This window comes from Taudactylus pleione, unplaced genomic scaffold (assembly GCF_031769625.1).
Source record: "Taudactylus pleione unplaced genomic scaffold, aTauple2 ptg000040l, whole genome shotgun sequence".
Lineage (NCBI taxonomy): Eukaryota > Metazoa > Chordata > Amphibia > Anura > Myobatrachidae > Taudactylus > Taudactylus pleione.
Window position 1 is genome coordinate 20,821,855 of NW_028284442.1, and position 288,358 is coordinate 21,110,212.

At 43.1% G+C, this 288,358-nt stretch overlaps 1 protein-coding gene across 3 annotated transcripts; it reads left to right on the forward strand.

Moving 5' to 3' along the window:
* The first annotated feature begins 5,528 nt into the window (after positions 1-5,528).
* SRGAP1 (SLIT-ROBO Rho GTPase activating protein 1) lies at positions 5,529-219,476 on the forward strand. 3 transcript variants are annotated; one of them, XM_088454598.1, is made up of 22 exons: positions 5,529-6,426; positions 93,561-93,756; positions 107,004-107,166; positions 130,750-130,812; positions 138,788-138,967; positions 139,277-139,405; positions 147,350-147,571; positions 148,273-148,374; positions 149,005-149,202; positions 153,039-153,129; positions 164,413-164,440; positions 168,332-168,434; positions 173,534-173,594; positions 173,720-173,797; positions 178,383-178,517; positions 190,735-190,840; positions 196,183-196,407; positions 199,326-199,405; positions 207,733-207,913; positions 207,999-208,133; positions 210,023-210,359; positions 216,446-219,476. In XM_088454598.1, exons 1-22 carry the CDS (start codon positions 6,360-6,362, stop codon positions 216,821-216,823), a joined length of 3,258 nt encoding a protein of 1,085 aa, XP_088310724.1. In that variant the 5' UTR covers positions 5,529-6,359; the 3' UTR covers positions 216,824-219,476. The 3 variants fall into 3 exon arrangements, with proteins under 3 accessions (XP_088310724.1, XP_088310732.1, XP_088310742.1); XM_088454606.1 differs by lacking the exon at positions 168,332-168,434 and adding an exon at positions 169,459-169,492; XM_088454616.1 differs by having other exon boundaries at positions 210,023-210,369; positions 216,446-216,564.
* Positions 219,477-288,358: the final 68,882 nt, after the last annotated feature.

The following is a 288,358-nucleotide window of genomic DNA, read 5'->3' on the forward strand; positions in this document are numbered from 1 at the left end:
TGAACGATATCGCTAATGATACCGTTCAGCGGCTGTGCTCAATGTCATAAACGACATTGAGCACAGCCTGCCGGGGACACACTAGACGATATCGCTCAGGGAGCATATCGTCTAGTGTGTATGCACCTTAAGCCGCACTAAAGTTCCGCCAGAGACTTTTTCACAATATATGTGTCTTATTTGCATCACTAATGCAACAAGAGTACAAAGCAAGGGTACCCTGAATACTAATGATGGCATTTCATTTAGCTTCTGTGTGCGTCTTAGCCACTATTCTGCATAAAAAGGCAAAAGAAAGGGGTCCGATATGACTGGATTGTTTTGTGCCTTGCACCATGTATCTTTATGCTTAATCTGCTACTTTTTACCAATTCCTTTCCTACAAAAATACTAATCCTATGCACACCATAAGCAAATTTGTATGTGGCTATGATGCAAATATAACGCAAAACATCATGCAATATGGAGCAAAAAGGACAGTGTATGAGGACGCATCTGTATAGCTGACAAGTATGGGCTTTCTGCTATTTGATAAATCTGCCTCTCACTTGACAGAAAACTGAGAAATTAGATTTCAGTTGTGCTGGGTAAAAATCGTTGCCAGAAAGAGAAAGGACTTCTGGATAATACTATTTAAAAAGAAGTTCTGTCTTTCTCTGGATAGGCCACACATGTCGCTCGGCCCTTCCCATGCAATAGGTACACAGCTGGACACTTCACTATACAGTACTAGTTATCATGGGAAGCTTGAGTATCGTTGAATCAATCACAGCACACTGTGGGCCTGATTCAGACCCGGACGCTATGCTGCGCTCGCAATTCTTCGCAATCTGCGCATGCGTATGCGCGTGCACGAACCAGTCATTGCGATGTGAAAGTGCTCGCCCGTAGCCCACAGTGGGGCCGCTATTTTGAGTGACAGATAGTGCCATTTGTGGGTGGTAACAGGGGAAGGTGCTTGAAAATGGGGGTGTGGATGTGCGAACGCAGGCGTGCCCGAATGTCAGAACAGCATTTAATGGGTGTGCATAATAATTAGCAAAGTAGCGTCATTGCACACGTGACTGGGTTATATTTTAGCCAGAACTGCTCGCAATGTTGTGGTGGGAAAAGGCTACCACAAGCACTGCGAGCAGCTCCGATGGCTCTCGATGTTCCCGATTAATCCTACAACTGCTGGAAATTACGTGTGTTGCGAGTGGCAAAGGGGCGTCTTTATACAGGTGCGAGCGCATAGTGCAGCCGCTCACTATTACTAAGTGGGCGGCTTTACGCGACGCAGTGCGAGCACATGATTTAAATAGCCGTCCCCTTTTAGCCAGCGAGCGGACGCAAATAGCGTCCGGGTCTGAATCGGGCCCTGTGTGTACAGCTCCCAGCACACCTGTCTGAAGTGTGCGGCTACTCCACCCAACAGTGCTGCGGCTCATCTCTCCTAATTATTGGAGCTCAAAAGATCCAAGGATCCTACCTGACCTCAGTGTATGTTTACCACCTGACCCTGCTAATCTCAGCAGCACCTGCCGATACGCAGCCTTAGCCCCTCTGTCAACTCAATGTGAGGTGCGGAGATCTCCAGTGATACACCGGACTCACCTTTTAAGGCAAATCTTTCTAACACCTGGGAATCATACTACATTGGGGGACACTGTCACCCCCTATACTTCACAACAGTTACTACCGGTGGCACAGACTTGGGAGTGTGTAAAGGTCACTAAAAGCTAGTGGTGCAAGTAGAATGTCTTAGTGCAAAAAAATGGCCTTTACCACGCATCACGAGAGACGTGGCCACTCGAAACAGGAAGGGGGGGTGTCAGCATGACATGGCACCCGTTTCTTATCACTCTAGGAACATTCCTCTCCATTCTATTGTAAATACACCATATGTCACGACTCTAGGGAAAATGGCCTCCCGTGATGGAACAGGCCTAGCTGACTGAGGGCCTGATTCAGAGCTGGACGCTCTGAACAAGCGCCTGCTCTGAATCAGGGCGTTTTTTGTTTTTATTTGGTGCATCCTCCTGGACGCTCGCATAGCTGTGGGTTACCACCCACAGCTTATGCGAGCGTCCATGATGATGGTCTCGATGGTCAAGACCATCGCGACCATCGGGCTTGCGACGAGACCCTGCGGTAGGGTCTCGCTGCCGCAAGCCCTGGAGTGATTTTGGCTCTATCAGAGCCAAAATCACTCCCACTGACATCACTAGTGATGTCAGTGGGGCCGGACCCAGACGGTAGGCGTTCCCATGGGGATGCCTCCGTCTGAGCAGCCATGCCCCGGCACGCCCACCAAAGGGGGCGTGCTGTCACTCACCATCTACAGCACGCCCCCTTTGGTGCTAGACCCCGAGCGACGGCTTCCCCGTCGTTCGCCGGGTCTCGCGCATGCGCACGACGAAGCAGCCTCCGTCGTGCGCATGCGCATTTGGGTACCATCGACCCGCTTGCGAGCATCCTGCGCTCGCGAGCAGGTCTGAATGAGACCCAGAGACACTGGCAGCACAAACTCAGGAGGTCTGAGATATGTTTTCTTCATAGGACGGCACAGAACTATGAGAACTGGTTATAGGAACAACAGGCAAAGGCAGGCTGTATAGAAGCTTTAGGAGACATTGCACAGACACAGACTGAGAGTTCAGGAAGGATTTCTATACCTTGTGCCTGTTGCTGGTTGGACAATTCACTCCCCCAGAGCTGTGCAGGATTGGTGGCCGTGCCCATAGACTGGAGAAGACAGCGCTGACAACGTGGAGAATCGGCATGCAGTGAGGACAAGTGCAGGTAAGTAAAAGCAGGAGCCAGTGGCAGATAGCGGGCTAAGCACTGACCTCTTAACTTAGAGGATCCTGTGCGGCGGAGGCCGCTTATGGCTATGGGGACGGTGGGCACGGCACACTGTGCACCGGGACTTGGTCAGGCAGAGCACGGCTGTCCGGACCCTCCGTGGTGAACCGGCAGCCCGACTCCTGACACCTTACCTATTTGGTCGTTTCTCTGCAACAGGGAACCTCTAAAGAAATTCATCCTCCCTGGGCAGACAGTGTCTTCAGTCGATATTCACTATTCATGAAGGAGATCACATGATCCGGAAGATGCCTGTTTGTGTAGGAATATAACCAACGTCATCATCATACAACAGGGGTTCAACCAGACTTGTGCCCCCTCCTGCCCCCTGTATCCACTCTAGTATCCTGCCCCTTGTGTCTCTCCAATCTCCTCTTTCCAGCCTCCTGTCCCTTGTGTCTCTCCAGCCTCCTGTCCCCTACGTTTCTCAGGCTCAACAATCCCATATCTTTCAGCCTCATCCTGTGTCCCTTAGTCTCACTCTGTCCCTCGCCTCACCCTATGTTCCTCAGCTTCACCCTCACTCTGTTTTTCAGCCTTACTGTGTCTTACAGCCTCCCCCTCTTTGTCAATCAGCCTTCCCTTCTGTGCCTCTCAGCCTCCCCTTTGTGTCGCTCAGTATTCCCCTCTGTGTCTCAGCATCATGGCCACCTGTCTGCACCAAAAAAAAAAACATATTGTGCTGCCCACTGGCGGATGTCCTGGCTCTGCCTCTCTCTGCTTGTACTGTTTGTCCCATATTCATGTCACACATGAAAAAGGATCAAACTGTCCTGTCAGCGGTAAGGTGGTAGGAGGTACGGTGTACCAGTTACTAATTTCTTGCATCACATCTATAACCCTTTCATTTTGTTGTTAGCAATATTGATTATTTATGTTGGTGTTGTTAATAAATGTACTACAGGTTGAGTCTCCCATATCCAAAATGCTTGGGACCAGGGGTATTTTGGATGACAGAATATTCCGTATTTTGGAATAATTGCATACCATAATGAAATATCATGGGAATGGGACCTAAATCTAAACACAGAATGTATTTATGTTATATATACAGTGACCTTATACACACAGCCTGCAGGTCATTTTATACAATATTTTCAATAATTTTCTGACTCAAACAAAGTTTGTCTACATACATGAAATTCATTTATGTTTCATATACACCTTATACACAAAGCCTGAAGGTGTTTTTATACTTTATTTTTAATAATTTTGTGCCTAAAACAAAGTTTGTGTACATTGAGCCATCAAAAATTAAATGTTTTACTATCTCAGCCATGTTAAAAATATTCCGTATTTCGGAATATTCTGTATTTTAGAATATTTGGATATGGGAGACTCAACCTGTATATATATTACTGAGTAGCATTTTGGAATCGATCAGAATGCAGATATTTTATTGACTAATATCTATCTAGCTCATCGGGTTTGCGTACATCTCTGAATGAGGCCTTCAGTCAGATACTGTGTAACACTTCATATCAGGGTTCTGCAGTCAGGGTAGGCAGAACCTCCCCTGTCATACTCTGGAGATTTCATATAAAAATTAGAATAATACAAAGATTATATTTATAACTTATAAACATCTTCTAGGGGTGGGGCCACACCACGGACAGTAAGCTGCACAGAAAGAGAGCTAATAGAGCCATTCCTTCAGCACTGATGTATAGCTTGGATGTACCAGGAAGTGCAATGCAGTGTTTAGAGATCGGAGCTCAGTCAGCAGAAGCAAGAGAAGACACAGTGATGCAGGTAGAAGAATTAATGGACACTAAAGCTTAGTGTAGTGAGGGTTACAGTGAGTAGGAGGTGAGACAGGCTCCCAGCATTCAGACCCAAATCCATGTGTGCCTCCCCAGCCATTGACCTCACCGCACGTCACTGCTTATATAGGTGTGTACTTGAGCAGGCCCAGCAGCAGCAATGTCTCCCTGGAAATTATTTTAAAATGTTGACAAGTAAAGCCAGCCATAGACTGTACTATAGGGCAGACAGAACAATGGCACAAATATCGGTGGGCCTCCTTGCACTGCAAGATGTATGGAGGTGATTTTCATTAAACAGCATGGAGTTGGCTGCACGGTGGTCGGGAAGGCCAGACAGGTTAGATGACCGAAGGATACAGACCATATTTTAGCCATTTGTAGGCTATGAACAAGTATTGTTCAGTATATTGCCAACTTAAAGCAAGCAAAGTTAGGGTGGTTATTAAAACTAAACTATTACAAAATCCCCTTCTAGGTCTTACTTTTGTCATCATTAAATGTGCACTAATGAGAAATGACATTTCATGCAGGGCCTTACATGCAAAATACGGGGTCACACACCTCTAAGAGCAGAGCCCATCTATGTGCGTGCTGCTGTACGAGCAGCAGGGCTGCCTGTGACACTAGACCAGTAGTAGTCACTGGTTACTCTGGTGTCAGTGTAATACACCGCTCGTCCAGTCAGCGGAGGACAAGCCGCACTCTCTCATCACCTCTGTGTGCCAGCAGCCAGCCAGCTGCAGGGGCCGCCACTTATCACGGTTACCGCTGGAGGTCCCGCCCCCGGCTCTGATTCGCCCATAGACAGGCCGGGCTTCGTATCCTGGTAGCTGGTTGGTTGACAGCAGCTGTCAGTTAGCGGCTGTAAGGCTTGGGCTGTGCTGGGGTGATGGAGGTGGTTGTGGGAGGCCCGGACTCCTCCCTCTCAGTCGAGCCTCGCAGAGTCTGTTAGGCGGCCAGTGCCTCCCTCCTGCGATCACTCAGGGGGTCATAGAGAAAGAAAGGGGGCAAAACTGCGGGGTATCTCTGTCTTGTTTCCCATCTGGAAAGCAGGTGTTGCCCGATGTGCCCCCACTGGCCCCTGACTCTTGCAGACTCCTGTAACTCCCCCTGTTGTGACCCGCACACAGGATCCACTCTGCGCTGCGGACCAGACTCGAGTCTTTGTGCTGTGGAGCGGTGCAGAGCAGCAGCAGCAGCAGCCGGGGGATGGGGACCATGCTACTGGCCGCTATTCCTCCTCATCGCACCTCACACTGAGCTGGGGCTGCTCACTCATTGTTAGGACATCTCTGCAGTGCCAGCAGCAGCCCGCTGTCTAGGTCTGTGCTTCTCCTAGCGAGCTGTATTGCTGCCCCAGGACTGGCCGGCATTGCTGCTCGCCCTTGTTCTGTGTCCTGTACTTTGTGACCCTCACTTCTCTGCCCACTAAGCCTCTCTTGTAGTATCTCATTGGGTTTGTCACTCCCTTTTTCAGTCATCTCACTGCTGTGCATTAGGCATTTCCCACCTCTCCTTCCCTGCACCTGGCTAGGCTGGCACCTCTCTCCCCGGCGTGCCCCTGTTGTTACTGTGTGCCTCCCCATCAGGGGCTCCTAACATGGCTTTTTCGACCTCCAGCCTTGTCTTCCAACAAACTTCAGCAGAGTGAGCACATCTCAGGGTAGCAGTCGGCGACTTGTAATTATACACTTTCATCAAAATCTGTCTGCATTACACATCTGAGGTTTGGGGAACTGCAAGAAAATGTCTACCCCCAGCAGGTTCAAGAAGGACAAAGAAATCATTGCGGAATATGAAAGCCAAGTGAAAGGTAAGGTAATGTGAGGGTGTGTGCCAAGCAATGGTGGCATCTATACAATTAGTGATAATCAGGGCAGGAATGGTGATTACACACAGCCCATATTATGCCATGGGGCATGCCTGCCCCTTCATCAAGGGAGACTAATTGATTGACTTCTTTATCTTCCATTTAGTGATAACATAAATATATATTTTGTATGTTCATAGTTAAAGTTTTTAAATATATCTGTATGACATGTGTACTGATTTAATACGTGAGATTAAATTGCTACTGTAATATGACTATTGCTCCTAAATCTGATAATTTTTCCAGTTTTCTTTAAAGTAAACTGATGCTATGGACTTTTTTTTTTTTTACTCAACCTCCTGTATGGATTTACCAAGCATCAAGTTAATGAGTTCTCCATGTAGGTTTTATTTCTGTGTGTGCAAAACTCCACAGAAAGTGAACAAAGGAGTACTGAAAATACATCAATATCATGTGGCAAAGGGCTGGCAGTGTGCGAGGGCCAGTCACAGCTTAGTAGCACCTACATGTACTGACATGAAAGCAGTGTGCAAGTTGCTTATAGCCCTGACATCAGCCCTGCATTCTGCATCTATCCTTTTCTGGGTTGGTGACTTGTGTGCCATCTCACTTGAATAACCATGTAACTGGCAGACATTATGCATATGTTTATATTTCACTTCATTGAGTTTAATGACTCATCATGCTGGCTAAAACCCTACATCTAATTAATTAAAACTGTCGCACATACCGTTTATTTGTTACTCATTCAATCTTGTTCCATTGATAGCTTTTTAAATAGCGAGTAATATTTAGATTTATGCTTTATGGCTGCCTACAAGAAAAAATAAAATAAAATAAAAAATAATATATATTTTTATATTTTTTTGACTAGTTTTAGGCTTTAAAAAAACAAATACTACTTTTTTTTTTTTTTTACAGGATGGTGAAAATATATATATATAAAACTCAGAAATTTGCTGTCCTTGGGGCTATGTCACATGTATAACTGTGTTGCAGCTATTCAGTTGAGGACAGGAATATTATTTTTACTTCCTTGTAATCTACATAGCAAACTATTGAAATGCTTTTAGTTACCTACTGTACATATTGATGACCTTTCCTTTTATCTGGCCTGGCTGACTCTTCTGTCTCCAATGTGCGGTGCTATGTGCCTCCCCTCTCATGGGCTTCTAATAGTCACCTACTATACATATACATGGCCACTCAAATAGGCCAAAGCTTTAATCACCATGTGTGTCAGATTGTACTGGAGGCAATTTTTGTTTTTGGTATCTGTAACCTGTAATATACCAGTGATAACATGCATACTAATTACATACTAATTAAAATTCTGCAGCCATTGATGCCTTTTATATCCATTGCACACATATGAGGGGGATTCAGTTGTTTTGGATGCCTCCCACTGGGCATCTATATGATTGGGCGACCTAACCAATTCTTTAGACTGGTTTAGCTGCTTTGCGCGGCTAAACCTGGTGCTTTTTGGGAGCGTTAAATACCAATGGGGAATGAAGAAACAATTGAATTGCTCTATCGGGCACCTATTCGTATGGATGCCCAGTGGGGGTCCCGCAACATAGTTTGCATTAGTGACACATATTTTACATCATGTATGTAATATGACATAGTTTGTATAGTGCATTGGAAAATAGATGAAAGGACAGGGAGTTATTTATTGTCATAAACAGGATGCATTTACATTGGAGTAGTAGGATATGTTTGTGAAATGTTATCAAATATAAATGTGTATTGCCCTGCAGAAAACAATAGCAGCTAAGTGCTAATCACCCCAACAGCTGCCCTTCAGTCTGCAGCACAAGAACACCAAGGGCCTGAGTCTGAGACACACGCAACTACGATATTCCTGCAATTGGACAATGTTCTTCAACTGCGCATGTCTTAAGTCCCTAAAAATATAGCACAGCGCATGCAACCCAAAGCTCTTGTACACAAATTGCAGTAGTGATTGAGACGCATGGTCTCAGAAATGTATTGGAAGTTGGCTGAGACGCACGGAAAATCCACTATCTTATGGGCGTGTAATGTGAGTGTTACATAACTGGCTGCGTACTGAGGCGATTAATGGCTTGCATTGGAGGCCATACACTGAGAGAGAATCTGCACCTTTCTGCAAGTTTTCATGGTGCAAACAATGGGCACCTCAGTCCTGGCACAGAAAGCGCATGCTTGTACACCAGGGAAGGACTTATACTAGCATTAACATAAAGTTGCGGATGTGACTAGGGCAAATGACGCTAAAGCAGTTGCAGCAGGGTCCATCTATGAATCGGCCCACAAGTGTTGGACCCACTTCCTTACAACCACAACTAGACTGTTGCTTAATATAGTGTAAAGCATTAAGTATGCAGGTGCTATATAAATAAATGATGATAAAATTTAAATGCTTTCATATGAATTTATCTACTTTGCACCTTCTAATCTAAACCATTGGCAATCCCATTTTGTAAAGATGCGACCCCACGATTAACAAGGAAACAAATTCTGGATCTCCAGATGGAATCCTGAGCTATAGGCTGCACAATTCTGTTCTAAACTACAATGGAATATGGGTAAATTTAAATGGAGGACCAATGATAATAGTATTCAGTAGTATATGTCATAGTATGGTCTCCATAAGTAATAAATAATTACGTTGTCATATGTAATATTTTTTTATAATAGGTTTACAATTTATTTGTTCAGTATTTATCTTTTAAATTGTTCACATAACTTAAGAATGTGGATGCCAACCAGCAAAACAGGATAATGAATCCATTCCAACTAGTACATGGAACACCATGTCAAATCACTATCGACTATTGTGATGATATCCAAATTTGTATCAATATTTACTAGATGCCAGAACTGTGATTCATTTATTTTTATCTTTAATATTTTACATTCATGTACAATTATATGGTAATGCTTAAAAGTAAAAAAAAGAAAGAAATATGTATGAATACCAATTTGTTTAAAAAGAGATGTCTGTATTTATCAGGGCTGCCTCCGTTATATTTCTGCTTTGTTGTATATTAGAGTAGCTTAAATAAACCTGTTATCTGGCAGGTGGTGGACACTTGGCTTCAAAGTTAAAGTGTTAAACATTTGGTTTGACAAAACAAAGTACTTTTAACACAGCATGTGTCCAGTGTTTCACACACTAGGACATACCCATGTGGCAGAAAACGACACCTATGTGAGCTTACAACTAACGTTTCACCATGTATTATCTTAACAGTGACAACTTATTTGGTGGAAAATATAAATATGTCCAGTGTCAACACTAGCGAGTAGTGGGCCCTTGTGCTAGCAAGTGTTAGGTCTCCCCACCCCAACCCTTTCTTAAACTGTAATGGCCCATACACACTGGACGATCAGATATCGATGTCTGATCGTCATGCATGTGCTGGATGTTCGATATCGAACATCCAGCAACATGCACCAAATGAAGTAACGACCTGCGATTGACTATCGTGGGTCCCTATAGCAAACAGGCTAACCTGGTCGATATCGACCAGGTTGGCCTGCGTGCACGGGCGATGGTTGATATCTATATCGACCATCCGTGCCCGTGCATTGACCATAGTTTGGTTGTTTGAGGGATAAAAAAAAAGAACGATATAAACAATATCGTTTATATCGTTTTTTTTATCTGACTGTGTGTATGCACCATAAGACTTACCTTAGTCAGTGATGGCATGTGGCTCCTCTATGCTGGGTATCCCAGCTTGTGCCTGCAGTGCAGGTATCCTAAGATTGATTGTCATCTTGCAAGACCTTTGGTTCCACGGCACCAGCCCTAAAGGAACAGTAATGGCCAGGATGAACTAGGTCTGTGACTGTTAGGAATCCTGAGGTCACTGGCGGGTTTTACTCGTTGCTTGGGCGGTGAGCCCATGTCCTCAGGGGCCTGGTGTGGTGATCCTACTGTGCTGCCAGTAATTCCGCCACTGACTTGAAGCACTTTACAGATTATGCAGAAGATTAGGCGGCCATCTTGAGCATCCTCAGTTACTAAGTCATTCACATTAGTTCATGCCCCATTAATGCTTGCAGTCTAACAGGTCTATGTATAAATAATCGTGGAACTGCTGCGATTATTAAGTATCCATATCGCAGGGGATATTTTCATTCTTAATGAAAATATCCCCACTATGTACAAAGGGGAACTCGCAGGGACAGCGGTTGCGGTAACCACTGTCCCTGCGAGTTATATCCCTGGCAAATAGGGATCTCTCTCTCGCTCCTAAGCCTCAATAGACTTAAAGCAGTTTACACCATCTGAAGATGGTGTAAACTACTGGAACAAAACTCTGAAAAGCTTTGCTCTTTGGAGTTTGGTACATAGGGGTCAGATCGGGGACTGCGATCTGCAATGCTACTTAACACTTTACCAGAAATTTCTGTAAAATCTCCTGAATTGTGCCATTAGTACATAGCTGCAAAACATAACATTTTGCAGAAACTGCAGTTAGAACATAATTTTTTGTAAAAAAACTGCTTGATACATAAAGACCTAAATGCTTTAACAATGTCTGAAGCCAATTTTCCGACCAGTATGTTTTTGGACTTTTTGTAAAGAAACAAAGTAAACCCATGCAAACAGCGAGAGAACATACACTAAGTGCCAAAAGTCATGGGATAGGTGCCTAGTATCATGTAGGACCCCCTCTAGCTCGGCGAAGTGCAGCATCTTGACGTGGCATAGATTCCACAAGTGGACAGAAGACCTCTGGAGAGATGTTGACCCATGCAGTCTGGATAGCTTCCCACAGCTCCCTGATATTTGTAGGTGCAAGATCTTGGTTGAGAATGGACCTCTCCACCACATCCCATAAATGCCTGATAGGGATCATGTTGGGAAAACGTGGTGGCTACACCATTCGTCGGAACTCCTCAGCATGCTCCTCAAACCAAGTCTGGACAACTTGAGACTGATGACACGGTGCATTATCCTGAGGGTACATTAAGTCCATGAAGGGCTGCAAATGGTCATCAAGCAATAGAACATAGTGGATACCGGTCAATTATGTTTTCAGGCAAACCAGCGGACCCAACCCATGACACATTAACACACCCCACACCATATGGAGCCACCGCCAGCCTGCACGGTGCCTTGTTGACAACTGGGGTCCATGGCCTCATGGGGTCTGCGCCACAGCAAATCCGATCAATAGCCCAAAACAGCTGGAACCGTGACTCCTCGGACAACGCCACATGTTGCCAGTCCTCCAAGGTCCAATTAGCGATGAGCCCAGGTGAGGCGCTGTGTCCTAGTGTTAATAGAGGCACTCTGGTGGGTCTTCTGCTCCTATGACTTATGGCACTTCAGTGTATATAGGCCACTGATCCGAAATATTAGTCCAAGGGCTATATGTACGAAGCAAGCTGCTGCTTCTTGTTGGCTTGGAGCTGGAAATTTAAAGCTCACATTAAGTGTAAAGCATGCTAGGCTTCATACTGAATATGAGAGCTGTTTGAAATTTTCGGCTCCAACCCACTGAGAAGTGTCAGCTTTTGCTTTGTAAATATAGCCCCAATACCTCAGTGCTTTTAAGCAGCAATGCTAATCACTGTGCTAGAGAAGGGAGCACAATGGTTAGCACAATTTTCATTTTTATATGTATTGGGCAGTAATTGTGAAAAATAACACGTAATTTTTTTATTTTCTAAAAGACCTGTAATAGTATCCCCTTAATTTGGACTGAATTATGGACAAATACAATTGGCATGTCTTGGTAGTTTATTGTTGGTCTGATTACTACTAGATTCTGCAACATTGTCACGTGACTGGTCTGCAAGGGAGACTGTGGGGGGAAAAAAAAAAAATAACTTTTATGTGGATTTTCCTTGCATCGTTTCAAAGTAATTATTGAACAGAAACTCCCAGAAAACAAATTGTCAGGCCTTTTCCTTTTGTGTGGAAAACTACTGATTATTACTTTTGTAGCTGATCTAATCTAGTCCTAATGCCTATGATACTGTCTTTTGCTACTGTAAGAGGTCCTTAATAGATAGTAATTTGTCTGTCTGCTGATTTCTTTTAATTCAGAAGTGTGAGACATACAGGCATAATAATTAGTATGAGCCTGGAACAGCGGATCTCCTGCTGCTGCTAAGAAAACTTGTTTTTTTACAGAAATACTGCAGCAAAACATGGTATGTAGTCACTATGTTGACAGTTTCAGAATATCAACATTGAACAATTTTAAATATTTTTTTGGGTGCCCGACACAGCAATTCAATTGTTGCTTCGTTCGGGCACCAATGCCGTGTAGTGCGCCCAAAAGCATGTGGTTTAGCCACATATAACAGCTAACCACATTTCATAAAAAGGGTAGGATATCTGCACTGAGAATGGGTATGGTTGTGGCGAGCTGCAGTAAGTAGTACAGCTGACACTGTAAATAGGCAAATAGATAAATAAATTTACGTACTGCGCTCAGCTCAACCTTATTCTAAGCTAGGGAGCTGGTCTCATGTGAACTGATATAAAAATCATGAGAGTCTGTATGTTTATGAAAAAAAGGGAGGGTTTAATGCAATGACGGGGAGCATACACAATTCATATATATATCACTGATAACAAAGACAAATAAATAGGTAGAGAAAGGTGATAAACAATATCAAAATATAATAGTCAATTAAAATGAACATGTATAGGAGATCATAAATAAGATAAACTGCTGTGTTTGCACATGGCTGAATATCAGAGCTCAGAATGGGTCCAAGTGATATCGTTAGTGAGATGAGGGTTCTGGGCAAACAGTCTTTAGGAATAGAATTGTCGCGGCGTCCCGCTTGTTGTATAGTACAGTGTGTTGAAGCGCTAGATGATGTGCCCGGGTGAAGCTTCTTGAGGAAGGGAGTACGGAGAGATCGACAGCCAGGGGGTTCTTCTACTGTGGTGGATGCATAGGATGCAAGAATATGGGACAAAGAACAACAAAACCCACCACCACATTCAAATCCAGTAGCACCGGAAAGGAATACCCAATAACTAAAAGAATCACATGCCATAGCAAAGGGGTAATATACCTATTAGAGTGTGGATGCGACAAACAATATATTGGGAGGACAACAAGACCGCTGAGAACACGAATAAACGAACATATTAGAAACATCAGAAAAGAGGGTGTGGATCATAATCTCTCGAATCATTTCAAACTCTGTCACAATAGCGACCCCAGAACACTCAGATTCCTAGGAATCGAAGAAGTCATACCCAATTGGAGAGGGGGCAATTATGAACACAAAATTAATACAAGGGAACTAAAATGGATATACGAACTTAACACATTCGCACCACAAGGACACAACATGGATAATGAAATAAAATCAATAATATGTAACAAGTGATATGAGATTCACCATAACTCCATGCCTTTTACCAGGATCCATTAAGACCATTATGATCTTTACACATAATATCCTCCACTCTTATGAGATATAGGACCAAACATGGGTTTTACCATTATCAATACATAACATAGGAGTGTGACTTTAATCCACAGGAGTGTGACTCTCATGCCACCATGTGTGTATATCTATTCAGGCTGTTGTGCTCTATCTATATATATATATATATATATATATATATGTGTGTGTGTGTGTGTGTGTGTGTGTATATATATATATATTCCCATTTCTATATATGTGTATATTTGCGCTCAATATAATAGGCACAAAGAACCATTATTGATATCGTAGATATGAACACTTATGTGAACAGCGACATATAGATGAAAAATCAGTTTCCAGTCGTTATTGTATTTCAAGATTTTTCTATTTAAATTTTTACTCATATTACTCTACTTTAATATATCCAATTCCATTCATTCTGTATCAATTTCCATATGTGTAATAGTACTATCTTTACAGCATGAATTAATCATCCTATTAACATTAGTTATTCTTTATTTATTTACATATTTTGTTGAACAACTAATGGACTCCGTTATTCACTTAGCCACTTATACCTGCAACCAGAGATGTACTAATAACATTCAGCCCAGCATCTAACCACCTGTATTATCTCGTTCTAATGACACAATTGTAATTAGTTCATGGACCAATCAGGACACGTTTGATTTGCATGAGACCAATCCAATCAGAAGATCCTTCCTATATTATGCTGTAGGGAACATACCCCTACATTGACAGACAACTCCTTGAAAAGGGCCATTGGGCTGAAACGCATTGGAGAACAGAAAATTAACCTTAAGACCATCACAAGTATTCTTAAATTGGAGATCTTTATAAGAACTACTGCTGTTCCTGCTAAACTGAACGAGCCGCGGCTCAAACAACCCCCAGGTGACCATACCCGGAAGCGGAGGGGAAACACACAGAGGAGAAGGGCCCGACACGTGACCAGACCAGGAGACCAGGCAGCACGAAGGGAAGACAAGTACCGTATACCAACACAGCCGGCAAGAGGAAGGAGCGGACAGCGGCGTTACCGAGGAAGGTAAGTCTCTGATGTGGCAGGGGTGTGTGGTTTATTGGCTATCCAGAGTCTGACTATAGCATCCCCCACACCACGGGAGCAGCTGCTCCGGATTGCGGCTCCGGCGGACGCCTGGGAACAGGCGCACCGCCGGCACCTGCACGGGAGATAGCAGCGACCGATCAGAGTTAACCCCCTGGCTGCCGATCTCTCCGTACTCCCTTCCTCAAGAAGCTTCACCCGGGCACATCATCTAGCGCTTCAACACACTGTACTATACAACAAGCGGGACGCCGCTACAATTCTATTCCTAAAGACTGTTTGCCCAGAACCCTCATCTCACTAACGATATCACTTGGACCCATTCTGAGCTCTGATATTCAGCCATGTGCAAACACAGCAGTTTATCTTATTTATGATCTCCTATACATGTTCATTTTAATTGACTATTATATTTTGATATTGTTTATCACCTTTCTCTACCTATTTATTTGTCTTTGTTATCAGTGATATATATATATGAATTGTGTATGCTCCCCGTCATTGCATTAAACCCTCCCTTTTTTTCATAAACATACAGACTCTCATGATTTTTATATCAGTTCACATGAGACCAGCTCCCTAGCTTAGAATAAGGTTGAGCTGAGCGCAGTACATAAATTTATTTATCTATTAACCACATTTAATGTCCTGCTTTGGGCGCCCAAACAACCGACATAACACACATTTCTGCTCGCCACCCTGGGAGGCTACGAGCAGAAAAGTGTGCCGTCGTGGCTCTTCGCGCCCGAACAGCGTGACAATTGAATTCCTCAGTTGGGCACCCAAAAGAAACTGACTCAGCTAAAAAAATTTAATCGCCCCCTAAATGTCCACATTATGCATGTCTACATTATGTACATAATGTCGATATCCAGAATGTCAACATTCAGACCATGTCAACATTCTTGTGTCAACATGGTATTCCACACCCTTCTCCATATAAGGACATCTATTACTGTAATTATAAGCTGCTGCTTAACTTGGTTTGATTAGATAAGGTTAAATATGGACTTCAAAGAGTGGCTATAGCCATCCTATAGGCAAGTAGCTAATTTACTGTACGTTTAGAAACTGTTTCTTTCATTAAAGATTAGGACACAACTATGCTCAGGCTCCACACGGCCAGAAAAGGTTGTGTACTTGTCTGCAAAAATAAATGTCATAATATAAAGTGATAAATACTCATAAAAGTGGCACACATGATGGTGAATGACACGTGGGAGTATTGTCAGTCATATTGCTTTCTTCCATGTGCTGGAATCACATTGGAAGATGTTTGTAGCTAAAATAAGCAGCTCACCAATTCATACAGGAAAAGATTACGCTGAAGCCCAGTCTCCAGCTCATGATGGAAGACTTACAGTACAGGAAATAATGAATGTCCTTGAAGGGACAATACAGGCTTATTTTAAAAACAATGTTGAGCCGTTCCGTTTATGCACATTAAAAGTAAATCCATGTGAAGTCAAACTACTGGGATTCAAATATTTTTGCGTGGTAAGGCTAAAAAAATAGTTTTATGTGATCATTTGGTCACTGTTTTGTTGGTGAGGTATTCCTTGCCATTGGCAAAGTAGTCTGTAAAATGGTTCTAGTTGTAGAATTAAATGGAGCTATGTAGAAAAATAAGATGAATTCTGTACAGATGGTGCGTGTATTTTAAATCCTAATTCACAAGTTATACTGATATTCGTATAAAGTCCTGTAAGAATTATCTGCATTCACAGGGGGTTCCCTCAATCACTTGCAGATGGCTTTAGGACACTTTTAATGGGATCTGATAAAGTATAAAAAAGTTATGATGCCCCTTTAGTTATTTTAGGCACTTGATTGCCAGTAACACAAGATTCGGGTTTGCAATGACGTAAAATAGAGAAGCATCACCCTCCTAAGTAATCTGCTTTTTCTCAAAGACAAAATGGAGGGCATGATGGACTCTCCTAATTACATTTAAAATCCTAATTCATGCTATATTCTGTAGATATATATTTTAATCTCTAAAGCTGCATAAACACACAACGATTTTATTACCAACGATTTTATGAACAATTTCTGTCAGATTTTTTAAAGTGTAATGAATGATTTTTTTGAACTACAAACGATTTTTTGCATATTAACTTAATGAAAATCGTTGAGTTGACCAAGTCTGCAGAAAGTCTGTCGCATGCACATTGCGCTGGTGCTGGGTGGCCGCCTGCACTGCTGATGACAGATAGCAGCCCACGCTGCCGGCTAAGCCTGTGTATATCTTTCTTAATCAATGGGCCGGGCTTTCGGAAGTCGGGCTAAGTGTATGGTGGGCTATCGCCCCTCCCGTCACCCCCCTGGATCTGCCACTGGTCCCCTGTCAAAATATTTTGATTATTTGCTATATGTCAAGCTGTGCTCATTCACTATAACATAAGAAATGTATCCTGGAACAATGTCCTAGCCGTTGCTTAAGTAAATTCATAATCACAAATGTTTCATGTGCCTCGTGTGATAATCAAGTGCTCTCTCTCTCTTTCTCTCTTTCTCTCTTTTCTCTCTCTTTCTCTCTCTCTCTCTCTCTCTCTCTCTCTCTCTTTCTCTCTCTTTCTCTCTTTCTCTCTTTCTCTCTCTCTCTCTCTCTCTCTCTCTCTCTTCTCTTTCTTCTCTCTCTCTTTCTTTCTCTTTCTTTCTCTTTCTTTCTCTTTCTTTCTCTTTCTTTCTCTTTCTTTCTCTTTCTTTCTCTTTCTTTCTCTTTCTTTCTCTCTCTTTCCTCTCTCTCTCTTTCTCTCTCTCTCTTTCTCTCTTTCTCTCTCTCTTTCTCTCTCTCTTTCTCTCTCTCTTTCTCTCTCTCTTTCTCTCTCTCTTTCTCTCTCTCTTTCTCTCTCTCTTTCTCTCTCTCTTTCTCTCCTCTCTTTCTCTCTCTCTTTCTCTCTCTCTTTCTCTCTCTCTTTCTCTCTCTCTTTCTCTCTCTCTTTCTCTCTCTCTTTCTCTCTCTCTTTCTCTCTCTCTTTCTCTCTCTCTCATAATGTCTGGCACTCCTGCAGTACATGAATACAGCTGGCCTGGTGCCTCTCCTAAAGCATGTAATATGTCCACAAAAATGGATGGCACTCTAGGTCTTATTTATGCTGGAAAAACAAAAATCTCCTTTTTTTTTCAGCATAAATAAGACCCAGAGTGCCATCCATTTTTTTTTTTTTTTATGTGTATGTATGTGTGTGTATATATATATATATATATATTATATATATATATATATAACATGCAAGCGGCGGCACTCAAGCATAAATCAGAAATAAACACACGGGAGATCCGTATCAAGTCGATGTATACTTGTTATTTATGAAGGAGGGCACCGGCAGCAGTTGATAATTCATATAGCCCAGTGCCGAGAATTTGGACTATATATATAATTTTTTTTTTTTTTTCATTTACAACCTAAAGAATTTTACTGCTGCCATGTCTTTTAGCTAAGGAAATAAATTACTGACACCTAACTATTCAGTTGTTTTCAGCTTACATGATATTACTGTGCTGTGAAGAGAAGCCTAAATGTAACAATGTGTATTATTGAGGGTTGTTTTTTTTTTTTTTAACATTTGCAGTGTGCTCAAATCATAAGGCAATAACTGATCTCTATACTTTTTCATAAATCACAAGTAATAAAGATCACTGGTTCCTGCCTACCTAACCGTACTTCTGATTGATGTCATCCCATAAATCATGTTGTTGAAGCCATATGAGTTAATTAAGTTTTTTTTTTTATATGTATATATATATATTTAAGCAGGAATGATGCCTGCTTAGATCTATAACTGGCTCCAGGCATGTTGTTTTGTTGCTAGCTAACTCAGCAGCAAATATATATGCTACATTTTATATCTTCAATATAATTATTAGGAGGATAGTTGTTTGTTTTAGTTGTGACTTCCTTGTGAAGGCAGCAGTATTGCACCACGTTTTGCACTTATCTATAGGGATCTTTATTTCTCCATTCACATTGGGCTTTGGAAAGGATTTGTATTTTTTTTTTTCATTACTGCAATAGGTTCTTGGTCTGGATGTTAGAGACCTTCCACAGTCTGGTGAGCAGTTAATAGAATGAATGGAACATAAGAGAAGTGCTTGATTATTATTTTTAAAGCATTGCTGTCTGCAGGTGAATGTTTGTAGCCAGTGCAGTGATATGATAATGAGACATCCCTATTGCAAGGTAATGCTTACTGCAGCGGACACACAGCACTGATGTCTACGGGAGCTGTGATAATGATGTTGGCTGACCACACTGTCTTAAAAATAGACAAAAACCTAAATAATTAGGATTAATTTAAAAATATCTCGCTGAGTGAAATGGCTTGTCTAATGCTCTTGACCAAGTGTTTGTCTTGTATTTTATTGGTGCCCATTTTCTTTTTATTTCTTTAATGTGAACAGATCTTTTCTACATAGTTTTTTCAAAAGCCATTAGATTTGTTCTTTGAGATTACTCTTCTCATATAAACCAAGACATCCTGACCTGTTAATTAGTATGTATAAATCAGTTACTGGTGAAGTTATGGTGAAGTTATGGGCTGCATTACAAAATGGCTGCTTCCACTTTGCATAGGACCGTGTTTCCTGCTTCTTATGGGACAATACTAGCATGCCCTGCTATGGTTCTGCCTCAGTCAAAGAAAATATTTTCCAGTGGGTAGATTTAGTTTCTAACATAATATCCATTGCCATTCGGACAGACTAGTATTGTGGCAGTGGTCCCTCACGTGGGACCCCTGCTAGTGTCGGACTGGGACATGAAGGGCCCACCAGGGGTATACAGTGATAGGGGCCCATGCTTAAAGGGTGTGGTCATCCACTAGAGGGGGTGTCGCCAGCCACCATAGATGCTTGGCTAGCCAATGGGGAAAATCTTGGTGTAGTTTCTTTAGAAGAGAACCAAGCACCCATGCTGATCAGTGTACCTGGTAACTGACCATCTAATAGAATAACAATCTATATTTTGAGGTCTGGAACCTGACACCTAGAGGAGGGGTGGGCCCACAGGCAGTGGGGCCCACCAAGGATTTCCCCTGTTCCCCTGTGGGCCAGTCCAACCCTGACCCCTGCCATCACTGAGAAATTTCTCCAACACGTTTGAATGTACCTCCTCTTGGATAGCACACGTGTCATGGCTTCTACTCTGACTACACAGTTTGTGGGTGGATAAATCCATCAATTCTGCTTGAATTTGCGTCAGTCAGACCTGCCTTTTCATTGACTCAACATTCAGTGTTTTATGTAACTGCTTATCTGGTCTATACTTGACTTTTTCTTTTTCTTCATAGAAGCGTTCTTTCTGACAAGCTCCATGCATACATGACATGAACTGATTGAGGGGACAGATAAGTGCTGTGGGCAAATAAACACAACTGCCATGTTTAAATGTAATGTAACTGTGCATACAGCCTCCCCTCACTGTTGTTCACAATTGTATTTAGCAAGTATGTATGCAGAATATTGGGCAGGTGTGTTCAGTGCATTAAGCTGAGTTTTCCAGCATCTTGCCTTTTTTTCGACTACCTTTTACCACTGCCATTGTGTAAATCCAATGGACACAATACGCTGCTCTTGAGATAAATTGAGCAGTGACTTCATACAATGTACGACGGATTACTCTATTCACAAGCAGATTGAAGTCCTCTGTTTTTTGTTTTTCTCCTCTCTTTGGTGGTGGGGATAACAAGTAGAAGAATATGAGGTTTGCGGGAAATAAAACAGTATGTCTTTTTGGTTTGATGTAGTAACTAACTTATAGAAACAAATGGAAAACATGATGTGATGTACAGTATGGGGGTGACTACATATCCTGTGCATTATTACGTTCTCTGTGGAGGGCAGCATACTAGGAGTGATAAATGACCATGTAACCTACCAAATGTGCTGTCTACTGTAATTTGCTATGAGCTTACTACACAATGCACACAAGTCTGATGGAACTGGTAGTTGTATAGGTAGCAAGAAGCCTTTACAGAAATAAAATCTCAGGGGACTGTGACACTAGGGGTGACCAGTAAATTTATTTAGAAAAAATATACATTATTGCTCCCCTTCATTTGCATACATGAAATGTATTACCAGGTAATGTGAAGTTAGGTAAAGTATATAGCTGAAACGACTGGAATATGATATTCTGATCTTAGTATTTTGCATGTTTGTATTGGGATATGTGTAGAAGATTGAATTGTTTGTTTTAGAATTTTACAGGCGCTCACAGTCTGAAAAGGGACTACTGGGGTCTAAAATGACATCCATTTCTGTGCCTATAAGTACAATCATACTTTTATTATCTTCTTACTATACTCTTACTTCTACAGCATATACTTCATTACCAGGAATTGGGGATGGGAAATCCCCCAGCATGCACTGTTGTCCTGGAGTGAATGTAGCATTTTCTGTACTGAATTAAATGGCAATTTTTGGTTCCAAAGCTAAATATTTATCAATTAATATTTGTGGCATATTCCCCCAAAACAGCAGTTTTCAGGGAATACCTGCAAATATTCTTAGTATATCCCAGATGTATTATGGAGGGATCGGAGTTATCTGCTGTGGTCCCTCCATTTTTACCAGCCTCGCACACGCACAGATTTCTATGGTGGATGCGATGCTGTCAGATTTACCAAACCGCTTGGTCCCCGCAGCTTACGCCATCTGAAGATAGTGTAAGCTGCTGTAGCCTATGGGCTACATATCGCATAACTAGTTGGGAGAGACTTCCATAGGTACCCTCCCCCAGCTATGGCGGCTGCACATGCATTGTCTGTAGACCGCACATCTGCAGGATCCCCGGCAAAGGAGTGAATGCTGATGTGGTCACTTCACTCCCGGCACATCACAGGGACCGGCTCCTTTCGGAGCCCTTGTCCTTAGCTGCTTTTTCATACATCTGGGCGGTATGATTGCATCTTGAAATACAATCAAGAGCGATAATATTGTGCCCTGATCGCATTGCAAATGCTTTTTTTCCTAATAAATGGGCCCCATAATCTCATACAGCGTGTTTCTAGCTGCAGGGAGGTCCTGCTGTCACTGGCTCTCAGATCACAGGACACAGCTTCTTCTCCCCCCAGCGTTGTTAGGACAGAGTTGGATGTGTGTGGGAGGGGGGCGCGTATGACTCATCCAAAATACTAGTAATCTATATACTTGTTTAAATAAATTACAAGGGTACTTGTAACATGGGTGACATTACAAGGGTTTTTAATAAAATACATATTTGGAAATAATCTGCTGTCTAGATTTCTAGAAAGCCTGTGTGCTTATATCTTTCAATATTTACATATTCTTCCACTTCCCCACTTATTTTGGATCAATATGTTATTGTTAATTAAACAGCAGTAGTTATGTGCTGAGCAGTGACTGAATAGATATTGGGTACAAAGCAAAATGTAAATACACATTGTTACATACATTAAACTTTAATATTACCATTTGTTAAATCACATAATCAGATTTTATTTGTTTACTTTTCACATATGTTAGCTGCAATCTTATCGTAAAGTTTGAGACCTACAGTCTCTGTGGCTCTGTGGGGAATCAATCCTTGATAAAGTCCTTAAATTGCCGTTACAATGCCGCAGGGACGGTCGCCCATGCTGCCGATTTAACCTTGCACACCACAGTAGTGTTGTGCAGGTAACTGAGCAATGTTGGATTACCGTAATTCTGGGGGATGTGTGTAGCCGCCCATTACAATCACACATGGTCAAGAATTAAATTCCCCAACTATGGCCAAAATGTAATAACCTGTAAGTTGTAGGCACTGGTGCGATTTCGGTGATTTATCAGCTATTATATTTGGGCCTATGTATCTGAAGTTCTCCTATGATTATCCCTTACCCATCATTTGTCCAGCTATTGTGTGCTCAGCTGTCTTGTAAAGCCAGGTATAATTGCATATGGTGAGTTTAAATTTTTTTTATTTTATTTTTTTTTGGTTGTGCCACCAGGATAAATCTTACATTTTAACCACTTGACCACAGGCTTTCTAGCCTATAAAGCAGTGCAAGAAATAAATGCGTGCTAAGGTGAAAAACAATATTGCCCAAATCCCTGCTGCGATTGTCTGACTATTGAACATATCTACTCTGCCACATTGAAGGGGCTGACAAAAAATGCATATCTCTAATGTGGCACCTGCCATTATTTAGGATTAGGTTAATTTTCCTGTAGCAGGCCAACAGATTGGATACACTGCCCTCATGTAGAAGGGATTATGGTTTTTCACATGCATGCCTGGTTCTGATAGCAGTATTAAGAGCGATTTTACAATCCCAAAGGAAGACATGGAAATTATATGGTAAAACTTCACCTATAGTTAAGTGCAATTAAATTATTTTATTTAAAGCATGAAATATGATTAGTGTAGGTATACATAATGGTATAAACACTAGTGGAAAGCTTTGTAAATGTAGTTATTTATTTCTGTATACTAGTTTTATTTGTCAAAATGTGTGTGCATTTGTTAATTCTCAGTATATGCAGTAAACTTTATTGTGGATCAAAACACTTAGCTAAATTTCTGAGGTAGCTTATCACAACCAACATAGTAAGGAGGAGGTCCTAGCAACTGAGAAAGAGGTTCCAATACAGGTAGTGAATTGATTATTCTAAATCACCAGGGAATTACAAAACCCCAATGACATTCATCACAGACAAAAGCTGTCATTGCGCTATAGTCCAGGATTTGTTATAAGGACCATGTCTGTGTATTACAGGTCTATTGTTCTATAGTCAGGTCAAGCCTCAAGACCTCTGCTCACTCAGCCCTGAATGTCTCCATTTTCATAGACTTTTCAAAGCTGTATGAAAGACTCAGCAGGGCTTGTGGTTTTGTTCCTGATTCTCCTCATTCTATGCATTATTTCACAGGACAATCCCAAACTAACAGATGGTTCCTGGACCATCATTTATTCCTGCTTAGCTAAAATGTATATAGGTGCAGAGAATAGTTTGCTTTTATATAAAATTGCACAATTTATTTATTACATACCGTTGCTGTTTATGCGTAAGTTGTGGACATGTACATATATTCAAATTGTACACGTTGCTTGTTATTTTTCAGTTTTGTCACAAGAAATTATCTTCACAATGTTGCATCAATTGTTTAATTTCCTCATCAAAAAATGTGATGAAGGGAGACGTGGAAAAATATTCCTGTTTTTAGCTATTGAGAAAAATATGAAGCTGCAAATATCATTGCTTATATTTAAGGATTTAGTATATTGGTACGCAACATTTATTTTGTAATTAATTTCTGATTATTGTTTTTTAATTTGCATCGTGATAAAGCCCATTCTCTTCAGCATGTCCTCTTTGTACTGGATGATAGATGTGGCCATTATCCATAATGCTTAATAGGGGGGATTTATGTTTTCATTGCTCTCAGTGAGTTAGGAGCCGGAGGTGTATCATTATGATACATGTGTGGGCGACAAACCGTCATCCTGTATGATCAAAAGTAGTATTCAGATTTTATTAGGCAGAACCTTATAGTCTGTCAGGCTGATGATCCTCTGCTCCCTGTGTGTGGTATTATTGTTGGACAAGGAGCTAATGCTGGAGATGGGTAGGTGCAGATGAGCGACTTGCTGTGAGGGCAGTTTATGTATGGTAATCTTATTAAATTGTAGCTTTGGTAAAGGTTTCTATTTTATTTTTTATTTAGTTGGATATTCGGTATATTGTCAGCAGACTTGTGCTGTTGTGTGAATACACTGAAACTGTAGCTTATTTCAGCACTAAGCAACTTTTTATTCTGTCTGTTTTTACATCAGTGCATCTTTACAGAATGCAGTATCTGTGGTGATGGTGAACTACATGTATAAATCTACATCTATGACCTATGATAAGGTGGATGGATCAGCACCTTATCATATGGTGGATCAGCACTTATCGTCTAAAAAACATCAGCTTGATCCCATTAAAGTTTATTTCACCAGCCATTTGTACTAGGTTGTAGGGTCTGAGTAGCATTATTAGAGGTAATGTGACAACATGGTCCCTTTCTTATAATGCTAGTCTTTTAGGGAGAGATTCTATATGAGCTGCAAAGCTGGCGGATTTACCAAGTTCCAAAAGCCCCTTAACATGGATTTCTGCTCGCACGCTCCAGGGCTGCCAGTACAAATTGCGTTAAGTGCTGCCTCAGGGCTACTTATGGGTTGGTTGCGGCCACTAGTTAAATAGCCTCCGGCTCTTTACCCAAGAGCAGAGGCCACACAGTACAACCAGTGGCTAATTGAATCTCCCTCTTATGCTGGGTACACACTTGAGCGATATCTGCCTGATAGGGCGTTTCAATTAGGTTGTTTCCGGGCAATCAGCTGGATCATGTACGACCAATCTTCGTGCTCCCGCAGTCATGAGCAATATCTTCTGGTCAGCCATGCTGCACGGCCAACCGAACGATATTACATGCGGCGCCATGCAAGGTAATGAAGGATGGAACAAGGGATTCTGCTGTGTACTGCGGATACGATATGTCGGCCCATCGGCTGCAATATCGTCCGGGTACACACCGTCTAGTGTGTTCCCAGCATTAGAGGGGTATCCAAATAGCTGCGATCGAGGGAAAAACAGGGTTTTTGCTGATTATCCTCATTTTTTGCCAATGTTTTTTTTCCCCCTTATACTATTATTTTGGACAAAATAATAGGATATTTCTCCTCAAAACACATAGGATCCGTGATAAGCTCATGGATCTCTGTGTTTTCGCCATTTCAGCTGTGATAAAATGGCACTTTTTCGTGGATTTTTTCCGGGACACATCAGGTCCTGAAAAAATCCACAGTAAGTCCCAGCATCGTGGTTAATTGGATAGCCCCGCGATGATACATTAGCAGCGCTGCTAATTGGATACAGCCGTTAGCCTTTCAGAACAGAAGGACTGGTAGCTTGTGTATCCTCAAAATAAAATTGTTTTACCTATTAGAAGCAGCCAACTCTTATGGGGAATTTAAACTCTGACTCTTTTTGTGCTAAAGACTGTTAATTGTGATGTCACAGATGCGTTCCATGTCCTTATAACTACCTATGTATGCATTTGCTGGTAGGGAAACAAAATATTAAGAAATATATCAGAGTGCCCAAATGGCTTCCTTTTTCTTACTTTGTCACCTGCAGCAAATATGTGCCGCATGTGCTTGTTAATATTCTTCTGTGTTAATGGCTTTTTGAGACCTGATAAGAGGCTCTCCGCCAAATGGCTTAGATAGACCAGAAAAATGCAGGGAGAAGCATGTATCTTCCTTTATATAAACAAATTGAGTGGAAATATGTCTGTTAAAGGAAGGAACTATGCTTTAATATCTATTATTAATTGTTACTGTGCACTTTTACCAGAACTCCTAAACATCTGTTGTAAGAAAATATCCTGCTGGCCCTTACATCTGCAGACTGGCTAGAACAAGAGTCTACGAGATGACTACAAAAGGACATGCTCACAACTATAAATGATTGCTCTAAGCATTCCACCTAGGTGGATGAAATGAGAAGTCCTTTGATGGCACTATTAAAGCCTAGAATTCACAATATGTTTCTACTGACCTCAAAATCTCTCTGCTAAAAATGCATTTTATACGGATTACTCAAAGAAGCAAATCTGTTCATCTGGTGCTATTGTAAGATCACTGCTTGTAGATACAGTTATACACTATAGGGATGATTCAGAGTTGGGACAAAGCAGAGAAAAAGGAGCAAATTTGCACCTAGGTAGAGCGATGTTGCACTGCAGGTGGGGCAAATGTAAAATTTACAGAGAGGTTTAGAGATGGTATGGACGTTTCCTAGCTCAATACTAAATTTCAGTATGAAAACAAAGTTGCATAGTATTTGTGAGCCATATGTATATGCAGCCAGTATTACCCTGCATGCAAAGACGATAAATTTATTTGCACCCCTAGCATTTCAACATGGTTAGTCTGCGTGCAAAGTTGCTTATTTTATATAGTTATGTAACGGCTTGTATGTTTTAAAAAAAAACAAAAACCAAATATTAGTACATATGGATTATTGGTTAACATCTTAAATTGTTAATATCTACTGGATAATTTTCTAAAGATTGATTTATAAGAAATGTAAACTGAAAGCACTTTATGGCCTCTTGCACTTAAATCCTATCTATTAATTACACATTGATTATAGAGCCTAAGCACTCATGGGACAGGTTTCCACAACCTACATAAAATTGTTCCTGCACAATGTGTGGACAGTCTACATATCTCGGTGATGTCACTGGCTCTCAGCGAAATGAAAGGTTGAGCTCTCATGACCATACCTGCTAACAGACCCAATTTTTGTGGGTCGCTCCTGGTTTTTGGTGACCAAAATGAGTGTGCCATAGCTAGAAATGAACATGACATGTATGGAGGGGATGGGTACCGGATGCTGGTGCTCGGATCCCGGCGGGTATAATCCAGACACCAGCATCCCGACAGGGTTAGAATACCGACACCTGTCGGTGATATCCTAACCCTCCCTCCCTTTCTGGTGCCTGAACCTAACCTCCTCCCCTAGTGCCTAACCCTAAAGAGGTGTACATTGTTCAGCTTTTTCTGTAGTTGAGCAGTGATCGGTGAACTACGCATGCACCAAGCCCCCTCTGCTATCCCGCACACATACCTTCAAGGAAAGCCGCGTAATTGACAGGCACCATTTAGGGATGGGAACGGGGGGAGTGGTCAGCAAAACACAGGCGATTTGCTACTGCTTTCTGGGCATGATGGAGACAGCGATCCCGTGCGCAGAAAACATGGCTCTGGCGTCTTAGTTCCCATGGCCATTCTGTGCGACCACAGAGTTACTTACATGGGTGATTATCGGAGGACCTGTGTATTGGCTTGCATATGTATACACCATGGCAGTGCTATTTGCGATGGCTGTGGTGGGCATCCTAGTACTGTTAGGGGAGGCCAGTGTGCTATTTAACAATCATTCCTCTGCGGCATACAAAATTGTAGATGTGAATGTACACAATACATCTCTGAATTATACCCTTAGTTAAATGTAAGAAACACAAACTTAGTGCTATAATTTGATCATGCAGAATGCTCTGTATTAGTTTAAATGGCTGATCAGCACATGCGAGTGCTATAAATGGATATAATGCTGTATGTGTTAGTCATAGGCTGTTTGAGGTGAATCATTTTAAGTGTAGATGATGCTGGACAGTTTTCTTTGTGCAGTATTTGATTGCACTGTATGGCAGATATGTAAAGTATTTACTGTTCCATTGTAAGTACCTCACAGTCACTAAGGATGACCATTTTCCAATAGAGCGCATGCTTTCTATTTAATATTTCATCAGACCATGCTCTGTTCTATGTATGGCACAGTAAGTACATCTTTTTCCGCTCTATTAGCTTTTGCTGTACCATACACTGAGTAGTTTGTTGTAACCTTATTTTTGCCATGGAGGCAGGTCCATTGTTAAAGTAGTCGTCTCCAAAAATATGTTAAACACTGATTCTTTATAAAGTATATCATATTCCTAAGTGCAGTTTTTATTTTCAGTGTAATTTTTCAGTGTGTGTGAAGGTAAGCAGAGAACCTCAAACTCCCTTTCAAAACTAATGTACTGTCTCCTCATCTTTAACCACTTTCCATTATTCAGCACTGGCCACAATACGTCCGGACCTCCGGCTTTTCTCTGCCTAACAATACTATGACTGACACGGTCTAGCAAGGTGCTACAAGATGTCACTGCCTCAGTCTTGTATGCAACATGGCTTAGGATGTTACATTAACAATATTATAGAGCACATCATATTGGACAGGGACAATTGCAGACTGATGCAGATTTGGAAATAAATGGGGTTTATATTAATCAAAGTAAAGTATACAAAACAGCGTATATTCACATTTATGCATTTCGAGATGCTACAAGTTATTAACATTTGTTAACATTTACTTATATAGCACCAGCATATTCTGTTGCACTGTAGAATTGGAAACAACACCGTAATAAAACAAGACTAAACTGGGTACACATTAGACAATGTGGCTACCCAGCACAATCTCGTGAGCCACGGGACTCAACTGGGTGCCTGCATGGGCAAGTGCGTATACACACTTGCCGATGCCAGCAGCAACGGCGCTGAGGGGGGGGGGGGTGGTGTATAGAGTACAGTTCACTTATTCATCACTCCAATTAGCCATCACTATAATGACAGTAGTGGTATAAACCCCTTTCAGACTGCCAGAATGCTGCCTCTGCTGTTGTCTGCAGTGTGCTGCTTGTGTGTCTGGCTACTGACATCAAGTGAGACCCAGGAACATCCAATCAGCAATGTTTGCGTAATCCCGGGTTGAATAACCCTGGTAGGGCCTGTTCACACTGCACTTCATCCCAGCTTGTTCCTGTGTTTAACCCTGCTGGATTGCAGGGTTGAAATGCCAGGTTGCTTGACCCGGGAATTTTTTTGGTGGCACATTCGCACTGCACCTCGACCCGGCAATTTCCCGGGTTATTTTTGCAATGTGAAAGGGATATAGGATACAAGCGCACACAAGCTAGTGTTTATTTTTTATTTTTGTGCTATTAGCATGCCGGTGTGTGTGTGTGTGTGTGTGTGTGTGTGTGTGTGTGTTTTTTTTTATTTTTTTTATTTTTATAGTGTTGGAGCAAACTAGAGCACCTGGAGAAAACCCACACAAACGCAAGGATAGCATTCAAACTCCACGCAGATTGGCCATAATTGGGAATTCTCATGACCTCCGTGCTAGTTAAGGATGAACCTACAATTCTTTTAATATTAACTAACTGTAAAAACAAACTAATGTAGAGGCAGAGATTGGAGTTACCTTGTACATTACTAAGCACAGTTATGCAGAGAAATTAGTGGACTTCGTCCTGAACAAAACTTATTTCACAAGGGAGTGCCCTTGTTTTATTCACCAACAATATCTCTGCAAGCATATATATTGTTCATCAAACAGGTAATATCACTATGAGGATTTGATATCGTGTGTTATGTATAAATAAGAGAATTATTTTTTTGTTAATAAAACTGTGTCTTATATACAGGGCCGGACTGGCCATCTGGTAGTTCTGGCAAATGCCAGATGGTCAGGTCCGTGTCGATGAAGGGGGGGGGGCATCCTTCCCCCTCCTCTGTTCCCAGCTCCATGACTGTTCCTCCATCACCAGAGGCCCACCCCTCCTGTCACTCACCTTGTAGTGCAGCCTGTGTCCCGGCGACTCCTTTTGCGGCACAGCAGATGTGACGTCATGCCGTCACCGCCGCAGCTGAGTGCATTGAGGAGCCATGAAGAGGAGCAGGGGCCAGGGCAGGTATGAAGACTGAAAAGGTCAGCTGCTGCTAGAGGGACACGGGAGGTGTGGGGAGGAGATAAGCTGCCGTTTGGGAAGGAGACACGGGCAGGGAGCTGCTGCTGCTGGTGGGAGAGGAGACACAGGGGAAGGGAGCTGCTGCTGGTGGGAGAGGAGACACAGGGGAAGGGAGCTGCTGCTGGTGGGAGAGGAGACACAGGGGAAGGGAGCTGCTTCTAGAGGGGAGGGGATAAGCTGCCGTTGGGAGAGGAGACGGGGAAGGAGCTGCTAGAGGGATGGGGGGGATAAGCTGATGGTGGGGGAGGAGACACAGAGGAAGGGAGTTGCTGCTAGAGGGACGGGGGTGGGGGGATAAGCTGATGGTGAGGGAGGAGACACAGAGGAAGGGAGTTGCTGCTAGAGGGACGGGGGTGGGGGGATAAGCTGCTGGTGGGAGAGGAGAAACACAGGGGCAGGGAGCTGCTGCTCTCCCTGCTTCAGTTGTGGATGGCAGCAGTGCTTAAAGTGGTCCTAGAGAAGTGGGGGAACTCACCCTCCTTGTCTCCCCAAAAAAGGGGCATGGCCACAAAATAAATGGGCGTGGTCACACAATTGTATTTCCAATTCAAATTACACCACTCAGTAGCACAATCTTGATTCACATTATACCACATAGTAGTGGCCCTTATTCATGTATGACACACAGCAGTGCCCTTTTTACACAATGCCCACAGTAGTGCCCCTTTTACACAATGCCAACAGTAATGACCCTTTTACACAATGCCCACAGTAGTAATGCCCCTTATACAATGCCCACAGCAATAGTGTCCCTTACATAATGCCCCCAGTAGTGGTGCCCCCTATGCAGTCCCCTTAGTAGTAGGGCCCCCTATGCAGTGCCCCCAGTAGTATGCCCCCCATAAGCTGGACCCCAGTAGTATGCCCCCCATAAGCTGGACCCCAGTAGTATGCCCCCCATAAGCTGGACCCCAGTAGTATGCCCCCCATTAGCTGGACCCCAGTAGTATGCCCCCCATTAGCTGGACCCCAGTAGTATGCCCCCCCCGGAACTAGTAGCCCCCCCCACCGCATTAGCAGGCCCCCATACACACAAAATAATAAAAAAAAAAACTTACCTGCACACGGGATAGACAGGCGCGCGGTGATGTAATCGCGCTGTCTCTCATTCCCGCCGGTGCCAGAGGAGAGGAGGCAGGGCGGGCAGCGGGCCAAATGTCAATCAGGAGATGATTGACTGACTCTAGTAGCCCCGCCCGCCGCCATAACTGATTTATAATTGATTATTATATGGGTGGGCTGGGCAGCGCTGGTGTGCAGCACAGAGCTGGCCGGGACAAGAATGATGCGAAGACGATCATACACTACTGTAAGAAAAAAAACACCCTTACATTTTGGTGCTACGCAGGCAACGCAGCTCTGTTAATCGCACCATGTAATGCAGATATTGCTCACCTTTGTGCTGTCACTGTCTGTGTCCTAATTTCTGTCAGTCTCACTGGCTGCCTCAGTCTTCTTCTCTCTTAATCAGATCCCGGCATTATCCCGAGCAAGGAGAGTGGGCAAAGAGGGCAGGGTCGACAGGAAAAGGGGGCGGGCCAGCCGGACAGGCTTATCCAGTGAGAACGTACCTGAGTCACCCCACATTCAGACTGACAGCCGCAGGCCTGCAGCTGACAGTTTCCAAAGCCAAGCTAAGTGGGCGGACGGAGGCGGAACTGGTTCCGCCTCCCATTTGAAGTGATGGAACGCAGTTCTGCCCCGTTCCGGCCCACTTTAACCCCTGGATGGCAGCACCAATGCTCTTTATGTATACAGGGCACCAAAATGTGCACAGATGTGTCCTCCTCTGTGTTCAGCCTTCCTGCCCTAAAAATGTCCTACAGTGAACGCTATCTAATCCTGTACAACTGCTAAGCTTGGTTAATTGGGAAAATGCCTTACTTTTTTTTGTGTGTGTAACCTACACTAATGAAGTGCCAGCTTTTTACAGAACCAACCAAATACCAAATGTCTGACAACGGTAACATGTTTGAATCCCCTGCAGTATGTGCTCTGTTGAATGTATTTTAATACAGAGAATAATGTTTACTTGTATGTTGTTCTAATATTAATTATATTTGTAAGGGCATAGACTAAGAAGTGGGAGGAGTCAGGAATAGTAAAGGGAGGTGTCTATGCCAGGAGTCAGGTGCTGATGTGAGGTGGGCCTGTGTGCTTTAAATGCCAGGGCCTATTTTTAGTCCCAGTCCGGCCTTGCTTGTATAGTAATATGTAGGGATACCAAGCAAAGGAACTTGCATAATCTCAGACAACTGCATCATACATCTCGCTTTATGTAAATGAATCCATATACCAAATACTGATTTTGAGTCCACCCCATTGTACCAGTTATCATACTATATTTAGTGCCTGTGCTGGGACCTTGCAGAGCTAGGCCGATCTGCCTAATTAATAACTACCCAAGTTTTTGTGATTTTGTGGAATACTTATTTCTTCTTGCCGTTCTACACTCAGGCGCTGATATTGCTGTACTGTACCATTTATGACTCTCCACAAATCAAAAGTGATGTGAATTTCAAACTACACAGAATTCAAATGAATGCAACCGAGATGGTGAAATTTGATTTATTTGTATAGCTGATTCTTCATTTTAAAAAAACAAAATGTATTTGGTACATATATCTTCCTGTTTCATGTTATCTGTTTTAGCCATTTAACACTACACAGCATTAATTTTGAAATTAATTGTTGTGTCCTCCCCTCAGTCAGAGAGGTCCTGCCCAGGTCTCTTATTGAAAGATTTCAGCTCTTACATTACATTGACTTTCTGTTAAACAAACTGAACTAGCATCTCAAGTTTCCCTTAATGGCTCCCTGTCTTCCAAATGCCTTCTAGTACAGCATAAAAAATTATATCACGTTGTAAATATGTGATGAGTTGGCATAGCTATATTTGTTGATAAGTCACAGCATAGCCACTGTAATTCTGCAAATCCCCCTATTCTATATCCACAGTACTTCATATATTTTATCATGGCAGGTAATTGCGGGAGAAAATCCTTGCTTGTTTTGTAATAGAGGTGTGAGTGAAATTACCCTGCCCAGATAAACTGCGTAATTTTAGCAAGTAACTTTCTTATGGAACCTCATGGCTAATTGAAATATCCCTTTTAGGTTTGTCACCGATAGTTGATGGTTTTGCCTTCGATGGCAGAAATTCAATGTTTCTCCGTCATTGATGGGTGGTGGTTTATTTTTTTTATTATCCATCGCAAGAGGCATAGAGCTTAGCCCCTCCCCCTGTAGGAAGTTGCTAGGCCCCACAGTGCACCCCAGCAGTGCTGGCTTTTGATGGGTGCAAACCATTGATGGTTCCCCGCTGATTTTGCCGATATCAATCACGAATGGCACTATTGATGGTTAAATCCACTGACTGTCATCCCTAATGCTTTTGGTGTTTTTATATTATGCTAGTTTAGGCTGCTGCGCTTTCTTTCGCTTTGTTGTTTCCTTGCTTTTGCCTAGATCTTTGTACTGACTGCTCAGAGTTCTATCTTCCATTTTGTTATTTGTGTGTAAGCTTCTGTTCTTCTAGCTCAAAATCAGGGGTGGGGAACCTTTTTTCCGCCTAGGGCCATTTTGAATTATATATATATATATATATATATATATATATATATTACACACACATCTCATCATTATTTGCTCCGTGTGACATCACATGGAGGCAGGGGTCACAATCTCCTCCAATCTGTTTTCAGCAATGACCGGAGCATCCTGAAGCTGTAAGGCGGCACTGCTGCATAGATTCTGGTTGCCGGTTCCATTCTAGGCACCCTGCTAGCCAGATGAGGCGAGCAGAAAAAAGCTCAGAGGGCTAGACCAAATGGTTCCGCGGGCCTTATACGGCCCCCGGGCCTGAGGTTCCCCATCCCTGCTCTAAATCCTTATATTATTTTTTTTTTACCTACATATTTATATTCATCTACCATTTGTAAAGTCGTGTATCCACTACACGATAAAATGAACGATAACAATAACATTATCGTTCAGTCGTCCGCAATATTGTGCAGTGGATATGCCGTCAATGACCAGCGATGCGCGCTCTCGATTGTTGTTGACGCCGTCGCTCATCGCCCGAACCTGCTGTCCAACCTGACGATATTGTCAGGTTGTGCAGGTTTGGGTATGAGGGAGGGTGCAAGCTCTGAACGATATATCGTTCAGTGTGGGCTCCATTTCCAATGCACAATATAATGAACTATTGAACGATAATGATGTCGTTCTCGTTTAGTCGTTCATTTAATCGTGTAGTGGATACGCGGCTTTACATCGATCTTTTCTGCAGACTCTTGATTATTAATCCTGGATAATTCAATAAGACTATATTGATAGAGTTGGAAAGTTCTGGAACGTTCAGGGGTGCCTGCAATAGTTAGTAATGTGCCGTTGGAATGCTCGTAACAGTGACCTCAGCACTGCTACATTTGCCTCACACCCACATAGTACAGCTGTGGCCAAAAGTTTTGAGAATGACACAAGTATTGGTTTTCACAAAGTTTGCTGCTTCAGTGTTTTTAGACCCTTTTGTCAGATGTTACTATGATATACTGAAGTAAAATTACAAGCATTTCATAAGTGTCAAAGTCTTTTATTGGCAATTACATTAAGTTTATGCAAAGAGTCAATATTTGCACTGTTGACACTTCTTTTTGAAGACCTATGCAATTCGTCCTGGCATGCTGTCAATCAACTTCTGGTCCACATACTGACTGATTGGCCGCCCATTCTTGCCTAATCAATGCTTGGAGTTTGTCAGAATTTGTGGGTTTTTGTTTGTCCACCCGCCTCTTGAGGATTGACCAGAAGTTCTCAATGGGATTAAGGTCTGGGGAGTTTCCTGGCCATGGACCCAACATTTCGATGTTTTGTTCCCCCAAGCCACTTAGTTATCACTTTTACCTTATGGCAAGGTGCTCCATCATGCTGGAAAATGCATTGTTCCTAACCAAACTGTTCTTGGATGGTTGGCAGAAGTTGCCCTTGGAGGATGGTTTGGTACCATTCATTATTCATGGCTGTGTTCTTAGGCAAAACTGTGAGTGAGCCCACTCCCTTGGCTGAGAAGCTACCCCACACAGGATGCTTTACTGTTGGCATGACACAGGACTGATGGTAGCGCTCCCCTTTCCTTCTCTGGACAAGCCAGATGCCCCAAACAATCTAAAATGGGATTCATCAGAGGATATAACTTTATCCCAGTCCTCAGCAGTCCAATCCCTGCACCTTTTGCAGAATATCAGCCTGTCCCTGATATGTTTTCTGGAGAGAAGCACTTCTCACTTCTACACTTGGCTTCATTGCTGCCCTTCTTGACACCAGGTCATCCTCCAAAAGTCTTCGCCTCACTGTGCATTAAGATGTACTCACACCTGCCTGCTGCCATTCCTGAACAAGCTCTACATCGGTGGTGCCTCAATCCCGCAGCTGGATCAACTTTAGGGCGCCCAAGAACGTCCAGCAAGCGCCAGGACCGTCTCCTAAAGTCTTCTTCACAACTATTGAACCTCTCTCCTTGAATTTCTTGATCCGATAAATGGTTGATTTAGGTGCAATCTTCCTAGCGGCAATATCCTTGCCTGTGAAGCCCTTTTTTGTGCAAAGCAATATTGACAGTACGTGCTTCCTTGCAGGTAACCATGGTGAACAGAGGAAGAACAAGGATTTCAAGCTCCACCCTCCTTTTTAAAGCTTCCAGTCTGTTGTTCTAACTCAATCAGCATGACAGAGTGATCTCCAGCCTTGTCCTCGTCAACACTCTCATCTGTGTTAACGAGAGAATCCCTGACATGTCAGTTGGTCCTTCTGTGGCAGGGCTGAAATGCAGTGGAAATGTGTTTTTGGGATTAATTTCATTGGCATGGCAAAGAGGGACTTTGCAATTAATTGCAATTCATCTGATCACTCTTCATGATATTTTGGAGTATATGCAAATTGCCATCATAAAAATTGAAGCAGCAGACTTCGTGAAAACCAATACTTGTGTCATTCTCAAAACTTTTGGCCATGGCTGTAGTGCAAAGAAAGAAAAGCGATTTTACTCTACCATAATTCTGGGCGATCTGCACAGCCACATATCGCAACTGCATGTTGCCCAAAATTAAATAGTCTCCTTACTATATGTGTTCAAATGGAGTTACTAAGTTTTATCTATATGCTAACTACACATATCACACATGGGGGCAGATGTTTTAAGCTGTGGAAAGTGATAAAAGACCAACCAATCAGCTTCTAACTGTCATGTTACAGGATGTGTTTGAAAAATGACAGTTGGGAAGCTGATTATTTGGTTGTTTTATCACTTTCCACTTTATCACTTTCCAGAGCTTAATACATCTGCCCCCCAATTTGTTGTGAGGTCCAAATACCCATACCCAAATATTTGGTGTATGTGAATACATAGAGAGAGAGCATAGTATAATTGTTATATTTGTTTTCAATGTAAGGAGTGCATCCAGAAAATGTTTCCAGTTTTAAATCAAGAGTGTTATAGCAATTATTTATTTATAAGGTTCCATTCTGCACTTCTGGTAACAGTACTTTAAATTGAGTTTAAAATTGGCACAACTTCAAAGGAAAATTGCCTCTTTGTGAAGAACATTTTTGCTGGACTATAAATGCGAACAATTACTATATAAATCAGATATATATTAAAGAACCTATAATCAAATATACCGTTAAACAGATTCATGTGTGTTTTTTTTTTTTTTTAAATAATATAATGGAACAAGTTGAGTCTCCCATATCCAAATATTCCGAAATACGGATTTTTTTTGGCATGACTGAGATAATGAACCCTTTGATTTTTAATGGTTCAATGTACACAAACTTTGTCTAAGGCACAAATTGTTAAAAATATTGCATAAAATTACCTTCAGGCTGTGTGTATAAGGTGCATATGAAACATAAATGAATTTAATTTCTGTACACAATCTTTGTGTAAACCACAAAATTATTGAATATATTGTATAAAATTACCTGCAGGCTGTGTGTATAACGTGTATATAACATATAAATGCATTCTGTGTGTATATTTCGGTCCTATTCCCAAGATATTTCATTATGGTATGCAATTTATTCCAAAATACGGAATATTCCGTTATCCAAAATACCCCTGGTCCCAAGCATTTTGGATATGGGAGACTCAACCTGTATAACAGTTGGTAAGATGAGATATATATACAATTTGACAGCATAGAAAATCACCAGTCAACCTTAAAATTGTAGGTACAAGTTGGTGACCATTTTATATTGCAATCTATTTAAACAACAGCTGTACAACCGGATCGGTGTAATTTAGAGGTGAATGTTTGTGGCTAAATAACAGTTTGCTCTTTAGGTCACCCAAGTTGCATTGTGGGTACCTTTTTGAAGTGATCAGCTGTTCTGATGGTTTTACCCCAAGCCTCAGTGTATTTTCTGTCCATTTTGCAGCTAACAAGTTCATAACCTAGTTTTGAGTGTGCGGCTAGTTGCCCATGTAATAATACTTGAATTTAATACATTTACGTGATTATAAACCATACATGTTCTGTGTCAGTAAATTTCCTGACAAAGCTTTTAACCATTTTGTTTCATGCAAATGGGAGGAAATAGACCTTTATTGTCACCTGTTACATAAAACCTGCACCTTGGAAAACTATCTGCCTTTTTCTTTTAGACACCTACCTGTATATTCCATGCAATTAAACGTGTTTGTATTCGGTGTTGGACAGTGCCAGTGATGAGTTTCTTAGCATTTTGCCTTTGCTTGAAATTCAGACAATCCATATTTTTTCCTAAACTGCCATAGTCCTATATAAATGTGTTCCCAATGCCAAGTTTTTTGGGGAAATTCAATTCAGTGTGATGTAGAATAGCTGCAGGAGAGACTCCCGCAGCTATTCAATTCAACGCGCTGTTTGGGCGGGCAAAGGATTTCTTCTCGCACCCCCCTGGGGATGCGAGGAGAAATACGACAAAAGCGCCGGGCACGCAGCTGTTTGCCGGCTTAGCGCGGCGCTAACAGCTGTGCGCCCGGCACTTTAGTCAGAGAATGCCGGTTACCGCGCCTTAACACCCAGGTTAAGTCGCGAGAACCGGCATTCTCTGACTTACCTGCTTCCCGACAAGGCAGACAGCGCATTGAATTGAATAGCTTCGGGAGCTCCCTCCCACGCTGAATTGAATTACCCCCCCTTTGACTTGGAGCAATAAATTTATAATCTCTTCTATGAATTAGGGCGGCCCCACCTATAACTTTGTAAAATAAATAGAAAGAAGAAAATTTGCTTTGTATTCCCCAGACCTACATACCTGGGACCCCCCATGTGAATGTAACGGTCAAGTGGGTGTGGTGTTATTGTTATTTGTTATTCCAACTGGAATAATTGGGAGACTCTGCAAGAAGGGAATTTAGGTGCTGATAGGAATTTGAAAGACATACACCCCCAGAAGGAGATAGGATGTCCAGGGGGAAATGTTGTAGCCATTGGCAGACCTGTCAAAGCCTGAGGATAAGGTGAACAAAGATATATGTATGTTTTTCGTATTTTTATTTATATTGCCAAGCTCTAGTCATACACGCATTGAAACCATAATGGTAGCCGCCATCAGAGAAGACTTGAATTGTAAGGACAGATATACATCACTATTGTACTAATTTCTCAGGTATACCTTTTTTAAACCTTTAAAATCAGTGCATTTGTTTGTTTAGAATGCTTGTACCAGTCATGTAAAATACATTTTGTTTCATTGATATCATACATTTTATTATTCTGCTAGCCGTCTGTATGTATCCTCAACTTCCTTTTTTCCTATTTCCTTTGGTCATGGTAATAAGTTTAGCAGACAATTACTATTACATTGTCTGCTTCCGTTAAGACAGACACTCAGCATCAAGGAAAAGTACAAATACAACAGAGTTCCAACAACTCAGGTTCCTTCCCATTGTGGTGAAGTAAAGCCCGCTTTCCTGAGAAACGCGCAAAGCAGTTGTTGCAGAGCTTTGATATAATCTGGCACTCAAGCAGCACACACCACATCCTGTTCTTGAAGCTGTGTTTATAGCTGCTGTTTTTGTGAGGTTACCAAAGAAATCCCTAAGAATGAAGCACCATTTTAGGTATGGCTGCCAATTGTCCCTCATTGCCAGAATTAGTCCAAGGTTGTGAAGATTTATCACTGGATTTTTTGTTCTTGAAACAAATAGTCCTTCATGAAGTGGCATAAATGTGTATATGTAATTTCTTCCACTTTTATAATGTCATGTATCTGTTTTAGTGTCACTATCTAGTAAGTGGATAACTGGGTGCACACTGGACAACAAATCGGATGTCAATTGGGGGGTCACAGGGCAAGTCTCATTGATTTTTTCCTAAAATTAAATTTTTTTTCTTTTTTAAATTGCGGATTCTTTTATTTTTCATAAACAAATAAATTATATATATATATAATATATATATATATATATATATATATATATACTCCTAATGAAATAAAACAACAAACAACCAAAAAAAATTAAAAATGACATTTAAAATAAAAAAAAAGTCTAACTCTAAACCTCAAAAAAAAATTACAATTGAGCAGAAAAATAGCACATAATATAGAAATTTGGTACCATTAAAACAAAAGAACAGCATTGAGACGTGTACATATAGTCGTAGTGTAACCACTTATACAAGACGTATTAAAGTACAGTATAAATCACCTTAACACTTCCATTTAGGGTAAACGAAGGATAACTAAAAATAAAAGTGACCGCAATATGTCACTATGCCCTGATCATTCACATTATCTAGTAGTCAGAATATGGAACCGTCATACCTATCGTCTGATACTTTAGCAAACCTGGATTTTAGTCACCTCTGCCAAATATGATTAAATTTAGATTAAGCCTTGTGAGCAATATATAGGTATCGTTCGTGGAACACCATGGCATTTACTAAGGACATAAGGGGCCTGAGGTAGCCATCCATGTATGTGCTATGCAGACTTTGGCAAGGGAGCACAAATTAAGAATATACTGTCTGATGTATCGATCAATAGTATCCTCGTCCAGTGTACCTAGTATGCAAACTACTGGTGTGATAACAGACTGAGAAATACTGGCAGAGGCAATCACACAAATCGCCTGATTCCAAAACCCTGAACCTGTAGGCATGTCCACAGGAGATGCCAAAAGGTACCTGCAGTGTGTCCACATTTGGGACATTTAGCATCAGTGCGACCTCCAAATTTGAGAAGACGTTCAGGGGTGAGATAAATTCTATGGATTATAAACGACTGAATCTGTTGGAATCTAATGGATGATGCTGTGGATTTTCTTGGACTTCCCAAGGCCATTGACCAATAGTCATCGCACATCGGACCCACATCTTCACACTGTTTTAAGGCGTGGTAGATCAGAAGACTGATGAGCTGCCATTATATATGAGTATATAGAAGAGAGAGGTTTTTTTTAGAACGAAGAGGATAAAAATAATTTGAGTGGAGAGTCCTGTGTAATAGGTGACGCCACTGAAAATTGAGAAATAGTTTTTCCATACATTACCCTCATAGATATGTCCCAGTATGGCTATGCCTCTACCACCCCAATAAAATTAACGATTTTAGAAAAAAATCAGACTTGCTCTGGAGGTGTGAGGGAGAAAAACCTCCTGGCGCTTAAAATACAAAAAACCCTGTACTTTATTGAATAGTAAAAATCTCGCACCTGCAGGAAACTTGCAGGTGCGAGATTTTTGCTATTATTGCCCCAATTGAATATGCCCCTTAGAAAAAAATCAGCGAAGAAAAGTGAGTTTTGCTGCGGCATTTTAGATGAGTAAAGGGAATACCAGATATCGAGAGGTTGCAGTAGTTAACGCAGAATATAATTACAGAATGTATAAGAGTTTGGAGAAAAAAATATAAAATTCTAAAAATGTGACAGAAAAAAATAGCTTTTTAAATAAAATAAAAAAGGTATAGTTTGAATTAAGGGGCTGTCTAACAGTGATCATAGGTAGAACAGTGAAGTTGTGTTTTTATTTTCTCTGTCCTGTGCATTCTCATCTGGAACCAGAATTCTGCAAATCATGGTGTAAAACACTTTGGGGGGTATCCAATTAGCTGCTTAAATTACCGCGGCTAATTACTTCGCCCGGGGCTCTCCAATTAGCCCCGAAGTCGGCCTGCTGCCGGCACTTATCGTTTTTTTTTTTTTCGGGACCTGGTGTGTCCTGAAAAAGAATCCACGATAACTGCCGTTTCTTCACCTGAAAAAAGGCGAAAACACATAGGTGCCACGAGCTTATTGTGGCACCTATGTGTTTTCGAGAGAACTATCCTCTTATTTCGACTGAAATAATAGGATAGGGTGAAAAAAAAAAAATCATATAAAATCCGGGATAATCTGCGAAAAATCAGAGTTCTGCGACCATCGCGGGGGTCAATTAGCGCCCGAACACTGTTCGGGGCTAATTGGATACCACTATTTGTATGGAGGCATTTTCCAAAGTTATAAACTGAGTGCATGGTGCATTTACACAAAATGAATTGGGATACTTGTCCCAATATTTTGTGCTTAATGAATCACTTTGGGCCTGATTATGAGTGTGAAATGAATGCAATTATATACAAAATTGCAGATGTAAAATTAATTGACTCAAAAAAATACATGCTTTTGCTAAGTTTCAAAATTTCCAAGTTGTCTACAGGTAGCATATCCGCAGGTTTGTGCTAGGTATACATCAGATACTGAAATATGTAGTCACTCTTAGGTTTGAATAGAGTTTATGAAAACAAGAATACAGCAGGTATAACTCTACCAACTGTGTATGGAAAAAAGAAAAACTTCCCAAAATCAATATATCCACATGTATCTGCTTCTGATTTTCCTTATTTATTTATTTATTTTTTGGGCCATATTCAATTTGGCAGCGAAAAGTTGAAATCGGCGATAATTTATCACCGATGACGTCATTTTTGCATATTTTAATTATCCCCGTATTCAATTACAAAAACTGTTCGCCGGTGCGAAAAAAAATGGGGATAAGTTTTCACCACTCAATAGGTGGTGAAAAAAAGTGCAGAATTGGGGTTTAGGGGTACAGGCTTAACAAAAAAAAATAGCGTGCACCCCTGGGAATGGCCCCTAAATATTATCTGTGTAAAAATAAAGTAAAAAAAAAATAAAAAAAAATTGGGACTCCCCAAAAAAATTTGTTGATTTTTGGTGTAAAAAAGAATATAGGGAACAAGTTTAAAACTAACGAAATTAATTCTGGAGGGGTTCCCAAGTATGCAGCAAGTGTTTTAAAGAATGCGGGTAGTAGCAGCAGGTGCATTTTTAAAGAATTTAAAAAATACACCTTAGGGACTTAAAAATATGCTTGCACCCATTTTCATGTACCTCAAATTTGATGCACCTAGTTTTTAAAAACAAAACAAAAAACCTAGGTGCTCTTCTTCACCCCTTCTTCCTAGGCGGAAAAAAACACTTGCCGCGGCTATTTAAAAACCATACTTACCGTCCACAGGCCAAAATGGGGGTACCCATAATGATCCCCCATGTCAGGACATCATTAGGGGGGTCCCTGGATGCTTTCCCGAAAATTCACGAATTTTTTCCGATACTTACCTTTCCGCCGGCTCCCGTTTTCACAGCTTTCAAATTGAATACGGGGATAAAGCGGGCGCGCGCCCGATACTTTATCCCCGTCAAACCTCCGATATGGAGCGAAAAGTCCATCACTGACTTTTCGCTCACATATTGAATACCCCCCTTTGTCTGGTGGTCATCCTCTTGCAATATAGAAAATGAGAGCTTAATACAGTATGTTGAATGTAACTTCAAATGGACCTATATCAGTTGTTTTCGAAAAGGGTTAAACATATTCTAATGAAAACAGTCCTTCTGCTGGTTAGTCTTTGTTCCATGTTGCCATACAAGCTGTGTTTCTTTCAACAATACAGGTTGAGTCTCCCATATCCAAATATTCCGAAATACGGAATATTTTCAGCATGACTGAGATAATGAAACCTTTGATTTTTGATGGTTTAATGTACATAAACTTTGTCTAAGGCACAAATTATTAAAAAGATTGTATAAAATAACCTTCAGGCTGTGTGTATAAGGTGTATATGAAAAATAAATGAATTTCATGTATGTACACAAACTTTTTTTGATGCACAAAATTATAAAAAATATTGTCTAAAATGACCTGCAGGCTGTGTGTATAAGGTGTATATAACACATAAATGCATTCTGTGTGTATATTTGGGTCCCATTTCCAAGACATTTCATTATAATATGCAATTATTCCAAAATACGGAATATTCCAATATCCAAAATACCCCTGGTCCCAAGCATTTTGGATATGGGAGACTCAACCTGTACTTCATAATCCTATATGTATGACCATTATTGACCTGTTATGTTTCCAGCCATTTCCTGGAAGCAGGTGGAGGTGTAATACTGAAAGACATTGCAAGATTCCAGGCCAAACGTATTGAAAGCTGCTCTTTTGTAGGCAGATGATTCTTGAAAAAATAGATCCACCCTTTATTTAAAATGATTAGTAAAGCAGCATGAATGCTGTAAATTGACTCTTTGATGAGCAATTAGGTTTTATATTTGGTACCCAGTAGTGACAGTTAAAATACTATAAGAACACCATTTTGTTGTACAAATTTATAATATGCACTAAAACATTGCCTTTTTGCTCAATATGTGGTGGTTCGATATAGACTAGATTTTACATGTACAGACACTTCGAGAGCAGTATTATATATAATACTGATGCCAATGTGGGCTGGCATAATTTTTTGTTAGATTTAAGTGGTATAGAGGGCAGACTGCATGAAAGTAGTCCTGAAATAGATCAGACAATGACGTGATATGGGGTAAAGGGTATTGCAATGGCAAGCGCATAATGATCTGCGATGGAGGAGAAAGAAGCTGATTCTTAGCATAGTTGTGCCTATCGCTACTGTTGAGCATAGTAACCATCTCCTAGGAGACCGCAATAATCAGCAAAAATGCAAAAGGCGAATCTAAGCAAACATGGAACTGTGAAAAAAAAAAAAGATTCTTGTGCCGATATTTTAGACAAAAACATTTCTAGTTTGTTAAATAACCCCTGTATGGACACACAACCCATTGCTAAATGTTATTGAAGACCACTTGCATTTCACAGGTTTGCTCCACGCTTAGCCCTCAGCTTTATAGTGAGAGTATATATATATATGTGTGTGTATGTGTGTGTGTGTGTGTATATATATATGTCGACTACTGAGCTACACACTGAGCCAGATAATCTTTTTGCCCAGATTGACCCTACGGAGGTATTTAGCTTTTCTGAAGCGGAAGCAGATGCCATATTATACAAGGATAAATTTGTGGATGCAGGTTATCAGACCCCATGCGAAGACTTATACAAGGAATGGCTCCGCTTAAAGAAAAGAGAATTGGATTATTTTTTTCATGGTATGACATTATCTGATTACTATAAAGCTAAACAGATCCCTAGAGGTTTTAGGATTAAAAATATGCCGACGATAGGCAGATACAGTCTCCCATTCTGCCGGAAATGGGTAGGAATTCTTACCAAATGTTCGATGGACTTGATCCTCCTTGTTATAGAAGAATCAACCAAGGAGCTTGGAGAGACAAAAGAAAAAATTATTAAATTTGAGAGTGATCAGAAACCGAAGCTAATACAGGATATTGGCAATAATTGGTTAGACAAGCTTCAAGTTCAGGTGGAACAATACAAAAATGAATTAATAAAATATAAGAGGGATAAACTTCAAAAAGTCCAATTGGACTATCAACAACAGAGGGTTTACTCTTGGTTAAATAACACCAACAGGAGTAATTATCCAATGCGGAAACCATATAGAAATCGTTGGGTTTCTACATACCAGGGCAGTTCATCTACATCAGCTAGTGAAGCTGATAGTTTGCCCTCCTCCTCTGGTCTTAGCCACCAACACCCTTTAGGGGTGGCCACTCGTGCTGCTGTCAACAATCCAGATGGAGACCGACACGCCGGGGCGGACAAAATACCAGGCAAAAAATTAACGTGGAAACCACCCCGCAAAAGATAAACTCAGTAATTAATATCTCTTCTGCTACATTTACACCATTGGAATTGAAGGTGCTCTCCAAAGGGCTTTCATTTATACCTACCAGCAAATTTGATGGATTTCAGTGGAAGGTGGACACCTTCAGATTAAATCGCAAACTACGATTGCAAGACTACTTTGGAAAACAACAGAAAATGCAGGACTCTCGTTCCAATACTCTTCCTGAATCCCTAAATAAATTTAAACCAAGATCGAGATTTGATCCAGTATCTAGTAATTCATCAATTAAAACTTTTTCTAGACTTGTGGATTTTCAGGTTGAACAATTACCTGTTAGTCCACAATATGCGAATAATCTTTCTAAGGATGAATTTCAAGCTTTGTTGTCATTAGAAAAAAGATCTGATGTGGTAATTCGTGGTGCCGATAAGGGTGGTGCCACTGTAATACTGGATTTGGAGTCGTATGATAGAGAATGTCTCCGACAATTAAGTGATGAGAATACCTATGAGATTTTGTCACGTGATCCTACTATAATTTATAAAAGGGAGTTAGACAATATTTTAGCCACTGCATTAAATGAAGGTATGATTACGGAGGAGATGATATCGGTTTTGAAGGTTGACTATCCGATTGTACCTTTATTTTACACCTTACCAAAGGTGCATAAATCACTGGTGGATCCCCCTGGCAGACCTATTATCTCAGCCAGGGGATCCCTTTATCAACCCATCTCTGTTATGTTGGATAGCTATCTTAATAGATGTATACAGAATTTACCCTCTTTTCTGAGAGACACCACCTCCTTACTTATCAAGTTAAATAATTTAATCGAGATACCCCCTAATACTCTACTATGCAGTGCGGATGTTGTAGGTTTATATACCTGCATTCCGCACTCAGACGGTCTTAAGGCAGTGGAATTATTGATTAGTGATAACCCTCTTTACACTGGGCCCCCTGTAAGCTTATTTCTGAAATTGTTAGAGATGGTGTTAACAAGAAATTATTTTATATATGATAACCAATTTTTCTTGCAGAAGCTCGGATGTGTGATGGGGTCCAATGTGGCCCCATCGTACGCTAATACATATATGTACATGGTGGAGCAGAAGCTCTTTGGAGGTATTTCTGACATCTCTAACAAATTGATTTTGTACTGCAGATTTATCGATGATCTGCTTATCTTATGCTCAGGTCCAGAAGAGGAACTTCGAGGCCTCTTGGATGACCATAATCGGTAGAATCACGAGGTACAATTTACCTACACTATTGATCGTAATAATATACATTTTTTGGATGTAAATATCTCATTAAATCAAGGTATATTGAATACTGATCTTTTTGTGAAGGAGACCGATAGAAATTCGATTTTACGTCATGATAGCTTCCATCCCCTGCCATTACGTCGAGGATTACCTTACTCCCAATTGTTGAGAGTTAGACGTATTACTAGTGATCCTATTCAAGTGGAAAAACAAATGGAGGCCATGGTTAATAAATTTGTGGCTCGTGGCTATGACGGGGGCTCTATCTAAATTAAAACATGAAGTTATGAGATTGCCCAAAGATGCTACCTTCAAGTCTGGTCGTGCCCAAGGAACAGACTTGAAGGTTGTACCATGGGTTAATCGGTTTAATACTAGCAGTACTGCGACCACTAAGATTGTGAAAGAACTTTGGCCTGTCGTGAATACTGATGATGAATTACCGTCTTTAAGGGACGCTAGGGTTATGCCTTGTTTTACCAGGCCCAGAAACCTAAAGGACCGGTTGGTCAAATTAGATGTGGCTAAAATTAAAGAAAGGGGAAAGAAAAAACCAGTAAATTTTTGATCCCAAAAAAATGGGTACCATCGATGTTTGGGGTGTATTACCTGTCGATCAGTGATTTTGGGGGATACTTTCCATCATCCCTATACAGGTAAAAAGTTTTGGATTACTTCACCTGTTACGTGTAGTACTATGTTTGTGATATATCTGCTGTCTTGCCCATGTGGCCTTTGCTACGTGGGCAAGACGGAACGTCAGATTAAAGAACGTATGGCCTTGCATCGTTCGGCCATACGGATTGGTTTGAGTACAGGCTCTAGTGAGCAACCCGTAGCTAAACATTGGATTGCCTCCAGGCATGGAGTGGCTGACTTGAGATTCAGAATTATTGAACATATTCCTCAAAGTATTCGAGGGGGAAATAGGGCTAAGAGATTACTGCAGGCTGAGTGCCGATGGATTTATAAATTAGATACACTGGCACCCAAGGGGTTAAATGAATCCCTTGGCTTACAATGCTTTTTGTAGAATGTTCATAAGCAGTATACTTTTTGATGCACATCTTGTATTATGTATTGTAATGTATTACACATTGAAATATTCCTTAGGCACATTAGGAATATATTAAATATGGAGAAACAGATAAGCGATTTAATGATTGAAACGATTCATGTATTCATTATCTCAATGGATATCGTAATAGGTTTTGTATAGTTGCTATGGCAACGATTCTTACTCAGGTGACTAGGTGTTGCTGTGGTCTCATCCCTATGACGTCAGACAGGCTGCGTCTCTCTGTGATAGACGCATGCTGTGTGGGGCTGATGTGACGTCCCACAGGCTGCGACTGATCCTGATGAGTGCGCGGCATGTGAGACGGTGTTGGGCGGACGCCGGCGAACGGAAGCACCTGAGTGAGGTAATGATGATTACATGTGTATATATTTGTTTGTACGCACTTGTGGTGTTTGTATCCCAGACGAAGGGCGTTGGCCCGAAACGTTGGATTATGGAATAAATTTCTGTGAATTTTATCATCAGTCGCCGAGTGCTGCCATTTCTTCCCGCGCTGTTTAGGACCCGGTGGTCCATGGAAGGCACCGACGCCATTTACCTTATACTCCAGTGAGCGTCGGGACATTGCTACCTTTCTTACATATATATATATATATATATATATATATAATGTGTGTGTGTGTGTGTGTGTGTGTGTGTGTGTGTATATATATATATATATATATATATATATATATTTCTACTTCAGGGTCCATAGGGTATCCACAGGATACCTTGGGGTATAGGTGTGACGTCAGTCGCAGGGCACCAAAGAGTTAAGCTTTCAGCCTCCCAGGATGCACTAGGTCCCCCTCCTATACCCCGCCCCCGGGCCAAGGCACCTCAGTTTAGTTTGGTGCCCAGCCGGCGTCGGGTGCACCTGTCGGAGTGGGGGCTAGAAGAGCCCCTGAAGCTTTCTTCAGTGCAGCTGTGGCTGCACATCTGGATGTACAGCATGGACAGTCAGTCCTGACGTCCATGCTGTCTTCCCTACACCCCCGCCGGTACCAGAACGCCGGTACCGATCCGGGGATGCTGGTGAGCATCTGGGGTCACAGCTAGCGGTGACCCCAGATGTTCCGGACCATGGCCGGATCCAAGGGGGACAAAGGTAAGCAGCGGGGTCCCGCGGTGGGTCCCCGCTGGTCACATGGTCCTAAGTCCCCAGGCAGGGGGCTCCCTGGGGACTGGCTGCAGCGTGGAGCCAGGTACTGAACCTGCGCTTTCCACTACCCCCTGGGACAGCGGACCGCAGCAGAGCGGTAGCGCCGCGGCGTCCCAGGGGTTAAATGCATGCCAGGGGAGCGCGCCTTCCCTGTCTCACAGCCGGCGCCTCCCCCGCTGCACACAGCCCTCTCTGCACTGTGCTGACTGGTCCTGTGTCAGCGCTCCTCCCCCAGGCCAGCTTCTCTCTGCTCCTCGGCGGCCATCTTCTCTGCAACGCATGGTGAACGCTGCTGGAAGCCTGGAAGGAAGCATCGTGGTCTGGGTCCCCCCGCATACCTCTCCTCCGCTGTGGCTCAGGTCTGTGTATGCAGCGCTGTGTCCTACCAGGCCCTGTGTCTGTGTAGTTGAGTGATCAGCGCTGTTAGTGCAGGAATTGTTATTTCTCTGCATTGTATGTGACTGTGCTAGCGCTGCTGCCTGTAACTTTATCTTCTCAAAACTGTCAGCTTTATTACTGTCCCTGTTCTTTCTGCTAAAGCCCTTGCAGTGCGGTGCTGCAGGGTGGTCTCTCGCCTATTTAATACTTAATTGGTGAGAGAGGTCACATACGTGGTGCCATCATGTCTGAAAGTGATTTTCCCCTCCGGCTACAGTGTACCACGTGCAAAGTACCGTTAGCGGAGGGGGAGGGTAGCACGGAGGGCCTATGCCGGCAGTGTTTGTCCATGGCGCGGCCTATTACGGTTACAGCACCGGTACAGGAGCCGCCCTGGGCTTGTTTCGCTCAGGCGTTAACAGCTTTAGTGGGCCAGTTAGCTCCGCAGCCCGCGTTTACTCCGATGGGTTTGTCCCAGCAGTCTGTGGTGTCGTCACCCATGCAGGGGTTCCCACGACAATTGGTGGTACCCCACAGTCTCCCTATTTCCCCGCTCCCGGGTTCTCAGGAGCCAGCGTGGGTTAACTCCCTGACGAGTTCTGTACAGCACTTGTCGGATGTGTTGCAAGGGGAGTCTGTGATGCGGCCTCATAAAAGGCCGGTGGCGTCTCTGTCCGCTCCTTATGAGGATGACGAAGGGACGTCTGATGATGGGGAGATTCTGGATCCTTACGATCAGGAACCTCTCCATACTAAGGACGCTGATGCTAAGTCCAAAGTATATATTCCTGGACTTATTCGGGCGGTCCGCACAGCCTTGGTGATTGAGGACGAAGTTCCCCCAGCGGCTAAATCTAAGTATGCCTTTTTCAAAGATGTGAAGGGCGATGCCACAGTCTTTCCTCTTTCAGGTCAGTTGGTGGACCATTTAGAGGAGGCGTGGAAACAACCTGGCAAAAGACACCAGCCGCAGAGACGCCTGGCGGTGGCTTATCCGTTCGCGGATAATTATTTTGCTAAGTGGGAATCCCCTCCACAGGTGGATTCTCACGTGACCCGTCTTGTCCGTAGTGCCACATTGCCGATGCCATCCATGTCCTCCCTTAAGGATGCTACGGACCGCAAGGTAGAAATCTGCCTGAAGTCCGCTTATTCCCTTGCAGGGGGGGCAGCACGGCCGGCTATGGCCATTTGCTGGGTTGCCAGAGCGATGGAGCGCTGGGCGGATTCATTAGAGGCTTCTTTTGAATCCGACTGTCCGGCCGAACAGGCGGAGTTGATTGGCAATCTCCGTGATTCGGCCACCTACATCAACGAGGCGGCTCTAGACATTAGTACTCTGGTGTCTAGAATTTCTTCAGCAGCGGTAGCTGCTCGTCGCACCTTGTGGCTGCGATCCTGGAAGGCGGACGCAGATTCCAAGAAAGGTCTGGAAGCGTTGCCGTTTACCGGAGAAGTTCTCTTCGGTCCGGATCTGGATAAGATTGTGGCCACGCTGGCGGCAGCCAAATCTGCTTGTCTCCCGTCGGCCGCTGCTCCTTCTGGTTCTGGACCATCGTCCTTTCGGTCATCTAGGGCCCAGGGCAGGCCCAAACCACAGTCGTTTCCTCGACAGGCTGGCCCTAAGAAATCGGTCAAGCCCCGGAAACAGGCATGGAGTACCAGACGTCCGGCCCCCAAGCCAGATGACAAGCCTGCGGCCTGACGGTCCGGGCCTCCCTTTGGGGGATCCCAGGGTGGGAGGCCGCCTGCTGCAGTTCTCCCGGTGTTGGTCGTTCACTACGACAGACACTTGGGTTCTGGAGGTGGTCTCCCACGGGTACGCCCTCTCCTTCCGGCACAGACCCCCGGCTCGATTCTTTACCACGGGTCTACCATCAGACCGGAACAAGGCTACGGAGCTGCGGAAGGTATTGCACACTATGCTCCAGGCTGGAGTTATAGTGCCTGTTCCATTCTCCCAGAGGGGCCAGGGTTTCTATTCAAATCTATTTTTGGTACAGAAACCCAATGGGTCATATCGTCCGATTCTCAACCTCAAAGCACTCAACAAGTCTTTGCGGGTCCCGAAGTTTCGGATGGAGACCCTACGGTCCATCATTCTGGCGCTGGAACCTGGGGGCTACATGGTGTCATTGGACATGCAGGACGCTTACCTGCATGTCCCTATTCTTTTGCGCCATCAAGAGTTCCTTTGGTTTGCAATCCGCAGCGACCACTTCCAGTTTCGGGCGTTACCTTTTGGCCTGGCGACAGCACCACGTGTTTTCACCAAGGTGATGGCGGTCATGGCGGCTTCTCTGCGGCTGCAAGGAGTCCGCATGTTGCCGTACTTGGACGGCCTGTTATTGGTGGCAGGATCTCCAGAGCTCCTGTTACACCACTTGGACCTGACCATTGCACTGCTGCAACGGCACGGCTGGCTAATCAACTGGCAGAAGTCCACTCTAATCCCGTCTCGGAGGATTCTGCATCATGGAGCCTTATTGGACTCGGGACAGCAAAGGATCTTCGTGACGGAGGACAAGATCTCTGCTTTACAGTCAAGGGTGCGCAGTTGTCTGCACAGCCGCCGGGTGTCCTTACACTCGGCGATGAGGTTACTGGGCTCCATGGTGTCGGTGTTCGACATGGTGGAATACGCCCAGTTTCACTCCAGACCTCTGCAGCACCTGATCCTGTCCAAGTGGAACGGGCTGCCTCAGTCTCTGAAGTTCCAGACGATTGTGCTCACCCCGGAGGTTCGCCTGTCCCTTGCGTGGTGGTTAAAGACGACCCACCTCAACAAGGGACGTCCGTTCTGGGTTCCAAATTGGGTCCTGTTGACAACGGACGCCAGTCTTCGGGGCTGGGGAGCAGTTTCGGGTCCACACTTGTTCCAGGGCAGGTGGACGCCGACAGTAGCGGAGCTTCCAATAAATATCTTGGAACTCCGTGCGGTCTTCAATGCTCTCCTGCAGGCACAGCGGTTTCTCCAGGGTCACCCGGTGCAGGTCCAGTCGGACAACGCTACCACCGTGGCCTACATAAACAGGCAAGGAGGAACTCGCAGTCGGACGGCTCTCGTAGAGGTCTCTCGGATCCTGGTTTGGGCGGAGCGCAATCTTCCGGCCATATCAGCGGTCTTCATCCCGGGAGTGCTAAATTGGGAGGCGGACTTTCTAAGTCGCCAGGACGTTCATCCAGGGGAATGGTCCCTGCACCCGGACGTTTTTCAACTACTGGTGGACAGGTGGGGTCTTCCAGAAATCGACCTCATGGCGTCCCGGCACAACAACAAGTTGCCGGTGTACAGGTCTCGCACAAGAGACGAAGGGGCGTCTCTGGTGGATGCTCTGTCCGTCCGGTGGACGTTCCGGTTCGCATACCTGTTCCCTCCGGTCTCCCTTCTTCCACGGGTAATCCGGAAATTCAAACAGGAAGGAGGGACGCTCCTGTTGATAGCTCCCGCGTGGCCCAGACGGCACTGGTTCTCAGACCTTCAGGGTCTGTCCGTGGACAGTCCTCAGCGGTTGCCGCTACAACCGGACCTTCTGTCTCAGGGTCCTTGCCTTCACCCGGACCTGACTCGGCTGTCTTTGACGGCGTGGCTGTTGAGACGGCCATGCTGAGGTCCCGGGGGTTTTCCAGCTCTGTGGTGCGTACCATGTTACGAGCTCGGAAACCGTCTTCCGCGAGGATATACCATCGCGTGTGGCATACGTTCTTCCAGTGGTGTCGACCGAGAGGTTATGCACCGCGGGAGTTTCGTCTGTCTCGGATTCTCGCCTTCCTGCAAGCGGGACTAGATCATGGGCTTCGCCTTGCTTCTTTGAAGGTACAGGTTTCGGCCCTATCTGTCTGGTTTCACCGTAGGATTGCTACAATCCCGGATGTGCGCACCTTTATGCAAGGTGTTCTCCGTATTCAGCCGCCCTTTGTTCCACCTGTGGCGCCTTGGGATTTGGCTGTGGTCCTGAGGGCTCTCCAAGGACCGCCGTTTGAACCACTGGGCTCAGTGGATATTAAATGGCTAACACCTAAGACTGTTTTCCTTCTGGCCATTGCTTCGGCCAGACGTGTTTCTGAGTTAGGGGCTCTTTCTTGTAGACCCCCTTTCTTGGTTTTTCATGGGAACAGGGCAGTGCTCCGCACTCGGCCCGAGTTTCTTCCCAAAGTTGTTTCCCAGTTTCATGTTAACGAGGAAATAGTTGTTCCGGCCTTTAACTCACCGGGTCTTTCCGTGGGTGAGGCCTCTTTGGATGTTGTGCGGGCCTTAAGGACTTATGTTGACCGCACTTCTTTGTTTAGGAAGTCGGACGCTTTGTTTGTCCTCTATGGCTTCCGTAAAAAGGGTTGGCCTGCTTCAAAGCAAACTTTGGCAGCCTGGATCCGTATGGCTATTTCTGAAGCTTATCTTCATTAAGGCCTACCGGTCCCTCCTTCTCTGAAGGCTCATTCCACTAGGTCTGTGGGTCCTTCGTGGGCAGCTCGACGTGGTGCCTCGGCAGTTCAGATCTGCAAGGCTGCTACGTGGTCTTCTGTCCATACCTTCGTGAGGTATTACAGGTTTGACACCTTCGCCTCTCAGGATGCTTCCTTCGGGCGGCGGATTCTCCTTTCTGCACAGGAGCGTCCCCACCCTTAAAGGATACTGCTTTGGGACATCCCCAAGGTATCCTGTGGATACCCTATGGACCCTGAAGTAGAAAATATGAGATATGGTAAGAACTTACCCTTGTTATCTCTATTTCTACGAAGTCCATAGGGTTCCACAGGACTCCCGCCCTGTCGCACCTGTGCTGCAGATGGGCTTTGCTCTGGTCACCGGTTTTCCGTCTCCCTCTGGTGAGAATGTGATTCTTGTGTGTGTCCAGATCTTTGTTCTCTCTCTTCCTTCTCCTCCTCCGGCCTATGGCTTGGTAACTAACTGAGGTGCCTTGGCCCGGGGGCGGGGTATAGGAGGGGGGCCTAGTGCATCCTGGGAGGCTGAAAGCTTAACTCTTTGGTGCCCTGCGACTGACGTCACACCTATACCCCAAGGTATCCTGTGGAACCCTATGGACTTCGTAGAAATAGAGATAACAAGGGTAAGTTCTTACCATATCTCATTATATATATATATATATATATATATATATATATATATTATACATACTATACATACACACAGGCTTAATCCACGGCACTCAACCATCTGGGGTGCCCTTGGTATGTGATTACACAATTTGCGGCTCTCACTTTTCAAACTGTAAATACAGGGAATGTTGGTTCCAAAATATTGCAATAATTTGTCCATCTGGCCAACCACGTCAAGATCTTCCCATCTGGCCAGTCCCTACACTGACTCTGTCCTAAACTTTCATAAGTCAAATGATCTCGTATGACTTGAGATTTGCTCATTTGAGAGAAACCATATCAGAAGACCTAGAGGTACCCATAACTAGCATTGTGGATGTAAACAGAAGATTTGAAACCTATAGTAGGACTAGTTTCATGCATTACAATGTGAGAAAAAGTAAAGCTGGTATGAACCCCTATAATCCATTAGCATGTCAAGGCAGTATTCCTATGAAGAGACGTGGGTTAGAATGCAATAGACTTGTGTTGGTGGCAACGCACTTACGACTTACTTGCAGCAATTTACCTACAAGTCACTATGGCAGAGCACCCCATGCTACATCTCCCCCCTGCCATGGTGCCACCAGCACTAGCTTATAATATAGTGCTGGTAATGGAAAATTCCAGGATACCCCACACTTTTTTTTTTTCCCCCCAATTCCAGCTTAGGCTGAAGCTCAGTGTTGGTTGCACTTTTGGAGGTCTCTACTTATTTATGTATTTTTAACATTATTTAACATACGGAGCCAGGTGAGGTAGTAGTACAGAATAAAAATCTGGATATACGCCACTATGTAGATTATTGTATTATTGACCCATTGGTATTATAAATTTTATGACTAAATCCAGACAAAGGGCCTGATTCAGACCCACTCGCGAGCGGCTGTCCGCTCGCAAGTGGGTCGATGTTATGGACTGAGCATGCGCACGACGGAGGGAGCTGTCTGGAGGCTGATGATTATTGTGAAATCACACTCTAACAGTGCCACATTTAATATAGGACACCAGAGACACCTTCTGCAGGGGCTATCTGTTGTGACCTTTTAAAATTATACTGAACCAGTCTGTATGTAATTGTTTTGTATTGTGTGTGTTTTTTATATATTTTATATCTTGTCTTTAAACATTTTATTGCATAATGCATAAATTAGCGCTCTTTGTCTGGATTTAGTCATAAAATTTATAATACCAATGGGTCAATGATACAATAAGCTACATAGTGGCGTATATCCAGATTTTAATTTTTTGCTGATATATGTGTGTTTACAGGTACAACCCTTTTAGGAGCAGCTTATCTATAGACATATATTTAGAATTATTCTTTTTATGCGCCTGAATTTTATGTGCATACATAAAAATTTTTTGCTTTTTGAGGTAGTAGTACAGGTTGAGTCTCCCATATCCAAATATTCCGAAATACTGAATTTTTTTGTCATGACCGAGATAATGAAATCTTTGATTTTTGATGGTTCAATGTACACAAACTTTGTCTAAGGCACAAATTCTTGCAAATATTGTATACGATTACCTTCAGGCTGTGTGTATAAGGTGTATATGTAACATAAATTAAATTAATTTCTGTACACAAACTTTGTTTGAGCCACAAAATTATTGAAAATATTGTAGAATATTACTCGCAGGCTGTGTGTATAATGTGTATATAACACATAAATGCATTCTGTGTGTATATTTGGGTCCTATTCCCAAGATATTTCATTATGGAATGCAATTATTCCAAAATACAGAATATTCCGATATCCACAATACCCCTGGTCCCAAGCATTTTGGATATGGGAGACTCAACCTGTAGCATCATTCACTTTCTAGCTTGCCAGAGGGACCCTTTTTTTTTCTTTTCTGCTACCCGTGCATTCCATTGAGTTTTAAGCTCAGTGGCTATAATATGTGGCAACTTTTATCTTTAACATTATGAAAATTAGGACAGCAACTTGCAATACTTGAGATTAAGGAGCTTATTCAGAGGCGGCCGTACGGTCTACGACCGCACGGCCGCCTCGATGTTTTGCCAGTGCGCATGCGCACGAGGGAGCCGGCTCCCTCGTGCGCATGCATGAGACCCGCTACCTCCGACAGCGCTGGTCGTAGCGGGTCTCTTTCCAAAGGGGGCGAGCTATCGATGTTGATTGATAGCTCGCCCCGTTTGGAAGGCGGGCCGGGGGGGTGGCAGCCCAAACGGAGGCATTCCTATGGGAACGCCTGCCGTTTGGGGGAGGCCCCACTGACATCACTAGTGATGTCAGTGGAGAGCTTCCGGCTCAGACAGAGCCAGAAGCTCTCCGGGGCTTACGACAAGTGAGACCCTACCCTAGGGTCTCGTCGTAAGCCCCGATGGTCGTGATGGTCTCTGACCATCACGACCATCACCCGAGCGGTCGTTAAAGCTGTGGGTGTTAACCCACAGCCTAACGACCGCAACAGAGGCGGGCGGTCAGGATGCAAGTGGCCGCCCAGTTTCTGAGCGACCGCTTGCATCCTCCGACCGTCTCTGAATGAGGCCCAAATTGTGGTAGATTTCATTGGGTTGTGTTTTTTTTTGTTTGTGTTTTTAGAATATTGGAAGCTGTTACATTCCCCCATGCTGTTTACTTCCTGTAGTTGTGGTTGCCATAGCTGACCTGCATGATAAGATATTAGGGGAGATGTGCTAAACCGTGGAGAGAGATAAAGTATCAACCAATCAGCTCCTGTCACTTTACAGGCTGTGTTTGAAAAATTACAGGAGCTGATTGGTTGGTACTTTATATCTCTCCACTTTATCACTCTCCAAAGTTTAGTACATCTCCCCCATAGTAATTAATATCCCACTGCCAATTATTTACCAGCAAAAACACCACTATACAGCCATGGACAAATGTTTTGACAATGACACAAGTATTGGTTTTCACAAAGATTGCTGCTTCAGTGTATTTAGACCTTTTTGTCAGATGTTACTATGGTATACTGAAGTAATTACAAGCATTTCATAAATGTCAAAGGCTTTTATTGACAATTACATTAAGTTTATGCAGAGAGTCAATATTTACGTTATCGTCAGGTTGACCCGCATGTTCGGGCGCTGATTGATGTCGGAAACGACCGGCGGGAGCACGCATCGCTGGTCGTTTCCGACATTTACATCCCTGATGTGTGCCCGATTACTGAACGATTGCACGATTACTATGTCCTAATCGTGCAGTCGCTCTATGTAATTGGGTAGTGGATACCCGGCAATAGGCTGCTCAGCAATAGTTACTTTTTAATCATTGTATTTGGTTCAGAGTTGAAAATTGCTGCTGAGACCTTTTTTAACTGGAGTTCTTTCAATATTATATGAGGAATACGGCTCAGAGCATACACAAAATGATTTACTTAAAGCATTTTACATCCGGCTGAACAAATCTCCACTCATCATATTCCCATTTGTGTTTTAAATGCTGTTTTTAACACATGAGAATGCATCTAAAATATGTAATTTGTCCTTAAAATGCGCTATAACGCATGGAAAAAGTGTCATGCTGAAGAACGCCACAACACAATGTAAATAAAAATACCAATGAATATGGTCAGGGGTATAAGTTCAAACCAGGTGCTCGGAGGCATAATATCTGTTGGTGCACCCTCTCATTATCAACATTCCTGCACCACCTAGAAACCCTCCTCATCCACTGCCGTCACCCGGCAGCACATAAACACCCACCTCATACACAACTAACACCCAGGCAGCATCTAGACCCGGGGAGCACTCCTATCATTCACCAGTAGCAACCCCAGGCATCCCCCCCCCCTTTCATTCACAACCAACACCCCAGCAGCACGCAGACTCTCCCAAAGGCACCCACAAGCTTAGACTACCCCTCCCTTCAGCGTCAGCCTCGGCTATATGGGCTGTGCTGCTCTTTGCTCCCACAGCCAAAACAGAGGAACTTGAAGCAGATACGACCATCCGACTCCCGCTGTGCGTGTGAGGGGGAGGAGCTGACAGAGGAGGTAGTTGCCGTACAATCCAGGCTATGTGCCCACCCCTTAGTGTGTATCTTGCGACATGCCTTGCCTGCTCTGCTGGCGAGGGCGTGCGCTGGGGTGCATAAAGCAGTACCAGGGGCAAAGGAGTAGGTTGAGGAACCCCTTCAGGGCTAGCCCGTAGTTATGCAATTGACCCATTGGATATTGTTAACCCAAGAGAAACTAGGTTTCTACTGCCAAACCCGTTTACATGCATTTGTCAGACATTAAAAACATAAAAAATGCAATAAAAAGACACTTCAAATATGGTAGTCAGTACGAGGCCTTAAACTGGCCACACATCTATCCAACTTTCATCTAACTAACCTACTGTCAAACTATTGTCCAACTTTTCTGACCAACTAAAGGTACCCATCCCTAGGCGATTGAACGATAACTATATTGTTATCATTCGATGAGCGATTGAAAATCGTTTGCAGATTGTTTAAAAAAATGTCTAAAACGACCAGCGACACGCGCTCCCGCTGGTTGTTTAGACCTCTATCATCGGACAAACATGCTGGACAACCTGACGATATTGTCAGGTTCAGCATGTTTGCAGATGATTGATGTGCCTACACTGACTGACTGCTCGTTCAGTGTAGGCACATCACAGACTGACAAACGACTGCATGATTACAGTGTCGAAACCGTGCAGTCGTTTTGAGGTATGCTAGTGGATGGGCACCTTAATTTACTTCACACACACACAACCATCTTTTTCATTAGAGCAGCCAACTTCTCTCCAGCTGAAAGATTCTAATGTCATAGTACCTCAATTGTAAAGTCTATGTATGGAAAACTTCTTTTTTTTTTTTCTTTACATATGCCATCAGACCCCTCCTCTGCAGCTTTTGTCACACACCTCCCCATGTACACTAGGTTCCCACACATGTACCCCTGCACAGCAGCTCGTCACACATGTCCCTCATTACACAGCTGCTCAACACACATTCCCCCTACACAGTAGCTTGTCACACACGCAAGTTTGAGTTCTGTGCAATTCAGAGTCGTGCGTATGGAGCAGGGAAGCCTGTTTCAGTGGGATCTCTTGCACAGAGCATGGGGCTGGTGCAACAAGTGCAGATACTAATTCTGATGGTTATTGCTGTTGTGGACACACAAATACTGGGCGGAGCGGCTCCCGCTTGAAGCCACATGGATCCTGGCATAAGCTCATAAGGAAACTTGTATTTGCATAAGTTCTTCCGCGTCATCACACAAAAACAGCCCCTTTTGCGTCTGATTCAGAATCAGCCCCACCACCTGTTTTGACCATCACTGCCCTAAATGCACTTCACTCTATCTTGCTGAGCATTGACAGGTGTGGATATCGGCTGGATTGCCAGAACTTGCTGTTCCTTAACATACTGAGGGGGCTATTTATCAAGCAGTGAAAAGTGTGTAGAAGTGGACTAGTGGAGAAGTTGCCCATAGCAACCAATCCGCTCCTACCTATTATTTTATAGACTGTACTTGATAAATGCTACTTGAAAGCTGATTCAGTTCTGAAGACACTTCTCACTGCTTGATAAATAGACCTCACACTTTTGAGGAAAAACAATACCCTTCTAGTAAGTTTGGTATATTATTTTAGCTTTTATATTAGAGAAAAATAAAAACATTACTGGTTACATATATTTTTTGTAATATTAACAAATACTTTCACAGAATGAAAGAAATGTTTGCAGTTTAGCATGTGAGGTGTAGATCTGTATTGCATGTTTGTTGCACAGTGATTACAGTGTGTTTCTGAGATGAGTAGCTGACATGGATGGACAATAATAACACCTGCTGTACAACCTTTTGGGAAATGGTTGTCTTGCCTGTCTGGTGTTCCAAACGGAGAAAGTCCCTGGCGTATCATACTGTATTGTGTGGTAAAGGATTAGTCCAGAGTGTAAGTGGTTATGGTTTTGTATTTTATTTTCCTCATCATCATACTCTTGGTTTAGGTCTCATCTTGTGTTTGTGATCCCCATGTCCCAGGAATGGCAATTCTGATAAGTGCTATCCCATCCTGTTATTTAATACTGTGGGGCTGCTTGCAGATCAGACAGCTCATCTCTTCAGACAAGTGACTTGCACAGTTCAGCTAGCATATAGGCTGGAACTCTGCAAACAAGCACGAGGTCAAATTATAAAGAGCTAGGGGTGTGTATGTGTGTTTTATAAACTCGGCAATGATTAGAATGATAGAATTACCCAATGTACCCATATGCTGAGCTGCACTACAACCTGTTTAATATATTCTACTACCTTCTCATTCTCCTAGCTGCAACCCACCAGTTCCATGTATTACTTTATAATGGTAACTGAGGGGGCTGTGAGCAGGAGGAATAATCACCCTACAGACATACATCTAGCCTCCTGGCGCATTAAACAGCCCTTCTAGTCGCGCCATGCCGTGGCGCAACTCAGTAACGCTGAGTCTTTCTACCTTCAAATGCGTCTTATTTGCACAGTAATCCAAATAGATGGCACAAGCAGCTGCTGATTAAAATGATATGCAGCATGCCTATGTTCTCTGTGCGTCTGCGGGTGTATCTGCATGCAAAACACTACGTTACAGTGTTACAGCCGCTGACACTGCATTTCGAATGAGATACATCCACACTGACTCACAGAACATAGGCATGCTGCATATCATTTTAATCAGCAGAAATTGTTTGTGCTATCTATTCACATCATTGTGCGAATAAGACGCATTTGAAGGCATAAGGACTCACAAAAAGACGCTCGGCGCTACAGAGTCACACTGAGCTCCCCCGTTGTGTGGCGCGTCTTGTAGCGCATGGAGGATAGGTGTATGTGGGCACATCTGAATGAACCCAGGTTGATGATCCTGCAAAATTAACTGATGCTAGTTTTTACATTTCTAATAATATCTAATTCAGTAACAGTCTGAGACTGATGCTGACATATAAAACTGGTAACCTTTTGAAAATGTATTATTTTCATGGACTGACCAAACAAACCTACCCACATCTCATAAGCCACATATTTGGTTTTCTAAGACCGCTATGGATTTGACTAGCTTTAAAAGTTCTATGTCTTGCAAGATCGCCACATCTATATTCAGTGCTACTACTGAAATGTGATCCAAGCCTGAAGGGAGACAACATATGGTGTGCGCTATAAATTATGCAGCCACCATACAGAGAGCAATGTTTGTCTTGTGGAAATGCTTAGGTCTGTGTTGGATCAAATAGTTCATTAGGTTTGCCTCGTGATAAAGCAACATTTTCTAGAATCGGGTGTTTTGCTACAGGGCCAGTTTTATTTTACAGGAAAATGTAAATAACACTCTGCCTGATGGTATTTTCCATAAGCCTGTACTAAAACAGAAGTTTGCAGGACTCTTAATAGGCCAACTTAGTTTGTTCTAGGAGATTAGGGCTGTCAAGTAGCAACAACTAGTGGGTAGGCTGCAAACTTCCCAAAATAGAACTGCAGGGATGAGTAAAAGACTATGTACCCCACATGTAACAGCGGAGTGTTCACGCAACTAGCCACTGCATACAAGTGTGTTCCCACTTGGCCAACCAGAAAACCTTCATGTACCATTCTGCCCTAGAATGTGGAAGCGGTCAAAAACCATGCCAGGTAAGGGTAAAGTTCAGACATTTATTGTTTATTTCATTAACATATGTTAAGAGTCAGACAACAGTATTTTCTAGGAAGCAACAAGGGCAAAGCAACTCAGTACATGTTTTTGAAAGGAGTCTTTTTACAGCTTGATAGGCAAGTTGTGGATTTGCCAGTATCAGAAGAGTCCTAAAGAGGATGTGACAGTATTGACTTTGTCACCTTGTCTTGAGGTTTTACAGATTTTTCTGTTTTCACTTACTGATGGTAACCTGCCATCATTAACCCTTTCTACTGGTACTGCTGGGTAATTTTTGTATCCGACACTCAGTTTAACACTGGACAGCTGAAGATGCAAGACTTTATACTCTGGGGGTATATGGTGTCGACCTGGATGGATACGGGATGTTGGCTCTCAGGATCCCGACGGTCAGAATCTCGACGCCGGCATCCCAACAGTGTTAGAGTAACGATATTTGTCGGTCAGTATTCTAACCCTCTCCCTACCCTAACCCTCACTCCCCAGCACCTTCCCCCCTAATGCCTAACCCTAACCCTTCCCCTAGTGCCTAAAACTAACCCTTCCCCCAACCCTGCTACTTACCTTCGGGATTCTGGCAGTTGGGATGCTGGCACCAGGATTCTGACAAATGTCGGGATTCCGGCGCTGGAATCCCCTTGGTTGGAATATTGACCATACCCCGTGTCGACCCATTGATTGTCGATGTTTGCATTGTCGAACTTTTATCCAGATACCATAGCATGCACTCCGGGCTTCAGTAAAAGTAAAAATCACTACCTCACAACGATGTGTAACAGCTCTTTTAACTTATTTAGAAAGCAATAAATCCCATTTCCTATAAAATCATATATGCTACCTATTATCTGCTGAATTCCTCTGACCTACAGGTAAGAGCCATTGCAATGCTTTCCCGTATTGAATCCAGTGCTTGAGACATCAGGCTTATCTGCAGTCCTGATTCTAATGATACACAAGTAGAAGCTGTTCAAATCAATAGAGGGTCAATTCAATTAGACACGAATTACGCACAGCTGCGAGTAATTGCGGCTATATGCCACACTTATGGTACCCCAGGAGTTGCAGATTTTTGTTTGCAGCCTTATAGGGTTGCATACAAAAATTCACAAGTCCGGGACAAGGTAGGGCCGTGAGGGGGAGCAATTCGCGCTGCTGCTGGCAGGCGTTTCCATGCAAATACAATTGCAACTCATCCCCTCTCGTCTAATTGAATTGACCCCGTAGGCTGAACCTGGTGCTTGAAAGAGAGGGGATGTTGGCACTTGGTAACCGCTACTGATCGCAAATATACAAGTATATTCTAGAATAGTGTTAAATATCTTGACCACTCTCCTTTAAATGAAATTGTCTACAAAAACCAGAACTAACAATGTTTTGTATCTGTTTGTGTTGAGTCGTACTTAACCGGCATTGGTAAACCTGTAATTAACTGGGGAAGGTGATATGGATCAATTTTGTATTCCCTTGCAATTCCTCCTCCAGGCATTGTGGTCTGCTTCTCAAAAAAGGAAACACTGTGACTTGGCTTAGCCAACTCGCTTAGGCATTGCATGTCATCCATTATACTTTTTTAGAACTGTGAAGGAACAGCTAAACTGGATGCAGTCATTCTGTCGAGTTTTACAAGGGGCAATCATAATGACAACAGTTATGATGTTGACATTGTTGAAATTTGGGTAGGTTAGGGATAGGCACTAGTGGGAGGGATAGGGGTTAGCAATTCCCACCGGAGGAACAGCAAGAAGTCACCATTGGACCACCAGGAACGTTTAGTTGTCAAAATTTAATCATGTCAACATTTCATCAATGTTGACATGATGAATATCAACGTGGACAAAGTCGACATGCTGCATCTTTTACATTATGACCATGTCTACATTTTTATGTCGACGTTTTGAATGCCGACAAAGTATTATGAGCCCCTGCTAAGCTATTAGGGACAGATCTGCCAAACCAGCTCTTAACAGCCGTCTGGTCTTGCGAGCATTGGTTACACTAAATGACTTGCCAATAATCAAGGCAACTCTACTGAATGCACTTTTCAGTTTGATGCTAGAAAGAACAGTTGTAGCCTTCTCTGCTTGTTTTCTCTAGGACAAATGACAGTGGGCCCACTGCATCTGCCATTTTATTCTGGACTTTCTTAAGGAACTTGTTTGTGAAGTCTTAATATAGATGAAAGTAATGGAGCAAATCCAGCTGGGATATCCAGTAAACCTGTGTAGTTTCTTAGAAACTTCTCCAACCCAAGTAGAATGGAATGCCAGCTAGAGTAAGTGTAGGACTTCAAAGTCAGGGCTCAGTGTCCACTGCAGACACAGTACACTACACATTTGGTGTACTTGCTTATTTTTGAAGAGCCCAGAGCTCCAATAGTTTCCTAAAAAGTGCCAGGGCATTGTGACCTTTTGCTTCGGACAGGGGAAGGAGAATCCTTGTGTCATGAAATTCTCCAGTTAAAATTACCAAATGTAATGGATGAAAAGGCAGTTACTTTAGTCACTGTAATTGATAATGCATCCTCCCATTAGTCTTGTTATCTGAGCAGTTACACTGCTTAGTGGCAGGTGCTAGGTGGCAGGCAGATAATCTGACTGAACAGCGAGCCCCCCAGCCCCACACCTTACCTTGCTCCGCAAAGTGAAGTGGATCCCTCCGCCGCAGTGCCACATTCCTAGTGATATTCGGGAAGATGGTGCACACAAGAGACCACCGGCTTTGGAATTGTGCCAGGGCCTTTGCTTTCACTTCACAGCGTCATCTTCCCAAAGATATTATTCATTCTGTGTCCATTTTGTTACACAAACTCAATCAGCCCCAACGTGTATAATTATATAAATTGTATCTGATGTGGTATTACTTGATACAGCGTTGACAGAAATAAGCACAATTTTACATGGCACAATAAAATGAATGGTCTAAGGCATTGGTTCCCAAACTGGGTGCCATGGGGCACTTGCAGGGGTGCCTCAGGTTGGTGGTCCAGTACCAAATAAAATTATTTTTAGTCAGTGTGATTGGCAGCCATTAGCACTGGTTTTTGCCTATCAAAAAATATGTGGACAAAAGGAAGCGCAGCCCTATCAACCACCACATAACTGAACCTAAGGTTCTGTTTAGGCACAATTTACTTTATTTAATATTTGCTGAATTTCTCAATAAGAAACTTCTGGCCCAAGGGTTTCATGGAAAAAATGCTGGACAATGTGATTTTGAAAAAGTTTGGGAACCACTGGTATAAAGGTGCGTACACATGGTACGATTAACATCGTTATTGTTCATTATAGTGCATTTTTTGGTGCTTCCAACCCACCAACGACCTGTGATGCGCGAGCACGTATGGACGATAAAGATATCATCCATCACCCGTGCATGCAGGCCATGATCACAGGTCGCTGGCCATCGTTGGTGGTGTGCTGGATTATCGATCATCCAGCACACCCGGGAGATCTTCAGCGATATTTTTATTGCTGACGGTCGTCTCGTGTGTATGCACCATAAGGATCCATTCACTAAAGTTTTAGTAAAATGGTTTGCTTTCAAAACCCATCATCACTTGTATCTACTAGTTTTCATTTTAAATTCATTCAGCTACCAGTCAAATACCATGAAGCAATTATTAAAATGCAATGCATACATTTGCAGCAATATTATTGAATCCATTCATTTAACTGCAGGATTATTACTACATTTAATAGTGCAAACTTGGAAATCTGTTTTTGCATAACGCGTATGTTTACAGTTTTGTTTGTGTAAGTAGCTTATTGGTGTGCCTACAAATGTAATCAGGTGTGTTTTATTTATATTCTCCTGGCCTCCATCTTGCTGTTCTTTTTGGATAGGATTCCCTTTGTTCTGTCCAGTATGTATTTCATTCTAGGTTGTTGTAATAGCCCTGGTTGCCTCAGTTCTGTTGTAATGGAATTTTCAGTAGCTTGTCAGCCCCAAGGCAGTTTGAAGGATGAACTTTACATGTAGACAGGAAATTGTCTCCAGTCCAGATACTGGTGTTCATTCTGCTGATGTACATGTAACATGCGCAGTGCACTGAGAACAACCTGCTTCCAAGCAATTGAGCAGACAAGCACAAATAAATTACCGTTTATCTTCCAAAAGAAAACATGCAAACACTGGCATGCAGTGCAGTAATAGATATCCATCTTATCTTATCTTATGGGAAGGCATGCATTACAAGTCTGGGTACTCTATTTTGCTTAATTTTTGTAAACTGTTATGTGGGGTATACACCGACCGACTGATCCAGTGACTGTGCGATCAATTTTAGTAAGCATACACGACTTGCCAATCGGCCACACCATATGCTACAATTTAGCGCGATACTCAAAGAAAGTCTTTGTAGTGCAATTCCAAGGTATGAAGGCAAATACAGGGGCTAGACAATCCTAAATTATTTAGGCTATAATTCTTACTCTGGTCATTATAGGGTCACGTTAGGTTGAAGTATATTTATCTGGATAAGGTCTGCTGCACTTATCAGGCAACCTTTTTCTTGAAGTCCTCTTCACTTACATACATTCACTAGTACCAGGAGTCAGTCTCCCTTTCTGGTCATAGATTAGCTGGAAAGCCTATTGGACAAAGTACTTGCAGAGCTCCCCCAGTGGCCGAGCTGCTGAACTGTAGGTAAATCTCTTCCCACATCCAAGGCAGGGATGGACTCTTTATCAATGCGCAGTCCTGTGTCTTTCCCCTGTTACCTCTCTGGCCAACCACTAACTGCACCCAGATGTACTATCTGACATACAATATCTCCTCCTCACTGTTTTCCGCCCGCCCACTATCTTTACTCGCACCTCCCATATGTTTTCCCCTAGCTATTGCGTATGAATTCTATTGCCTTGTCTACATATGTTCTATAAATCTACATTTCTTCTGTATCTACAGGTTGTTGTCTGTCTTCTATTTCTGTATTTTTTTATTTGCCTTCATCTCCTAGACTTTACATTTAAATTGTCATTGCACACCTCATGCATATACTGTATACATGTATACTACAGTACATGGAGAAAAAAATATGAATTATGCAATGTAGGAATTACTAAATTGTATGGGGCCTATGTTGCTTTCCTTTTTGGTGTCATGCTTCACCACCTTCTCTTTAGCATGGGGGAGAGCATATCTACAGTGGTTGGCAAGGAAGTGCCGACATCCCATTGATTGTTGAACACATTTATTTCTGATAAGAGACATTCAATTTTGATTGCTTAGCTAATCCGCTAATGAGATACCAGTATATCCCAAGCAAGCATAACGCACACAACACTTTTATGGTAAACGTGCTGCGATTGGTTGGGGAGCAGTAGCTTGCCATGGCTTAATAAATCATAAATAATGACAATTAACAATTATAATTTATTTAATGTCCGCAAATGGATCTGTATACCAGTAATTTTATAAACTCACTATTTTATGCTCTTTGGTCTAATTTTAATTATTTGCAAAGGGTTTTTAGGCCTGATAACATGTTATATTCGCCATCTTTATATGCTTGTAGACCTGTCTGCAGTATACCTTCAGTATAGTCACCAACTATCGTGCTGGCAATTTTGAGCTCCTTCCAAAATGTAAAAGTTTCCACTCCATATGGAAAGCTTCATGCCATGCTTCTGTTTAATCCAGCAATTAGGTTATCTGATAGGAAATGAAGCTTATAATATTCGACACATTTAGCGTATTCATATCAAGGGATTAGAGCTGGTAGTAGCACATCAAATTGTTCATAATGTGTCTGTCAGAGTTGATCACATCATGTTTCAGATGAATTACTCTTTAGTTATGGCTAGTGAAATTTAACTACTTCTTTGCTCATTGTAAAGGTGGCCTTTTAATGTCGGTGAAAGAACTTAAAAAACAGAAGGCATGATTTCACTCTTGGGGAATGACGAGAAGAGCAATGGAATACGGAGATGCTTGGAATCTTGCATTGCTCTAAGCTGCTCCGCTATTGTTAATGCATTTTCCGTCCAGACACACAGCAATAAATCTAAAAAGGGAAGTAATACCATTCCGCTGAAAATATATTGTAAGCATCTTGTCATAGCTGCAGCTCACCATAGAATTGTGCAAAACGTTCATTAGAGACATTTTTTGTTTGTTTTTCAGTAACCAATTCTTAATCTGCTATACCTCCTATTATATGCTGTGTACTAAGCACTTGATTTTCTGATTAATATTAATTACACTTTATTTTTTTTATTTATAAATTCTTTCTTCTTTTCAGAGAAAATTGATATAACAAATGTCAAGATACAAACATAAGGTGCCCATACACGGTGCCATAAAGCATGGGCGGCTATAGACCTCGCACAAGCAGTCAAGAAAAAATTACAAATTTGGTACAACAAAATACTCTAAATAATCAAAACACACAGTCTAAGATGAACAAAAATTCAGCAAGATCGTATCGAAGACCTTGAAATACAGTGTATCAGATACAAATATAACCAAGGGTGGTAAAGGGACAAGTAGGAAAGAGAGAAAAAGGAAGGAAACGAGGATGGGGGGGACATATGGAAGGTAGGAGAAAGCAGACACTAAACCCGCTTGTAAAGAAAGAGGGGCTTAAAACGCCATGAATATATTAACCAGGAAATGTTTGTCTAAAATGTAATATCAAGAAGTTCCGGTCAGGGAATAAAGGCAGCGTAGGAAGCCGAGGCCTATAATTTAATCCAGCTAAACCAGAATCCACAAACTCAGAATATTTTTCAGGAGCTGAGAAGAGGATATCATCCATAGTCAAGTAAAAGTCATCGTGTTGGCACCTCTCCCACACAGATGGGGATACTGTAGAATGCCATTGCAATGGAAGCACCGCCCTGGCAGCATTATTAATGTGTTTAAGAAGCAATTTTTTAATTTTTTTTGTATTTGGACACAGGAATAGACTTAATCAGGTGCATAAATATTGGGACATTGACAGAATTTTCATATTTTGGCCTCTATTCACCACCACAATGGCTTTGAAATGAAACAAACAAGATGTGCTTTAACTGCAGACTTTCAGATTTAATTTGAGGGTAATTACATCCAAATCAGGTGAACGGTGTAGGAATTACAACGTTTTCTATATGTGCTCCCACTTTTTAAGGGGCCAAAAGTAATGGGACAAACTAAACAATCCTTAATCTAACTTTCACTTTTTAATACTTTGTTGCAAATCCTTTGCAGGCAATTACAGCCTGAAGTCTGGAACGCCTAGACATCACCAGACGCTGGGTTTCATCCCTGGTGATGCTCTGCCAGGCCTCTACTGCAAACGTCTTCAGTTCCTACTTGTTCTTGGGGTTTTTTCCCTTCAGTTTTGTCTTCATCAAGTGAAATGCATGCTCAATCGGATTCAGGTCAGGGGATTGACTTGGCCATTGCATAACATTCCACTTTTTAGCCTTAAAAAACTCTTTGGTATGCTTTGAATCATTGTCCATCTGCACTGTGAAGCGCCGTCTAATGTGTTCTGAAGCATTTGACTGAATATGAGCATATAATATTGCCCGAAACACTTCAGAATTCATTCTGCTACTTTTGTCAGCAGTCATATCATCAATAAATACAAGGGAACCAGTTCCATTGGCAGCCATACATTCCCACGCCATGACACTACCACCACCATGCTTCACTGATGAGGTGGTAAGTTTTGGGTCATGAGCAGTTCCTTTCCTTCTCCATACTCTTCTCTTCCCATCACTCGGGTACAAGTTGATCTTTGTCTCATCTGTTGTTCCAGAACTGTAATGGCTTTTTTAGATGTTGTTTGGCAAACTCTAATCTGGTCTTCCTGTTTTTGTGGCTCACCAATGGTTTACATCTTGTGGTGAACCCTCTATATTCACTCTTGTGAAGTCTTGTCTTGATTGTTGACTTTGACACATATACACCTACCTCCTGGAGAGTGTTCTTGATTTGGCCAACTGTTGTGAAGGGGTTATTCTTCACCAGGGAAATAATTCTTCAGTTGTTTTCCGTGGTCTTCCGGATCTTTTGGTGTTGCTGAGCTCTCCGGTGCGTTCTTTCTTTTTAAGAATGTTCCAAACAGTTGATTTGGCCACACCTAATGTTTTTGCTATCTCTCTGATGGGTTTGTTTTGATTTTTCAGCCTAATGATGGCTTGCTTCACTGATAGTGATAGCTCTTTGGATCACATATTCAGTCAACAGCGACTGATTCCAAAAGCAAATGTCACACCTAGAATCAACTCCAGACCTTTTACCTGCTTAATTGATAATTAAATAACGAGGAATAGCCCACACCTGTCCATGAAATAGCTTTTGAGTTGATAGTCCCATTACTTTTGGCCCCTTAAAAAGGGGGAGGCACATATAGAAACCGTTGTAATTCCTACACCGTTCACCTGATTTGAATGTACTTACCCTCAAATTAAATCTGAAAGTCTGCAGTTAAAGCACATCTTGCTCATTTCATTTCAAAGCCATTGTGGTGGTGAATAGAGGCCAAAATATGAAAATTCTGTCAATGTCCCAATATTTATGCAAGTGACTGTATGTGAGAGTAGCCAAAAAATTGGGCCAGATAGTACAGAGTGGCCCAAAATTTCCACAGACAAGGCTATTATTTTACACCAGAAAGGGATTACTTACACTTAATAATAATATACTTCAGTTGTTTGGTTCTGACTTATAGCATCAGCAGAATACTTGCTGTAAAGTCATGAGCAATAGGATTCACATTATATTTGCAGACAATGCCATTTAAAGCAGATTGGGAGGAACCAAGATTGTATGGGCAACTCTGATTTAAGAGTAGTAAAGGCAAAGCATGTAAGTGACTTCAAACATCAGGAGCAATATCAGCTTTACCATGATGGCAAGTTTTTGATCTTTACAACAGTGGCGGGGAGGAGTTTGAAACTTCCCATGCTATGTTTTTTTAGATATTTAAAACTGAGTCATGAACCGAGTGCGCACTTTCTGGGCAGGCTCAGGAACTGAGGGTGGCCCCTATTATGAGCTTCTTGGCAAATATTGTTTAATTCTCAACTCTTGAATAGCATTTGTATGAGAGGGATTTGCAGCTGTTGCAGTTCGGTTGGGAATGAGACTTGGGTGCCTGTTCTAATGAGGATTTGGAGTCTAATGCCTGGTACACGATATCTCGTCCGATCTGGCAGGATCGGACGAGATATCTGGCACATCGTCTAGTGTGTACCCTCAATGTCACTGACTATGCGCACTCCCGTGCGTTGTCAGCGACATTGCCCATCAGCCCTACATGCAGTTTCGACGGGAGACACCCCGCCGGGTCCCGTCTCTTGCGAGGTCAGTACACACTAGACATCGTCTAGTGTGTACCGGCCTTAACCTTTACCACCCCTCACAGGGCTACTATATGTGTGAGATTCCAGCAAATATAGCTGTAGTACATTAGTCTTATTTAATTATCTTGCTGCTTGTAACATATTTGGGGGACATGATTCTAGTTGTACCAAATATTTGGCTCCTGCTTGTACCTTTTGGCATCTTGTGTGGGGCTACCCTGTGATTCAGAAATTTTAAACCAGGTGAAAGGATGTATTGCCAGGACAAGAATATTGGTCCATTTTAGAATTGCCTTCTGCCTATCCAGTACCTGTTGTTGTTCTTTGTTATTTGTGACAACATCATTGTTGGGTTTGTAAGTTTCTTGTTTGTGAAATTGCGAAAAAAATTACAAGAAATCAAATTAAAACATCAGAAGCATCAACAGTGCTTGTATATATGAGCATGACCATAGCAAAGATGGATATGGGCTATTGCCTAAACAACATGCAGTCCATGGTGGGACTGTGCTCAGAACAGACTGCTCATGAGATGGCCTTATGCAGACTTCGACTTTGCCTTTTTGTTACTTTACAAGGGTCAATGTCAACTAGTACATGCTGCATTGTACCCCTTGTATGGTAATTACATTTCTCTAACCAGAATAGAGAATATACAAAAATGCAGCTGGGCGCTGTTTCAAATTAGAAAAATAAATATGTGACAAATTATAAATACAAGAATAGCAGCTGGAAATGAGGACATAAAAAAACTAAACGAAAAACTAATTAAATAATTACCAGCCCTGTATTAATCACATACTGTATTATAGCATACCAACACACCACATATTTATAGCCTTCCACACATTTTAAGTATCTCTGAATAGGATGTTTTGCATAGCTACTTTATTTAGGAAAAAGGAAATATATGATATACTGCTATTGCAGAAACCATGCAAAGAGGTTCTCATTTATTTCAGTAGTACTGCGGTGGCACCTCTGCTTAGCTATATTCAAGGAGAATTGTTGTCCTTATTGCAGGCAATGGCCCTAAAGCATAACTAGTTATAACAGAATATTATTACGCAATAGTATTCAGTGTATTGAAAGTAAATTGATTCTCCAGGTATGCTCCGACCTAAATGCATTTCCATCTACCTAAATGGGATTCTACAGAAGAAAGAAAAAATGGTAAACTCTCTTATGATGTTTCTATAAAGAGTATTCCCCATTCACTTCCATATTATATTATATTATGAGAGCTTGCTTTTAGAAGGCTGTAGTTTCTTGTCAGGAAAGAGGGTTTTAAAATACCTGTGTTACTGGTCCTGTATTGGGATTTTTAATTGACCTTAAATGAGTGAAGCAAACTACAGCTGTCACAAAATATAGTTAGTTTTTCTTTTTCAACATCCATGGCAGCCATTACAGTGAGTTTAGCTCCATACTAGATAGGTATTGACCGCTGATTATGCCAGTGGTGCCTGAAGAAAAACTGGACTTCACCTCAATTTTAGGGGAAGAAAAAACTAAATACTAGTCCATTGTTAAACGTTTTATATATTAAACACTGTAAAATATTTCTCCAGTTAGTAATGAGTACTAACTTATACCCCTTTCACATCCCAAACCTGGCTCTGACCCAGTGAGAGCATGATGCAGCTTCTGGCAGCATAGTGTACAGTTCACTTCTTCACTCCAATTAGCCATCACTGTAGAAACTACAGTGGTATTAACCCCCTTCAGACTGCCGGAATGTTGCCTCTGCTGTTGTCTGCAGTGTGTTGATGCTGACATCATAAAGTGAGACCCAGGAACATCCAATCAGCGTTGTTTGCTGAGTCCAGGGTTGGATAACCTGGGTTGGGCCTGTTCACACTGCACATCAACCCGGCTTGTTCCTGTGTTCAACTCTGGTCGATTGCAGGGTTGAAATACCGAGTTGCTGGACCCGGCAATTTTTCTGTTGGCGCGTTCACACTGCACTTCGACTTGGGTCGACCCGGCAATATCCCGGGTTACTTTTGCGATGTGAAAGGGGTATTATTGAATCTGATTAAAGAAAGTGAATTGGCAAAAGGCCTTAATTTATATTGTGCTGTGTCTCTGGGGTTGCAAAATGTATCCCATTACATATACAGGATCAAATCTGATATCCATCAGCTCAAAGCTGGTGCACAAATAAAATCCTTTTGTGGTGAAGAAATGTCTATGCTCCCTACACACAGCAATAAGATCCTTATTTCCTAATAAGTGTGTTCTCTCCACATCTTTATCTTATTTCAGTAATCTCACTCTACAAAATGTAATCCCATTCTTGCACTATGTGGGTGTTTGCTTACACCATGCCAGACGATAGTAGGAGTATGGTAGAGTGAGGGGCTTTCCTTACAATCCTATATATGTGCAAATGTGATGTAGTTATGAGACCGGCGGCTGCGATGCCGCCGGTCTCAATACCAACACTGAAATCCTGACAAGGGATTTAAGATAGGCGTCAAAATACGGACCCCTATCTTAATCCTGACGCCGGAACACAGAAGAACGCCAGACCAAACGAGATAAGTTACGGTTAGGCACCACTGGGGGGGAGGGAGTTAGGCACAAAAGGGGGGTTTAGGCACTAACGGGGAGGGTTAAGGTGCGGATTGGGGAGGGTTAGGCTACAAGAACGGAGGGTTAGGGGGTGAAGGGGGAGGGTAAGTATACTTACCCGACCTCTGTCGGGATACCAACCATCGGGATGCTGCTGTCAGTATTCTGACTGGAGGCATCCCGACAGCAGACATTACATACCCATTCCGTGCAAACATAGGCTCATTGGTGAAAGTATAGACATGCTAGCTCAATTATAGCTACATAGGATTTTGTGCTGCACCTCAACCATTTTGCAATATGTAAACCAGACCCAGAGCATTTACATTTCATGTTCAAATATAATGTAGACTTTCCATGAAAATGTTCTTTTTAGTTGTGTTTTTATGTTTATGGATAAATTTGGTGTATTACTGTGAGCATACTAGTAACAGGAACATGCAGTTGTTGTAAGTTTTTATTTTGCTGCAGGGAATTATACTATTTTTTTTTTTTTTAGCTTAGCTGTTGCTGTGCATCTTTCCAGCTGTAGGACTAGCAGCTGCAGGGAAAATCAATGATGCATTTCCACCAAACCCCCTGAATGGGGGCTGTCTGCAACACTGACAAAACAACCCCCACAGTTTACAAGTGGCCATTGGTTTCTTCTGTATGACGTTTCAATGGGAAGAGCACATAAACCCACTTTGTGGCCTATTACAGTCACATTACCCATGCCAGTATTTTCACTTTGCTTTCCTTCCTGACGTGTTCCAAATACAGTACTATAAAAAATATTCTGCTATCCGTTTTCAAAAGTGCACATACATTAACTGAAATAATAAAAGCATTACAGAGAAATGTTATTGTTAAGATAAACAAATGAAATGATGATCTGTATTACAGATTTATGGAAATATGGGAGCTTCACTATATAGGTTTTCTTGATATTGTTCAGTTTATGAATTCTTTATGATCTGTATCTTCACATATATACATGTATTAACATGTGGCTTATTTGCATAAGCTATGGGGTAATAAACATTTTCAAAGTTCATGTCATCACAGTTACCATAAGTGGTTATAGGCATGTGTTACCTGGTATATGGATTAAAAATAGATATAAGATTCCCTAGCTTTCCTCTTGAGCTTATCTGATCTCTTCAAACTTCTACATCAAAACACCTTCTCATTTCAGTAATATAAAGTTCCACATATACATTTTTGTTGAGGTATAAACTAAATATTGATTTAATAATTTTATGCGCTGAGAGTTTGTAATTGTCTGTCAAGTGGCATTACACTAGAACAGTCATTTGTATTCATACATTATTGGCAAACATTACTTTCATTAGAATGCACATGATACTAGGACTGCTGTGTTTCTATCATTGCCCATTATGCAACCTATCAAATTTGTCCTTAAATCCAGGGCCGGTTTCAGGGGTTGGAGCACCCTGTGCTGGCCCCCTCCAGCGCGCCCTATCTTCGCGCGTGGCTTAATGGGGGCATGGCCTAATTACCATAGGCAACGCCCCCTATGTGACGTTATTAGGAGGCGTGTCCGCCTCCAAATAACGTCAGGCTGGGGGGAGCCTCATTAGCTGGGCTTCGCCCAGCCCTCTCCCGTCCCTGCATGTATGCCGCGCGCATCCATTCAGAGTCTCCGGGGTCTGGCACCGCCGCACAGCTGCGGCAGTGGGGGTCCACAACCTCCCGATTTAACCACCCGTGGGCCACTTCGGGCCACGGGTGGAACAGCGGGACAGTAATGTCCTGCTGAAATCGGGATGTTGGGGAGGGGTGCGCCCTCTATGGGTGGCGCCCCTGTGCGACCGCTCAGGTCGAACACCCCTAGAGCCGGCCCTGCTTAAATCTGTAGATGATATTAAATGTTTGTAGTTATTGGTTAGATCTTATTCTGTGAAAACGTCTGTGAGGTTTGGGACATTTTTGGTTAAGCACTGGCTTATTGGCGGTATGCACAGCGACTCCAGCAGTATGTAAACCAAGATGTGCTAGTTTCATTTGGGCAGGGGGTGTTAAACACTCTTGCCCACTACAAAGTATTATCAGGCATACCATATACTATATATTTGATTATCAAGCAGTTTAATATTAAGTAAATGGAACTGGCATCCGCTCATCTGTCCCTGCTCCATTATACTTACCCACTGTTTCCGGTCCTCTTCTCAGGGTGCCAGTCTGTTCCAACGCTGCGGTGAGAGCATACGGCATGTGTCATGTACACTAGATTTGAAGTAATTTCTTTTTTTTAATAATCATATAATTTTATTGGGGTATCAATATCAGAGAAACAGCAAAACAAAAAGCAAATTTCAATCCCCAAGGAGGCTTAAGGAATGAAATAGACAGTAAATAGTCATCAAACAAATAGATAAACAGGTATAACAATATGCTGACATTGAAATGGAACTTATCTTTTCTTTTTTCCCCATTTTCCCTTTTTTCTGCAAAACCTTAACAAAATAATAAGAAGAAAAGCGAAAAAGAAAGAAGAAAAAAAAAAAAGAAGAAACTATATTAAGTGAATAAAAAAGTACAAATTAAAGGTTTAGAAATTATGTAGAGAGGAAAGTTAGGGAAGAGAAAAAAGAAAGGAAAAAAGTCAAGGAGCAGAGAGGGAAAGAGCGAGCTGGGGGATAGAATAAAAAGTTGGAAGAAGAGGTACTGAGGAATAGAGGGGAGAAGAAAGAAAGAGAAAAAGAGAGCAGAAGGCAGATAATTATGAGGAACCAGGAGGGGTCACACCATGAAAACCGTACCAGGGGGACCAGATTTCGTTAAACCTGTCCACCGTGTTGTGTTGGAGACTCGTGATATATTCCATTTTGGCCACAAACCAGACGCGGTTGAGAAACTGTTGACGAGTGGGAGGGAGTGATTGTTTCCAAGAAATAGCAATCTGATATTTGGCGGCACAGGAGATGTGTAGGACCAACTTATTCTCATAATTTGATGGTTGGTAAACCGGGGCACACAGGAGCAGCGAAGCAGCAGAAAGAGGGAGAGCATGAGGAATCATTGATGATATAGTAGATTGGACCATGGACCAGTAAGGGGCAATGTATGGACAGGACCACCAAATATGGTAGAAGGAGCCGACCTGACCTGTCCACATTGTCTCCAGCAAAGGTTGGAAGAGTTAGGGTATATTTGGGGAAGACGCTCCGGGACAAGGTACCAGCGAGTGTATACCTTTATAAGAGTTTTCCTTAATGGAGACACTAATGGAGCATTTCGATATATTGAGGCGCATAGCCTCCCAAGTGTCTTCTCCCAAAGAGGTACCAAAGTCCATCTCCCAACAACGCTCATGGGTCTCTAGGGGTGGGGAATCCTGATCTAATATAGAATGATAGATCTGAGAGATTAAGCCCTTTTCCGTGGATCTATAAATACAAAGGCGTTCCATAGCCGTGGGGTTTCGTAATGATGCCAGCGAAGATAGGGACGAGTAGACAAAATGACGGATCTGATGATATTGGTAGAAACAGGACTGCGGTAAAGAATGTATCTCCCGCATCTCTGTAAAAGATTGGGGGGCAAAATTTCCCAGGATGTGGTGAAAGCGGGTGATGCCCGCTGCCGACCATGTAGAGATCATGAGGGGCGAATGGCCAGGGAGAAAAGAAGGATGAAACCAAAGAGGTGTCTGAGGCGAGGGGTGAGTAGACAGAGAGAACTTAGTATCGAGAGAGTCCCATACAGATAAAGTAAGAGTAACTGATGGGACCAACGAGATAGAGAGAGGTCTAAGTTTTCTGGGGAGCCATGGAAGGTTTGAGACTGATGGGGTTTTGGTGAGTGCAGATTCAAGGTCAACCCATCGTTTGGTTCCCTTAGGAGAGTGCCAGGCGACTAGTTTACTAAGTCTAGAGGCTTGGTAGTATTTGAGTAACGAGGGGAGACCTAGGCCGCCAGCTGAAGTGGTCTTGAAAAGGACTGCTCTACGTATACGAGGTCTTCTGTGATTCCAAATAAATTTACCATAACTTGCCTGTAAAGAAGAGAGAACACGGGAAGGGACTGCCACAGGAAGGGTTTGGAAAAGGTAGAGGAGTTTCTGAAGGACATTCATTTTAATCATGGCTATACGGCCTATCCAAGAGATAAATAAGGAGCGCCAATGAAAGAGGTCTTGTTCTATGGCCTTAAACAGAGGAAGATAGTTTGCCTTGTAGAGACCATGATAAGATTTTGTCAGATTGACACCTAGATATTTTATGGATTCCGAGCGCCAGTTAAAATTGAAATTGAGACGGAGGAGATCTAGAGACGACTCGGGATATGTAGGGGCAAAGCTTCCGATTTTTCGTTGTTGATTTTATAACCGGAAAATTGTCCATAAAGGGAGATTTCTTGGAACAGATTTGGGAGGGAAATCAAGGGATTGGTAAGAGTGAGCAGGACATCGTCGGCAAATAGAGAAATTTTATAAGAGGAGTCCCCTACATGAATACCGGAAATATCTGGATTCCCTCGGATCTTACAGGCCAGGGGTTCAATAATTAGAGTGAAGATCAGCGGGGAGAGTGGACACCCCTGTCTAGTGCCATTTGAGATAGGGAAGGAGTCAGAAAGAAGACCTCCTGCAAGAACCGAAGTGGATGGATTGTGATAAAGGGCCCTAATGGCCTGGAGGACTCTACCCTGAAAACCGAAGCCAAGGAGAGTATTAATCATAAAGGGCCAAGAGACCCTATCAAAGGCCTTTTCGGCATCCAGAGCAAGAAGGAGAGAGGGAAGATTAGTGGAGTTTACGTGGTGTATAAGGTCTACCGTACGCCTAGTGTTATCAAGGGCTTGGCGGGAGGGGACAAAGCCCACCTGGTCCGGGTGGATAAGAGAAGAGAGGATGGGGTTTAGTGTATTTGCCAGAATTTTGGAAAAAAGTTTGAGGTCCGTATTTAAAAGGGAAATTGGTCGATAGTTAGTTACCAAATGAGGGTCCTTACCCGGTTTCGGGATAACTGTTATTTTAGCCCTGGTGGTATCAGTGGGAAAAAAGTTACCTTCAAAAATTTGATTAAAAGAGTTTGTGAGATGGGGGATTAGAGAGCTCTGGAATGTTTTATAGTAAGAAAAGGGGAGACCGTCCGGACCAGGTGCCTTCGAAGGTTTCTGAGGTTTAAGCGCACAGGAAACCTCTTCCTCAGTTATAGGGAGGTTAAGTGATTCAGAGGTGGAAGCATCAATGTGGGGTAGATCACAAGAGGTCAAGTAGTCATTAATGGAAATAGGAAGGGGGGGTGGAGACGGATCGTGGTCCGTAAGGTTATAAAGATGAGAATAATAATCTTTAAAGATAGAGTTGATTTTAGAGGGACTATATTGTAGAGATCCAGTATGATCCTTGAGCGCAGGAATCGCCTTAGCCACCTTGCGAGCCTTTAGACGATTGGCAAGAAGAGTGTCCGCCTTATTGCTCTTTTCGTAGAACCGCTGATTCAACCATCTAAGAGATTTTTCAATTTTTTCAGAGAGAATCGAGTTAAGGGCAGATTTTGCAGAGGTGAGTTGTTTGTAGAGAGCATCAGTGGGCGTGCGCTTAAGGAGAGACTCCAAACAGTGAACCTGATCTGTGAGAGATCGAAGAAGGCGCTTGTGTTCTTTATTTCTATGAGAAGCAAAGCTGATGATGTGCCCACGAAGGACAGATTTGTGAGCCTCCCACTCCATGGGAGAACATCCGGAGCCGGAGACATTAAGAGCAAAGTAATCCTTTAAAACATCTGTAATTTTAGTTTGGAAATGAGGGATTTTAAGAAGGGTCTCATTTAACCGCCAGGTGGGCCTGGTGACCAGGGTGTCTAAGAGATCGAGGGAGGAAGTAACGATAGAGTGATCACACCAGGAATTAGGAATGATACTCGCATCTATAAGGTGTTTGGAGATAGGGAGACTACATAAAATAAAATCAATTCTGGAGTAAGTACGATGGGGATTGGAATAGAAAGTGTAGTCCTTAAAAGAGGGATTGAGGGAACGCCACGTGTCAAAAAGACCAGCCGTTTTCATATGTTTATTGAGAATTTTAGATATGGGACAAGTAGAGGGGCGGGTCCTAGAGAAAGACTTATCCAGGGTCGGATCCAAAACAGAGTTAAAGTCACCACCAAGAATCAAGTGGCCAGTACGGCGTTTATGCAATATTTTAAAAAATGAATTAAAGAAACGACATTGGCCTACATTAGGGGCATATACCGCGGCGATAGTCACCTCTGTGTGTCCAAGCTTGCCAGTGAGAATAATATATCGACCATCTGCATCAGTGTAAACAGAGTCTTGAGAAAAAGGCAAATTATTTTTAATGAGAATGGCCACACCATTGTGTTTAGACGTACTGGAGGAATAAAACACGGTGGAGAAGTTTCTAGAGCTAAGAGAAGGGTGGCTTGGAGACCGAAAGTGGGTTTCCTGTAAAAGGACAATGTCGGCTTTTATTGACCGAATAGTACGAAATAGATGGGATCGCTTCTGGGGAGTATTAAGGCCGCGAACATTCATTGAAGCTATAGTGAGAGGCATGTCAGGTTAGCTAGTTCAGGGTAGGCTGGGAAGTAGCAGTAGAATGGAGAAAAGGGTCCCAGCTCGCAAGGGAGGATAGGAGAAAGAGAGAAAGAGAAAAAGGGAAAAAAAAGGGGGAAACCAGCAACAACAGCAGGGGTTGAGTACAAAAACCCTACCTACAAAGAAGGAGGTGAATGTACTCGATAGGTAGGATTTAGAAATCCAGAGAGGTGCAGGCTAAAAAAAAAAAAAGCCAGATAAACCTCTAAGGAAGTAAAAACACAACAGGAATAAAATATAATAATGTTAACAGCGTCACAGTTAAAGATATAACTCTCCTAAAAGAGAGGAGAAGAACAGAACAGAAAAGGATTTGTATGAGAGCAGGAGCATCCCCTGGGTGCAGAAGGGAGCAGGGAGGGGAAGGAGGGACGGGATGGTAGTTATAATCACAGAAGGAGCATTTCTTAGAGAGACATGCAGAAGAAAAAGGAGAGGAAAAAGAAGAAAAAAAGGGAAGAGACATATATAGGGTGAAGTAATAGATTACAATTGTAGTAAGGAGAAAGAGGCAGAGTCACTACAAAATCTCAATATTCTAAACATCATGAAAAAAAACAAAAAACAAGACATAGAAATAGACAGTAAGGTAGCATAGCAGATCGATATTCACTAGTACCAAAACTGAGAAAACGGCTAAGAATATTATATGTATAGAAAGTGGATACCTAACATAATATAGAACTGTCCCAGTAATAGCAACAAATGATAACCATAAGAGTTACTATCATTACAAAGAGAAAAAAAGACAGAAAATCACTACGATATCTCAACACTAAACTTCGTAAAAAAAAAAAAAAAAAATTTAAATAAAAATAAACAGTAAATATCATAACAGATCAGAATGAGCTGGTACCTTAACGAAGGGAGCAGCTAGATATATGTGTATGAAAAATAGATACAGAACATAATACAAAATTGTCCAGATATTAATGACAAATAGTGACCATATCTAAGAAGTAAATAAACAATCTACATCTCAACTATATTACCTAGAAGAGAAATGAGCAAGAAAGGGGAGAGACAGGGGGTGGGGTGAATACAGAGCGGAAACCAGTAATCAGATCATGGTTAGAAGTTAATAAAAAATCAATACTTAAGTGTGGAGAATAGTAGAGCAAGAACAAGGTACAATCGGTGGGTAAGGCACTCAAGAAACGTCGGGGTTCCCTTCCGGGGAGGGGCCCGATTCTTCTAGGTAGTGAAGCAAGTCCTTACATTCACGAAGATCTCGAATAATAACAGTCTTGCCGTTCAGGTCTACAATAAGCTTAAAGGGGAACCCCCAGCGATATCTGATTCTTCTATCACGAAGAGCCTTGGTTAAGTCTCGAAAGTCTCTCCTCTTGGCAATCGTCAGGGGTGAAAGATCTTGGTAGAATTGGAGCTTGGCTGATTCGAATAGGATGTGTGGTTTGCCCTTTGTAGGATTAAGAACGAGTTCTTTGTCCTTATAACTAAGGAACCTCATAATGACGTCACGAGGAGGGTCGCTATCCCTGGGTTTTGGCCGAAGAGCACGGTGAGCCCTTTCTAATGGTAGTGAGCGTGAGCGTGAGCCAAGGTCGGGGAGTAGGAAAGAGAAAAGTCTATAAAGATATGAATCCAGAGCATCAGGAGAAACTGATTCCGGGATGTTACGAATGCGAATATTATTCCTACGTTCCCGATTTTCCAGATCCTCATTTTTAGAACGAAGGTCAGAAAGTTCAGTAACAATATGATCCAGGTCTCTGTTGGTCTCATTTAAGGCTCTTTGGAAGCCGTCTTGGCGAGATTCAAGTTTAGTGGTTCTTGCAGCTAGAGTTGAAACTTCAGCTTTGATAGAGGCAACTGCTTTGTCGAGTTTGGTTTCAAGAGAGTCCTTAAACTCCGTGATGAGGGAACGAAGAGCTAGAATGTCTTCTTTAGTAGATGGAGCGGGTGAGTGAGAACCATCCTTATCCATGGCAATGGAAGGGGGGGGGGGGGAGGGGGACCCCTTTGTTGAGAAGATTTAGTGCCTCTCGTGAAGTGCTGCGAAATATCACTTCCCCCTTGCTTAGGAGTCTTGGTAGTAGATTTCTGCATGTGTGGACCACTAGTGTCAGGGTTGCCGGAGAAAAAAGACCCAGTGCCAGTAAATACGTCAGGGAGCAAATAGGCTAGAGAGAACAAGATGAAGAAAAAAAAAAAAGAAAAAAAAAAATATATATATAAATATATATTTATATATAGATATATATATAGATATATATATATAGGGGATCAGAGCACCCAGGGGGTGGGGGCATGGGCACTTAGTGTGTCATTGCACTCAGATAGTCAGGGTTAAGAGCCCGACAACTGCACGCAGGGCAGAGAGAAGCCTCTGACAGTGCCTTAGGGCTGAGCTGCACTGAGAGCAGCAGACGCGGGCCAACCTGCAGTGAACAAGCCCAGGAAACAGACCCTGGCAGGCACACCGGAGCCCAGCACAGCAGAGGGGACCAAAATGTCAGCACCGACAATGAGAGGATCCAGGGCCCGATACAGGGAGTGAGGTACCTGGGGGGGGATCGCAGGTCTCTAATCAGGACAGTCACATACACAGTCACATAGAGGAGGGCAGTAGGGAAAATTATGAGAAGCAGCCTCCGTTATTCAGACGTGGCTGCCTGGGCACCAGGTGTCCGCCAGGTAATGGTCAGAGCGCAGGAGGCTCCACGAGGAGACACCTACCTCAAGCAGCTGTCAGCGGGGATCTCACCACCGCAGGAGGGAACCTCCGAGTGGAATGGAGCAGGAGCTGGAGGTAAGGCCGCGTGTATGCCGGCGGCTGTGGCTTGCTGGGAGTGACGGCCTGCTTAATGTCAATTTGAAGTAATTTCTATTGCTATATATACATACATACAATTAAAACCATTGACAGGTGAAGTGAATTGATTATCTCCTTATAGCTGCACCTGTCGGGGTGGGAAATACGAGGCAGCAAGTAAACAGTCAGATCTTGAAGTTGAAGTGTTGGAGGCAGAAAAAATTGGCAAGCATAAGGATCTGAGCAACTTTGACGAGGGTCAAATTTTGATGGCTAGACGACTAAGTCAGAGCGTCTCCAAAACAGCAGGTCTTGTGGGGTGTGCCACGTATGCAGTGGTTAGTACCTACCAAGAGTGGTCCAAGAAAGGACAGCCGGTGAACTGGCGACAGGGTCATGGGCGCAAAAGGGCTTATTGATGCTGAAAAAATTAGTTTTCTATAATAGACAGGTGTCAGAACAGGTGGTGCATTGGAAGAAGGTGGCTTGGTCTGATCAATCATGATTTCTTTTACGTCAAGTGTATGGCGGTGTGTGTCATTTACCTGGGGAAGAGATGGCACCAGGATGCATTATGGGAAGAAGAAAGCCAGCAAAGGCAGTGTGATGCTCTGGGCAATGTTCTCCTGGGAAACCTTGGGTCCTGCCATTCATGTGGATGTTACTTTGACATGTACCACCTACCTAAACATTGTTGCAGACCAAGTACACCCTTTCATGGTAATGGTATTACCTGATAACAGTGGCCTCTTCCAGCAGGATAATGTGCCCTGCCACACTGCAAAAAAAATGTTCAGGAATGGTTTGAGGAACATGACAAAGAGTTCAAGGTGTTGACATGGCCTCCAAAGTCTCCAGGTCTCAGTCTGATTGAGCATCATCTGTGGGATGTGCAGGAAAAACAAGTCAGAGCCATGGAGGCCCCTCCTCACAATTTACAGGGCTTAAAGGATCTGCAGCTAACCTCTTGGTGCCATACACCACAGGACACCTTCAGAGGTCTTGTGGTGTATATGTCCCGGTGGGTCAGAGCTGTTCTGGCAGCACAAGGTGAACCTACACAATATTAGGCTGGTGTTATGGCTGATATATGTATGTGGCAAAGTGCAGCAACTCGAGGCATCGATTCCACAAGTGAATGGAAGACCTCTGGAGCGATGTAGCAGTTACCGGTCAATGACGTGTTCAGGTGAACTCAGCCCATGCCATGTGAACACACCCCCACACCATTATGGAACCACCACCAGCCTGCATGGTGCCTTGTTGACAACTGGGGTCCATGCCCTCATGGGGTCTGCGCCACACCCGAACCCTATTATCAGTCCGAAACAACTGGAACGTGACTCATCGGACCACGCCACATGCTGCCAGACTTCCAGGGTCCAATTAGTGACGTCTCAAGCCCAGGTGAGATGCTGTGTCCGGTGTCATAGTGTTAACAGGGGCACTTTGGCGGGTCTTCAGCTGTCAAGCACACTTGGAAGCTAAAGAACGCTGCACTGACCTGCTGGGTATGTGTCTTGTACCTCCTGCCTTAAGTGTGGATGTGATTTGAGCCAGTGTCACTTGTCTGTTACCACCGACAATTCTGGGCAGGCGCCACTGGTCACGATCATTAAGGGCATGTGGTCGGCTACTGCTCTGTCCATGGTGGGTGGTAATGCCTTCCATGAGGTATACCCAGTACGCATGTGACACTGTAGATCGAGGAATTGAATGTCTGCATAACTTCGGAAATGGAATGTCCCATCAGTCAGGCACCCACTATGATGTCCCGTTTGAACTTCGATAATTCACGTCACCTTGCCATGAGCATCCTAGCTGTTGTTCAAACTGATTCACAAGATGTCATATTACAACTGATGCAGGTCTGGATACTTCCAACACGTCCTTGTACGGTGATGCCACATACCAATACCTTTTCATACTGCTATCCCATTACTTTTGGCTCATCAGTGTGCATAGGACCCTGAGTAAGACTGTTGGAGATCAGTTGAAACGGCTGTTGAGCATTTGCCTCCTGACATTGATATTGTCCAATGGTACACACCACCTTTAGAGTGTCCAACCCAATAGTTATTAGAATCTTTTACCTTTTTTGGTGATGGTCCAATTGCTATGAATCAGGATTCACTTCCTCCGGTTTATTGCTTGCAGGGTTGTCACCATAGTGATAGCTTTTCTATTGAAGAGATCCATTCGGTAGGACAAGTGTACTGTACAGCAGCAAGTTGACCCAAGCTTAACAATACATGAGACTACACTGGTAAATGGCTGCTGATGTAATTCCTTTTCCTGTATGTTATCACAGATCTGCACGTTATTAAATTTTCATTCAATTAGCAGGCTACTATACAGGTAATAGGTAATCTGTGCAGTGTGTACAGGGACACAATGTTTCCATTCAATCATTAGGACAGATAAATAGTGAGAAAAGTAAGGGAACAGTTGTATAATGATGTTGGGTGTTTCCTTGCAAGGAAAAAACGTGAGTTACTTTTAAGTTGGAACATTATACAATGCTCATTTAAGATTCAAACAGTCGCTCTGAAAGATCTCATTAGATTAACACATCCCACGGGCAAGTTCCTTCTTACATTTTACTACTGTTATGTCCTAAACAAAATACCAGAAAGTAAGAGCGATAGGAAGTTTTGTAACGATTTTTCCTAAGAATGGTGTGTGTGTGTGTGTGTGTGTGATAAGAACTGTGTAATACATTTGCTAATATAATGTACAAGCTCCTGTGACTATCTATGTATTCAGTGAAATCTGATATCATCGCTTATAATCTGTGAGATCCGATGTTATAAGTTTATGGTTCATTAGAAAAACCTGTAATCTAAACATTAATGCACCTTTTTATTCTAAATTATAGCCGACATCCGAAACCATCTTCGTTTTTTGTTTTTTTTATACATTTATATGGTCAGTTACAGAGCTCCTTGGTGACTTCTCATATCGTAACATTTACAGAAGGTAGATGCCTTTATGTTAGAATACACAGCCATGAGAAAATCACAATCTTTAAATATTCACTTCGTCAAATAAACTCTGGTGTAACGAACTTGCAGAATTTTTTCCTGCATCACATGGACAGTATATTTAATTGTAGCATTTACATTTTTATACTCACTGCTCGACTTTATAACACTATCTTGGCCCTGTGTATTATTTATAAGTGCATAATATTGGTTGAGAGATTATCAGCTAGTTTTTATTTATTTTTTTACTGTGTTTTCTGGAGTTTGAAAGAAAAATAAATCGAGTATTTGGCTGTGACTCATGTACCAGGAAAGCGTAGCGGTTTGTGCAGTCATTCAGTTATTTCTTGGCCAGGCTTTTAATTGACTTTCATCATTTTCTTAACATAGTCTTTTGGCCAAGTCATTACTGAACTTTGTGCTTTGTTTGAATTTCTTTATACTTCTTGTGTTCTGGCTGCTTTAGTATTCACAAAAACGTCAGCCATAAAACAGCTTTTCAAAACCTCCACGCACCAAAGTATTATCTGCACATATACAAGAACTCTTTAGGGTTGTATTCATTTTGGCATACCCTTGTGTAACCTTTTATTTATTTATTGTCTTCAATTACAAACAAAAACATAAAAAAGCAGGGAATGGGTACAGAAAAAACAATAGTGAAGAGGGTACCATATATATGCATCAGAACATACACATAAGTCAAGTTTTAATATTTAACAACAGGAATTGCATTAGATAAGAATACATAACGGCCATTTAAGATGGTGAGCTTGGTGTGCAATGGGAATTGTAGGTTCAGTAAGGCTGATTTAAGTGGCTTCCATGGACCTTGGGGGTCAAACCGAGTCACAATCTTCACCATTTGTAACATACTCATGCCAGCTTTGTTACAGGGGAGGCGGCAGAGCTAGAGTGTGGCAGACACAAAGTCTCCATCTAAAAAGCATATTGAATTTGCACTATGACCTTATAAATGGGAAGAGGAGAAGGGTTTCTCCACCCCTATGAAACTTTTACTAACTGTAGCTAAATAAAGGTCTGAAAGGCAGCCCTGTGCCTAGTCTTACAGCTTCATGCTCAGCACTGTACTGTGTCCAACATGTTCTTCCTGAATACAGCATAGCAGTATTAGGACCTGATTCAGACCCGTTCGCTAGTTGCGGACTCTCGCTCCCAGCGTATGGAAATCAGCTAAGTGACGTCAAGGCATCCGCTCGCAGAGCAAGACATAAGCACGCCCACTCTGTCTTGGCGTGCGATCACTTTGTGTTTATAGACGCCCACCAGCCTGTCGTTAGCCGCCCACTAGCGTACGTCATCTCCAGGAAGTATATACAACCATCGGATCAGACAGCAGCGCTTGCGGTTGACTGTACCCTACCACAAGCACTGCGAGCTGTTCTGTGTAAAAATCTACCATGTGACATGTACTATGACGCTGCCTGTTAATTATGCATGCCTCTGAAACGACATTGAAACATTTTGGCACGCCTGCGTCCGAAACTCCACTCCCCCGTTACTACTGCCCTGCCCCTGTTACCATCCTCAAACGGCCTCTCCTATCACTCATTCCACTGGGCTGTCATGGCAGAGCGAGCGAGCACATTCCAATCACTCGTACTAGTTTGCGCACTGCGAATTATACGCATGCGCACATTAGCGAACATCGTCTGCAACGAGCGGCCGCTTGCTAGCGAACGGGTCTGAATCAGATCCTTAATTTCAACTAGTGCTCTATCTTTGTTGGTTTTGTATGTTCTGTCTGTGATTTGCTGGCTTTCTCCACCTGCTTTTTCAGGGCTTCTGACCAATAAAATTAAATTAAAGTTTCCCTCTGCAGTAATCACAGGTTTAGCAATTGAGCCTGCGGCTCTGTATGTCAGGATAGTCGTCTGAGAGAGCTTGAAATCCCAGTCAGAATATTTTGTGATGCTGATGACCACAAAAAGCAGCATGGCGCAGCTCAGTTGCACAGCGCTAATTTACTAAATGAAAGCAAACATCTCATTGGCTGTTATGGTTTACAGTGACCTTCATATATGTCCAATTGTTTTTTCTTTGTAGCTTTGTTCTATGTTTATTTTATTTTTTTCATTTGGCTTGTTTTTTTGGGGGGGATTTTTTTTAACCATATTTATTGCAGAAATTAAAATGTAAACATTTATGTAGCCCTGGGAGAAGTCACAGATCTAATCTCTAAATCTAGATTTATCTAAGCAGAGTTAAGACCCATTTCTAGGCAAATTAAGGTAATATCTGTAAATATATTTTTTTAAAAGCAAAGTTTTGCTGCATTGAGCAGGATTAATATTTCAGTATAGCCCAACTGAATTCGTGAAAACTGCATTGAGTACATAATCATGTTTTTGATGCGCTGAACAGGGCTCCTCCATTCTGACATGCAATCACTTCTTTCCATGTGATTTGACAGTAGCAGAGCCCTTGGTTGTGCCTTTATCATCTCTGGCTCACATCTGATTGAAAATTGCTGCATCAGGACATTAGATAACAAGCGCCAGCAACATTGTCTGTTGCTGCATTGCCGGGTAGAGCTGAGTATGTAACCATTTACAGCATTAATTCTTTTTCACTTTTTACTTTATTCTTTAAGAAAAGGCTAAATGGAAGACTTTAAAAGCCATTTAGGAAATATGTTTTTTTCAGACATGGTATTTTGCTGTGTATTTACATAACATGGCCAACAGTCAATAGCCTAGTAGGAAATATTACAATGAAAAACCTCAGCAACCCACAGAGCTGTTCATTAACTTCACAGCGTGTATCCTTGTGTGTCTTATAAGGGAAACCGTAATTTCCAGATCTTTATGAAGGGAAGAATTTATTAGAGCCTTGCCTCCGATCTGCAGAGCATTGGAGATGTCATGGCCAGTGCTAGGCATTTTATCTGTCAGACAATTTATCTGAAAGGTGAAAACCAAGCAGATATCAAGGCCATACACTGAGATATTTCACAGTGTATTGGCCACGATACCTGCTTTCCTCCCCCAAAGAGGAAACATTATCCCGCGCCTTCCCTGTGAAGGAATGGGAAATGTCAGGTAGTCTGCCACGGCAGTGCATACATTGCCAGATGTGGCCGACCCATAATCGGATCAGTCAGGCATGTTGGAAAATTTGGTTGCTGCCATGCGCTATGCAATTATCTGCCCGTCCTGCTGATAATCTGAGGATCGACCCGATGATTGAATAATGATTGCCCAGCTTAAGGCACAGCCATTGTTTCTTTTAAATTATCTCTATCAAATATTACACAAAATTGTTGCATTTTATAAGGTGTTTATATGGTTTTTTAATTGCCCCAACCTCAACTTCACCTCTTAAACCTGATGAAAATGGAACAGTTTGAAACTTAACCTCAATTGTAGGTTTTTTTGTTTGTGTAAAAAATTGCATCTCTGCAACCTATCCACAGTCAGTCGTGGAGCTACACATCCCTGCCACACTTCTAGGAGAACTGTGCAAATGCGAGAAGACATTGTCCTCCACTCTTCAGAAAGTATGTAATCTTCTTCCAGGTTCCATTAGTATGGAATCTGACTGTGGCTACTGGATTATACCTCTTTCTCTTTGTGGCAATGTGTATCAGACTTTTCTGATGGATTGGTAGGGTTACTTCTCATATCTTTTTATAGGACCAAATTCCCCTTCCACTTTGTTCCTCTTTTAATCTGTTGATCGTTGTGCTACTATGGGAGTGTGAATACGCTGTATTATACAGGAAGCACATCGATCCGTGTACAAACACTGTGTCCTCTCTTGCTGTTGCAAACATTCCTTTTTATTATGAAAGGAAATGGGTAGATGGAGGGCATTTTTAGGTAAGTGCAGCCTACACTGCGCTCAAATACAAAATAAAAGATTTAGTTTTGCATTCCCAGTTTTAATCAGAGACCACAAATCCTTCAAAAGGTGGGATTTGGTTTCAGCCTACATATTCCGTGGCACTTGCTGTGCATCTTAAAGGTTGGCTTGCCATATCATCCATTTAATTGGGACACATATGGATAGATTCTGTGGGTGGCTGACTTCAATATCCATTTCATCTGGTTTTAATCAGCCACTGAACCTGTGTAATTCACACGTGTCCCGAATGAAAGGGATGATTTGGCTAGCCTTCGTAAAGGTGCAAATGACACAAAAACATGCATTCTAAAGGCACACATCCACTAAAAGACATCAAAACAACTGCACGGTTATTACATTGTAATTGTGCAGTCGTTTGTCAGTCTTCTGTGATGTGCCTACACTGACCGAGCAGTGTAGGCACATCAATCATCTGCAAACATGTTGAACCTGACGTTATCGCGAGGTTGTACAACATATTTGTACGATGATAGATGTCTAAACAACCAGCGGGAGCGTGCATTGCTGGTCGTTTTAGACATATATTTTAGCGATCTGCAAACTATTTTCAACGATTATTGAACGATAACTATATCTTTATCGTTCAATCGCTCAATTTAATTATCTAGTGGATGTGTGCCTTAACAGTAACACAAAATAGCATGTGCTAGAGACAGCACCAATGTCTTCTAATTCTCAGGACATGAATGAGGCTGCAAGAAATAAGATTAAGTGAATGAAGGGGTGGTTCTACAATATAGTATGCCAGTATACAGGAAGTGGCACGCCATAGACTATGGGCCTGGTTCAGAGATTTTCACAAAGCCGATACTTTTGCAGATGGAGCAATTGTTTGCTATTGCGCATGCATGAAAGCCGCACTGCACACACGCAGTAATTGAATTGCGATTGCTCTCGTACACGGGAAACACTCACAAAGTGAATGACAGGTTGTCAGCGTTTGGGGGTTGTGACGGGTGGTGGTTAGAAAAATGCAGGCGTGTTTTACCGTTTAAATGCCGTTTCATAAATTAGCCATTGCAATCTCCTTCACAGCATGAGAGCTCTCTTCGTGTCAGGAGAGCTTCAGTGTTTGCTGCTGGTCAGACTTGACTTACATGCTGTGTAACTGCCCGATGGTACCGATGTTTACGCTGTTGCATATCGTGGGACAGAAATGAGAAGGCAGCAGTGGACGTGCCTATGCTCGGCTGTGCTTTGGAAGGCCTTAACATATTTTAGCAACTGTGATCCGTGAACAAATGCAGTTCCGATTACATTAGTGTACATTTCTGAATCGGGCCGTATCCACAATCCCGCATAAGTCTGAGCAGACTGCTTTTCTAGGGAGACATTCCAATCACATAACGTGGCCGATTTTGATATATTTTCATATTTACAAAATGTGATATTCTTTAGAAGAACAGGTTTACGGATCTTACATTTTTATTTTTTTTTGTGATTGTTGAAATTTGGGATTCTGTCAAGATTCATGCACACGTCTGTAAACACATGAACACGTATTATTTATAAAAAATTTATGTATTTCTGGCTCATACTTATAGGGAGATAAGGAAGGTAGAGGGAAATAACAATTGGGAAAATAGGTAATAGGGAAAAGTAATAAGGAGAAATAGAAAGAAAGTAATCCACTTGACGTAGTACAATATATTTAATATGTATATAGATAATAAAAAAGGCGAGATATGCCTTTACATAAAATCTGGTATTAAAATATACACTTAATAAATCACATCTAATAGTGGGGATACGGAGGACTATATCCAACAATTTAAAACATACAACATAGGTATAGCCTGCGGAGAGGCAACATATAATTGAGACAAAGCTCGCTGCAAATTGGCCAAAAAACACAATAAGCTAAATATATATTGCACTTAATCAGTGCATTCAGTCTAGTCCAGAGATCTATTCCTCCTGTCACCTTGGCTGTATTAGGATCCACAGTTGTAACCAAGTATAGTCTCCCAGTTTGAAATGCCACACTGTTATTTTACACTAGCTGTTTGTGGCCCAAAATGGATGTGGGTAGGATCCCAGCTGTGCAGTATATTACTGATAGGTAGGATGGTTACATACGTAACCCAAAGGTGGTGGTAATCTTCACTCTGTATATGGCACTCACCCTCTCTGGTGTATTCGTAGCGCCAATGTCCCGTTTTCCCAGTCTTTACTGGTCCGGTTTATAGTTGTAGTGGGGAGTCGGAATAGTCGCTGTTTTCCTCGCTGGCCGAAGTTGTCACGGACTCCCCTGTTATTTGTAACACAGTTTGGAGCACACGGCCGCACTTCCGGTTACTGCGTGTACATCCTTCCGGTATCTCGGGGTAACAGATAGCTGAGTAGAGGGTTCCTCCAACTAGTTTCTCCCCTGTGGGGCTTCGTTGTATTATTTATCAGTCAGTATGTCCAATACTACGAATAGAACACACTAGAAACATTGATTTTAAAGTTTCAATTGATTAATTAAACAGCTGGGACAAACTAAATAGAAGAAAATATTATCCCACACCCTTCCCCCTTTACAATAAATACAGTTTCCTTGTCTCCGCTTATGTGTGCTTACTTGACAGGAATAATAGTGTATCAGCAGTGGCCAAGAGACAATGTAGCATGTGGCGGTAAGCAGATAATGTCTGCATAGAATATACTAGCTTTTGGAAAGAAGTCTAAGCTTCCATATTGCTGTTGAACTGCTTATTTAGAGATACAAGCACTACATAAAAATGACCACATGCCACAGTGTCTGTGCCAATTGGCATGAGAAGTTGTGGAAGACAGAATTTGAAAAGAATGTTGTTGGTTTCTTTCCAAGCACCACAGTTATCAGATGTGATCTTTTCAAAACACCTTTATTATGTTCAGACAGATGAAACTTGCTTTTTCTTGCACAGGATGACAACATCTATTAACAATATTACAGTTTACTCCTAGTTATCTGTATGTGTGCGGATGCTTGCTGTTTGTTTAAGCTCTAAAGCATATAGATGTAAAATGAGATGTTTAGGGTCAAGTGTAGCTGGCACCTCCGTATGATGGGACCACCCACTCCAGATGCCATTTTCATTTACTACATATAATAATCTGCTTGTTGCACCGATGCTCATATTGATCTTCACTTTGCTTCTTCACAGCAAGATATTACTTTCCAAGTATCCTATTAGTACAGTTTTATTAACTGTTGACTTATTATCTATGATGCACTGTTATAGGTGAAATAAAAGTGGACCAGTTGCCTACACAGAATAGAGACAGGCTGTCCTTTTCACTTGGAACTAGTTCTTCATGCCTCGGTTAGTTCCCAGTGAGGTGATAGTTTGCATTCTCATGAATATTGAATCTGTCTGCAAATTCTTGCTCCCATTGTGTGTAGGTTACATGCACATTTAAAATCCTTCACCATTTAACTGCCACGACGTGTAACTCTTTGACTACAATGCAGCAAATAAATAAATGATGGATAAGCAATTTGGCTTTTGATAGAAGGCTTTATATTTGTTTGTTTTCTCTTGCAGAGATTAGAGCTCAACTGGTAGAACAACAAAAATGCTTGGAGCAACAGACGGAGATGAGAGTTCAGCTCCTTCAAGACCTACAGGACTTCTTCCGCAAGAAAGCAGAGATTGAGACCGAGTATTCCCGGAATCTGGAAAAATTAGCAGAGCGGTTCATGGCCAAGACCAGAAGCACAAAAGATCACCAGCAGTACAAGTGAGAGTGGTCGCTATCTGTATATTATCAATTTACCACTTACACGTTCATATACTTTATTTTGTGTTTTACCCTGTACAATAGTTAATGCATCCAGCAGTTCAGAATTATTAGTTTGATAACTTCCCCATCAACTCCAACTCGTAGTGTCAGTGTCACATTAGCTATCGGTGGAAATAAATTAATTACATAGGATAATCGATATTAAGCAAAATATATTTATATTAGAGCTCCAGTCCTGATATTTGCTGATTGCCCTGTGGATCATATACATGTCCAACCCTACAGCTGTTTTGACATGTAGAGGTTTGCAGAGCAGTGCTGGGATCTGCCTGAGCATAACAGCATGTACTGCTGACAACCCCAGGGTGCGGGATAATGAGCGCTGTGCTGAAGTTATTTGAAGCGCTAGAGGCTTTGTACTTGTCAACAGATTGTCAGTGGCCAGCTGTTGACCAAAGTATGACTTACATTTGTAAATACTACACATCCTTGGAAAAACAACAGCTGAATTAAACGTTCCATGCTTAAATTACTTTCATTCTTACCTAATGCTATCTAAATATCTTTCTGCATGGTCTTCTTATCATAGCTGTTCTGCATTTCTCGGACCTATCATTGACACCCGTGTCCTTTAGAAATTAGCAATTTATGAAAGACTTTTAAATGTCATGGAAAAGTAGTCAAATAGTTTTCAAGTATCCAAAAGGACTACTCTTGCTTGTTCACTACAATTGTATAATGTACGAACGCATAGGATCTTCACAGGAAATTAAAACTTGTTGTAGTGACAGTGATGACAGAATATTAAATATCTACAATTTGTCCTGTAAATGTGTGTAAAGCTTCATTGTGTTCTTTAATGTAACATAAAGTAATGTACATATATATCACTGATTAGGTAGCTAAACCCTGAAGTCATCTTGCAGATAGACTTTAGAACTGGCTGTGCAAAGATGAGTTTTCTATAAACAATCCTATTTCTAATTCAACTTCTGGTGAGATCTCCTGAGACTGTAGCTTCTCCAGTACTGCCTTGACATGATTATTCCTGATCACACCTGAGAGATGATAGACCAATAATAGTATATCTTGGCATTATTTTTGTTTATCTTGGGAGTCCCATTAGGTTATGTATTTTAATTTTTTTTTTTTGTTGGTTTACTCTAGTGGATTAAATCCCATTTTGTCTTCTCTTCTTAGACTACCTATGCAATTAATCAGTCGGTTAGACTGACATCAACTAAATTATGTTTTAAGATGGACAAATTTGCTTTGGCCTAATCCTTTTCTCCCAAAGGCCAAATGATTACTATTTTAGAACAATTCCTTTCAGTGCATTAAACACTTTAGTTTCTCTTTCATCCACTAGGGGACACTGGAGGTGCTTACGCTGGGGTATAGAGGCGTGGATACCTGGAGCCGGCACTTTAAATAATTTAGAAGTGTGAATCTCCTCCCCCTCCTATGCCCCATCAGCCCTCAGTTTAGAAAATGTGCCTCTAGGAGCTGGTCACAATCTGCTGTGCTCCAGCAAGACACTTATTTATTTTTTATTTTATACATCTTTTACATTCCTATAGGTACCCTTCGCCACCTATCTAAAAGGTGGGGTCCGGGTACCTGGCGCCCTGGTGTTTTAGAACATCAGGAAGGAGTGCGCAGGGCTCATTCCAAAAGAGCTCCTGACAGCTCCTTACCGCCACAACAGAGTCTTCACACACAAGAAGAGAAGACTCTGCTGACTGCCGAGAGAGAGCTTCGGGGATACGCAGTGAGTAACATGCTGCGCATCCCCCGTCTCCTTCCCCGCTGCCAACAGCACTAACACAGCATGCTGCGCTGTGCTAGTGTGTACATAGCGCAGGTTAACAAGCGCTACACGTGGCTCCTGTCCCGCTGTAGGCGCTACACTGCACTGTGCTAGGGAAGCTGCGTGTACACAGCGCTACACGCGGCTCCCTGCTTCTCCCCTCTCCTCGCTAACCAGCGCTAGCACAGGCTGCGCTGTGTTCAGTTACACATAGCGCTGTTGAAACAGCGCTACACGCGGCTCCCTGCTTCTCCCCTCTCCCCACTGATGCATGCGGGTGGCACGGAGGGGGAGATAATGGCCACATAGCAGCCATAATTGGAGCCCTTAGGGCATGAAGAAGGGGGCGGAGCCTAGCCAGCGCGGGCTGTCTCTCTATACGCGGCAAGCGGCTGTATTAAACAGCGTGGCTGCCGTGTTTAACTAATACATGCCTGCATCTCTCCCTTATTCAGGAAGTGTGCAGCAGAGCTACAGAGGCTGGATTCTCTTACTCCCCAACCTGGCTGCAGTGTGCAGATACAAATTAGGCACAGAAGGCTCTGGTACAGAGGCTGTGCATAATACACTGGGGGTGCAGGGAATCTGATCTGTGGGAAGGGAGTGGGGTGTATCTCCTCCTCTGTGTCCCAAGCCAGCCTTCTGTTTTTCTTTACTTCTGTTATACTCTGTCCCTCTGTGTGTGGTGACTGTGTGTATTCATGTCAAACAGAGCAAAAGCTGCTCAAAAGATGTTTGTCTGTTCTAGGTGTAACAACAAACTAAGCCGCATGCCACTGGGTCCACGTTATGTGATCCTTGTATAGCAATTGATCCACCTATGGCTATTACTGCCTCACCTGCGCCTACATGGGCCGCTGACATGGTAGGAGTAATGACGGATTTAACGTCTGAGTTAGCTGAGGCATGGAAGTCTTAGCCTCCCTGGGTTGCTGGGCTAACCAAGTCTCTAGACACCCTGGTACAGGTAATGGGTACAGCTGTGTCCGCACCCTCCACTTCCTTACAAGGACTGACGAAGGGGAATTGGAGGAAGCGTTACACGACGAGACCCCTCTAGAGTTAGCGTCCACCTCTCCCAGGGTGGAATCTCTAATTTTGGCAGTCAGAAAAATTCTTAACTTACCTGAGGATGTAATTCCTGCATCCCAGGAGTGTGAATTATTTAGTGAAAGCTCAGCGGTTTTTCCGTTGTCACTGCATCTTCAACAGCAGCTATCAGTGGCCTGGAAACAACCAGATAAACGGTTCCAATTTCCACGCCGATTTCAGTCTAGCTACCCTTTTCCATCATCCATGAGGGAAAAGTGGGAAACACCCTCTCCAGTAGATGCGTCTGTCTTCCGTCTCTCTAAGAAAACAGCACTCCCAGTACCGGGAGCTACAGTACTAAAGGATCCTTCGGATCGTAAATTGGAGACAACGCTAAGATCTATTTATACCGCAGCGGGTGCCTAACTTAGGCCCACCCTTGTTACTGCTTGGGGAACACATCCGTGAGTCTGCAGTTTACCTGGGAGAAGCGTCAAAAGATATCAGTCAGCTTAGTGCTCGCATATCTGCTTCTGGTATTTCGGGCTGCAGAGCCCTCTGGTTACGCGCCTGGCATGCGGACGCAGAATCCAAGCGTGCGGTGGAGGGTTTACCATTCAGTGGCGACATGCTGTTTGGCCCGGAATTAGACAAATGGATATTCCAGGCCACGGGGGGTAAGTCTTCCTTTCTCCCATTAACTGCACTGGCTCCCAGAAGAGCCTACGCTGGACCTTCGTTTCGTTCCTTTCGTGCGCCAAATTCCTTTCATGGTAGAGCCAGTGGTGCTCCCTCACAAGCAAGAGGCGGCAGAGGTAGAGGTCCGCCCACACACGGTTGCACGTAGAAAGGAGCCTAAACCAACTGAGAAATAGGTGGCATGACGGTGTTCAGTTCCACCTGGGACCACCTACAGTGGGAGCCCGCCTGCAAGGATTTCTACAGGTTTGGAACCAGACCTCTCCAGAACCGTGGATCCACAGACTAATTTCCCTGGGGTACCATTTAGACTTCGAGGTCCCCCCTCCACCTCAGTTCTTTACTACAAGTCTGCCAATACCTGCAGACAAGGCCATGGTTCTACAGGAGGCTATCCGGGCTCTAGTAATATCATCTGTGCTAGTTCCGGTTCCAGAACATCAACGAGGTATGGGGTTTTACTCCGATCTATTTGTAGTACCCAAACAGGATGGATCGGTGAGGCCCATCTTGAACCTCAAGTAATTGAACCGGTATCTGAAGATGTATCGGTTCAAAATGGAGTCTCTGCTGTCCGTTATTGCGAGCTTGGAACCAGGAGAGTTCCTATTATCCATGGATATCAAGGATGCCTATCTCCATGTTCCCATCTGGGAACCACACCAAGCCTTTCTGCGTTTCGCCATATTGAAAGATCATTATCCGTTTCGGGCATTGCCGTTCGGGTTATCCTCAGCTCCCCGTATCTTCACCAAACTCATGACAGTCATGATTGCTCTCCTTCGGTCATAGGGAGTGAACATAGTCCCTTATTTGGACGACCTGTTACTCAAGGCGCAATCGGTATCTCTTCTAACAAGTCATGCCTTACTGACATATCAGACTCTAATCCAACACAGTTGGATAATCAACTTCAAGAAATCAAATCTCAATCCCTCCCAGAAGCTCCTGCTTCTGGGCATGATCTTGGGTACGGCATCACAGAGGATCTTTCTTCCAATAGACACAGCCCGGGATATCCGGTTGTTAGTTTGGCTGGTACTCAGACCAAAGAAGGTCTATACTTCTTTGTCTGCGTCTCCTGGGGAAGATGGTAGCTGCTTTCGAGGCACTACAGTTCGGGCTGTTCCACTCAAGGGTGTTTCAGCTGGACCTACTATCATCTCATCTGCTTCTACATCGACAGATCCGTTTGAGCCCAGTTACCAGAGTGGTCCTTCTCTGAACACAATCCAACAATCTTTTAGCGGGCCGAAGATTTGGAGTGTGGGACTGGATCATCGTAACAACTGATGCCAGCCTTCGAGGATGGGGAGCAGTAGTCCTCGATTATCACTTTCAGGGTCGATGGTCCCCTCTAGAACAAAAGTGGCCAATAAATGTGTTGGAACTCAGGGGGTCATTCAGACCCGCTCGCTAGCAAAGGACGCTCGCAAGCGGGTCGATGTTGGGTGAATGCGCATGCGCGAGACTCGGCGAGCGACGAGGAATACGTCACTCAGGGGGCCTTAAACCAAAGGGGGAGTGATGTAGATGGTGACTGACAGCACGCCCCCCTTTGGTGGGCGTGCCGGGGGCGTGGCTGCCAGACGGAGGTGTTCCCATGGGAACGCCTACTGTCTGAAGCCGGCCCCACTGACATCAGTAATGATGTCAGCGGGAGTGATTTTGGCTCTGATAGAGCCAAAATCACTCCTGGGCTTGCGGCAGCGAGACCCTACTGCAGGGTCTCGTCGCAAGCCCGATGGTCGCGATGGTCTTGACCGTCGCGCCCATCTTTTTGGCCGCTCGCATATGCTGTGTGTGGTCACCCACAGCTATGCAAGCGGCCAGGAGGCCGCTCCATTTTCAGGTAGGAGGGCACTGATTCAGAGCGAGCGCTCTGGTCAGAGCGTCCGGCTCTGAATCAGGCCCTCAGAGCGATTACATTGCTCTGATAGAAGCAACAGAGTTTCTAAGGACTGGACGGCCGGTAGGGGAGCCTCCACGTCACAATTGTGCCGTGCGACCACTTGGTCTTCAGTTCACACGTTTGTCAAGTTTTACAAATTTGATACTTTGGCTATTTCGGCATCCCATTTTGGCCGCCTAGTTCTGCAGGTGCCGCAGAGCGCTCCCGCCCGTGGGGAAAACTTTGGGATGTCCACAACGTAAGCACCTCCAGTGTCCCCTAGTGGATGAAAGAGAAAATGGGATTTTGGTACCTACTGGTAAATCCTTTTCTCTGATTCCACAGGGGACACTGGACGACCACCTCAGCGCTCTTCGCCTGCCTGTTCGGTTTGTTCCGTATGTTGTATGTTTTGATTATTGTGTGTTCTTCTCTCCCTTTCACTCCGCTTGTTCTCGATCTCCTCTCGGTCTTCATTTTCTAAATTGAGGGCTGATGGGGCATAGAGGGGGAGGAGCTTCACACTTCTAAATTATTTAAAGTGCCGGCTCCAGGTATCCACACCTCTACCCCAGCGTAAGCACCTCCAGTGTCCCCTGTGGAATCAGAGAAAAGGATTTACCGGTAGGTACCAAAATCCCATTTTTTCACCTTAACTACCACTTGGTTTAACCTCACTTATGTTTTAGATGTATCATGTACTTTACTCCCCCTAGTACCTAACCCAGGACCAACCAGTCAGAGGCAAAGAATCAAAAAATATCTGTGGTCAAGTTAAAGAGCTGATTGCATGCGAGCGCCTTCGGCATGTACACAAAATGGGGCGTGGCCCGACTGTCACAAGGTCATGTCCCTTTTTTTGTGCACGCGCCTTTGGTATGACATTCGCAGGAGCATGACCTTGTCACATCCCCGTTTTTAGCCACACTGGAGGCGAGCCCAGCACATTGAAAATACACAATTTACATAAAGTTCTCAATATAATTTTTTCACTGTTGAAGTGAAGAAAAAGCCAGAGCAATATAGAAAACATTGTAGTAGCCACGTTCACATAAAATACACAGAAACAAGACCGATCCACATAAAATACATTTAAAATACACATCCAAATAAAATGCATATTGAAATCCAGAACCACATAACATACATTGAGAAAGCCAGTGCCCATTCTGCTGTGTCCCCTGTAGTTGTGCCCCATATGCAGTGCTCCCTGTAGTTGTGCCCATTAAGCACTGCCCCAGTAGTTGTGGCCCTTATGCAGTGCCCACAGTAGTTGTGCCCTTTATGCAGTGCCCACAGTAGTTGTGCCCTTTATGCAGTGCCCACAGTAGTTGTGCCCTTTATGCAATGCCCCAGTAGCTGTGCCCCTTCTGCAATGCCCCAGTAGCTGTGCCCCTTCTGCAATGCCCCCTGTAGTTGTGCCCCTTCTGTAATGCCTTCTGTAGTTGTGCCCATTAAGCAATGCCCTCTGTAGCTGTGCCCATTAAGCAATGCCCCCAGTAGTTGTGGCTTTTATGCAATGCCCCCAGCAGTTGTGCCCCTTCTGCAATGCCCCCTGTAGTTGTGCCCATTAAGCAATGCCCCCAGTAGTTGTGGCTTTTATGCAATGCCCCCTGTAGCTGTGCCCCTTCTGCAATGCCCCCAGTAGTTGTGCCCCTTCTGCAATGCCCCCTGTAGTTGTGCCCATTAAGCAATGCCTCTAACAGTTGTAGTCCTTATGCAATACCCCCTGTAGTCGTGCCCATTAAGCAATGCTCCTTGTAGTCGTGCCCCCAGTACTAGCTCCCCCTCCCTGCCCACACCCCTTTGAAGAAACTTACCTGTCTTCATGCTGGCACTGCTCCACACCGCCAGGGCTCCCGACTCCCGTCGTCGCTGCTGCTGCCGCTTCCGATGCCTGCTGGATCTGACTGGATCCAGCAGACGCACGGGCTCCTCACATCGCGGATGACGTCACCCACGCTTTGCATTACTGGGAACGCTGGCCTCTGAAGCTATCAGAGGCTTTTTTAGTCTCTGATCGCTTCAGAGACCAGTGTTCTCAGTACCACTGGGGGTATGCCGAGCCAGGAGCCGCAAGGGAGACACAGAAGAGCCGCATGCGGCTCGAGAGCCGCGGGTTGGCCACCCCGGGCCTAAGCCTAACCCTCCCCCTAACTCCACTACTTACCTTTGGGATTCTGGCAGTCAGGATGCTGGCGCCGGGATTCTGACAATATTGGGATTCCGGTGCCGGAACACCAGCGGTCGGGATTATGACTGCATCCCACGTTACATGTCTGGGCAAAGCACAACTGTTGCCAGGTTAATTGAGCCATGGAGCTTACCTCCTGGGGAGCCGTGCTCTCCGTGAATGCAGTGCACTGCTGTGTGAGACTGTACTCAACAGAGAAGGTTCGTTGTTCACCAGCACAGAGAGCTGTATAGTGAGCTTTCTGTTTTGATGGCCAACACCAACATCTAATTGATGATCAAAAATGCCATTGGCACAGTCTGCAATCCAGAGTGTGGAGTGCAGTTTCCGACTTGCTCACATGTGAACTGATCATGGAACTATGTATGATCAGTTCCTGTATGTTTAGATGTGTAGTAGCAGAGCAGAGGTGAGTTAGAGGTATGGTTCTTGTGAGATATGGTATAGTCTTAAGGTGCCCACACACATAGCGATATTTTACACGATCTGGCCGATTCCGACACATTGGAACGACAGATCGTGTAAAATATGGCCAAATCGTTAGGAAATCGTGAGTCCCCACTCACGATCACGATGCGATGCGCGTCCCCGCTGGTCGCACATCGCATCTTCAGATCTGCCGTGCAGTAGGGCAGATCTGACAATCTAGGACCTGATGCACTGTAAAAAGTCTGACTGCAGGAGAGATCGTTTGAAGATTGGACACCAAATTGTATGCATATCGTGTGTCGATCGTGTGCAGAGCTGCCGGGGAGAGTTTCAAGGGAAATCATACACAAATTGTACACATCGGCTGATCGTGGGCAGATCGGTATGTGTGTGTGCTAAATAAATTGTATTTTTTGAAAATTCATGCTCTGTTCCACAGTGTTATATTATTTTTAAGCCCTGTACTCCAAAACAGTAGAGACACAAGCTGCGTGTGAAAATGCATATAAGCGCTATGCATTTGGGCATGTATCTCATGTGGTATACACACAGTTCATATGTGATGCCTTTGTTTTCAAATGCATCAAGAATTCAAGTAGCACAGAGCATTCCCCATTCATATCAATAAACCATTAATTTCAAAGGGGGTTATAGCATGTAGAAACCGCATTTAAATAAATAGGATATTGAAACGAGGAAATTAATAAAAAACAACAATGTTTTAAAAACAGGCTTCAAGGCCCTCCCAAATGTCACAAGCAGATCCTGCACTAGACAACATTTTCCAGTTTTTACATCCAAAACAAGATTTTATTCTTGTAATCCAGTGGAATAACTCCCCTCTCATAAAGGACGAGATACTCCTCCACATGCGTTTTCATGCATGACATGGCAGTCAGATGCAGCCTGTAACTAGCTGAACTTCCAGTACACAACTAACAAATGCACACACAACGAGCTGTAGTACCTCTCCTAGCTACTGACATCAATATCTATAATGATTACTTACAGAATTCTTTTTTTTATTTGACCCAATTTTTTTTATATGTAATTTTTTTTTTTTCCAATAACCGGATTTCTAATGTATAAGTGGGTGCTTAATATATGCAAGTAAAGGAGGAAAAGTTGTGAATGCTAGCACTACATCTGGAAAATATCTCTGTGATGACAGATACAGACCTCTGCTGCTCCTCTTGGCCTGTTACCAGCAATATAGAAGTGAAAAGCTAGATGCAGTGTGTACTGGATTTATATATGAACCTTCTCTTCCACCACTTTTTCCAAGAGATATCGACATGATGAACATTTTCAATATTTTCACTGTCTGCATTATGACCATACAGAACCCAAGGATAAGTGCTATATATTGCAAATTGGTCCAGCCAGATTGCAGAGGTTACTGGTGGGCTCAATCCTAGTAGTGTAGCTGATTGTAAATGTGGCTGTATATTGCACTTACAGTTCTCTGGACTTGCAGATTTTTATTTGCTGTCATATAGGGCTGTGTACGATGATCTGCGAGTCGGGGTGAGATTGAGTTGCGGTGCCGTTGCCGGCGTTTCTATGCCATTGCAACGGCAACTCACCCCCTTCTCAGCTAATAGGAATTAGCTCATAGAGGTTATGTGGGTAGTTCTGGAATATTCCCACTAGGCTGTTTTAGCGTGATGCTGCACCCTGCCCTATTATAAAAGGGCAAAATGCACCCTGCCCTTTTGCGGTGCTCCGCTAAAACAGCCTGCCCTGAGCCTTCCTTGCCCAAGGGCCGCGGTGAACGATCAGCGCCTGGTAAATAGACGCCGTGCGCATGGCATCTATTCACCGTGAGGGGAGAGCTTGCGGGAATCGTAACACCTCAGTAAGTGCCGGGTATGCCCCCAAGGGTGACAAATTGGCGGCATGCCACACGGACAAGCCCCCTCCTCAGCCGGTCAAGTCCCTTTTTGGAAGCATGCGCGCAGAGGCTCCCTGCCGGCACCTCCAGTACATGCCAGCTTTCCCCCAGTCTAGCGGGAACGCTAGAATATGATAACCTTTTCTGAAGAATTCAGTTTTAATGGAACGCTTGAAGGTTTGTGAGCTAGAAGAAAGTCTTGCTGTGAGTGGGAGGGCATTCTACAGAGTGGGTGCAGCCCAGCAAAAGTTCTGTAGCTGTGAATGTGAGAAGGTAATGTGAGGATGAGAGGCACGGATCTTGCGCTGACACAGAAGTCCAGGTGAGAGATATTTAGAGATCAATGAAGAGTTGTATGTTGGTGTAGTTTGGTTGATGGCTTTATGTGTAAGTAGAAGTCATTTTATTTTGAATTAGATAAAATACAGGCAACCAATAATAAGGACTGACCGAGCAGAGTAAAATCAGTCTAACTGATGCATTCAGAATAGATTGTAAGGGTGAAATTCTGTTTAGGGGAAGAGTACTAAGGAGGCTTGCAATAATCAATGTGGGATATAGTAAGTGCATGTTTGCATTGGCTTGTGTGTGTTATGTACATAGGGCCTGATTCAGAGATGGACGCTAATGCGATTTCAGCTGTGATTTTGTACGCAACGCAACTGCAAAAATATGCTAATGGTTGCAAAGATCACCTAAGTATAGGGACATCCACTGCTGCCTTCTCATCTGCGTAAGATGTTGTTTACCTGCGTAAATATCAGCAACTACGACGCATATCGAGCAGCCATCTTGCCCTTGCGGAAGATCTGACCAGCCACAGACATTGGAGCTCTCCTCGCACGCTGAGAGCTCTCATGCTGCGAATGCAATCGCAATGGCCAATTTATGCATGCCCATAAAATGGCATGCAAAGTGTCAGACACGCCTGCGTCTTTCTGACCCCTCCCACCTTCCAGCCCCAAGCGCTGACTTCCTGCAATTCACTTTGTGAGTGGATACTCTGTGCGGAGTTAATCATGTGCACATTGCAACTTATATGCATGCGTACTGGAAAACAATCGCTTGATCTGCGTAGATATCGCCATTGTGTCTGTCCCTGAATCAGGCCCATAGTCTGTATATGTTTCCTAAATGATGATTTGGATGCAAATTGAATGCTTGTAGCAAAGGACAGTTCAGAGTTAAGGATGACACCTAGGCAGTGAGCTTGAGGGTAGGGTTTATTGTTGTGTAAGGGATGTTACCAGAGATTTATTATCCAGTTATTTATATAGCGCACACATATTCCCTGCCCCTGTGGAGCTTACAAGCTATATTCCCTACCACATGTACACACATACACACTAGGGTTATTTATTTATTTTTTTTGGAGTGTGGGAGGAAACCGGAGTACCCGGAGGAAACCCACGCAATCACAGGGAGAACATACAAACTCCACACAGGGCCATAGTGGGAATTGAACTCACAACCTCCATTACACTTTGTGCTGCCCGTATTCTTGTTCTGTACTTTCAATGCGTATCTGAATAAAGGTTATAGGTCCAATAGTTAGTGTTCTGGGGAAGGGAGGGTAACTTAAATGTACAAAGACAAAGGCTGATTCAGAGTTGCCTGTATCTCCGATTTTCGGAATAATCTTGCGATTTTTAGCACTGCTCTTTTTTGATGGCTCTCTTGTACCAGGATAAGAGCAGGTGCAAATGTGCTCTCATATTTATGGCTACTTTCACAAGTAGCTAGGTGGAGAATTGGATGCATGCAACTCTCCATTAGTGAAGATTCACATTTATTTCCTTGCATACAATTCAGCAGTACTTGCAGCTGATATCTGGATGACAAGTCGACAGTAAAAAGGTCGACACCAAATGGTTGACAGGCAATTGGTCGATGGGGTCAGAAAGATTGATGGGTACAAAAGGTCAACATAAAAATGGTCGACACATGGGGGCGTTTCAATTCAGCGGGAGTTGAATAGTGGCGGGAAGTTGGTCCCGGAGTTATTCAATTCAGCATTCAGCTGTTTAGTCCGACAATTACAAGTTAAGTTAGAGAATGCCGGTTCTTGCAACTTAACCTGGGTGTTTAGTCGCGAGAACCAGCATTCTCTGACTAAAGTGCCGGCTGCGAGGCTGTTAACACGCTCTAAGCCGGAAAACAGCCGTGCATCCTGCTCATTAATCGCATTTCTCCTTACACCCTCAGGAGGGTGCAAGAAGAAATCATTTAGTCGACCTAATAGTGCGCTGAATTGAATCGACCCCATGATTTATTTATTTTTGCCCCCACATTTTTAAGGTTAGGGGTTAAGGCAGGTTAGACCTACGGTTAGGGATAGGCACTGGGGGAGGGTTACGATTCGGCTTAAAAAAAAGTGTCAACTTTTTGTACTGTCTTCCTTTTGTACCTGTAGATCTTTTGACCCTGTTGACCTATTGCTTGTCGACCATCTGGTGTTAATCTATACATTATCGACCTATTACCTGCCGACCTTTTATACCACAGCCCTTGCGGCTGACTTGTGTGCAACTGAATTAACCCTGCACTGGAAGGCGGCCTTGCATTTCATGTTCCATCCAAGCCATCCGATCGTTCTAAGGAAATCAATGTCTTAGTTGCTGTAGAATTGTTGCTCTCTTTTTTTTTGTTGATTGGCTTCTAAATTAGGGAGCTCAATGATCTCTTACCGTTGTTGAGATTTCGCTTTTTTTCGGGACCAGATTAATGCCTTTTAACTTTATACACCGTGGCAGCAGTTGTTTTACCCCTCTGCTTGTAATTCAAGGCCTCAGAGACCAAGCAGGCGTTATGTAGATTAGTGACATTTGGGGTCAGTTCCTTTTTAAATGTGGTGTATAATAAAATGGTACAGCAGTATGGGTTATATATGTGGGATACCCGTAGTTCTTTAAGAAGAGTTAGCAGAACAAACAACAACATCTGGCTTTGTCCTTTGATGGGAGATGAAAAGTACGTGTGATGTTTAGGAACTGTGTTGAATGCCTGAGGGGGTGGGGTGTGGTTAGTTGGGCACAGTTAATCTGGTATGAATGCTATGTAGTATTGCCCGTATGAGACAAAACTCTCCTAAACAAAGTTAAACTTATCATTGTGATAAAACCTTATTTACCAATATACACAGTTGCTTTCAGTTTATAGTACCAGATAACTATGGAGTTGTTGTTATCATGGTAATAATCACAACAACAAAATCTTTGTGTTAGATCTATATTGAATGCAAAAATATATCTGTGTTGTGCTATTTGAACCAATTGTATGTTCTTTAACTTCACAGAAAAGATCAGAATCTACTGTCCCCTGTCAATTGCTGGTATTTACTGCTGAACCAAGTGAGAAGGGAGAGCAAGGACCATGCAACACTCAGCGATATCTACCTAAATAATGTTATAATGCGATTCATGCAGATAAGCGAGGATTCAACAAGGATGTTCAAAAAGGTATTTATACATTTGTTTATTTTTTGTATTACAAAAATAAGGAACTATTTTTTGGCACTTGCTTTCATTCATCAATAATATTATGTTAATGTTTATCCTCCGCTAAAGAGGGAACAAATAGTAAAATTATCATATGTTTATGACCTATTTATTTAAGAAAACTGTGTCATATGCCCATTACTGATGCACTGGGTGAGGGTATGGGACAATTTACTTTCAGCGGGATAGAGATAGAGGCCACATTAAAGTAATAATTTCGACTTTATGGGTTTGAGCGTGTCATGCAATACTATGATCTATTTACACATATTTATGAGATCTCAGGGCTGATGTCATTGAGTCGTATAAGTCCGACAGGTCTAGGGCCTGATTCATCACAGATCGCAACAGCGTACGCAGATCGGCCGATTGTACATACTGTGCAAGCACCGCAGTGCGCGTGCGTGAGTTGGCATTGTGATCGCACTGCGATCCCTACGCAGATACAAAGCCATTGCGGAGTGAGTGACGAGATGTCAGCATTTGGGGGTGGTGACGGGGGGAGTTGTCGGAGAAACGCAGACGTGCCTGTCCGTTTGAACGCCGTTGCATGGGTGTGTGTAAATTAGCCACTGCAATGGCATATGCAGCTTGAATATGCACTGCATGCAACAGGGTTAGCAATTTGAGTAAAGTCAGACCTGTTTATAATTGTGCGTGAGGGACTGATGTTACACGAAATTCCCGATGTATATGCAGGATTGCAAGGTATTACAGATGTGAGAATGCGGTAGTTGGCGTCTCTATGCTGGGTTTGCGATTGCAAACATTAGCATATTTTCGCAGCAGGACTGTGTGCGTAATCACAGCTGCGATCGCAATAGCAATCTGTAATGAATCAGACACCTAGAGTCAAAACATAGGGGTTAATTACGGCAATAACCAATGTCACAAATAAAGCGCACATTTTATCCTACCGTTCAAAGAAATTTCAGAGTTGTTAATCCTAATCTAATTCTCTGTGTTTGGCCCAGTACATTGGAAGAGACATGGGCACTGCAGATTATCATTCATTCGATCCTGATTTTTCTGAATGTAAAATGTGAGATCATTTGCGTAGTTTAATGATCGCCATCTTTTTAAAGAGGGGCGTAAAATTTTAGTGAACTTTACTTTAGTCATAATTGCCCATTGGATGGGGGTCATAACAGGTGCTCCATTGTCAATGAAATCCAGTCTGCAAAAAAATTGTGCGTGCCTGGAACTACAAAATGTTCGTAATAGCAATACAGGGCCTGATTCAGAGGTGAACGCTTATGCAACAGCTGCTGCATCTTTGTATGCAGCAGCTGTGCAAAATTATGCTAATGCTGCAGGAGGCGTCTAGTGTTTAAAGACTCCTACTGCCGGCATCGCAGATAAGAGGGCTGCATCCATAGACGTAGCATCGGATCACTGTGTGTGAACATTGGTCATCTGTCCTCAGGTTACTCAGGGAGGCCGGTGTTTTCCCTCTGCCTGGGCCACTGAAGCTGCGTCATAAGACACTATGCTTGGCACATCTTGAAAACAGGGTTGACACTCCCCCGTTTTCAATAACGCTTTCCGTCACGGCCCAATCCATGTCCCCAAATGGTAGCAGCATATCAATTATGCTACAGCCTAGGGGGCACTGTGAGCAATGTCGCAGAACAAGATCTGCACATGCACAGTGTGGCGTTTCACATCTCGCATCATCGGAAATGTATGTAAACTATCGGGTTTCCGAATGTCTCTGAATTAGGCCCATGGTCCAAATTCTAGTACAGTAGTTATAAAGAAATGGTTACAAAAAGTACTTGTGTGCTTCCAGTCCTCTTTGGGCAGTACCTCTTCCTGTTTATTTTATTAAACTTCATTACAGGTTTCTGATTTAACAGCTGACATTACCTCTTTTCAAGTAAATTGGTCTTTTCAAGTAAATTGGTTTGCTTCTTTTCATCATCACACGTGCTTAGACATGCATTCAGATGAGCACTACAATACACCCTGAAGGCTCAAATTATGGAGTTTCCAGGGACGGAGCTTCCTTGGAATTCTTTCTCCTCATCCGGCATCTTTGCATGTTTAATTTTTCCCTATTGGTGATGTGAAAAGCCGTGTTGATTGGGACACTGTGCTCTACTTGCTTCCAATAGAGCCGTTGCAGCAAGTTAGTGTTCTGAATGCCTAGGCTTCTGTGCCCAGTGTTGCATGGAGCGACGGAAATCACCAGGAATGTACCCAAAAAATAGAATTTGCTGCAGGCATGCTGTGCTCCACTTTTATTGTATCATCCATGACTGCTTATGCTTTGTTTTCTTTACTATGACATCACTGTGTCTTTGTCTCTGTATTTAACAAGAGTCTTTAGTTACACTAATTATTTGTTACTTATTAATAATAGCAGTAGCTGAAACTAAAATCTTACTAATGGAAGAGAAGCCAGGATTACTCTTATTGGTTGCAGTAGTAATAAATGCACCAGTATTTTATCTGCATCTTAGGTTATTCCAGATCTGAGTACACACAGTAGAAACAAAAATGGCCTGTACATTTACAGACAACAGCAGGAAACCTTTATACCATAAACTCTTTAGTTTATATTCTCATTTTTTTCACATTTGTTTCAGACCTTTTAAAAAGGAACTGTGCCAGTTCCACTGATTGGATGAATGTAGGTGATTGTATATACAATGAATACAAAACTGTGTATGTCTTGGACATTGCTGTCACTATCTCCTTATTGTTTATTGGATAGTTTGTCATGTGAATTGTCCCTCTGACACTTTGTTCAAAGAATAAAAACACTGCATTGGTGGAGCGATATAGCGGCCGATCTGACGGATTGGAACGGTATCGCAGCTATATTGTTCTGTGTGTGTGCATGATTTTGTCCACTGCGCGCTCCCATGGTGGTCGTGGGTCGCTCCTCCAGATCTTTCTGCATGCACAAGAGATCTGGAGAATCGACGAACGATCCCATGCTGGTCTGTGCGAGGGGAAGGAGGGGGCGGCATGTCGGACCCTGGATCGCCCCATGTGTGGGAACCGCCCGATATGTCGTCCGTGTTTACCCAGCTTTAGAATATTGTCTAAATTGTGTTAAAAGAAATGGCAACATTTTTATTTTTAAGATCTATTGTGGTACACTCTTATAGTGGAAAGGCTGACAGGCTTTCAGTAAGTCTGCAGGCTCGTGCTGCAGACATGATTAAACATTTACTCCTTCCTGCACACATGGCAGATAAACACAGGTGACAGACATGGGGGTAATTTGCTTTCTTCTTGTCTTAGTTAATTAGTGCTTGTGGAGGAGTATAAATAGGGGATTGTGTGTTGTGGGCAGGGTAAACGACCCTGAACTAGTTGGCCAGTCACTAGAAAACTGTCCAGCGTGTGTCAGGGCCAATGGCATACTTGTTAAAATGGAAAGTGAACTTCTGCATCCACTGATGTTGCTGTCTTTCTATCCTGACAACCTGGAAGCAAACCCATGTAAATACTGTCTGACTACCACGCCTTTTATAATATATAAACTTATATGAAATGCACTTAGCTTGGGGGTGCTCTATCAGGGTACCACCAGAGTAAGATGAAGAGGGCACTCATCAATTCAGTAGAAGACCTCAATCTTATAACTGAAGTTTTGCAATGTTTTTATATATAATATTTGCAGCAGTGATCCTCAGTGAGCAGTATATTTTCTCACTTGATTGGGGAGCATGGCTGTATTTTATCATCTGTTGGTGTTTCATTCGGACGATTTATTAATTGTATGTGTGGTTTCCACGAAAATAAGTCATATCAGTGTGCTGACACTCCCTGCGTAAGCTGTGGCAAAGACTAAGCTAGCGGATAAATGTCCACAGACCAGGGTGAATGACCGCAGGTTAGTCATTCCCTTATTATCTGATAGTAAACACCATAAAAATCCTCAGGAAGTCACTTCTCTAAGTTCTAAAAATATTGTATGCTGTAGAGAAAACAGCAAAATAAAACGTGTATGCCAGTGATTTCACAACTGACTTTAATCCAGAGCAGTTCCCATGAATATCAGAATATTGCTCCTCCTAGGAATGATACCAGTATTTGCTCTTAGCAGGATGTTTGAGTGAAGTGCTTATAGTGGAAATTCTATACATCACGTGTTTCCTTCAGTGTCATAACTTTATCCTATTTCTCCATGATACTTACTCTTTCATCTCCCAGCACCAGCTGTGTTTATTCTTGACATCTAAAACTAACTAAACTAACATATGCTGTGAAAACTAAAAGTTGATATTTACTGTTACTCTAGACATCCCCTATCAAGGTTATTTTGTATTGATTAGATTTAAATATACAGTATATACAGTTTTATTTGCAATCTTTATTTGCCCATTCTTATCGCGTATCTAATAGAGCAATTCTGATAAGAATATTATTTGATAAAGTAGAAGGCGAAGTCCCTCAAGCAGGTCATGAAAGTAAATCTTTGGGTCACTTATTATGGGGATACATGCCAAATTGCCCAGAAAGTCTAGAACCGACTTTCAAAACAACTCCTATAACTGGACGTTTTCAGTAATGCTAATCTGTACCTTCCGTTTTGCCTTATTTGTTGCATAAGACTGTAGATCGGACCCCTTTTTTAAGTAGTTGAATGGCCTGTGTAATTTGTAAAAAGCTGTGACATGTTAAATGAATTGTCGATCGTTTCAGTAACCCTATAGCTGGTACAGTTAGCCATGTGGGATTTATAATCTCCATTTCCACTCTACCCTACAGTGGAAAGAATAATGGTCACTGACTAGAATTCAGAGATTCTCAGACAGGGCAAACTGTGTGTTACCATGGCATCAATTCTATATAGAGATTAATGGATAGCAGTGAAACAAGAGTAAGCGGTTATATGGCAATTCTTATGTCTCGAAGCTTCAACAGGACTCATTAAGGCAGTAGCAGCAAGGATGACAGTATGCACCAGGCAAGGGGGAGTACCTGGTCTTAATCCTTATAGAGAACATTAATACAATTTCCAATGATTAACATCACCTGGAAACACCATATTTTAGATGCAGTTCATCAGCAAATGGAAGTGACATATATGCATTAATCAGGATAGTCCCCCAAGGAAACACTGGATTGACTATATATGCATGTCCTTAAATTCAATATGATTAGTTTTGTATTTCCACATCAGCAGATTTACGTTTGGAGAACCCTCCGTACGTAAAAGTCATCCTGGGTCTAATACTGTAGATGGAAATCAATTCTCAATGCTAGTTAATATAGAAGTTAAAGTTCAAAAAGTATCTAGAAATCCAGAAAAGTAACTGGTAGCTATACTAAACAATGATGTCAGGCACTTATAAAGCAACATTCTGTGGCTGATTTGGAGTCGGTCACTGCCACGTCTGTGAGTGCGCCTTTTACCAATATGACCCGTGCGACTATTTTCGAATACCGCTACAAGCCCTTCTCTGGTGTACAGCCATGTGTCTGCATGTGCAAGGACTAAGATGCTCATTTTGAACGTCTCTAGATACTGAAATACCGCTTGGTGCGTCTTTAGATGCGACCATCGCCCCAGCCCCATGTTAGGTAAACAATCTCCGTCAGAGTATGGCCCACAATGTGACCAATTAAGCATATGAGTTTGCAACCTGTTCAGTGACACGCCTGCGACTATTTCATAACACACACATAAGATGTGTCTGAATAGCCGCATCCCAGTCACTGCCCAGGACATTTCCAAGACACTTCGGGTACTGGCCTGGTTCAGTGGTAGAAGCAGTGTTGATGTCGGACACAGTGGAGCGATTATCTGCCACTGTGCATGTGTCACAGCCGCAATGCACATCTGCAGCGATTGATTAGCAACAGCAGAAGCAGTGAGGATTTATTTCTAAAGTGAGTAACCGGTAGTGACCATTTTGGGGAGCTAACTGGGGGTGGCTACAAATTGCAGGCGTGTCGCCCCCTGTTTTCTGGGCGTATCCTAGTCAGCCACTACAAATTTGGGGAAACTGGCAATCTGAGACACCATACGGTTACTCAGAAGTTTGATGGTGCGTCATGATGTTCCTGATGATGTTCATACGTAAGCAGTAGATTTGACACGCTGGTGGTAGGCGTCTCTGTTCACAAGACTGCGGCTGAGTCATTAGCATATTTTTGCAAATCCACTGTGTCCAAAATTGCAGAATGCAACTGCGTCCACCTCTGTATCAGTCCCATAGTATGTCTCTATCGCAACTGCGCCTTTGTGTGTACACATTGTCAGGTTCATGTGCTGTGTGAGTTTTAGCGCCTTAGACGCAGGCGCGAACATTGGTATTGCAAGTACAAAGAAAAAGGGGGAGGATTGAAAGTGAGCATCTGAAGTTACATCCCACGATGATTAAGCTCAAATTTATACATTTTTTCCAATTAATTTGGGCATGTGCAGTTTTTGCCCTATTCCTGATTTCTTAAGGCCCCCATACATCAGCAATCGATGGTGGCAATTATGTGTTTTGCAGTTGACTGTGTAAAGAAAAAAAAAAAAAAGTGCAATCTGTGGCATTCAGATTACAGATCTCGACCAAAAAGTGATTGGGATTGGTAAATCAGACTGTCCATTTCACAGATCGATTGGGACTGTAGATTGCTAGTGTATGGTAACAATCAAGATTTATTGAATGCAATTGGTTGATTGAGTAAAGGCCCCCATACATCAGCAATCAAAAAACCACAATTAAACAACTTTGAAGATTTGTCACCCAATTTTAGGATCTAGCAATCTACACCCATTACAGATCTTTTTCAGTGATTTGCATATCCGTTTCAGCAAATACACATCTGCCAATCTTGAAAGGCCCATCCTTTAAAGGCCCCCATACACTAGGCGATGAATTGCCCAATCCTGCATTTGGATCGGAAACGCCGATCCAGCAGTTGGAAATGCGGACAGGTGGCCATCGATGTTCCACGATTCTTTGGAGGACAGTTGAAATTCTCCATGTTAAATTTCACTAATTTGCAAATCACTATCATATTTTGATTGTGATTGGCAAAACAGTGTAATACAACATGTTGGATTTAACCAATCCTGAGATGCCGGATCGCAGGAATGCGGCAATTTGTTGCTAGTGTATGGACCCCTTTACTAGTAACAGTCTGCAAATCTGTTGATTGTTACCATGCACTAGCAATATACAACCCCATTTGATCTGTGAAATCCGACATGTTGGACATCCTGATTTACCAATTCCAATCACTTTTTGGTTGAAATCTGCGATCTGTAAACCCCATACATTGCAGGGTTTTTTTACACAATGGATTACTGATGTATGGGAGCCTTTAAATGTTTCCAGCAATGAAGTTGGCCGAAAGGTCTTGATAAGCAGCACAAAATGCTGCGATCAAAAGAAATTCCAGAAGAGATGAGAGAGAAAATTATTGAAATATATGTCTAGAAAGTGTTACAAAGCCATTTCTTAGGCTCTGGCACTCCAGCGAACCACAGTGAGGACTATTTTCTCCAAATGAGTAAACTTGGAACAGAAGTAACTCCTCCCAAAAGTGGCAAGCAAACCAAATTTCCAAAAAGAGCACATTGACTGATCCATGAACTGACAAAAGAATGCAGATGAACATCTAAGGAACTGCAGGCCCTCATTCAGTTAATGTCACTAGTTATGATTCCACCATAATATTGAGGTTCGGCAAAAATGGTATCCGTGGGAGAGTTGCAAGACACAAATCATTGCTAGCTAAGAGGAACATAAAGGCTCATCTCACGTTTGTCAAAAAAGCACATTGATAACCCCAAGCTCTTTGGTCTAATGTTCTGTGGACCGATGTCAAAACCTTTTGGAAGACATTTGTTCCATTACATCTGGTGTAAAGCTAAAACAGCATTCCATAAAAAGTATATCATATCAATAGTCAACCGTGGTGGTAATGTGATGGTCTGGGAAAGGGAGGGGGGGGGTTGCTTTGCTTTCAAGTGCTGGGTGAGAAAATTATGATGGAGAATGTCTGGTCATCAGTCTGTGATCAAGTGCAATTAGGTTATGCAGCAAGACAAAGATCCAAAGCACAAGAGCACTTCCAAAGAAACAAAATTAACATTTTGGAATGGCCTAGTCAAAGTCATGATCTGCATCCAATCGAGATGCTGTGTCAGGACCTTAAACAGGCAGTTCATGCTGGAAAACCCACCAACGTGGCTGAATTGAAGAATCAAAGAAAAGTGGTTCAAAATTCCACAGTGATGTGAAAGACTGTTCTCCAGTGTTTGGTTGCAGTTGTTGCTAAAGGTGGCACAAGTAGTTATTACATTTTTAGAGGGACCATTCATTTTTCACATGGATTATAGTTGTTGGATAACTGTTTTTCAATAAATGAGAGAATTATTAAAGGAGGAATTTTGTGTATACAGAGGTTATCTTTGTCTTATATTCAATTTTGTTTGACTCTGAAACAAATAACATACAGTCAGGTGCATAAATATTGGGACATTGACAGAATTTTCATATTTTGGCCTCTATTCACCACCACAATGGCTTTGAAATGAAACAAACAAGATGTGCTTTAACTGCAGACTTTCAGATTTAATTTTAGGGTAATTACATCCAAATCAGGTGAACGGTGTAGGAATTACAACGGTTTCTATATGTGCCTCCCACTTTTTAAGGGGCCAAAAGTAATGGGACTATCAACTCAAAAGCTATTTCATGGACAGGTGTGGGCTATTCCCTCTTTATTTCATTATCAATTAAACAGGTAAAAGGTCTGGAGTTGATTCTAGGTGTGACATTTGCATTTGGAATCAGTTGCTGTCGACTCTCAATATGAGATCCAAAGAGCTGTCACTATCAGTGAAGCAAGCCATCATTAGGCTGAAAAATCACAACAAACCCATCAGAGAGATAGCAAAAACATTAGGTGTGGCCAAATCAACTGTTTGGAACATTCTTAAAAAGAAAGAACGCATCGGAGAGCTCAGCAGCACCAAAAGACTCGGAAGACCACGGAAAACAACTGTGGTGGATGACAGAAGAATTATTTCCCTGGTGATGAAAAACCCCTTCACAACAGTTGGCCAAATCAAGAACACTCTCCAGGAGGTAGGTGTATATGTGTCAAAGTCAACAATCAAGAGAAGACTTCACAAGAGTGAATATAGAGGGTTCACCACAAGATGTAAACCATTGGTGAGCCTCAAAAACAGGAAGACCAGAATAGAGTTTGCCAAACAACATCTAAAAAAGCCATTACAGTTTTGGAACAACATCCTATGGACAGATGAGACAAAGATCAACTTGTACCAGGGTGATGGGAAGAGAAGAGTATGGAGAAGGAAAGGAACTGCTCATGATTCAAAACATACCTCATCAGTGAAGCATGGTGGTGGTAGTGTCATGGCATGGGCATGTATGGCTGCCAATGGAACTGGTTCCCTTGTATTTATTGATAATGTGACTGCTGACAAAAGCAGCAGAATGAATTATATATATATAATATTATTTTTGTTTTTTTGCATCTTTCAAAGTTATAAAATGTTTAGTCAGTGAAGTCACTTGCGTGTATGCTGAAAGCATTGACACATTATAATTATAGGGATAACTTGGCAGTGTTTTTAGGAACAATGACTTAATGTGTGTGGGTACAGTTTACTGTGATATATTGGCATCAGTTTAATAGTGACGATCTAAGATGAAATAATCTTATATCTTTAACTTTAATATTTACTTTTGCTTCCTTTGTTGGCTATAGATAGTATATTTGTTATATCACATATGCTGGATGCGTAATTCTGTGCAACCACTTTATTCAATACTTAATTGCCCAGTGCCATATGCACTTATGTCATACTTACCAGCTCTCCCTGATTGTCAAGGAGACTCCCTGAAATAGTAGCAATCTCCTTGACTCCCTGAAGAGTCTAGCAACCTTCCTGATTGCACCTTACCCCCATTATGTAGCTGTTATATACTTGGAAAAAATTAAATAAGATATATATATATTAGGGGTGTGCACCGGCCACTTTTCGTGTTTTGTGTTTTGGTTTTGGATCTGGATCTTTCTTCGTGTTTTGGATCTGGATTGGTTTTGCCAAAACCACCCTTCCGTGTTTTGGGTTCTGGGTTTTGTGTTTTGGATCTGTATTTTTTTTTTTAAAAAGCATAAAAACAGCTAAAATCACAGAATTTGTTGGTTTCTCTGCTCCTATGCTATTATTAACCTCAATAACCTTAATTTCCACTCATTTCCAGTCTATTCTGAACACCTCACACCTCACAATAGTGTTTTCATGTCCAAAAGGTTGCACCGAGGTAGCTGGATGACTATGCTAAGCGACACGAGTGGGCGGCACAAACACGTGACCCATCTAGGAGTGACACTGCAGTGGCAGACAGGATGGCAGTTAGAAAAACTAGGCCCCAAACTGTACATAATGCAAAGAAAAAAAAGAAGTGCAAGATGGAATTGTCCTTGGGCCCTCCCACCCACCCTTATGTTGTATAAACAGGACATGCACACTTTAACAAATCAATCATTTCAGCGCCAGGGTCTGCCACACAACTGTGGCTGAAATGATTGGTTCGTTTGGGCCCCCACAAAACAAGCTGGCAATTAATGTGTCCCTGCACAAACTGGCTCTACGGAGGCAAGATGTCATCCTCATCCTCCTCATCCACCGATTCCTCACCCTCTTCAGTGTGTACATCCTCATCCTCACAAAGTATTAACTCGTCCCCACTTGAATCCACCACCACAGGTCCCTCTGTACCTTCTGGAGGCTGGTCTGCCTGGAAGAGCTGATAATTCATTTTGATGAACATCATCTTCTCCACATTCTGTGGAAGCAACCTCCTACGCCTTTCGCTGACAAGGTTCCCGGCTGCACTAAACACTCTTTCGGAGTACACACTGGAGGGGGGGCAACTCAGGTAAAATAGAGCCAGCTTGTACAGGGGCCTCCAAATTGCCTCTTTTTCCTGCCAGTACAGGTATGGACTGTCTGACATGCCTACTTGGATGCTGTCACCGATGTAATCCTCCACCATTCTGTCAATGGTGACAGTATCATATGCAGTGACAGTAGACATGTCAGAAATTGTTGCCAGGTCCTTCAGTCCGGACCAGATGTCCAAACTTGGTCCTGCCTGCCCTGCATCACCGCCAGCGGGTTGCTTAGGATACCTAAGTTTTTTCCTGGCAGCCCCAGTTGCGGGAGAAAATGAAGAAGGAGCCGTTGACGTGTCACGTTCCGCTTCAGCTGACAGTGTGTTCACCAGCAGGTCTTTGCACCTCTGCAGGCTTGTGTCGGCCGGAAAGAGAGACACCACATAGGCTTTAAACCTAGGATCAAGCACGGTGGCCAAAATGTAGTGGTCTGATTTCAACAGATTGACCACCCTGGAATCCTGGCAAAGCGAATGAAGGGCTTCATCCACAAGTCCCACATGCCGAGCGGAATCGCTCCGTCTTAGCTCCTCCTTCACTTTCTCCAGCTGCTTCTGCAAAAGCCTGATGAGGGGAATGACCTGACTCAAGCTGGCTGTGTCTGAACTGACTTCACGTGTGGCAAGTTCGAAGGGCTGGAGAACCTTGCACAACACGGAAATCATTCTCCACTGCGCTTGAGTCAGGTGCATACCCCCTCCTTTGCCTATGTCATAGGTGGATGTATAGGCTTGTATGGCCTTTTGCTGCTCCTCCATCCTCTGAAGCATATAGAGGGTTGAGTTCCACCGCGTCACAACCTCTTGCTTCAGGTGATGGCGGGGCAGGTTCAAGAGTGTTTGCTGGCGCTCCAGTCTTCGGCACGCAGTCGCTGAATGGCGAAAGTGGCCAGAAATTTTTCGGGCCACCCAAAGCGTCTCCTGCACGCCCCTGTCGCTTTTCAGAAAATTCTGCACCACCAAGTTTATTGTGTGAGCAAAACATGGGACGTGCTGGAATTTGCCCAGATGTAATGCCCGCACAATATTGGTGGCGTTGTCAGATATCACAAATCCCCAGGAGAGTCTAAGTGGGGTAAGCCACTGGGCGATGATTTCCCTCAGTTTCTCTAAGAGGTTGTCGGCGGTGTGCCTCTTACTGAAACCGGTGATACACAGCGTAGCCTGCCTTGTAACGAGCTGGCGTTTCTGAGATGCTGCTACTGGTGACGCTGCTGCTGTTGCTGCGTAAGGTGATACATCTACCCAGTGGGCTGTCACAGTCATATAGTCCTTAGTCTGCCCTGTTCCACTTGTCCACATGTCCGTGGTTAAGTGGACATTGTGTACAACGGCATTTTTCAGGACACTGAGGACACTTTTTCTGACGTTTCTGTACAGTCTCGGTATCGCCTGCCTAGTGAAGTGGAATCTAGACGGGATTTGGAACCGGGGACACACTACCTCCATCAATTGTCTAAATCCCACTGCACTAATGGCGGATACCGGACGCACGTCTAACACCAACATAGCAGTCAAGGCCTCAGTTATACGTTTTGCTTCAGGATGACTGCTGTCGTACTTCATCCTCCTCGCTAAGGACTGTTGGAGGGTCAATTGTTTAGTAAAAGTAGTGGTGTTCCTACTTCCTCTCTGGGATGATGAACGACTCCCAGCAGCAGCAACAGCAGCAGCGGCAGCAGTAGGCGTAGCAATGCAGGATCCTCCAGAGGAATCCCGGATAGGAGAGTCAGTCATGCCAGTGACATGGCCTGCAGGACTACTTCCGATCCTGACTAAGGAGGAAATTGACGAGGAGGGAGTTGACGGTGTGGTTTGCAGGCGCTTGGATACAACAGGACAACGGGATTTAGGTGTCCCTGGACTGCTTACGGTCTTAGCCAAAGTTTCTGAACTTGACAGTAACTTTTTATGAACGCGCTGCAGGTGCCGTATAAGGGAGGATGTTCCTAGGTGGTTGACGTCCCTACCCCTACTTATTTCACCTTTACATATGGTACATATGGCAAGACAGTTGTTGTCCGGATTTGGATAGAAATATTGCCAGACCAAAGAGGTGGAATGTTTGGTCTTCTGCCCAGGCATGACCGTGATGGGCTTTTTCATCCCACGGACAACAACTGTCTCCCCCGGAGCCTGATTTAAACAAACCACATCACCATCAGAATCCTCCTCGCCAACTTCCTCCTCAGCGCCAGCTACACCAGTATCCTCATCCTGTTGTACTTCAACAGTGACATCTTCAATTTGCATATCAGCAAGTGGACTGTGGGTGCTCCTTTCAGCACTTGCAGGGGGCGTGCAAATGGTGGAAAGAGCCACCTCTTCACGTCCAGTGCTGGGAAGGTCAGGCATCGCAACCACCACCACACTTGGACTCTCCTTGGGGATTTGTGATATCTTCTTAGAAAGCACAGTTCTTCGCTGTGCTTTTGCCAGCTTAACTCTTTTGATTTTTTTAGTGGGAGGAGGGCTTCCATCGTCATGTGAAGCTGAACCACTAGTCATGAACATACTAGGGATCGACCTTAGCCGTTCCTTGCCACTCCGTGTCGTAAATGGCATATTGGCAAGTTTACGTTTCTCTTCAGCTGATTTAAATGTCTTTTTCAAGGTCATTTTCCTGAACTTTGCCATTTGGGATTGTATGTGCCCTCTACTATGACATTGGGCATCGGCCTTGGCAGACGACGTTGATGGCATGTTATCGTCTATGTCATGACTAGTGGCAGCAGCTTCAGCACTAGGAGGAAGTGGTTCTTGATCTTTCTCTATTTTATTTTCATCGGAGAAAGTTTGGTCCTCCATTTATGTTATATCGATTTGATATATACGTGCGGCTAAACACAGAAAATAATTTTTTTTTTGGTTTGGACTGGAGTGTACTTTGTGGGTTACAGCACCCTTTAACGGTCAAGCCAGCCGGCCCTTTACTTATGACACAGGCGCACTCTTGGCACTACTTTGTTGATGCACGTGCGGCTACTGCGCACACAATTCACAAACACAGAAAATAATTTTTTTTTGGTTTGGACTGGAGTGTACTTTCGGGGGTTACAGCACCCTTAACGGTCAAGCCAGCCGGCCCTTTACTTATGACACAGGCGCACGCTTGGCACTACTTTGTTGATGCACGTGCGGCTACTGCGCACACAATTCACAAACACAGAAAATAATTTTTTTTTGGTTTGGACTGGAGTGTACTTTCGGGGGTTACAGCACCCTTTAACGGTCAAGCCATCCGGCCCTTTACTTATGACACAGGTGCACGCTTGGCACTACTTTGTTGATGCACGTGCGGCTACTGCGCACACAATTCACAAACACAGAAAATAATTCTTTTTTGGTTTGGACTGGAGTGTACTTTCGGGGGTTACAGCACCCTTTAACGGTCAAGCCAGCCGGCCCTTTACTTATGACACAGGCGCACGCTTGGCACTACTTTGTTGATGCACGTGCGGCTACTGCGCACACAATTCACAAACACAGAAAATAATATTTTTTTTGGTTTGGACTGGAGTGTACTTTGGGGGTTACAGCACCCTTTAACGGTCAAGCCAGCCGGCCCTTTACTTATGACACAGGCGCACGCTTGGCACTACTTTGTTGATGCACGTGCGGCTACTGCGCACACAATTCACAAACACAGAAAATAATATTTTTTTTGGTTTGGACTGGAGTGTACTTTGGGGGTTACAGCACCCTTTAACGGTCAAGCCAGCCGGCCCTTTACTTATGACACAGGCGCACGCTTGGCACTACTTTGTTGATGCACGTGCGGCTACTGCGCACACAATTCACAAACACAGAAAATAATATTTTTTTGGTTTGGACTGGAGTGTACTTTCGGGGGTTACAGCACCCTTTAACGGTCAAGCCAGCCGGCCCTTTACTTATGACACAGGCGCACGCTTGGCACTACTTTGTTGATGCACGTGCGGCTACTGCGCACACAATTCACAAACACAGAAAATAATATTTTTTTTGGTTTGGACTGGAGTGTACTTTGGGGGTTACAGCACCCTTTAACGGTCAAGCCAGCCGGCCCTTTACTTATGACACAGGCGCACGCTTGGCTCTACTTTGTTGATGCACGTGCGGCTACTGCGCACACAATTCACAAACACAGAAAATAATTTTTTTTTTGGTTTGGACTGGAGTGTACTTTCGGGGGTTACAGCACCCTTAACGGTCAAGCCAGCCGGCCCTTTACTTATGACACAGGTGCATGCTTGGCACTACTTTGTTGATGCACGTGCGGCTACTGCGCACACAATTCACAAACACAGAAAATAATTTTTTTTTTGGTTTGGACTGGAGTGTACTTTCGGGGGTTACAGCACCCTTAACGGTCAAGCCAGCCGGCCCTTTACTTATGACACAGGCGCACGCTTGGCACTACTTTGTTGATGCACGTGCGGCTACTGCGCACACAATTCACAAACACAGAAAATAATTTTTTTTTTGGTTTGGACTGGAGTGTACTTTCGGGGGTTACAGCACCCTTAACGGTCAAGCCAGCCGGCCCTTTACTTATGACACAGGCGCACGCTTGGCACTACTTTGTTGATGCACGTGCGGCTACTGCGCACACAATTCACAAACACAGAAAATAATTTTTTTTTTGGTTTGGACTGGAGTGTACTTTCGGGGGTTACAGCACCCTTAACGGTCAAGCCAGCCGGCCCTTTACTTATGACACAGGCGCACGCTTGGCACTACTTTGTTGATGCACGTGCGGCTACTGCGCACACAATTCACAAACACAGAAAATAATTTTTTTTTGGTTTGGACTGAAGTGTACTTTCGGGGGTTACAGCACCCTTTAACGGTCAAGCCAGCCGGCCCTTTACTTATGACACAGGCGCACTCTTGGCACTACTTTGTTGATGCACGTGCGGCTACTGCGCACACAATTCACAAACACAGAAAATAATTTTTTTTTGGTTTGGACTGGAGTGTACTTTCGGGGGTTACAGCACCCTTAACGGTCAAGCCAGCCGGCCCTTTACTTATGACACAGGCGCACGCTTGGCACTACTTTGTTGATGCACGTGCGGCTACTGCGCACACAATTCACAAACACAGAAAATAATTTTTTTTTGGTTTGGACTGGAGTGTACTTTCGGGGGTTACAGCACCCTTTAACGGTCAAGCCATCCGGCCCTTTACTTATGACACAGGCGCACGCTTGGCTCTACTTTGTTGATGCACGTGCGGCTACTGCGCACACAATTCACAAACACAGAAAATAATTTTTTTTTTGGTTTGGACTGGAGTGTACTTTCGGGGGTTACAGCACCCTTAACGGTCAAGCCAGCCGGCCCTTTACTTATGACACAGGTGCACGCTTGGCACTACTTTGTTGATGCACGTGCGGCTACTGCGCACACAATTCACAAACACAGAAAATAATTTTTTTTTTGGTTTGGACTGGAGTGTACTTTCGGGGGTTACAGCACCCTTAACGGTCAAGCCAGCCGGCCCTTTACTTATGACACAGGCGCACGCTTGGCACTACTTTGTTGATGCACGTGCGGCTACTGCGCACACAATTCACAAACACAGAAAATAATTTTTTTTTTGGTTTGGACTGGAGTGTACTTTCGGGGGTTACAGCACCCTTAACGGTCAAGCCAGCCGGCCCTTTACTTATGACACAGGCGCACGCTTGGCACTACTTTGTTGATGCACGTGCGGCTACTGCGCACACAATTCACAAACACAGAAAATAATTTTTTTTTTGGTTTGGACTGGAGTGTACTTTCGGGGGTTACAGCACCCTTAACGGTCAAGCCAGCCGGCCCTTTACTTATGACACAGGCGCACGCTTGGCACTACTTTGTTGATGCACGTGCGGCTACTGCGCACACAATTCACAAACACAGAAAATTATTTTTTTTTGGTTTGGACTGGAGTGTACTTTCGGGGGTTACAGCACCCTTTAACGGTCAAGCCAGCCGGCCCTTTACTTATGACACAGGCGCACGCTTGGCACTACTTTGTTGATGCACGTGCGGCTACTGCGCACACAATTCACAAACACAGAAAATATATTATTTTTTTAGCACTTGGGGGGAGCGCCCCTGATGGACAGAGCACCCCCTGGACAACACTACAGCTCTCCTTTAGGACTGGGACACTGCACAGGACTTTGGAGTGGACACAGCCCCTATGGAGAACTGACTGCACAACACAGTCCAGCCAGCCCCTATGGACTTTGAAGTAGTGGACACAGCCCCTATTAACAACAGCAGCACAGCACAACACAGCCAGCCCCTATGGACTTTGAAGTAGTGGACAACAGCAGCACTACACTACACTACACTACACTACACAGCCCTAACTCCCACCCTCCCTCTTCACTGTCCACAGCCGAGTGAGAAAATGGCGCCGACGCGGGTACCTTATATAGGATCCAAAACCCGCGAGACTCGGAAGGCGGGATGATGACGTTTTGCCTCGATTTCAGATCCGAGTCAGGCGGGAAAAGTCGAGCCTGACTCGGATCGGACTCGGATCGGGGGGGCTCGGGGGGGTTCGGATTTCAGAAATCCGAACCCGCTCACCCCTAATATATATATATATATATATATATATATATATATATATATATATATATATATATATATATATATATATATATATATACCCTTAGAATGTAAGCTCCTATGAGCAGGGCCCTCTACCCTCTTGTGCATCTCCTTACTATACCTTCATCTACTTCTTACTCTCTACCAGGGCACCTAACACTTGATTGCTTTGCATTGTTGCTTATATGGGTGTTATGGTCGTGAATGTAGCAATGTATATTATCCATGTCCTGTAATGTATTGTATTGTACTGTACTGTAAGTCACTGTAAATCAATCTATTTGTTCATGTACTTTGTAAGGCGCTGCAGAAAACTTGTGGCGCCATATAAATAAACGAATATATATATATATATATATATATATATATATAAACAGAAACAATCATGATGCCAATATATCACAGTAAACTGTACCCACACACATTAAGTAGATCTACTTAAGAGAGACTCTTTTCATTTGTGAGCAGTCGCCGTGAGTGCCGCCATTCATCCACCCGTTTGTTTATATATATATGTATATATATATATATATATATATACATATATACACATACACAATTGGTTATAACTAAGGTGCTATGATGTATCGTATCATAGTGCTTCCATTAACAAGTAAATCTTACTGAGCAACAATTGCTGCTTTGGGGCTCGTTTACATTTTGATGTAAGTCAACTTTATGACACGCCTCTCAGGCGGAACAGTACACGTCCATTTTAACGCTATGCTCCTATGTGCTACTTTCACAAGTAGGCGAGTATGACTTACAGTATCTACCTTATATGCAAATGCGGGGGTCTCTGGAGTCATCAAGTGTTCTGCTTTTTACTCAGCTTCTGGGAAGCTTCCTTCCTACCTCATAACTCCCTTACTACCTCATAGCTCCTTTTAGGGTGGTTTTTTTATTTATTTATTTTATTTTTATTTTTTTACCTCTGACTTGTATAGTAACCTCAAATGTGACATTTTCTTTGTAGAGCATTTCTTCATAAATAATATTTTGGGTTTATTGTGACCGTCCTGTTTTTGTCTTTCTCTATGTCTAATCTACAAGCTTAGTATGGGAAGACTGTCCTAGTTTTTGTCTGTGTTGTGGGTCCCCCTTTCTACCTCTCTGCACCTGATGTGTGGAATGTTTTATTTAAAATGTCATCACTGTATGTCATATAGATGATTGTATTTACATATTTTTTAATGTTAAAATTAATTAATTACGGTACAGTGGAGATTAAGTGCATACACTGGTGTTATTCCTTAATGTCCAGTTGAAGAGCAGCGACAGCCCAATGGGACAAGGAGCTAAGTGTGTCTGCCATACTGATATTCTGACCGTTCACCTCAGAGCAGCTGAGAGGCTTCTAATAATTCCTGGATTCAAATAGAGGCAAAGTAGTACACTGTACCTCTGAGTGTTCCAGCAGTAGGATCTAAAAGACCGCTGCCCTGGGATAGGGCACCCATTCTCCTAGCACCAAATTCAGACAGCAGGCCCTAGACATAGTAGAACCAGGATGGAAAGCGCTCACAGCCATTGCAGTGTAAAGTGGGAGTGTTTTCAATTAATACACTTGTTCTTGATGAATAAAGTAGATTGTTCTCCACCAAAAACATTGTCTTGCAATTAATATATTTCAGAGCTGCTATTTCCTTTGTGATTTATAATGTAAGATAATGTAGTTCCTTCTCTAAAGTCAGTCAGTCCTGTCATCATGGCCACAACTAGGGGGGCTAAGGGGACTCGTGATATGGTTGCCATACTTGAGGGGGTGCTGGGGAGAGGCTGCCGGGAGGCTAGGTTGCTGCTCTTGTGGACTGGAGCCACATGCCGGCCTTTAGAGGCACAGTGACACAGTCAGTCTAATGTGGTCCCGGTCGCAAGCCAATCAGTGCTCGCTTACCGGCAGCCTCTGCAGATTGGCTCCAATTGGTTCGCGAGCGGCGCCATATTACAATGACTGCGCTACTGACAGTTCCCCAGAGTGTGGCAGCCCCGTCCCATGCCACCCCGAGCTCACCCACCGCACGGCCCTGGCAGGTAAGAGAAGGGAGATGGGGCCTTACTGTGGCATAATGTGTAAGGGGCCTTACTGTGGCATAATGTGTAAGGGGCCTTACTGTGGCATAATGTGTAAGGGGCCTTACTGTGGCATAATGTGTAAGGGGCCTTACTGTGGCATATTGTGTAAGGGGCCTTACTGTGGCATAATGTGTAAGGGGCCTTACTGTGGCATAATGTGTAAGGGGCCTTACTGTGGCATAATGTGTAAGGGGCCTTACTGTGGCATAATGTGTAAGGGGCCTTACTGTGGCATAATGTGTAAGGGGCCTTACTGTGGCATAATGTAAAAGGGGCCTTACCGTGGCATAAATGTATATGGGGCCTTACCGTGGCATAAATGTATATGGGGTATTACTGTGGCATAAATGTATATGGGGCATTACTGTGGTTTAATGTGTTGTAAGGGGCATTACTGTGGTTTAATGTGTTGTAAGGGGCATTACTGTGGCAGAATGTTGTAAGGGACATCTGTGTGACATAGTGTGTTATAAGGGGCATTACTGTGTCACACAACCACACACCCTTTTCGTCCTCTATGCTGTTTTTTTTTTTTTTTGGAGGGGGGGGGCGCCAAATTATAGCCTTGCCCGGGTGACAAAAATCTTAGTTTCGGCCCTGCTGTCATCTTATAGAGAGGAAAGGGTACAGGCAGGATATAAATCGAGTGTCATTAATTCACCACCAGAGAGACCTGTGATCTTCATGGTAAAACCACTAGCTTTCCGGTATCTGCATTATCTTCATTTTCTTTTTTATTGCTGTACTTTCTGGATTATTTTGTGGGTTGTACAAACATCAGTATTGGGGCGTTATTAGTCTGTAGAAATGTAGCACTAATTGCATTGCATATCAATCCTGCTACACTTATATTTGAAAGTTTGGGGTACACTATTATACAGTACTATTTAAAACCAAGGCCAAAACTGGTGTTATAGTAAGTGTGATATATTATTGAAATCATACATTTTAATGAGCTTTTGTGCGGGGAATATACCTGGTGGTAAACTTGGGTTATATAAAGGGAGAGCGCTGTTATACACAAGTTACAGCTTGTATCTAGGTGTGAGCATTCAATTGCTGTTACACATGTCATCATGGAACACTGTCAAATTGTCATGTGTCACATTGACCTCAATAAGCATCAGCTAAAAATGATGAGCTAACTACAGCAGATATATGGGATGACATCAGTGAGAACCCAACTATAAGTAATCGCATTAGGAAGCATCAAATAAAAGGTTATATTTCACATGAGACGTGTATTCTATAAATGCACTAACACTATAAATAATTAGAAGTGAAGAGTTCTGTTGCTGGCACTAAGGAGCTATTGTAGGGGAGAAATCAAGACCCTCTGCATTAGCAGCTAATGTAGTTCTGCTAATGTATGTTGTCAAAGTTCAGGGGTGAGAGGACCCATTGTCTATACCTGTTACACAATGTCACAGCAAGAAATTTGCATTGAGTAATTGAGATAGATATTGTAAGTAGTATTAGAATTGCAGTTATAGGTGATTGTTCTGATGTTGTAAAATCACCCATATTACTATAACCTAATATAATGAAAAGAAAAAAGTTAGCTAACAGATCAATATTTTCACAGCATATTAATGTAGTACCACTTACCATAATATACCGATACATCTTTGTAAAGAGAATAAAATCACTACATAGCATCATGTGACTTCCTTTCCTTGCCTGAAAAGCTCTGAGGGACTTTTATGAAAATTGGTTCACAGATACAGTTGTAAACATTTTAACATAATATCTAGGGACACTGCTGAGCAGGTGCCTATACGCACATCAGCCTCAGGGGTATTTGGTACATTACAGTCTCTAACATAAATTTTCCTTTTAACTTATTTATTCAAAAGATATGATTTTTGCCGTTTTAAATGCTTTCCTTAAATGGATATTAATGTACAAGGTTTACAGAAACAGAGTAGGTTGTAACAGTTGCTTCCAGTATGCAGCACAAGATTTATTTTAATTGTAGAGTTTAATATCGTAAAATAGTGACATTTCCAGGGACAAACCTTACAATTCTGGGAGGGTTCCTGGAAATTAGGGACAGTATAGCAACTATACAGTTCACTATGCAAAGCAATTTATACAATTCATAGCAATTAATTAAACTCCTTTTTCTAGTACAGAAAAGAAAATGAAAACAATCTGTCTGGTTGATTATTTAACGGTACATTTTAATGTGCGCTATTATACATAAATAATCCCCTTTGAGTTTTGTGCTGATTACAGTGTGGGCTGCATACTGACGTTTCATGGTTTCTTTGTAAACTACAGCATGAATGTGATATCTGTAGTTGTGGGAATGCAGACCTGCTATACTGAGACATCCAGCTAGGAGATTTCTGCTGAGCACAGCTGTGAAGCTAACACAAATAGCTCACACTTCTTGCCATCACCGAATGAGCTAATACTATAAATACACAAAGTTGTTATTACTTTTATTCAAAGTGACCCAGAATCTTTAGGCTGCAACTACAAGTATGATAGTATGTGTGTGATGATGCTCAATCTTGTTTTTCATACTGGTGCCACTCTGTCTGCTGAGTCAGTGGATAAGTAGAGAATATTGTCTCTGTCATGGAGATTATTTTAGTAGGTGTAGAAGTCTTATCTGCCAGTTTATATTAACACAGAAACTGTGCAGAGTCTTAGCGTACAGATACTATAGTTCATTAACAGAACAATCATCTGTTTTATGGTATCACCAGCCTATTTTTACGTTGCTGCAACCATTTTAGTGGGTAAGCACATGTATTTTTAGACACATATAGCATTGCCTTTGAAGCTGCAAAACCTAGCAGATCCTGATAGATGGAGCTGGTGGTTACAGTGCTCCTTGCTAGGCAAAGGGGTGATTTTTATTATGACATAAACTTATGTAAATTAGATTATAGGACTAGAGGAGCTGCATATACTGGTGGCATTCTCTGGTTAACTGTGTGTTACAAAGTATTTCTCTCCCTTGTTATTGCAGTGCCTTCTGGGGCTGTGGCAACCAGGTCTTGGCTGTACTTCCAGTGGAGCACCTCTTATCTCCCCGATGCACTAGGCATATTTTGACTAACATGATAAAAACATTCAAACACACAAATTGATACATACAAATAAGACTGTCTGTCTCAATTACCCTCCCTCTGATGTAAATAATGAATACATTTCTTCAGTAGTGAGATCATTGGACTAAAAGGGATCAGCATCCTTTTACGAATGTACACACCACAGCGCAATCACTGGTCAATGAAGAATAGGATTTATTGTACATGTGTAGGAGATCCTATTCTAATTGGTCAGTGATTGTACAGCAGTAATAAAGAGTGGCATATATTATAAGTGCAGCAAATGGCGTATTACTCATTTGCCTTGTCGCACTTAAACCAAGAAAAAAATTGCCCAGTGTTCCACCGCTAGGCCTGGTCTATATGTTCTGCCATCAAATCTGGGCCTGTAAACAGACAGAGATGGGAGCACTGGGTCGTGCGTCTAATGCTCTGATAAATATTAGGACACTGTACAATAATTGTCTATGCTTTTAAGAGGGATTGCTTATCAACTCCTATGTGTATAAGCCCTATTCCTCTTTGACTGACTAATCAATTATGTCTCTGATGTTTGTTAAATTAGTGTTATTTTCCATTGTGTTGCTGTTATTTGTTTTAATTTATTGTTTTATATTGTTGATTGTTTCTCTCTCTCTCTCTCTCTCAACTTATTTTATGCACATTTTGGTTGTACGATTGCTATTGCATGGTTCGGTATTGCTTTCACATAACAGATTAGTCATATCATATTTTATAAATGATTACCTTCCATTTTTGACTTGCGATTGTTTCATAAATAAAAGGTGCATAAATTAAAATAACAGCAGCTCAATTTTAGGTAACAGCTTCAATATCTGAATACAAAAAAAGTATAAAAATATGAAACATATATGCAAGTAATTTATAGTACTTTCTCTTATTTCATTATAGAGCAAAGAAATTGCTTTCCAGCTTCACGAGGATCTAATGAAAGTCCTTAATGAGCTGTATACGGTAAGTACAACTTCTGAAAGGATATTTTCTTTTCTACTGCATAAAATATCTCTCGTGGTGGATACAAATAATATCTGCAGCATTGTGCATCAGCTAAAGCCAAACCACATTCTACAGTAGAACACTGTCCTTTTAATGTACGAAGGATAATGTACAGTGCTAGAGATAAATAATATATATAGAATTTAATAATATAAATCATATAAAATCAATAATAAAAAATGAGCACTTTTAAGAAAATTAAATTAGATACATGTATCCAAACAGCAATATATAAATCCTGAAAAGGCATACATAATATACACCCTGTAGGCACCATAATATAGCATGAATCAATTGAAAGCATCGGACAAACGTCTTTTGGATAGCAAGTGTCCAGCAAAGAAAAATGTGTAGTTTACTAGCTTATGATATAGTCTCAAGTGTATCCTTAATTAGCGATGGTTCCACATCGAGGCTTTAGTCCAACGCAGGCAAACGGATCCTTGTAGTAGTTGATAGCTAGTAGCTGGATATATTGCACATCATCCCAAGTTCAGACAGTGTCCCAAAAGCTTGCAAAGTGCTTGGTTATAAAGTGACAAGTGCCAAAGGGAACAGGGTGAGTCCACTGTCCTTTAATGTGTGGGTGAACAACTTAACATACACTCACACAAATACTTAAGCTGGCCACACATCTAAAGATTATCTGTCCAACCAGCCAACTAGTAGATTGGTTGGAATGAAAATCTGGTAAGGAATACAATCAGCAACTTGCTCCCGGACGCTGAAAAATGGACCAAAACTGTTGTATAAACAAATAGTTTAAATCAAACATTTAACAAACTTGTCTGACGTCCACTTTCATCTATTTTCTGGCATTTAGGAGTAAATTTCTGATCATCATTTACTCCTATTCCTTACCAGATTTTAATTCCAACCAATCAACAAGTTAGCTGGTTGGATGTAAGTTGTTCTAGTGTGTGGCCAGCTTTACAAAGTAACACATGAATTATTGTTGCTATTTTAGACCATAACCCTCCTTTCCTATCTGTCTGTCCACTGTATTTTACAGTTTTGTCCCTGTGTATGATAACTTGATGCACTGCATGGTGTATCATGTGATTAGGAAGTGCAGGGAATGAAACGGTCACAAGAGGAGGGCAATATATTTGTGGTAATGCCCACAAAGCTTCAAGGTGGAAATTGTAAACAAAAACAATACTTTGAAAACATTTTCTAACATTATATTTTAAAGGTGAGTTGTCACCTCCTATAACAAAGTTATAGCAACCAGTAAACAATCACCGACACAGGACAGCACAAAATGGCAATTGTTTTCACTTGGTCTAAATTCATATATGTTACCGTTTCAAACTAGCAATACATTACATGGGACACATTTAAACGTTGGACTAGTTGAGGTGTCAAGGAATCTGTAAAAAAATAGACTTTAATATTAAGCCTTATAGAAGACTATGGTTTTACTCTGCATTGGTTTCACTATTAATAATTAACAGTAAATTATGTATTGTGCTTTTAGGATTTCTTATAATAACATTTTTAGGAATAGGAAAAATTACGGCCAAAAACAATAACTCAAAAATTCTTAATTTTCTTCTGCATATTGGAACAAGAGAATTCCCTCCTATGTATTTGTCTAATTTTAAAGAAGGATATGAAATATATGAACTTAACTTTAGGTTTTAGTGAATTCTAGAGAAAGGAGCATCCTGATGTATCTGACAGTGTTCACATATGAAAGCTGCTTGCTTCTCTTACAGGCCTGGAACAAACAAAATTAGACAGGCAGGGTTCATACGGAATGTATGGATTCACATCTATTTCCAGTGACATATTGCATTGAGTTGTTAAGAATTAAAAAAAAAATATATATATATATATGTGCCCTGGGAAAATGGATGCAAGTGTATAAAAACAATTGTGTGCTTTTAGATGCATTTCTCATGCATTGTCCTTTTTTACAATGCAATCTATTGTACTGGTAGTATATTCAAATGCAGAACACATGCTGCCTTCTAAATTTGTAAATGCAACATTAACATTTTAAAACACATTGTTGGAAACATCATCATAAACTATTATTTTCCTATTTTTATGATGCTTTTGAAGCATTTATTAGCATGAAAAGAACAAAAAAAGGTGTGACTCTATATATTTATTAGGAAAAAACTTTGTTTCTGAGCCAGACATAGAGCTATGGCTTCAGAGAGGTAAGCTGGCACATACAATGTTTAATTTTGGTATTTCTTTAAACTTTTTGTAAAAGGATTTGGTATTTCATACATAATTAATATAGAATATACTTTAGCCTAAAATGCGTGTTGGGCACCCAGCATACATGTTCATGCTAATATTTTTAATCCATGTATTTGTGTAGCTATTTCTGACAGTGCACCAGCTGGTGCCTCTGCATTTGTAAATCACATTCCTTGTAAATCCTTGGGCTGCCTGCAGACTGTTTGTCATAGGAAGAGGATAGAGCATTTGGTAGCATTCCAGCAGTCATATCCCAGTCTTGTTTATTCTGAAAAGTGATCACAATTTTTATTCAATATAAATATCATGTACTTATATTCATGTATGTACAGCGATAACTATCCAATCCTATCAATCATGTGGGCCAAGTTTCCAAATACTGTATCATCAACACTATAAAAAAACTACTCTCAGTACTATGGTGCACCAGAAAATATCTGCACTCCAGTCCATAAAACATGTATATAATGTATTGTCCTTTGATTATTGGTGTATTTTATTGCATATAGCTTGACCCTAAAAGTATTGGTATTATTCTCATTGGTTCACTACATTTGCTCTGTATTGTCATAAGTAAAGCATTTTCCATGTATGTGACAATATGGAGAGAGGGAAGTTCTCACATTAAGCATTCAAATGTATAAACTCGCACATATAATCATGTTTACACACACTGAAACAGCATGCTTCATAAGATCCATGACTGCATAAAATGTCTACAGTAGTAATGGATTATCTGTGCAAAATCTGTCCTTTAGCCACAAATGTAATTTCTATAAGAAGTTTTGGTTGCAGCTTTTTATGGAAATGTATTTATTTAGCATACAGGTTATGCTTTATAGACAGCTCATTGGCTGCTGTCATGGAAATGGTACTTTTCTATTCTGTGGAAGCACATAAAATATTGATTTTGTTTTACTGATTCGATTTTAAAATATTTAATATATTTAATACATTTCATAATCGCAAAGTGTGGTTAATTTTGTGTGGAAACTGGCTGTGATGGACCTGTCATCTGTGATGATCACTTTTGATGAGTACTGGCTATTCAATTCCAGATCTTTTAATTAATATTTTATTTATTTAAAAAGTGCAGATCACAATTTCAAAATGGGTTGAATATAAAAACAACATATTAAACATGAGAGATAATCAGAATCTGCTAATAAAGCAACATAGGGTGTGGGGGTAAGGAAAATGAGGAAAAAGAATATAGGGAATAAAAAGGTGGGATGTAGGAGGGGGTTAGTCGCCAGGTGCTCCATAGCAAAAAAGAAATGAGAAGTAAGGAAAGTGGCAGCAGCATGAGGGAGAGTTAAGTTAGTAGGAGGTAGTAGTTAATTTTTTCCATGCAAGCTATAAACTAGATATATGATTTGATGGAGGAAATATTTGGAGAGTGTTTCTGTTGCCAGTGTTTGGCAATTAGACATTTGGCAGCTGCTAAAATTTAAGTCGGCAGGGTGACTTAAATTAAATGTTCAAGTGTCCTCTTGAGCAGGGCAGGGTAGGAGTGTTGAGATAAGGGATGAGAACTTTGGACTACAAAAGGGACATGTTATGACAGGACCACCATATATGTAAGAACGAGATGTAGTCTGCATCCCGGGCGTGCAGGATGCCAACGGTCTGAATACCAGCGCCGAAATCCCGACAGGTCGGGAACCCGGCACCAGTATCTCGACCGCCGGCATCCCGAAGGTAAGTATCGGGTTCTTAAGGGGAAGTTAGGGTTAGGCATTAGGGTTAGGCATCGGGTAGGGAGATTTAGGATTAGGGTGCGGGGAGGGGAAGGTTAGGTTTAGGCACTAGGGGGGGGAGGTAAGGTTTAGGCACTGAGGGGGGGGGGGAGAGGTTAGGTTTAGGGACTAGGAGGGGAGGTTAGGGTTAGGCACTGGGGAGGGAGGGTTAGAGTTAGGGTAGGGGATAGAAAAACACTCACCTGTCTAACCTATGGGTGTTGAGATTCTGGCTGTCGGGATGCCGTTGTCAGATTTCATATCCAACCCGTAAGTGCGATCCAAGCTGTCCACAGTACCTCTAACATAAGGGGAGGTAGAGGCATACCTTTTGGGCTAGTCTATTCGGAGTAACACACCATTGAAAATATACCTTGTATGCATTCTCTTTAATCATGGTGGAGATTGAGCTAGATGCTACACCAGCTTTGATGGCTTCCCAATAGCCTTTATATGTTGGCCGACCTAAATCCCTTTCACATTATTTCTCATGCCTGTAGAGTGTAGAGATCATAACTTTTTGCGTAAAGTTGCGGAGATGCAGATTTGTTTAAACGGGGCTGGTACAGGTGGGAATTGTCCTGACAGGAGGATGCCTTAGAAATGCCCAAGCTAAAAGTACTCAAAAAGTCTAGGGTAGAGAGCAAGGAATTTAGTATAGAGTTCTTAATAAGAAAGCATAAGAAAATAAATGTACAGCAAAATGGGCTCCAGAGTTCCGCCAGTACACTTGCTGCAGAGGCCGTTGATGACTGACAGCTCAACTGGGCGGGCTAATGAAAGTGCACGCCCAGTTGTGACATCATGACACATGTGCAGACGTTTGGTAAGTGTGTATGTACTTACCAGGTGTCAGATAGCACGGCGGATCGTCTAGAAGGCCAATTCGATGTCCTGGTGTGTACCCAGCTTTAGGTGGGACAGCATTAGAGATTAAATAATAAATTGGAGGCTCTTGGCGTTTTCCTAGCAGAGGGGTGCCATGGGGTGGGTGAGCAGTGTCTAGCTTAGGGAGTTAGAAACTCTCCAAGAGTCATAGACCTTGTGTAATTTCAGAAACTCTTGTCTTTAGCATATGCGGAATCCCTCCTGCCAAGTGGGGTGTTTGGAGATGTAGTCTTGTCCAAGACGGGAGAGAAGAGCATTAAAATCTCCAGTAGCAATCAGTTCGCCTATGCTTACTTGGGAGAGAAGAGAGCCCAAGTGTTCAAAGAAGGTGTGATGATGTGCAAAATTTCGTTGTAGGAAATGTTCAGTTTCTAGGCAATTTCTCGCATGGAATAGCCTTAATTTCTAAGAACAAGAATAGACTGTCGAGTTTCACATGAAAGTTCTTTTGTTATGGCCATTTGGAGAGTATAATCGAACCCACAAATGTGATGCTCCATATACTCAACCAGCTCAAAGGAAGGCCAGTTTTATAGCTTCTCTAACGAGCAAACCCGTTTTCAGCTGTGCTAACATAATTGCACAAGGGTTTTCTAATCATCCATTAGTCTTCCAAAGCGCTTAGCAAACACAATGTACCATTAGAATACTGGAGTGTTGGTTGCTGGAAATGGGCCTCTATACACCTATGTAGATATTCCTTTAAAAATTAGACGTTTGCAGCTAGCATAGTCATTTACCACATTAACAATATATAGTGTATTTCTGATTAATTTAATGTTATCTTCATTGGAAAAAACTGTGCTTGTCTTTCAAAAATAAGGAAATATCTAAGTGACCCCAAACTTTTGAACAGTAGTGTATATTCAACTAGATCTATACAAAACGTTCAATCGAGAACAATCTCTTCTTCAGGGTCCATAGTGATCCACAGCATGGGGGAAATGTGGTTGGAATGATCCAGGCACCAAACAGTTAAGTTTTCAGCTCCCAGGATGCCTCAGGTCCTCCTCCACATATACCCCGCCCCTGGCCACAGGCATTCAATTTTTCATTTAGTGCGGCAGGATTCAGATGCACCTTTATAACAGGGGGACTGCTCATGCAGTCCCAAGCTTTTTATATTATGTTTTATTTTATTTATTTTTACTTTAGAGCAAGCAGCACTAGGCATCCTAAAGGACGACTGTGCTGCTGCTCCACCTACCCCCACTGGCGCAATAATACCAGTAACCGGGCTGGTGATTTCGGCGGGCACTAGCTTGACTAACGGCGATACTGGGACCCGGGACTGCAGCCAGAAGCACGGGGACGCAGGTAAAGTGGTTCCCCGCTCGTGGGGAACCACGTGGCAGTCCGTACCTACGGTGGTTGGAGACCTGCCATAGATTGCTGTAGTGGGGCGTCCGCTCTCCAACTAGACCGTCGGGGACAGTGGTGGCGGCCATGCTATAAAGCCAGCGCACCAGGGGGGTTGATACAGCATAGGTTAGTTGGACCGCAGCCCCTCCCCCAGCCCATACACTGATCCAGCTGAGATTTTCCTGCGTCTGTGTTGTTCCTCCTACCCTCCTCTGTATATGAGACGCACAGCGACCACTATCATTGTGGAGTTGAAGCTACTGGTCTCAGGAGGATGTTGAAAAAGCATGATACCTGCTCATGTGCCTTTTACTTTGTTTTTTCTTTTTTTCATATTTTTTTATTTGCTTCATTTTTATTTGCCTCCTCCATGTGTCTCCCTGAAGACTTTTGTCACTCTATAGCAGCGATTCCCAACCTCGGTCCTCAAGGCACACTAACAGTCCTGGTTTTAGTGATATCCATGCTAAAGCACAGATGGTTAAATCAAAATAACTAAGGTACTAATTAAGTCACCTGTGCTCAAGTATGGCTATCCTTAAAACCTGGACTGTTAGTGTGCCTTGAGGACCGTGGTTGGGAACCCCTGCTCTATAGGATTATCATAGTACAGCTGAATTTACTGACGTCTACTTCAGTTTCTGGTGAGAAGTATTATGTTTCATGGCCCCTGCGGCCAGCAAATGGAAGAGGGGAAGTTGTGTCAGGAACTCATGTCACCCCCAGAAGCCGACCCTCAGAATGTCTAAAACAACCCGAATGTTTTCACCTGCAAACCAAACACCTAGCAAGGCACCTTCAGACAACATCACTAGACTTTTTCAGTAGGGCTACTCTAACATAGATTTCTTCATAATGATGATTTGACCATCTGGTTTATCAATCAACATCAAATTAATGCAAGCAAACATGCAGAATGAATCTGTGTGCAGAATATGCACATACGTACTACTGATGTTTATACAAAACTGGAAATAAGAGGTATTTTCTCTGTAAATATGATCTTCGTTAGACGAAGTGCAGACAAAATGAGAGAAAATTACAGATGTATATTTAACAGTTTCACTTTAAATATTTTGGGTGGTATGTTCTTGTACACTTCCATTATTCTAAAGTCTTATTACATTGTAGTAACAAGCAGATTTATTTTTATGCTCTGATCCGTACAGGAAGGCAGCATTTATGTTTTTAGTATAATCGTAACATCAAGTCAGCACTGGGACATTTGTGGAAAGCTCATTACCTTTTTATTCAACTGAAGGGGCTTATGGGCCAATCCGGCTGCTTAATGGCCAAAATTGTATAGTTTGGCCATATGTCTTTTAGCCCATATCTGAAATATTTGGCTAGTCTGCACTTGGACTTAACCACTGTTAGACAGTTTGTGGATGACTACATATATGATCCCATCCCACCACTCTCATACCAAATTTACTGTTCCTTTCCATCAGTAAACTTTTCTAGATCCACATACTCTGCACTGTGCTGTGAATAATGTGTGAAATTTCCTATCTAGCATGAGCGCTTCAATGCAGAAAATATATGTACATCGTGTAGCCTGGCACTAAAGGTGCCTTTGTCATCATGAATTGAGTATTATGTGTAGTTGTAATGATCAGATTGTGACCCTACAATTTCAAGCATGTGAACACTAAATAAATGTTTTTACTTTGAAATCCATTCCTGCTATTAGTGCTTTATACTTAATGTGCATACCTCTCCTTCAGGTCATGAAAACATACCACATGTATCATGCAGAGAGTATCAATGCAGAATTTAAACTGAAAGAAGCTGAAAAACAAGAGGAGAAACAAATTGGAAGGTCTGACCCAGTCTTCCATTTACGACTGGAGGATAAACACCAAAGACGGAGCTCAGTCAAAAAGATAGAGAAAATGAAGGAGAAGGTATGTCTCCTCTTTATCACATTGTACTTAGCATAGGCATACATTATTAAATAGGGTTACTGCAATGCACTTTAGGATTTGCAATTTTGCCTTTAATGGGTGTGGGTCCATTCTACTTTCTGGATACTAAAATGGTCCAAGCAGGCTCCTACATTAGTCTGACTGGATTCTTCATTTTACAGAATTGTACCATCTTGTATATTTCAGATGATCTATTTCATGTCATGCATTATATAAAATGATTTCATCCTTTGCTGCTGTAGAAGTTCTGTGAATTGTTTCAATAAACACTGCTTTATTTATTTGCAGCGTCAAGCCAAATACTCTGAGAACAAACTGAAGTCTATAAAAGCAAGGAACGAATATTTATTAACACTGGAGGCAACAAATGCTTCTGTTTTCAAATATTACATCCACGACCTTTCAGATTTAATTGATGTAAGTTTTTTCTTTTGTCATTTGATTTTACATTTGTCTAACCATGTGATATTTGATGATATAATGGTCGTGATTCAGAGGTGGACACAGAAGTACTCGCAGCAGTGTCTACTGGTAGTCACCCATCTGCAACTTTATGCAAATGCTGCTACAAGATGCTACCATCAGTACATTAAGATATAATAGACCTGATTTAGAGGTGTACACACTGGCATTGTCTGTCATAGTCGACTGCGCATGTGTCTCAAGCTTGGGAACACACTAGGTCGACTTGACGGCCGAGCAGCCGATTCAGGTGAGTATATACACTGACCGATCGACCGTTCAACATGTCGTCCTGATGTCACAGCTGACTGGCATTTGATGCGTGTGCTTCATGTCGTGTTACACATAACCTGTGGGCGCCATGCACAGGGCCGCCATCAGGGGGGTTACTGCCGCTCCTCGAGTCTTGGACATAGAGGGGGGGACCGCTCCTGGCTCCTACCCAGGGGCCGGTCCAGGGGGGGGTCCTTACAGCAATGTAAGGTAGTTACTGTTCTTCCTTATCATATAGACCTAAAGTTTTCTGAAAAATTGTGGTAAACCACTTCCTACAGTCTAAGTAATATCTCATGCTGAAACAGTTTCCTATGTGTGAAGCAAATAGTGATAATAGACACAGAGATTCACCACTACGAAGACACTGAGGTAAACCACAGTGGTTTTTCACGCCCACCCACTTGGAAGTATCATAGCCATATTACAGATAACCTTCCACAAAACCCTTAATGAAGATTTCTATAAATTTTTTACTTTAGCATGTATTGCTAAAATATTCTCAATATTTTATACTTTTTATTTATTTGTAACAAAAAGTATCCCCTAAATGTTTAAGATTTTCTTTACAGGGTTTTCAAATAAGAGAGATATAAAACTAATCTATGACAGTGGTATGTAATGGCAAAATTATACCCTTATATCAAGAAAATGTTCATACACATGGGCGTGTTAGGGAGAAATCTGCACCTCTTTGAGATGGATAAAACAATCATATCTTGTTTGTGGCTGACTCCTATAAGTGCAGCTGACAGTGGGGGTCACAAACCAGCAGAAGGTACAGTTCACAATGCAAAAACAGCGATGTGCCCACCATGCGCCTACATTTCATAGGTAAATGCAGGGGCTGGGGCAGGGTTTGGCTTGCAGCGTGAATCATGACCACAATAGCAGTAGAATAGAATATGATTTTACTAGAACTGCAACTTGCACTATAAGGAGAGTAACTGAGCTGCTGCACGTGCCCAGTAGCAGCAGCTTCTCCTACCAAGTCTGTGAGAATTCCGGAATGATATTGGCAAGCAGGCAGCGTGACTTGCCTGGCATAAGTGAGCCGCCAGGTCCCATGCTACGCTGCAAGTGTCGGCGTATTTTTTTTTTTTTTTTGCCGAAAATAGGCCCGTATTCCATTAGCTGTGCGAAACCGAAATCTTCTAAAAAGCACAATGTTTTCACCTACTTACACAATGCGCGCTCCCGCTTTTCACCCTATTCAATTGATGAACAGGCGAAAACACATATGTGCGAATGCAGCGAATAGCGAAAAGGACAGATTTTTTGGGGGGGAAATCAGTCTGTACCCCCTAAAAAGCCTAACTGACCGGGGGAATAAATATATAAGTGTATCAATAGCCCTAATAAAAGTCACTAGGGATCTTATATAGTGAGTCAACGGGCTGTTATATGCATATTTGCTTAAGTGTTGAAAATTGATATAAAGCAATGTCTTTTGGGAAAAATAATTGCTGTAGTTAAATTGGGTCTACATGTAAATGGGTACTAGTATATTTTTGTGTCTGTAAAGTGCAGATTAAATTTTTTTTTTTCTTTAAATACACCTGCTGCAGCCTCCTGCAATCCTAAAAACACCTGTCCCAGCCATACAGCCCCCAATATACCTGACCCAGTACTTTATGCCCATTTTCCAACACTTTTTTAAAATTTTTGCCCCAAAAATGACACTTTTTTTTTTTTTTTGGGTGAATTAAGATAATTTACAAACATTTTTATGCCTAATTAGTCATTAGGGGGGTTGCCAAAGGGTTCTGAACCAAGCTCCCACAGTTTTAGCACAAAATAGGGATTTTGCACATCTTTTCTCCTGCTCCTGGGTGGAGAAACTTTTTTGCCTGTTTTTGCCTATGGAGTGTTCGCCCAGGCGAAAACTTCCTGGAATTGAATAGGACAATACTTCGGAAAGTGGAGAAAACTTTTTGCCGATCGCGGCTTTTTGCCTCTAATTGAATACGGGATGAGGAGGGAGGGTTAGGATACTTACCTAGCCATTGTCAGGATTCTGAGCATCGGGCTGCCGCTGTCAGCCTTTTGACAGCCGGCATCCTGACTGCCAGTCTCCCATACCCAACCTCCCCAAAACATAACCGAACCTCCTACATGTTTCACAATTGGCATGGTGTTCTTTTTTTTGAAAATTGTTTTATTTAGTCTGTGCACATAGAGCTGATGTGAATTGACACAAGGCTCATCTGTCCAAAGGACTTTCTACCAGAAGCATTGTGGCTTGTCAAAATGCATTTAAGCAAATTTCACTCTGACTTTTTTTTATGTTGTGGAATTCTCTTCCATGGAGCCCACTGTCGCTCAAAAAGCATTGGATGGTGCCATCAGGCACTGATGTATCTTGACCTTGGAGTTCAGCTAGTTTTCACTAGCCTTCTTTCTTCAGGGTCCATAGGGGGTCCACAGGGATTACCATGGGATGTAGTTGGTTGGAGTGAGCCATGCACCAAACAGTTATAGCTTTAGCTTCCAGGATGCATCGGCCCTCCTCCATATATACCCCGCTCCCAGCCACAGGCAGCCAGTTTTCATTTGGTGCTGGCAGAAGCAGTAGCACCTTTGAGAACACTGGGGTTATGTTAGACAAACCCAAGCTTTTATTTTATGTTTTAAAGTTTTTACTTTGTTTCCGAACAAGTTGTGCTGAGCGTGTGACTGCTTCTACCTCCCCCGCCAGTGCCGCAACACCGGTGACCGGTCCAGTGGTTACGGCGGACACCAGCAGAGCTTGGCTAGCGCTTCCCTGGGAGACCCTGGACTGCAGCCGGATAACGGCGATTACCTGCTTGCGGGGAATCGCATTGTGATGCAGTCCTTACCTCTGGCTGTGGAGAGCAGCCGGAGGCCACTGTTGTGGGGTGACTGGTGTGTCCGCTCCCCCACTACACCACCAGGGCAACAAGTCTAGTTCTAAGCAGCGTTGTGTGACCAGATGTCCAGCTCCAAGTCTGATGACAAACCCTCCGCCTGATGTGGCGGGCCTCCTCCTGGGGGATCCCAGATTGGTAGGTCGACTTCTGCGGTTCACCGACTCATGACATCAGACAACCACAGGCGCCTGGGTCAGAGAAGTGGTCTCTTGTGGATACACTCTCACTTTCCGAAGACGTCCTCCCCAGCGATTTTTTTTTTTTTTGTACAGGTACATCAGACCCCAACAAGGCCCAGGCCATCGAGGAAGCCATTCACTCCCTGCTGAGTTCAGGTGTGGTAATATCTGCTCCTTCAGCTCTTCGAGGAACTGGTTTATATTCCACTCTCTCTCTTTTTGATTCAGAAGCCGAATTGGTCTCATTGGCCTATTCTGAACCTCAACAGGTTTATCAGAGTGCCCAAGTTCCGCATGGAGACTTTACGAGCTATTTTTCTGGCAATTGAACCTGGGGATGTTATGGTTTCCCTGGACATTTAGGATGCGTATCTGCATATGCCTATTACGTCATCCCACCAATGATTTCCACGGTTTGCTGTGCAGCAATATTACCAGTTTCAGGAACTGCCAATTGGTCTGTCAACGGCCCCTCGGGTATTTAACAAGACAATGGCAGCCTACCTGCAGCTTCAGGGAGTCGGAATCCTGTTGTACCTAGACGACCTCTTAATTTTGGCACAGTCACAGGCTTTTTTACAACGCCATATCCAACTGACCATTGCCTGTGTGCAAGCACACAGATGGCTCGTCAATTGGAAAAAGCCCTCTCTCATTCCAACATAGAGAATGGTGCATCTTGATGTGCTCCTGGATTCTCTGGTACAGAGGATTTTTCTGCCAGCAGACAAGATTCCGGTACTGTAATTGCGTGTGCGCAAATTGCTTCGCAATCGAAGAGTATCCATTCACTCAGCAATGCAAGTCCTGGGATCCATGGTATCCACCTTCGATATGGTGGAATATGCACAGTTCCATTCCAGGCCCCTTCAACAATTGATTCTCTCCTGGTGGAACGGACAGTATCATATGATCCGATCTCAGACGACCCTCCTCTCTCCGGAGGTTTGGCTTTCCCCCTCCATGGTGGCTACAGACGTCCCATCCGGATGAGTGTCGCCCCTTCTGGATTCCAGTTTGGGAACTTCTCACTATGGATGCCAGCCTTCGCAGATGGGGCACGGTGACAGGCCATCATACCTTTCAGGAATGATGGACAACTCAAGAATGTCACCTGCCTATAAATATCCTGGAGCTTCGAGCTGTGTACAGAGCGCTCACTTTGGTGCAACGCCTTCTCCAGGGCTGGCCGGTCCAAATCCAGTCCGACAATGCAACCACAGTTGCCTACCTCAACCATCAGTGAGGCACATGAAGTCGGGCAGTCATGTGGGAAGTAGCCAAACGTTCTCTCCCGGCAATCTCTGCTGTGTTCATCCCCGGAAGTTCTCAACTGGGAAGCGGACTTCCTAAGCCATTGGGATGTACAAGCAGGGGAATGGGCTCTTCACCTGGATGTCTTTCAACTCCTGGTGAACAGATGGCCTCGCGTCACAACCACAAGGTCCCCAAGTATGGGTCCAGAGACCCCTCAGCAGCTTTTGAGGATGCTCTGGCAGGGCGATGGAATTTCAATCTTGCATACCTTTTTTTTTTTCTTCTGATTTCCCTCCTCTCAAGGGTTCTACGGAAATTCAAGCAGGAAGAAGTGGCACGGTGATACTGATAGCTCCAGCCTGGCATAGGAGCCACTGGTTCACCGGTCTACGGAGTCTCTCCATAGACACTCCTTTTCTACTTCCTCTACTGCCGGACCCGTTAGCACAGGGTCCTTGTCTGCACTCGGACCTTCCTCGTTTGTCTTTGACGGCGTGGCTCTTGAGTCATCCCTCTTAAGAGCCAAAAGTTTCTCTAGCTCTGTGGTCAGGACGATGATTGGGGCGAGGACGCCTTCCTCAGCCTGCATCTGTCACAGAGTTTAGCACTCTTTATTTTTAAGGGTGCTCACCCAGAGGTTATGACTATGGTTTTAGGGTATTCTGGGTTATTGCTTTTTATTCTTATCTAGGACAGAGCTGTCCTCAGTACCCGGATTGGTTACCTTCCATAAATGGTATCCCGGGGTTTTCATTTTGATTGAAGAGTGTGTGGTTCCGTCCACACCTTCCTTAGGTTTTTTGCCTTTGAGACTTTTGTCTCCCAGGATGCTTCCTTTGGGCGCTGGATTCTCCTTTCTGCTCAGGAGTGTCCCCACCCTTTAGGGGAAGCTGCTTTAGGCCCCATGGTAATCCCTGTGGACCCCCTATGGACCCTGAAGAAGAAATTAAGTTATGGTAAGAACTTACCCTTGTTAAGTCTATTTCCATTGAGTCCACAGGGCGCCCACCCTGACGCACGTGATTTCATTGGGTATTTTTCTCTAGGTCACTGATTCATTCATCTTTTTGTGAGTGTGTTTCTTGAGAGTAATGTTCTTCCTTCTCTCTCCTACTCCTCACGTGGGCTTGTTTACAAAACTGGCTGCCTGTACCTGTAGGCGGGGTATATATGGAGGAGGGCTGGTGCATCTTGGGAGCTAAAGTTCTAACTGTTTGGTGCACGGCTCACTCCAACCAACTATACCCCATGGTACCCCTGTGGACCCTATTGACTTCGAAGAAATAGAGTTAACAAAGGTAAGTTCTTACCATAACTCTTAATTTTTAATCAAGGGTCGATTTTCCTCTTACGGCTGCATCCAGGGAGGTTAGCTATAGTCCAATGGACTGAACAGCAAACTGCTTGGAGATGGTCTTGCAGCCTGTACCTTTAACATGCTTATCTATAATTTTTTTCTGATCTACTCAGACAACTTTCTCCTTTGCTTTCTTTGGTCCATGTTCTGTGTGGTGCACATGTTGATACCAAACAACAGAGGGACTACTATTTTCCATCTAAATAGACTGAGTGACTGATTAGAAGATTGAATACATGTGTGATGCTAATTCAAGAAGGCAATTAGTTTGACATAGCACTATATTCCTTGTATGTATTATCTATTCTAAGGGGTATCAACAAATTTGTCCAGGCCAATTTAGCTTATATTTGGAGGATAAGCAATAATGCATCTCTTAAAAGTGTTTGTTTTATTCTGTGACCTACTAAAGACATGCAGGTATACATGAGATAATAGCTTTTAATTTAATCAGTTTTCAGGAGGAATGAAGCCTTGTTTCAATGAGCTGTAAGGGTACCAACAAATTTGTCCACTTCTGTTTCTGTGCTTCTCTTATTCCCAGGCCCATTAGGTCCCGTGCTTCCACTAATTGTCCACATCAAGTGATCCTCAAACTGCTACTGGGGTTGTTGAAGCCTCTCCCACATGATCTTTTCTGTACCCCATATTGAAGATGTGGGCAAACTACTGACTAAAACAATGATGCATCTCATGCATCTATCTGTTATGTATGGTATATATTCATCTATTTAAGCCATTTAGTCTTCGAAGAAACATTGGGGTTGATTCTGAGTTGGACACAGACAGGGCCACAGCAGCATCTTTTGCAGCAGGAGGGTCTGCTTCTTTATGCAAATGACACTACAAAGCCCTTCCCTGGTGTACATTCCTTCATCTAAATGTGCAAGGACTGAATGCCCAATGTCAGCATCTGTAGATGCTGAAATATCGCTTAGTCCATCTTTGTATGCAACTGTTTTCGTTAACACGCCTGCAACACTCCCATAAGACTCAATATTTCTTTGCGTCGTTTTAGCCACCACCCTCTTACCTCCAAGTCACCATCCAGGAACGCCCCTTACATGATACTGTGCATCTAAATTCGATCTTCGACTATATAGATACAAAATTGAAACCATGCGCAGTGCGATTCAGATGCATGCAGATACGAGAAACCGCTCTACTGCATTGGACATCCCCGCTGCGTCAGGCTCATTGTCTCTCACACTGCCCACATTCTGTGCAGTATTCATAGGAGTACTGAACATGTACTTGTTATTGTAAACAATAGATCACCGTTTTAACAAGTGATTACACTGTTCACAGCGTCACGGACCATATGCTGCTCTACAACCACTTCATGTGTACAAGCCATAAACCATTTGCTGTTATGGGGCACTGCTTCTAATGTATTCTATGCTGCATATGACACAGCAATACCTGAAGTGCATCCTGCATTACTGCCAAAACGACAACTTCCTCTTTCATGATGTGCAATTATTTTGGAAAATAAAGTTTTAAATGTGCTCACAGTTCATCATCCAACTTGGCTGAGCTAAACAGCTGGCATTGCTGAAAATGGGAAATAACACTGTGCTGTATGTGAAATGAAAATTGAAACAAGGTGCCAAGTCTGGTTTCCAGTTTCCACTATGAATTTTATTTCTATTTCCCATTGAATTGTTTTGACACTAATGTTTTGGTTTAGAGCTTTTATTTTCAAAGTGTTTGTAACTGTTTTAATGTATCTTATGCCTCTCAGCGTATATTGACACAGTGCAATAAAATACTACTAATCTCATTCCATCTCAGATTGATTTGTTTTCTTGGTACTGTTTCAACAGATGCTTAATGCTTTTAACTGTATCATCCTACACATATGCTGAACATTCCCATTTGTGATTTTTGGCAGGTACTTAGATTTCAGTATTATGAATCCTTTTTTTGTGTGTGTTTGCAGTGCAGTGACCTGGGGTACCATGCAAGTCTAAATCGAGCCATGAGAACCTATCTCTCAGCTGAATACAACCTTGAGACTTCACGGCATGAAGGTTTAGACATCATAGAGAATGCAGTTGATAACTTGGAACCCAGGAATGACAAGCAAAGATTTATGGAGATGTATCCCACCGCTTTCTGCCCACCAATGAAATTTGAGTTTCAACCTCACCTTGGTGATGAGGTCAGAAAGAAGAAAATCCATTCTTAATGAATGTATAATGTGGATTGCATGTTGAATACAGAACCATATTTTATGATTTGGATGTAAAAAAAAAAAAAGTTTTTTAAATTAAGCTAGAAAGACTAACAAAATCTTTTTCTCTTTTGTTTTTCTAAAAATGAAAAAAATCTGTATATTTTATGCATAAAAACCTATCCAACTATATCAGGATTCATCTTACAAAATTGTAAGAATTAAACTAACATTTGCTAAAACAAACATTTCAAATCCCCAACCTTATACTGGCTGCACTGCATCTCTAAACACAATTGGTCAATAGAAGCCTGATGTTTTTGTATGTGTGTCAGTGGCCCTTTAAGAATGGCAAAGCCTATTCTAGGTATTTTATTCTCCACTTTGTGTACTGTGACTATAGTGTGTCACAAAATCTAAGTTGTGAATAGTGAAATAATCAAATAGCAACAGCTGCATTACACATGCCAAAAAAAGCAAACACAAAAACCCCCTAAGCTAACATGTTTTTGCATCTCCAGATGACTCCGACGAAGAGACCAAATGTATAAAAGATGTGAGGAACTAGTACAATGAAACGCTCCGTTTCATTGTTTTGGGATTATTCCATAGCATTATTTAAAATTGCTGCTGTCCAACTGAGATTTCCAAATGTGATGGGTTTGTATTTTTGTATTTTTTCAATTAAGGTTTGTCAGGTCAGTGCTCAGCAACCACTACAGGGAGAACTTATCCTCCGGTATCAGCAACTTCAGTCTCGACTGGCAACGCTGAAAATTGAGAATGAAGAGGTAATAACAAGTTTGAATGTGATTTCTGTCCATGAGGAGAGGCCATTGTGTAATTGATACCAGGCAATTCATGCACCACCCATATTCTGCATTACGTCTAGTAAGTCCTGCTATTTTATAGCACACAGCCAACTGTGCAGTGCTGTTTCCTTCAGTACCACAGCACAATGGGCATGCAGATTATACCCTGCTGAATTTCATTGTCCAGTCCAAACTTTATTTACAAATATTTGGTTATTTAATGACCTCTGCTCAACAGTATATAATTTATTCTCTACAGAAAGCAGTCAACCTGAAAGTCATTACATGTTTGGACAGGTTCTGAAATGATAGCACAGAACAATAAATATAACCGTGTCCTACAATTTAACATTGACTTCTACATAGTTGTACCTTAAGGGGAATTTTTTTTTATTATTATTTATTTATACCACGAGGTCAAACAGATGATAAAGGCAGTTATATTTATGTAACATCAGTGCAATGCTTATATTTATAACGCACTAGTTTTATATTAGACTAGATAATAATAATAATAATGGTTTCTTCCATACCATGAATTAAATTCCCACTACCATTAAAATGTACTAAGATTCCCAAATAAGTTATGGAAGAAACTCCTTTTTGTAGATCAAGAAAACCACAGAAGCCACTCTCCAGACCATTCAAGACATGGTCACTATAGAGGACTATGATGTGTCGGAATGCTTTCAGCACAGCCGCTCCACAGAGTCAGTAAGATCCACAGTGTCTGAGACGTATCTGAGCAAACCCAGTATTGCAAAAAGGAGAGCAAACCAGCAAGAGACAGAACAGTTCTACTTCATGGTAAGAAATCCACACCGCTCCTAGGGGCTGATATGTAGTGAGTACTACGCCATCTTGCTTAGCAAATATTGTGTGAAATCCTTCCTCATATGCCCAAACAGCAGCTGCATGCATAGCTCTGGCATGTGATTCTGGCACGTACCCCTACCTGGGCCTGAGGCAATACAGAGTAGGGAAGGAGCATTCTAACATGGTCTGAATATATAGTAGTAAGGGCATGTGCAATTGCAAATAGCTGAAGATGGTGGCGTAACTACAGCCCCCGCAGCGACTTGGGGGCGCGGAGGCTTGTGGGGCAAGGTGGCTGCAGATTCCATGCGGACTGGCCTTCCGCATGAAATCTGCAGAAAACGGCCCTCCCAAAATGGCCACCGCCTGGACCTCTAGCATCTGTTTGTCACCTAGGCAGGGCGGTAGTGTGGACGGCACATAAGTGCCGTCCGCTCTACACTACTAGCAACAAACACACAGCCGCCAGCGTCGTTTGTTTTAGCAGCCGATGAGAGTCTGTCAGACTCTCATCGGCTGCTGAGCCCACTGCGGGAGCCGGACTTCCGGCTCCTGCAGTGCGTGAAGGGACAGACGTCATGATGTCTCTCCTATCAGGCAGAGCGGGCCGGCCCGGGAGGACGCTGCACGGATGAGCATGCCGGAGCGGGGATCAAGGTAAGCGGAGTTTTCTTATCTTTGTGTGTGTCTGGCCGGGCGGGGGGCACTGCTGGGAGGACTACCACTAAGGGCACTGCTGGAGGGGAGGACTACTACTAAGGGCACTGCTGGGGGGGACTACTACCACTAAGGGCAATGCTGGGGGGGCAGGACTACTACTAAGGGTACTGCTGGGGGGGACTACTACTAAGGGCAGTGCTGGGGGGGAGGACTACTACTAAGGGCAGTGCTGGGGGGGAGGACTACTACTAAGGGCACTGCTGGGGGGGAGGACTACTACTAAGGGTACTGCTGGGGGGACTACTACTAAGGGCAGTGCTGGGGGGGAGGACTACTACTAAGGGTACTGCTGGGGGGGACTACTATTACTAAGGGCACTGCTGGGGGGGAGGACTGCTACTACTAAGGGGACTACTACTACTACTAAGGGCAGTGCTGGGGTGGAGGACTACTACTAAGGGCACTGCTGGAGGGGAGGACTACTACTAAGGGCACTGCTGGGGGGGACTACTACTACTAAGGGCAGTGTTGGGGTGGGGAGGACTACTACTAAGGGCAGTGCTGGGGGGGACTACTACTAAGGGCACTGCTTGGGGTACTACTAGGAGCACTGCACACTGGTGGGACCACTACTGGGGGACACTGCAGAGAGGGGGATTACTACTGGGGGCACTGCTGGGTGGGACTGCTGGGGGGGGACTACTACTGGGGGCACTGCTGATGGGGCTATTACTGGGGGCGTTGCTGTGGGGGGACTACTACTGGAGGCATTTCTGGGGGGGACTACTACTGGAGGCATTGCTGGGGGGGGGGGACTACTACTGGGGGCACTGCACTGGTGGGACCACTAATGGGGGCACTGCACTGGTGGGACCACTAATGGTGGCACTGCATAGGTGGGGATTACTGGTGGGGGGCTACTACTGGGGGCATTGCTGGGGGAGGACTACTACTGGAGGCTTTGCTGGGGGGGGGGACTACTACTGGGGGCACAGCTGGGGGGTTAGGACTGGGGGCACTATATAAGGGGGTCTACTACTGAGGGCATTATGTAAGGGGCACTGCATAGGGGGACCACTACCTGGGGCACTGCATAGGGAGGGGGGGGGGGGTCAGAAATTTTTTTGGCAGGGGGGAGCAAAATTTATAGTTACGCCACTGTGAAGACCGACACATATACACTTGATAGAGCTGTATATTTTGTGGGTGATCGGCTAGATGGAAATATTTGGTGATGATGATGTTGGCGTTCGCCTACATTAGCGAACTGCTTCTGATTGGCTGTTTGTAAATGCACTGCTGATGCCAATAAGTGATCTGTTCTTCCCTTGTGTGCATATTTTTTCGTACCCTAGAGGTTTTTCTTTTTAAGTTACTGATGGCAGATCTCTATTTTGAAAGCAAAATAAATTCTAAAAAAAAAAAGGGTTTAAGGGCCTTCAGTACAGATCACACTGTGAAATCGCATGCAATGCAGCTGTGAAAATATGCTAATGTCTGCCACACCTCAGCCAGCATAAAGGTGCCCCCTGCTGCTTTCTCATATCTGTTCAACCTTGCACTTCAGCTTGTACGTTGGTACCATCGACTTATACCGGCCAGTCACGCACATTTACAGCACGTCTGACCAGCTGCCGTCACCAAGTCTCGTCGCACGCAGAGAGCTCTCATGCTGCATATGCAATCACAGTGGATAATTTATGCACGCCCATGAAACGCACACCTGCGTTCCTCCGACCACTCCCCCGTCACCACCCACCAAGCGCTGACATCCTGTCACTCACTTTGAGATGGATTCCTTTGTGCGTCTGTCATCGCAATGCTATTGCTGTGCATGCACAGTGCGGCTTGTACGCATGAGTAATGGCAAACAATCGATCAACTGCATGGTTAATCGCTATTGCGTACGCTGCTGAATCAGGCCCTAAGTGTAAATATGGTTCTACAGATGTGTCCTCATACACTATTGCTGCAATTGCGCCAAACAGCCCTTCTCAGCGCGCCAGATCTCTTGAGAGGCTGCTTGCACCTAGGGTCTTTTTTTGCCCAAAAATGCGTTTTAGTTGCAAACAGATGTGACAACATGCAACACTTGTATATCTGTGTGCTTCTGAGTCTGAATCTGTTTACGAAGTGCTATGATGCAGCGGCCGCAGCTTTTTTCCATGCCAAGTCTTGTGGTACTTCATATACAAAATAATTCGCACACAGATATACAAGTGTCGCATATCAAATTAATCAGTGCAGTCTTGTGAAGTGGCTTGTTGCATCTAATTGTGGCTAATACGCATTTTTTAGAGGAAAAGACATCCAGCACAAGCTGAGTCACATGGGACCTGGCAGCTCGCTCGCGCCAAGCGTCTTATGTTGAGGTGTATAAGGACACATCTGTAAGTCTAAAACCCCTTACGTACACACTGGACGATGTGTGAACGGAGCGGCCTCGGCAGCGACTGACCCGGCGGGGGTGCCGGCATCCGCAAGTGCATACACCCTTGCAGATGCCGGCAACGACTAACAACGGCGGGGGGGGGGAAGCGGGGCCATGCTGCATTCGACAGCCTGGTATTGTTGATGATATCCCCAGATTGCGCTGCATGTACATACGACTGGGGATATTGATAACGACCCGCAGGAGCGCGCACAGTTTGTCGTTCAGTTCATACACACTGGACGATTTGAACGATATATTCAACAAAATCGTTATCTTTCATATTGTTCATAAAAATTGTCCAGTGTGTAAGGGATCAATTCAATTTGCTGCGAGAGGGATGAGTTGCTGTTGTAACAGTGTGGAAACACTGGCAAATGCACCTCAACTCATGGCCCAATCTCTTCCCGGACTCGTGTATTTTTGTAAGCACCCCTATAGGGAGGTACAGTAAGTGCAGCATATAATAACGCACGCTGCAAGGGGACTCGCAGCTTATTGAATTTACCCCATGTATGTGGCAGACATGAACTGGGAACTTGTATACTTCTGGTGCCAATCTGCACATATCTTGCGATGCATACAGCTCAGCATATAGGCATGAACACATTATTTTTACATGCAGTTTAAAATTCAACTAACTTGTGACCAACTCTCATCAGGCCTCTTGTGTTCTGTAACTTCTTTTTGTTTGATAAGAGATCTGTGAAATCTCACTCACACTTTTTCTGTGCAGAAGTTCAGGGAACATCTAGAAGGAAGCAATCTCATCACAAAACTACAGGCTAAACATGACCTGCTTCAGAGGACTCTTGGGGAAGGCAAAGGTAAGGCTGGTCCTGCTACTTTTGTCACTATTCCAGGTTACTATCTGCTGCACATGCTTACTGCAAGTATCCTGTTTCACTGCATCTCAAAAGTGCTCTATTGGATTGAGATGTGGAGACTGAGAAGACCCTTGGTGTACATTGAACTCCTTGTCATGCCTGTGCAACAAGCTTGATATAAAGTGTGCTTGGTGACATGGCACGTTATCCCACTGGAAGTAGCCATTAGCTAGATGGGTAGACTGTAGCCAGTAAGGGATGCACATGGCTAGCAACAATACCCAGGTAGACACTGACATTTAAATAATGCTCATTTGGTATTACAGGGCTTAATATGTGCCATGAAAAGATTCCCAACACCATTATGTGACCACCACCAGCCCAAACAGCTGACACAAGGCAGTATATATGGATCCATGAATTCAAGTTGTTTATGCCAAATTAGAACACTTTCCATCTGCATGTTGCAGAACAAAATTTGGCAGACCAGACCATGTTTTCCCAAACGTCAACTGTACAGTATTGGTGAACCTATGCCCACCCTGGTCTCATTTTCTTGTTCTTAGCTGGCAGGAGTGGGATTCTGTGTGATCTTCAGCTGCAGTAGCCTAACCACTTCTAGAATTCAGCTGTGCGTAACATTTGGTTATTTGACTTACTGTTACTTCTTGTCAGCTTGAACCAGTATGACCGTTCTCCTTTGACCTCTCTCAATAAGAAGAAATTTTCACCCACAGAACTGCCGTTCACTGACAATTGACCCAGTCAAAGACACTTAGATCATATTTCTTCCCCATTCTGTTAGAACAACAACTAAAACTTTTGACCATGTCTTCATGCTTCTATACATGCAGCTGCTGCCCCATGATTGGCTGATGATATATATGTATTAATGAACAGATGTATCTAATAAACTGAGTGTATACAGTTGGTCAGTGAAGAAGGATCACCAGCTAGTAGCTCCAATAAATCTGGACAGCAATGAGTCACACTTCCTCAAACAAATACAGTCCAAGTAAATTGACTCACTCTTGGATTTCAGAATATTTAGGGCCGTAGTCAATTAGCGGCGAAAAGTCTTTTTCTGCGAAAAAGTTTCACCGATTGGGACTTTTCGGCAGGCGGAAACTTATCCCCGTATTCAATTGTGGCGACTTTTCGCTGGTGTGAAAGCGCAATGCAATGTACCCGGCGGAAAAGTTTTGCCTATGAATAGCTGTCGAAGTAAAATGCAGAAATTGCGGTATTGGAGTGCAAAGGTGGGGAAACCACCCTGCACCCTTAGGACAGGTCCCCAAAGGTAATCTGCGTAAAAAAAATCCTAAACAAAAATTAAAATAAGACCCCAAAAATTTACATTGAAAAAGGGGGCGAAAAAGTACAAAGTTGGGGTACAAACTTAAATCTTGCGAATTAGACTTTGGGGGTCTGCAAGTATTGGGGAGGTGTTTTTTTTATTGCAGGTGCATGCTGAAGGTGTGTTTTTCACGTTTTTTAAAACCTCACTTTTGCGATATTTAACCATGCTTGCACCCAATTTCATGTACCCCAAATTTGCTGGGACTAGTTATTTTCACCAAAAAAAACCTGCTAAATGCTTTTCTCCACCACTTCTGCATATACGCTAACTAGCAGCTAATGAGAGCATTTAAGTACCCCAAATAGCTTCAGCAGGGCTATTCGGGGGCATCTACCATGATCCCCAATGTTAGTGCATCTTTTGGGGGGTGTCAGGCTGATTTCCCCAAATCTGACAGCACTTTTCGGCGGGTGCCGTTTTCGCCGATTTCTAATAGAATACGGGGATAAGCGGGGACGCGCGTGATGCTTTTTCGCATGGAAAACCAGTGATGTTGGTGAAAAGTACGGGACTATTCGCGTCTGATTGAAAATGCCCCTTAGTCTAAAAACATTGCACATTAACACACTGCTTCTAAAATATTTTTTTAAATTGTATATTTGAACAGTCATGCTAGATGCAAGTTCTTTATAATCATTTAATTAAATAACAAATAATGCTTGCATTTATTAGTCTCCATTGTCCTTACTTCGTACACTAAAGTTATGTTTCTCCCCTTTTTTAAAGCATACGAATATTAGCAGTGCAAATATAGATCTTCATATACTGGCTCCTATTAAGTTGTATTTACAGATCAATGAACAACAGCAAGGATTATGGATTTAATCTGTGAAGAGCAGTTTGAAGTGATCTGATGAACCTACTGTAAAGGATTAGATTTGTTTACTGAACAACCAAGGGATTTGAATACATGAATTAGTCACCTGTTCAATTACATCTACTGAGTCAAAATGGATATTCCCTGCTACTATTACATTGAACTGCTAGAGGTTAAAAAACAAACAAACAAAAAAAGACAATGTAAATCTCACAGCTATAAAAAAGGCCTTTTCATAGACCAAGTAATGGGTTTTGGAGCAGTGGAAGTAAATTAAGCCTGGAAACTTGATGCAGACATTTCCTACATGTGTCCCAAATTCTGTTGACTAATTACTTTATTACAACCTCCCTGTCAATATAAAAGCAGTGTTGAAAAATACTATTAGTATTACACCTTCTGAAGTGTTATTTGGACAATATTACACAGCAGGAAGTAGTATATTGCTATATTAATGGTGAGAAACAAAAACATTAACAAAGGAAGACAGACCTTAAAGGTGTAGATCTTTCTTTTAGAGAAATTGCAGATAAAGCCAAGGTGTCAGTGATTACAGTCTTACACCATTAAAAGGCACTTGGAAACTGGAGTAAACTCTTGACAGGAAGAGGTCAGGCAGGTTTAAAGCCACTACAAAATCAGAAGACAAGTTTTTGAGAGACCACATCTTATGCGATAGATGTCTCACAGGAGGTAACACCAATCAACGTAGGCAAGTCTAAGTTTTAACTGTGAAGAGAAGACTTTGAGCTGCAGGTTTGACAGAAATCTATGGCTAAGTGGCAAAATAAGAAAAAGATTCTTGCCTGGGCCATGAAGCACCACCAGTGGACTACTGAAGTCTTATGGGCTGATGAATCAAATTTGAAATATTTGGTTTTGCAACGTAGGGTTTCTGTACGCCATCAAGTAGATAAAACGTGATGATCTGGGCTCTTTTGCTGGATCTTAAGTCAGACACTAGCACAGAGTGACTGGCACATTAATCCTAAAGGGCTACCACAGTATTTAGCAGCATCATGTAATACCCTCAGGTCTATGCCTAGTTAGTCAAGAGTTCATCCTACAGCAAGATAATGACCCAAACATACCTCCAGGCTATGTTGGAACTACCTGCAAAGAAAAGAATAGAATGGTAGTCTTAAAATCATGGAATGGCAAGCACTGGACAGAAGGGTGAAAGCAAACCAACCTACAAGTGTAACATGTTTGTGGGAACTTCTGCAGTAGTGTTGGGTAAAACTTCCCGAACCATATTTGATTTTCATTGTATAAAGAATGCCACAAATGTTTTCAGCTGTTAAATCTGCAAAAGGCAGGGCTGTCAAGAGCCGAGCCAGTCCCGGGTGAAGGGGTGTGGCCTCGCCCCCTTAGGAAAGGGAAAAAAAAAACATAATTGCAGCCCGCGAAGCGGCGTTCAATGCCTTGGAATAGGGTGCTGTAAGCCCCTCAGCCCAGTGCATAGCCAGAAGAGACAGCTGCTAGGCTGCTCAACTGACAGGGTGGAGAGGGGTGCCATCTGACCCTGGCTCCTTCAGCAAGCCCCAGCCCGGGTAATTAGTAACCCCCCCCCCCTCTTGGCGCCCCTGGCAAAAAGTGGTTACTTTGACTCAAATATTTTGATAAAATTTTGGTAAAATGATTCTGTGATTTCCTTTCGTTCTATGCTTTAATTTCAGAGTACATTGAAATATTAAGTTTAATAGGGGTGTGCGAACACTTTTGACTGCTAGTGTACATAGGCCCTCATTCAGAGCCGCTCGTTAGCGGCAGTACGCTCGTTCCGAGCGATGTTTGCACATCTGCGCATGCGTACGGTTTTTAGTACGCATGCGCGAACCAGTCAGTGCGGCCTAAAATCGTTTGTACGCTATATAGCGAGTGCCTGCTATTTTGAGTGACAGAATGAGGCGTATGTGGGTGGTAACAGGGGAAGGTGCTTGAAAATGGGGAGTGGAGATCCGAACGCAGGCGTGCTTAAAGGTCAAAACGGGCGTATTATGGGTGTGCATAATTAATTCAGCAGCGTCATTGACCACGTCACTGGGTTATTTTATAGCCAGAACTGCTCGCAAATTTGTGGTAGCAAACACCAACCACAAGAATAGCGAGCAGTTCATACGCTGGTCGATGTACTCGATTAATCTAATAAATAGCGGACATGACGTAGGATGCGAGCGGCCAGGGGGCGTTTTTAACAAATAAACGAGCGTATGTTTTGCTCGCTCGTTCAGACTTAGAGGCGTGAACAGACTACAATTTGCGAACGGATCATTTGAATAGCCACCCCTTGTTTTTGAACGAACGACCGCAAATAGCGAACGGCTCTGAATCAGGCCCATAGTTCAAATGGCGGACCTTATCTAATCGTGACATCGCAAGAATATACAGCTTAAGCCCTTATTTCTTCTTCGGGGTCCATGGGGTCCACAGCCATTACGTTGGGTATGAATCCCGGTCACCAAACAGTTAACACAAACGAGCTCTCTGCTCCCAGGATGCACCGGGTTTCCCCCTCATATACCCCACCTCCTGCCTCAGGTAGCCAGTTCTTCCTGTTTGGTGTGTTCACCACATAGACAGTGGGACTGCTGAAGCAGTCCTGCAGACGAGTAACAAAAAAAAAAGAGAGTTTTACTCTCTATCTCAGCAGGTGGTCTGAGCTGTCCTGGAAGCAGCCTCGCGCCTGATTGGAGGCGCACCGGCCACGCGCTGCAACTACCTCCTCCGGCGCCGCACCGCTAGCCTCGGCAGGTCCTTGGCAGGGGATTTGGCCTGGGGCTTTCTGGCCCTGCACCACAACCGGATCAAGGGGATGACAGGTAAGCAGGTGGTCGCGGCGGCCGCTGATGCCGGGACCACGTGGCGGTCCGGCCTCCGGCGGTGAGACTGGCCGGAGGCGCGCTGTAGTCAGGAGGCATACGGCTTGTTCTCCTAGCCTAGACCACCGGGATTTGATGTTCCTGACCAGCCGGGGCTTGTGGCGGTGGCCAGGTCAGTTTACCGGGCAGGTCCAAGCAGCATAGGGGAGGTACGCTTCCCCGGCGGCCCCTCCCCCAATCCACACGCTAGTTCAGTCCTCTGGCACAGTTGATTGTGGATTGCTCCTCCCAGCCTCCATATAGGGCAGCCAGAGTGTATGTCAGTTGCTCTCTGAACGCTGCTCCTACAAGAGGGACGCTGGGCAGTCTCCCTGTATACCTTGCCTACTGCTTGTCTAGGTTTTTACAGGGCTCTATCCTACCTAAGCTGAGACTGATTATGGTAGTGAGAGCTTATATGCATATGGCTCGCAGAGTATTTATGCATGACATGTGACTGTTGTTTATGGATACTGTTTCTTCTGTAAAAGAACGGTAATTCCTGTATACTGTCACTGTCTCTCCCCTTCCATTGCTACGGGTGTGTGGGTTGAGAGTAGAAAGCAGCACATATACACTCAGAACCAGTGGCATAGTGTTATGTCTAAGGAGTCTGAGGGTCAGGTGGCGGGAGCCCCGTTGCTGATATCCTGTGTAGCCTGCAAGGCAGGTCTGTCCCCACAGGACTTACTACAAAATGGGCTTTGTGGGAACTGTTTCAGACAGCCACCACATCAATTAAGTTTGCCTGTTTCAGGCGCTGAGCCTCCTTGGGCATCATTTTCACAGGTTATGGCTCAGGTGGCGGAATGGCTGGCTGCCCCGGTACCACCGGTTTGGGGTTTGCCTCAGCAGATGCATCCTATGCCCATGATGTGGCCGCCTTGGATGGACCCTGGTGCTGGTAAGGTTATGGTATCATCATCGGGGGTTTTTCAGCCTCAGGCTGTCAAGCCAAAGCAGCCTAAGTCTAGGCGTCATGTACCGCCTTACATGGGTGAGTACTCGAGTGCCTCCTCCTCCGAGGAACAGGCACAGGACTCTTCGCAGGAGTCTAGCTCCGAGAAGGGTGATGATCATTTCCCAGTAGCCGATGTGCCTTTTCTGATAAGGGCTGTAAAATCGGTGTTAAATATCGCGGAAGGGGATCTTCCGCTTAGGAAAGCCCCCCTGTTCAAGTGCCAAAAAGTGGTTAAGGCAGAATTCCCAAAGTCTGAACATTTTTCAGAACTTATGGAGGAAGCCTGGGTCCGTCCGGATAAGATAAGCCATTCTTCTAAAAGAATGGCGCTTCTATATCCTTTTCCAGCAGAGGACTGTGCCAAGTGGGAGAATCCACCATCAGTTGATGCGCATGTGGCACAGCTGATTAAACGTACCACTTTACTAATCCCAGCAGTTTCGCTGAAGGAAACCACGGATAGGAGACTGGAGTCTTGTCTCAAATCAATTTTTTCGCTGGCAGGAACGGCCACCCGCCCAGCTATGGCCACTGCCTGGGTAGCAAGAGCTATTGAGGAGTGGGCCAAAACTCTAACGGAGTCTTTACCAGATGCCTCTAAGGAGCAACTGGATATGATCTCCTTTATTAGAGAAGGGGCCTCTTATTTGGGTGATGCCGCCTTGGATGCAGGGATCCTTTCCTCTAAGGTTTCAGCTGGGTCCGTGGTGGCACGTAGGATCCTCTGGTTGAAGGATTGGAGGGCAGATGTCGGGTCCAAAAAGGCCCTAGAATTCCTTCCATTCACAGGAGGTGTGCTCTTTGGTCCAGAACTGGACAAAATTGTATCCTCCATGGCAGCCTCAAAGACGGCAGGTTTGCCATCAGCAACCTCGTCTTAATTGAGGAGGGCGTCCTTTCGGGGGTTTCGGTCGCAGGGCAAGGCCAAAGGTCAGCCCTCAGCGAGATTTCCACCAAGAAAGGCAAGACCCAGGAAGCCCTGGCAGAACAAACGTCCAGGATCTAGGGTCCAGGATAAACCAGTGGCCTGATGGGACGGGCCTCCCCCTGGTGGATCCCAGGGTGGGGGGGCGACTACTTCGGTTCTCAGAGCCCTGGCACCTCACGACGGAGGATGCCTGGGTTCGGGGAGTTGTTTCCCGAGGGTACGCCCTGATGTTTTGGAGGACTCAAAGCTCTTTCTGAACCCGCAGGTGGGTTCAGAAAGAGCTTTGGCCCTTCAGAAGGCTATTCTTGCCTTACTAGCATCAGAAGTAGTGATTCCGGTACCAGAGAACCAGTTCCGAGAGGGGTTTTACTCCAATCTGTTCTTGGTTCACAAACCGAATGGGTCATACCGGCCTATTCTGAATCTGAGAGAGCTCAACAAATTTGTTCGAGCCCCCGGGTTCAGGATGGAAACATTACGATCGATTGTGTTGGCAATGGAACAAGGGGACTATATGGTGTCCCTAGACATACAAGATGCCTACCTTCACATGCCAATCACACAGGCTCATCAAAAATGTCTTCGTTTTGCGGTAGGGGAGGAACATTTTCAGTTCCAGGCCCTGCCGTTTGGCCTGTCCACAGCCCCTCGGGTATTCACCAAGGTGATGGCAGTGATGATGGCATGCCTCAGGCGCCAAGGCGTCAGAATTTTGCCTTACTTGGACGACCTCCTGTTGCTGGGGCAGTCCCCACAGCAGTTACAGGATCATTTGAGGCTGACGGTAGCATGTCTATACAGTCACGGCTGGATCATAAACTGGCAAAAGTCGTCACCCTGTCCGGTACAACAGATGTGTCATTTGGGAGCGAGATTGGACTCCGTGGTGCAGAGAATATATCTGCCGGAGGAGAAGATCCTTGCTCTACAATCACGAATACGCAGGTTGTTTCGCAACAGGCAAATATCCGTTCTAGTAGCCATGCAGGTCCTGGGGTCGATGGTGGCCACCTTCAGGATGGTGGAATACGCTCAATTCCACTCCAGATCACTGCAGCAATTCATTCTGTCTCGCTGGAACAAGGTTCATCGCACGATCAGGTCCCAGCTGCTGCATCTCTCTCCAGAGGTACGGTTGTCCCTGACCTGTTGGTTGCAGACAAAGCATCTCAGGCAGGGTCGCCCCTTTTGGGTGTCGGATTGGACATTAGCCAAAACCGACGCCAGTCTTCAAGGTTGGGGGGCGATGACGGGGTCACACACTTTCCAAGGAAAGTGGTCAGTGACGGAAATCCGGCTACCGATAAATATCCTGGAACTAAGAACTATATTCAAAGCTTTAGTGCAGGCTCAGGAAATCTTAAAGGGCAGGTCGGTGCAGATACAGTCGGACAATCGCACCGCAGTCGCCTGCCTAAATCATCAAGGGGGCATGAGGAGTTGGGCCGCCTTGGCAGAGGTATCAAGAATCCTGGTTTGAGCAGAGACTCATCTGCCCACGATGTCTGCCGTGTTCATTCCAGGAATCCTGAATTGGGAGGCTGATTTTCTCAGTCGGCAAGAGATAAATGCAGGGGAATGGGCCCTACATCCACAGGTTTTTCGGAACCTTGTGGACAGGTGGGGTCTACCAGAAATGGATCTGATGGCATCAAGAAGGTTCCCAGGTATGGATCCTGGACAAGAGATCCAAGAGCCGAGTTTGTAGACGCACTGACAGTAAAGTGGCGTTACAAGCTGGTATATCTGTTTCCCCCATTTGCTCTTCTGCCCAGAGTGGTCAGAAAGATCAAACACGAGGGCAGAACCGTCCTATTAATAGCTCCGGCATGGCCGAGATGGCACTGGTTCACAGATCTACGGTCTCTCTCCATAGACACTCCATGGCCTCTGCCATTGAGACCGGATCTGTTGCTACAGGGTCCCTGCTGGTACCCGGATCTTCATCTGCTATCTTTGACGGCATGGCTCTTGAGGCCTCCCGTCTTGAGGGAAAAAGGGTTTTCCAAGTCTGTTATACGGACAATGCTGAAGGCACAGAAACCATCCTCAGCCCGTATATATTATAGGGTTTGGCATACTTTCTTTCAGTGGTGTGAACTGAAAGGGTATGATCCACATAAATTTCTGATATCCAGAGTGCTGTATTTTCTTCAAAGCGGTCTGGAAAAAGGGCTACGCCTGGCCTCTTTAAGGGTACAGGTGTCAGCTCTTTCAGTCTGGTTCCAACATAAAATTGCTCTGAGACCGGATATAAAGACCTTTTTTCCGGGGGTGTTGAGGATTCAGCCTCCCTTCGTTTCCCCGGTTGTTCCGTGGGACTTGACTCTAGTTCTGAAGGTTTTACAGGCTCCTCCGTTCGAGCCTTTAAATTCAATAGACATCAAGTGGCTAACAGCAAAGGACGGTATTCCTCCTTGCTATGGCATCTGCACGTAGAGTGTCGGATTTAGCTGCGCTTTTCTTCCGGGAGCCGTTCTTGATATTTCATCAAGATAGAGCAGTACTACGTACTAGGGAGGGTTACCTTCCGAAAGTGGTGTCTAAATTTCATATTAATGAAGAAATAGTAGTTCCAGCATTTCAGGGCACAAGTCTCTCACAAGGTGAGGCTTCCCTGGATGTGGTCCGTGCGTTGAGAATTTATGTTAAACGCACGAGCAAATGGAGGAAGACCGATTCACTTTTTGTGCTTTATGGTTGTCATAAGCGTGGCTGGCCAGCCAATAAACAGACACTGGCCAGGTGGGTTCGCATGGCAATTTCATTGGCTTATACACAGGCTGGTATGCGTGTGCCGGATTCAGTGACTGCACATTCTACTAGGGCGGTAGGTCCATCATGGGCGGCCCACCGGGGTGCTTCTCCTGAGCAATTATGTAAAGCAGCCACATTGTCTTCCATTCATACCTTTGTCAAATTTTATGCCTTTGACACTTTTGCCTCTCAGGATGCCTCCTTCGGGCGTAGGATTCTCCTCTTTTCCGAGAGTCAGGAGCGTCCCCGCCCGTAGGGTTAGTGCTTTGGGATATCCCCAACGTAATGGCTGTGGACCCCGAAGAAGAAAATAAGAGTTATGGTATAACATATATGGTTATGGTTAACTCTTTTTCTTCGAGGTCCATGGGGGTCCACAGGACACCCACCCAGACGCACCTGTAGTTCTGGGGGAGGTTTTCCGTAGTTTCTTCTCTTGAGAGTCTGGACTCGTAAGTATGGGTCTTTTCTTTCTTACCCTTTGTTTGTCTCTGCCTGCTTGAGCTTGGTAACGAACTGGCTACCTGAGGCAGGAGGTGGGGTATATGAGGAGGAAACCCGGTGCATCCTGGGAGCAGAGAGCTCGTTTGTGTTAACTGTTTGGTGACCTGGATTCATACCCCAACGTAATGGCTGTGGACCCCATGGACCTCGAAGAAAAAGAGTTAACAAAGGTATGTTATACCATAACTCTTATTTTTTCCAAAGCCCAGCATTTCCAAAAACCTTTCAATGCTCCCAGAGCCTTTGCCCCTCACGTCTTATCAGTACCTCACCTTTTAGTTCATTCCTTCTTTTGCTGATGCATGATCACACACTAGAAACTTGAAATTCTCTTGTGAGCAATCTCTCAACTGCAAACTCTTCCCTTCAGCCCACCATCACCTGACTCATTCCTACAGTTATGGAAGTGGGATACATCTGATGCTTCTAAATAAGAAGTGGAAATTTTGATTATTTTATTTACCATATAAAATGGCTCCCAGTGCACGTGTCCCATCCTAGATATGCCACTTATTGTAATGATTTAGCAAAATATGATTTGTCATAAGGAAATTGGTTAGTAAGAATGCATGATAGATAAACCACTACATTGTCCACTGCAGTTTTATTCTCTCAGGAGATTCTTATAGGAAAACTACTGTTATAATGTAATACGTTTTCCAGTTAATTTCCCTTTTAGTTCACCTGCATGATTTAATGACTATGAAGTTAACTGAAGGATAATGATTTTCCAAAGCTGGGTCATGCTCGCACAGAAGTTCATTTGGACTTGCCGGTGAATTGGTATAAGTCCTCTTACTGCTGCCAGTCAGTGTCTCTGGGCGACAAGTATCCCTTAGCTGCCCTGGCGACATTTAATGGTAGATTGGACCAATTTTTTATGATTGTGATAACCAATGCAAAATATATTTTGACATCCAGTATTGAAGTGTTTATATCCGCAGTCTGAGTACCATAGAAAGGTTTTGTGGTATGCGTGGTGGACAGCTCTGGTACAAGACAATGAATCGCTATGCCTATTCTGCTTATGTAACAGATTATCTTACACCTACATAAGAAACCATTTTTCTAAACTTTTTTTTGGTTCTGTTTTAGGCCATAGAGCAGAATACATGACTACAAGGTAAGTCCTTTGTCTGTTTAGGTTCACAGCACTACAATATCTCACTGTATGTGCTAAAGGTTATGGCTTCCCACAAAATTGAGAAAAGGGAAACCAACTTTATTTATTAAATGCTGGTTTATATTTCTCATGGTTAATAACAATCCCTGGTTTTCTAGCAGTACTATCATTTCAGTATCAGTATTGGTGTTGACATTTACAATTGTATTTGATTGATTGCATTAGTTTATATTAATTGGTATTTAAAATGGGATCCTCTGGTCATTGAGAAGTACAAAACACTGAGGTGCAGCGCTCAATCCGTCACTTAAACAAGTGCACCTACTGTAGGTCACTGCCAGTGTGCATACATTTAATGAGCTAGTTGGCAGCATTTGTGGAAGAGCTGGCATTACAAACCAGCTAATGTTAGGAATTGAAGGAGTGAAATGAGATAAAGGGGTGAAGAGGAGGGGGCATTCCTTGCTGTATAGCAGGGAAAGTGGCTGTTTCCATTTCTTATTTCACCAGCCATGAGCTGGCAGTCATCAGTCTCATTCTGTTCTTTTAATTGTAATACCGCTTACACAGCCCATGTCAGTGGAGAATTTCATTTCTAGGCTTTATCTAATGTAAAATGGCTTCAAACACACCCATGTAGCATGGTTGGCGTAATAGTTAGCATTACTGTCTCACAACCATGAGGTCATGAGTTCAAATAGTAGTGTGGTACTGTGACGTTTATACATATGCACAGTGCCTCATCCCATTAAGGACCTGATTCTGAGATGGACACAGCTGCGTTCACTCTTGCGTCTGTTGCTGCTGCGAGTATATGCAAATTCTGTGTAATGACTGAGATGCCCACTTTCAGTGTCCCTGCACTCTGTAATACCATCGTTGTTTCTTTAGACCCCACCATCCGCACACTAGCACCATGGGTACAAGCCATATGGCGGGTGCAGCTTCTCTGTCTGACTCTGGTCTCCTATGGCTGTGTGTCTGTGAATGGACTCGCTTGCATTGACACGCCCGCATCACTCCCATTTCATGCCAATGGGACAGACAATTTTTGCATGCATTTCTAGCCACTGCCCATGAACGCCCACCACTTTCCCTTCCCACCAGCGTCTTTGTGCATACACTCTGTGTAACGCATGCGCTGAAGGAGATTGCAGAAAATGTTGCACAGTTGGAAAAAATGGCTTATCTATATGAACACTGGCAATGCATGCAACTTATAATCAGGTCCTAAGTGTGCACCTTGCCATGCTCTAGGTCTTGGGTCTTCAACCTTTGGCCCTCCAGCTGCTGTGGAACTACACATTCCAGCATGCCCTGCCACCGGTTTGATATAACAGCATGCTAAAACTGTGGCAGGGCATCCTAGGATCTGTAGTTCCACAGCAGCTGGAGGGCCAAAGGTTGAAGACCCATGCTCTAGGTGGAGCATCAAGGTTTTGTGTGTGGGCATTACATAAATACTTTCCACTATTTTTATTCAATGATTCATTTTACTTAGAGTTTCATGTTTCTTTTTATTCTTTTTATTCATTTTGTGAATGAGATTAATATGTAAGTGATGCTAATATGTGTATACAATTCTTTAACAATGTGTAGGGCAAAAGAGAAAAGTAAAACACAATTGTGTATTTCAATTGGGGTTTTTTTTGGGGGGGGGGGGGATGCTATATATAGCTACTGTCATACAGGAGCATATGTGAATTAGAGCAACCTCTGTGAATGGCCATTATACCAGTATTCTAGTAAAACAGCTGGAATAAATTGTCTATAAGGCTATTTGATGTAGCTTTTATTTATCACTGAATTAAACAGAGCCGTGGGTTTAAAAAAAACAAAAACATTTTTAGCATCAGTCATCCCTTGATATGATGCTGGGACGCTGCTTTAGCCAGGAATTTCAGTTTCAAGTAAGAGGGATAGCGGCAGAACGAAGGGCAGCTGGAGAGATGACTTATGGAGGTAAGAGGATGGTGGGAGACACTGAGGCTAAGGATAGGTGTGCAGAGGAGATGGGGGGAGAGGAAATTTGGTATACAGGTTGCGTTGGAGAGATGGGGAGAGCTCAGTCATGTTTGTATGATATAAAATCTGCTTAGTAAAATAAAACAAATACATACACTCACAAGTCTTCAATCAAAGTGAGGTTTAATCTACAAAAAGGCCGAGCCAGTGTTTTGGCCAGCTAGGGATCTTCTTCAGGATTAGAGTGAAGGTGGACACAATACCTGACATCTGTATTCTAGTTCAGCAGCGGCTCATTACCTGTCTGGTGAAGGGGGAGGGGGGTTGGTATAAAAGATCTACATGAAAAAGATAGACTGTCTAGATTACAGGTTCTCAAACTCGGTCCTCAGGATCCCAAACAGTTCATGTTTTCCAGGACTCCTCACAGAATCACAAGTGAGATATTAGCTCCACATGTGGATCTTTTAAAATGTGTCAGTGAGTAATTAATACACCTGTGCAGCTGCTGGGTGACCTGCAAAATGTGAACTGTGTGGGGTCCTGAGGACCGAGTTTGAGAACCACTGGTCTAGATAGACCCCACATGGTAGACAGGGACAAAAGGTCGACATGAATGAAGATAGAACGTTACAAAAGGTTGGACCAAACATGGTCGACACATGGGGTTTTTTGCTTTATTTTCTAACTCTAATGTGCACCTAACCGCCCCTCCTAGTGCCTAACCCTCTGGTAAGTGGAAAACAAAAACAAAAAAAAATAGTCGACCTTGTGTACCTGTCTATCTTCATCTCTGTCGACCTTTTTGTCCCTGTCAACCTTTTCATCCCTGTCTACCTATTGACTGTCTACCATGTGGTGTCTATCTAGACATTGTCAACCTTTTTAATATAGATCAATTGACTGGAAGACCTAGCTGGTGGATCTGCATCATGATCTCCTCTTCCCTGCTCCCTGCCCTCCCGGTGTTTGACGGCTGATGTCAATGGGGGCGTGGCTTAAGTTCATATCATTTGGGGGCATGGCTTAAATCAGACCATGCTAGAAAACAGGCTGGCTACTAGGTACTGCATGAGTTGCGGCCCCTAGAAGACAGAAAAGGCTGCCTTAATAGCAGAATAGTGGATTTCCATGGGAAGCACGCTGTCTGAGAACACCTCCCCCTGGGACTGCCTGTCTGCCTGTTATTAGTATGGAGTGCTTCCAATGGGAAGTTACTGCCATTGCTAGGCATTCCCTGTGGCTGGTGGATTTTGCTAGGTAAAATCCACCACTGTATCTAGTTGTATATCTGTCTTGTGAATGTATATAATTATTGAGATACATGTCTTAATATCATTATCGTGGGATATCTTTATCGCCCAGGCCTATATCCATCAGTTCATAAATGGCCTAATATCTAATAGACCACTAATGTTTTCTACATTTAATATAAAATTGTAGTGCTACAGGAAATGGATGGCTGAAAAAACTCTGTGGTTTACTTTTCCTCCAAACTATGATTGTATCAGCCAGTTGTCACAAATACTAAGTGTAATCTGTATCCGCTACATTATTTGCATAGTTACTTCAATCAAAATGTGCATATGTTACACATCTGGTGTGTTAGTTTTTTTTCCCCCCATTTGATTGTCTGTTGTTTTATTTGTTGTTGGTGTTACTGTGGGGAATGGGGAGACTTCAGGATTACATCCTCCATGTGACAGATCTATATGTATTATAAGTAATGTACACAAATGCAGGCTGCTATTCTGTGTGCTGAGGCTACTGTAGTTCATTGCCCAAAATGATGCAACGAATCCCAGGCAAGAATACTTGTAATACGCTATGCTCTGTGCTATGCCTCTGTTGTGTGTCATGTGAAATATCTGAATTATTTATCAGGATTTAGGACTGTCACTTATTTGCTCGTGTTCCCTTTCCCAGGCCTCCAAATGTACCCCCTAAACCTCAAAGACAAAGGAAGCCCAGACCCCTATCTCACTTTATTACTAAGTTGTTTAACGGGGATCTGGAGTCCTTCATCCAGGTACTGGCACTTGTAATGCTGAGGGCTAACCTGCACCTTTTGCTTCCTATGTAATGGACGTGGCCTCATTGCAGCTGAGGAACGTCACTACATTCTACATTGTGGTGGGCTGTCATTTCCCTTCTGATCAATATCCTTCCTGAGTCTACAGAGAGATGGAAGAGTAACCTCTTCCCCAGTAATATGTACATTATTCTTGTTGCGTGGTACAGTGACATTTATGCAGTGAATTCTGTTAGTGAAATATTTAGTGCAGGAAACATTTCCTCAAAAGTCTTCCTGTTATTCATTCCTATCCAGCAATGACTCTGGTTCATTGAACTGAAACTGTCTAGTTTGTATTCTCATGGCAAGTGACAGCAAATGTACCACGGCTCATTCCCTGAAGCTAATAATTACATGTTTACATATTAATTGTCCATGTAGTCAGTTTATCCTTCAGAACAACTGACTGACTTCATATTTACCTATAGTGGTACTTTATTGGGGGTGAGTATATTTCTTTGATAGGCCATACAGTATGCAAGACTTTACAAAATCACTGTGATCAACATAGACACCGTCACCCCTCTGTGTATTCCATAGGCACAAACTAAGCCCCAACCTTTAATTTTTTTGTATTTCTCCATGAAAGGTAATTTGACACATGAAGGGGCGGGGACAAGGAAATGGTAACCCCTAGTGGCTGGTGTCAATGAACTGACCTTCAACCAGACATACAAAGTATAAAGTGTTCACAACTAACAATGGTTCATAATGTGAAATCCTGGTAATGCCTTTGCTGTTCATGCAGAAAACAGTATTTGCTAAAACAGAGTTCACTGGAGTCAAAAGATCATTTTGTGCAGAAGATTTATCTAGTTAGGTTGGTACACGTCACTGATCAAGGTTATTATTCCATCTTCTCTGTTTCTCAAGAAATGTTATACAATGAAATTAGTCAAATTTCTAAATTCCATCTTGGGTCTTCAGTCATTTATTCTATACCTCTTTTTCCGTCCTGTATTCCTAATAATGCTTCTAGTCGGGGAAGAAGGAATTCGCACGCAAGACATCAGGTATTGTGCTACCGGCAAGAGCCACTTGCTTAACAATGTCTTATGTCACATTTTATGCACCTTGCTTTCTAGGTGGCCTCTGAACTAGGGAATGTTTGCACTCTAGACTCAATTTAAAAGTATTTATATTTAAACAGATCTACATTGCTACTATAATTTCAATTTCCACTGCGATGTCTATGGAGGAAGGCCTGAGGGGTGAAAAATTATTATATTTTTTTCCCTCACAGGGCAAGGGTTTCTGTTATCGATCAGATAAAGCAGGGGTGGTTATCTGGGAATCCCTTTATATTGCCATAGCAGTATTTATTCTTTTAGTTCTCTACTCACAATAATATATGTAGGTTCCTAGTCTTCTGACACTGACTGCATCTCTTGTTTTCATGTGACACTAGCCTTAGAATTGCTCACCCTCCAAAGACCTGCTTTCTTGTTACACAGCACCACGAGCTTTATTGATATGGAGGGTTGTGACTCCGGCCTCCAGACAAGACTATCCTACATAAAGGAAAGGGATGTTGGTAATATTTGTCACTGGGAATTAAAAATAAATAGTGATGTCATTGTTTTCCCATTATGTAGAACCCGCTCACACATTTTGATTAAAATTAAATTTGTCAACCAAACCATTACACACGTGGAAAGTTTGACTCAAGAAATTGACTTCAGCCAACCATGCATCAATTTTTAATAAATACTGTATGTCCTTTATTTTCTTTTAATGTCTGCAATTTTAAGTTTATTATTAAGATATAAGGATATAAGTTTTCTGTCCTAAAAAATAGAAATCTGTTGCTGTTATACCAGGACACTTTAATCCATTGGAACTGATGCTAAACCACAATTATTTCTATGGACATTTCAGGTTAGAAAGATCATAGTGACAGATACATGGATGTGACCTGTAGATTAGGTACCCCTGCTTTAAAATATAATGATGAACAATAATAGAAATTATAATACACAAATGCAAGGAAATCTCACAATTGTTTTTGTATTTCGGCAAACATTCCCTGGTTAGAGATTTCTTTATAAAGCATGTAAATCATATCTAACCAAATGTGTTGCTGAGTTTTTATTTTCCATTAAATGTGTTTGAGCTTAATTGAAATAACTTTATTATATGCTTGTAAGCATGTGCAACAAACTAACTGTTAAGACCACATAAACATATATTTTTGTTTTCTTTCTTGCAACAACTGTCTTTATGAGGCACTAGAGAAAAACGGACATACAATACCTATGCATGCATACAAGGCACAAGTCATCCGCCCTCAATCACATACAAGACATAACCGTCCCTCGTAATCATACCTTGCGGAATAGAGCAAAGGACATCACTTGAAATAAAAAATAAAAACACGAAAACGATAAACCAGTGTGTGTGTGTGTGTGTGTATATATATATATATATATATATATATATATATTATGCAAAGGATGGGAGGCACTGATATGTCTGTATAGAAGTGAGCCACACACGGCAGCGAAAGTCCAATGTTCAGGGTTTATTCACCCTTTTTCAAGGAGTAAGAAAAGAGTGAATAAACCCAAAACGTCGGACTTTCGCTGCAGACATATCTATGCAGACATATCAGTCTCATTTCTATGCAGACATATCAGTCCCTGGAGTGCCTCCCATCCTTTGCATGTTTGTACTTGTTACTTGGGGAGTCGGCACCCGGGCATTTTATTTCCAGATTGAGAGTGCCGGTCAATGGATCTATTGTGTGTGTGTGTGTGTGTGTATATATATATATGTATATATATATATATATATATATATATATATATATATATATATATAATATTAATGTTCACATGTATTGCTGTTTTTTAAGATCAAGATCCTGCAATACTAGACCCAACGCTTTAGTTGTCAGGTGTGCTGCTGGATGTCCAGTCCCCTAATCAGTTATCTGGGCCAGCATGTTTGTAGGCTGGTCGGGGCTCTGCCTGCTATCCTTAAAGAGACTGTGTGGCCATTTACACAGTCTGCACTTCTTAGTGTGTCCTCACCCTCCTCCACCTACTCCACACACATTCCCTGGTTCCTGTCAGAAGGAAGAATGTAAGTAGGGCCCCTCTCCTTCCCTGCCAACCGTTGACTCCCATACCCACCCATCATGATAGTTCCATCTTTTGTGTGTGTCTTTGCTCCCCCTCTGTGTCTTTTTCCTCCCCTTCGTGTTGGCCTGTCTCCAGTTTTATATATCTACCTGTGCCCCTAAGCAACCCATTTGTGTATATATCTCCCATTGCCTCCCTTCTTCCATGCCCATCTGTGCCACCTACTTTTTCTTCCATGTAATCCCATAACCCACTGGCCACTTACACTAAGTCTTTCCCCTCAATGTGCACTCCTCCTTTCTTTCCTTCTCTTCTGCTGAATGTGATAGGCAGGAGTGCTGCCAGCTGGCTGCTAATCAGAAGCATCAGTGTGCAACCATTTACATCAACACATAACTGAACCTAAGGATGGCAGCTCAGCACAATTTTCAGATGTTATCCATTTATGCTGAGTATCTTAATAAGAAACTTTTGGGCTAGGTGGTGATGTGATAAAATCTCTGAGACACTAAGGACGCCATGAACCATGAACATTTGGGAACCACTGTTCAAAATTATCATGCAAAAATAAATGATGTGCTATAATCTGATTAAACCATGTATAACACTAAACTGTTAAATACCGATATCTGATGGGTGGTTGTTATGGGTTACAGCACATCATCGTACATAAGTAAATAACCCTAAAGTTCTCCACTGCCAGCACAGTTATATTTGCACATGTACTTATTCTTGATTCATTAATAAACATCCTTTAACAGTAGTAAATGTTACTAGCAGTTCTCTTCATTACACCATTAGACTCGTTACCCTCCAACATTGTGGTAAATTCAATTTGTCTGGGTGCTGCCATTTTCTCAGCAAATTCATATTGCAAATTCAGTTTGCAATCCAATAAGAGACTCGCATCGACCAGTCAGAGTAAACTTGCATTTTTCCAGTCGTACCTCCCTGAGGGTGAGAGATGGTACTGAAAATCTTTATTTTAAAGTTAAAATGTCGGGACACTATGCAGAACCCCTTGGAACAACCCATACCCCAGCCCCCCTTTTCCCAATGACCAATTAAGCAATTCCAAGTTTCCAATTAGCTTAATTAGTCCAATAATTACATGCCATTTTTGGGGGTTAAAAAATGGCCTCAAATTATCCCAAAATCAATTTTTTTTTTTTTTGCTTTATGCACCCCAAATTTAATTAGAGTATTTATTTGTTTTATTTCTTTTTTTTATTTTACCCCACTTTTTCATGCACTTCTCTCACATTGCATTTGGCAGACAATTTGCAAACCCCAACTACGTGTACCGCAAATAGGCATTTTTAATTTGATAGAATTCACTAGTGTGCGCATTCATGCGAAGTATCCAAATTTTATTAAACAAACTCGCACCTAATTGGATTAACCTCATTGTTTTATTGTTTTAAACACAAGTTCCACCTCATGTAAAACAACGTTGTCTTTGAAATGAAGCAATCACAAACACTTGTGGTTGGGGAGGGTTAATAAAGGTGGCCCCTTGCATTCACATGTGTACAGTGCAAGTAAGTGGAACATGCAGCATCCCACAAACATCACTGCAACACAAATGGTCCCAACCGCAAGTGCAAATGCTAGTAAGTATGGGGTCACTGGAACCAGTGGGTTCCATGCCCATACCAGTTTGCATAACTTTATTAGTGTTGACAAACACTAGTAGGAGCATGTATTTTGACACCAGTGGTTAAGGGCCCTAAAGCATTGGACATAAAATATTAAACTACATTATTATGTGGTGCATTTTCACTGCCCAACATTACATTGAGAATTTCAGCTCTCAACCCACATGTAAATGTAACTAGCCGGCTGGTCTGCCCAAGGTTTTAAAGGGGCAATCATTTAAAAGATAAAACCAGGCTATTGCATTTACACCATTGAGTATTCATCCACCTGTAAAAACTGACATATATTGACTTTTCTACTTTATTGCTATAGGAATCTGGACAAATAATTCCTCTCATTGTGGAAAGCTGTATCAGATTCATTAACTTGTACGGTAAGAAACCTCTCCTGCGTCAGTGAGATCTTTTCCAGACCATGATTCACTTACATTGATGTATTGGTTCAAATCCGCAGGGCCTTCTATTGTAATAATACGTTTCTGCCTGCTTTTTCCTTAAGGGCTTCAACATCAAGGTATATTCCGGGTGTCTGGTTCCCAGGTGGAAGTCAATGATATTAAAAATGCATTTGAAAGAGGTAAAACAATGATTTTTCTCATCCTTTATTAAATAGTCACGGTCATCTAACCTATAAATTCTCTAGGCTGTTAAGCGTCGTTGCTTTTAATTAAAATTGTCTTACAAAACAAATGTTCTGAAATTTACAGATCCTAAATTTTATCATTAATTATTTGACCTATAGATATTTTATATAGCTACAGTTTTGTTTTTAGATTAAGTGATATGCTATACCAAGAACAGACATGACAGCTGGAGGTTTAGAGAACTATGTTCAATTGCAAGAATTACATATTATTGGATTTTATTTGGCACAGTGGTCAGCATTGCTGTCTCACAAAGCTGGGACCATGTATTTCATTCCAACCAGGACACTTTCTGCGTAGAGTTTACACATTCATCATGTGGTTTCGGTTTCCTCCCAAGGTCCAAAAATATACTGGTAGATTATTTTTAGTGTGTATGTGTGTTCAGAGAAACATAAGGGATTGAGGGCCTAATTCAGAGCCGGACGCTATTTGCGAACGGTCGTTCAGAAAAAGGGGCCGGCTATTTAAATTGAGCGCTCACTCTTTGTGGTCTGTTGACGCCTCTATGTCTGAGCGAGCGAACGAAACATGCGCTCGCTATTTTGTAAAGACTCCCCCTGGCCGTTTGCATCATACATCATCTCCGCTATTTATTAGATTAATCGAGTACATCGAAAGGCTTCTGAACTGCTCGCAGTGCTTGTGGTAGGTTTTACTTCCCGCAATCACTGCGAACAGTTCAGGCTAAAAGACAACCAAGTGACGTGGTCGATGACGCTGCTTTGTTAATTATGCACACCCATTAAACGCCCGTTTTGACCGTTTGGCACGCCTGCGTTCAGATCTCCACTCCCCGTTTTCAAGCACCTTCCCCTGTTACCACCCACAAACGCCTCATTCTGTCACTGAAATTAGCAGGCCCTCGCTGTTTTGCGAGCGCACGATTTCCGACCGCAATGACTGGTTGGCGCATGCGCATTACGACGCATGCGCAGATGTGCGAACATCGCTCGGAACGAGCGAGCGGCCGCTTACGAACGGCTCTGAATCAGGCCTTGAAGCCCATTTGTTGTTGTTTGCACATATTTAATAAAAAGTAAGATTGCTTATTCTTTTGCTTCTCCAATAGAGTTGAGTAGGCACCTTACATTTACAGCGAACATCTATGTATGTGTATGTATGTGTGTGTGTGTGTGTGTGTGTGTGTGTGTGTATATATATATATATATATATATATAACAGTCAGGTCCATAAATATTGGGACATTGACAGAATTTTCATATTTTGGCCCCTATTCACCACCACAATGGCTTTGAAATGAAACAAACAAGAAGTGCTTTAACTGCAGACTTTCAGATTTAATTTGAGGGTAATTACATCCAAATCGGGTGAACGGTGTAGGAATTACAACAGTTTCAATATGTGCCTCCCACTTTTTAAGGGGCCAAAAGTAATGGGACTATCAACTCAAAAGCTATTTCATGGACAGGTGTGGGCTATTCCCTCGTTATTTCATTATCAATTAAGCAGGTAAATGGACTGGAGTTGATTCTAGGTGTGACATTTGCATTTGGAATCAGTTGCTGTCAACTCTCAATATGAGATCCAAAGAGCTGTCACTATCAGTGAAGCAAGCCATCATTAGGCTGAAAAATCAAAACAAACCCATCAGAGAGATAGCAAAAACATTAGGTGTGGCCAAATCAACTGTTTGGAACATTTTTAAAAATAAAGAACGCACCGGAGAGCTCAGCAACACCAAAAGACTCGGAAGAACACGGAAAACAACTGTGGTGGATGACAAAAGAATTATTTCCCTGGTGAATAAAAACTCCTTCACAACAATTGGCCAAATTAAGAACACTCTCCAGGAGGTAGATGTATATGTGTCAAAGTCAACAATCAAGAGAAGACTTCACAAGAGTGAATATAGTGGGTTCACCACAAGATGCAAACCATTGGTGAGCCACAAAAACAGGAAGACCAAATTAGAGTTTGCCAAACAACATCTAAAAAAGCCATTACAGTTCTGGAACAACATCCTATGGACAGATGAGACAAAGATCAACTTGTACCAGAGTGATGGGAAGAGAAGAGAAGGAAAGGAACTGCTCATGATCCAAAACATACCACCTCATCAGTGAAGCATGGTGGTGGTAGTGTCATGGCGTGGGCATGTATGGCTGCCAATGGAACTGGTTCCCTTGTATTTATTGATGATGTGACTGCTGACAAAAGCAGCAGAATGAATTCTGAAGTTTTCGGGCAATATTATATGCTCATATTCAGTCAAATGCTTCAGAACTCATTGGACAGCTCTTCACAGTGCAGATGGACAATGACCCGAAGCATACTGCAAAAGCAACCAAAGAGTTTTTTAAGGCTAAAAAGTGGAAAGTTATGCAATGGCCAAGTCAATACCCTGAACTGAATCCGATTGACCATGCATTTCACTTGATGAAGACAAAACTGAAGGGAAAATGCCCCAAGAACAAGCAGGAACTGAAGACATTTGTAGTAGAGGCCTGGCAGAGCATCACCAGGGATGAAACCCAGCGTCTGGTGATGTCTATGCGTTCCAGACTTCAGGCTGTAATTGCCTGCAAAGAATTTGCAACAAAGTATTAAAAAGTGAAAGTTAGATTTAGGATGGTTTAGTTTGTCCCATTACTTTTGGCCCCTTAAAAAGTGGGAGGCACATATAGAAACCGTTGTAGGAATTACAACGTTCACCTGATTTGGATGTAATTACCCTCAAATTAAATCTGAAAGTCTCCAGTTAAATCACATCTTGTTTGTTTCATTTCAAAGCCATTGTGGTGGTGAATAGAGGACAAAATATGAAAATTCTGTCAATGTCCCAATATTTATGGACCTGACTGTATATAGAAAACAGAACTGGATCAGAGCGCCTAGAAAGTGCCTCAGAGTATGGAAATGTGTATAAAGTGCAAGTGCTATTTAAAATACACATACATATATAACAAGTGTATGTAAAAAAAAAAAAGGGGGTTATACAAATATAAACGTGCCGCGTGACTGATTTTGAAAAACTAGATATTGCAAGTGGATAGATACACATAAAAAATGTAAATAAAATATATTAATTTATTAATACTACATGGAGGTAGAATGAACACATAGATAGCATATAGACAAATTTTAAAAAACATAACAAAATCAGATAATAAAAACATATATAAGAACAATCGCAATAAAGTGCTATAGAATCATGAATGTCTTATCTGATTCCTTGAGAGGAAAATATCGATGTGGTAGAGGCTCCCAACGCGTTTCGTCTCTTAATTGACTTCTTCAAGAAGCTCTTTCTAGGCACTCTGATCCAGTTCTGTTTTCTATACATTTCTCAGGGGCTTACCACCCTTTAGTTTCTATTATATTGAGCTGACACCCCATACCGGTTGGGGAGTGCCCGTCTTGTGTTTTTGAACTTGTATGTTAAACACTTATCCAGTAGGGGTACCCCTCTTTTGTGTTATTGGTGCCCCCAGGAGAATATTTATTCATTTATTTATATATCTATTTATTTGGAATTTTTCACAGTAAATCACAATCACTGGCGCTTTAAGAATTCATTAGCTACATATATATATAATAATGTGTGTAGATGTATGTAATATATATATATATATATATATAATATATACTTTGTGTATATATGTGTGTGTAGATGTATGTAATATATATATACTGTCTGTGTAGATGTATGTAATATATATGTGTGTGTATATATATATATATATATATATATATATATTATACTGTGTATGTATATATATATATATATATATGTGTGTGTGTGTAGATGTATGCAATATATATCTATATACTGTGTGTATATATATGTGTGTGTGTGTGTGTATATGTATATATATATATATATATATATATATATATATATGTATACTCACTCTCACGCAAACTGCATGTAATGTATAATGTTGCAGAATTTACAGTCAGGGTATAATGATGTCAGTTGGAGTGGGGTTGTCAGGAGTTATACATAATGATTGAGTCACTGTACACAATTGGCCTAGAAAACATTAATGCCTGGCTACAAATTATTTCTGTTTGCCTGCACAGTAAGGAATAATAATTGTACTAGGCATTTCAGTTGAATAGTATGAGTGAAATTTGCCAGGACAACTAACAATTTCTCTTGGAATTATTTGTATTCGTATAACTATATTTAGATAAGAAATATGCTTGTCATTTCTCCAGCAGCCATCATGTTGGAAGAACTATCTAAGCTATAAAATGGCACAATTCCTGAGGCCAGTGCATTACATGTGGTTATAAACACAGACCTGCCCATGTGGTCATAATAGCTCATAGTTACCATCATGGAGGTCTCATCTATGCCATTTAATTTTCCAGCATGTCGTACTATTGTTAACTTTAATTTTATGTTTGCTTTTTAGAATGAAGTATTTGTGTTACTATTTATACTGGTAGATTGGCATAATAACATATAATTATGCATAGTAGTACAGTTCTGTTTGCTGAGAAACGCAAAGTTCCCTTGGTAATGTGCTCATGATGTATATTTTGTAGGTGAGGACCCTTTGACCGATGACCAAAATAACCACGATATTAACTCTGTAGCTGGCGTCCTGAAGTTGTATTTCCGTGGCTTAGAAAACCCTCTGTTTCCAAAGGAAAGATTTAATGATTTGATATCCTGCATCCGTAAGTCACCAGTTGTTCTTAATATCACTACAGTTTTGTCCACAAAATATCCTTCACTTCCTTGCTTGCCTCATGGATCCACCCTTCTTCTTCCTTAGTGTTTCCTGGAAGAGGAAAGGAATGGCTAGATGTCTTCAGGACAGCTTGTCCCACATCTGCGCCACTCTGAGAGTTTAGTCATACTTGCAGCTGGGACCGCTCCCTTTTTTTTTTCTCTCTTAACATGATTATGTATAACTCTTTGTGTCCAACACAGCAGGAAAACATTCCTGTAGGCATAATGGAGGCTTTTATACATTCAGTAATTGTCTTTTCTTTCATGTAGAGATCAGGTTCAGACAGGCAACAGCTTTGAGGCATAGCACAGGAAGAGAATATGCACTATTCTCTGGTCGTCTCTGAGCTTTTACAGTAGAAATTCTAGCAATATTCTAGGCAGGAAAGCTGTATGAAGAGAAAATGTACTTTATCATATTATTCTAAGGAACAAACTCTAAGGCTATATTTACTAAAGGTCAGTTTGTTGTTGTTGGGTCTTCTTCCGTCGGAATTGCAGTCCGCCCATTTACTAAAGGGAAAACCGACAAAAAACCCCACCAAATTACCGACTTTACAACACAATAGAACATCAGCTCACTGTCGCTGTTTTTATTTTTAGTTACAAGAACAGAAACCCCAGATTTACTATGCACTGGGTTCAGAACCCACTGCAGTGCCGATTGCAAACTTGCCCAAATAATAGACCTGCCTATGGCAGACAAGTTTATGTGAAGCACTGCACAGATCAGTCTTCATTGTATAAATATTGTTCAGGTGTTAAATGAAAAAAATAAAATAAAATGGTGTGAGGTCCCCCACAAATCATTAACCAGTCTCAGGCCTCTGAGTCTAGGCTGGTATTGGAAAATAGGGGGAGGTTTTCCAATAACCAGCACTATGCTGAACCAGCCAGGGTAAGTGACGCTAAAGGGGGGGGAAACACAGTATGGGGTCCCCCTGCCATACAGACAACCAGCTCCAAACTTGTTAGGCCTGGGCTACAACCCCCAGGGAAGTGGCAAAAAGTAGGGTTCCCCTCCCCAAGAACACCCTTCCCTGGGACATGAACACCTAATAGTGTATTATTTTATTAAATAAAAACACCCCCACACAGCCCGCATTCACCTATTTATTACTCACAATATGTAGCATCGCTAATCTTGGCAACACAAAAAAGCCGCTACTGCTTCACCTGGAGCCCTGTTGTGAATGAGAGGTCACTAGGGGACACTCTCCATAGGAATGAATGCGGATGCGCTGATTGGTTATTTCACGGCAGTTCCCACACTCTGATTGCTTTCCTTTTACAACGCATACATGCATTTAACTTATAATGCATTTAACTCAAATTGAGATGACTGTTGTGATCACTGATCCTTGGGGTGGCCACAGGTAAAACATAAAATGTACACTTTCCTTAATACATACTTATTGTTAGTTGTATGTGCTCTCCTGTCAACAAGTGACAATTTCACTTGTGTAACAATACACCTAATGGAAGGCACAGTAAAAAAAAACTGCATGCTCATGCAGCATACATGGGAACTAAGGGCCTGATTGAGACCCAGTCGCCAGCGCTGAGCGCTCGCAACCGGGTCGATGGTGGCCCAGAGCGCATGCGCACGACGGAGCCGGCTCCGTCATGCGCATGCGTGAGACCCGGATAGCGACGGGCAAACCGTTGCTCCGGGTCTCGCACCAAAGGGGACGTGCTGTCGATGTAGAGTGCAGCATGTGTGTGTATTATTAGTGTATGCATCTACTTTGTAACCCTTATCTCTGGGTGTACCTGGCTTTTATGTTTCCTACACAAAGTGCAGCCAGCCATTTTGCCGGCCAAAACAACATTCAGTCTAAAGGTGCATACACACTAGACGATATGCTCCCTGAGCGATATCGTCTAGTGTCCCCGGCAGGCTGTGCTCAATGTCGTTCATGACATTGAGCACAGCCGCTGAACGATATCATTAGAGATATCGTTCAGTGCCGGGCTCTCTCACCCATTCCCTGACATGCAGCAACCTGACGAGGTCGTCAGGTTGGCCTGCATGTCAGCGCGATGAACGATGATGAGGAACGACCCGCGGGAACGCGCGTCGTCGTCATCGTTCAGTCGTCCACTTTAATCGCCCAGTGTGTATGCACCATTAGTATAATGTCAGATCAGGGATCAAAATTCAGCCACCAATAGAGAATAAAAAATAGAGACACTGAACTAGTGGTTATAGAGTATATAAATGCTTATTCTAATGGAGCATACACACGGTCAGATTTGTCAGATGAACGATTGAACGATTTTTGACTGCATTAAAATGAATGGAATCGTCCAAGTCTGACTGCAAACACATCAGATGTCAGATATCGTTATCTGACAAACGGGAACGCGCATCGTCCAGGCATGTCAGATATGTCAGATTTTCCTTCAGATATGAACGACTGAACGATTTTTAAATCGTTATCTTTTAGATCTGAAGGAAAAATCTGACCGTGTGTATGCACCATAAGTCTACATTCAGTACTATGTATCTGTGCTTTGGTGATTAAAAGCCGCTCACTAGCAACTGGTGACATCACTGAAGCATGTCTCCTAGTGATGGCTAAGCTGCATAGTAGTTGAGTGTAGAAAATGCCTGCCTCTGCAGTGTAGGTAATTTCATGCATACCATTTCATATTGGAAGTATGATTTATTTAATTTAAAAATAAGTGGAGAGAAACAGAAGTAGAGCATTGTGTCCCAAGTGAGATGGGTCATGTAGAGATGTATGATCACATCCTTTTAAGGGCATTTCATACTTCACATTCATGAGCTATATACATGAGATGGGTCATGTAGAGATGTATGATCACATCCTTTTAAGGGCATTTCATACTTCACATTCATGAACTAATTAAGTGAATGGCCTGATCCCACCCCTATTTTGAATTCTTAGATCTGAATTATTTTATTCTTTTCACTATTACAATATTGGATTACATTGTAAAATGATTAAACTGTTGTAATATTTTCGGTATAATAAATCTGAAGAAAATAATGGCAGCCAAATAAAATATTTAGTGGATGCTTACAGTGTATGACATATTTTCATGGTTCACACACAAAATGACAACAAACACATTCCTGTCAAGACATTATTCTATAAATAAATCTCCACCGATCTCTTGATACAGGTGACTGAGTGGATTATTATTTGCAGTGGACTCTGTCATTTGATCTCCTAATTGCACTGCATGCTTTAAATTGCCCATGAGTCACTGTGTTGACTAAACACACTCCTGACTCCTATATAATGTGGAAATCCTGAGGAAGTGCAGGTCTAAATATAGCTCTGCACAGTCCAGAAACAAACATGTCCAAGGTGCACTTCTCAATCACATGACTTTGGGAGATGAAACTGGTCTGCAGTATGACTGGCCGGGAGGAATGGACACTGCCCAGAATGTTTTATCTGTAGTGACTGCAGTGTGACATTTGTTCATTTCTGAACAATGATCAAGCTTCTGTCTGTGTTCTGGGCACAATTAATGTGGAAGAGTGCTCATTTTTTGGGCAGTGTAGGCAGGAAGTTGGTAGCATGCATTTTTATTTTGCTGATACCACATGCTAATTGTTGGAAAAATGAGCAGACTACATCTGGCTAATTTCTAAAGGAAAAATGTAAGTATGATTCACTTTATTTTTCTATTAGTATTTAGCAGATTACATGAGCACGACTTATTCTGCATAGAACCAATAAAAGGATGCATTTACTAATTGTTACTATGCCACAGAGTCTTCCATAGACACCAATGGGATGTCCAACTGGCAGGACCTGCCTACAAACGTCACCTGCTACCTCTCCCATAACTCTGTTCTTGATCCTCTCCAATCTGGCTTCTGCCCCCTCTACTCCACTGAAACTAGCCAAGCCAAAGTAATCAACGATCTTCTCTCTGCCAAATTCAGGGGCCACTTCTCCCTCCTCATCTTCCTGGACCTCTCTGCTTCCTTTGACACCATGGATCACCCTCTCCTACGGCGCACCCTTCAGCAAATGGGCCTCTCTGACACCATCCTTTCTTGGGTCACCTCCTACCTTGCCAACCGCTCCTTCTCAGGTTTCACCTCCCACCTTTTTATGTACAAAAAAAAAATCACAAGGAAATGGGTTTTGTACACATTTTTCCCATGTTTGGAAATAACCCCTTTTGTGCCCCTGGTAGAGGGGGGTTATTGTGTACTAATAAGGGGGGTATCCACTAGACGATAAAGTTGAACGATTGAACAATAATGATAAAATTGTTCGATAATCGTTCAAACATCGTTCGAACATCGTTTGAACATCGTTTGCAAATCGTGCAGTAATTGTTTCTAACGATGTACGATGCGCGCTCCCACTGGTCCTTTGATCGTCTCCTCCATCAACTGAACATGCAGGTCAATTTCACTTATTGCTTACAAATCGTTTACACATCGTTTACACATCGTTCATGCTGAACGATCAAACGATGAACCACTGTCTGCCCACTATAGCTGAAAGCTCTCAATCACAGATTAAAACAACATAGTTTATTGTTAGATCTTTTGCAAATCGTTTGCAAATCTTTTGCAAATCCTTTGCAAATTGTTCAGAGTGGAAGATCATATTTCAAGGGAAACTTCAAGGGAAAATCGTTAAGAGGTTGGACAGGGATAAAATCGTCTAGTGGATGCCCCCATTTAGTAGCTGAATAATTGTATGTGATCTTTCTAAATGATTGCTGCCTAAAATAATGTTACTTCTCTGTTTTCAAAATACAGTAAGTATTTTGTTTTATAAGTTAGTACTGTGGTAAATGTACAACATGGCATTCTTTCACATTTGCTTTACTTTGTGGCTTGCCTTGAAATGAAAGCTCATCCAGATCTCAGCAGTGTGAGCTATTTGTTTGGCTTTTCTCACACATTTTTCTGCAGTGCTTTTAATTGGAAAATGTTTCATTCACACTCCACTTCAATACTCATTACGTTTAAATTAACCCCATAAATAGCTCAAGAGTGGCCATAGCTTTTGTGTACAATATACAGAGAGTGCACATCCATTCAAAGCAGGATTTCATGCTCCATAAAGAGACACAAATGTGACTGTCTATAATGGAGTGTATACTTTTCTTATATAGGAACTCTCTTAATTTAGTTTACATGCACTGAAGCCTTGAATTGTTTCAGTTTAAGCTGGGCACACACTTGCTGATATATCGGTAGAAGATCGGCGGGGTGTACACCCGATATGTCTGTCAGACACATCAGGTCGGCCATGCAGCACAAATGAAGGCAATATATCTTGCAGATATATTGGTACATCTGGCTGTGTGTACGGTCGACCCGAGTCCGAAATCGACGCAGTTAGCTTTGTTGCTGTATCTTTGGACCAGCAGCGATGTGAACGTATAGTAATGCAGCAGGAGGCGTCTGTAGGAAAAAGAAGGCTACTGCCAGCATCTGTGTTCGGTGTGCTGTGTCCAAAGACGCAACATCGGATCACCATCTCGACCAGTCACGATGTCCGCAGTAATCGCCCATCTGGGTAAGCTTACTCAGAATGGGCAGTGGAAGTGCTCAGCCGGGGCCAGAAAGTTGACCTTGGCTCCGGCACTCCCAGTAAAAGGGGGCAACACGCCCCTGTTTCCTGAAACGCAGACCGGCTCCACCAACTCCCTTCCCCCAAACGGACTTTGGGAAACTGCAAGAGTTCTCTCAGTAATAGACTGGCACATGCGAAGTACATATCCTGCACATGCGCCATTCGTCTAACATCGGAGTTGTATGCAAACCATCGGGTGTGCGTACATCGCCTAATGAGGCCCGCAGTCCTTCCCTTCTTTCTGAAATTGCACATCCTGTCAGTGTCACCCTTTTTCCTTAATCAAACCCTGTTTGATATAGCTTCTCTTTTCTTCAGCACAAAAATGGATCCCACAGGCCTACCCAACGCCCCATCACCTCTCTTCCTTATTCCCACATTCTGCCCCTCAAGTAACTCAAAATCAATCACAGAAAAAAACTTCCGTATTGCTGTATCCATTGCTATCACCTCTGTAATCCTGGACATGCAGCTTTCTGCTCTGTATTCTTGGCATTTTGTTGAATCTAATAAACATTTTTTTTTCTCTGTAAAAACGAAGTTCCTGTAATATGCACTGCAGCTAGACTTTGCTGTATATCTATATAACAATACTCTAAAGTCTGTCCCACCTCCTACATGCATGTGCAGTAACGGCTCCCCATGCAGCGAGCGTTGTGACAGACCCTAGCTGGACAGGAGTAAGAAACACACTGGCAGACCTGCGTATGCCCGAACCCCCCCCGCACTCCCCCTCTCACCACCCACGAATGGCACTTCCTGTCAATCACTCTGCCATGGGTCTGCGCATCCTCTGTGATCACAGTCCTGATCGCAGTGGCTAGTTCGCACACTGCGATTCGTGCGCAGTACACAACAATCATCAGATTGTGTGCATATAAGCAACTGCGTTCCTTGCTGAATCGGGCCCTGTGTACCTTGGTAATACCATGATGAACTGCAGATGGGGCAGATTTAAAATGTGCAGAGAGCTCAGTGGGTTGTATCAAACGCCTCTAAATTGCAGTGTAACAATAAAGCTGTCCAGCAGTTGTGGGCAACATGCAAAAGCAGCCAGTATTTTCCCTGCATGCAAAAGAATAAATGTATGTGCACCCCTTGCATGGTATGTCCAGGTGCATTGCTCCCAACTCAGAATCTGCTCCTAAATGTTGTCTGATAATAAGAATTTTTCACCACCAGATAATACCGATTATCAATGTCAGCAAAGATCATGTTACAACAGTTATTCTGGAGAATCCCTGCTCTTTACATTCCAGCATATAGATTTTCTCTTCAAGACTTCGGGCTAGAAATGACACCGTATCTTTTTACAGTGTCACAAGCAACACATGGAAATACAAGTGTGGTCTGCAGGCATTGTAGTGAGGAATTACTGCATAATATGCAGCAGGAACACTTAATCACTACTGACAAATCTAGAAACAATGATCATTTTACAAGGAAATGAAATCTTAGCCCACTTATGTGCTGTCTTGCTGTTGACAAACACATATTTGCAACGATTTACCATCTGCCCCGTGATGAGGATTAGACAGCTGGAAAACATGACTTTCTTAGTGCTGGCATGTTTACAGGAATCCTTGTTACGCTTCTTCCTTAAGACAACTGTCAAGCCTTCCTCTGAGCTTCTGCTTCTTGTTTTAAAGTGCCTATCCACTAGACGATTAAAATGAGCGATTGAACGATAATCGTTCGATAATCATTTGAAAATTTGGTCTTTTAGACATCTATCATCGTGCAAACATGCTGGTCAACCTGACGATATCGTCAGGTTCAGCATGTTTGCAGATGATTGATTCTGCCTGCACTGAACAACATATCGTTCAGTGTGGGCACCCTGCAGTCTAGTGAACGACCTAACGATAATGATATCGTTATCGTTCAGTCTTTTTACTGCCGGGTAGTGGATAACCCGCCTTTAGTTACTTCTCTGAGAGGGTCTTGCGTGTTTGTGCGGGTATAGCATCCTTCTATGTCTATGGAGCGGACTGTGTATGGGTTATAAATGCCATAGTCTCTGATACTATATTAAAAACATACAGATGACTAAAGTAGATTTATTGGGGTTGGGTTAGGATACTGACACCTGTCAGTAGGTGTGCTAACCCTGCCTCCCCGCACCCTAAATCTGACAGCCAGGATTTCAACTATGCCTCCCATTTATCAAAATGTAACCAAACCCACAAGGTAATGCCTGGATAGACCTTGCTGTGCTTTGTGTCCATATGTGCACCTTTCTAGAAAATAAATAGTAGTTGTGGTGGCAACAACAACAGGCGTGTACCCCTCTCCTCTAGTGTGAGAAATTCCTCTGTCTTCTTTTACAATACGTGGGCTCCTTTGTTTGTTTTTTTTAGTCAACAGTCCATCCCTTCTTTCTGAACTTACACGTGGGATGACATCTGCAAGCAGACTTGTTTGCATTACATTAAAGGCTGCTGTTGCTGATGAGGTAGAGGAAGTGGTCTTCAGGGGAAACTCTACAGATCAATAACTGTTCTTAGTTTTAATGAAGTACTTTTTCACTGGACAATGTCTTGGGTGGATCCTTATTTTGTGATGAGGCCAACACTTATAGACAAGCCATTATGCTTAATCTTTAACAAATGAGATACATTTATTTACATTGATAGTAATAAAGAGCATTACACACAGAATAGTTTAGGTAATGCATTTTTGTCTATTAAATATTTAGTTGCTCCTTGGTTTTACATTTCTAGGACATTGTTCTGTTCCTGTCTGCACCTGTATGGCAGTAGTGTGTATAGGTCTGTACAATGATGTGTATAGGACAATAAAGGAAGGAAATAGGCAAACTCTGCATAGTGTTCAATCAGTTTTTTTTTTTTTTTTTAATAAGCTTACCCTTATATTGCCAGATGGGCTATACTAACACCTTTCTTATGCTGTTGCCATTATTTCTCCCATACTGTTACTATGTGGTGGGTGTTTTTTTTTTTTTTAAAGTGCTAAAGGCAGCAATAACCCTAAATACGATCCCGATTTATTTATCTTCCTCTCTCTGTATGTGTGAGTCCATCCAAAGTTTTAAGTAGTACACTCAGGATTTTTTTTTAAAATGCATTGTCCTCAGGTAAGCATTTCAGATGTGCATCACACAAAGGGCCTGATTCAGACCCATTCGCGAGCGGCTGTCCCCTCACAAGTGGGTCGATGGTGTGCACTGCGCATGCGCACGACAGAGGGAGCTCCGTCGTGCGCATGCAGGAGACGCGACGAGCGAAGGACTTTCCTTCGCTCGTTGTGTCTGATCAAAGGGGGCGTGCTGTCGATGTTGATTGACAGCACGCCCCCTTTGGTGGGCGTGCCGGGGGCGTGCCTGCCAGACGGAGGCATTCCCACAGGAACCACAGGCTTCTGCTCGCACTGGCGATGGTCACGATGGTCAAGACCATCGCGACCATCATCCTGCACGCTCGTATAGGCTGTGGGAGGTGGGCCCTGATTCAGAGCGAGCGTTCTGGTCAGAGTGTCCGGCTCTGAATCAGGCCCAAAGTACCTAGCTAGTACAGACAGCCAAAAATCTCTCTCCACAGCGTGTCAACGTTTCAAAACACACCACTGTACTAGTTACTTTGTATGAGGCGCAAATATATATATATATATATATATATATATATATATATATATATATATATATAATGTGTGTACAGTCCTGTGAAAAAGTTTTTGGCAGGTGTGGTAAAAAGGCAGTTTGTTCGTGAAGGACTGGAGATCGGTACAATGAGTGTCTGCAGGCAACAGTGAAGCAGGGTGGAGGTTCCTTGCAAGTTTGGGGCTGGGAGTCAGGATTAATGGTGTCCTCAATGCTGAAAAATGCAGGCAGGTACTTATCCATCATGCAATACCATCAGGGAGGCGTCTGATTGGCATAAAAAATTTTCTGCAGCAAGAGAACGACCCCAAACATACAGCCAATGTCTTCAGTGTAAGAAGAACAAGGAGTACTGGAAGTGATGATATGGCCTCCACAAGGCCCTGATATCAAAATCATCAAGTCTGTCTGGGTTTACATGAAGAGACAGAAGGATTTGAGCAAGCCTACATACACAGAAGATCTGTGGTTAGTTCTCATAGATGTTTGGAACAACCTCTCTTTCAAACACTGTGTGCAAGTGTACCTAGGAGAATTGATGCTGTTTTGAAGGCAAAGGATGGTCACACCAAATATTGATTTGATTTAGATTACTCTTCTGTTCATTCACTTTGCATTTTGCTAATTGATAAAAATAAACTAACAGCACTTCTATTTTTGAAAGCATTATTACTTTCCACACCTGCCTAAAACTTTTGCACAGTAGTGTGTGTGTATATGTATATATATATATATATATATATATATATATATATATATATATATATAAATATATACTGCTCAAAAAAATAAAGGGAAGACTAAAATAACACATCCTAGATCTGAATGAATGAAATATTCTTATTAAATACTTTGTTCTTTACATAGTTGAATGTGCTGACAACAAAATCACACAAAAATTATCATTTATTAACCCATGGAGGTCTGGTTTTGGAGCCACGCTCAAAATTAAAGTGGTAAAACACACTACAGGCTGCTGCAACTTTGATGTAATGTTCTTAAAACAAGTCAAACTGAGGCTCAGTAGTGTGTGTGGCCTCCACGTGCCTGTATGACCTCCCTGCAACGCCTGGGCATGCTCCTGATGAGGTGGCAGATGGACTCCTGACGGATCTCCTCCCAGACCTGGACTAAAGCATCTGCCAACTCCTGGACAGTCTGTGGGGCAATGTGGCGTTGGTGGATGGAGCGAGACATGACGTCCCAGATGTGCTCAATTGGATTCAGGTCTGGGGAACAGGCGGGCCAGTCCATAGCATCAATGCCTTCGTCTTGCAGGAACTGCTCACACACTCGAGCCACATGAGGTCTAGCATTGTCTTGCATTAGGATCCCAGGGCCAACCGCACCAGCATATGGTCTCACAAGGGGTCTGAGGATCTCATCTCGGTACCTAATGGCAGTCAGGCTACCTCTAGCGAGCACATGGAGGGCTGTGCGGCCCCCCAAAGAAATGCCACCCCACACCATTACTGACCCACTGCCACTGTGAAGAGCACAGGGCGCCAGTGACGAATTTGCCAATATTGGTGTTCTCTGTCAAATGCCAAACGTCCTGCACGGTGTTGGGCTGTAAGCACAACTCCCACCTGTGGACGTCGGGCCCTCATACCACCCTCATGGAGTCTGTTTCTGACTGAGCAGACACATGAACATTTGTGGCCTGCTGGAGGTTATTTTGCAGGGCTCTGGCAGTGCTCCTCCTGTTCCTCCTTGCACAAAGGCGGAGGTAGCGGTCCTGCTGCTGGGTTGTTGCCCTCCTACGGCCTCCTCCACATCTCCTGATGTACTGGCCTGTCTCTTGGTAGTGCCTCCATGTTCTGGACACTACGCTGACAGACACAGCAAACCTTCTTGCCACAGCTCCCATTGATGTGCCATCCTGGATGAGTTGCACTACCTGAGCCACTTGTGTGGGTTGTAGACTCCGTCTCATGCTACCACTAGAGTGAAAGCACCGCCAGCATTCAAAAGTGACCAAAACATCAGCCAAAAAGCATAGGAACTTAGAAGTGGTCTGTGGTCACCACCTGCAGAACCACTCCTTTATTGGGGGTGTCTTGCTAATTGCCTATAATTTCCTCCTGTTGTCTATTCTATTTCCACAACAGCATGTGAAATTGATTGTCAATCAATGTTGCTTCCTAAGTGGACAGTTTGATTTCACAGAAGTGTGAATGACTTGGAGTTACATTGTGGTGTTTAAGAGTTCCCTGTATTTTTTTGAGCAGTGTGTATGTATATGTATGTGTGTGTATATATATATATATATATATATATATGTGTGTGTGTATATATATATATATATATGTATATATATATATATATATGTGTGTGTATATATATATATATATATATATATATGTGTATGTATATATATATGTGTATGTATATATATATATATATATATATATATATATATATATATTATAAAATTTATATTTATACAGACAGGCACAAAGCTATACAGAGTATTCTGCTTATGTAATGCTGGCCATTCAATGCTTTTGTCTGAAAGGTTATTCTAGACACCCATATCCCAGCTGCTCCTGCCTGAGTCTATTCTTATCTGCTATGTAAAGGCAGCATTGCAGTTTATAGTAGCAGACAACATAATGTATGCTGAAGATAAAAGTTTCTCTTATGAACTCACTTTGCTGTTTCTCCTGGCTATAGTGACTACAGCTCCTGGCACTACACACACCTTGTAAATGTTCTGCTTATTTCTTTACAAGCTTATTCTAGTAACTGGTCTTTCGTGGGAAGGATATTCAGCACTACATAAAGTCTCAGACATTTAACAGATTCATCTCTTATTAATCTTGTGCTGCTTTTACTGGCCTTTAGCATTCAAAACATGGACACAAACGCTACTGGTCTATTGTCTGTTACATATTGCACAAATTATCGCTGTATATAAATGTAATAAAATGTTCTAAGTATGTCTTCTTATGACAGGAGTGGAAAATCTCTATGAGCGGGCCATCCACATCCGGAAAATCCTCCTGACCTTACCCAGGACTGTGCTTATAGTCATGAGATACCTCTTTGCATTCCTCAACCAGTAAGTACATTCTCATGTTACATATGATTATTAGGGAGGGAATTCTATAGGAGTGGAGGAAGCAGAAAAAGGAGATGTAAAGTCGCTGGTAAAATGGGCATAAATTACGGCATGAAAAATAATGTATGTTTGCATATAAGCACAGACATCCAGTACATATCTCAAGGTACATAAACTCCAATGTCTGCACCATATGCACCTGGGTTACTACAAGCCTCCTAACTGCATGTTTCTGCAGGTCTGCGTGCGCTGCATTTTCTTAAACATACCTTAATTGCACTCTGAGTACGTTAGAACGTCCTTCCCTCGCCGGTCCTGCCTCTTTAGGCATAGGCGGGTGTACTGTAAGAGCCAGATGTCTGTAGCTCAGCAATTGCCCATATCATGCTTTAGCTTTCTGAGCCTGTGCAGAACAGGATTGCACAAGATACGCTATGCTAACTGGAATAGTACTGGCATTGCTTCAGCCCAGAAATGTTCTTACATTTCTTTACTTTCTGCTTTTTTCCAATATTATAGAAATGTCCCTTTAGTGTTGATCTAGTATAGGGATATATTCAATGCTGCAACACAATACAGGTGGATGGGTTAAATCCTCTCATACCTTGAAGAGACTGCAAATTTCATGTACATGAGGTAAGTAGACAAATAGAGATGGGAATTGTTGTAAAAAAAAAGACAGCCCCTCTGTGCACACTTATTGTTGACACTTGACACACAATTTGTAGTTTTTATATATTTTTTTTATTTTTTATTTATTTTTTATTCATGCAGTTCAAAATAAACAAAAAGAACATACATTAATGATGAAGGAAACATACAATGTAATTATTGTCATCAATATTAGATGACCATATCAGAAACATACAGGAGAAACCAGGCCAAGGCTATGGAAAACCATAAAAATAATGTAAGGGAATTTTTAATAGAAACCAGTCCATAAAATATATTCCCAGGAATTAGGCTAATATTTACACAGCATAATCAAAACATTGCTTATAGGAGGACAACTTCCAGAATGTGAGGCAGACCGGGATAAATTGAAAGGAGCAATTGAGAGACCTGGGAAAGTCTAAAGGTGTGTACACACTGGGCGATTTTACTGAGCGTTTGCACGATTACAACATCGTAATCATGCACTATAATGTCGGAAACGACCAACGATGCACACTCCCGCTGGTCGTTCCCGACCTTGTCCATCGCCTGAACATGCAGGCCAATCTGTTGATAACGACAGACTGGCCTACACTGAACGACTGATCGTTCAGTGTAGGCACTAAAGGGGAACAGGAACGACGGTATGATTACGATGTCGTAATCGTACTGTCTTTCCTAATCGCCCAGTGTGTACGCACCTTTAGACTACTATAGAAACATGGGTCTCATACCACAATGTGGACCTGAAAGCATACCAATAAAGCTTTCCCATGTTTAAAACAAAAAAAAAACCCCTTGGTGTGCCTCTATTTCACCTTCAATCACCTAATAAAGTGTGGGTGGTGAGGTCTGTAGCCACATGTGAAGTAACGACTTCCTAGCCGCAGCCAATATAATCAAACTTGATTTCTTAGATAGTCTGATATTTTGCGTCGGCATTCCAAAAATGGCCCCTTCTGGTTTAAAGCATAATTAAGTGATTTGTCAGTTGCTCATAAAATTTTTACGGTGAGGAGAAGATGTTTAAAAGCATTTCCACATATGTGGCCGCTGGCAACAGTGTAAGGGGGGAATAAAGTGGAGAGCGATGAAGTACCAACCAATCGGCTCCTAGCTGTTATTTTACAGGCTGTGGGCCATATGCAATTCCAGGCGAAAAGTCCCGTACTCTTCGCATGCCGGACTTTTCGACCACTTCGCGTGTTTTAGCCGTGGAAACCTATCGTGCGCGTCCCCGCTATTCATTGTATTCAATTCCAAAGAACGCGAAAACACATCCTGGCGAAATTAAAACATGCAAAAAGCGCTGTTAGTTTTGGGGAAATCAGCCTGACACCCCCCAAAAGATGCACTAACATTGGGGATCAGTATAGATGTCCCCGACTAGCCCCCCTGGAGCTACTGTATTTGGGGTACTTAAGTGCTTTCAATTGCCTCTATATATCGTCTTTGCACAAGTGGTAAAGAATAGCATTTAGCAGGTTTTTTTTGGAGAAAATAAGTTGTCCAAGCAGATTTGGGGTACATGAAAATGGGTGCTAGTATATTTTAAAGTTGCTAAAGTGAAGTTTTAAAAAACGATAAAAATGCACCTGCTGCAAACACCTGCAAACTTAAAAACACCTGGGGCATACTTGGGGACCCACCCTGGAGTCTATTTTGCTAGTTTTTAAGTTTGTCCCCCAACTTTGGACTTTTTCGCCCCCAAAATGAAATTAGTTTTTGGGGTGATCTAAAGAATTTTTTTAACTTATTTTTGGCGCAGTCTACCTGTGGGGGACTGTCCCAATAGTGCAGGGGTTTTTCCCAAAGTTTGCACCCCAAAACCCCAATTCTGCACTTTTTTTCGACTGCTATTCATAGGCAAATCTTTTTTGCCTATTTCAATGCATTGACTTTCCGCAACGGCAAAAAGCCTTTGGCATTGAATACGGGGATAAGTTTCCGCTGACTAAATGACGTCATCCGCGATATTTTTCTGCAGATTCGGTCTTATCGCGGCTAATTGAATACGGCCGTGTTTGAAAAATTACTGGAGCTGTAAATTACTTTATCTTTCTACACTTTATATCACTCCAAGGTTTGATACATCTCCCCCTATTAGAGAGAGCCTTAAGGAGCTACTCATCTGAAAACCTCGGCAAATATATCGGCCACTGGGAGAGACCCACAGTGTGATCTATGCAACATGACATTTTTTTTAGGGGGGGAAGCAGTTAGTAACAAAGTGTCAAATGTATCCAATCCATAGCAAAAACACAAGAAACTAAATGTTTATTGTACAAATATTCAATCAAAACAACGAAATCATCACCAAAACCCTTCTTCCTTAAAACAGAAAATATAAAAGGCCACGAAATGGAATCAAAGGCTTTGAGTGTCCATGCTTAACAACATATTGGGGGGAAATAGGAGTCATCGCTAATGCCGTAACCACAGAGATTGCGGTGTGTATGTCTCTGACTTCATGATGACCAGTTGGTGGTCTGTAAGCAAAGCAGGGATAATGGTTTGGAGTCTATTCACCAATATCTTCTAAAGTATGCTAAAATCAAAGTAATAGAGTGGTAGGATGACATAAAAAGGGGGTCTATCTGGTTTGGGTAACAAAGTAGTAAAAGCCTGGGGGCTTCATCTGTGGATTGCATGGTAAAGTTTCAATAATATGGGAGTGAGCTCTGCTTTCAGAGTTTAAAATATTCCCCTGAATAACCATCGTACCAGGTGATTTATATAATTGTAGGCCAGGGATGACATCAAAAACATCCTGGGTGGTAATACAATATTTATTTTAAAGACAATTTAAATTTATTTTAAAGCAATTTAAAGACATTGCTGAGCAAAAGTGAGCATTGAGAAGTCAGTCTCCTGCCTCAATCGGTCATGGGTAGTGGCAGAGTATAAGTTCTTATAATACACAAATAAAGCTATATATGCAGAACGGAGCAAGTGGTTAGCAGAGCATATCAGCATGGTCACTGTCAAGCTAATATACCAACCCCAACACAATGACGTCAAGCAGGCACAACTGTGAGGGCTTCATACCCCTGCATTTTACGTATCTGATCAGAGAGTCATAGTCAGATTAGGATAGGCATTATACTTGCAAATTATAACAGACAATTCCAGCTTACTGATTTCTGTAAATGTTGGTATTGCTGATCCGGATAAATAGCTGAAAACAAATTAAATGTTTCTATCAAAGATAATCTCAGGCAGTGTATGGTAAATATTTTTTTTTTTTTTCTCTTCTGCACCGGTCTCACTAGACTGAATGGTCTCTGACTCTATGTAATATAGACCTTAGCAGGTAGTATGAGCACCCACTATGGGCTGGGGTAGGTCTTAATAAAAAGGGGTAACCTATCATGTGTCATAGGTCTTGCCCCACATAGTAACACCTTCTAGTGTCACATGACTTTTGTCTTAGTGAGGAGGTGCTGATTCTGAGTGGCACCACAGTGGCTCTAGGTGTGGGCGGCCGCAGAAGCCAGGGTAACTACCTTATACTAATATGACTTTCCATAGGGCTAATGCCGGGGGTCATACATTTGCAAGCACAGAACTGTCTAGTCCGTTGATTTTACGCCAGCCTCCGGAGCCATCAGCACGTGCACCATTGTCGCCGTCCCAAAACACCCAATTCACTGAAAGAGAGATCTAGCAGAGTCCATTCAACTCAATATAGGATGTTGCAAAATAAAATTGCATACATTCGCAACTGGAAAAAACGTGCCGTTTGCATCCGTGCGCAGAGAGCCATCCGACTCGGAGTTAACCCCTTTCATTTTGGGGGGAGGGGAGGGAGGATTACAGGTTAATAGTACAATTAACCTGTGAGTCTGGTTTATAAAGGTTGTGATTACTGGTTGCTTCCAATGTATAATCATACTGAGCTGTTAACTTTTATAACTGTTTATTTGATGTGTTCAAGGTGCTGTAGTCTTAAATAAAATTGTTAGCTATATACAGGGTTATTAAATCACACATGTACATCCAGACACAAATGTTGAATGGCTGACGTTTTACTGTGCATCCATGCAGCATGTGTGATCTCATTGCAGTGCTTCCATGCAGTATGTGTTATCTCATTGCAATGCTTCCATGCAGCATGTGTGATCTCATTGCAGTGCTTCCATGCAGTATGTGTTATCTCATTGCAGTGCTTCCATGCAGCATGTGTGATCTCATTGCAGTGCTTCCATGCAGCATGTGTGTTCTCATTGCAGTGCTTCCATGCAGTACGTGTTATCTCATTGTAGTGCATACATGCAGCATGTGTGATCTCATTGCAATGCTTCCATGCAGCATGTGTGATCTAGTTGTAATGCATACATATCTAGCATGTGTGATCTCATTGTCATGCATACATGTAACATGTGTGATCTCATTTCAGTGTATCCATGCAGCATGTGTGATCTCATGGTAGTGCATCCATGCAGCATGTGGGATCTCATGGCAGTGCATCCATGCAGCATGTGTGATCTCATGGTAGTGCATCCATGCAGCATGTGTGATCTCATGGCAGTGTATCCATGCAGCATGTGGGATCTCATGGCGGTGGTTCCATGCAGCATGTGGGATCCATATGTCCAAACTGTTAAAAAAAAAAAATAATAATTAGTTTGCAATTTTTAAACCTGTACTGTTCTGTTATTCTTATCACAACTTTTTATTCCATTCAGCCTCTCTCAGTACAGTGATGAGAATATGATGGATCCATATAATTTGGCAATTTGCTTTGGTCCCACATTAATGCCTGTTCCAGACATCCAAGACCAGGTGTCCTGTCAAGCCCATGTGAATGAAATAGTTAAAACCATCATCATTCATCATGAGAACATTTTTCCAGATGCTAAAGAGCTGGAGGGTCCAGTGTATGAGAAGTGCATGGCTGGTGATGACTACTGGTAAGCCAATGACTGTCTTCTTCCTGTCTGCTTTGCAGTATAATATCTTGTACACGTTTGCCTGACAAGATGTGAAACTTATTTTTCTGTATATAAAAACACCATGTAAAAAGAATTTATTATAATTAGCGAGGAATGTATTGTTTTATCATATTATTGTTTATTGGAAAGACATAGCTGCTTTGGTGCTCCCTGTTTATCTGGCTCTGTATGTGACAGTCTTTTCATGTGAGGTCATCTCTTACCGCTCGCCGCCTGAGTCTCCATCTTGTATCTACAGGACATAATGTACACTTGTGAGTAGCAGCATTACCCGGTCTTTTTACTAGTACAGGGAGCTCCTCTGTTATGTGACCTTCAAGAAGCACTCTGACTCATAGCCCATTATTCGGCTTCTTCTATTACTATATAACTTATTACAGAATGCTTTCTTAAATTAAGAATTTTTTTTAATAACACTGACCGCTCATTCAGCTGTCTTAAAGCAGGACACAGTCTTTGATACATTTGTGTAAAAACAAACACTTTGTGACTAAGTTCAATGCTGTGGCAGGTATGTCTTATTTATTGCAATTTCTGCAGGCCCAGTAAATTGTCAGTTTACGCCTCAGTTCTGTAATACCATGGGGATTATATCATTTTTGTGATTCAATAAATAAAATCATTGTTATTAGAACTCATCCAGTAATCAGCTCCTGTGTCCCATTAAGCTTATTGCTCTATGTAGGTTAGCATCACATTGATTTGATCAATTTATCCCTTGTCCTGTGTACAGCCATGGCCAAAAGTTTTGAGAATGACACAAGTATTGGTTTTCACAAAGTCTGCTGCTTCAGTTTTTATGATGGCAATTTGCATATACTCCAGAATGTCATGAAGAGTGATCAGATGAATTGCAATTAATTGCAAAGTCCCTCTTTGCTATGACAATGAACTTAATCCCAGAAACAACATTTCCACTGTATTTCAGCCCTGCCACAAAAGGACCAGCTGACTTGTCAGTGATTCTCTCATTAACACAGGTGAGAATGTTGATGAGGACAAGGCTGGAGATCACTCTGTCATGCTGATTGAGTTAGAATAACAGACTGGAAGGAGGGTGGAGCTTGAAATCCTTGTTCTTGCTCTGTTGACCATGGTTACCTGCAAGGAAACATGTGCAGTCATCATTGCTTTGCACAGAAAGGGCTTCACAGGCAAGGATATTGCAGCTAGTAAGATTGCACCTAAATCAACCATTTATCGGATCATCAAGAACTTCAAGGAGAGAGGTTCAATAGTTGTGAAGAAGCCTTCCAAGAATGTCCAGCAAGTGCCAGGACCATCCCTAAAGTTGATTCAGCTGCAGGAACGGGGCACCACCAATACAGAGTTTGCTCAGGAATGGCAGCAGACAGATGTGAGTGCATCTTCACGCACAGTGAGGCTTTTGGAGGATGGCCTGATGTCAAGAAGCGCAGCAAGAAGCCACTTCTCTCCAGAAAAAACATCAGGGACAGACTGATATTCTGCAAAAGGTACAGGGATTGGACTGCTGAAGACTGGTGTAAAGTTATTATCTCTGATGAATCCCCTTTCAGATTGTTTGGGGCATCTTAGAAAAACGCTTGTCCAGAGAAGGAAAGGTGAGCGCTACCAACAGTACTGTGTCATGCCAACAGTAAAGCATCCTGAGACCATTCATGTGTGGGGTTGCTTCTCAGCCAAGGGAGCTGGCTCATTCACAATTTTGCCTAAGAACACAGCCATGAATATAGAATGGCACCAAAACATCCTCCAAGAGCAACTTCTCCCAACCATCCAAAAATAGTTTGGTGACGAACAATGCCTTTTCCAGCATGATGGAGCACCTTGCCATAAGGCAAAAGTGATATCTAAGTGGCTCGGGGAACAAAACATCGAAATTTTGGGTCCATGGCCAGGAAACTCCGCAGACCTTAATCCCATTGAGAACTTGTGGTCAATCCTCAAGAGGCGGGTGGACAAACAAAAACCCACAAATTCTGACGAACTCCAAGCATTGATTAGGCAAGAATGGACGGCCATCAGTCAGTATGTGGCCCAGAATTTGATTGACCGCATGCCAGGGCGAATTGCAGAGGTCTTGAAAAAGAAGGGTCAACACTGCAAATATTGACTCTTTGCATAAACTTAATGTAATTGTCAATAAAAACATTTGAAACTTATGAAATGCTTGTAATATTACTTCAGTATACCATAGTAACATCTGACAAAAAGGTCTAAACACACTGAAGCAGCCTTGGTTTTTAAAAACCAATACTTGTGTCATTCTCAAAACTTTTGGCCATGGCTATAGACCTCTGCTTGTTTGCAGTGCAAGGTGATGAGACCAAGGCTGCTGGTTACTATGCAGGAATGGCTGTTTTATTGATGTAATCGATGTAACAAGGATGGGACAGCTCTGCTGACATGTTGCTGCATTATTCTTTTAACCTACTTGCAACATCATTATTTCACAAGACATTCCCTAGTCAATGTCATTATTGTGTGCAATGCATTTTGTTATAGTACTGGAATAATAAGCTGTGCATAACTATGCACCCAATCCAAATCTATGCTGAATGGAATAATTGAATAAACTGGCAATTGGACATTGGTTATAAGTGTAAAAAGAAGGATTCTCTAGTAGACACCTTTTTGGGTTTTATCCATTTTACCAGCTGGACAACCTGGATTCTAGTTATGGCAAACCCTCTGTGAGGAAGACAACATTTATACAGCTGATTTTGTCATATACAGCACATTTGCTTTTCATTATATATTTAAACGATTGTAAGATCAAATACGATACAAGGTATTAATTAATTTAATGCTTCATTTGTTTTTTAAATGACCCAAACAATAACTTTATTTTGTAAACTGACATGAGCCTGTTCTGTATCTTTTTGCATTACCAGTGACAGCCCTTACAGTGAACATGGCACATTAGAAGAAGTGGATCAAGATGGCGGCACAGAGACCCACACAAGTGAAGACGGTATGATGGTTCTCCTGTTTGTTTTTGTTGCACTTACTACTGCATTAACTTTCGCTACTATAAAACCGAATTTCAAATTTGCAACTATGCACTGAGTACAGCAAGAGTACAGTAAGCATAAAAAGTTACAATTTACATTATAATGGGGAAGATGTATGAAGCCCAGAAACGGTATCAGCGCATGTTATGTGCGCTGATACCGCTTCTCCCCGATGTATGATCGGGGCTCTGGGCGGTAAATGACAGGGGCGCTATGCGCCCCTGTCATTATCGGCGCTGCTATCTAGAAGATAGCAGCGCCGATAGCCTGGGCTATGTATGAACGGTCAGATCGTCTGACCGTTCGGCCGGCTGTAGCTGTCATTATCGACAGCTACAGCCTGGCGCTAGCCTATCCCCACAGCAGGGACAGCGCATTCCCTGCTACGGCGGCTGCCGGCTCCAGGGCTCCACACAGGGATACTTGCGAGATCCCGCACATACTCAGTGGAGCCGGCCAGGACAGAGAGCCTAGTGCTGATGCGCTGCTGTCTCTAACGTGTAGCGCCGGAGGGGGGAGTTAACGCTCCCCCTCTCCGGCCGATGAGATGTTTATACATCTCATCGGTAGTGCTTCCTGCTTTGCCTCGGTAAAGAGGCGAAGCGGGAAGCGTTATAGCGGCACGTTAAGTGCCGCTATCATACATCTACCCCAGTGTGTCTTATCAAAAGATTAAGAGGTAGTGAGGGACATTAATGAAGTTTGCGCAGAAAGAAACTAGTCCAACTTAGAAAAAAAAAATTGTGTAATTGCATGTGGTATTGTTTGATCTGTTTTTGCATAAAATGTATGTCACGCCAAATGAAAAAGTTTACCCGCTTTTTATTCCCATTGTTGCAAAAAATGACAATTTCATAGGCCTTGGTATCACAAATATCGCCTAGTGTGTTTCATATTAGGTGGTGTATGGATTGACGTGATGTCCGAAATAGACATGCATTTTCCTTTTTGTTTTTGAAAATCTAAGCGTAAACTTTATGCTGTGTATGTCAAGCAAAAACCTTATCTAAATATCCCTAAAACAATGAATTTTAAATTTGCTACAGAATATTAGTGCATTTGAGAAACAACTTGCATTTTTGGTGATAAGTAAATGTGAGTTACACTGGGGGAGAATAAATCAAAAATTTAATGGAACCAGGAACAATATTTCAGCTATTTTCGAGAAGTCATTAAATAGTCTACTATTAGGAAGACGATCCATTTTCGAAATACTTTTCTACCATTATGAATATTGTTGTGTTAATGTTACTTATTTACTGATGTTTTTTTTATTTTAAATAATAGCTAGAAATGTTTATGTACAGTAACAGGGCAACTAGAGACTGGCCTAAAAGCTTATGGCCTGTAACTATAAGGATTATCTGACTTCCAGCTGGCATTGAGACTGAAATAGCCCCAGACAGTCATGGCAAATCAGAACCCATAAACTACCTAGTGATCAAGCTACTTGGGCCCCATTTGATTCAGCAAAACAAAGTTGTCTCTAATTTCACACCTGCAATACAGATCATGTAATATGGTGCCCAGGCCAATCTGCTGGTGTGCGGGTGACTTTAGAACAATCTTCAACTAACACTTCAATACATTTTCATGCCTTGTTGTTTACGTGCAACATGTCATCCCCAAAGTATACTTTCATTATCACTACTGCTGTGCTTGGAATGAAGATAGCGGTTTTGTTTGTGGCCTCAATAAATAAGTTCAGCAGGGCTTGTTCCCTGGGCAGCTTAACTGGATATATTAAACCTAATGTGTAGAAAGTTTACTTCCTTATTTATGAGGATAATCCACATACAGTTAAACTGTCAGGGGTATATTTTTAAATAAATGAGAAGAGCGCAATGATACCCACTTTGGGACATCACCATGAACTGCTTCTAGTTAGCTGTCTGCGTGCCACAGAAATACATTGCTTTGTACGATTTCCTCCCAGGTGGTGGCCTTGAAGCTGCTGTGTCGGAGATGTTTGTTACTTTTAGCATTCCAACACAAAGACGATAATATAATGTGATGGAACCGAACAAAAATACAACAGTATGACCCCTGGTGGAGGTGGAATAATCATTACATTAGATGCATTTACAAAGTGAATCATTATGCTGCATTTTATTTGAATCAAAGCCTACAGTTTATTTAGTGTGTGTAATGGCATGTCTCTGTAGGCATACATCAAGCATAACACCTCTAGAATGGATGCAAATGCTTTACTGTTTTACCACCCATGTGCATATAACATTAGAAATACATTTATTTTAAAGATACATTTTTTTAGTCCTCTTTTGTTATGCTTCTGAAAATATATTTGAAAGCATGTATATAGCAGGATCAAACTCAGACACCGCTTTGGGGAATTCCTGACTCCCACATTTCTGTATTGTGCCTTACTGTAACAAGGGCGTGTATCTGTATCGCCACACCAGCCAGGTCAGATCCCATCAGTCAAAACTGTAATACATTGTACACATTACAAAGTCAATAAACAAGCAAGAGGCCAAGGCAAGACCGAGCGGTTCATTGCTTAGGAAACAAAGAAATAGGTCATAAACAATATATCCAATAAACAATAGCTCCCTATTCAGAATGCAGCACCTAAAAGGGGCATCTAAGTAATTCCAAGTCTGCACTTCTGTAGGCACAGAGCACCAGATGAAGTGCACATCACCACAGGGTGCCAGGATGTGCACTCACCCAAATTTGTACTATGTAGTCTCACAGAAAATAAATGTAGGCCTATGTCCGCATGCAGATATGCTACTTGGGGAACCTGGGGGTACATTAAGTATGATTCATTGCAAACTAAGGCCGACCCGCATGGAGATACACAGATATGCCTGTCAGTAGCAGCATCATTTGTAATGCAGGTTGGTGCACAATGATAATGATGCCAGTCGCCAGCACCAACTAGCTGCTTCTTATTGGCGATTTTCCTCTAGAAGGAAAATCGACAATCTGCCATATTATAAAATCAAACCTATTTTGTGCATATTGCCTGGTTGGTTGTATGAGTGTATGTAGGCTTGATGAAAACTTGGTGCATATGCTACTGCTTCATTGCAGGATGCCTCCAATTTTTATACCTTGCTGTGACCATGTTTAAATATTTTGGCGACAGGAAAAAAGTTGATATCCTCCAAAGTCCTCTGCTTGCCCCCTGGTATTGGTTCTGATATATATATATATATATATATATATATATATATATATATATATATATATTCACTTGTGCTGTTTTAAATGTACAAAATATCGGTTCCTACAGATCAAATCCCTTATAGACTGCCTTCATCAGCCACCTCACTTTGTTTTACTGAAATCACTTGCTCTTGCTGGCTTTCCTCACTTTTTATTCCTGTAAATCAGTACAATACAGATGTAGAAACAGTGGTCCTTAGCACAAAACACTGTATATGAAGTGCAACAATGCAGCTGCTGCGGCTTTTTCTCACGCCAAGTTCCTTTTATGCTTCATCTGCGACTTTGTACGTGCTTTAAACTAATTCCTGTGTGGTTAAAGTCGCAGCTGAATGTCTGTAGTGCCCTGTGAGTTGTGTTCTGCTGCATTTACGATGCAAATAAGCCACGAAATGTAAAGAAAAAGAGGGCATGACCTGTTCACATGGGGATACATGGTCTTATTCCACTCATTTTACAGGATACTGTTAGTGTTTTTGTATTGGGGGGAGGGGATTGCATTTACTGGATTACATTTCCCCCTACTATGTATTGTCAGTAAACTGGAGCGTAAAACTGTCCCAGTATATATATATCCTGTTTATCTGGGGGATGCACAGGTCAGCACAATGTGTTTGTTGCTATTGATTTGTCCCATTCTGCCGCACAAGCATGTCAGCAAGTAGCATTATTGATTTGTAACGCCATAGATCTCACAATAAAATGGTATTTACCAAGATTTATTGCTTTCTGTAATCTAAGTGGTTTAACAGATTTAATTTCAGGCTTTCATATTGACATGTGCCTGTAACAGTGATTTGTGCAAGATTCATGCACTCCATTCATCAAGTGCTCAGGAATATTCCTCTTAGAAACTAGCTTTACTGTAGACCAGGCATGTCCAACTCACGGGCCGCATGCGGACCAAATAAGCATTTTATGTGGCCCAACAGTGTGGACCCAAATACATATGATGCAGCCCACAACCCTGCTGCGATCGGAGCTCAGCTCCGATCAGGCAGTGTTTACTGTTTTTAAAACTGGGAACGCTGGTCTCTGAAGCGATCAGCGACCAAAGAAGCCTGTGATCGCTTCAGAGGCCAGCATTCCCAGTGATGCAGTGTGCCGGTGGCTTCATGACGTCGCCCAAGTTGAGAGAAGCCTGCTGGTCTAGTTAGATCCAGTCAGTGGCAATGCTGACGGCGTGGACTCAAGCATTTCCCAGCAGCCAGCGTGAAGAAAGGCAGGGCCTGTTCTATACTGGGAGGGGGCACAGCATAAGGGGTACTACTATAGGCATTACTGGGGGCACTGCATAAGGGGCACTACTGGGGGCACTGCATAAGGGGCTCTAATACAGGGGGCATTGCATAATGGGCACAACTACAGTGGGCATTACATAAGGGGCACTGTATAATGGGCAAAACTACAGGGTACACTGTATAATGGGCACAACTACAGTGGGCATTGCATAAAGGGCACTGTATAGGTAGACCTATGGGGGCCCCAAGGAAATTTTGTTATGGGGCCCCCATAGTCAGTAAGTAAATTCTACTTTTTTTTTTTTTCTTGCGGCCCACACTCTTAGACCTTGAATATTCAGCTCTGTTGGTATTCTGAGTTTGACATGCCTGGTGTAGACAGTGGTTTCTTTCACCAGGGTGCAGCACTATTGATAAGCTAACATTGATTTTACTAAACAAAAAGTTTCTATTTTGGCATCACTCCCACTGGCCTCAGCTTTGGGCATTGTACTTACATTTTATTTTTTAAGAATTTATATTTGGAGGCAGAATATAACATACAGACAAAAGTGATCAGCTTGTGAAAGTAAACGTAAATGACACAAAGTTGGCTTGGCCTAGAAAATTGAGTCATTAGCAAAACAATAAATTGTTCAATAAACATCAAACACTCCAGTGATCTATTGAACTAGAGGAAGCTACATAGGCTGTGTTGTGCAGCAGAACTGTCAAGTGCAATAGGAATATGGGTCTATAAAAAGTTTAAGCTCTAAAAAAGTAGATAAGTAGAGTGGAAAAGAGGAATGAAAGATTAAAGGGGGGTGGGGGGAGGATAGAGAAAGGGTTGTAGTGGCCAGCCAGCGCAAGGTCATGCACCTTAGGTGCGGAAGTGCCAAGAAAATAGGTTCATCTTAAACCATATCTGAAACAGTTGAGTTATGTTGGAGATACCAGGGGTCCAAGACCTTATGAAAAGAGTGACCTGTATTGTGAAGTAAACTGGCTGTTTTAGCCAGCTGGGTATTAGAATACAATGCACGTAGTTTGTGTTCGACATGCAGTTTCACAGGCGTCTGAACTGAAATCAAACCGTATTAGGTGCCCAACCTTATAAATAAAAGCATGATTTATAATATTGTAATCTCTGCAGTCATTACTAATATCTACATTTATAATATATTACCTTGTACATTCATATCAAAGGACTGGCTACTTTAGCTAAATTGTGAAATGCCACTAATGTGGTGGTGATTATTAAACCCTTTGTTCTTCCGTTGCTGATGGTACCATAGTTGGTCCAGCTCCAAGAGTGTCTTCAAACCATTTCACATGAAAACTGTACTCTGCTGATCCATGCCTAAGAAATTGGATAGTGTTGCTTTTTCGAAAGACACATTGGGGATGGCCAACACTATGGCAGAAGTGTTAGCAAAAATCTGCATTAAGTGCTGCATCTGGGCTAGTCGTGCCTTGATCTCGGGCCTCTAATTGAATAATACCGGGCTCAATACCCAGGAGCAGAGGCTGCGCGCTAGAACCCGTGACTAATTTAATCTCCCTTTATATGTTTTAATTCTGATGGATTAGCATTTTTAAGTACATCAACATATATAGATATGGCAGGTATGAAAAGTACAAAGCTATAATTTGCAAGTGTCATTTTAATGTCATGTCTTTGAGTACCGTGCCTTGCAAAAGTATTCACCCCCTTGTCTTTTTACCTTTTTTGTTATATTACAACCTGTAATTTATTTATTTTTTTAATCTGAATTTTATGTGATGATCTGCACAAAATAGTCTAATTTGGTGAAGTGAAATGAGAAAAATATATATAAAAAAGAATCTTTATAAATACAATTCTGAAAATTGGCATGTGCATATGTAATCACCCCCTTTGCTATGAAGCCCCTCAAAAGTTCTGGTGCAACCAATTACCTTCAGAAGTCACATAATTAGTGAAATGAAGTCCACCTGTGTGAAATCTAATTACCTGTCAGTATAAATAAACACACCTTTTCTGAAACACCACTAAGCAAGAGGCATCACACCTTGAAGACCAAGGAGCTCTCCAAACAAATCAGGGACAAAGTTGTTGAGAAGTAAAATTCTGGGTTGTGTTATAAAAAAAATATCCAAATCTTTGATGATTCCCCGGAGCACCATCAAATCCATCATCATCATCTGGAAAGAGCAATTGCCAAGATAGGGCCGCCCACCAAAACTCACAGACCGGTGAAGGAGGGCATTCATCAGAGAGGCAACACAGAGACCAAAGGTAACCCTGAAGGAGCTGCAGAGTTCCACAGCAGAGACTGGTGTATCTGTGCATGTGACCACAATAAGCCGTACACTCCATAGAGCTGGGCTTTATGGAAGAGTGGCCAGAAAGAAAGCCATTACTTAGTGATAAAAATAAAAAGACACGATTTGAGTTTGCCAAATGGCATGTGGACGACTAAAATTTAACTTTCCGGCCACCAAGGAAAACACTATGTCTGGCGCAAACCCAACACATCCCATCACCCCAAGAACACCATCCCCACAGTGAAACATGGTAGTGGCAGCATCATGCTGTGGGGATGTTTTTCAGCAGCAGGGACTGGGAAACTGATTCGAGTCGAGGGAAAGGATGATGGTGCTAAATACAGGGATATTCTTGAGCAAAATCTGTTTCAGTCTGCCTGTGATTTGAGACTGGGACGGAGGTTCACCTTCCAGCAGGACAATGACCCGAAGCATACTGCTAAAGCAACACTCGAGTGGTTTAAAGGGAAACATTTAAATGTGTTGGAATGGCCTAGTCAAAGTCCAGATCTCAATCCAATTGAGAATCTGTGGTCAGACTTGAAGATTGCTGTTCACAAGCGGAAACCATCCAACATGAAGGAGCTGGAGCAGTTTTACCTTAAGGAATGGGCAAAAATCCCAGGGGCAAGCTGTGGCAAGCTCATAGAGACTTATCCAAAGCGACTTGCAGCTGTAATTGCCACAAAAGGTGTCTCGACAAAGTACTGACTTTAGGGGGGTGAATAGTTATGCACGCTGAAGTTTTCTGTTATGTTGTCCTAAATGTTGTTTGATTCACAATATTAAAAAAAACACAACTTCACAGTTGTAGGCATGTTCTGTGAATGAAATGATGCACACCTTCAAACAATCAATTTTAATTACAGGTTATGAGGCAACAAAATATGAAAAATGCAAAGGGGTGAATACTTTTGCAAGGCATTGTATGTACCGTAAAGCTGCCAAAGGCCTTCTGTTTATATCAATGTACAAATGAGTAATTTAATATAAAAATAAGAGATCGGGGCTCTACTGGAAACTATCTGTATTAGTAGAATCAGATTAGTTTTCCAGAGACCTTAGGATGCACAGACAATACTAGTTAGTGTGTAAACAATACAGGGTTTTGTTATTTTTTTTTTTTTCCTTGACCTCCCCACTCATAGAAAGGAAAGTGCAACATTAAAGGGTTTACATTCTAAGTGGTGTGTTGTGTTGGAAACTGCAGCATCAGCAGCACTGGGAAACTGTAATGAAAGCCACTTTACAGTATGTTCTATGTTCCAAGTTTTTAGTAAGTAGCCTTATTGTTTGTTTTATTTGTGTTGGCACAACTTTTTATAGTTTTCAACATATATTTTAGTTTTGCTGCAATACATATTTATATGCTGCAACTTCAAACATTTTAGCCAAATTTATTCTTTTTTAAAACCTGGCTAACAATATGACTTAGAATTCTTTTCATCAGCCATACTCAGTGTGGATATTCTCCTTCTGTTTGATATCACATTTTTCTTAATCACCAGATACTGAACATCATTTTATAGCTTGTGTTTTAAATTGTCTTCTCCTTTTGTTTGTAGAATGTGAACCAATTGAAGCCATAGCCAAATTTGACTATATTGGAAGATCTGCTCGAGAGCTGTCTTTTAAAAAGGGAGCTTCCCTTCTTTTGTATCACCGTGCATCTGAAGACTGGTGGGAAGGGAGGCACAATGGGATTGATGGGCTGGTACCCCACCAGTACATTGTTGTACAGGATATGTAAGTTGTATTAATCAACATTATAACTAAAACATCTGACAACAAATCTGTATTACACATATAATTGTCTGTTTGGTATCTTTAGGGATGATGCATTTTCAGATTCCCTAAGCCAGAAAGCCGATAGTGAAGCCAGCAGTGGTCCAGTTGGTGAAGACAAGTCATCGTTCAAGGACATAAACTCACCCACCGAGCGGCACCCAGATCTGTATCTGGGAAGGTGAGATTGTCTGTATTAATAATCACGACACTTCTGCGATTATTAATGGTCCATCTCACAAAATAGTTTAAAATTTTTTACAAAAATGCCCTGGCTGTGTACTAATGGGATGTTGTTGGCACGGTCGGAATGCTGGTGCCGGAAACCCAACACCAGTCAGAATCCTGGCGCCAGCATCCCGACTGCTGACATCCCAATGTTGGGTATTGGGGTTAGGGGGAGGGTTAGGTTTAGGCTGCGGGGGGGAGGGTTAAGTTTAGGGGTAGGGTTAGTGCCTACTTACCAGTAAGTGTCGGCATTGTAAACCAGTCGGGATGCCGGCATCAAAATTTTGAGCGCCAGGATCCTGAGCACTAGCATCCCATACCCAACCTGTACTAGCTGTAACTTGCAGGAACAGCGGTAGCAATAACCGCTATCTATGTGAGTTGCATCCCCAGCATATTGAAGGAGTCTTTAACATTTGTGTAAGACTCCTCCGAGGGAATCTGACAGTGTCAGATTTGGACACCAGCCAAAGGCAAATATGCCTCCATAGGCATAAAGCGATTTACACCATCTGAAGATGGCATAATTCAATGGTGAAGCTTTTCGGAGTTTGGTACATAGGGGTCAGTCTGTAATCCCCATTGATAACAATGGGGACTGTGATCTGCAGTGCTAATGAGCCTTTTGCAGGAGATTCTGCAAAATATAAATCTCCTTTGGCTGTTAGCACACAGCAGGAACACACAGTTATGCAGAAACAGTACTTTCTGCATAATATTATGAAAAATGGACTTGATAAATAGGCCCCTAAGCCTTTTTGACAAATCTTTAAGTGATCTTACAAGCTGCATATGAACTTTGTGACATCTCTTCGTTGGTCTCTATACATTTTGCATTGATCAGCAGTATAATTAGCTAAGGGGTTAGCCAGTTACATACGTATGGTCTGATTCAGAGGTGGGCGCAATGCTGAAGTTTGAGCAATTTTTTTTGTCCTGCGCACGCGCTGGGATTGGTTACTGATGGCGGCCGCAGCAGTGCGAATCTAGATGAAGAGCAAGTGGCAGTCCATTAGCGTTTATGGAAGTAACGGGTGGATGGGGGTTCAGGCATGTCCTGAGCGTTTTGTAGGCGTGTCTTTGCCAGTGATTGCATATGTGTATGCTGTTGCATAGGCTCCATAGCGCTGCTTGGCTGTTTGATGGTGCATGTTTGTATGCAAGCGGTGGATCAGAACCCCTGCCAGTGGGCGTCTCTGTACAAGTCCCAGCGGCTCTGGTGACAGGATTAGCGTCCACCTCTGAAACAGGCCCATAGTGATGACACTTCTAATATTCGCCATACCATTGTTTGAAATAAATAGTTTAATATCCAAAACACATATCATGTTTTTAAATAGTGAAATGACAATACAAGCATTCTACCATGATGGCTGTATTAGAAGTAACAACGCCTTGTATTGCTATTATAATCATTTATTTCTATGGCACCCACTAGGGTCTGCAGTGCCGTATAAAGGGCATATAGCTAAACCGTACATTGAATTTCAATACAGAACATACAGCTATGAATAGCACAGTAACTAGATACAATGTGGGGTATAACATCTCACTTTAACTTGAAGAGACAAGCCAAAATGAGGGCATAGAATAGGGAGAAGATTAGCTGCAGTTGAGCCTGTGTACCGGAGCTATGTTGGAGCACAAAGGACCAGACCACTGAGGGTGGATTGGAGACAGAGGAGGAATGTTGACCAGGATCTAACAGCCAAGGGAGGAGGTGCAGGAGATAGTTATGCTAGTTATATGGATAGTGAGAATAGGAGGACACGAAGGATTAGGGCCCTGCTTGTGGGAGCTTACAATCTACTGTAATATATATTATTATTATTATTATTACAGACAAAGACGCAGAGCTGATCCACCACCTCCTTCTCGCCGTTCAGGCAGGACTAGTGACAGCCATTGCCCAGTGCACCCTCAGAACAACACTTCAATGCAAATTGGATCTTCTAATATTTCAAGTCATTGCAGCCCACGAGCTCTTTTACAGAATCGTAACCTTAACACTGACAGCCCCGAACGTAGACGGAAACCGGGCCATGGAAGTCTGACCAACATAAGCAGGCATGATTCCCTAAAAAAGATAGATAGTCCTCCTATACGAAGGTCTACATCATCGGGACAATACACAAACTTTAATGACCACAAGCCCCTTGACCCAGAGAGTATTGCTCAGGTATGTGAAGGTAAATAAAGGTATTTTGGGCAGGACAAACAAACACCCCTCTGCTACCATATTTATGGGACCATGACACACACGTTTGTCTGAAGAAATGGGTAAAAAGTATATTCTAGTACAAATGGAACCCTAAAACATTGCTACTATTAGCAGACATTGAATATTTGCATGCCCCTCCCTTTACCTGAAACTGGTGTGTTCTCTAAATACACACACTGCCATCCAACCTGATCTCTGCTTATAAGATAATGCCATGTGTGTATTGAAAGCATAGACCAGATGCAGGTAAGTGTGCTGGAAGGGATGCATTCAACAGGGTGGGAGTGTCCCATTAGATACCATTTCCCTTGCTACATGCTTACATTTTTTACATTGACAAAGGCAAAGGTGGGAGGCGAGATAATTCCAGTCTTGGCTCCTAAGATCTCAGATGCATCTTATACATCATAGTATCTTGTAGGGTAAAAAAATATGGTAGGTACTGTTTTTCTGGTTTGTGATGTGAGAAATGGTCATTTAGTGAAAACACCAAACTTAATGCTGTCTGCTATGTGGGAGGAAATCATTCACATTTTTAATGTTTGAAATCTTATATCTGTATATTTTCTTCAGGGTCCATAGGGGATCCACAGGGATACCATGGGGTGTGTGTGGGGAGGTCCTGGCACCAAACAGTTAAAGCTTTAGCTCCCAGGATGCACTGGTCCTCCTCCACATATACCCCAGTCACAGGCAGACAGTTTTTCGTTTGTTGCTGGCAGGACCGGTCACACCTTTAGACAGGGGAACTGCTTAGGCAGCCCCAAGCTTTATTTTTTTTTTATTTATTTACCTGAGCAAGCAGCAAGGCATCCTAAAGGGCACCTGTGCGGCTGCTCCAGCTACCCCCGCCAGTGGCACAACACCGGTGAGTGGTCCGGTGATTACAGCGGTCCCCAGCGGGGCTCGGCTAGCCGCTCCACGCAGGAACCAGGACTGCAGCCGGATACACGGAGAAGTACAGGTAAGGCGATTCCCCGTGTTGTGCAGTCCTTACCTCCGGCAGTGGAGTCCTTCCGGAGGACGCTGCAGTGGGCAACTGGTTCATCCGCTCCCCCACTAGACAACCAGGGCAGTTAAAAGCTGGCGTCTGGGACCATGTAGAGGTCAGCGGCACACAGCGTTTGATGCAGCAGTGGGGAGGTAGGCTCTCCCACGGCAGTCCCTCCCCCAGCCCAGAGCACGATCCCTCACAAGAGGTTTCCCGCCTCTGAGCTGCTCCTCCCGTCTTTCTCCTCCCTGTATGAGACGCTCAGCAGCCATTTATCAGGGCTTTTCTGAAGCTACAGGTCTCAGGAGTTTCGGGTCCAGTCTGCCTGTATACCTCTCCCTGGGGCCAGGTTATACAGCACACAAATCCTTCCAGCCCTGCGAGGCTTGAGTAGTTGATTTAGTGCCCATTATAAGTATATTTATATGCATTGTATGTGACTTGCTCTGGTGTGGTGATATACTGTCTTGAAACTTTCTGACTGTCAGTGATATCTATCCCTACTGCTCTGGCTTAACCCTCAACTATCTGGTGTGTAGGGGTTCAATATTACTTCACATTTACTTGTATTTGTGAAGGGTGTCACACTGCATTACTAGCCATACACTGATTGTGTGCTGCTGGCTTGTTATTACTATGTCTTCTATGGGAACACAGGAGCCTGAAGCCCCCTGTGCTGGTTACTTGCAGATCCTATTCAGCGGGCTTGTTCCCTTATGATTTCGTGCAGGATGGTCTGTGTTTTGTTATGTACCACTTCTCCAGCCTACTGTACCATCCCTGTCCAGGAGCCACCTTGGGTGTACTCCTTATCCCAGGTTATGACACAGCTAGCGGATCGCTTATCAGCCCTCCATGCTGCCTCCCACCATGGGGTACTCACAGCTATTACAGCCTACTATGTTGGTACCCCCTATGCATCCTCCCTGGGTGGATGTTTATGCCTACTCAGTTGAGAATATGGCTCAAACGTCTGTTGCCTATCAGCAAAGGTTACGGACAAACCATTAGCCACCAAGGCACATAGGTGGACTGTATCCACCCAGCTTTCGGATTCTGACGCATCTGAGGAGGCAGATGTCGCACAAGGTTACCTCTCCGAGTTGCACTCGGGCGAGGAGCACAGTCATTCAACAGTGGATGTCCCCCTTTTAGTTAGGGCGGTTAAATCAATCCTGAATATGAACCGGCCCCTAAGCTAAAACCCTGATGTTTAAACGTCAAAAGGTGGTTAAGGCTGAATTCTCTCAATCAGAACAGCTCACTGAGCTCATGGTAGAAGCTTGGGGTAATCCTGGCAAACTGTTCCAGGTCCCAAAAATACTAGCGTCTTTTTACCCTCTCCCTACTAAAGAGTGTACTAAGTAGGAAGTCCCTTCCACTGTTGATTCGCATGTGGCACGTTTAGTCAGAAGCTGTACGCTGCCTTTACCGTCTACATCCTCCCTTAAGGATGCCACAGATAGAAAACTAGAAACTTTTCTCAAGTCAGTCTACTCACTTTCTGGCGCTATCACTTAGCCGGCTATGGTTGCGGCCTGGGTGGCTAAGGCTATCGAAGGATGGACAGAGGCACTGGAAGAGAGCCTGCCATCAAGACACTACCAGGGAAAAACTGGGCATACATCTCCCATATTCAGGAAGCGGCCTCTTATTTGGGAGAAGCTGCATTGGATACTGGACTCCTTCCCTCCTAAAGCATCTGCAATCTCAGTAGTCGCCCGTTGGGTCCTTTAGCTACGGTCCTGGAAGGTGGACACTGGATCCACGAAGGCACTCGAATCCTTACCCTTCTCTGGAGACAGGCTGTTTGTCACAGAGTTGGACAAGATTTTGGCTACTGTGGCAGCCTCAAAATTTGCCTCTCTGCCATCAGCAGCTGCCACTAAGCCTTAGCAGGTCCTTTCGCCCCCAGTGTAAGGCAAGAGGACAGGCCTTTCCCAGGCAGTCTATTTCTCACAAGACCACCAAGCCACGATCCAAGCTTTCTTGGTCGGCCAGACGTCCAGCTTCCAAGTCGGACGACAAACACTCTGCCTGATGGGGCGGGCCTCCTCCTGGGGGATCCCAGGGTGGGAGGCCGACTTCTTACATTTTCCAACTCTTGGCATCTAACAGACACCTGGGTCCGAGAAGTGGTTTCTCCGGGGTACGCCTTCATCTTCCTGAGGTTTCCTCCCCAGCATTATTTTTGTACAGGTCCCCCATCAGACCCTATAAAGGCCCTGGCCCTCCAGGAAGCCATTCATACCTGCTGCGTTCAGGTTCGATAATACTGCTGCCTTCGGCTCAGAGAGGAACTGGTTTTTATTCCACTCTTTTTGATTCATAAGCCGAATGGGTCTCATCGGCCTATTCTGATCTCAAACCCCTCAACAAATTTATCAGAGTGCCCTAGTTCCGCATGAAAACTCTTATGATCAATTGTCCTGGCACTGGGGATTTCATGGTTTCTCTGGACATTCAGGATGCATACCTGAATGTACCTATTACTCCAACCTACCAATGGTTCCTACGGTTTGCTGTTCTGCAGCAACACTACGAGTTTTGGGCGCTGCCCTTTGGTCTGTCAACAGCCCCTCGCGTCTTTACCAAAATAATGGTAGTTATAGCAGCCCTCCTCAGGCACCAGGGAGTCCGAATCCTGCCATACCTGGATGACCTCTTAATCTTGGCACACTCACCAGTTGTGTTACAAAGCCATCTCCAGCTGACTGGACTGCCTGCAGACACACGGCTGGCTCATCAATTGGAAAAAGTCCTCCCTATCTCCGACACAGTGGATGGTGCATCTGGGGGCACTCCTGAATTCTTGAATACAGAGGATCTTTCTGCCAGCGGACAAGGTTTTGACACTACACTTGAGTTTGCGCAACTTGCTCCACAATTGGAGGGTATCCATTCACTCAGCAATGCAGGTCCTGGGGTCCATGGTATCCACCTTCAATATGGTGGAATACGCCCAGTTCCACTTCAGGCCCTTTCAACAACTGATTCTCTCCCAGTGGAACGGGCAGCGTCATCTGATCCGGTCCCAAATGATCCTCCTCTCTCTAGAGGTTCAGCTGTCCCTCACATGGTGACTACAGATGTCCCATCTGGATAAGGGTCGCCACTTCTGGATTCCAAATTGTGAGCTTCTCACTGTAGATGCCAGTCTTTGCGGATGGGGCATGGTAGCCGGTCATCATACCTTTCAGGGACGGTGGACAACCCAGGAATTTAGTCTGCCTATAAACATTCTGGAGCTTTTAGTAGTGTACAGAGCACTCACACAGGCGCAAGATCCTCCTCCAGGGCAGGCCGGACCAAATCCAGTCCGACAATGCGACTGCGGTAGCCTACCTCAACTATCAGGGAAATCGGGCAGCCATGCGGGAAGTGGCAAACATTCTGGTCTGGGCCAAATGTCATCTCTCGGCAGTGTTCATTCCTGGAGTCCACACCGGAGAATGGGCTCTCCACCCGGATGTCTTTCAACTCCTGGTTGACAAATGGGGTCTGCCAGACATAGACTTCATGGCCTCACGTCACAACCACAAGATCCCCAGGTACGGGTCCAGGACCAAAGACCACTCAGCTGCCTTCGTGGATGTTCTGACAGGGAGGTGGGGTTTCAATCTTGCATACCTCTTTCCTCCGATCTCCCTCCTCCACGAGGGTTCTCCGAAAGTTCAAGCAAGAAGGCGGTAAGGTGATACTAATAGCCCCAGCCTGGCCCAGGCGATATTGGTTCACCGACCTACAGAGTCTCTCCATAGACACTCCTTTTCCACTTTCTCTACGGCAGCATCTGTTAGCGCAGGGCCCTTGCCTGCATCTGGACCTACCTCGTCTGTCTTTGACAGCATGGCTCTTGAGTCATCCTTCTTAAGAGCCAAAGGTTTCTCTCGATCTGTGGTCCAGACAATGCTCAGGGCGCGTAAGCCTGCCTCAGCCCGCATCAATTACAGAGCTGTCCTTCGGACCAGGGCTGGGTACCTCCCTAAAGTGGTATCCTGGTTCCATTTGAATGAAGAGATTGTGGTTCCGACCTTCCAGTCCTCAGATCTTTCTGCAGGTGAAGCCTCCTTGGATGTGGATCGTGCTCTTTGGTTCTATGGGATCATACTAATTCCTTTGGGAAATCAGATTCTCTTTGCATTGTATGGCTATCACAAGCCGGCTGGCTAGCTAACAAACAGACTCTGGCTCGATTGCTCCGCATGACAATTTCTCAGGCCTACACGCAAGCTAATCTTCCTGTTCCAAACAGGGTTATAGCTCATTCTACTCGGTCTGTGGGACCCTCGTGGGCAGTTCGACATGGCACTTCTGCTGAACAATTGTGCAAGGCAGCCATGTGGTCTTCTTGCCACACCTTTCTCAGGTTGTACGCCTTTGATACCTTTGCCTCTCAGGATGCTTCCTATGGGCTTCAGATTGTCCTTTCTGCTCAGGAGCGTCCCCGCCCTTAGGGGAATCTGCTTTGGGACATCCCCATGGTATCCCTGTGGATCCCCTATGGACCCTAAAGAAGAAATTAAGAGTTATGGTAGACTTACCATTGTTGACTCTATTTCTTTGAAGTCCATAGGATCCACAGGGCGCCCACCCTGACGCACCTGGCTTCAATGGGTATTTTTTCTCTTGATCACTGATTCCTTCATCTTCTGGGAGAGTGTTTCGTGAGTATACTGTTCTTCCTTCTCTTTCCTGCTTCCTGTCTTGTGCTTGTTTACAAAACTGCCTGTGGCTGGAGTATATGTGGAGTGCATCTTGGGAGCTAAAGCTTTAACTGTTTGGTGCCCGGACCTCTCCGACCACACACACCCCATGGTATCCCTGTGGATCCTATGGACTTCAAAGAAAGCGTTAACAAAGGTAAGTCTACCATAACTCCTAATTTGCAAACAATTAGACACATTTGCTTCTTTTGTTAATGTCCTACTAAATAGTTCATTCCTTATTTGTTGATGGGGCTAGATTAATTGTAAACTCTAACTATAAGTAGCAGTTATTGATGGCAGTTGTGTATAGAAATATGATCTAGTCTTTTTTGTGTGTTAAGCAGGATATAGAGGATACCATGAACTCTGCCCTGAATGAGCTTCGTGAACTTGAACGACAAAGTTCTGCAAAGCATGCCCCAGATGTAGTTCTGGATACACTGGAGCAAATCAAGAACTCTACAACCCCAGCAACATCAACAGAATCACTGAGTCCTCTACATAACGTTATCTTTAAGAACACAGAGCCACAAATCCGGCGCAGTACTAGTACTTCTACTGACACAATGAGTACTTTTAAGCCCATGGTGACACCTAGAATGGGAGTTCAGCTGAAGCCTCCAGCATTAAGGCCAAAACCTATTGTCCTTCCTAAAACTAATCCTGGCATAGGGCCACCACAAACTTCTCAAGGGGCAGTAGATAAATCATGCACAATGTAATGTTATGCTTCATACCACGCTTTGGATAATTTGGGGAAGAAACTGCTGCCATGATATGAGTAGTGGATTAATAACTGGAGATGCCATGGTTTTACAGGAACTAATATAAAACTACACTAAGATATGTATTAAAACAAACTGGATAGTATTATACGGTGATTATATGGTGTTTACAACAGTAGAAACACATAGATATTACTTGAAGATTTGATGCTGCACAAATTGTATAGTTTGCAACAGATCACAAATGGCTTCCCACTTATATAGACTTATCTATTTTCCATAAATCTTTTATTTTACAACTCATAGTGAGTCAAGGATCAATATGGATACAGAGGCCTATTTGGTTTGCAGAGTAGCCTGATGGCAGTAGTTTAATAGAACTTTTAAGTTACATTCCTTTGGGGCCTTACTGCTTGCTCTTTAACCTCTAGAAACCTTTGGCAGATTCCAAACATATATGCCTTTGAACCGAATTACCTATTGTGACTGTATATCTCCCCAATGTTATGTAATGGGTAGAAAGATCAATTGTGTACAGGATGCACTGCATTTGGTTCTTATGTTAGGTTGAAATATATATACAGAAAACAATGTTTTGCACATGCACACTATAAAGAGAGATGAACAATGTATTGCTATACAGAAATACTCCTGTGTGTGGCTGGATTTCTCATTATAAAAACCAATAGAAATAGACGTGTATGTGAATGCCATTAAAGTCGGAAGGTGGTCAGCTGCTATAATAACATAGTATATCTAAAGTGATTGTCTTTCTAATGCAGTGGTTTTTATCTACAGTAGCTACAGAGCATTAAAACGTGCAGCTCTGCAAACAGCTGGGAAATAAGACTGAAATAGCATACTGACCACCATAATGTAGTGCCTGCAGGTGCATCTTGTTATCCACTGGCCAATCATTGACCACTTGAATAAGAACATGTATGCTGAGCAATAAGCACAGCAGACATATAATTGGAAGTTTATACAATGTTAGTACAGTGTTAATGCCAGAGGCGGATATCCCAGACAGTTATTTTATCATATAGAAAGTCTGCTGATATCTCTTACTGATGCAATTATTTTCTTTTATTATCTGCCTGTAAAAGTCTGTCAATTAATATACTAATATGCTGTGAGTATAGTTATCTTCATATGTGGGGTATATTTCACCCTGCTGTTCAGATTTTACAAACTGCACAATCTATTTAACACAGCCGTGTAGCTTAGGCCTAAAACCTCACTTGTTTTGTGTTATATGCTAGGCCAAAGACATATGCTGGTACTTACTGCTTTATTTTTAATAATTCCTTTAGTTGTATATATGTTTTGTATATACTAATTTACAGCCACCTTATTGCCTATGTGGCTGTTTTTTTAAATTTAAATGTTTTTTGTAAGTTCTAGGTTAATCCATTCATGGTAAAAATCTGATTTTAGTTGTATAAATCAGAATGCATTGGCCCAGATACACATAGTGAAGAGATGGCTGACCCCTCTGACAATTCATTTGGGATTATACTTGGATACTATCTATAGGCTGCTCCAGTTATTTTCAATCTACAAATGAAACCTGTTTTTTCCCATTTCTTTATTTCATTTAAACTACATATGGGAGAGTTATTTTAAGATGTGAACAGCCCTCCCATATTTTAAAAAGTAGGACAAGTGGAAAAAAAAACTTTAGTGTTGGCTTCACTTAGATAGTTAGGTATTGCATTTTATTAATGTTACTGTAATAATATTAATAGGACCAAGAGGTATAAGTCCACTACAAGTTGTATACCTCCTCACTACAGCCTCGAGCCTGTAACCTGAAGCTGAGTCCAGGAGCTCTGTGAGCGAGCTGGACCCTCTACACAGCAGTGTCCTCGTAGGTTCATAGATGGGCCTTGGAACTCATAGAAGTAAACTGGAATTATCTACTGTCGTTCAAGCACAGGACTAGCCTGGGTACTGTTTTTCTTATGGTCTGTGTGACATTGTAAGGTTAAATACATGTTTTTAAACAATTGCAAAATTGTATACTTGTTATAGGTTGCATAATACTTATTAGAATTAGTGTAGTACTAGAATATATTAGAAGCAGTGCATTTCGTGAGTGTGCTGCCAGTTGTGTGTGTAGTTTGATGGATCTAGGTATTTGGAGTACTGTAGGTGGATGTGTACAGTCAGTGGAGCTGTAGATGTACACAGGCCAATTACTAGTGAGGCCTACAGTATGAGACGTTATTTCTTGCACAGGGGTAACTCTTGCACAGCCAGCTATCCACATTATCCTTTTACTGTCAATTCCAATTACACTACTGCTAGAGATTTTTCATTGTTGACTATTTGTGTTGGTGTACATCTGTAGTATGTACATGTGAAAGTGCCTTTAAATTTTTAGAGGAACTTCAACTTTTTACTCTACATATTACATTTCCATTGCATTCAGTTACATTAAAAAAAAAAAAAAAAAACACGACTGAAAAAAATATTTGTATAAATTCCATTAAAAAAATAATAAAAAAAATGTACTGTTAATCTGTTGTGATGATGCACTTTTATGTATAGTACTGTACATTTTGGCATGTACCATTACAGGCTTCAACATCCATCCAGGTTTGTTCCTCCGTAGTTTTTCTTTATAATAAAGAATTTAGTTCTGTCAGTCATTGTCTGATTTTCATTGCCTTTCACACCACTGATGTCTCACATATTTGAGACGTGATTATTTAGGGGTTTACTATTATTAGCCTGCACAATTTAAAACGGCAATACTATTCAAGTGCAAAATCGGGTGTATTTTGCACTTAATAATATTGATGGTTTAAATACTGCGGGTAAATGCGCTGATAATCTACGGCTTTTCAAAGCCACCATATAGTGAATAAACCCCTTATTGTTAACACATTTTCCATTGTTCTGTGCCCAGTGTTAATGTTACACCTTATGTCAAAATGTTTTTACAAAAATGTTGACGCCACTTTAGAGACTTTTAGTTTTTAAAAAACAAACAATTGGAAAAATGTACAAATATCTGCAACACACGTGCCCCCTATACTATCACAGCAAGTGCAACATTTTAGAGGTAGTTTAACACATACTTGCCTACCCTCCCAGGACCTTTGGGAGGCTCCTGAGTTTTCTGGTAACCTCCACAACCCTGGAAGAGTAGGCACTTCAACCGCAATCTAAGAGAATTTTCTCGGGCATCGGCGGGTCTGTGAGTAGGGGCAGGGCCTAATGATGCGATTCTATGAGAAGCACGTAATTTGGACCCACCTCCTAGTCAAATATGCTGGATGCCCTTCATTTTACAGTGATGGGCAGGGCTTAATGACGCTGCTAGTTGGCCCTGCCCCCATCGCCACCCACCTGCATCTCCTCTCCAGGCAACTCCCGGAGAGGAAAATCTAAATGTCGGTAAGTATGGTTTAACAAGCATGCTACAACTAGAGGGCACTGATGCTACAGATGTGTGCACACTCCTCTTTGCCACCGATGCAGCAAATGTGCGCACACATCGAGGCATGCAATTCCTTTGGATCGCAGGACTCGCGGCATATGTACCACAGCAAGTCGCAAAGATGAGCATGGGCACATCTGCATGGAAGTCCTGCATATATCTGTTTCTGATATAATACTCTAAACGCTATTTCTATGACTGAATCCGTAGAAATATAATTATATAGGAACATATTACAAGCCGTGTGCGTTTCATTTTAGCAGGCCAAGCTGGTCTATCTGCTCATACAAATGTAATCTAGAAGGTAGCCATTGCTGAAGAAAAATAATCACAGGCATATTTGGTGACCTAATACTATGGTTAACATTAGCTTAGAACCACATACGTCTCACTACCAAAGCAAAGTAGGACAGACAGTGTCAGGCAAACAAAGAAGCTTATGGACTAAACATTTTCACTCAATTCTGTTGATACACAGCTATCTCTGGGCCTGATTCAGCTTGGATTGCAACTGCTAATATGCACCCAATCGGCCGATTATTGCGTACTGCGGATGAATCGCAGTGCGCGTGCCAGCCACTGCGATCACAGTGACCACAGACACATCGCAAAGTGATTTGACAGGAAGTGCCATTTGTGGATACTGACGGGGGTTGGTCTGGAAAAGGCAGGCGTGCCAGTGTGTTAGAACGCCACTGCAGGGGCATGCATAAATTATCCACTGCCATGCCCTACGCAGCCTGAGGACACCTAGCGAGCCTTGAAGTTAGCAATTTCTGAGTAAGGTCTGATTTACTCTATTGTACCAATGGTTTTGCAGTCTTGCTAAACATTACCGATATGTGTAAGGTAAAGTAGGCGTCCTTATGTTGTGCTGTGGTGACATAGCAATCGTAATGGATTAGCATACCTCCCATGCGGGACAGTCCCGTTTTTCAGAGCTCTTCATCTTTTCTACTAAGGTAATGTACCAACTGAAGGCTGTTCTTTTCAGGCTGGAAAAAATGAAATTCAAGAGGGACTTCTGTGTCCCCTTGTGTTACTCTATTGTGTATTCTATATGGGTTGGGTATGAAATCCCGGCTGTCAGGCTGCCGCTAATCAGAATACCGACACCCATAGGATCGCACAGTGAGTGATTTCCTAACCTTAACCCTCCCTCCTCGGTGCCTAACCCTAACCTCCCCGTACCCTAAATCTAACACCCCCTCCCTGGTGCCCAAACCTAACCTCCCCGCACCCTAATCCTAATACTCCCTCCCCTCCCCCTGATGCTTAACCCTAATCTCCTAAAACCCAGATACTTACCTTTGGGATGCCGGCGGTTGGGATACAGGTGCCGGGATCCTGACCTGTTGGGATTTTGGCGCTGGTATTCACACCGTCTGCATCCCACATGCCGGGTGCCGACTACATCCCATTCTATATAGCCTTGACATTTATGCAGTTAAGCATGGGGCCAGCATTCCCAAAATACATCTTAGGAAGTGTCAAGAGTCAGCACTCACGTGAGCCTGCAAGACAAATGAATCAAGTACTACCACCCTGGCCGGTCTAAAAATTATTATTTTATAGGGCATCTTGGTTACTAACTGTCTTGTCTCACAACACTTAATAATACCTTGTAGTGCTAATACTAGCTGAATTGGCTGGTACATGAATTTTGTAATAACATAGACACAGAACTCTATAAGATTAGGTATAATTTGATAATATTTACATTGCTTAACCCCAATCAAATTTGTCTCCAGGTAATTTGAACTTAATTTTATATCAGACAAGACATTTTATAGCTGAAACCGTTCCATCCCTAGCCCCTGTCACCACAAGTTGGTGTGTCACTCAAGCAGCTCTGTGTATATGCTAATTAGGATTTGTGTCTCTTCAGTCAAGATTTTTTCATACTGAAATTCTAAAAAACATTCATTTTTACCAGTAGCTCATACAAATATGATATTACATCCACACAAGATCATACTAACTCCGAGGTCCTGCTATCTGAAAAACCTGCTCAGTATCACCACCTGCTTCTGGACATTTCTACAACAGTGAGTTACCTTGTTATACATCTGATCTTCCTTATCCAGAGCCTGGTACCTTTTTTATTGCCCCAAGTGTATTCCCGGATTTTCTCGCATAGTCACAGCACATTTGTGTTATTCATTCCTGGACAATTTTCATTGTTCAATTTTGTATCCTGTATTGTCAGACTGATAAAGTGCCAGCTCTATTTCTGATCTGTGCACTGTGTGATAATAAACTTTATTGGTTCACTTATACCTTGGTAGTACTTAAATTACTTCTGGCAAGCACACATCCAGTCCAGTTTTCTGCACTATCTTGCTGCCTCCTACTTAGAAATACAGCTATTTGACCACTCAATGTGTCCTAAATACTGCAGAGAGACTGATCTTCCTCTCTTGCTGCTTCATATCTGTTGCATACCTCCCAACATGACCCTCTCCAGGAGGGACACGATGCTCTGGTCCTGGACTTCCCTGGTAAGAGGTGGGGCTGCAGCGTAGTTCAAAATTCAAATAGGGGAGTCACACCAACTGTCATTTCACACGCTGCCAAACATCACTGGCTGGGACTCACTGGCAGTTGGTGTGACTCGCCTATTTGAATTTTGGACTGTGCTGCAGCCCCACCCCTGCAGCCTCCACCAATCATAAATTACCAGGCAAGTCTCCAGGACAAGAGCACCGTGTCCCTCCTGGAGACGGTCATGTTGGGAGGTATGCTGTTGCATGACCCTGCAAATACCTACACTGACTCACAATTACCACTATTATACAATTCAAGCTATTCAGCTACAAACCCTCATCAGTTTCTCCCCTTCTACTCGGCACCTTTGGAATTCTTTCTGCCTGCTCAGTCTCTCCCGCTACCTTCAATGTCTCGAATGTTCTCAAAACACCCGTATTCATTATAGCACACACAGGCAGAGGGAATAGCATCCTCCCTCCTGATGCCACTCCCTCTGTATGTTCTACTATAGTTCTATGACCACAGCCTCATTTATCAACAAGTTTATCACTCAAAACTAGTGATAAATATCACTGTGTATGATAAATGGTGCTCCAGCTAATCAGCTCCCAACTGTCATTTTTCTAACAGTTGACAGTTGGGGCCTGATTGGCTGGAGTACCATTTATCATACACAGTGATATTTATCACTAGTTTTGAGTAATAAACTTGTTGATAAATGAGGCCCTCTCAGTAGCTCCTATTGTCTCAGCATTGCTATCGTAAGCCGTCATCTCTCTACTGTCTTACATTTGCATCTTTCCTTGACCTTGTATCTATTCATTCTGTTTTATGTGCATTTTGTATGACTTGTAATTGACTGTCTCACATGTAATTTTTTTATGTCATCATGCACAGAATCCCTACTCAGAGGCACTGATCTGAGTGAGCAGACAGTGTATATGCTCTGGGTGACGGAGGAAAGCGGTCTGTGCACTGCAGCAATAGGCTGCAAGGCCGCTATCTCTCCTGTCTGTGTCTGTATAGCCCTGCTTCATCCTCACTGACAACAGCCCTGACTGGACATACTGTACCTAACAGGCTGCTGCTTCCCTGTATACTACTGCGTGGCTGCAACAGATGAGATCCAGAAAGTAATACCCCTTCCACCATGTCGAAATAACCCGGGTTATTGCCTGGTCGACCCAGGTCGTGGCTCGGTGTAAAAGTCTCCCTGAAAAATAACTCGGTTGAGTGACCTGGGAATCCAACACTGGTAGCGAGCACAGTTGGACATGGGAAAGACCCGAGTAACTATGCAGTGTGAACGGTCCTACCCAGACCTTGCCTAAAATTAACTGATTGGCTGCTGTGTAGCAGTCACCACCCACTTTTTATGACCTCACAAGTTTAGCAAGGCAGACTTTGGTTCAGTGGGAATGAGGCCTACCTGGGGATAACTCTGGTTGAAGGTGCAGTGTAAATGGGGTCTGACCCTGGTCTCATGCGAGACTGACCTGCGTTCAAAATCCCGGGAACTGACCCGACGTGAGCACCGGAGCAATTCATAATTGATCCAGCGCGGAGACAGCTGATCTGAATATCAGCTGTCTCAGAGTGGCTTCACTGCTCCTTTCGGAGAGACAAGTGCGCAAGTGTGGCCTACAGGTCACGCATGCACACAACAGCCCCGATGTCTGTCTGGCAGAAGGAGCCGGACAGGGGCGTGGATCCCTTTTCGCAACCCGGGACTCCTTTCCATAAGGAAGGAGCGGGTAGCGAGAGCACTCGCCATCTGAAGATGGTGAATGCTCCCGCAATTAAACTCTGAAAATGTGGGATTTTCAGAGCTTGATGAATTCTGTCTCCATATTAGTGTAGGGGAACAGCGAGCCATTCCGCAAGATGAAGGTAATTGGGAGATATCTGTGATATGTTGATGCTTTTCCCAATAATTTAATTTCTACAATTGCAGGTGAAAATTTTAATTTTCACCTGCTTTTGTAGAAATTAAGTGATGATGAATAGACCCCCAAGAGTGATATTATGAATGATGTCCAATGTTGTGACACACTAAGCCAGTTGCGGAGGGCAATTTGTCATAAACGACCGGGGTTGCTGCGGACAGGTGTCATATTGCTGCACGATAACGCCATGCCAACCACGCGCGTGAGTTGATACGACACTACCATTGGGTGGTACAGGCCCATCCTCCCTACTGCCCTGACCTGGTATAGGTGATGACGTCAGACATCGGGCACCATAGAGTTAAGTTTTCAGCCTCCCAGGATGCACTAGGGTTTCCCTCCTATACCCCGCCCCCGAGCCAAGGCATCCCAGTTTCGCTTGGTGCCCGGCCGGAGTCGGATGCACCTGTTAGAGGGGGGCTACAATTAGCCCCTGAAGCTTTCTACAAGCAGCTGTGGCTGCTCATCTGGATGTACAGCATGGACAGTCAGTACTGACGTCCATGCTGTCTTCCCTACACCCCGCTTGTACCATAACGCCGGTACTGATCCCGGGGATGCTGGTAGGCATCTGGGGTCACAGCTAGCGGTGACTCCAGATGCTTGGGACCATGGCCGGATTCAAGGGGGCAGCAGGTAAGCAGCGGGGTCCCACGGTGGGTCCCTGCTGAGCACATGGTCCAGAGTCCCCAGGCAGGGGGCTCCCTGGGGACTGGCTGCAGCGTGGAGCCAGGAACCTAACCTGCGCTTCCACTACCCCCCTCTACCCCCCTGGGACAGCGGACTGCGGCTGAGCAGTAGCGCTGCGGCGTCCCAGTGATTAATTGCATGCCAGGGGAGCGCGCCTTCCCTGTAACACAGCCGGCGCCTCCCCCGCTGCACACAGCCCTCTCCGCTCTGCTGACTGGCCCTGTGGCAGCGCTCCTCCCCCAGGCCGGCCTCCTCTCTGCTCCTCAGTGGCCATCTTTTGCTGGAAGCATGGTGAGCGCTGCTGGACGCTGAAGATTGGTGGCATCGCGGTCTGGGTCCCTCAGCATACCTCTCCTCCATTGGTTCAGGTTTGTGTATGCAGCGCTGTGTCCTACCAGACTTTGTGTCTGTGTAGTTGAGAATCAGCGCTGATAGTGCAGGAATTGATTTCTTTGCATTGTATGTGACTTCTGCTAGCGTCTGCTGCCTGTACTTTCACTTTCTACTGTCAGCTTTTTCACTGTCCCTGTTCTTCTTCTGCTAAAGCCCTTGCAGGGTGGTTCTCCCACTATACTAACAAGTATCAGTGAGAGGGGTCACATACTTACCATCATGTCTGAGAGTGACTTTCCTCTCCAGCTTTTATGTACTACGTGTAAGGTACCAATAGCGGAGGGGGAGGGTAACGCGGAGGGGCTATGTTGGCAGTGTTATTCATTGGTGCGGCCAATTACTGTCACGGCTCCGGTACAGGAGCCGCCCTGGGCTTGTTTCGCCAAAGTGCTTACAACCCTCATGAGCCAGTTAGCTCTGCAGCCTGCCTTTCCACAGATGGGATTGTTCCAGCAGTCAGTGGTGTCGTCACCCGTGCAGGGTTTCCCGAGACAATTGATGGTACCCCACAGTGAGCCTGCGTGGGTTAATTCGCTGACAAGCTCTGTACAGCATTTGTCAGACGTGTTACAAGGGGAGTCTGTGTTGCGGAGGGTGGCGTCTCTGTGTGCTCCTTATGAGGATGACGACGGGACGTCCGATGATGGGTAGATTCTGGATTTTTCTGACCAAGAACCCTACTAAAGAGTCGGACGCTAAGTCTAAGGTTTATATTCCTGGCCTTATTCGTGCGGTCCACACAGCTTTAGTTATTGAGGATGATGAGCCTCCAGTATCAAAATCCAAATATGCCTTTTTCAAGGATGTTAAGGGTGACGCAACAGTGTTTCCTCTTTTGGGTCAATTAGTGGACCACTTAGAGGAGGCGTGGAAATACCCAGGCAAACGGTACCAGCCTCAAAGACGTTTAGCAGTGGCTTATCCGTTTGCGGACAATTATTTTGCCAAGTGGGAATCCCCTCCTCAGGTGGATTCTCATGTGACACGCCTGGTCCGAAGCCCATGCCCTCCATGTCCTCCTTAAAGGATGCCACGGACCGTAAGGTGGAAATCTGCCTAAAGTCCGTTTATTCCCTCGCGGGGAGGGGGGGCAGCCAGGCCGGCTATGGCCATCTGTTGGGTAGCCAGAGCTATGGAGTGCTGGGCAGATAGTTTAGAGGCGTCTTTCAATTCCGACTGTTCGGCTGAACAGACCGAGTTGATAGGCAATTTCCGGGATTCGGCCACTTACATTAATGAAGTGGCTTTGGATATCAGTACCCTGACTTCTCGGATTTCTTCGGCAGCTCGTCGCACCTTATGGTTGCGATCTTGGAAGGCAGACGCTGATTCCAAAAAGGGCTTGGAAGCATTGCCTTTTAATGGAGAAGTCCTATTTGGTCCGGATCTGGACAAAATTGTAGCCACACTAGTGGCAGACAAATCGGCATGTCTTCCGTCTGCTGCAGTTCCTTCCAGTTCAGGTACCTCGTCCTTTCGGCCTTACAGGGCCCAGGGTAGACCGAAGGCTCAGTCCTTTCCCCGACAGGCTGGCCCCAAGAAATCGGCTAAGCCCCGGAAGCAGACCTGGAGTACCAGGCATCCGGCCCCTAAGTCCAATGACAAACCTGCGACCTGACGGTCCGGGCCTCCCTTTGGAGGATCCCAAAGTGGGAGGCCGCCTGCTACGGTTCACCCAGTGTTGGTCGGTCACCACAACAGACAGTTGGGTTCATGAGGTGGTTTCTCACGGGTATGCCCTCTCCTTCCGGCACAGGCCCCGTCCCGATTCTTTACCACGGGTCTTCCATCTGACCGGAACAAAGCCACGGAACTGCGGAAGGTTTTGCACACTATACTCCAGGCTGGAGTTATAGTGCCTGTTCCTTTCTCCCAGAGGGGCCTGGGTTTCTATTCCAATCTGTTTTTGGTGCAGAAACCCAATGGGTCGTACCGTCCGATCCTCAACCTCAAAGCACTCAACAAGTCCTTGCGGGTGCCGAGGTTTCGGATGGAGACCCTACGGTCCATCATTCTGGCGCTGGAACCTGGGGATTACATGGTGTCGTTGGACATACAGGACGCCTACCTGCATGTCCCTATTCTTTTGCGCCATCAACAGTTCCTCAGGTTTGCGATCCGCAATGATCACTTCCAGTTCTGGGCGTTACCTTTTGGCCTGGCGATAGCACCACGTGTGTTCACCAAGGTTATGGCGGTCATGGCGGCTTCCCTGCGGCTGCAGGGAGTCCGCATGTTGCCGTACCTGGACGACCTACTGTTGGTAGCAGGATCTCCGGAGCTCCTTCTACGCCATTTGGATCTGACGATTGCAGTACTGCAATGGCACGGCTGGTTGATAAACTGGCAAAAGTCCACCCTGATCCCGTCTCAGAGGATTCTGCACCTCGGAGCCTTGTTGGACTCCAGTCAGCAGCGGATCTTTGTGACAGGGGAAAAGATCTCTGCCTTGCATTTGAGGGTGCGCAGTTGTCTGCAGAGTCGCCGGGTGTCTCTTCACTCGGCGATGAGGTTACTGGGCTCCATGGTGTTTGTATTCGACATGGTGGAATATGCCCAGTTTCACTCCAGACCTCTGCAGCAATTGATTCTGTCCAAATGGAATGGACTGCCTCAGAGTCTCAAATCCCAGATGATGGTGCTCACTCCAGAGGTTCGCCTGTACCTTGCCTGGTGGTTGCAGGCAACCAATCTCAACAAGGGTCATCCGTTTTGGGTGGCGAACTGGGTCCCATTGACAACGGATGCCAGTCTTCGGGGCTGGGGAGCGGTCACGGGTCCACACTTGCTCCAGGGCAGATGGACTCAGGCGGAAAAGAGCTTCCGATAAACATCTTGGAACTCCACGCCGTTTTCAATGCTCTCCAGCAGGCCCATCGGGTTCTCCAGGGTCATCCCGTGCAGGTCCAGTTGGACAACGCCACCGCCGTGGCCTACATAAATCGGCAAGGAGGAACCCGAAGTTGGGCGGCACTCGTAGAGGTGTCCTGCATCCTGATCTGGGCAGAGCGCAATCTCCCGGCCATATCAGCGGTATTCATCCCGGGAGTCCTAAACTGGGAGGCCGACTTTCTCAGTTGCCTGGACGTTCATCCAGGGGAATTGTCTCTGCACCAGGACGTCTTTCAACTTCTGGTGGACAGGTTGGGGCTTCCAGAGATCGACCTCATGGCGTCACGGCACAACAACGTTGCCGGTGTACGGGTCTCGCACAAGAGACGAAAAGGCGGCTCTGGGGGATGCTCTGTCCGTCCAGTGGACGTTCCGGTTTGCTTATCTCTTTCTTCCGTTTTCCCTTCTTCCACGAGTAATCCGGAAATTCAAACAGGAAGGAGGGAAGCTCCTGTTGTTAGCTCCAGCTTGGCCCAGACGGCACTGGTTCTCAGACCTTCAGGGTCTGTCCGTGGACATTCCTCTGTGGTTGCTACTACGACCGGACCCACTGTTGCAGGGTCCTTATCTTCACCCGAACCTGACTCGGCTGTCTTTGACGGCGTGGCTGTTGAGACGGCCATGTTAAGGTCCAGGGGGGTTTCCAGCTTGGTAGTACGCACTATGCTGAGAGCTTGGAAACAGTCTTCTGCAAGAATATACCATCGTGTGTGGCATACGTTCTTCCAATGGTGTCGACCAAGAGGTTATGCACCTCGGGAGTTCAGTCTGTCTAGGGTGCTAGCCTTCCTACAGGCGGGACTAGACTATGGGCTTCGCCTTGCTCAGGTTTCTGCCCTGTCTGTCTGGTTCCATCGTAGGATTGCTACAATCCCTGATGTGCGCACCTTTATGCAAGGTGTTCTTCGAATCCAGCCGCCATTTGTTCCACCGGTGGCGCCTTGGGATTTGGCTGTGGTCCTGAGGGCTCTCCAGGGACCGCCATTTGAACCACTGGGCTCAGTGGATCTTAAATGGCTGACAGCCAAAACAGTTTTCCTTCTGGCCATCGCTTCGGCCAGACGTGTTTCTGATTTAGGGGCTCTCTCTTGTAGACCCCCTTTCTTAATTTTTCATGGGAACAGGGAGGTGCTGCGCACTCGTCCTGATTTTCTTCCCAAAGTTGTTTCCCGGTTTTATATCAACGAGGAAATCGTTGTGCCGGCTTTTAACTCACCTGACCTTTCAGTGGGTGAGGCCACTTTGGACATTGTGCGGGCCTTAAGGATTTATGTTGACCGCACTTCTTCGTTTAGGAAGTTGGACGCTTTGTTTGTCCTCTAGGGCTTCCGTAAGAAGGGTTGGCCTGCTTCAAAGCAAACTTTGGCAGGCTGGATCCGTATGGCAATTTCAGAAGCTTATCTTCATGAAGGCCTGCCGGTTCCATCTTCTGTGAGGGCTCATTCCACTAGGTCTGTGGGTCCTTCGTGGGCAGCTCGACGTGGTGCCTCTGCAGTCCAGATCTGCAATGTGGCCACGTGGTCCTCTGTCCATACCTTTGTGAGGTATTACACGTTTGACACCTTTTGCCTCTCAGGATGCTTCCTTCGGGCGGCGGATTCTCCTTTCAGCACAGGAGCATCCCCACCCTTGAAGGATACTGCTTTGGGACATCCCCAAGGTATCCTGTGGATACTCTAGGACCCTGAAGAAGAAAATATGAGATATGGTAAGAACTTACCTTTGTTATCTCTATTTCTACGAAGTCCATAGGGTTCCACAGGACTCCTGCCCTGTCGCACCTGTGCTGCAGATGGGCTTTGCTCTGGTCACCGGTTTTTCCATCTCCCTCTGGTGAGAATGTGATTCTTGTGTGTGTCCAGATCTTTTTTCTCTCTTCCTTCTCCTCCTCCAGGCCTATGGCTTGGTATGTAACTGAGATGCCTTGGCTCGGGGGCGGGGTATAGGAGAGGGACCCTAGTGCATCCTGGGAGGCTGAAAACTTTACTCTATGGTGCCCGATGCCTGACATCATCACCTATACCCCAAGGTATCCTGTGGAACCCTATGGACTTCGTAGAAATAGAGATAACAAAGGTAAGTTCTTACCATATCTCATATTTTTTCCACAATTTGTTATGTTATAGCCTTATTACAAAATGGAATAAATTCATTTTTTGTCCTAATATTCTACACATAATATCCCATAATTATAATGTGTAAAAAGTTTTTTTTGAGATTTTTGCAAATTTAATTTAAAAAAAAAAAAAACCTAAGAAATCACATGTACATAAGTATTCACAGCCTTTGCTCAATACTTTGTTGATGCACTTTTGGGAGCAATTACAGCCTCAAGTCTTTTTGAATATGATGCCACAAGCTTGGCACACCTATCTTTGGGCAGTTTCGTCCTTTCCTCTTTGCAGCACCTCTCAAGCTCCATCAGGTTGGATGTGAAGTGTCGGTGCACAGCCATTTTCAGATCTCTCCAGAGATGTTCAATCAGATTCAAGTCTGGGCTCTGGCTGGGCCACTAAAGAAAATTCACAGAGCTGTCCTGAAGCCACTCCTTTGATATCTTGGCTGTGTGCTTAGGGTCGTTGTCCTGCTGAAAGATGAACCGTCGCCACAGTCTGAGAGCAAGAGTGCACTGGAGCAGGTTTTACATTGCTGTATTCATCTTTCCCTCTATTCTGACTAGTCTCCCAGTTCCTGCCGCTGAAAAACATCCCCATAGCATGATGCTGCCACCACCATGCTTCACTGTAGGGATGGTATTGGCCTGGTGTTAAGCGGTGCCTGGTTTCCTCCAAACATAACGCCTGGGATTCATGCCAAAGAGTTCATTGTTTGTCTCTCATGGTCTGAGAGTCCTTCAGGTGTATTTTGGCAAACTCCAGGCGGGCTGCCATGTGCTTTTTACTAAGGAGTGGCTTCCGTCTGGCCACTCTACCATACAGGCCTGATTGGTGGATTGCTGCAGAGTTGGTTGTCCTTCTGGAAGGTTCTGCTCTCTCCACAGAGGAATGCTGTAGCTCTGACAGAGTGACCATCAGGTTCTTGGTCACCTCCCTGACTAGGGCCCTTCTCCCACGATTACTCAGGTTAGACTGCCGGCCAACTCTAGGAAGAGTCCTGGTGGTTCCGAACTTCTTCCATTTACAGATGATGGAGGCCATTGTGGTCATTGGACCTTCAAAGCAGCAGATATTTTTCTGTACCCTTCCACAGACTTGTGCCTCGAAACAATCCTGTCTCAGAGGTCTACAGACAATTCCTTGGACTTCATGCTTGGTTTGTGCTCTGACATGCACTGTCAAGTGTGGGACCTTATATAGACAGGTGTATGCCTTTCAAAATTATGTCCAAACAACTGAATTTACCACAGGTAGACTCCAATTAAGCTGTAGGAACATCTCAAGGATGATCAGTGGAAACAGGATGCACCTGAGCTCAATTTTAAGCTTCATAGCAAAGGCTGTGAATACTTATGTACTTGTGATTTCTTAGATTTTTTTTTTTTTATTAAATTTGCAAAAATCTCAAAAAAACTTTTTACACGGTCATTATGGGGTATTGTGTGTAGAATTTTAATGACAAAAATTAATTTATTTAATTTTGGAATAAGGCTGTAACATAACAAACTGTGGAAAAAGTGAAGTGCTGTGAATACTTTCCGGATGCACTGTATGCCTTGGTGTACCGTTAGGGCAAACGCTTAGACAAGTATGGGGACTATGTGGAAAAAGTATCTGTACCAAACATAGCTGGATTAAGGCTTTGGGAGGCCCAGGGCACAAAAGAGTGGGGGGGCCTTAAAGAGCACCATTTGGGACACTGGGATCATGTTCTCATACGCAAGCCTTTGGTGCGCACATGAAAAGGGCGTAGCCACACATCACGACCCTATTTTAGGTCACACTGGAGGGGTGTAAATCACTTCCCTAGCATTTGAAGACCTCCCTAGCTTTCCTCCCAGAATGCAGGACAGTCCTGCCAAAATTGGGGTGGTTGAGGGGGTATGCATACATACATCCCGCCCTACAGTATGTATGCATGTATGTATCAAGCATGGCATTTTGTATGTAATACATCCTGACATTTACTGTATGGGGTAGCAGTCAGGAAGCAGTCGGACGTAATCCCAACCGCCGGCTTCCCGACTGTCTAATCCCAGCAAGTGTCTAATAACAGGCGTAGAAATCCAGACACCCGCCTTACCGATCAAAGGTAAGCCAGGCGTGGATAGCCATGGGGGGGTACAGTTAGGTTAGGGGCTTCCGGGGGGGACAGGGTTAGGTACCCACCCAGGAGGGTTAGGCTAGGGGAAGGGGGTTAGGGTTAGGCACTCCCCCCAGGGGACTTAGGTTTAGGCTAGGGGAAAGGGGGTTAGGTTTCGGCACCCCTAAGGGAGGGTTAGGGGGTAGAATAGGGTTAGTAAACACTTACCTTTGGATGATCTGGATTTTCACCCCTGCCGGGCCGCCGCTGTCAGGATTTGAACCATCAGCCATGCGGCCGGCTGTAAATCATACTGATTCCTACTGTATGCAGTGGCATTTATTAATGCTGCATGCATGAAGATTTGCGTTTATTTATGCAACATGCATGGCCGGGGTGTCCTGGGAGGGATCCCTTTTGGGAAATTATTTAAAAAAAAGCCCATAGGCTTCTATAGGCAATGCCATATCAGGTACAAGCTCTGGAAAGTTTTGCTTTCGGAGCTTAATACATACTGTATTGGGAATGCAGTCAAACATCCGAAAACAGCAGTTTCCAGAGTTCTGACTACATTTTGCCCTTAGTACATCTTGCCCATAGTCACACATGCGCATATAATATATATTTTATATATACTGACACATACGAGGAGTCACACATATATACAAATGCATAATTGCACACATGCACACATACATAGTCATACATACATACTGTTACACGCATACATACACACTTAGTCATACACTTACAGTATACACTGTGATAGAAGCACTGAAGAAGTCTGGGATGGCATATATGAGTGTCCCAGATTCCTATCATATGTGTTTTAAAAACCCCAGGAAAAGTCTGTTATGCCAACAGACCAGAAGTGTCGGCTTTTGGTAAAAGCCAGATGATGGGTCCTAGGGGTTTGGATGTGAGAAGAGAAGGGAGGGCTCCATCCACAGGCCATTCCAGGTGTTGGGCATTTCAGTCTGAGAGCAGGCTGATTAGTAGTTCCACCTGCAAGTGGTTCATATAGCTGTGTTAAGCTTATGGTTGAGTGTCTCACATACCCTGAGAGAATTTCATAATTTTTACTCTATTTTTACATTTTCCACACTTCAACACAATAGGACAACACCGGACGCATATGCCAATTATTATGATGACAATTAGTATAAGGATCAAGAATTTGCCTATGCTGGCGATCACTTCCTGGACCCATTCCCCTAGACCTGAGAACCATTTTACTGGGTTCAGCCATGAAACCCATCCTTCTATCTTTTCCCCTACTTCAGCCACTGAAGCGTTATGGTTCTTACGAAACTCCCACTTTAGCTGCAGAATATCATCCATCTTTCGGTCTATCACCTCCTTGGGGTTGCTAGTATCATTGGTGACGTAGGTGCAACATTTTACTCCAAACTGGGTGGCTAACGTTACGCAATACCCTCCAGTATCAGCAGTTAAATAATTCAACACTAGCCTGTGTTGCACCAATTCTTTCTTGTACGCTTGCAATTCTCTCCCTGTATACCTGAATGTGTCATTGTACATCTCGGTGATATTATCTATCAATTTAGCAAGTTCTTGAATATACCTAAAATTTAATGTACCCCGAGCAATCTTGGTGGGATCCAATGCGACTAAAACTTGAAAGCCAGTTGTCTCACTGATTAACTGAGTGGCTTTATGCACGTCACCAGCTATCATATTTCTTTTGCCTCTGTGTTCATATTGTGTGTGAAGATATGGTGATGGTGTGTTTTTATGTATACCAAGCATTTCAACATGTGTGAGGGTCATAACTTCTGGAAGTATTCTTCCCAAATAACATAACAATTACAATACTACGATTGGTCAGACACTCCCCTGATTTGGTATAGCATTCCTCCTCCTGACTCCACTCCATCAGCACTGCCATCAGCTCACATTTCCTTTATCGGTCCCCCATCACAGAAACTGGGTATCCCCAAACAGATCATCACGACAGAAACTCTGGAAGAAAGAATTAGGATGACCACAGCAGACTACTCCATTGCTGGAAGCACTGATCTACACATTTCTTTAGCTCAAGTATCTCACCGTCACTTTTTTAATCCTTCCGACACAAGCTCGCAATTGACAGGTCCATGTTATCGGCCTTGTCTCCGCCTTGTATCTCCACCGGTTGGTTAACCTCTCTATTGTGAGTGGAATGGACCCACGTATCTTCCTCGGCCACCCTTTGAGGATGTGGTATCATCAGATACGGACCTTTCCACTGATCAGTCAAACAACCTGAGCTAAAAAAAATTTGGATCATAGCAAATTCTCCAGGTTTGACATCATGACAGTTGGCATTAGACATGTTAGTTAATAACACTTTAAATTTCGGTTATTCTCACTCATCTTCATGGGACCCTGCACAGTAACATCATTATCATATTTTCACATGAGGCTGCCCGTTTGAACAGTATCTAAAAAGGGGGGGCAAATAAAGGAAAAGACAGTCTGGGATAATCTTAGTGTTGTTACCTATCACCTCACACATGTTCTTGGAAACGTCACCTGTAAAATAAGTCCCCCTATCATTTTTAATAATTCTAGAGATATAGTATCTGCATACAGGTTCCTGCAATTAAATCTTGTTATTAATAGCTACTGCTCTAAATAATGCCTGGGCCACTGGGTTGGATAGTATTCCGAGTACTCGACCTTAGCCTGGCATGGCTGCCATTTATCCTTAGCAACCTTCTGTCCTGTGAGTGGGAGACAAAGCACAACAGTTTAATATAATTTAAACATGACCTAAATACAACAATAAATCATCCACATCTTACATTAGGACAGATCCATCGGCAGGTTAAAAAGATTGTAAACAGTCATATAAGGCCTGGGAGAAGATACTGGGGTTGCCTATGAACCCATGGGAAACTCGTGTTCATGTGTGGTGTTCTTCACTTTGCAGTACTTATATGTCCCACGTGGTGACAGCTAAAACATCTTTTTGAACGGGGTGGATGAAAGGATTTTTGTGGGAGTTGAGCATGAGGAAAAGATGGTGGGTATGGGTAAGGATATGGAGGATAAGGGTATGGTGGGAGGTATGAAGTTTGTGGGTAGCATGAGACCTGTGGTTGTGTATGATATGTGGGGTAAGGATGTGTTTGCTGTGGTGTGGGATTGGTGAGGACGTGTAACTGGTCAGGTGCAGGTTTGTCGGTTGGCAGTGATGTTATTGTCATTCCTTCCAGAGCTTGGATACTGACAGTCATTAGTTTTTCGCTCTGGGTCTCTCTCTCCTTTGTGATATTTTTGTCATGTTCTATGGCAAATTCTATGAGTGTATCTATTGTGACTCCCCTCCAGCCAGGTTGTGAGGTCTGAACCCGAGTCTTTAAGTCATCTTTCAGACCGTCCATGAGTACCGTGACTATCATTCCCCTGTGGTGAGTGCTATCTTTAATATCTTCTAACCCAGTGTACTGGGTGATAGCCTGCAGAGCCCGGTCGCAATAATCTTCTGCAGATTCACTCTCCTTTTGCTTTATGGTGAAAATTTTGTTCTAGTTAACTACTACTGGAAAATATATACCCAATTGAGTTATGATGCGGGAGATATTATCTCGATTTACTTGGTCTGTTAAGGGAACGTCACCATCCAATACACAATCCGTGATAAATTTTGTCACGTCGGTATTGCGTGATAGACAGGCCCTTAACACCACACGCCAATCTTTATTAGTTGGCTCATTAGAATTACCCAAATTCCTCAAAAATCTTTGACATTTGGCTAGTTCCTTTTTGGGATCGGGGAAATCATTTATGATGGAATTTAGTTCTGCTCTTGTCCAAGAACAATGCATTACCACTTCTCTCGTGGGCACTACACCGTTCGCATCTGCATTTCCATTCGGAACGGTTATTGTCCGAATGGGATGCAGACCGGCAGCGCTGCTACCTTTGACCTTGTTACCTGGCTGGGGGTTTAATCTGTTGCTGCTACATATGGTATTAACGACTTCCTCTACGGGTGCAGAGGGTGTTAGCACTTCCCTTGTTACAGATGAAGATGGCGGCACCACTCGTGATTGTGGTGATGCAGCATCTATCATTTGCACAGCATGGGAAATGGCAGACATTACAATAGGCTCATCATCCACATCATAAACATTTTCCTTATGGTTGCTTAAGAGAGGGTACAAATTGCTTGTTACATTTTTATTGGTATTTTTGGTAACTGTACTTGCATCTCCAAACATATAAGGTGGGGGAGATGAGCGAGAACTGCTGGCAATACTCTCCGCAATGCTACCATGCCGCACATGCGTGCCATTTTGTGGCTAGTCCGTATTGCAATTTAGCATCGCGGATGTATTCTCTGGCAATGTGCTCGTGACGCTAGTTTGCGTTGCTTGCACATTTTTAAGCCACGCATCCCCTTCATGCTGCCACAGTTTTAAACATTCATAATATTTAACCTTTTTCTCTCGGGAGCGCATCAGACTGATGTGATCCTGGACATTATCTAATACATCTTTAGCAAAACTACCAATTCTGGGATACGGTCTAACACTCTTCATCGTCATTTTAAACCATACATCACAATACCTTATCGCATAAGTACCGTACTTACTATGCATAATACGACAGGCCGATCCAATCGGCGCTTCCATTAGCAGCACATCATTGTCTAACATCTCTGTTTGTGCGGCTCTCATTCTGAGACAAATCCTACGCTTTTCAATAAAGATTTAAACTGGTAAAAGACAATCAAGATACTTTCACTTACCTGTGGATGATTTAAGTCGGCGGCGCCCACACACCTGGATAAGATTTGAAAAAGGCAACTTCCACACCCGGATAAGATTTAGTAAGGCAACTTCCACACCTATGGAAGTTTGTATGTCGGCTACTTCCACGCACCTCTCTACAACAAAGACAACATGTACACCTGCTACTGTGTATAGAACGGTAAAGCTACTTACCGAGCGGCTAGACTAACCCTTGCACCTAGTCCTTAAGGATCATACGATACCCTTAACTGTAGGGAACAAGTTAGCCCTTCCAACACATACTCACTGTTACACACTTTTTCCTGCGCAGAAAAATACACGTTAACCCAGATATTGATAACAATTGAAAAATGTAAACCTCAACGGCTTTATTTAAACACGTGGCAGCACGACCGGAAGTACGTATACGCTATTGTGCGACCAGTCGCATACACAATAATGCGACTACCACACAACTGTATGACAACCTTTAGCTGCGTACACAAAAGTGCATCTTTACTGTGCGCAAAACTGCAACTCAGCCATGTACTCAATACTGCGGCACCCCTCTAAACATTAGGTTTTATCAACAAAGGAAAACAAACTATTTCCTCTCTTGTACCTGGATTCTAGTAGGGCTTCCTTGGCTCATACGGAAACGGATAGCGATCTTTCAGCACAAAGCGGTTGCAGGTAAACCCTGCATGTGGCCACTCCACCCTTTGTATGTACCGTGTGAGTAGGTAAGTGACTTCACTACGAGCCCCCAATTAAGGAATCTGTATCAGAACCTCTATACACTCCTTCCTATACCTTCTAATATCCTGCTTATACCTTCTAATATCCTGCCTATACATTCTAAGGGATGACGCTAAGTTGCGTACGCAGTCATACAGTAAATAAAGACTTAAGACCTGGAATCTGTGGTTCCAAAGCACAAGTATTATTCAAGTAAAAGTACAGTCAGTTACATGCTATTGATCCAGACACAATTCGGCGCAAAGGAATTATACAGACCCAAGTACAGTATACATACGCAGCGCTTCCAGACCAGATGTTAGGCATCAGCAAGAAACCCCTCGTCTATCAGCATTCAGCACGAAGACTAAGACCCAGTGTTGGAGCACACATATTTATACCCCCCAGAAATAGACAACACAATAGAGAAGTTTGTTGCTGATGCCATTGGTTCCCAAGGTGGATACATCTGTTACAGAGCATTTAGCAGGCTAATTCAAATAGACACAACCCAGCCTCCAACAACTGAGGGTCTCTGGATTCCCGCCACATGCAACATCCTAACAGTTATTCATATCATATACATTTTGTTGCTTGAAGTCTCTGCAGTCCATAAGTCGAGAATGCATGATGCGATCTCCACACCGATAATACCGGAATTCTGTTGAAAGAGTACGCATCAGTACGAAACCAAACACGGCTTACTTAGCATGTATAAAACCTTAGTTACCAAATAATCTTTATTTCACAGCATTTATACTAAGTGAACAAACTTAAATGTTATACCTTAAAGCTTATGGAACCTTGTATGTGAATATGTAATGTGTGAGTATACGGGGTTTGATATAAAGACGCTGTCACGGCCAGGGTATTTCAGCATGGCGCTAGGCGGGTGTTACCTGTGAGGTCGTTGTGGCGCGGGCTGTCTGGCGGCGGAGCTGGTGTCTGGCGGGGGCTTTGGCTGCGCGCGTTGTTGTGCGGTCCTGTTGTCACTCTGCGCTGGTAAGGCCTGGCGGTGTCTCCGTTCCATTTGGCATGGGCGCCGCCATCTTGCCTTCTGGCCATGTGATGCGGCTGGCCAATCCCGGTGAGTCACATGTTCCCGCCGGCCAGTAACAGCACGGCATGGGGTATTTAGGAAGGGTCAGTGCCTTCCTTCTTTGCCAGTGCAACGTGTATCTCAGCCTAGCTGAGAGGGAGTTCTCTGTGCTTTCCTGTTCCTGTGAATTCGCTGTCTGTCAGTCTGCCTGTCAGCTCCTAGCTCCCACTGGACTACCCCGCTTCCTCCATCACCCTTGCCCATACCTGAGTGCCTGAGCCTGCTGACATCCTGCGCTTCAGTTCACTACTTGTATACCTGGCTTGTTTATTTTCAGCTCACTACCTGCAAACCTGGCTTGATTATTTTCAGTTTCACTACCTGCACACCTGGACAGCTTTAATTGTTTCTACTTGGACATTAACCCTTTTACTCCCACCACAGAACTCTTGTGCACATTATATATTCCTGGACTTTTATTTACTGCCATTATCTGTCTACGCAAGCACTTATTAAAAATTCTAGTTTTATTTTTAAATCTGCTTCTGTGATCACTCCTGCTACCACCCCGGGTCCACAAACAACCCAGAACATCACAGACGCTAGTTAACTGGGGACAGATGCATGTGCATTTAGCTACTAAACAGCGTTTTCATATAGGATCTTATGCATTCCTTAATATGCGACTAGTTAACAGCACAATTGTGCGTATTACTGTGTATATGAGAAATGATGAAAGATGCAATTCCATGGTGCTAATAGTAATCTCGCCATATGTACTTAATTGTGAGTTTATCTAAAATGGCGCTTGGGCGGCCATTCACAAAATGGCGTCTTGCGATTTCATTTCCAAGATGGCGTCTTGCGGCCAGTCGCAAGATGGCGTCACCGTGATTCAATTTTAAACTGAACTTGTCTCAGCCAGTTATCCAGCTTCGACAGGTTGAGTGTCTCACATACCCTGGGAGAACAGACACTGAGGTTTGTTCAGAGACACTGTGATATTTGAAAGTGCTTGTGGTAAGGCAGTAGGCCCTGCCACTTGTAGAGATGGAATAACCTGTCTTGTTAGTGCCAAAACGGGCTAGGATTTATTTTTGTGTTTATTTTGTAGTTTATATTGCGCAATAAAACTGGTTCCGACCAGCTTGCATGAAAACCCTGGACTGGTGTGCTGTTTCCTGGCTGCTGTGTGTAAGGAGGTGTCCACCTACCCCAGGAGAGGGACCCCCTACCCCGACTATATCACAACACACACAGTCACACTGATACAGACTTATACACACACGCATAGTCACACATACACAGTCACACACTTATACATACATATATATATATAGTCAGACACTCATACACATTCTCACACACACACACACACACACACAGTCACAGCCAGGGGCGGCACTATGGGAGACAGTGGAGGCGCCTGCCGTCGGGCTCCAGCACTGAAGGGGCACCTCCTCTATTGCTCACAATCTATTTATCCCACTTAGGGTTGTAACTATGTACCTGGAGTGTACCGACAGGGCAGCCCAATACATGGCACCCCTTCCCGGCACCTGAGAAGCCACCATACACTAGTGGAAAATTCTGTGTCAGACCATCAGCTGCCACCTTCATCTATCTATAGCCCATCCCTACTAATTAGTGTCGCTGCTCCTCAGCAGCTTCTTATGTCAGTGCGACTCGTCCGACGCCCCCTCACCAACAACTCCCAGTCCCACTCCTCAGTGGGGACAGCCTTAGCAGTGGACCCGTGCAGCAATCCCGGCATCTCCCACACCCACAACTCTACATCTCACTCCTCCCTGTCAGCAGCCATAGTCACGGACCCATGCAGCAGACTCCTAAATGACTGGCCCAAGAATAATCACAGCTGCAGATCTTCCAGGAGCTGAATGTCAACAAGGATGCATCCAACGGAGTTGTGGGTACGAGGGCATGGGAGGTGGGGGCCTGGGGTCACCAGCTACTGAGTGTGGGGGGCAGATCTTTGGTAGAGAAACTTCCCAGCATGTAATGCAGTCGGCAGTAGACTGGGCATTTTATGATTTGTAGTCCCACCACGGTGGCAGTCTTACAGTATCTTGACTTAAATTCAGTCCTCAAAGCCACCACATGAGGTGGTTTTCCCCTCCTTCAGGGGTATCAGAAGGGCTCCCCACCCCACATCAGGTGGCTTTCGCCTCCATTAGGAGGACTCTGAGCCTCATGCTAATTGCACCATACTGGTCACTATCTTATCTGTGACTTATGCATACAGATGTGTTCACATACATCTATCCTCCATGCGACACAACACGTGAGCGCACAGTGACTCTGTAGCACCGAGCATCTTATTAACACAGTATTGCGAATAGGATGTACAAGCAGCTCCTGCTGATTAAAATGATCTGTGGCATGCCTAGATTCTGTGTGCAACTGCGGGTGTATCTGCATGAGCGAATTTTCATATTTTGGCCTCTATTCACCACCACAATGGCTTTGAAATGAAACAAACAAGATGTGCTTTAACTGCAGAATTTCAGATTTAATTTGAGGGTAATTACATCCAAATCAAGTGAACGGTGTAGGAATTACAACGGTTTCTATATGTACCTCCCACTTTTTAAGGGGCCAAAAGTAATGGGACAAATTAAACAATCCTAAATCTAACTTTCACTTTTTAATTTTTTCACTTTTTTAGATAGTAAGTAATTTTTATGGAGGCATGTAAGATGTATTGGCAGAATTGCTATACAGCTTTCCCATGTAAAGATACAATGTGTATTTGCTTATCTTTGTAAATCTACCTGCACCACATCCAATCTAGAATAGTAGTATGTTTCTTCCACCCATATCTATTTGCAGATTTTAGGGTCAATGTAGTCCAAAATGACCCATATTGGGCCTAAAGGTGCAAAATGCAGTTAACTGTGTTTTTCCTCCTAATTTATTGTGTCCCGAGACAGTGCCACAGGCAAGGGAAAAGCACATGGCTCATCACACAGGAGCTGTAATGCATTAAAAATAGACTTGTAATTAATTAAAGAGTATCTAGAACTGGAATGTCCTATCTGTGAGAGTGGTACAGAGAGACTTAAAGGCTCCTCTTGGTATTGAGGTCATATATCTGGCATGAGGGGATGTGTAGGTGTGATATGCATCTGACTGTCAGAGAACAGAATGAATGTGAAATCACTGTATGTGTGGGGGTAAAAGAAGATAAAGTTGCACACTAAAAGCATATTCCATAAAAAGAAATGACACTCACTGTTTTAAAGCTTGTGACTCATGTTGGAACAAAGCCTGCGTGAGCTGCTCATGGAGTCACACATAATATAGGTCTCCACCAGCTGCGCTATTTAGCATCTAGGGAAGAAACTGCATTCAGGGGGAAATACCTATTACTCCCACTGGTTGGGAAATGTTACCAGGCAAAACACTAGTTTGATTGGAATATAAATTTGTCCTATTATATACAGTACAATCAAGCTAGTTGTGAAAATAAAATCCATTTAGCTTAATTTATATGACAAAAGGATGGTCCATCCAGACATTGGAAACAATAGGGCCTGAACCAGAGGTGGGCACATTCAGGGATGCCAAGAGAGGAAGGGGGAAGTGGGCACTATAGGCCCAGGCTTGCTGGAGTGCCCGGTGCCACACCCCCACCTCCCTCTTACCTCACAACAGTCCAGCACACGTTGCTGTATGCTGGGTTGCAGTGGGAGACTGCAGCCGCAGTGGGAGACTGCAGCCGCAGCAGTCTCCTATGCCTGCGGGGGGGAGCGATCACACTTATCACGCTCCCCCTGGCTTTGTGCCAGGCTGAGGTGCTCACAGCACCCCTCTCCCCTGACTTGGGTGCCCCTCATAATTTTTTTTATTCTAAGGGTGGGTGGTCCCTACACAAATAGGCCACACCCCTTCCCCAGGCTCGGAGAGACTCTCTACGTCCCTGGTCGCATTGTCATTGTATACGCAGCTGAGCGATTATTTGCTACTGTGCATGTGCTAAAAATCCTGGAAATCCCTATGGTGTATGCGTACCACAGAGTGTATGTAGAGACCGTGAGCTGGTAGTGGGAGGCATGGATTGCAAAGAAGAGGGAGTCACCTCGGAGTGTCAGTGAACGGAATGCGGCTGCATTCTTAAATGCAGAGCCGCAGCCAGAGAGGCCATGTTTACAGAAAGTTCAGAAGGAGATAATGCGCCAGTCATAGACATCAAAAGTGTCTATTGTGATCGTGATGGTGCGCATATGGTGGGATGTTTTAGTCCACTGGTGGATTTACACTGTCCATGGACATTGAAAGTGGACAACTCAGGACTTGCAATGCCCAGCACTTGCAAGTACACAAGGGAAAGACTGAATCTAGCATTTGCATATTATTGCAGCCACTCAGACATTAGCGTTCATCTCTGAATCAGACCCTGAGTTACTGAGTCTTTACTGATCTTATTTTGCTCTATATTCCCAGGATAGAACCGATTATATGCAATCATTGTGAAAAGTTGCAACCAAATACAGATGTCTTTTCCTTTTACATGTGAGTGAAGGCAATTCTGTTATATGTGTAATAAAGCTTATTGATATTCTTACAAAATATTAATGTAAAACAGGCAACTGCATTTAGTTATTGGTACAAGCTAATTTTACACACTGGTCACATTATTAAATATGTCTCCTAATACTGGATAATTCTCCTATGTGCCCATCTTAAATTAGTCCTAGCATGGACTAGGGAAGCCAATCCTGGCCCATTTTTTTCAATCCTGGGATTCGGGATTGAGAAAAAATCTCAATCCCGGGATGGAATTGAACAATGAAAATATCAACCAGGATTGGCATCTGAGCCGAGTGATCAGTGCTGTCTGGGAGAAAGTTTAAAACATAGCTGTGACGCGCATGCGCCTGTCACTCCCGTAATACTGGGATTGGAACCTCCAAGCCCGTGTTTCAAATCCCGGTAAAGATTGGCCACCCTAGCATTGACTCAAAAAGGTATCATGGAGGCCGGCCCATGTTAATGTGTATAAATGATGGTGTAAGTAGGCTGGTGGAGGATTTCAACTTTGAATAGCTTATTCCAGATGTTCCCAAACTGTCCTCAAAGCACTCTAACAGTCCAGGTTTTAAGGATATACATGGTGTAGGACAGATGGTTAAATCAAAAGACTGTGGTACTAATTAGGTCACCTGTGTCCAAGCATGGTTATCCTTAAAAGCTGGGCCATTATGGTGCCTTAAGGACATAGTACCTCATTCAGACCCGGTCGCGAGCGCTCGCAGCCGGGTCAATGTTTAGGCCCTGCGCACACTGCATGTGCACTCGTCCCAGAGCGAGAGATAAATTCTCTCGCTCTGGAGCTCACTACAAAAGGGGCGGCTGTCGATGTTGATCGACAGCTCGACCCAATTTGTAGGTGTGGCGCGGGGTGGTTTCACAAATGGAGGCGTTCCTGCCGTTTTGTGGGCGGCCGCACTGACATCAGCAGTGATGTCAGTGGGGAGCTTCCTGCTTGATCAGAGCAGGAAGCTTGCTGTTGCCGAGACCCAACCTTAGGGTTCGTCGCAGGCCCCGATGGTCGCAATGGTATTGACCATCGCGACCATCAACCGTGTCAGACGTTAAAGCTGTGGGTGGTAACCCACAGCTTAGCTAGCGACCAGGAGGCCACATGAAAAGTCAAGTGGCCGCCCTCATTCAGAGCAAGCGCTCGCTTCTTGTGACCGCCTCTGAATGAGGGCCATAGTTTGGGAACCTCTTTCTTATTCCATTTCACCAGAAAAATACATAATTCGATTGAGATCGAGTTATTGTGATAGCCATAAACTGAATTCTATGTCGTGACTTTCCAATACCTGAATCATGGAGCTTTACCTGTATGCCCCTGGGTGCACTATTATGAAAGCCACCATATTCTTTACCTAAGCAAAAAGCATTAGAGACATAAAAAAAGGTTTTCCATTGTTGATAAAGTTTTTTGCTATGACCCAGTGTCTACAGTCACTGAAATGCCACTTGTTTGGCAAACACTTCAGGCTAATCACTAATCATAAGCCATCATTAAAACTAATATAAGTTGGTAACCAAATGGTTTAATTTCTCACCAAAAAAACTTAAATGTAAATTACAATATACATGTAGGACACATCTAGTGAATGCTTATGCTCCACATTGCATACAATTTGGGATTGGTTAGGTTTTGACTGAAAATTGCAAAAATTAGGGAGTTTTTTTTTTTGTGACTATAAAAATATTCACCACTTTGGAAATTTTCACTCTTCATTATGCAGTTTCTGCATAATTTTATGTATTGGTCCTATAATCAAGTCATAACCCGAACTGCTCGTCTCTAGCGATTATTAATACATAGGCCCCTTTAGTGAGATTATTTGGGCAAGTCTTTACCACATTTGCAGAGGAGTACACTGCACTTTTCACCTGTGTTCTTCCTTATAACATTGTTCAGAGAGGTCCTGTATCATCACAATAGGGGTCCTATATATTCAGAAGTGCCACAATTATTTCCAATCTATATCGCAGCAAGAATAATCTATTTTTTTATATTTTTTTTAATGATTATCCCCTATATGTTACTTGTGTTTTTATATGATTAAAATTTGTACTGATTTACACTATGGGTGTTTTCCCTTTGTTTTATATGACTCTTAAATGAGGAACAACGTGACACTGGGGGAGAGACAGTGTTGAAAAATTGCATTCATTTGAAGGTAACAGGATTGGATTTATTTGCATATGAGACTTCATGGACTTTTGTGGAGTGTATTGATTAATGCAGGAGAAGGGTCTCTCCTCAAAGACATGACCAGGGGCGTAACTAGAACTTTGTGGGCCCCATAGCAAATTTTTAAAGGGCCCCCACCAACATCCGGTCTCAACCAGCTTGTATACATATATATAAGTGTGTATGTATTAACGAACCTTTATCAGAACCTCTATATACCCCTGCCTATACCTTCTAAAATCCTTCCTATAAACCTCTAAGAATAACGCTAATATGCGTATGCAGTCTGACCGCAAATAAAGACAGGAGTGGAATCTGTGATTCCAACGCACAAGTATTATTCAGGTAAAAGTTCAGTCAGTTACACGCAATTGATAAATACACAATTTAGGCGTAAAAGGAAATAATACAGACCCAAGTACAGTATACATACGCAGCGCCTCTGGACACAGAGAAAGGCATCAGCAAGAGACCTTCAGTTCATACAGCATTCAGCATGGACTAAAAAAACAGTATCCGGGCACACATATTTATCCCCCCCAGACTAAAACAGGACAATGGGGAAGTTTCTTGCTGATGTCATTGGTTCCCAGAGGAGAAGCATATGTTACAGCACATTTGACAGGCTGGTTCAAATAGACTCTCCCTGCCTCTAACAACAGGGGAATCTTTCTAGTTACGCCCTCTGTAACATTTAAACATTTTGTTGCTTGTAAGTTCTGCGATCCATAACTTGAGTTTGCATGATGCAATCTCTCCACTGATACCACCAGAATGCTGTAAAAAGCATACGCATCAGAACAAAACCAAACACAACTTGCTTATCATGTATAATACCTTAGTTATCAAATACCTTTATTTCTCAGCATTTAAACTAACTTAACCAACTTAAATCATACATTTTGATGCTTATTGAACCTTGTGAATATGAAATGTGTGAGTATTCGGGGTTTGATATAAAGACGTGTGTATGAAGATGAGTGCATTTGTCTCTAACATTTTCTAGATAGTTCTACATGTCCTGTCAACAGGCCCTCCCACCTTTCCTGTGTTCAAAGGAAAGATACCTCTGTTGGTCTCTTGTGTGAAAATGCAAAATATCCCAACTACAAGAGACAGACCCAAGGTGACACTCCAGCCCCCGAAATCATGTCATTGCAGGAAGCCTGCTTATTTATTCTAGCCAGACCACCTGTAGTGGGCAAACACTATGCAGGAAGCTTATCTCCACAAGCCAGTTGTCACCTGGCCACTTGCTCTAATGCAATACTGTAAAGCCATTTCTGGAATATATCCTTTATAATACGTAAAGTAATGAAATAGGCTTTTAGTGAATCGCCGTAACATATGGTGATGATCACAGATGCATTCGCATGATGCTAATGGTATTATCGCCACATGTACTAAAATGTGAGTTTATCTAAAATGGTGCTTAGGCGGCCATTTCGCAAAATGGCGTCATGCGGCCAGTCGCAAGATGATGTCGCTGCGATTCAATTTTAAACTGATCTTGTCTCAGCCAATAATCCAGCTTCGACAGTATATACAGTGATTGCTCAGAACTAAAAAAAAAGTCCCAGGGACCCCTCGCTTTAAAAACTTGGGATCCTACTCCACGATTTTTGGGTCCCATTACATATTATGGGGGGTGAGGGCAGGCAGCAGTAGGGACAGTGCTGGGGGCAGGTAGCAGTTGGGTAGAGCTTGGGAGGTAAAGGCAGGGAGAAGTTAGGGTAGAGCTGGGGTAGAGGGGAGTAAGAGCAGGCAATGCTCGGGATATGGAGGGGGTAAGGGTAGATACTAGATGGCGCAGTACTGGGAACAAGGAGCGTGTTAGGGGCAGGCATTGCTGGGAATAGAGAGGGGGTAAGGATGAATAGCAGCTGGGGCAAGAAGAGGTTAGGGGCAGCCAGGTGATTATTTCTCTATACAACTTCCCAGCATATTGAAGGATTTTTTGTTTATTTGAATGACTCCTCAGTTACTGACATTGTGCATATTGTCAGTTTGTGAAACTCTTTGGCACCTTATGGAGACTGCAGAAACGGAATCGCAAGATCACTCTCCTACGAAAATGCCTCCATAGGCATAAAGCACTACTGTCATCTGGTAGTATTTGGGACCAAGCTCCGAAAAGCTACGGTTTTGGGAGCTTGGTACATAGGAATCAGATTGCACTCCGCATTGGCAATAATGGGACTGTGACGCAAGCTAGCCTTTTGTAGATTTCTGTGAAATCTCCTGCATTAGGCTATTACACAGAAGTGATGCAGAAACTGAAGTTTCTGCTCAGAGGTGCAACTGGGGGTGGGGTGTGGTGGGGGCATGTGCGATGAGAAAGGAGGAAGGAGGAGGAATGCATGAGCAGAAGTGTGATGTACCGACTCGTGCACCACTAGTACCAGGTTCAGGTGTGTTCGGAGTGCTTCGGTGGCTGATTTCCCCGTAGCTAAGATAGGACACACCGTGACAGAGAGGCAAGCCTGATATTCCCCTTTTGCAGACACAATGACCAGTCAGGAGGGAAAGGTGCAATGCAATTTTATTGTAACCAATCAATGATTAACAATTAACACAGGAAATGTTTAACATTCACAGGTTAGATGACATGAATTACACTTTTCAATGTCAAGGTATTTATTTATTACCTCCCCGTCCTCTACCGGTGACCCCAGCTGGCAAGCAAGTGTAAAACAACAAGAACCACAATTTCTGGAGAACTTTACTTTATCTAAAACAAATGAGACCTAAACATGAAACCTGCTGGTCGAGCTTGTATCAATAATGCACCGGCAGCTTATAACCTTGGAATACAGTCTGTGCTAACGCTCCTTTTGCTGAGGATAACGTGGTAAAAACGCATGCAGGTTAGGCTTGTATCAGTAGTGCACCAGCAGTCTATAGCTTTGAAATACAGTCTGTGTTAACGCTTCCTTTTGCTAAGAAAAACGTGGGAAAAACACATGTAGGTTAGGCTTGTATCAGTAGTGCACCAGCAGCCTATAGCTTTAAAATACAGTCTGTGCTGATAGCAGTAGTTCACCGGCAACTTGCAACAATTTAAACAGTCTTTGAGCCTTCAGAAAATAGGGGCAACACTGAGGCTATGCTGATAGCAGTAGTTCACCGGCAACTTGCAATAATGTAACACAGTCTTTGAGCCTTGAGAAAATAGGGACAACACTGAGGCTATGCTGATAGCAGTAGTTCACCGGCAACTTGCAATAATGTAACACAGTCTTTTAGCCTTGAGAAAATAAGGACAACACTGAGTGTATGCTGATAGCAGTAGTTCACTGGCAACTTGCAATAATGTAACACAGTCTTTGAGCCTTGAGAAAATAAGGACAGCAGTCTTCCTAAATGCCTATGCCACAAATTACTACCACCAGAATTGCCAGCCGGGGTTACACAGGGCTAAATAAACAATTAATTTACATTACGCCACAGAAATTGACAAGGGTGAAAAATCACAGCAACCATACACCTTGACAGCAAATAATATACATTACATCAGCATGAATGGACTTTAAAATGGATACCGGCAACAAGCAGTGTATAAAAGTCACTTTACATTAACACCAATACCAGCAAGTGATCAAACATTTCATGGCAAGCAAAATAATAATCAGCATTGACAACAAAAACACAGTGAGCAGTGAACAGCTTTACAAACTGTTATAACAGATAAAGGGCCATGGAGGGCCACTATCAACCACTTAATTGACACAAATGGCCAACACTGAACAGAGAAAAATACATATCAATAGCATTGCATTTAGTTTAAAGATAAACATAGGTATACATCACCCACGGTGGCATCGGACATGAACCGACACCCATAAATCACGTTCCCTCCTGGACATGAGCCAGAGGTTCACAGGAGACAAATAACCACAAATACAATTCTTGGGGGACAGAAGAGATGACCTATTTTTCACTTCCCCCCCTATTTTCACACTTTACCTCTTTAAGGCACTATCAATGAGGATAAATGGCAGGCTAGTATAAACTGATAAACCCTCTGTGTGAGCCTAAGAGTAGGTACTTGGCACAACTGCACGGTGGCAGCTCCTAGGAGGGGAGAAGGAACCCACTAAAAAAGGCTGGGAACCCACTAAAAGGCACTAAGAGAAGAGGGTGAGGGGGTGTCCCAGCTGGATGATACTATAAAAGGCAAGAGCTACACTCAGGGGAAAAAAGGAGGCAAGAGCTTAGCAGAGGAAGGTCTGGTGTTCTTACCCCTGGCTGTGGCTGTTCAGCCCCCCCACGATGTCCAGGAAAACTCCGGGATGCTAGGCACCGCACCGGAGCTCCCAGCTACAGACCTCCGGCAGGTATTTTACAAGGAGCAACAGGTGCAAAATCCCTTTCCACAGGGGCTCTGTCCGACAAACAAACACAGCAGCAGGAGGGGTCCTGAAGCACTCTTCCTCTGGGGCTGTCTTTTTTTCTGCCCGTGCAGGTGCCAACAGGGTTTTCGTCACTGGCGGGACCTTTTCCTCAGCTGGGGCTTCATCCGTGATAGTGGAGCGATGAGACCTCCTTCCCAGGCAGCTCCTCTTCTCTCCCAGCATGTGCAGACTTCCACATGCGGCGCCTCCTGATAACAGGCACTTAGGAAGGCAGTCCTTTATTCAGAGAGGGCCTCTTCCAAAGCAGGGTGCTCTATGCAAATCCCCAGGCAAGCTTCCTACAGGGACTCACATCCAGCATCAGAGCACCTCTCCTGGCAGATTGGATAGAGGTAGCCTTCCGGGTTAATGTGAAGTCTGGTAATTGTAATCCAGGGCAAACAAGAGTTATAACATCCTTATTTTTACAGCTCCAAGGTTACTGCACCCCTATTTGTACAGGTCCAAGGGCACTCCACTGAAACTCATTACAGACAGCATACCAGGTGCAGTATTTGTAATGCAGGGTAAATGAGACGGGTTACTGCACCCCTATTTGTACAGGTCCAGGGACACTCCACAGAAACACCTCACAGACAATCCTTTTTTCAGAAATTCCTCCCAGACTCAACCCTGACAGCCCTGGGATGAGTATTTTATAAACTCTGTAACAAACGGCAGCCGGGAGTCAGGTGGAGCACGACCAGAGAAGGGCATCCGAAGCCGCACGGGAGAGGTCTCTCAGGGTTGCCGTGCCAAGATTAATGGCCGTGGCGGTGGCTGTGCATAAAGTCTAGCCAACCAGAGTGAAGGCTGATGCAGCGGCAGTGGTGAGACATGGGTGGCTATAGTGTGGAGCGGTCCCCGGCAGTATAGGAAGCCAGAGGCTTCAGAGGTGGGGTTTCCGGGTCCTACAACCGCAGATGACAGGTGACAGACAGGGAAGCAGCTGATACGGAGGCCGGGCTGGCTGAGATACATGCTGGTTATTGTCCTGGCTGCCCCCTTACATATTGAATATAGCCAATTACCATGACCGTGAACACACACAGGGATAGCATTACATATAGCAGCAGCGCTATACATATGTAGTGAGTACCACTCACATTATCTGGAATACATCCATAATTATATTACAGTCAGCAGCTGACTTAGAGGATCAGCTACAAGTCTAACCAGGAGAACGTGAGGCATGTGGGAATCCTTATAGGAATAAAATCATAAGTACAGCACTGTTTTTAGAAGTCATTTACCAAATTGTTAGAAACTAAATTGTATAATACTATACCAGATTCACTCCTCTATAATACCAGAGTAACTCATTTTGCACTCAATAAATTGGGAGCTGTAACAAAATTGCTTGTGCAAGTAATAACAACTAGAGACAGTGATATATTTAAAGTTATTAGTCAACAACCTAGCACCAAGGAGTTATTAACCATTTCACATATAAACTTTTGACTTTGACTTCTGCCTCTCTTCATTTAAGCCTGTAACAATATACTTGAGGGAAAGGAGTGTCAAACTTCCACAGGCTGCATTAAAATGGTGGAGAGCTACATTGCATACACTGTTGAAGGACTGCATTAGTTATTGTCTCACTGCTGGGGAAGCATAGATTGGACTATTGTACTGGAAATTGGCAGTGATTTACTTCTCTGGAACTCTGGAACATTTGATGCTGGACGTTAGAGAGGGGGGAGTAAAGGTTAAATCACATATGTATTTGTATAAATTGTGATGGAAGCGTGTTACATGTAATATACAATATATCCTATGGACTTCAAAAGAATGCAATAAGAAAGTATATGCTTTATTGCAAATGGTGTGTGTTGTTATTTTTTATAAACTAATAGCTGAAATTTACAAGTGTGGTTTACTTACCAGAAGAGGAGTGTCCAAGGGGACAGCAATGTAAGAACCTGAAAGAAGACATAGAAAAGTAATGTGGTATAGGTATAATTAATAAATGTGTATTGTTTATGCATTGCACTGATTTTTCATAAATAGCTCAGCAATACATATGTTCACATATTCTCATCATAGGTTTTCCCAGATTAGCCTAGATAGCAGTATCAAACATAATCTGGGTGGAGGCACTATCAATTATTAGTAACAGGTGTTACAATAGGTTAAAGCAGAACAATCAGTAACCCATTTTTCCTTTACAGTAGTTAAGTTAGTAAGTGACACATCACCTTCACCATAGCTACCATAAACACTAATTTACTATGCAATATGCACAAATTTTCAGAAATGTATTAATTTGCTTGAGAAGACAGTTTGGCAGATTTAGGCTGGGAAAGCGGTAGTAAATGATTTAGGAGTGTAATCAGCTTACTGTGTAATGCCTTGATTCTCACCTTGCTCTTTAATTATTTATGTAGCTGCTGTATTATTAATCTATTCCCTTTTCCTTACAGATGAACTGTATACTAAAGTTTAAAACAAAAACAGTTGTTTACAATACATCGCTACTGGCGGCATGTTTTGCTTCCATTACTGCCGGGGTTGTTGTAATGCATAGACAATGTCTGTTCGCTGACAAACACTCGCTGACCACAACAGTATGATGACAAGACCCTTAGTCGGCGCCCTGCCGACCATGCATGCGCCCCTCCCTAATCCCTGCTCATCCTCCATTTTAGTAATTCATTGCAGGTACTGACTGTCAAGATGGAATTCAATTTTTTTTTAGTTATATAACGCAAATTAATTACTAGTATGCATATATCAGACTTGTCCCCTTTCTCCTATTCAACATTATCATACCCATACCTGTCTACTTTAAGTTTTTCCTCCCCGGGAGAATTTATTATTTAAACTCCGCCCCCTACTCACCCGACCGCCGATCCCCAGGAAAATTAACTCTGTCCTGCCCACTTCACTAGGAAGTGGGCAGAATGCAGGAATGGTGCCTACTCTACCGGGGGTGTGGGGGGTTACCCAAAAAATTGGGAGCCTCCCGCAGTTCCCAGGAGAGTAGGCAGGTATGATCATACCTCCCAACAAGATTAATTCCAGGAGGGACAAAATGCTCCGTTCCTGGACTTTCCAATTAATGTATAATTGCCATCACCTGTGGTGAAACACCTATCTTATCAATTAACTAGTTCAACACAAGTGACAGCAATAATACATTAAGAGGGAAGTCCAGGAGCAGAGCATTTGTCCCTCCTGGAATGGGGCATGCTGGGAGGTATGTATTATGACTCCTATTTTATAGACTAATATGCATAATATTCTCCAGACAACTAGCACCAACCATATCCTTGCATAGTCTATGCAGCATGCACTGCATTGAAAAGTATATTGGGTGCAAGCAGCTTTCCCCTACACAAGTGGGACTGTCTCACCAGAATCAGGCAATTGGCACCCCAGCTAGCTCCAATTTGAACTTCATATCATTCAGTTTTAATAATTACACCTATTTCACCCAATAAACCCAGATATTAAATTACTGGCCATACATATAATAGGGATCCAATTGCATTAATAACTCCTACAATATATTAAGGTGATGTAGTCAAAATGTTTTCCTAATGTGGACAGGATTTCAACATTATTATTATTACATATCAGCTATTTATATAGAGCACACATATTCCGTAGCGCTTTACAGAGAATATTTGGCCATTCACATCAGTCCCTGTCCCAGTGGAGCTTACAATCTATATTCTCTACTACATACTTGCACACGTACAAACTAGAGTTGATTTTTGTTGGGAGCCAATTAACCTACCAGTATATTTTTGAAATGTGGGAGGAAACCAATGGAAGCACAGGGAGAATATACAAACTCCACACAGTTAGGGCTGCAGTGGGAAGGAGGGGGGGTGAGTCGGCGGCTCAAGCGCGGACACCTCACTGTATTTTTTGCGGAAAATACACAGAGAAGAGGGGATTCACAGGGACAGAGCTTTATCACAAGCTCTGCCCATGCACAGGATTTTTGAAAAATCCCTCTGATATTCCTGAATTTGTAATGTAGGTGAACATATCACACTACAACCGCATTTTAAATGTGGATTGTAGTAAATAGGGCCCTATGACAGTTACAAATAAACAGTGTGTAATAGTTTATACCAGAATCCAGCATAGTACAACTGCGTTATTTATCTTATTATGTCATCAAACAAAATACAGTCTGACAAGTAACACCCTTTTCACACTTAACATCATACAAATCAAAGAAAATTAAAAGTTTCCTGTGTAAGACTACAGCAGGCAGGGCTGCCATCAGAGATTGTTGTGCCCGGGACTATCAAAATAGGCAGGGTCCCTCCCCTTGTGTTGGGGGGGAGGGGAGGGGCAGTTTGTCAGAGGTGGGCATTAACATGTTAATCTACAATATAATATAGAGTTGAGAGCAGGGTAAAAGTGAGAGAACAGTATAAAAGTGGGAAAGCAGGGGGAGGGTGGGAGAGCAGGGTAAAAGTTGTACCTGTTTTGGGAAGCGGGATCCCCCGCAGCCTCTCCTGTCCTGGCCGACTGAGCATTTCCTCCTCACTGTGGCAGTGCTGTTGCCGCCGCTGCTGCTTCTCCCTCTCCCTCGGCTGCTTTCTTCTCGCCCCAGCCTCTCCCCGCTTGCTGGAGGTTGCCAGACTGGCTGCTACTCACACTCGGTGTCACCCAGAGAGAGGGGCCTAGGGGCCAGGAGGCAGCAGGATATTGAATTTGGTGCCGGCAGCGAGTTAATTGAAGATCGCGTGCCGGCAGCCAAACAGGAGCTGCCGCTGTAGCCTATTCTGATTGGCTGTTGGTCCGCGAGCTACGATTGGGCCGGCACCACTCAAAATTCCCCCAGTGCTTATCCAGTATCTCCACTGCTGGGCGGACCCCATTTCAGTCAGGGCCCGGGACTCTAGTCCCGGCAGTCCCGTCCCCCCCCCCCCAGATGGTGGCCCTGACAGCAGGCCATATGTTGTGCAACAATGTGGCGCTCTCCATTGATAATAAATTCTACTTATGCTTTGTTGTTGACATGAAAGCATCTGTGTCTGTTATGTTGGGAAAATAGTGATTAGCACCATTTTTAAGATATAACAGGTTAATAAAAGGGATATTTCACCATTATTTACATTTATAGACATTTTAGTATATTTTATCCTATGTTTATTTTACAGTTGATATGTTTTTACAAAAAACATGCAATATTTTCAAAAGTGGAAAACGGGAATATTGTGTAAATTACACATGTATTCACCCTATTTTTCACATTTTACTTTATTACATTGTGAAACAAAATTGATTTATTCTGGGATTGTTTCCCCTTATATGTGTGTGTAGCCTTGTACGGGAAGAATTATAATAGTTATAACAGGGTTAGGGAAACAGGTGCCATCTCCTGGGGTACACGGTAGTGCACAGCAGACGAGAGATCATAGGTTTATGGTGCAACTGGCCTCAGCCAGTTTTATTAAGCAGAAAAATAAAATTAAACTTCAAAATAAATACCTTGTCTGTCCAGCAATTAAACATATGTCGTTCCTAACTAACACTACAAAAACATAAACAGTTTAAATAAGTCAGGGTCACTTGTATCAAGTAGCAGGTTTTCTCTCAGTCCCTTTCCCCAGGCAGTGAGAGAATTATGACCAGGTTGATAGCCTATTGACACCCTCCTGCAGGTGAAATCACTACTTAGCCTTCTCTAAGGCTAAAGGCCCTAAAGCCGGCCATACACTATGTGATATGCACCGTGCGACGCGTCGGGGGAGCCGACGTCCATATCGGGATGTCCCCACTCATGGTGCGATCGGGTGGCCGACTGGCCAATATGCCGGCTCCCCTCACTCGCATAGCAGTGCAGTAAGATCTGGGGGTGCGACGTACGACCCCACGGGTGCACGCTCTGTCCGATATCATGCCCATACATGGTACGATATAGCAACCAAATCGCCCCAATCCGTCAGATCGGCTGCTTTATCGCACCGTGTATGGGCACCTTAAGACACAAACTTAGCCTAATGAATAGAGCCTGCCCTCACTCTCCATCCATAACCCCAGGGACCCTTTTTTTCTCCATGTAGATCTACCCATAAGAACTCTACATTGTCATAATCTTGAGAAATGTTATCCTGCTTGGTAGGTCTTAAAAACAGATTTCCACATATACATAAACACTCCTCTTTCCTAAACAGGCTATTTCATCCAGTCATAATTGTAAAACCCATAATATAATCATTAATTTAATTTCCTTATTTTCTTTGCAATACATTGAGCTTTGTATTATTATTATTATTATTATTATTATTATTATTATTACTAATCTCCTCTTGTAATCCCTTACACAACTCCTCCTCCATTTATTCAATAACTAAACCATGTCTACAATACATCTTGCCCTATGTTCTACCTTCAAACCCATCCTAATCATGCTATCCCCAACATGTGGAACAGAACATTGCTCCCTTTGACGGTGGAAATCAATAATGTGACCTGAGGGCCTGATTCAGAGCCGCTCGTAAGCGGCTGCTCGTTCGCTCCGAGCGATGTTCGCACATCTGCGCATGCGTATGGGACGTAATGCGCATGCGCCAACCAGTCATTGCGGTCGGAAATCGAGCGCTCGCTAAATAGCGAGTGCCTGCTAATTTGAGTGACAGGATGAGGCATTTGTGGGTGGTAACAGGGGAAGGTGCTTGAAAACGGGGAGTGGTGATCCGAACGCAGGCGTGCCAAACGGCCAAAATGGGCGTTTTAAGGGTGTGCATAATTAACAAAGCAGCGTCATCGACCACGTCACTTGGTTGTTTCTTAGCCTGAACTGTTCGCATGATTGCAGTAGGAAAATCCTACCACAAGCACTGCGAGCAGTTCAGATGCCTTTCGATGTACTTGATTAATCAAATAAATAGCGGAGATGAAGTAGGATGCGAGCGGTCAGGGGCGTCTTTACAAAATAGCGAGCGCATGTTTCGTTCGCTCGCTTATACATAGAGGCGTCAACAGACCGCAAAGAGCGAGCGCTCAATTTAAATAGCCGGCCCCTTTTTCTGAACGAGCGAGCGCAAATAGCGTCCGGCTCTGAATCAGGCCCTGAGTCCAGTCTTTACCAAGTCAGTGAGATGCATTTTTTTATTGAAATTTTTTTTATTTACAATTTTAATAAATATACAATTTTTAATCGAGGGCAGATGCTGAAAAGTAGGACTGTGCGAGTCTGATGATGTGGGCGGGACATCAGACATGATGACGTCACAATGTGAGGTGAGACAGAGTACACTACTTGCCAGCAGTGATGTGCGTTCAGGTGAGGCAGGTTTGCAGAGACTTTCCTATCATACTTAGGTATACTCTAATTTTTTTCTTATCATTTTTATAGTCAAAACTTAAGAAAATATTATAAATATCTTTGTGTTAGTCTAATCATTTTTATAGTCAAAACTCTGGAGTAAAAAGTCTATGGCAGGTGAGGCACTGCCTCCCCCGTCAATATTTTCCTCACTTCCGTGATCATAACACACCAAATTTCCAGCACTATATACTGGTGCACCTATGTATAATGCACACTTGAACCCTTGAGTTCATATATGTATGTGTAAATATGGCTCTGATACTAGCCAGTGCCATTTACCTCACTGTATGTCAATGCTTGCCAGCCATTGCAAAGATTTAGCACCAGGACTCAACCTGCCCCATGACTCTCTGCCAGCCTCGACACTGAAAGGTGTGGGTGAGGGAGGGAGTGAATAAAGTAAAGAGGATTTGTGCTTCTGAAATAAAGAAAAAATAGATAAGATGCTATTGTTTCCAAGCAAGTTTATACTACCAGCAGGACAAGATGGAGAGTCAAAGCTTTTAAGAAACTTCTCATCCAGACCTGTCTATCTCTGTTTATGCTTTTACACTTTCATCTACACTCTCTGTTTATATGTTCCTATTTCATTTTATGCATCCATTTGCAACTTTGTCTAAATGTGCCTGTTATGCTTGTTTGTCATGTACCAATTGGTAAGTGTAGAAAATATGCTCCATATTACATGGAGGTCACAACTACTCTCTGCATTGTACGGCAGGCACTGAGTCTTTACCCTCTGTAACAAGAAAGCCTAGCGTCACCCCTGTTGTGCCAATTAGGTTAAGATTTATGTTACAGGAAGAATGTTGTCTCCCCTGCTACAGTTTTCCTACAACTCATAGTTGCCCATAGTTGTGTATGCTAGGACCAGCGCATGTACAGTGCAGAAATACATAAGATACACTCCATGAATGGACATGCATCAGTCCTTTCTGGATAAGAAATGTAAGTATGATACCAAAAAACTTATTCTATCAAGACAAGGAAACTTTTGTATATATTTGTGAATATTAGCTCATTTCAGTATCTTATATGTGAGCTTTAATTTTCCATTAAGGAGATTCCTTTAATTTTCCGTTAAGGAGATTTAAATTTCCATGAGTAGATTCCTGGGGGTCCCCCAACCTCTGCTCTCTGCTGCTCCTGATGCAGTCTGCATCATGGTGGCCTGGCAGGTGGCTCCGGCGTGCTTCAGAATGCGATTCCCATCGGCTCTGCTTCCTGGGCGCTGGCATGTTTGACACAGTTTGGTGATCCCTTGTTATGTTCTGGGTTGTTTGTGGTAGCAGGAGCGATCACAGAAGCGGATTTGAATAAGAAACTAGGTTTTTTAATAAGTGCTTGAGAAGACATAAAATATGGCAGTAAATAAAAGTCCAGGAATATATAAATGTGCACAAGAGTTCTGTGGTGGACGTAATGGGTTAATGTCCAAGTAGAAACAATTAAAGCTGTCCAGGTGTGCAGGTAGTGAGACTGAAAATAATCAACCAGGTATGCAGGTAGTGATGCAGGAAAATAATAGCCAGGTATGCAGGTAGTGAACTAAGGCAATGAGCAGGATGTCAGCAGGCTCAGGCACTCAGGTATGGGCAAGGGTGATGGAGGTAGCGGGGTAGTCCAGCGGAAGCTAGGAGCTGACAGGCAGACTGGCAGACAGCAAATTCACAGGAACAGGATAAGCACAGAGAACTCCCTCTCAGCTAGGCTGAGATACACGTTGCACTGGCAAAGAAGGAAGGCACTGACCCTTCCTAAATACCCCATGCCGTGCTGTTACTGGCCGGAGGGAACATGTGACTCACCAGGATTGGCCAGCCGCGTCACATGGCCAGAAGGCAAGATGGCGGCGCCCATGCCAAACAGAACGGAGACGCCGCCAGGCCTTACCAGCGCAGAGTGACAAAAGGCCCGCACAGCAATGCGCGCAGCCAAAGCCCGCCGCCAGACACCAGCTCCGCCACCAGACAGCCCGCGCCACAACGACCTCACAGGTAACACCCGCCTAGCACCATGCTGAAATACCCTGGCCGTGACATCCCTGTTCTGCCAATCCAGCGCTGTCTCCTGCTCACCTGACCCCTGCAACCAATCCGCAACCAGCAGCCACTATAAGAGGACTTCCTGCAGGGCTGACTGGTTGCCTTTACAATGTCTCTCCGTCCCAGCAGTGTGTGGCTCAAGTCTATGTTCCCTCTCCAGTGTCCACCGGTTCCTTTCCTGTCATCTCACCCTCCGGATTCAATCCAGTAATCTTATCTACCAGTTTCAGTCCAGTAATCTCATCCAAAGGTTTTAGTCCGGTTAACAAGTCTAAGACCAGCCAAGTTCTCAGTGTTACAGACTCGTCACGACTAAAGGTGCCCACACATATACCGATGTGCTCACGATACGATTTTATGGCCAATTTCCTCATGAACTTTCACGGGAGCTCCCTTGCCGTCGTGATCACGATTTGGGAAAAAAGACACCCAATCTGTCTTACGATCTCACGATCTATCGGATCGTACGCATCGTGAGATTGGACATAACAAATCGTGAGTTTAAAAAAAAAAATAAAACAGGCTCTTGACTATTGGTGGGAAATTTAAATAGCCATAACAATGGGAGGGGCTAGCTAGGGAGTATAAACAGCGTGTCCTTTAAACTCTGTGTACATTCTGCTCTGCTACTAGATGAGGCTAGGTGTATTCCTGCTGAATCCTGTACATTGCTACTGTGCTCTTTGTATTTGGCTTGCCTTATACAAAGTTTATTCTACCTGCAAGTGTGTGCTACCTACCTGCATTCTATCCTGTTCCTGAATTCTGTACTGATGCGTCCCTATCAGTATAAAGTGTTGGTCGCTGAAGCCGGGGTCCGGGAGATTAGGAAGAGGGCCCAGCGAAGAAGGACGAGAGCATGCTGGACCAAGGAGTGGCTGCTACAAAGGGATACCTGCTCTCACATGTCCCTGCTGATAGAGATCAAGGAAAACAACCCGGAGGACTATCGGAACTACCTGCGCATGGATGACGCCAGCTTCCAAGAATTGCTGCATCTGGTGACCCCCCACATCAAGAGACAGGACACAAGGTGGCGGAGGGCAATCCCTGCTGAAGACAGACTGGTGGCTACCCTGAGATACCTGGCTACAGGAAGGTCACTGGAAGACCTAAAGTTTGGGACACTCATCTCACCTCAGTCCTTGGGCGTCATCATTCCGGAGACCTGCAAAGCCATCGTAAAAGTGCTACAGTACCAGTATTGCAAGGTAAGTTAAAAAAAAAAACACCACACATTGGTTTCTTGTGCAAAGAAAAATTTTTATATTTATTTTCTACTCAACATATAAAGCAAGAAATTGCCTTCTTTTAGTACAATGTGCACTGACCTGCAGGCAACTGAAAGTGTGCACTAAACTGTGTGCAAAATACTTCTTTATTACAACTTTACAAAAGAACATTATCACCAAATGTTATGAATCTCAATAGGTAGCCGGCTGTATGTGATAGGGTGGGTCAGACGCCAGTTTGAACAGGCCAATACACACATGGCACAAGTACACATTGTGGCCCCGGCTTCCAGCTATGTGTACTTGTGCCATGTGCGTAGTGAGTGACCTTGTTCAAATGGCGTCATCACCACCCTATCCCATGCAGCAAGCACCGATTGGAATTCATAAAATTTGGTGACATTAAAATCAAGACAAAAAAACAACCAAATTAAATATCACCAAATTTAATGAATCCCAATAGGTAGCCGGCTGTATGTGATAGGGTGGGTCAGACGCCAGTTTGAACAGGCCAATACACACATGGCACAAGTACACATTGTGGCCCCGGCTTCCAGCTATGTGTACTTGTGCCATGTGCGTAGTGACCCTGTTCAAATGGCGTCATCACCACCCTATCCCATGCAGCAAGCACCGATTGGAATTCATAAAATTTGGTGACATTAAAATCAAGACAAAAAAACAACCAAATTAAATATCACCAAATTTAATGAATCCCAATAGGTAGCCGGCTGTATGTGATAGGGTGGGTCAGACGCCAGTTTGAACAGGCCAATACACACATGGCACAAGTACACATTGTGGCCCCGGCTTCCAGCTATGTGTACTTGTGCCATGTGCGTAGTGACCTTGTTCAAATGGCGTCATCACCACCCTATCCCATGCAGCAAGCACCGATTGGAATTCATAAAATTTGGTGATATTACAATATAGAAAAAATGTACATCTCTGTATATTGGGGTGACTCATCTGCTGCATCCAGCAGAGCATTATACAAGGTGGTACTGGTGCTTGGGGTGCTTGGTGGGGGAGTAATATCTAACTGGGCAGGGGGGGGCGGACATACCTATTTGGGGCAGGGGAAAATAACATTGGATCTACAATGTATGTCGAATCTGAGATATTTTTGCTCATACAGCGACTCAAGAGGTCGCAGTTTAACCATAAAAAATTTTTTGGGATATCTGCATCCAGATTTCTCAATGTGCTGTTCACATGAGCTGTGAAATCATCAATTGCATCTGGGGGTTTCTGCAGCAGCCGTTCTGCGTTTTGTAAAAAATGGTCCTCACGTTCTGTAAAATTCTCCTTTCTTTTTCTTTTTTTGGGGTTGTTGCGAAGATGAGGGTCCAGGTGGAACTTGACTTTCCACTTGTGTGCTATTCTCCGGATCACTGTCGCCACCGAGCAGACTGAGGTCCGGTGTTGATGTTAAATCAGGGTCTTGGGTGGGAGTCTATATAGGGAAAAAAGATATAAAAAATATTATAGTCATGTTTTAACATCTTTTTTCCTATTTTTACAGTTTCCTAACACCGTGGAGGAGTGGACTAGCATCGCGGAAGATTTTGAACAACGTTGGAATTTCCCTAACTGCGGAGGAGCCATCGATGGGAAACACATCCGCATCAACCCACCTGCCAACACCGGATCATATTACTACAACTACAAAGGATTCTTCAGCATCGTTCTCATGGCAGTGGTGAATGCCAACTACGAATTTCTGTTTGTGGATGTCGGCAAGAATGGGCGTGCTTCAGATGGTGGATCCTTCAAAAAGACGTCTTTCTACCAGAGACTCGCCAACAAAACCCTCAACCTGCCCTCACTGGACCAGACAAAGCACGGCCTAAATTACGTTTTCGTTGCAGACGAGGCTTTTGCATTACATGAACATGTGATGAAGCCATTTGCACACAGGGGCCTGACCAGAGAGAAAAGGATATACAACTACCGTCTATCCCGGGCACGGCGCATTGTGGAAAATGCGTTTGGAATAATGAGCAACCGCTTCCGCATTTTCCACACCACCATCAATCTACATGTGGAGAAGATAGACTGGGTCGTGATGGCGTGCTGTGTGCAGCACAACTTTCTGCGAAGAAAATCTACTCAACGAGGATCAGTCCCAGCTAGACCAGAAGATGTAGGACCCCTGGAGGACATTGAACATTTGACATCTGTGTCTGCACCAACAACTACAACAACATCCACCGCACGTGCCAAAGAAGTGACGGAGGAGTACATGACCTATTGCAATGGACCAGGTGCTGTACCATGGCAGGAGGACTGTCTGTGAACTACTGACTAAATTGGACATTTGGGATTTAACAACAAAAACATTAAGGATTTTGGTTTAAACTGTGTCACTATTTACCAAGACTTCTGCAACCTCCTCATCTCCCTCACACTCAGACATCAAGATGATTGATTCCCTTTGAGGCTCTTGTTCACTGATGAATTACATCATTTGGTAGTACCACAGCGCAGGAGTATATATTTCATCTGTAGCCGCTCCTGATTTTTTGGAGTCATCCACCTTCTTTTTTTCTTTGATGTACACTGTCCTGAGATTTTGAATCTTTTGCCGTACAGTTTTCAGGTCTGCATCAGATATGTATTTTTTTGTATACACCAACAGTTCCTCGAGTGCGGCCAACTTCTGCGACTTATTGTGGTACTTCCGAGAACTGATCTTCCACAGACAGTCTTTCGAGTGCAGGATTTCAATGAATCCTGTAACGAATTCACGTTCAGAATCCATGGACATTATCTATGAATAAGAAAAAAAAGGGCATTTAAATATTTGTGTATATAGTTTTGTAAAATGTAATGTTGTTATAGTTCACATTTTTAATGTTTTAATATTTTCTTTTTTACAGGTTTTTAAAGCTTTGTTATGGTATTCTAATCATGTTTTCTTTTACAGGAATGTTATGTGTTTATTGCTTGGTAATATAATGTTTTTCTTTGACAGTATGGGTTTTCCACCTTTGGGCCTGTCGTTGTGGTAGAACTACAGATCCCAGGATGCCCTAAAAATAGTTTCAAAGGTGGGTGGCAGGTCATCCTGGGATCTGTAGTTCCACAACAGCTGGAGACCGAAAGGTAGAAGACCCCCAGCTTGAAATAATGTTTGCTTTTAAATGTAATGTATGGTGTTTTTTTTGTAAAAAACGTGTTTATTTATTTATTTGAGGTATTACACACATTGGTGGGCAGTGGGGGAGCTTAATGCATGACCCAGCCACCGCCCGCCTCAATACGGCGGGCGGTGGCTGGGTCATGCATTTATTGCCTGGGGGCACACATTGGTGGGCAGTGGGGGAGCTTAATGCATGACCCAGCCACCACCCGCCTCAATACGGCGGGCGGTGGCTGGGTCATGCATTTATTGCCTGGGGGCATACATTGGTGGGCAGTGGGGAGCACATATTGGTGGTCAGTGTGGTTGCAAACTGTACAAATACTCACCAAATATCCAACAAAACAAATATCCAGTGTGCAGGCTCCCAAAGTGCGACTGACTTGCTCCATACACGATGCTGCACAAGATGGCGATGGGGCGTGTCCAGGCTTCTGTCAGTCAAATTCTGCATTGTGTGATGAATCGTACGATTCATCGTGAGGAAAAAAACCCTCACGATCGGCGTCCATCGGGTTCATGGTTGGATAATCTGCCCTACAGCACGGCAGATCAGAAGATGCGATATACGACGAGCGGGGACGCGCATCGGCATCGTGCTCGTGAGTATAAACTCATGATTTGTACTTTTTTTACCCGATTTATCGTCACGATTCGTCGAAATCGGCCAAATCGTGTAAAATGTCGCTATGTGTGTGGGCACCATTAGACCCAGCAACAGTCCAACATTACGTTTCACTGGCCTCAGAGCCAAGTATTACCAGTCCTAGTTATATGCTTTGCCAGCCTTTGTTGGCTCAGTCTTCCTCAGTCATTACGTCAAGTGTTCCGGACTCCGTTGCCAGTTAGCTCCTATACTACCAGTGCCTTCCTATAGCATTACTGTCGCTATTCCATGCGCAGGAACTTCATAAGGCCACCCAGCTTTCTGTAAATACCTTCCTCTCCAGCTCCTACTCTAGACCTCAAATAGGGAACACAAACCAATCCTGAACTAACACTTAAATAATAAGTTTTACTTCCCTATACAATAACAATTATATTACAATAAATCTGGCACTCATATTAAAGGTACAATCTTAATTTCACTGATTTGTAAGAAGCATCCCTATGGTCTCAGTATTATTGTTCCTCTTCATAATAATAATAATAATAATAATTTTATTTATATAGTGCTTTTCTCCAAAAGGATGCAAGACCCTTTACAGAAATCATGAACATAATACAAAGGTTTAGTTTTACAGACAATACATAAACCATGAACATAAACATTAAACAGAGGATTAGATTTACAGTAAATGCAGAAAACTATTAAATAATATTGAGGAGAGGCAGCCATTTTGGGTTATAAAATCCAATTATTATTCATCTTACCTATAAAGGTAGTAGGCAAGGCAGCCATCTTGAGCTCACTACAGAGGTTACACAGAATAGGCAATGCTTGGATGAGATGACACATAATGGGGGTACTGCAGAATACTAAAGTGATATACACAATTCTTTCAAAATCATCATAATGCATCATTCATCCTACCTACTAGAGTACCAGATGAGGCAGCCATTTTGGGCAAACTACATAGGTTGCAATCTGGGGCATATTAAAGCTTCACCGTCACCTGAATCTCCTTTCACACTCCAGGCACAAGGAGGGTGAATGGTAACTGTAAGCCCTCTATACTGGCTCTTGAAAACTGTTATTTTAACATTTCTGGCTGAACACACAATAGAAACACAAGAGAGTGAAACTTGCCAGATGACGAAACATCAATTTGTAAGTGAAGAATACCATGGAAATTTGAAGACATTGCCTGGGTTTTGGGGTACCCAAATCATGAAGGTGGAATTCACATTGTCTGGTTTTAAAGTAACTGATCTACAGTGACAAGTTTAGGGCAGAAAAAACACTCTATAAACTTTGCTAAAGTTCAAGTGCTCCTCAAAATAGACATTTCAAACAATGACCATATACCTATATAGTGAAAAATTGTCCATGTACACTGGTGTGAAATCTCTGGATGACCATTTGGCACTTTATTGGTACTGTTGGAAGAGGGGAATGAGGAGGGGCAGAGGTTGTGGGTATTCCAGTGAGTGTGGCATTTTTTTTTTTTAATTTTTTTTGCACTACAACTTTATGTTTAGCGATATAAGAACAGAGACAGGCAATATGAATTGCTGACAGAATAGAAGACCGCATAAGGAAAGAATTGTGGATTTAAATAGTGGTACAAAAAAGGATGTGAGAAATCTGTCCTGGAGAATGTCACTGCACAGACAGCAGAATGTCGCCAAATATTGTATTACATTGTACATTTTGTACATGTAGGATCCTTCAGCAGTGTGAAAATGTAAATGAATATAAACCAAAGAAATCCTGGGAAATCTTCATATTTGTTATGGGAACTGGACAGTTTTGGGGATTTATGATCCTGTCTGCATGTAATGGTTCAATATATCCAAGACGTTTGGAACATTCAGTGAAGAATCTTCTCCCAGAGATCCTGTTTATCCTGAGCAGGACATGTGTAAACAATGAGAAAATTATATTTTAAATGATAACATCCATGGTGTGTTACTGGAGAAGACTATTTGAAAATATAGAGCAAGCAATTATTTACAGTGTCCTTGAAGCCTCCTGAATGTACACCACAGCCTGGCTCTATAGCAGACCATAATAGTGTGTCAGTGGACAACCAAGTCCAGCCATCACCAGTATTAGGAGGATATGTAATACCAATAACCACAAGATGAACAGAAAACATGGGAATATGTCACCAAGTGTTTCTTCATGTTCTGCTCAACTGCAGAATTGGAATCCAAAGGTGTGCTCTAATGAATTATATAGAGCAGATGATAAATCCTACAGTCATTATGGCCTAATAGAGTCATTGCCTTTCATTCACTTCTGTTTTAGCCATGGATATATTTAGTGTTACATTCATTATCAGTTTGTATTGTAGGTGGCAGTAATAACCAAGGATGTTTATTGCATTGTTATAACTGTTGAAGTGAATCCTATCGGTTAATTTGTAAAGAACCACCCACCCAATTCAGTAATCACACTGTAACATAACAGCGCACAATGAATGACAGCGTTCTGAGCCTGCAGACCCATCCTCTATAATTGCAAGGTTAAAATATGTTAAGAATTCTTTAACTTGTGAATTAACTAACATACACATGGTAAATATCCTCAAATTTGCTTGTTTTCTATACTAATATATATTATGTCCCACTTTGCAACCCAATAATATAATTTCTTATCGTCACATATTGTGACAATTTAAAAAAGATTTTATTGGGTCAATGTATTAAAGTCTTGCAGTGGCATCTGCTCCTGTGCCTGCCAAGAGAAAGAAGTAAGGGGACATTTAGTGCAAGCAGTCACTACCGGAGAGGGATCCAAAGGGATCTGCAGTACCCCCTCAATAAATGCAGGGGGGGGGAATGTGAACATTAACACAATAGGCTACAGTGGCTGACGCTGTCTATAGATGGCACTGGCTATTGGGAGCCAAGCTCAGAAACCTATGGTCCAGTACATTTGCCAATGAAAATGGAGCGAGCACAGATGTCAGATGTCTGCTGTGTGTAGTATCCTCTTAATAAATGCAGTTTTCAGAAGACTTCCCACAAAATCACTTCAAGAAATATGCCCCAATTGTCTTTAGTGTTACCATTTCTTGTTAGAGAAACATATTAGGCCAAAAGGCGAAAAAGCAAAAGATCACTCACTTAAACTAGCATTGAAATAGTGTATGACCTGGCCTCTGGTATATAAACACTCCCAAATCATGATATGACTGTGTAAATTGTCTGCTTATTAGATGATTGCAGTAAATTTGTCATCTTCTGCCCGAATTTTAGGTTTAGTCTGTGATATATACAGATAGAAGATTTTGTTGCCTGTATTTAAAGTATTTTAATGATTAAAAAAAATAAAATCTAATGTCAATGTTTTACTTTTAAAACTGACAGGCACAGACAAGGAAAATAGGGACTGCCTCATGTTCCACTTTTCTGGAACCAGTAATGCAACATTTGGATGCCTAAGGGGACCATTTATCAGTTATTGTATTTGCAATGAAATCTGGGTGCGATATTACCACCTATGATCACATTGCAGTATGCGATAATAGTGCCGGCATGTATGAAAGCGCACATGCAGGACTCCCGTCTCTGTGATGTGCTCAGAGTTAAGAGACTGTCTCTTCACTCCTTTTCCAGGTAACTGCGCATGCGTGACGGCTATTGGCTGGGCGGGGAAGTTCCGGAGGAATGTTACAGAGTGTAGCCCAGCAGCACAACACCATCTTCAGATGGTGGTAGCTGCAAGGGCCAAGCTCCGGATGCATCTCATACTGGGTATTCCCCAAAAACAGGTGTTTTCTGGGAAAATGCTGCAAATATTTAGTGATGAATAGGCCTTTAGTCTAAGATTGCCAATGTCATACACTGACTGCACAATAATCATTCACAACCTGAAAAAATAAAGACTGGATTGTTTGCTTAGGTTATCAAACGTCCAGCTGACTACAGGCAGTGAATGAAGATCACATTATACATAGAAAGTCCATGACCAGCTTTAATTTTATACAGAAGTTTTTATCCTGATTGTAATTATGTGTGGTTGGTAGTTGCCCTCTCGCCGCCTTCAAATCAGGTAACATGGAAATTCTAAAAAAAATACATTGATGCATATACAATTATATATATATATATATATATGTTTCTTCACATGTGACAAAATAAAATATTTTCTGCTTTCTCATGACATAATATAAATCTGTCAAATATATCATTGACCTTAGATCTCAACTATCCTTGCACTATAATTGAAGATAATCAGACCTGACAGTTACTCATAAATATTAAACTGTATTACATTTGATAAAATAACACTTACTGACAACTATCTCATTTGGCTTCTATTTATATACTAAATCAATATGGTCTGGACATCACACTTTGACCGTGAAAATGCATTGGGAATCCCCAGTGTAAACACTTGGTGCAGCCTGACATATTAAGGTCTCATACATGTTTACTAGCAAGTCCTGTCAAACAACAAATCTACTTTCATAGAAGTAGTTCAGGGATAATCATAATGGTCATACTAATTCTCAATATCCTGTTTCTCACACTGTAACTGAAACTGAAGCAGCAATTAATGCATATGTCATGTAATCAACAAATCACTATACACTTTATAGGATGCCACTACATAACACATATTTCTATAAAGTACCACAACTTAGAACACTGGTAAATTGTAGTTGGCATCTAGTTTGCTAATTAGTTACTTGTATCATAAACTTAAGGTTAATTAGGAAGTAGATATGGACAAACCACCAGAGGAGAACACCTGGATCACCATTATTCTAACACCCTCCATCTCCACGCCCATAAAAGAAATGTCATATTATATTTACTATAAGTGGTATATGGTACCTACCAAACTAAATAAGATACATGGCTCACACTTCTCATGTTGGAGAGGGTGTGTAGTTCCATCCTACATATATAGATGACTTGTACCAAAGTACCCACATTTTTTGTACAAACCTTGGTTCATTAAAAACCCTTGGTCACACCGGGTGAATTTACCAATTATCGGATTAGGCAAAGATAAGGAAAAATTACCACCCACTTTCTCAATTCAGCCAAATGCATGATAGCTAGTCATGGTTAGCACCCTGAGGCTCCACAGCTACAGTACACCTTCTTAATCTGGCACCTAGCAGCTGTGTCAAAGATCACAGCCTTATTAAATGATAAATCTCACACAGACTTGGTACTTGTGCGTGGTACCTATATAACGATCCCATTTCTCCGAATAACACCACCCAAGGACCTGTTCCTTTAATATCCAATGATATTCATTCCTCTTTCATAAAGAGAAAGACACAAGACAACTAGTGACCTGTTTCCCACAAACCTATCCTCCATCCTTCAACATAATTATCTTAAAACTTGGAAGAATAGTATCTTAGCTTAATACTCTACCCTTCTGTACTATCTGCAAATGAATGTTGTAGTACTACCTAAAGCTCAACATAACCAGAACATAACTTATCATTTTCTATTCTTCCAGAGTCCCCAACTCCCATCAAATCTTCCTCACCATTAATAACACCACAATTCCCCAAGTCTGCTGCCTTAGTGTCACTCTCTTAATTCCTCTTTGCTTTATTCCTCACATCCAGTCTCTCTCAGTTCTGCATCAATGTTACTTCTGGAAAAATCTTCAAACAAACTTCAAAGCTGGAACCCTCTTTCTTCAAACTTGAAAAAGAGATGGAAACGCATTGACTGTGTGAGCTGTTCGGATCCACAATTGCAGCAGTATACCCAACCGAAGTCAGTGACCAGCTTGAAGCTGGGTGGATATGAAGTGCCGGCCATGGAATCCCCAGATACAGTTATATATTTACAAGCTCTTCTATCCGCTTCTTCTGGTATGGGCATTTTGACCTTTTTTGTTTTTTATTCTACCAGCAATTGTCTATTTTTATGTCTTTTATTTTGGAAAATACATTTAGCAATACATTGTTCTTTTTTTATTTCCACTTTGTGAGGTCTCCTGGAATCTAAAAGGAAATGTATGAAGATATCCATGTGGGCGGATTAAACCATGTTCAAGAAACAAACCACTTCAGGATCATATAGGGAATATCTGATATGTTGTTTTTCCCCTGTATTTCCTGTAAGTATAATACCAAGAAGGTTCATGCTTTGAAGTTTGTTTAAAGATTTTTTCAGAATCAACATCAATGCAGATTGGACTCTTTTTATATATTCTTTTACATTACAACTCTACTGTTTACCAATTTTATCTTCATTGTTCTATGTTCAAAGTGTGGGATATTTTATTATGGTGAATAGGCTGCAGCAATTTAGGAGCGCTAGAACACTATAAATCCGTTCATTTTTGTCTTTCCCAGTTAGGCACATCGGGGGGGCTTCTTGTATGTCCGTTATTAAAGGTAAATAATTATTATCTGATCCAGTGTGTTTTTTTAAAAAATGAAAGGAGATTGATAAATAATTTTGACTACGGTGGTTGGGAACACTAATATCAGTATAAGCTTCAATCTAGTATGCTCTCCATCCAACAAGCAGAGCAACATTTTATAACAAGCAAGACAATTGGATAGAGGGAGATACAGAATACACAATAGGTCAAAGGGCACATCAATTACACAGGGTGTTTCACTCGCTATTGGCCCCAAAGTGTTTCTTATAAGGTTTAATGTAATTGACGTAATTTAGTGAAATGTGACACAGACATACCTTGGTCTATGAGAAACATGAGGAAGTCATAGCAAGTGTTGAAAGTTTTCACCATTAGCATCCAGACCAGCTGTTCCCAATGTGTGACGTGAAGGCCAGTTGTTCACCAGTTTAGTCAAAACTTGGGGTGTGGTGTGCTTTGTCGTGGCGCCACATTATCGGTCCCATCTTTTTCCACACAATGGTGAATACCAATTAGACAATGAGGAAATCAGTACTGGTTACTTTCAGTAGGATGGTGCCACCGGTATGCAGTCGGGAAGCCGGCGGACCTAATCCCGACAGCCGGCTTCCCGACTGTCATATCCCGGCAAGGGACTAAAGACAGGTGTCGATATGCCGACGCCTGTCATTAGACATATGCCGGGAGCCCTACGCCGGCATCCCGAAGGGGCGCCGAGCGCGGATAGCCATGTGGGGGGGAGGGTTAGGTTTGGGGTTCACGGGGGGACGACTTAGGGTTAGGCATCCCCCCGGGGGACTCAGGTTTAGGCGGCGGGGAAGGGGGGGGTTAGGGTTAGGCACTGGGGGGGAAGGTTAGGGTTAGGCACCCCTAAGGGAGGGTTAGGGGGTAGAAATAGGTTAGTATATATTTACCTTTGACGATCGGGATTTCCGCCTCTCCCGGGATGCCGCTGTCGGGATTCCAACCACCGGACATGGGTCCGGCAGTAAATCATACCGATTCCGGTGCCACCCGCCACACCTCCAATGCCAGCATGACTGAAATTGCTTAATTCTTTGATAATCATATAATTTCCAAAGGACTTTGGCCACCAAGGTTGCCTAACCCTACACTACTGGATTTCTTCCTACGGGGAATGTTAAAAGGGAAAGTGAACCACAACAAGAAAGGGAGTCTCACGGCACTGACAGAAAACATTTAGCAGGAAATTGAGACTCCGAATATCTGTGTTAAAACCTTCCATAACATGGAGCAACGCGTTCAAGCTGGCCTGGATGCTAATGGCGAACACTTTCAGCACTTGCTATGACTTCCTCATGTTTCTCATAGACCAGAGGTTCCCAACCATGGTCCTCAAGGCACACTAACAGTCCAGGTTTTAAGGATAGCCGTATTTGAGCACAGGTGTCTTAATTAGTACCTCAGTTATTTTGATTTAACTATCTGTGCTTAACTGTGAATATCACTAAAACCTGAACTGTTAGTGTGCCTTGAGGACCGAGGTTGAGAAACACTGTCATAGACCAAGGTATGTCTGTGTCACATTTCACTAAATTAAGTCAGATACTTTAAAGTTATAAGAAAAACTTTGGGGCCAATAGCATCTGAAACACCCTGTATTACACGTTGTTTGTTTGGACTTCCCTAATTCTACATCTGATTTCCGGTCACTTTAGCTGATGTCATCAGTTTATAATGGTGTTTCTACTGTTGGGCCGGGTGCACAATTCAATGGCTTGAATGCATAATTTTTTAAAACGTGTATAATCTAAAGTGCATTTTCCTGAGTCTTCTTGTGGGGACGATTACATGTAGTTTAAAGTTAGGGTGAATATACCCATTTATGGTAACCATGCAACCTCTAATCGTCCTCTTATGTGATTATTTTAAAAAAGACTCCAGTTAGTAAAATATATGACTTGTTATAGGATTATTAGCTCCGCATACTTATTACAAATAAAGTTAGCACAGTTATGTACAATCGTGCAAAATATTAAATTAATCATAAAAAAAGAAATACAATGATATTGTTACGCTGAGATTTAAAATGTTCCTCTTTCAACTGATTCTTTTAATAGTACTTTCTTACTTGAACACCTTTATAGGACATAAAATAAAAAGTTAAAGTTCGACAAAGTGGGATTAGCATAACAAAGGGTTAACTATGGGAGGATACTGCACTAATCTGCATTGATCAAGTATTATGTATTTGTTTTAGGTGAATTAGAGGCATATTTGGAATCCCTTATTTCCAGACAGCATGGATCTTTTAACAATGGGATACTAAATAGTAAGGGGTAGAGATGAGTAAGCAGCGGACTGGTCCCTCCGATATAAGATCCACCATTTGTTGTGGACTCAGAAGTTTTATCTTTTGTTTTAGGTTGGAAGAAGGACATCCTATAGTATCATCATTTGGGGAGCACGTTTTTTTTTAAGCCTGTTATTCTACATATCTTTTTTTTGTATAAACTCTTTTTATCGAGCATATCACATAAGGACAGTACATTCCAAAAAACAAAAATAAAATACAGCACATATACTTTTATAATAGGAACTGTACTATTTCAGAACAATAATATAATATAATAGAAGATTTTCTCAGTATAATAAAAGAAAGAATATAGAAGCAAGAAAAGTATCTTGCTGCAACGGTGTGGCAATCCGTTTAAAAATAGAAGAGAAACAAAAAAGAATAAAGAGATAAAAGGAAAAGAAAAAACTTTAAGAAAGACAAAGGAGAATAAGAGGAGAGAAGGATGGGTGGACTCTACATAGGATCACTCTCTTAATCTAGATATAGTAGAGAAAAAAACATAAAAGGAAAATTTAATTATTGAATGGAGAGGAAATATTTTGGTATGTCAGCCAAGGGGACCATGTTTTATCAAAAGTTTTGGATGTATTATGTAATAAAGCGGTAATGTATTCCATCTTGTATATATACCAGATCCGTGATAATATTGCCTGCATTGGAGAGGGGTAAGGGTTTTTCCAAGCTGCTGCAATTTGGCAAGTCATAGCAGATACTATATGTCGGAATAACTTATTCTGAAATCGGGATAGAGAGGGTAAATTTAAGGGAAGTAGAAAATGCTGAGGATCAGAGGGGATCGCGATCTCAAAGAGGCGTGAGAGGAGATCGAAAACCTCCTGCCATATACTAGCCAGTTTGGGACAAGTCCACCAGATGTGCAAAAAATTGCCCTCGCCACCACAACCCCTCCAGCATCTATCTGAAGCATCGGGAAACATTACTTGTAGCCGCGATGGTACATAGTACCATCGATATAGCAATTTATAGATATTTTCCTTGATTTTGATGCAAATAGAACTGGCGGCAGCGTTGTCCCAGATCTCCGTCCAATCCTCTGCATCTATAGAGTGCCCCAAATCTCGTTCCCACGCCAACTCATGAGAATCCCGATTGGAGCTTACTTCATCCCCTAGTAAGGAATAAATAGTAGAAATAAGACCCTTAGTGGAGGGTCTTCTCCAACATATAGACTCAAAAGAAGTCAAAGGTCTGCTAATCAGAATCAAGCTAATTTTGGAGTGAAAGTGTCTAATTTGTAAGAACCGGAAAAGCTTTGGGTGGAATTGCTACTTTATCCCGGATTTCAGAAAATTGTGGGAAATTAGTATGTATAGTTATATCATTTACATAATAGATATTACCCGATGCCCAGGCAGTAAAAGATGATTTGCATAAACCAGGAGGAAAAGATGGATTGTGAAATAATGGTATCAAAGGGGACGGGGCTGGAGCTAATTTAAAACATCTATTGGTTAAATCCCAAATTGCTAAAGAACGGGAAATTACAGGGTGGGAAGAAACTGTCCGGGGGCGATGAATCTTAGGTAACCATAAGACGGGGGATACAGTAGCCAGTCCCAGCTCCTCAGCCTCGATAGCAACCCAGACCTTCCCCGCATTGAAGTTACACCACTGAGCACAATGAGAGAGCTGCGCAGCATAATAATATTTTTTTAAATCAGGAATACCCAAACCCCCACCCCTGGAGGGCCGCTGAAGCAACTTTAGTCTGATCCACGGGCGTTTCCGGTTCCATATGAAATATGAGGTTTGGTACTGAAGAAATTTGAACACGTATGGAGGGATGTAAATCGGAAGGGTCTGAAATAGATACAAGAGCCGAGGGAGAACGCTCATCTTAACTGAATGTATTCTACCTATCCAAGAAATAAAATAATTGGACCATTCATGCAAATCAGACCTAATACAATCTAGAAGGCGGGGAAAATTTGCCTGAAACAGCTGATGATGATGATGATGATGAGTTAAAAAAACACCAAGATATTTGATCTTTTTTTTATGCCAAGTACAAGGGAGCATGGTCTCTAGGGTTTGCTTTAGGGTAGCAGGGATATAGAAATCAAGAACTTCAGTCTTGGTAACATTAATTTTATAACCAGAGTGTTGGGAATATGAATTTATTTCCTCTAAAAGTGAATTTAGGGATTGGGCTGGATCAGTGAGGGAAACTAAAATATCGTCGGCATATAATGCGATTTTATATTCAGAGGGGCCGGTGGATACTCCCGAGATAGCTCTGTTACAACGGATCCTTGCCGCCAGGGGCTCCATAATAAGAGCAAATATTAAGAGGGAGAGGGGACAACCCTGCCGAGTACCGTTAGTGATCCCAAGACTGGAGAAGTAAACACCATTAACCGAAACCCGTGCTGTGGGGGAACGGTAAAGTGCCACAACGCCATCTAAAAATTTGCCTGAAAATCCCATTTTGTCTAGGACAGCAAATATGAAGGGCCAGGAAATACGGTCGAAGGCTTTCTCCGCGTCTAGAGCTAAAATCAGGGAAGGAAGTTTCCTTTTATGAATAGAATGTATCAGATCAATGGCGCATCTGGTGTTGTCCGATGCCTGACGTCCAGATATAAACCCGACCTGATCCGGATGTATCAAATAAGAAAGCAAAGGAGCTAACCGTGTCGCTAGGATTTTAGCATAAATTTTCAGGTCGACGTTTAATAATGAAATCGGTCTATAGTTAATACAATGAGTAGGATCACGATCAGGTTTAGGGATCACCACAATGTCGGCCCGAGTTGTATCAGGAACAAAAGAAGCGCCTTCCAATATATCATTAAATAAAGATGTAAGATGTGGGGCAAGTTCTTTTGTAAACAGTTTATAATATTGGGCTGTAAACCCATCGGGGCCCGGGGCGGCAGAGGAACGCATTGATCTAATAGCAGCTATTGTCTCTTCATCTGAAATACGGTCATTGAGAGTAGATAATTGGGATTCTGAGAGACTGTGTAGGGAAGTAGAGGACAAATATGAGCGCACCCCCTCGGCTCCAGCAGAAGTGGGATAGGAAGAATCTGATAAATTATAAAGGGAACTATAAAAGGTCCGAAATTCCTCAGCCATAACTTCAGGGTCATAGGTAAGAGAACCAGAAGACGGAGAGTGGAATTTGTCTATCGCACCTGATGCTTGTCTGCGACGCAGTTTATTAGCTAATAAAGAATCGATTTTGTCAGATTTATCATAAAAGTATTGACGAAGTTTTTGCAAGATAAGAGCAGCGTGGCGAGACAGAAGGTCATTAAGCTGACCTCGTAGTTTCTCAATTTGGGTTAGCACAGAGGCGCTAGGGGATGTCTTATGTTGAATCAATAGCACTGAAATTTGTGACTCAAGGGAATTAATTTCCTGTGCAGCCGCTTTCCTAACCGCTGAGGTTTTAGAAATGAGAAAACCCCGTATAGTAGCCTTATGGCTTCCCAGGGGATACTAGAGGTAATATCAGGAGAGGTATTCTCCTCAAAGTAGCGGGTCACCGCCAATTTTATTTCTAGCAGAGCGGAGGGATGTTGTAAAAGGGAGTCATCAAGACGCCAGTTACGCTTCCCACGAGGAGAACGCTGTACATCTAAAAGAATATAGACACCTGCATGATCTGTCCATGTAAAGGGGGAAATACCGGCTTCCGTAACCAGAGAAGTAATAGTGGAGGAAATGTGGATCATATCTATCCTGGAATAATGTTGGTGTGGAGCTGAAAAATGAGTAAAGTCCTTGATGTGAGGATGTTTAAGACGCCAGGAATCACAAAGGCCATAGTGTTTAAGGGAAGCCAGGAGAGTACGAGAAGCTCTAGGAAGAGACATCCCGGAGGAGTGTGAAGGTGTGTTAGATCTATCTAACAAGGGTCAATAATGGTATTGAAATCCCCACACAAAATAATATGGCCCTGCGCAACTCTGCTGATACGCCTGAACAGAGAATCAAAAAATTGGGGCTGGTCTTGATTAGGAGCGTACACTGACACCAGAGTGAAAATCTCAGTACAGAAGGTACCGATCACTATAAGAAATCGACCCTCTGGGTCTGTCACAGTTTTAATGTGAACAAAAGGCATATTACGCCTAATTAAAATGGCCACCCCACGTTTTTTACAATTCGCTGAAGCAAAGAAAGTCTGGGCGAACCACCTACCTCGAATGCAGGCCCGTAAGATGCGTCTCTTGTACAAATGCAACTTCGGCTTTCTCCCTCCTGCAAGCCCCCAAGAAAACGGTACGTTTCTTAGGAGAGTTAAGACCGTTTACATTAATGGATAACAATTTAAGAGACATGGAAAAATATATAAAGAAGTACTACAGACATAGCACACAGATATAATAAGTCAAAAATTTGGCCCAAGTAGAGCCACCCTTGGGGACTGAAAGGAAAGAAATGGGGAAGAAAAAACATAATAGAGCCACAGAGAAAGAAAAGCACACGAAAAAAAGAAAGAAACAGAGAACCCATTTGGGTAACAACCCTGGTAAGTTGGGTCCCAAACAAGGACCGCAATAATATCAATTAACATAACATTATTCAAATATATTAAAGGGAGCATGTGGGTAGTGGAAGGACCGTCCAAGAGAATCAGGACTGCCTGGACCTTAAAATTAAGATCGATTATAACCAAATCAAACAAAATTCCCAGTAGTACAGGGATCATAAACCTATGTCAATATATAGAAACAAAACAAACAAAGAAAAAAAAAGGGGGGGGGGGGGAGGGAGGGGGGAGAATGGGAAAGACAAGGGACAGAGAGAAATACTATCTAAACATCGTAATATTCATTAAAATAATAACTACGTATGTCGCAAAGCACCAAGAGGGGAGGACTGTTCCTCCTAGCAAACTTCAAAAAGAACATTGTAGGGAGCTTTAAACCCTATTATAAAGAGAATAAGCAACAGGGAGTGACCGAACAGTTCAAGTGGGGTCACAGTCTTTAACATGGTGACGGGACACCCTGGTCCAGTCCGGTGAAGGAGGTTGGGAGCGTTGAGGTTTGGGAGAGGCTGCAGCAGTCACCGGATCAGAAGTCGGCGTCAGAAGGTTAAGCTTGGCTAATAAATCTTGACCTTGAGTGAGGGTCTTGACACTATGCACAGTGTTGTTTGCTGAAACATGAAGCATAAAGGGGAATCCCCAGAAGATATCGGATTTGATGCTGCCGTAGAATCTTAGTGACTGGCTGAAGATCCCGCCGTTTCTGAATGGTAGAAGGGGCCAGGTCCTGGAAGATTTGTAACTGCATATCTTGGAATGGTATCACTGGAGAGTCTCGAGTAGCTAACAAAATCTGTTCCTTTGAACGAAAATAGTGCAGGCGAACTATAATGTCCCTAGGAGGTTGAGTAGGAGAGGGCTTCGATCGGAGTGCTCTATGGGCTCTATCACATAAACAATCTTCATTTGTAAGAGCTGGAACTAAGTGTTGAAAAAAGTCTTTTAGAAATGACTGTAAGGAGGAGCTAAGGACTGATTCTGCTATATTACGGATATGTAAGTTGTTGCGACGAGAACGATTCTCTTGGTCCTCTTGCCTTTCTTTGAGTGCCTCCACCTCGTCATGAAGTCTAGAGAGTTCTTTATCAAGACGTTTTTGGGAACGGCATAAGTCTTCCGATTTAGATTCCAGCGCGTCCGTTCTGTTGCCGAGAGATGTAAATTCTGATTTAAATTCTGTTATAGCTTTTGACAGTTCTTGCTTGAATGCGGATTGAACTCCCTCCAACAAACCAGTCATAACCGCTTGAATTTGGGGATCAATGCCAGCTTCAGATAAGCAAGGGGAGGGGGGGGGGGGATTCTGGGAGTAATGACGAACTCTGAGAGCCCTTGGATTTAGATCCGAAGAAATTTGCAGAGGATGGTGGAGGTTTCTTACCTCTCTGCGACATAGTGAAATGATAAAAATAGAAAAAAAAAACCTACGGTATAAAAAGTGAGACACAGGGCTCTACAATAATAATCCAGGCAAGCTGTGTGATAATATTAAGCGAACATCTTTAACTCTAGAGATGCACCATCCAAGAGATTCTTATATGCTTGATGCAATTATCACAAAAGACCACAAGAGGGGACAAGTGCAGAGTAAATGGCAAATATCCATCAGTACAAAAGTAAAAAATGTCAGGGCAAGAGTAAGCAAAGTAGCTGAGAAAAGTTAATCCTGTTAGGCTAGTGAAAGATAAACTGGGTATGTGCAGATCGTTATACAGGAATTCCAGACACAGAGAAAAGGGCCAACAGGTCACGTGACAGTGGAGCAGGTAAAACAGTGGTATGTGGAGATGCAATATAATCTCCCATCAGGGACTCACCACCCTCCCCTCACTCCGGGGAGTTACATGCGGCCGATGTTCCTGTCAGCAAGCGGGGCTTCACAGCTAACAGCCCGGCTGAGATGACCAGCAGCAGCAGCGTGTGGGCAGATTCAAAGATAGCCGCCGGAGGCTTCAGGACGCTGGGGCTTCCGCCCAGAGTTGTCTCCCGGGAGTCCCCAGGAGCAGGAACACCAGCCCTGACACAGCAGCGGGGCAACCGAAGCTAGAAGGCCGGAGAGAGGTCACGCGGAGTACGGCAGGGAGGACTCCGTCGGGTGCCCACCATAGAGATGACGCCACCGGAAGTCCACGGCCGCCAGTCAATGCACTCCAGTCCCCGACTCAAAAGGCAGCAGGCCAGCTGCAACTCGCAAAAGCGCCTGTTGCGCTTCCCGATTCCGCAGCTCTCACCCGCTGGACCAGAGGCAAGCAAGGGGGAGTAAGTAGGGGTCTGGAGGTCTCTGCTGGCCGGGATGGGGCTACAGAAGCTGGTTTCACTCTAAGCTGGCCCGGAGCTCCGATGAGACACAGCTTCCACGCCCCTGGTCTTCTTCTTTTTATGTGTTGTCACTGTGAAAACTCTCTGTGCCATGCTATGGTCAGCACTGCTCCTTCTGTGGGGAGTGGGCTGTGTGGAGGGACACACATAGGCAGCCACTGCTCTACAGCCTCCTGAATTTCACCTTTCTTTTTCATTACTTGTGGGTGCGCTGTTAGCTCCTCGCTGCTAGCCGCAGACTTCTCCACCCTCCTCTCTCGACTGGCCCTCTCCTTCCTTGTGGTCCTATTCTACATATCTTTAATGGACATGATATAATAATAGTATAAATGCCCAGGAAAGGATTTACTACATCATTTAGGTTTGTGCCTGTGTGTAAATCTATTGCCATGTAAGAGTTCTGGGGATAGGAAATAGGCTGAAGTGTAACCTGTTTATCTGGTGCAAGAGTCTTTGCTGATTGCCTTCGGGTAAACTCTTTGTTGGTTGGCCAGAGTCAGCGCCGTAACAGGGCTTTACGCTACCCTGCGCCAGCCCCGCCCTCTAAGAAAGTGAAGTCATGGTGTCACGCCCAATGAGCGGTGCCGTCGGCTCCGATAAGTACAGTACTGTGGATGCTCTGGCCAGCTCCATAGACTATAGGGTGCCTATCTGCAGTGTCCCATGGGCGCTCCGGACGGCACTGCAGTAGTGTGAGTGGCTGCAGTGTGCTATTCCAGGCACCCTACAAGCCACATGCTGTTTGCAGTTTTACTCCTAGGGCATGCTAGTATTGTGGCAGGGCATGCTGGCTGGGATGTGTGGTTCCACAGCAGCTGGAGTGCCACACATTGCCTACCCCTGCACTATTCCATGTATGTTCTGTAAGTGCAACCTTTAAGACTGTCTGTTCATATACCATGCTTTTTCTGATTTGGATACCTCGCTCAAAGAAGGCTTAATTTAGAGTTAGGAACAAAGCAATGCTAATACAGGTTGAGTCTCCCATAATCAAAATGCTTGGGACCAGGGGTATTTTGGATATCGGAATATTCCATATTTTGGAATATATGCATACCATAATGAAATGTCTTGGGTATAGGGCCCAAATCTAAACACAGAATGCATTTATGATTTATATACACCTTATATACACAGCCTGAAGGTAATGTTATACTTTATTTTTAATAATTTTGTACTTTAAACAAAGTTTGTGTGCATTGAACCATCAAAAATCAAAGTTTTCACTATATCACTCATGCTAAAAATATTCCGTATTTCGGAATATTTGGATATGGGAGACTCAACCAGTAGTACACATTTGCACCTGGGCAACCTATGGTGAAATGCAAGGGGGTAAATGTATTATTTTTATTGCATGCAGGGACAATACTGGTTGCTTTTAAATGTAGAAAACAAATACTAGGCAGCAGGGGCAGATTGGGAACTTATAGTAGTCCTGGAAAAAAAATCTGAAAGTTGCATTTTATAGGCAGGAATAAATGGGATCGGTATGTCCGGTGGTTCTAATCCCGATGCTGGAAGACAGGCGGTTCTAATCCCAACAGGTAAGTATTTTCCTATTCCCTAACCCGCCCTTAGGGGAGCCTAACCCTAACTACCCCCCCAAGTGCCCAAACCCCCCATCCCCGCAGCTTAAACCTAAGTCTGCCGGGGGGGCCTAACCCTCCGGGGGGGGTGCCTAACCCTAAATCCCCCCTGGGATCCCCTAACCTAACCATTTTCCCCTGCGGCTATCCGCACTCGGTTTACCTTCAATTGGGATGCTGGGCGTTGGTCTCCCGATGTAGGTAAAATGACAGGCTGACGGTCGGCATCCCAACTGCATACCGGAATAAATCACTTGTTAGTGGAGCAAATATAAAAGTAGGGCTAATGGGACACACAGGTGCTGATGGGAGGGGGTAAAGATGATACAGGTGAGTTTAGGGCCTTGAGAGGGATACAGGTTGGATGGAGGGGCTGAGGGGACACGCAGATGATCTGGTCACACAGTTAATCTGGTGAAGTGAGAGAACATTTAGGTGAGGTGGGGATAGGTCTGAGAGACTTCATGAGTGCGAGAAGAACTGGGAGCCAGTGTGGAAAGTCATTAGTGTCATTTAGAGAGACTGAAGACAGGCGTTCCACAGGCCAATCTGCACCACACCCCTCAGTGGCTGGACCAAGATGAGTTCTGACCTTCAACATCAGACTGCCGAAGCAATTCCAAATCTCTCCCACTTGCACTGCCTGTTAAAAGGAAAACAAAGCAGTGGCTAAAGAAAATGACCCCATTAGGACAATTCATCACCACTAAATGTCCCATTAAATCCAATTGCCAATCTGCCTGTGCAGGGCAGTTATACTTTATACTGAAATGCAGAGAAGAGCCAGGACATGCTTTAAATCTGTTTGCAGTTCTTAACACCCCCCCTTTCCCCACCACAGTACAACATTTTGCCAAGATGCTGTCTGGATTTACTCCTAATTGTAAAAGAGGCAAGGCATGTGTACACTAGTCCTGCATTCCAAAGGACTATGTTCAACACCTACTGGAATCCTGGAAGAATCCCATAACTGCTCAAGTATGTGGATAATAAATGTGAACATGGAGCTCAATAAAACAATATACGGCAGTTGTAATGTTTTGTTTTTAATAAGTAATCACATTCTACAGCAGATGTGTTGGATAATCTGTTGTAAATGAAGGACAAGCCGTAAACACAGTGTAGCGTCAGTATGTATTCATGTTCTAGCACAGGGCCCCTTGCAGAGCTTCATCTTGCAATGCTGCCACTTAAGCAAAATGTGACTTATTTTTTAAATACATTCTACGCAAGCAATTTTACATTTAAATTCTGCCCAATTCTACATTAGCACCAAAATTGGAAGTTTCTGGTGTGTTTTTACACTGACAGCCATAAATATAATACAGCTATAAATATAAAGGCGTTCCGATGCATAAAGAAATGGCACTCAGGGTCGATATAGATAAACAAACTAAAGGCGCGCATCCACTAAACTATATGCTCCATGAACGATATCGTCTAGTGTTTGCCCTACAGTGTCGGACTCAATGTCGTTAACGACATTGAGCATCCTCACTGAACTATATCATTAACGATATCGTTCAGTGCTGGCACCCTCCCTCATCCCCGTTAATGGCAAAACTGACTATATCGTCAGGTTGGCGTGCAAGTACGGGCGACGAAAGATATCAACGACCAGCGGGAGTGCGCATCGTTGGACGTTAATGGCATACCCACTGCACGATATTGCGGACAATGAACAATAACGATATCGTTAGAATCGTCCAATATATCATCTAGTGGGTACGCGGCCTTACTTGTATTAGAACAATCAACGTTTCAGGGCAGAATTGGAATGTGTTTATATCCTCATTTGGGGCACCGAGGCAAGATGTGTTTCAGCTAACGCAGTATCGGCAGGTCTGGACTAATATAAAGGTATAACTTTCCAAATAGCTTTAAAAATACTTCAGTTAATGTGTTAAAACTTTTTTATTTCTATTGCTACTAAAATTTCAGAGCACCGATAGAAAAAAGTATCAGACATAATTCTTCATCGCCCCCTACTGGCAGTTTATTGTTATAAAACGTTAACATTAAAATCATGAGATTATATTTTCGCTAGCTTCGGACGTATTCTGTGGTATACTAACATTGGGTTATTTAATGAAGCACTACTGCTATTGATCGTTTGCCATTTCTGACCACAGCTCCGCTAGCTTTATTTACTGCTTGAATTTACGTATATTGTATGTCTATATTTGATCCAGTGGATGGAATATTTTAATATATCCATTAAAAGTTAAGTTTTATAGAAAATATACTTTTTCCAAGAGTGCCCCCAGAAAAATAAGGGTCCTTTTTCTCTTTCCTTCCTGACTAGTAAATATACTCTCAGGGTTGCGACCCCATAGGTTGTGATTTTTTGTCAAACATTTGAGAAGGGATACGTTTAGGATCCCGACAAGCTGGATGCCATTCACCGGAACCCCGGCATCGGAATCCCCATCGCCGAGACAACACTGGCGCCAAAATCCCGACATGACTCGGGATGTTGACATCAGGATACCGGCAGACGGCATCCCGATCGTAAGGACACCGGGGAAAGGCCGCGAGGGATGAGTATCAGCCACGAGGGATGACTACTTAGCATTAGGCTGCGGGAGGGGTGTTAGGGTTAGGCAGGGGTGGTTATGTTCAGGCACCACTGGCAGGGGGGGTTTAGGGTTAGGCACTAAGGGGAGAGAGTTAGGGTTAGGCACTTACCGAGAGGGTTAAGGTGCGGGGTAAGGAGGGTTAGTATAAGGGTGCAGGAAAGGAGCGTTAGGGGGTAAATAGGACAGGGGAACATTACTTACTGTTCCCATCTAGATTTTAACCATCAGGATGCAGCTATCAGTGTATTGACAACCAGCATCCCGTCCATTAGTATTTCATACCGATTCCTTTGAGTAGTGTAATACTTTTTCATTATGGGTAGATTATCTTGATCACTACCACATGTGAGATATAGCTTTCTTCCACATCCCTACCTGTACTTAGGTTTTCCCATTTCCCCTTTCCTCCCCCTTGTAATCATTATGAGGTTGCCAGTTTTCCCAAGTGACACCAATATATTATCTTAGGCATTAGAGAGCATACCATATCTGTTAAATGCTATAATTTACAGATTACATGTCTGGGAAATCAAACAGGTCCCAGGCACACTACTAGAACAGATGTTAGTGATAGTCAGACAGTCACTATGCCTGAGCTCAGTTATTATTATAAAATCAAATCTTAGTAAAAATATAAAATGTAATTACTCAATATGTACTATGTATATGATCACAACATCCCTTTAATATGGTCATGGCACCATGCAGACAAGTCCAAATCTAAGGACAGTTCAGTAACAACACCGTGTAGATTCTATATAGACTAAGGGGTACATTTACTAAAGTGAGAGTTTTAAGAAGAGTTGTTGCCCATAGCAACCAATCAGATTCGACTTAACATTTAAATAGCACCTTCTAGAAGATATATTGGTTGCTATGGGAAACAGCTCTTCTAAAGCTCACTTCTAAAAATGCTCACTTTAGAAAATTTACCCCCAAAAGTTAATTACAGCTTTAAATTTTATCATTATTTAATTGCTAAGAGATTGCCAGCCACAGAATGTTATCAATAAGCACACACATCACCAACTTGTAGGGCTGCTGGGTTTGAAAGTCAGAAACCCTCAGAATTTGAAGTTGATGTCTGTGCTTGGAGTAAGTTCTACTCTAGACATAATAAGCCTAGAGCAGTTTGTAAGTACAGAGACTGCATTGATCGTTTTTAATGCAGCGGATCTGACAAGCCCCAACGGCTGTTCTATGGGCTGCATTAACAACTGCTTAGTATTTTCAAGGCTTTTAAGTCAATGCTCAGATCTGGATGTTAACATGCATGTGGTTGTTGTTTGTGTCCTCAAGCATCAGCATAAATCTCACACAATGAAAATAAGGCTATAGTGATAATCTCACATTCAGTACAACACAGACCATTTTGCAAAGAGGCAATTCTCCTAAAGTCTGACGTGTTTTAACTTTGCACTTATTTGTTTTATTGTATTGTTCAATTGGAAAATATTTTCAATAAAAAATACTCAATTAAAAAAAAAAAAATATTGCAGCCAGCAAAATAAACGGAAGTTTTCACCACACGTCCACAATGTAACTATATAAAGTATTCAAATAGGACCTTGTATAATACCCCTTTTACACCAGAGCTAAAACCCGGGTTATTGCAGGATTAACCCGGCTAGCTCCTTGGTGTAAACGGGGACAGGGTTGGATTCCTGGGTGGAGTGACCAGACAATCCAACCCAGGTAACTTGCAGGATTTAACACGGGAATGACCCATGAAACCCTGCAGTGTAAACGTCACGATCCGGGTCACGATGACCTGGATCGTGCCGCATGCCTGCTGATTGGCCGGCTTCAGTGGCGCTTCGAGATGACATCATCTCCAAGTGCCCACTTCAACGCCGGGTCTCTGTAGATCTGGCTCTGGTGTGAACGGCGCCAACTCAGGAATATCCTTGGTCGGGGCCAGGGAAATTTCGGGTCTGATCCGGATTGGAACCTTGCTCCAACCTCCAGGTCAGACCCGGAATTTAGGTATAAAAGCAGTATAAGTTACATGCATACATGGTAACATCTCTAGTGAGAATCGCACACAATGTGGTGCCCACAACCTTTGTTTACGAAGAATGTCTTAAGGTGCGTACACACTGGGCGATTAAAGTGGACGACTGAACGATAATGATATCGTTATCGTTCAGTCGTCCACTTTATCGTCCATTTTTAACACAAACGATGAACGATAATGACAACACGCATTCCCGCGGGTCGTTCGTCATTGTCGCTCAACGGGTTAACATGCAGGCCAACCTGACGATGTCGTCAGGTTGCTGCATGTTATGGAATGGGAGAGAGAGCCCGGCGCTGAACGATATCGTTAATGATATCGTTCAGCGGGTGTGCTCAATGTCATGAACGACATTGAGCACACCCTGCCGGGGACACACTAGACGATATCGCTCAGGGAGCATATCGTCTAGTGTGTACGCTCCTTTACTCTATAAAGATTCCAAAACAAGGCAAATATACCCCAATTATTTTGCATATAGTACTCCTTTTTTCTTTCCATGGGAAGAGTCTCTCAATGTGGAAAGGCACATATGAGATGTTGCAAGATGAAAATCATTATTCAATGATCACCAATAGATTTTTACCCTGTATGCATGTAACTTATATAAGTGCCTATTTCAGGTCCTTTTTACTTGTAATGGCTATTCAAGCAAAAGCATGGTTGAGTCAGTTGGTCTATCATTGCTGGACTTTATACACGGGAAAAAATTTAAATCTGTTATAATAATAATAATAATAAAAAAAACCAAAAAAAAAAAACCACATTTATAGTTCTTTCACAATAAACTCAGTGTACAAACAATACCCCTTGTACTTGCTTATTGATGCATAGTTTTTTTTTATATATATCTATATCTCACATGTTCTAGAAAACAGTAGGAAAGCCATGGTAGTGGTAATTAGCACCTTACAGGATCTGGTGTCTCTCCTTTCTGCTGTAAACCCAGAAATCACATCAATGGGGTTTCTGGCCGACACCATTGCTGCATTGTCACGTATGGTGCACATTGGTGTAACAGATAGCACTGTGTCCCATGTATATTGCAAGTAATCAGATGTCTAAATGCTTTAGCCACGTTGCGCTTATGCCAGTCTTTGTTTTTGCAGTGTAATATGAGACAAGCAAGACTGTGGGTGATGAAAATAGTCTGTTATTCATTAAAGTGTCAAATTGTGATCAGACAGCAGTTTTAGGAATCAGGCCTCAGCCTATACTTTCAATAGAACTCTACAGACATTACATGAGAAAGCAGAATTTTTAGGGTTATTACAATATGATAAAAAAACATTTAAAATGTAAGCTACTCATGATTTTATTTTACAAATGAGGTAAATGGATCAGTAATTTCAAAGAAAATTGAGGGCATTTATGGTTTCACCATGCACATTGCAAACCTGACTTACAATCCTGAAGAAGCAGGAGCTCTGATACACAGGAACGTTGGCTGTGCGCCCTATAGTGTGCATAGAGGACAATCAGGTGCACTTGTGCAGGATCTGATAGGTGCTCCTCTATTTGTCAGTTAGTAAATTACCTCCAGCTGAAACACCTTCCAGTTATGATTTATTTTAAAAGGGGATTACTGGTAACCTCATGCATGTCAATATGTTCTAACAAATTATCAAGTGAGCATGTTTTATTGGCTATAAGTTAGTATTGTAAATTTGTATTAAACAGTAAATTTACCACTGAATCACATCTTCCTTTAGGCAGTGGCTCCACAAACTGAAATACATTTCTTACCTCTTACCAGCGTTATCTAAATTCCGTCTGT

Coding starts and splice junctions, on each gene's coding strand:
- SRGAP1 (XM_088454598.1), top strand. CDS start 6,360: ATGTCTACCCCCAGCAGGTTCAAGAAGGACAAAGAAATCATTGCGGAA. Junction 173,798..178,382: donor TAAAAATGCATTTGAAAGAG/GTAAAACAATGA, acceptor TATATTTTGTAG/GTGAGGACCCTTTGACCGAT. Junction 178,518..190,734: donor TGATTTGATATCCTGCATCC/GTAAGTCACCAG, acceptor TTCTTATGACAG/GAGTGGAAAATCTCTATGAG.